The following is a 221,806-nucleotide window of genomic DNA, read 5'->3' on the forward strand; positions in this document are numbered from 1 at the left end:
TACACACAGGAGACAGTGGAAGAATAGCTTAAAAAAAAAAAAAAGTCATAAAATGGAGTTCACAGTTTGATTCTGACATACCATGATCTGGTACCTAAGGTTACCTAAGGATTTGCTAAATTGCTGAGCAGCCTGTTGATGCTGTGTGCATCACAGTACCTGCTTATCCCACATTTCTCCTTGCTGCATGCATTTCAAACAGCCAGACTGAATTTTACTGTAACTCATCCAATTTCTGTTTATGCACTAACCTTAGCCTCCCATGCAAATAAGGCTCATTTGAATAACATAATAGATAATGTCAGAGGATCTGTAAGAAGTCAAATAGAAGTCTCTTCATCTCAGAGAAGGAAATCCAGCAATTGACACACAGCAGATTGTTAACAGCATGACGTCTCACTGCTCTGCTATGTAGACATGCACTCAGCAGCAGACATTGTACAAAAGGAGATGCCTTTCCCTATTCCACTCATCTGCACCTACCCAGTGCAAGTAAGCACTCATTCTTGCTTGGTTTTTATTAGCGTTAATAACACTAGCTACATACAGTGCGATGATGAGATTCAGAACACCTAGGATTTTATGCTATTTCAATTTGAAATGTAGTTATGCAATAGAGGATTTAAGATTAATCTGTTTGAAATGCTAGAGATGTTAAGTGACAAGAAGCTGGGAACAATGATTTAGAAATGGCAGCTCAATTATGCAGCTTGGAGAAAAACAAACAGAGACTGAAATTGAAACTGAAATGCTTGTAATTTGTCCTATTTTGAACCAAAATTTGGATAGCATTCATTTAGTGGTGAATGGCCAGACTCAGCAGCAAATAGCGCTTTATAGAGAGCAGTCTGAAAGCAGTTAACAAAAGGGATGAGTACAGACTTGCTGTGCATCAGAGGTTTCAAGACTGTTGCAGGAGGAAGACAGCAGAGGAAGGACATTTTGAGAGGTTCTGCACATGGTTTTGAACAAATAAACAAGTCCAAAGGCTCACATATGGCAAGGGTTAGCTGAGACTGACTTTCATACAACATTCCCAGTTGGAAGGGACCCAGAAGGATCCTTGAGTCCAAATCTTGGCCCACACAGGACCACACAAAAATCAGGCCAATGTGTTTGAGAGCATTGTCCAAACACTTGAACTCCAGCAGGCTTGGTGCTGTGACCACTGCCCTGGGGAGCCTGTCCCAGTGCCTGACCACCCTCTGGGTGCAGACCCTTTCCCTAACACCCAGCCTGACCCTCCCTTGTCCCAGCTCCATGCTGTTCCCTCGGGTCCTGTCTCTCCCCAGAGAGCAGAAATCAGTGCTTGCCCCTCCATTGCCCTTGTGAAGAAGCTGAAGGCCTCCTGTCAGTCTCTTCTTCTCTAGGTTGAACAAACAAGTGACCTCAGCCTCTTCTCTTATGTTTTGCCCTCTAAACCCTTCGCCATCTTCATAGTCCTCCTTTGGATGCTCTGTAATAGTTTTATGTCCTTATATTGGGGCACCCAGAACTGCACACAATACTCAAAGAGAGGCCGCACCAGTACAGAGCAAAGCAGGGCAATCATTTCCCTCAACTTGCTATCAAAATCATGCCTGATGCACCTCAAGGTACAGTTGACCCTTTTGGCTGTCAGGGCACAATGTTGACTCATGTTCAAATTGACATCAATCAGATCGCTTTCTGTGGAGCTGCAGCCCAACTTCTCATCCCCTAGTTTGTACATATGTCCAGGGTTGCCCCATCCCAAGTGCAGAATCCAGCACTTGCTCTTGTTGAACTTCATGCAGCTGGTGGTTGCCCAGCTCTCAGATTTGTCAAAATCTTTCTGCAAGGCCTCTCTACCCTTGAAGGAGTCAACAGCTCCTTCCAGTTCAGTGTCAGTTACAAACACCTTTGAATCCTGCATCCAAGTCATTTATGAAAATGTTAAAGAGAACTGGCCCTAAAATGGAGCCCTTCAGTATGCTACTGGTGACTTTCTGTTTGTACAGGAAGAGGCAAAAGTAATGGCCACAGATTGACTTAGTCATGAGGAATGATAATGTCAGATCAGCTCCTTGTACACACTGAGGACTAGGCTGAGTTCGTAGAATATTTTCTGAATTTGTTTACCTGACCTTCAAGGAAAAACGTGAGCAGGGCTGACTCTTTGAGCTTTGCCAAAGCTGGCCCTCAAGACCAGACTCATCATCTGCAACAGGCAGTAAGACTCTGAGTGCAAGCACCCTGTGTAGCCTACCCATACTTGGGTTGAACAGTGTGGGACACTTTCCCTTAAGGAGCAACACAACCAACACAACAGACGGGATTGTGCCACCTCCCTCCCTATGTCTTACCACCACCACAGCATAATCTGTGAATGGACACTGTCCTAGTGAATAGATGCATTTTTTCAAGCTCCTAACCATCTCTTAAACTGTTACTTCTAAACAACAAAAGCATAGTATTACAGACTTTTTTCTTTATAGTTATAATTACTGACAGCAAGTATCAGAAATCCTTGGGGCTGTTCAGATATTTTTCCTGTCTCAGTTTACCCATATGCTTTTCAGCCTCTGTGTCTGGCTGGGAGAAAAATGTTTGCTGGGAGAAAGGAGGTTGAGATTTTTATATGCATACCAGAGGTTTCTCTTCTCAACCTCAGACATCCTGTGATTCTGTGAAAGGATGTCTTAATTTATACCTCATGAGCAATTCCAATGGCCTACTTCTCCTCTGCTTTTATAATTCTCATAAGTAACTGAAAACAATAAGGAAAAACCCCAACAACCACCAAATTCTGATACTGAAACATTTTACAGGTACTCTTGCTGATATAAATCACTACCCAACATATTCTAAATCTTGCGTATTTTATCCCATTTACAAACAAGCCAGTCAATTTCTCCCCAGGGAATGTTTACCTCTCTAAATGTTAGATAGGATGGTATTTTCTTCTTCTTTCAAGATAGCCTAGAATAGCAGCAGTATTTAAACACACCAAATTACAGTGCCTCAGAGCAGCAAGAAGAAGTATTTCAGTGGTTTGATTTAAGGAGCTGCCTACAAATGGGAACACTGCAATGACTAGCTGAGGTATTTCTAATACATCTATTACCTTGACACAACAGCAAATATAGATGTTCCTCATTTCACAGATGGAGAAACTGAAGCACAGAAAAACCCATTAGTGATGTGTGATCAATGAGTCAGAGTAAAGAAAAGGAAAGGAAAGATAGCAGGAAAATCTATATGTCTGAATAGAGTGAGAGAACAAAGAGCTGTAAAAAGTTTAGCTGAAAGGCTTATAGTGATCTTAATGGGTACTTAGCCATTTAAATGCACAGAAATGACACGCTTAGAACAGAAGACTTTGGTTACCTGCATTTTTAACTGACTAGAGACAAGTGATTCTATTTTCCTTCAAATCTCTCATAAATTACCTGGCTTGGATATAGGGAATGAAAAGAAGAAAAATAGCTCCAAAGCAGGCAGAATATGAGTATCTTGACATAGCATAACATCTACAGAAACAGCTGCACTTGGTTCTCAGATAAATTCACTGAGAATGGTACCGGGTTTTGTTCCAGTCTTTTTTGTTCTTTTCTATGTAATGTAACTTTCTATAGTTACAATCAGATTTTAGATCTTGGTGTTCTACATGCACTCCAAATATCATTGATCTAGGACCTCTGTTTTTATAGTTCTTGCTGCACTTCAGATAAAGTGTGCAGAATCAATATCAGATCAGAATTCCCTATGCACTGGTAGAGGTAGCAGCAATATCTAGCCATCATTTTATAGTGAATAAAATCAGATATGGAAAGTTACAGTGACATATTCCACACTCAACAAGAAACAAATTGAAAACATGAACCAGAAGACCAGTAGTAGGGAAGAAACTGAACTGGTACCTCTTAGACTCTTAGAGTGATTTTTGTTGTTGTTGTTGTTCATTCATTTGGTTGTTGTTGTTGTTTTGTTGTTGTTGTTGTTGTTGTTTGTTTGTTTTTGTTTGTTTGTTGTTGTTTTTTTTTGTTTTTTTTTTTTGAAAGGAAGAAGTTTGAGGTCTTATGATATAGGAGCAGAGAAATAAAATGCAAATACTTTTGCACATATAGGAGACAGAACATGGAGCTAAAAAAAAATGGTCAGAAGATATACAAAATCAGTAAAGCCATATGAAAAATGGTCTTCCCCTCCTGTGAAAACTTCTAAAGCTTTGCAGTTTCCTTTGCTAAATCATAATAAATAGTCAAAATTTCAACAGCATTAACAAATGAAACATATGAAAAAAAAAATGAAAAGAAGAATATATGACTAGACAGAAAGGCTGCAGCATACATTTTCTGTCTCAATCATTTTGAAATGTCATTTTTTTAAAAGTGGCTTAATTTTTCTGTTTGGTGGCATGAAACTGCCAGTTATCTGTCCTGGCTATTTTCAGTATATGAACCATGAATCCCTGGTATTACCCTACAACTTTAATATATTCTATCCATGGATAATGGTCTTGTAAAACAGTTCCATCAGTATTGTGACATTTTTGTTCTTGTGTATCTGGAATAAATAACATTTAAAAGAAAAGAATTGACTACTTGACTACTCATTAAACATCTCTCAATCTGTCCCAGGCTGCAATAATGCAATTCCTACAACAACAAAACATATTTATCTTCATTGAAACTGTGCATCAGTGAGGAGCAGAAAGTAATTGAAATGCAATTTGCAATAAAAGAATCAAAATGGTTAATCGGGATATATATCAACCCTTTAGTGGAATTAATAAAAAATAGTAATAATAAAAAACAACAACAGAGCAGTCTAATAACAATTTTGTAGGCCGATATATATAACTCCTTGTTCAATTTTAAACCTATTTAAAAAAAAAAAAAAAAAAAAAAAGAGCAGCGAACTGCAATCAAAATTGTATTAACACTCCAGTTACAGGCTATAGCCCAGCTGTCTACAGGAGGCAGGAGGGATTTCAATCTGTATTGTCTGATTTTCATGCAGAGGATAGAATAACATGAAGTGTGACCTTTCTTGGGATCATCAGAAGTGGTCAACAATTTAACAGATTGGTTATTCTGATGCTTATGAGCAGCAGGCAATCAGAAAATGCAGTCGCAAGATGGCAATTCAAAGTCAACAGGGCAGGGAATAAATTACTCAGGATGACAGAAAAGGAATAAAACTTCTCATCTATGTCTTGCCTATTTACTGTTTAAAACTAAGCTGGTGATTCATTTAACTTGTAATTCCTTCAGTATTTCTAAACCAGACATTTAGGGACAAGGACTAATAAAATACTGTTCTGCAGAATTATATGGCAAAAAGTAAAGCTATTGTTCAGTCCAGATCCCCTTGGCTGCAGTGCCCAATGCAATGTGCATTTACTGAAGGCAGGCCAGTGATCTACCTGTTCTGCACATGTCACAAGCTGAAGGCAGTAGCAGAAGATCAAAAGTCAACTGCAACACGTCACAAGAAGAAAACAGGTGAGCACTTTTAGGTGAAATTGCCAGGCTGCCTTAGGACACAAGTAACACCCTTCTGTTACCCAGGAAAGCATAACCCAGTTTCAATAATCCCTGACCTTCTAACCTGAGAAAAACTTCCTCCTGCCTCCAGAACTAGTGATTACTTTAATCCAGACACTTCCTAACATCCTGCCTCGTAACCACATCAGAAAACTGTTATATTCCAGGCAAAAGGAGGGGAGCCACCTCCATGCCCTGTCAGCAGTGCCCTGACACACCACATCACTGTGGCACAAAAGGAATGAAAACAAACATCAACACTGTGTCCTTCCAGAACATCTGAAGAACACCCTTCACCTGCTGCATCCTATAATCACATTATTCTTCTGCAGCTACCTCGGACTGGTGACTCACTGCTATTGTATGCTCAGGCAAGATTTTCAGGTGTCTTTTCACCACCTCTTACAATTACAGTCTTTGGTTTGCTGCAAAAGTCCTCATTATTAGTACATAAGTGTACGGCTTTGAACACCGTACTATCTCATTTCCATCCCTTTTCATATAGACATTTTGCTGTCTATATTTTTATTACTGCAGGGCAAAAGGACATCTGTTTCTTCTCACCATCCTCTGGACTGGCAAGAGCAGTCTGTTTTATTGTCTCTGTGACATTCACCAGGTTTCTTACCACAGGGGTACTCATGAGTATGACATCCCCTAGCGCTTTCATTCATTCAGACGAATAAATCCCTGCACACGGACAGCAGGAGTAACAGGAAAGCAAGAAGAAATGAGAAACACTATGTTTATGGGATCAGGGTTTTTTGTTTGTCTGATTGTTTGTTTGTTTTCTGTCTACTCTCTGTCTATTCCTCATCAAATTTCCTGAAGCTAAACAAGCAGTGTGTTTCAGCCATGTATGGAGGGGTTAAAATCAGACAATGTGTAGTAATTTTCTTTCACAGCATGGTGTATTGCCATCTTGTGGCTGTTTTACCTATACTGTGCTGAAAATGTATATAAAATAAGTGTACATTTTGTGGTTTTATCTTCTGTAAACAAAACCATTTAAGAAATGTGAGAGAGGTCAACTACAGGTGGATGATTTTTACTTGAGCTTTTCTGAAACTTCACTCTGGATTAGTGCTATTCCTACTTTATGTGTGCAGACTGGTTTTCTTAGCTGTAACCTGTATACTGATTACCTAACTAACATCATTCTTTCTCATGTTTTCTCTTTCATGTTTACTGAAACATAATTCCATGACAATTTGTGTTAGAGAATCTTACTCTTACCTTTTAAAGTATTTTTAATGCATTTTGCATTTGATTCTGAAAAGAAAAACTCCACTAACCAGAATCTTTTAAATTGTTGAAGTAAATTTAGCAGGAATTTTTATATGATCAGTGGGTAAAATAAAAAAAAAAAAAAAAATTTAAAAAGGCACCAAGAAATTATGAAGGTCAACTTTAATGATGGCATGATTCTATTATTCTACATTGTAGCAGAACTGTCTTATTTTTATGTCTACATGACCTATTCAATAGGACAACTTCTTTCTTAGATTTACCTCCATAGTATACATACATAATAAATATCTGGAAAAAAAAAAAAATAATAAAAAGAGGTCAGCATTCTATATATTTAAGATTAATTACAGTGATTATTGCCCATATAGAACTAGATCTAGTTCACATCTCCTTGATTCAGGAAGAATCTCACGCAGCGATATACATGAGCTCAAGACAGGTTTCCCTGAACAGGAATAGACTTGGGCAGGTACTTTAATGCTTTCCTGGATTAATGCCTATAAAGAGATCTGTGTTGATTATGAAACTGTTCTACTTTGGTGACAGGGAGAAGAATAAATCACGAAGTGACTCTTAGTGATTTCATCATTGCTTTGATCTTGTTCTCTTTCATAAAGATATAAATCACAAGTAACAAAATTGAGGGAAAATCATTGGAAGCAAATGACGTTACATTGTTAGGAGATAAAGACGAGAAAGTCACTCCCAGTTACCACCTCCCTTAGGAAATCTGGATTTTAAAGCCTTTCACACTCAAGTTTCCTGAATTTAAATATGCAGCATTTAAGAAACCATAACTGAAGAAAGTTGCTGCTGTAACCCAGGGCAAACATTGGCAGTGGGAAATTGTCTGTTATATGGTGCAAGTATTATAAGAGAACAGAAACAAGTATTTCCTTAATCCATAAAAATGAATATTGGAACTTACCTGACCAAATAGCCCTTTCTCCCCTCCTATACATGCACACACAATTTGTATCAAAGCCTGAAATACTGAATATCAATAAACCAGTGAGGAATATGGAGTAGGACTAGAAAATTAATAATAATAATAATTTTTTAAATAAATAAAAAAAAAAAAGTATTTTCCAGCCTTTCCCATTGCTAAATGAAGGCTGTTTGTGACACCCCCACCAGATCTGCTGCTTCTGAGGATGACTGAAGGTTCTGCCCTGCAAGAAGGATGGGTAGAGTTGCACACCTTCAGTGTCTGTGGGAGGAGTACTGAAAAATCTTGTCAGCCCTCACTTTTCTGTAGTCAGCTCCATGATTGTGGTTCAGTGTGTTACTCCTTTGCTAGCACGGACAAGGCCACATGACATTCACTAACTTCCAGAAGGGAAAAGTGAACAATCCATGGGGCAGAAGATGACTCTGGCATAAGCTACTGTTTCTTATATGCTAACCATTGACACCAGTATGCACTTCCGAGAGCAGCTCTTCTGTAGTCTTGCAGCTGCAGCACACAAAGTGCATGCAAAGCAAAAAAAAAAAAAATCATCCAGAAAAGCACTGCTTATCTTCATAGGAAGCAGAGATGAATCGCTTCCTTTTTATAGTCCTCTGTCCCCCATTTTGCTTTTATGTGAGGCTGGGGCAGAGAAAGAATCACAACCTTCAGTTGCTGGGAAATAGAAAAAAAAGTGCAGAACATATTTCCAGCTACTCTTTCTCCTTTGGCTATGTCGCTTAAAGCAGAGTAAACAATCCCAGGCCTCCATCCCCACAGCCTCTTCTCCTTCTCTGTTGTGCAACCACAAGTGCTCAGGATCTGAACTCAGATAGGCAGCCAATCTGTCTGAAAAATAACTGGCAGTTATGTGCTGCCTATTTTCAGCCCTGGCAGGTCTCTGATGCTGTTCTCTGCTCATCTGCATGAGCAGTAGAAGAGACAGAAGAGGTAATGATGAAGTAAGCAGCCATGGGAAAAGTGAGTGGGTAGCAGACAGAAGCTGTTTTTCTTTCATGCAGGAGTACCTGCAAGGTGCATTAAATTTCAGCTGTAGAGCCCTTCCATTTTCAGAAAGCGTTAAGCATCCTGAAAGCTCTGTTTTGGAGAGTTTGGACCAATTGGGGCCATGTTTGTAATGCAATTTGGGCAATACTGAGACAGATTTACACAAACAGGGATTCCAGAAGTGCCTCGGCACTTGTCTCCAGAGGATTTGAACATCTGTTCTGAAGTGTAACTGTAGTCCTGTAACAATTCCTAGGGCAATAACTCTATTTCCTGAACAGAGCAAATCCAGGTCCTTCTGCGCTATGATCACAAGTCCTAAGGGTTTGTCATCTTTCCCTAAATACACAATTAATTCAGCCAGGAGCAACAGCAGATACTTCTATGCCCACACAGGGAGCTGTGTTACACATAACCAATCACTAAATTTCACATTCAGCACTTTAAATGATGAGGGGGGAGACGAAGCAGCTCACTGAACTGAATGAGCCAACCTGTATTCCAGGTGCACCTCTGCTGGTTGGTGCCAACAAAACACGCAGCAGAAGGCTGCCCTGGAATCCTAACTTGAATAGGATTTGTCTGAGAGCCTGTAGTTTATGGTTGGCTTGTCTAATTGTTGCATTGGGCTGGATTATGTATTCGAGGTTCTGGTACAAGAGGATGCTGCTTGGTGTTTCCTAGAAGCTGATGGCCACAGGTGGTAGCAGAGAAACTGGCTCTGGTGGTGTTGGTGCTCCCATTCTTGATATGGGTTGACTGCAAGTGCCCAGAGGACTGTTCTTGTTCAGTTTCTCCTTTTCTGCTTTGTATTTTGAGAAACACTCTTCCTAAGCAACTGCAGGCAGGGATTTCCCTTGGCTTTCTCCAGGAGCTGCAGGAAGCCCAGGCAGAAATGTCTTGGGACACAAAGGAATTGTCATCAGAGAAAAAAGGCTGTGCTCAAAGGAATATATGAATCTGAAGTGCATTTCCTTTAAGGGTATCTCTTTGGCTGGAGTATGTAATAATATGGAATTACTGATTTCTGTCCAGAAAGTCAAGCATTATCTACTAGTGAGAAATATATGACTGCTTTTTTTCCTTTTTTTTTTTTTTTTTTTTTTTGTGATAAATTAAACCCTTGAGCATTGTTTTTGTTATTTTTATGTTTTGTTGAGGGCTGATTTTATTTGTTTGTTTGTTTATCTGTTTACTTTAACCCATATTAAAGGAAAAGAAGGTATTGATTTGATCCAGCAGGCAGTAAAGCAATTTACCAAAGCTGCAATCTCTTCCAGTCCAGTCTCCTTCAGCTTTCCTATTTCAAAAGTATTAAACATTTCTCTATGCCTGACAGTCAGGGAGACACAAACACGGAATGCAATGAAATTACTTCTTGGCAGGCAGGTGGAAGAATAGAAGGGTTTTAGTAATACCTCTTCTCCGATGCATGTATGAAATTAAGCACCCTGGATATGCTGTGTATATCCTCTGTAGCAGAAAGTGTTGAAAGTGTCTCTAGAAAATTATCCCCAGTGAAATCATACAGGAATAACATGCAAACCACATGGATGGGGAGATGAAATATATCAGAAAAATAGCAGGAAAAAAAAAAAAAAAAAGCATCTAAACATGTAAGAGGCTTAATTCAAAATCATTTTTGAATGGTAAAGCTACTGGAAAACAAGGAGGGGGACCACATATTGAAATCTCTAGGCTTTATTTAAAACCAAAGTAGAGATAATAAAAAACATTATTTGGGGGTTGCTATTAACAGAGAGTATCTATGTTAACTGCACTATTAAAATCTTACCAGCAAAATTAATTTAGAATTTTGGATGTTTGAAACAGTGTACTTCTGTATGAGACTGCAGCACTTTGTAGAAATACAAAAACTGATTTTAGGTGCATTAACACGGGTATCTGAAACACCATAGTAATGACAGCAAGGAATTCAGTGGGGAGTTTTTGAGTTTGCTGAAATGTTAGTCCAGCCATGACAAGAAGAAAATCCTAAAAGCAGCAGGAGATTTTATGTATAAAGGCTGTTGAATCATGAAGATCAGAAGACAGGCATGGCAGTGTTTGGGGTTTGCTCTTGAGATTTGGGCTTTAGAAATACTGCAGGTAAGACAACATAAATGCAGTTTCTCAAGACCAAGGCCAGCAAGGCAACAGAAAAACTCTGTGTTGCTTCTAACAAAGTTCTCTGGTATCCCCAAGGAAAACTTTATATTCTCTCTACATTTTCTTGACATGTACTCTGTGCTGAGGCTATACTGATAAAACAGTTGCATAACAAATGCAGATTTGCTTATGGTACACTGGAAGGCAAGAACTGACAACATGCTAATCCCCACAAAGATTTTGCACTAAACCGTTGACATGTGTCACTTTCATTCACTCTATATTCTCCGTTCTTCTTCCCACCAGACCTGCCTAGATGACGGATGGACTTGGTTCCTTCTCTGCTGGTGTGTATGATGGCTTGGGCCGCAGTGTAGGAGTAAGACTCCCTGAGACTCCCTGAGTACCTGCCACTTTTCTCAGATTAGGGTTACAAAAGAAGAGGTGCAGCCTTACCACTGAACAAGACAAAACTACCATGTTACATGGCTTTGATTGTCATTTACAGTGAGCAGAGCTCCACTAATCTATCAAAACCAAAACTGCAAAACGAAAGGGTAACTACAGTATTTGTCTGCTTCTTGAAATGACACTTACTGCTGCTGGAATTCCATGTTTATCACATCCCACAGACTGCCAAACCAAATCTGCCCTACTTTGAAACAAATCATAAATTCAAATTGTTTTAATCAAGTCCTGAAAACCTCACCAGGAATCTAACAGTCCAGGTGGCTGGCTGCGTCAACAGAGTCTTCAGAGGTTTGGAATTAGAACTGAGTGAGCAGAGCCACTACAAAGGACCCCCATCCTTCGTCTGCCAAATGCCAGTGAAGGGTGGGGTGGGTGGGACAAACAGCAAGTTGTTGTGGAAAGGTGGTAGTTGCTGGAGACTGTAAATGTGATTCTGAGTGGATTGATGGATTAAGTACCAGGATGCCTTTCTCTCTTTTTTTTTTCCATCTTACTTTTCAGTGTAGAAAAACCTCTTGGGTCCAATCCTTAAACCAATCCCAAACCTTAATGAAGACTGCCATCAATTCAATAGACTCAGTACGACTCTTTTTAAATCACTTTGTTCCCTTCAGAATAATGCAGCCAGTAATAATACTTTTCGACACCTTCCTAATGTCATGACTGTTACTGGTCACACTCCTATACAACTGCCTGAAATTGTGTGTCTCTTCTGTTTTAGCAAAACAAAGTGATCTCCTGAATGCTGTAAGAGGCTAAGGTTTAATTCTGACTCTGTGTGCTAATACAAGGCAAGGAAAAGTCCATGGGTCAGTCACTGGGTAGACAAAAATATAAACAAAAGAGAAAATAAGATGATTTAATTAATCACATCATTAAATTATCCTAATTAAATCATTGAAATGTAAACAATATTTGTTGAAGAAGCAGCTCAGGACACAGTTGGATCTGCTGCTTTTCCACTGCCTCGCTCCACGATGAGGAAGAAACTATATTTAGGATTTAATCCCCCTTGGGTTTCAATGGGTCCACATCCTTGGTGTCCTAATAAACACCTGCATTCCCATCCTCAGATTTCTAGTGTTTCTTAGATTAGTTTTCTCCAGACCAAACCACTAGGAAAGGAGTAAGTCTAATTCTGTTGCATTGACTTCAACCTTTAATTGTCCAGAGCTATACACAGTAGATGTGGGAGGAGAGAGGCAAGAAAGTCAGTCTTGCGGTTCTCAGGAAGCAGCTCTCCTGCTTCTTTGTGCTACACCACCAGCAGCCCATGTTGCTCAGAGCTCTTGGTGGTCAAAGAACAGCCCATACACTTCTGATACTTATGCAGGGCCACTTTGCCCAGAACATACCTCACCTGAGCCCAAGATCTTTTCCTTCATAATAATGCTGAACTTCAGAGCAATAAATTACCCCTGTTGTCTCAGTTCTAACTGCTTTTTCCAGGTCAGAAGTTTATATTATTATGTTTTGGCAGCCTCTCAAAGGGGACTGCTGCCACCCATTATGCCAGGCATACATTCAGGGCTGTCAACAATAGTTCCCTTCTCAGCTCAGACCTGGTACAGACTTCTTTCCCAGTGTTTCTCTCTCACTCTTTCTCAGACTGTTTTCACATCTACTGACATGCAGACTGGCATGCTGCATCAAGCTAAGTGCCAGTTTAGCACAGAATCTAATAGAAATCATTAGCACAGAACCCAATAGATATCATTAGCCAGTATTTCAGGAAAGTGTGTAAAAAAAAGAAGTATACCATGATAAAATAGAAGTGATAAAATAGATGCTGTTTTCCAGAAGATAGCTGTTCAGGAACTGATTACTCGGGCTTTTTTTCTGAACTGGAATGGAATGGAATGAAATGGAATGGAATGGAGTAGAGTACAGTATAGTACAGTACAGTACAGTAGTTCAGCTGGAAGGGACCTTCAGGGCTAACCAAAAGATAAAACATATTATTGATGGCATTGTCCAAATGCCTCTTGAATATTGACAGGCATAGGACATCAACCACCTCATTAGGAAGCCTCTTCCAGTGTTTGACCACACTCACAATAAAGATTTTTTTCCTAATGTCCAATCTGAATGCTTAATATACATAGATGGAGAAATCTGATTTCATCTAATATCTGTACTAGATATACATCTCTATATTGGAGAGGGACTCTTTATCATTGTGATAGAACAAAGAGTAATAGTTTTAAACTAAGAGGGGGTAGATTTAGGTTAGATATTATGAAGAAATTCTTCACTCAAAGGATGGTAAAGCACTGGCATAGGCTGCCCAGAGAAGCTGTGGATGCCCCATCCCTGAAAGTGCTTAAGGCCAAGTCGAATGGGGCTTTGGGCAACCTGGTCTGTCGGAAGGTATCCTTGCCCATGGCAGGGGGTGAAATTAAATGATCTTTAAGGTCCATTCCAGCCCAAGATATTCTGTGATTCTATGATTCTATGCTCTATTTTTAATCATCTTGGCGTCCTTTAGCAAGGAGTGCTATAATTTAATTTTGAATTGTGTGAAAAAAGGCTACCTTTTGTTTGTTTTAAACATACAGTTGATATTTCATAAAATGTCCCCTCAACCTGAAGGACACCAAATTGAATGTAATTGTTGCCTATGCACATTCTCTAAATCATTTATCGTTTTAGAGACTTTTATCATTGTATATTCTCATCCATTCATTTTTCTGACTGGAGAGCTGAAGTCTGTCTTGCCGTTCTGCATCATTGATCACCTTGCGGCCCTTCTTTATCTCATCTCTAGCTTTCTTATACCTGCCTTGAGGCCACAGAGGAAAAACGGTACATTCATTCAAGGTGTGGGAGCACTGTCAACTTATGCGGTGGCATAAAAACATTTCCTGGATTTACTCCATTCCTTTCTCAATGATTCCTAATGTTTTGTACATTCTTTTGACCTTCTCTGAGTTCTGAGCTGATGTTTCCAGAAAGCTATCTACAGTCACTCCAAAATGTATTTCCTGAATGGTAATCACTAATTTAAAGGCTGTTATTATGTGTGAATAGTTTGAGTTATTTTTATTCCATTTGCATTACTTTGCACTTATGAACATTAATTTTCATTTGTCATTTTATTATCAATTTACTGAGTATTATGAGTCTCTGCTACAGCTCTTTGCAGTCAGCTTCAGATTAGACTGTTCTGAATAATTTGTAATCAGATGCAATCTTCTCACCATAGTATTTATCCACTTTTCAAGCTCTTTTACAAATATCTTCTATTCTCTGTTTCTTACATAGATTTTTCTAGAACATGCCCGTCACCCCCTTCCTAGCCCTTTCTAGACTTCCTCCTCAGAACACCATGAAAAAGAAAAAAAAATGTGCCTGAATCTCCCATTCAGTTAGCATCTCTACAGCAAGCTGTCTGTGTGGGATTTGTTTCACCTAACTTTAGATGGTGACATCTATTTGTGAGCCAAGTTCTCTCTATAATCAAGTGGAGAGGAAATAGGCAGTGCTACAGTGGAAATGATCCAACCCTAATGTAAATGTCTAAAATGCATCAGATGATTCATGTCCTAAAAGTGTTTATTCCTCCTCATTGACTCAAAGGGAGTCTACAGTGAGTGGAGCAGATGTAGATTATCTACGTCAGAGGCAGAGAAATCATAAATTAGAGGAGAAGAATCCTGCTTTTTCCCCACAGTTTGCTGTGATCACATAACGTTTCTGGTGAACTAAAACCCAAGAACCATAGTCTTTAAAGACCTCAAACTTGCAGGAGGGAAGGGCTGGACTTAGCAGAAGTCTACAGGGCAACATCCCTAGTGTTTCCCATACAAGGAAAATGAAGCTTCCTCTGTGCTGTATGCCACACAGCAAGTGGCCCACGTGCAGTAGCCAGAATCTTGCCCGGCTGCCTGCAGCCTTCCTGGAGCAGACTGGCCTAGCTGGCGACTAGCCTGGCTAGTGGCCAGGCAATATTCCACCTGCTCTGCCCTTTGGTTCTGCATTACTCTAGCTCCAGAACACTGTGGTGCTACCACGGGTACTTTCAGAATTTTTTTACAAGCCATGTCCATCCTTTGAAAGACTTGAAGTATCTTCTCATTTCCTTGCATCACTGAATCATTTCTTTTACAGAAATAACAAGCTTGTAACCAATGTAAGTACTTCAGCTTCTCTTTCCTATCTTACTCACCATCCTTTCCATCCCAAATCACCCTTCAGAGCAATCGAGAGTCATGCCTGGTAGGGGATCATTCACTTGGAGCTTCCAGACTGTTCCCTCCACAAGTTAATGACAAAAGCTAAATTTCTAAAAAAGCAATGTTCTCACAACAGTCCACTGAGGTAGCTAATATAATCCTGAGACACTTGGCAGTAAAGTTACCTCTGAGATCTGCTTTACTGCCAATAATATATAGGGAAAGTGCTGCACTCAGGACATACAAAAGTCTTCTAAAATCTGATCATTTTCCCTTACGCAATATTCACCAGGGCACAAGTATCCAGGGAGCAGCTTGTTCTAAAGCTTCAAAATGTTGCTGCAAATTAATGTGCACTGATTGGTACCCTTAAGCAACTGAACTATTCTAAAAACATAGCTTATAAAAATATTTTTTTCTCTGTCAAGGAAATATTCAGAAAACACAGCCGATAAAAAGTCTTTTTGTATTACTTCTTATATCTCCAATTAGTCTTCATAGCAGTCTTCTGACCCTAGCTTGGATGAAATACAATCTGACATAAGGATAAAGAGGCAATAATATGTATAGTATATAGAGAATATCACTGTTTATCTCACCAGAAATTACAGTATACTGGAATGGATAACAATACAACCTTGGAAAGGTCCAGATTAACCCTCTTCACCTGGAAGACCTATATCCTCTCCAGAGAAACCACTTGGATGTGGTGTTTAGCCTAGAAATGTTAGAGGAGCACAGCTTTTCTCTCAAAAATAAGCTTAAGCTGAAGGAGAAGACATCAAAGGATTTTTTAAGAATATTCAGTGAGCATTCTAAGGTGAGAAAGACAGAAAATCATTAACCTAATTATCTAATTATTAATTGTAATCTATCAGTTAACATTAACATCCTGTACATTTTTCCACCTCAATAACGGGAGAGACTTAGCCAAGCCCCTTATACACTTCCAGCAGCTACCAGTGTTGTGGGATAAAAAGCACCAGAATTCAGTGTAAAGCCCTACCAAATGCCTGATAGCTAAAACCATAAGGAACTGTGATAAGCAAATAGAAGCTGACCTAGTGAAAAAAAAATAAAAAAATAAAATAAATAAAATAAAATCAAGTGATTGCAATAACAAACACAATATGAAAGTGAGATTCATCTGTGCACAGTGTTACAATGCAGATGTCTCCAACTGGGTGTTCACCTTTGGTCCCCTTTAGAGTTGGTAGAGAAAAAATACGGATATTTCTGGGGTATAATTCATCTGTTCCTAAATTAGACCCTTAGGTTAGGACACAGCTCTGGAACCCACCATATCCAGACTGATGCCTTCTGAGTGGTGTCTCATCCCTGGATTCCTACTGCCCATTTTTACTAAGGAGTTTTCTACTTATTGTTGAATGTAAATGATGTGCCTCAAGAGCCCTATTATTTATCTACTTGTTTAGAAAATCTCATTGAGCTGCAGCCTTGTGTAACTGCTTAGGCCCTACACAAATGTTAACGGAGTACTCTTAAGCTTGTCTAAAATTGATTCTTCTGTGACTTGTAGAGAAGACATTCATTGGGCTTTTTCTTCCCCCATAATTATTTTTTGTCTTCGGAAGTTAACTAACTTGTACTAATAAATCTGCAACGTGGCATTGTTTATATTTTATATATCATATATATGGTGTAATGCATATGATAGTTTTCCTCATTACATGTCTGTTTCAAGAGTGTAAGGTACAGCCCTTTTAGCTGATTATGTATGCTATAATTCCTAGGGTCAACCTGTATGTTGCAAATGCCCTCATGCCAACAGCATGGCATGGCAATACATGGCAGTACCTAACTTTCAGACGGTGCCACAGCTCCCTGAGTGATGGAGAACTGCTGTAGTAGCGCTGCTGTCCTCTCCCATCAATCAGCATGTGAGATGCCTTCTGAATTGCAGGAGGAAATGGGAAACAAGAGAACCCTGGGCTGGAAGCAGCCACAGTCAACAGAGAGTCACCGCACTGCTTTTGCTGCTGCTAAACATCCCTGTCCTGAACGTGCTCTGAACCACTCCCAGATCAAGAGATGCTGATTGGAGTGAGAAGTTTCTGTCTTCAGAAGCTCCCTCAAACATCTTGCCCAGAATGCTGAGCATTTCTCTTGAAAAACACCATTTTTTTATGGATGCAGTATATAAAAGAAAATGATGTAACAGTTAATCCACGTAAATTCATGCCCAAAATAATGTTCAAAATTTTCCTGGTGTGAACATGTTCCAAGCCAATGAAGAGTCAGGCATAGAACTTGCAGATCTATCCTTGGTCCATAATTCAGCATCCTGCCCTTTCATTTATGTAAATACCTAGAAAGGGAGAGGTAGATTTTTAATTTCTACCTCTTTTCTTTTTTTTTTTTCTTTTTTTTTTTTTTCAGCAGAGGCAACTGAAATGTAAATGAATGCAAAGGCATGTAAAACAAATTTTAGGAAACCTTATTTTGGGTTTTGGAGGGGCTCACTGATACCGGAAAAGGAAATCTTTTTTTACTAATCACTCAGATGCTGCTTTTCACAAATTGTAATATATTTTGCTAACCAGGAAATGCAGGCATCTCATTTTTAGTGCTTCATTCCCTAGTGCTCAGAAATAGCTGCATCAGATGAGATCTTGGAAAAGTTCCAAAGTTTCCTTTAACTATAGAGAGTCCAGGATTTCACCACAGGCTAGATTTTTGGAACTGCTGAAGACTCCTAACTGGGAGAGATTAATGGAAAACTAATTTAAAGAAAGAAACAGAAAATCTGAAACTAGCCATAGGAATCTCAAGATGAGCAGAAGCACATGCGTCTTGGTTCAGACTCGCCTCTTGAAAATTTGCCTGCATTTACAGGAATTTATAGCTCTTCAATCTCTGTGTCTGTGATCTACCTACTGGATTACAGAGACTAAAATATGGAATTTTTATCATAACAATAGCTACAGTAAAAAGTGGCTTTTGTATCACAATGTCTCTTCTTGTAATTTGAGTGCCTTGGATTGCTCAGTGCAACTTCACCTCATGCTGGCTAGACATAGAGGACGGGAGAGGATTTTGCCAAAGATCAATACAAAAGCTTAGACAAGACATTACAGGGAGCGTCTGTCTGCTTTGGTATCTCTCTCTGCTTCACCAGTGGGTATAATGTGTTTTGATATCATGCCAGCTCTGCCATCCTAGAGAAAAGGTCACAACCAGTTCAACTCTGAGTGCCTCTTGCTAATCCACCATTAACCACAGAAAATTTAGGCAATTATTTCTGTCTACTTCTTACAGCATTTCTATCATGAAAAGAATATTCAAGTTCTCTTACAGTTCAGGTTAGAAATAAACAAGAGACAAACCTGTTTTCTTACCTGCACAGCCTTTTATGATCTCCCAGGAAAGAACTTTTGCATTTTCCCCTGTGCATGTTACAAACAAGTAGGAAGTCTTCTATCTGGAAATGAATTCACACCAAATACACAAGAAAAGCAAACATAAAGATCACAAACTCTCAGAAAAAATATTGCAGTAATAGACTGGATGTAAGAACCTAAAACATTTCAAAGAGACATGACTGATACAAAGTTTAAAAAACATATAAAATTCCTTTACACCAAGAGGTGGTATTTATTCTATGTTGGATATTTTGTTGACTTATTCCAAATACATGGATTTAATTTTTTTTTATGTCTCTTGACTGTTACTTAGTAAGCAGCAGTCTTCTGAGCCAGCTACAGAAATCAGAATTCATTGAATAAATACTAGACAAAACAAAATGATGTATTTTTGGCATTGTCTCTTTAAAATGATTTTCAGTGAGCTTGACAAGATAATACGTAATACTATTGATAAAATTAACAACAGATAAAAGAAAAAATAAGTTGTGGGATAAAGAAATAAAAGATCATTTTTCAGATGAGGTTTGGAGCCAGCAAGTTAGGCAAGGAAAGGGGAAATCAGGAAGACTTCCCTATCTCACAAGATGTGCAGAATGAAAATGTTCTTGTGCAGTAGTACATAAAGAAGATGAGAAGAAGGAGGAAGAAGGCAAGTCCCACAGGAAGAGAACAAGTCAATAAAGAAAAACACAGTTAGGTTTGGACGGTCAGGTCCAGACGCCCAACTAGACTGGAAGCTCCTGTGTTACCAGTAACGTGCTGCACTCCCCTCCCTACTCCCCTCCCTTCTTTTCTCTCCATTCTGTAGCACCCTTTACCCACTCTCTAACTTTGATAGTCCCCATATCTTCATGAACTCTTTGTCCATCTCTTCCATCCTGTCTGTCCCTTATGGCCCAGCACCACTGTGACTGGGAAATGCCCATCCACACAGCAGCACCAGTAAGACCACAGGTGAACTGCTGCAGCACCCAGCACACATTTCCTCCATGCTCAGAACATCGTTTACAAGAAATTGCATTTTTCCACATTGATCCACTTTCTCTTAAGTCCTCAAGAAAATTGCCAGTGAAATAAATGATCCCTGCTTTTACAGTTCTCCTAAAAATCTCCTTCTTCTGGCACCTTCTATGCAAGGCCTTTGCTAAGTAAATAGATGGTTTTCTCAAGATACCTTTGTGCTAACAGTATATGTGTCCCTTTGTCAAAATAAGTATGTGCTTGCTCCCCAAATCTTCTTTTTCCATTCTGGTTTGTTATCTATCCTTCTTCATGGCATTGCTGTTGAGTTGTTTGGGGCAGGGGCACTATATTTTCATTTCTGTTGCAAAAAGCTTACAGCGCTCTTCATCACTATAAAATAATAATTATCCCAGCATTTATTGCTGGGGCAACGTTAGGAGATGCTAGAGAGGCTGCTGGTTTTAACTCCTGTGAGCGTGGCTTCTTAGTGTTGTTATTCCACAAAGTGTTTCTTCAAAGGAGAGTTTAAATGGCTGGGTGCCACAAAATTATGCAATGTCATTAAAATGTAGGTGTAAAGTGGATTAGTACTTCATATATGAGCTGGAAAAAAACTCAGACTATTTTCTTCTACTGGGATAAAGGTGGTTCAAAATTTTGAAGCTGCCATGAATGTTCTGTTGCCATTTTAGAAGCACTTGGACTGTGCACTTAGTCACATTGTCTAAACTTTTAGGTAGACCTGTGTGGTGTTAGGAGTTGTACTTGATGATCCTTATGTGTCCCTTCCAACTCAGGATATTTTATGATTCTATGATTTTCCTGTTAGGATTTAATGCCAAAATAGCTCTGGCAATTCTGTTGCTACCCAAACACTGTATAGGCAAAGGATCATAACAGGAGACATGAAAGTGGGACACGTATTGCTGTCATACCCCAAGCCACTGCAGCCCACTTAAACTGAGGAAGCTGTGCAATTAGTTTAATTCAAAACGATAATTGACCCAACTCATGACTGTTCCTAGGATAGAAAGAGTAGGAAATACAGTTTGGTGCAGGCTCTGTCAGCTACTTCAGGCTTTCTGGGTATCTTGTTTATATATTTAAGTAAGCACATTTAAAGGACAAATCTAGAGGGTAATGAGCTTTTACAACTCCCATTGAAATTAAAAGCAGCTGCACATGATCAGTTCCTGAGGTTTTGGAAGAAATATATTCATCCCATAAAAAATACATTAGATGACCATTAAAGTTTTGAAACATGACAATAAAAGCAAATAAATTTATAATTAGGAGTGCCCCTCATTCAGTAGATGCAGTCTGGCGTCTCCTTCACTATGCAATCAATGCTTTGCTCTTACTTTTTATTTTCTTAAATTTGCCTTCATGTTTGTGTTCAGAGTTCTTCAAGATGAAAAGTACTACAAACAAGCCAGCTGCTATTGCTGCTGACCACAGCTTGATGTTGAAAACTTCTGTTTTCCTGGGTGTCACACTGATTTGAAAGGAACTGCTTACAAGAGTGAGAAGGACTTCTCCTGCTAACATGTTTCTCTAGAATAAATAGAGGGATTTGAGCAAGAGATCTCATCCTGTCTTTTTAGGAACTCACAAGTGCAAAACTATTTCACAACAAAGGCACAGAGTTATGATGGTGCTAGACGGTAGGACAAAGCCCTGTGGTACATGACTGGTTGCTTTGGAAGACAAAGCTTTTATTTATGTTGATTGATAGATCATAAAACACACTGGCACTTCACACCCGAAGATACATTCCATGTCATATAATTTGAATTCTGGTAAAATGCATTATATTAAGAGAATTAAATTATTATAATTAGATCAATAGAGGCACACAGATTAGAAAAATAATTATTTCAGTGGGCAAAGATTCATGAGATTGCTGGCCTAGAAAGAGTACATAAAATCAGTATTAGCTATATGAATATTTCTGTATAAATACTGGTAAATAGTGCTGGAACATAGCAGTTACACAAACTAATGTCTCTCTACAAACATTGAATGGACTGATAGGATAAGCTTATTTGAACAACCATATGTTTTAGCACAGTCATAACCACTGAGCATGGAATCTAAGATATGCACATAAAATGGAGAGCAAAAATCTTGGGATGTGGGGACGCATATATATCATAGATGTCCTGACAGATAATGATCTAAATATGAGTTTCCTTGTGTCTGCAAATAGGAGCTTCAATTACCGTATGAGTGAATGTAATAATTTGTTAAGACTGAGGAAATTTAAAACTCTCATATCTGCACATCAGAAAAGACATTGACAGATGAGACAGAGCTTGAACAAAAGATTCAAGATGCAGAAAATATGTTTTCTTGTCTCTCACAGTATAAGTTATATTTTTCAGATTAGCCTGTTTTGAATGGATTAAGAAGTGTCAGCAAGGCATCAGAGACTGAAGAAAGTCATCACGGTGTAGGATTCCCTGATCTTCTATCAAAGTCATTAAGTAAAGTGCCTCCTGTAGAAAAAAGTGATGCAGATCATTCAGAAGTGGTTTCAGACTGCATGAGTCTTTATCTATATAGCCAGTATTTAGTAAGTATTTTAGTCAACTACCACAGTGCTATCACTGAGTTGCACATGAAGTACCACATACACAAATAAAGAATGAGGAGACATCAAAACTGCCAGTTGGGCAGCTATCAGTAAAAAGTATTCTCACATCCAGTAGAGAAAAAGAAAGACATGAAGGTGCGTTCACAATTTCATCCGTCCCTTATTTCATTGAAAATCTTCCAACTGGGAAAGCAGTGGCAGACAGAAACAGTGGAGACTGTGGAGTCACGCAACAAGGACAGAGAAATGAAACTATGAAGGATGCAGAAGGGAGTGAATAAAAAGAAGAAAAAAAAGAACAAACAAACGAGCAAAAGAAAGAAAGAAAGAAAGAAAGAAAGAAAGAAAGAAAGAAAGAAAGAAAGAAAGAAAGAAAGAAAGAAGAAACAAGCTTAATCCCAAAAGTATCACGAAGATTCCCTCATACTGTAGAGGAGTTTCACTATCCTAGTGTTATTAGCAAGGAAAAAGAGAAAACTTGCTTAAGCAGTTAGAAGAGTGTGACTTTGATGGAGTCCATCATGTTTCCTTGTCTTCTGCCTGTGTCAGTTGTAATAAGGGTCACAAAGCAACGAGGGGTTGAGTATCTCAGCAATAGAGCGGATGTTCTTGGCTACCCTCACACTTCCTCTCCTCTCTTGGTCTCGGTTTATTCTTGTATTTCCTCTGCAAGTCTGGGACCTTGACTTGGTGTTACACAAGTCACCCATCTGGAAGCCTGTTGTGCAGCCTGTTGTGCAGGCAAGGCAGAGATGCCTCTGCTTTGCAATTTGCATACATGTGAAAGTAAAAAAGAAAGAAAAAAAAATGGCTCAGACATTGCGGCTGTGAAGCATTGGCTGGTTTGATTATTTTTACACATGCTTCCCCCTCCATTTCCTTGAAGACTTGAAGAGAGCTATAGAATATTTATACTCTTATCTACCTTTACAGTTTTTCTGTAGGAGTGGTTTTACTCCTGTCATGGAGTTTGATCTTTTTGACTGATTTCTTTTCCCCGCTGTCTCCTTTGCAGTAATGAGGATCTACTTGAAATACACATCATCATGTTTACTGTATTTATGTGCTTAGCAGTGCAAGGAAGATATGGCTGAAAAGACATTTTCTTCTTTTGTTTCATGTGTCTTTTCTGTTTATTACTTTTGGCCCTCAAATTTGCTGCTACATAAATATTTCCTTTAGGTAAATATTGTGATAAATTCTGCCCTTTCTCACCACAATCAGGAGAAAGACGGTGATTTTCTTAGCTCATATTCCTTTATCTTCTAGCTTCACAGGTTTCCTTCTCTCTTAAACCAAGCCCTACATGGCTGACACAATCATTTATTTCTCTAGAAGACTCCCAGTCTGGGACTGTTAAAGAAAGTAAGCAATTATTCAACAACAAATGCAGCATCTCTTATGTTTTCACCCTTTCTGCTCATTTAATGTACAAAGCAGCTGGGGAAAGACAAGTTGCCAGTCATGGCTGCAAAGGAGATTTTTTTCTACAAGAAAGTGTTACTGCTTTCCCACCTGCTGCAGTCAGCCGTCCCAAGGGGAAGTTAGTAAGCCAAGGCAGAGGCGATGGTTGAGAAAAAAGAAGCCCGTGCCAGGGGAGAGAACTGAATTGATTCTCACTACCTACATTGAGAGCTTGCCTACGCTCCTTATCAACAATGTACTCCAGGTTCTGTTTATCAAATTGTTATATATTCTTGGAAATAATATTAGTATCTCAGATTGTCAAAGGCCATGCCATTACTTTGATTTGAACCTTTAAAAATTGAGATTGACATTTCTGTCTTCAAAATTTTGAGTTACTGTCTCATAGTTTGCACAGCACTTGGAGAAACATTTCCAAACTTTAGCTGCACAGTACAGAAGCTTGTCAGTGAGAAGGTAATGTCCCAGGGGAATTTCAAAACCCAGCAAGCAGGGGATTCAGCGGGCTTTTTTTCTGGCTTTTTAGTGTTCTTCAAAAGTTGACTAACATTAAAAGAGGACCTGTCTCATTGGCATACCACTTCTGTGGTCACAACACAGCAGTCAAAGTAAGCATAGACACTATTAAGATTATAAAATGCAAAATCAAAGTTTGGGTAATACAAATAGCTCTCAAAGGATCACATATCAGCTCAAAGATAAACCAAAATATTTGGAATTTAGAATGCTTCTTTCACACTTTGCCGTTAGTGTAAGTCCCATCAAGACTGCTGAATTTATCCTGCATTATGATGGCAAGTTATGAGATGACTAGGGTAACTCAGAATGCTTTCTGAGTTATATTGGTAAGCTATTAAACCTAAATTTTAAGCCTGCTGTCTGATTTCAAGACACTTACTCTGGATACTTCCTCTTACTTCAGGAATTCACTTCTGTGTTGGATATAGCTAAGGCAAAGTGTGGTGATCCTTTGGAGACTGTGTGCTTTTAGAAGCCTGCTTCAGAAAATATTTGAATGAACAAAATAACTCCAGTGTATTCTGGGAGAGACATCTTTTTTTCTTCTTTGCTATTGAAGCAAAACAATGTAATATTCTACACTCACTTGCGTGCAAGATCTGTGGATAATGCTGAGATAGGATCATTACAAATAATACATTATATCAGACAATTTTATCAATGGCTGTTCTCCATTGGTCAGAGGAAATTTTTCATTTAAAGCTTTCAAATAAGTTACCAAGACTCATGTGATTACAGAACTGGGGATGACCTTCTTCCAGCTCTATTTCTACATCACTCAAATACCAAAAACAGAGAGTAAACAGTACATTGGCAGTGATGATCTTATCTGAAAATAAGTGCTCACAAAGAACATTTCTAGAGCAGGTGATTGCTCTTTACTTCTTTTTTTTGCATGGGCTTGTTTAATTAGATAGCAGGTCTTCTGTCAGCATGTGTTTTTTACCTACATTGCAGACAACAATTTGAGGAAGATGTGTTCCTCTACTCACATCCATTCAGTCCAATCTGTTTTCTTTTTCGGTTACAACCACTTGGTTAATGATTCTCTGCCTCCCATGTTAATACTTATTTTACAGTGAGAGTTCCTCTGTTTGGCATCAAATATTAGTTAAAAAATATTACCCTACTGCTGAATTCTTCAATATTCTTCCATATGGATGTCTTCTTTATCCATACCCCAGCATACCGAAAATCAGTTATTTGTGCACCAAATCTATATCATCATCAAGATTAGGAGGAAATCTGTAGTTTTCTGTGTTGCCTGACAGTTGCTTTCCATGGACGTTAACGGTCTGATAAGTCTCTCTGAACAGAGAGAAGACCATGCTTTCATCAGTGTAGTTTGTAGCAGTACCTTGGATTCATTTTGCACTGAAAAGAGAGACGTGCTAGTCTATCCTCTCTATTAAAATTCTGACTTCTGTTTTACTTCAGATAACAGATGCAGCACAGTCATACTGTGTTTTTTTCCAAAAAGAATGACTATCTGATCTTCATTAATACTAAAGCTCCTTGCAAATTTCTGTCCAAAATAAAGAAATACTAGTGAAAAGGTAAATGTACATTATGTCAAAGAAATGCTGGATACTCCAGTATACTAGCAAACTGGTATACTGGAGTATCACGTTGAATCTAGGTTGTTAACCCTTCTCCTTTCAACTATAGCTCCTTTCAAGACATTCAGAATATGAAACCAATGAAAGCAGGTCTCCTGAGAATGAATGTCTGCCATGAAAGACAAAATGTAGTAAAGGAAACAGTACAGTTACACATGTATATATGATGTGATGGCTGCTGTCTTTGGTGAGATGGGCAGAAGTGAAATGAAACAGAATGAAGATTTTAAAAGGTTTCAGAATCTGTGTACCTGGAATACAAGTACTTCCCTGGAATATATGAGATGTCCACTGTTATTCACAGCCCAAAGGCCCATTCAGATTTATAAGCATATAATTTGGAAAACATGTATCTCTCACATGTTCTCTCAAATGAGGAAATTATAACTATAATCAGAGATGTCAATGGACAGGTCTCTGATTTCTTATGTGTGTATGTAATCTTGACAGCCTACTGTACTGAGCAATTTAAGAGCTTACAAGAGCATGCTAACCTAGAAATGAAATTCTAGAATAATGAACTCTGCCTTCAGTTAATTAATGTTTTTTGTTGGAAATTGCAGGCGTGGAACAACAACAACAACAACAAATTATGACAGGCGAGTCACAGTGTCTCTGAGATGTCTAGTGACAAATATGCTATGAGCTTGAGAGACCCACATAACAGGATAATCAGAAAGCATTTTTCAAAACCTATTAAAAATGCAGGCAAGGACAATGGGACATGACTGTTTCCAGAAGTTGAAACATACTTTTCCAGCGGTTCATTTGGGCAGAAAACCTGCCTTATGCAATGTGAGTAGTTTCTAAAGAAATATATATATTTAAATGCATGCCTTCAGTAAATACTGATCAAAAAGGGCTGGAAAGCATCTGAGCTTCTAATATTATGGCGTTTCAGTCAAAACATCACTGTGCTCTTTCATAACAGCTATGTTTTTCATTAATGACCAATAGTATATATCTGCAAAGACTTGACCTATGTCCAGAAATCTTTTCTGGTAAACCCAAGCTTACTATGGAATTTCAATAATACAACAAGCATTTTTAAGGGTATTTCCACAGAACTATTTTTTTGGTTTGTTTTGGTGTGCAATTTCTGTCAAGGTCAGCTTTTCTATATCATTATAAGCCATCATGTCTTTTAGTTAAGTTTTGTCTTAAGACACAACAAATCTGGTCATTTTCTGAGGTGTTATCTACTTGCTGAGATCATTTCTCACATGGTCCTTTTATAATTATTACCCTCCCAAATACTGATGTCACAGTTTAACATAATTTTTACAACAAACATTATTTCTGCCCCATTAAAGCAGTGCATTTATCAGTGACCTACTCCATATGAAGGTTTGTCTTTCAGCCAAAAAGAATAGAGGTATTGGAGCTAAAGTAACAGGACACTGGGGCTTAAGTTTACAGCCCATGCAGTCACTCAAACTAGGTCATCATTGCTGAGAGAAAATCAGCAATTAAGTTCCTCTGAGAACTGGCTACCAGACTCCTCTGCAAAGCCACAGGCACCATATAAGCATCTTCATCATGCTATTTTCGTGTTATCAAAGATTAAATAAAATATGGTACTCAATGCCTTTTTTGCCTCAGACTTCACTGGCAAGAGCTCTAGCCACACAACCCAAGCCCCTGAAGGCAAAGGCAGCGACTGAAAGAATGAAAAACTGCCCACTGTAAGAGAAGATCAGGTTCAAGACCAGCTAAGAAACCTGAAGGTGCACAGGTCCGTGCGACATGGTTAGATGTATCTGCAGATCCTGGGGGAATTGGCTGATGTAGTTGCTAAGCCATTGTTCATCATATTTGAGAAGTCGTGGCAGTTCAGTGAAGTTCCCACTGACTGGAAGACAGGAAACATAACACTCATTTTTAAAAAGGAAGACCTGGGGAGACACAGGACAGTCAGTCTCACCTCTTTGCCTGGTAAAATTGTAGAGCAGATTCTCCTGGAATCTATGCTAAGCCACATGGAAAATAAGGAGGTGATTGGTGACAGGCAGTATGGCTTCACCAAGGGCAGGTCCTGCCTGACAAATCTGATGGCCTTCTACAACAGGCTTACAGCATTGGTGGATAGAGGAAAAGCAACTGACATCATCTACCTGGATTTGTGCAAAGCATTTGACACTGTCCCATATGACAACCTTGTCTCTAAATTGGAAAGACATGGATGCAACCGTTGGACCTTACCAGTGGGTAAGGAATTGGCTGTACGGTTGCGCTCAAAGGGTTGCAGTCAGCGACTCAATGTCCAAGCGGAGATCAGTAACAAGTGACGGACCTCATGAGTCAGTATTGTGACCAGCACTGTTTTAATATCTTTGTTGGAGACATGGACAGTGGGATCGAGTGCACCCTCAGCAAGTTTGCTGATGATGCAAAGCTGTGTGGTTTGGTCAACACATTGGAGGGAAGGGATGCCATCCAGATGGACCTGGACAGGCTGGAGAGCTAGGTCTGTGCAAACCTTGTGAAGTTCAACAAGGCCAAGTGCAAGGTCCTGTATCTGGCCAGGGCAAACCCAAGCACAAATACAGGCTGGGCTGAAAATGCAGCCCTGATGAGAAGAACCAGGGGGTGTTGGCTGACAAGAAACTTGACATGAGACAGCAATGTGTGCTTGCAGCCCAGAATGCCAACCATATCCTGGGCTGTATCAAAAGATGCATAACTAGCAAGTTGAGGGAGGTGATTTTCCTCCTCTGCTCTGCTCTCATGAGACCCCCATCTAGAGTTCAGCTCTGGGGCCCCCAGCACAAGAAGGACATGGACCTGTTGGAGTGATTCCAGAGGAGGGCCACAAGGATGATCAAGGGGCTGGAACACCTCTCCTATGAAGAAAGGCTGAGAAAGTTGGGGTTGTTCAGCCTGGAGAAGAGAAGGCTCTGGGCAGACTTTAAAACAAGTTTCAAGTACTTCAAAGGGGGCTACTTGTAAGTTGGGGAGGGACCCTTTTCTAGGAAGTGTAGTGGTAGCACAAGAGGGAATGGCTTTAAACTAAAAGAGGGTAAATTTAGATTAGTTATTAAGAAGAAATTCTTGACTCAGTGGGTGGTGAGGCACTGACACAGGCTGCCCAGAGAAGCTGTGGATGCCCCATCCCTGGAGGTGTTCAGGGCCAGGCTGAATGGGGCTTTGGGCAACCTGGTCTGGTGGGAGGTGTTCCTGCCTATGGCAGGGGGGTTGGAACTGGGTGATCTTTAAGATCCCTTCCAATCCAAACCAATCTATGAAGTTATGATTCTATGATATTGAAATAGAGTGAAGTGAACAATGTCCTGGTTAATGTCAGAAGCAAGCCCACATCTCAACGCCAGCTCTTCTTCAGAGCTTCTGCCTTGGGACAGCTTTAATTCCACATGCAGCACACAGCATTTGTATACAAATAGTTTATGAAGCTACCTGTACCCCAAAGTTTGAAAGAAGATTGCAGCAGTGCAAGTCCTGTACTAATTAATTTTGTTAGGGAGGTTAGACCAGATGACCTCCAGAGATCCCTTCAAATCTCAACCATGCTGTGAATTATTATAAAAAGACCACTTGGGAAGGCTGTCAGCCTCTGAATCTTCCTCCTAAAAGGGATGTGCAAGTAAGCAGCCCCAGTAGGGTGGGAAATTTTTCTCCTGGCAGCAGATATATAAGTGCACTGGGGACAGCTGAGAACCGACGACTCCCAGCAGCTGCCTTGGGGCCATGGGAGCAAATACAAGGATCTGGGCAGAGGTAGGAGAGGTCATGGGCCGGTCACCAAGGTCATGGGTGGAGCAGTGCCTGCAGCCAGAGGCCTGGGCAAAGCAGATGGACATCATGTGGGGAGGGTGTGAGCAGATGTGCTAACACACGGGCATGAAGAGCATTGTCCACCACATCATGGAGGCTTTCAGGCCAATGTGTGCACAAAAACAGCTATAATGTGATTAGTCCTTTAAGTCTTGATCTGGGCACCAGAGTATCAACCTTAATATGTGGTGAAAAGCACAGATAGGAGAATCTCTTTAATCTAGCTCTTGCAATTGTTTTTGTTTGTTGTGGTGTTGTGTGTTTTTTCCAACAAGATGATTTCACAACAAGAAAATTGAAATTCCAGTGTGAGAAATGCAAGAAATGTTCCTGAAGCCAGAGGAATCATTTGAGTTCAGTTCCATTACCCAGATATCTATAATCTCTGATCTTTTTACTGGGTGGATTAGGAGGTCTGCAGAGAATGTACAAATTAGAATGAGTCAGAATAAATCTGGAATACTCAAGTGTTTAGCACGTATTCAGTTACCAGTACAAACATCTCATATTTCACATTGTTCTCCCACAAAATGTAAGTATGTTGCATATAAAAATGACAAGTTTTAAACTTTAATCTCCATATTGTTCAGCTAATCCATAAAATTACTCATAAGTGTGGTAGAATGCCCAGTATATTTAAGTATTGATTGCATATATGCTCACTGATCCCTTTTATTTAAAACGTTTTCTGAAAAGTAAGCTGCTGGCAGTTGTTAATGCATGGTCACCTTAAAGTACAGCAGTCTTAACACAAAATTTTCTGCCTGTACAGATTGTACAGCTGTTGTAAAATATAGTATTGGCAAATGGCAAATTGGAAGTGGCATACCAGTGGGAAAAACTGCTCACATTCCAGAAGAGAAAAAATATCTATTCACCTCCTGTTTAGTATTAATTTTTAGCAAAACAAAATACTATCCTGCAGTGGATGGTAATTAATATTAATTTTAACTGCAGTAGCGATGGAAGGAAGGAAGGAAGGAAGGAAGGAAGGAAGGAAGGAAGGAAGGAAGGAAGGAAGGAAGGAAGGAAGGAAGGAAGGAAGGAAGGAAGGAAGGAAAGGAATAGAAAACCCACTTCCAGAAAATAAATGTTTTGCAATGAAACCAGGGAGGATGGAAACAACCAAGCCAAGATCGTGTCGTGCTATAATATTTGCCTTGTGATGTCACTTCACTAGCATTACAGTGAAGGAATGGCCCCATCAAGTTCTTTTTGGGCTTCCTTCCCACCCCTCTCCACCACTACACCCAAGAGTGACACTCTATGATCCACCCACTTGGAGCTGGAAAATCAGAGCATCACACCCATTTACCAGATGTGTCATCTCCACTGTGTCCAAATGGACTCAACCCTCCTACGAGGAAGGCTTTGGGAGTTTGTGCTTAGTACAGTGGTGTAGTGACTAGAGGGAAGCCTCTTCAGAACATATTATATATTTGTCCCTGGCAACATAATGGAGAGCAGTAATACTGAAATAACAAACCCTCTGCACTTATTATGATACCCAAATCCAGATTTTCCTCTAATTCTGACTAACTTGGTATTTTAAATTACATTTCAGGATTTACATCCCTTTCCATCAGAAATTTGGGAGAGACAGACTGTGCCATTTTCAAGACAGGCTGAACATTAGATCTGTTATTCATTTCAAGATTTCTTTGTTCCCAATATTTTCCGAGTATCATCTGTGGTAAAAATTTGAGTTACGGCATATGATTAAGTTAATTTGAGTGTATTAACATTGTAGAGCACACAAAACGTTTTATCAATGTTCTTCATAAATATCAAGCAATTGTTGTAGAGTTGTTGCCACATTTCTGTGTACCCAGTAAGAACTCCAAGAGTTAACCCTGCAGTTTCTCAATAACCACTAAATCTGTGACCTCCTAGGAGTTATCTAAAAGGTCACTTTTTTTTTTAATTAATATCTATCTATAAAAGCAGCAATAGTAGAATATTCATATAAGTAGATATCTCCAAGTTTTTTATATTTATATGTTATAAAGTTCCACTATAAATAAACAGATAGATAGATAGATAGATAGATAGATAGATAGATAGATAAAGTTACCCTATTGTCATGCTTAAAGTCATAGATAATGTCATGATTATTTTGTGGGCTTCTCTTCTTTCCCCTCTGCTCACAGGTGCTAGTATAGAAATCTGTATTCTTGCCTTTGATACTTTCTGTTTGTTTTGTGGATTTTGGAGATAGTTCAGGAGTTTCATAGAGTTTACTCAAGCTTTCCCCTGCAATTTTACAACTTATTTAGATAATCCAGTAGGTAGATTTTGTATGTACAGTAGACTTTTCACCCAAAACCCTCAGTATTTCCAGAAGGTCCATCTTCTAAAGTCATCTACTGAATTCACCTTACAGTAACATATATTATCACTAAAATGTGTCCCTCAAAATGTACCAGATCTACAGCTTAAGCAAATCATTTACTTCCAGATACATATATCATTTTTTGGTGCGACATTCTCCATACATATTTTACAGTATGTTGTGGCAAAGGCCAAAAATGCACATGTAGCTTCTAATTCTTAAGTTATGTTGAACTGCTTCAGCCTCTGCTTGCTGAGAATGGAAACCCCTGCACTGGAGAGTTGTTGTCCACAGGAGAGAGAATACAAAGAAGCCTGAAGACACTTTAATACGACGATTTAATTACTTGCTCCTCTGTAAAGTTTAATCATTTATGATAACTTCTAAAGATTTGTTGTTGTTGTTTCTCATTTCATAGGTAATAGTAATAATAAAATGAAATGGCTGAAGAGACAATCCTAGTATGTTGTGGGGTTTCTTTCTGACATAAGAACAAAAGAGGAATCATCCATATTACTGTGGAAGAAGGTTCACCAAGTCATTTGTATTAATAAATGGAAAGAGGCAGGAAATGAAGGTTCTATCAAGTCAATACACATGTACCAAAGAACGTGTGGGGATTACTCACATAGGTATGAATAACACATTTTGATGTCTGTGCCATTTCTCATTAGCCCAGGATGTCTCACATATACTCATGATTATGGAAATAGAAATAGATTGTGAGTCAGAGAAGAAGTTGAGTCAGAATGAATATGTGAAGTCAGTAGAATGGAATGATCACGGCCATTAACTTTGCCTTGTGAAAGGTGGTAAGGCAAGACCAGTCAAAGAACCAAAGCAAAGAGGGCACCCAAAGGGCGACTGGATAAAATTGCCAAGATGTGTTGACAGCTAAAATGACAGGTATTTCTATTATCCTTAACAGTTACATCTGCATGTTACAAAACCTCAAATGACAGTTTATGTAAATGTTTTGGGCACTTTTTGTTGACGTTATGTCCCTCTGCACTTGTGTTCATTATCTAAGACATGTTTGTATCTCAAATAAATAATACAGGTTATAAATGCTTCCTCATGACAAAGTAGGAATTCAATAGGGGTGTTCCCACAGAGTATGTATATGAGGAATATATAGATATCTGACTTCCTGATTTTTGTTTATTCACATAGTTTGAAAGAGCTAGAATGCTGCAGTTACAAATTCAAGAGGAGAAATGTAAAAAAAAAAAAAAAAAAAAAAAAAAAAGTAGGAAAATGGGATTCAATATATATATTTATTATTATTATTTTATTTTTAAAAAATATTCATAGCTTTTTGGTTTGGCCAGTTCAGATAGCATGAGACTGATCTATGCAGAGTATTTTAGTGTTTACAACTCTGGTTCAATGAAGGTTGCATTAAGGGAGAAAGAAATGTTAATAAAATTTTATGTTTTATCAAAACATACTTCTTTTAGTGTCTTGGGTTTGGGTTAGTAATTCTGCTAACACAGAATTTTGCTTCCCAACATGAACATAACTTCTTGATAAATAAAGTTAAATGACCAAATAATTTGCAGCTCTTAAAGTGAGAGGTGAGTTTCAGTAATTCTGCATAGTAGGAAAAAGTCATCCTATAATGACCCTATAAAAGTTACCCTAGATTTTTTTTTGTAAGTAGATGTTAGTTCAGAATATGTTAAAAAATTTCAGAGAAGTTCAGATGAATTGGTTAAAGATGCTGTCTTATTGGAAAGACAAAATTAGCAAAGACAGTCATTTACTTTATGAGATCCATTTTACTTCACTGAGAAAATAAATGAGCTTTCAGGCACACAAGTCCTTGTTCAGGTCTGAAGTAGCAGAAGGAATTTTCAAAGTTAAATGTAAACAGAGAACAAGACTCTAAGTTTATATTACTTATTGAACAGTTATACCTGAAAGAAAAAGTTGGAGACAGCAGAGGAGCTATGGAAGAACGAGTATGGAGAGAGTTGCTGATTATCTCCTGTGGGTCAGAAAGTAAAAACGGTACTTATAATCTGATAAATATGTTTAGCTCACCATGACCATTACTTCTCTTCAGAATTAGGCATTGATCTTTTCCCAAACATATCCATCCTTGGAAAGAAGAATATATCATCAATATGGAATTGAAAGCCTGTCAAAGTTCAGCCAAGTTTTGTTGACCCAAGAAAGGTGATGAACTGATCTTTTTATTATTTTTTACATCTGACCTCTCTAAGGAATATATTTTACAGCTCACTGGTGAGGTCAGTCCTACCACTCATCTATGCATTATTCCATAGTTATGACATAATAAAGAATAAGACCTTGACCTTGCGTATTTATATATCTCTAACCATAAAATTAGTTCTACTGATATCACTGAATGGTAATAGCTTAGCATGTGTGTACACTATTGCCAATTTTGAAGACTTTGTACAAATATAAAGTTTTTATTTTTTTGTTACAACATGCTCAGGAAAGTTTAAGTTAATTTTAAATAAAAGCACATTAGAAGCTAAAAGACCGATTTTCTGCATGATTGTAATCAAAAATTATCTTTCCACATCACAGGTCCCACTACCTCAATTGATGTTAATTAAAAATCTTGCTTACATCACCAAAAGAAAACCCTTGGACCACACTGATGGGAACTTGCTGTCTAATCTTAAAACTGTTCCTTCTACTGATTTATTGAAGGTGAGAATGGCTGCATGTGGACAAACCCAAACACTCTCCAGTCAAGATACAGCAATTTCAGATTGGGAATCCTTCTGTGGTTTCTACCACAGGAAATCCAGCTATCATCCCAAGCCAGGGAGACTAGCAGAGGTCTGTTCCACAAGTGTTTCGGGTCTAGCTGCTCTGCACTAGTTAACATATACTTCTCTGTACAGTAATCAGTCCCAGTTGACTGCCGGAAGAGGCTCTCCCCAGCTAAAAACAACAACAATAATCAAACTACATTAAAATTTTTCCAAATGCCAACCCATGCCTCAGTTTATGGTGTTTGCCATAGCATATGAGGCTCCATATGTTGTTTTTTGTAATATCAACTTTGAATTCCCCACTTTTTCCTGCACGATGTCTCTTTTCTTCTGTGTTTTGGATTTTGCAGTATCAACCACATCTGAGATTTTCTCTGCTGCCTCGCTTTTGAAGAGTGCTTTGCAACGAGAGCCTTTGTCCAACACAATCCAAGTGTTTAATCATCTTCTCTGCAATCCTCAGAAATGCACAAGGACTATAATCAGTAAGTCTTACTCTGGACCAGGTACTTTGGTACTTTCTTTTGTATGGTAATTTATAACTTTTATGCCTGTCGGTAGTTTTCTGTCAGATGTTTTGCTCTGAATCCTGACCAAGTTTCCCATCAGGGAGCTTTTGTACCATTTGCTATAAACCCAATTGTGAGAGTGGCTCATCAGATGTCAGTCAGTCATTCCTGAAATCAGTAAGAACGCCAAATGCAATAGGACCACCTATCATCATAAATGCTACTTTTGTTATGTTTTGATAACCCTGTGGTCTTCTGTTCCATTTCTTTTTTTTTTTTTTTCTTTTTTTTTTTTTTCTGATTTGAAGTATTCTTCAGAAAGGCTAAGAAAGAAGAGTTTCACTTCACCTATTTGTTCTTTTTTTTTTTCTAATAACACAGCATCCTATAGTATGAGAACTAAGCAAATATCATCTGACTTCTGTAAGAGCATCTTCAAGGTACCTCATCACCAAAAACTTGCTCTAAAAATGTGTCTTCAATCTCTTGAAGCTGGTGTTGGTATTTTTTTTCCTCTCTTGGCCTTACAACAGCTATTCATGAAACTATCTTTACAAACTTATGTGAGTTTTTCTCATATGCTAATATTCAGGGAGGGAAGAAGACATGAAACAAGAAATGAAGTTTTTATTTTGTATCAGAAAGATTGTGGATTATTATCAAGCTAAACACAAAGTCTAAAACAAAATTTGACTAAAGACTTCACAAAGATAATTTAGAAGTGGGAAGTTCCTTCATCAGCAGTATCCCTAGAGCCTCTGTGCAGCTATCAGCTAACTCTGCATATGGTATGTTGTAAATAAAGTATCATATTAATCCTTTTCTTCCTGTAGCAGAACCAAGTGATTAATGCAGCTCTGCTCTGCTCTTTACCCTTCACTTTAATGAGTCACACAGGCTGGATAATGGTGGCCTTGCATCCTTTTCAGTTAGGGTTTATTTGAATACTTGTTAATTTTTCAGGGCCACTATAATCAGGATGTTATGTATTAAAGGGGACATGCAAGATTACAGCTTTTGACACTATCTCGTCTTAAATGTTATGTTAAGACGAAATCATCTCCTGTTTTCCTGAGAAACAAGGAAAAGCTTTATTTAGAAGAAAAAAATAAATAACTGGTCTTGAACTTACTCAGTTAGGAGTTTGGGGAGTGGATAACCAAGAGGATTCTTCATTCAAATGCTTATCTTCTCAGCTCATGAGCAGGATGCTCCGGAGCTCTGTCTGGGGCAAGAGAGAGCATGCTTTGGCAGCAGGAAACTGCTGTTGTAGCCTGAGTGCTAATGCAGATCCTGCAGTCTTTCCACACCTATAATGGATAGGTGCTATGTACAAATGCATGTGTCACTCTACCCCTTACATCCTGCCTTTAGCCATGCATCTACAAGGGCAACCTCCCCTCAGAAGTAAGCAGTCAGATTCACAGAGGTCCTTGACTGGATCCTGTACTAAGAGTGAGAGAGATGATAAAAATAATTCACACTTCATAGTCCTATTAAAAAGAAAAAAAAAAGAAAAAAAATTATCAGCCACACCAGTCCTTATAAATGTCTGCAAATCCTATTGATTTGCTGAGCTGATGTGGCAGCTGCCTATGGTATAGCAGGCAGCAGAAAGCACCTCCAGCGCTCATCCCAACCCTTAGGTCATCCCTCCTTTGTTGAAATTCAGACTCTATGAGCATTAAACATCATTCATTGTTTCTTTTTTAATTTGGGTACTTAATATCCAACACCCTTCAAACACAGATCTAACCACTTACGAGAAGCAGAAAGTACCTTCTCCTGTACAGGCCCTCCTCGCCCACTTTGTCAGTAGTGAAAACAGGACCAAGTGAAATCTTTCTGTGACTTCAGTTTCCATGGTTGCCAAGGTTCATACTCATCTTATTAAATGCAGGTGTCTATACCTGCACAGCCCTGGGTGCTTCCAGTGCACAACCTCTTCCACCCTATACTACATGAATGATACAGTGTCTATAGCTTCAAAGGACCTTTGGTGAGATGTACTTGTCTGGACTGCAAATATCTAATATTTGAATCTTACTCAAATTGTCCTCTTACCTCAGTCACCGCTTCAGCATAGCCCTCTAGCCAAAAATTAGGCTGCAGAGATAATCTATTTCATCTATGTCTATCTAGTATTTCTATGACTATCAGTGATAGTCAGTCCAGCACACTCACAAACAGGCATACTTAATGAGTTATCCAAATAACCTGGATGGCAGAACATCAGCAGAAATTTAAAACATGTAATATATATACAAACTTTTTAAATGATGCCAGAGGTCACTTTTAAAGAAAGAGTCATATAATTTCAATATATGGGTGAAGAGATTTTAGCCAACTTTTGATCCAGCTGCAAAGGTAGATAACTCAGAGGAAACTGAGTAAATGGAATATATTAGTGAACTGGTTCAATTGGTACAGAGATTTTGAGAAACAAGCAACCAAAACCTAAAGATATATCTAGCAAAACTGCAAAAACTCCATAGCAGAAGACTGAATGGGCTGCTCAAAGAAATTCCATACCCTGACTATTTATGGCTTCCTTTTATCCTGAATTCTGACTTTCAACTAAAATATGAAGCTGCTAACATTCACTGGGAGACAGGAGTGGGTGGTCTTACTGAATGCTATCAGAGATCCATACACACAAAAAAAATAATAGAGGATATGCGTACATGCTCTACTAAGGCATAAAAAAGAGACTTATCCCAAGTTAGCACAAGCAAACTTGGCTTTGGTAGTATAGGTTGGCCACGCCTGAGCTAATGAGTCTGGTGGAGACTAGTATGGACAGAATATGTCATGGCATGAGCTGGCATCTCCAGATGACACTGTGCTGAATGATTCAGATGTAGCTGCTTTTCATTTCAGTGAGACATGGGTTTCTCAGCTAAATCTTCAACCATACAGTAGGGACAAGACACAACCCACCTACTCCTCCATTTCCAGAAGCAAAGACATGCACCGAACCTTTCAGACCATGGTGCTGTCACTAGGATCCAGATGCACCAGCATGCTCTTGTTTTAACTTGTCCTTGGCACTGTGAACCTTCAGATGATTGAATAACATGCTGCAGTTGGGCTCAGAAAGTCCAGAAAGGAATGGTCCCTCTGAAAAATGGTGATAGCAAGGACAAGAGGCACTTCACCTCTCCCCACACACAGACATAAATAAGCTAATATTCCTGTGAAGCTGCTGTAACCAGCTTTGCTTTTTCTAATAACTTTTTATGGTTTTATAACTTGGAAACAGAAATCCCATTTAATAAAGTAAATCTCTCATAAAACACAATATTTAGATGTAATGCACACCCCTTGTCAACCCCCCCCTTTTTCCACTATTGTATCACAGTTTTTCCTTTCTAAGTGTAGCTACTCCTGCCTGCTGGAGCATGGGAATGGTGGAGAAGTGGCTGTATCTGACTCTTAGAAGGAAGTCAACCTTGCAATTAACTGCTTTCAGATCTAAAAAAAATAATAAAAAATAATAATAATAAAATAAAAAATAATAAATAATAAATACATACATAAATAAATAAAAGACAATATTTACAGATCTCATTCAGGGGACTCTTTGTAGTCCAGACTGTGCTTACAAGATTCCCTGTGTCTATTACCATTCCAGAAGAGTTTTGCTCTGGTCTTCCCCTTCTCTAACTTTTTTCTACCTGCATGGGAGGAAGGGAACAGATCAACCTCAGAACATGTTTCTTCTCATAAGTCTACACAGAAGTAAATATTCAGATATTCCACAGATAGTTGGAGGAAATGTCAAGTTCTCTATTTTTCTAGTTGACAGCACGGGAGGAGCAGCATGAGGTGATTCTAATGTTCAGAAGTGAACCATGCCAGGAGGCCAGAGGTAAACAGGGTTTCCATGCCAAGCGAGAGACCATGCAGCCAAGCAGACTGAACTCGCCTGGCTTCCTGTTTCCCAGAGAACAGAGCACAAAAAGGTTGATGTGACTGAGGCAAGAAAGGACACAGATTCTCAAGACAGGGGAAGTTGGAAACTCCTGTCCGCAGAAGGAAGGCTTCCTTCCCACATTTGTTGCCCATTTGCAACAGAAAAGGAACAAGTCCTGCTCAGGGGATGGTTGGGGCTAGACATTTCTGTCATCAGATCAGGACCAAAACTAAGAAATAATTTGTCAAGTGTTACAGCCCAGTTAGTTACCATGCTGTAGGAAGCAGAAGAACCTCTCTGCCAGACAGACATATCATTCCAGCAGATTCAGTGCTGAAGCAGATTTGCCTGGAGCTCAGATCCATGACAAAGCAGAGACATTTCTAAGGCTGCCAGCTCCAGCAAGCTCCAAAAGGGAGCTGCCACTGCCCCGAGGCAAGCCAGGGAGCAACACTGCTTGGGCCTCTGGGAGAGCAGTTTTAATAAAGGGGTAAAAACTGCTGTGTGATAGCAGCTGGGAGAGAGGAGTGAGAATGAGCCCTGCAGACCCCACAGGCCCCAGTGCAGCAGGAGGACAGGAGGTGCTCCAGGCGCACAGCAGCAGTTCCCGTGCCGCCTGTGGAGAGGCCCCTGGTGGAGCAGGCTGTTCCCCTGCAGCCCACGGGTCCCACATGCAGCAGATCTCCACACTGCAGACCATGGAGGAGCCCCCGTGGAGCAAGTGGATGTGGCCTGGAGGAAGCTGCGGCCCATGGAGAGCCTCCGCAGGAGCAGGCCCCAGGCTGGAGCTGCAGTCCATGGAGAGGAGCCCATGCAAGAGCAGGGGGCCTGGGAGGAGCTGCCACCCGTGGGGGACCTGTGCTGGATCAGTTTGCTCCTGGGGGATGGATGGACCCCATGGTACAGAGCCGTGTGGGAGCAGTGCTTGAAGAGCTGCTGCCTGAGCCCCCGCAGTCTCAGTACAGGAAGGACGGCATCCCATGGGAGGGACCCCACGTGGAGCATGGACAATTCAGCATGGCATAGAAGAGGTTAAGGAACCCTGTAATGACAGCCTACTTGGAGGTCAATTACAGAGATGAAGGAGCAAATTCCTCTTCATATTGTGAAACAGAAAATTTGACCAAGGGCAACAGTCAGAACTTGCTGGTCAGGAGAATCAAGTTGGGCATTAGGAAGATTAGTTGAAAGTGCAGTACTGGCTCAGGATATCCAAATAGGTGTTGATATCTCTGTCCTTCATGATAAATTTGGACAAAGCAATGTCAGATCTTTTCTGGCACTAGTGGTACTCCTGCTCTGAGTGGGAGGCTGGGTTTCAGGACCACCAGCGCTCTTTACCATCCAGCATTATTGTGATTCTGTGATTCCTGTCCCCTTATTTGCTTTCCTGGCTGGGAAGCTAAGCTGCCATGTCAAGATCTAGCCTTTAGGGTGCCTGAGAGAGTTTTTACCTGTTTTCACTGTGTATTGAAGGCCAAATCTATCACTACTACATGGATTGTCACTACTAGTGGTCTTGGGGAAGAGGAAAGAGAAATGAGGCATTTATTATTCTATTAAAGTATCTACAGCCTTGCTTGGTACACATTTAAACAGACGGTGGGAGATCTGTGCCTTAGGAAGCAAACAGACCATTCCACACCTGGTTGATAACTGATTCTGGCTTTCACAGGACCATTGATTCTTAGGTTTCAGCTGCAGTTTAAATATTGCTGTATTGTCTCTGGAAGGGCTGATTTCACAAGTGAGATCACAGTCTCTCAGTAGGGGAGCTATGTTTTTTAATTTAGCATGTTTAAAGCATAGATAAAAATGAAAGGGGAATAAACAAAACAACAACTACCACTTTGTTTTGATCAAGATAAACCAGATAAAAAGATCTACCTCAACAGGAATTAGAATCTTGAGGACATAAAGAGTGGATTTCTATCATGGAAAAGACCATAGATTTGTTTTTGTTTTCTTTTCAAGCTAAATTAATCTCTAAAGTCAGCAGTTCTAACAAAAGATTCCCTTCTTCAAAAACTTACTTCATGTGACTCCAAATTTTTATTTCAGTAAACACCATTTTGGACCTCTTTTTTTTGTAGAAAAACAGAGTGCATTTGAAGTGATAATTTTTTCACTCAGAAAAGTTTTTCTCCAGAAATAACTCCAAACAGCAATCCACTAAAATCTGAATCAATTTAAAAAATACATTTCACCAGCTCACTTTTCTTTCTAGACACAGCTGTTCAACAAATGTTGCTTGAACAGCACTCATGGCATCTAGATGGAGAGTTATGAGGAAATATGTCTCGTCTTTATGTTACAATCAGGACAGTTTAATTGTTAGAAAGCTTTAGCTACAGTAAGTATGTCGTCTTCATCAGGAGACAGAAGTTGAGGTATCCTACCCTTCTGTTTTATGTGGTCACTAAAACAACATAAAAGTGGCCAAATGCAATTAGTAGAGATAGATCTTGTGCAATACATTAATGCCTAAGCATAAACAGTTCTTTCTTTCCCCAATGCACTCCGAAGCTATAGCCTAACTTTTGAAAAATATATCAATGTATGGCTATTAAATGCAGTGATAACCTCTTGCAGAGTAAATCTGCTTTCCAATGATCATTTTCTCCTTTTGTGCCAATATCGAAGAGTGAGAGTAGAGTACACTACTCTTCAAGGAGAGGACTCTTTTTAAAATAATATTCACCAATAATATTCTCCACCTCCACTGCTAAATTTCACTGACCTGCAATTAAAAGATATTTTAAAATAATATTTTATTTTGCTCCTTCTGTTCATGATCTATTAGTCCTGTACTACATTCTGAGATCAAAATGCAATCTAAGCAGAAATGTTTACCACAGTCCTTTCCACCTCAGTGAAAGATGTCTGTCTCTCTCTTTTATTTTCCAGCCATTGCCATTTCAGCAGAGTGCCTTTATGGGATAATCAAAAGAAAACATCCCGGAAATTTCAGTCATAACTTTGGGGTTTTTTTACCCTCTGTCTCAAACAAGGGCCAGATGCACACTCTGAGACTGAGTCATAGTGAGGGATTTTTTGGTTATTTAATTACAGTTTTTAATTAGTGTGAGAAAGCTTAACTGATCCTAAATAGTGGTAGCAGTTGACAAATTACAAAAGCACGCCATGCCCACAGAAAAGCTAATGCTGCAAGGAAGGCACCAGCAATCAACACTCATTTGTAATCAGTTACATTTCAAAGAAATAGTTTTTCCAAGTATCTTTGTGCATGTGGGATTAGTATCGTCTTTGAAGTTTAAATCATTTTTAAGATCCTGCTAGAGGCAAATTAGATAAGAAGGTGGCTGTGCAATTAAATTAACACTTTGGAAAGCTCACACAGTTGTAAGATCCAACCACTTATCCTGATAAAATGGTGCCAACACTTTAAAGAGGTGTACCGTCTTATTTTTTACCTATAAATTTTGTTGCTGACAGATTTGATAGGTGCGTGATTCAGTGCTTAGCACTGGTAATGTGATTCATCCCAGTTTCTGAATAGTTGTCCAAGATGAACGTTCTGGTGAAGACTCCAGCAGTATAAATCGACTTCTACAGGACTTGGCCACGCTTGCTGTGCTCAGTCTTGATGCTGTTTTCCAACTCAGCCCCCAGAAACAAGGACCAGGGACATCTGCTTGAGGTAGTGCCAGACCCATCAAGTCCTACACATGGTCACAAGCTTAGTTTCTGTACTGCGTTTCACACCCACTGGCCAGGGCCTTGGAACAGCTGTGCCTGGTGCCTGGCTTCCCTGGGCAGGGGGCCTGTGCCACAGCTGAGGACAGGCACAGCTCAAAGACAGATGCTCCAGCAACAGCCTCTCCCACGGTACACGGTTTCCCTCTGCCATCTTCATTGCGTTGTCTGGCACACTCATTGCATGCCTTCATCATTTGATTAAATGCCTGCCCCCATCAGTGAGCCCAGTGCGTGATTCCTGCACATCACGGCTTTGCTAACTCAAGAGGTCTGTTGTGGTGGACTGCCAGATCCTGTCTCTGCATCTCCTTTTAGATTATGTGGGTTTGGACTGTCAATCACTTGCTGACAAAGAATCAATTCTCTCCACAGAGCCAAGTGGTTTTGTAAAATGCTTTCTGAATCATATCAACCAGATGCCTTTTACAACACTGCATTTGTGACCAAGACTTGACAAAAGTAAAGGAGTTTCAAAATAAAGTATGTCTTAATCGTTAAACTTCTTGAAAAGTCAGCTAACTGGATGGAGCAATGGTAGGCAACTGAAAAGGGGGTGTTGTTTGGAACTGTGTATATAAATCTTTGTCTCAGTGAAAAACTCCAGCAAAAGTATTCTCAATTTTTTAAGAAAAAAAAAAAAAAAAAAATCTTATCTGTATTTGCAAGGGGACAGAGCTAAAGTTTTGATGCCTTTCATGCAGTTTTTGGGAGCTGAGCCCCCATAGTTTGATCAGCAAGCATTCAAAGTGATTCACTCCAAGAGAAGTTAGACACCCGTGTTCTTTTAGGAATCTTATTATTCACTTCTTAAATGTTTACCTGTTCGGATGCCTGATATTTTTATGTCATATACTTTTTATAAGCTTTTGTAAGCTAGTGGACAAGAAAGGATCAGATCCAAACTGTTAGCCTCCTGCCTTGTAGGCTGGATCCTTGTAAAGGGTGTCTGAAGCCTGGAATCAAGTTTACCTTAGCATTGAAATCTCCTGAAAATGAAAGCATGAAACAAATGTTCCCTGAGAGCTTAAAGACGGAACTCAACCTGACTGCAAGGACACAGGGTTATTACAAAGACTCTCACAGAATTCAGATTTTCTGTCTGGAACCTGTATCTAACAAGGTGAACAGAAGTGTTACAAAACCCCACAGAGCCACCTGTACAGTTAAGTTTGAGGTCTGTGAGACAACCAATGTGAATCGCTTCTCTCCATCATTACATTCAACACACTCTGTAAGAGGAATTGATGAGACCTTTGAGGAGTACTTCAAGGTTTACTTTGCTGCAGTATCTGTTGCAGAGGACTGCATTTTCCAGCATATTGTGCTGCTTTAAAATGAATTCCAACCAGGTAAAAAGGTCTAACCTTTGTGGTGTTACAATTTTAATAAATATTTTTATTGTTGGGTACAAGTTTCCCTAATACTCTACACAACCAAAGAGAAAATGGAGTAGCTGCAAGCAATGTTAGCTAACAGCTAACAAAAGAATCAAGAAATTCACCTACTAGGCATCACTCACTCATCAGGTTGGCTTTCATTCACCTAAGACACCCACTAGTGATTAACAGTACATCACTTGCCCCTAAAAAGAAAAAGTATACTTTTGAGAAACCATCTGTATTGTGTCTGGTAGGATGCTTGTGGTGGAGGGAGGAGTAGGTTCTGCAGCTCATTCCAAGAAAAACAATGTCTTTGCTTATAGAAAAGAAAAAAAAAAATTCAGAAAAGCAGAGAGAGAGGAACAGAGGACAAATGCAATGACACTGCAGCAGCAGCAGCAGCACAGCTCCCTGGAAGCTGGACAAGGTTAGAGGAGCATCTCTGGTTTAGCAAGCCAATGCTGCAAAGTGCTAAGCTCCCCTGCTGGAGTTAATGGGCACCCAAAATCCTGAAGGAGGACAAATATTTCTAAACTAAAAACTCTTTTACTCAGCTCTTTCTTTTTGCTGAGGCAAAAAAATGACTTAGTTCATAATCAGTGAAAAGCTGATCCAACAGCTTATGCAAGTGAGGTTCTTGCCAAAAGAAGGAGTGCTGGAACAAATGAATAACTTAAGGAAAAATGGGAAAACAGTGGTAACATCTAAAATGATTTAACAAGGTGTCTAATCCCATAAAAATATAACATTATTTACTAGACTAGAGAACTGAAACGTGTGTTTACATTTGGAAATAAAAAGTGAAACCTAAATGTCACTTTGTCAATTATAAAGCAGTTATGTTTATTTCGAAGCAAATAAAAAAGGAAGGAGGGAAGGAGAGAAGGAGGGAAGTAGGGAAGCAGGAAGGGAGGGAGGGAGGGAGGGAGGGAAGGAGGGAGGGAGGGAGGGAGGGAGGGAGTCGAGGAAGGAAGGAAGGAAGGAAGGAAGGAAGGAAGGAAGGAAGGAAGGAAGGAAGGAAGGAAGGAAGGAAGGAAGGAAGGAAGGAAGGAAGGAAGGAAGGAAGGAAGGAAGGAAGGAAGGAAGGAAGGAAGGAAAGGAAGGAAGGAAGGAAGGAAGGAAGGAAGGAAGGAAGGAAGGAAGGAAGGAAGGAAGGAAGGAAGGAAGGAAGGAAGGAAGGAAGGAAGGAAGGAAGGAAGGAAGGAAGGAAGGAAGGAAGGAAGGAAGAGAGGGAGGGAGAGAGGGAGGGAGGAAGACAGGCTGGTTATGTTGATATGGCACAACACAGTATATCAAGATGACTAGACTAGCCCAAAATTTGTTTTTTAGGCCCTTGTGACAATGCACACACCTCACAAAATCTGTGTTTGCAGTCCCTGTGGGAGTATAGACCAGGAAGACAACACCATTTTGTCTGTGTAGGCTTTCACCTTGCTGGACATCCTCTCATCTTCAACTTCAATATAATTTCCTAAGGGCTGCTAGCATAGACCTAAAAATAGAGACTCACTAAGTGAACCGGCTGCTTCATAAAAACATAGACATCTCAGACAACACAACAGACGAGGACTGATTTGGCAGATCACTTTGCAGATCCCTTTGGCAATGAAGCTTCCTGGCCAGGGACTCCATCCCCTGGGAAAACTGACCAGGGTAAGATGTGCCAGTCACGCTGCGCTGAGATCTGCTGGAAGTTGTTTGGGAGCAAAAGATGAGTTTGACAAAGAAAAGACTGCAGAAACTAAGCTGCTTTAGACAAGTACCAATACAGAGAGTAGAAAAAGAGGTGGAAAAAAATGAAACGTATATTTTGGCATGCATATTCATATTTTTAATAAATTTTTGATAATATTTGTGTGAAAGGCAGACATCATTTTTTGATACACTCCATGACTCATAGAGTTTTCAAAACACTCAGAAAGTTGCCCTTTTATGTACTTTCTCCATTTAGGTCTGAGAATCACAGAACAGTTTGGATTGGAAGGGACCTTAAAGACCACCTAGTTCCATCCCTCCTGCCACATGCAGGGACACCTTCCACTGAGCCAGGTTGCCCAAAGCCCCATCCAACCTGGCCTTGAACACTTCCAGGGATGGGGCATCAACAGTCTCTCTGGGCAACCTGTGCCAGTGCCTCACCACCCTCACAGTGAAGAATGTCTTCCTTACATCTAACCTATACCTACTCCTTTTTAATTTAAAACAGTTAGCCCTTGTCTTAACACTACACACCCTAAAGAGTCTCTCCCTGTCTTTCTTGCAGACTGCTTATATGTCTTGCCTATATGTTTCCCAAAACCTCCTCTTTCCCTGGTATGCCTCCACCTGTCTCAGCCCTAAGAACTGAAGTCACAAGATACCTTGGTTAGAGGCTGGAGAAGGACCAAACATTATGGTAGGACTCAAGGCTCATTAGAACAACATTCTTCCCCTCCTGCCAATCCAGAGGTCCCATGAAAACCACCATCAGATGTAGGAAATTGCACATACATGTACGACCTTCCTGTGCAGTAGTTCTACTTCCTTTTCCGGGCAAGTAAACAGCTAGCATCCAGCAGCCAAAGTTTGGTAATATCCAACTTGGGGATATCTGGAAAACAGAGAAAAGGGATTTAGATAAACTTGATTTTTACAGTAAGCAAAGATATCCTTACAGCTATATGTACAGAACCTACCTTACTCCTCTGGCCAAGAGCCACCTTGTCTGCTGTTTCCAAAGCATAAAAATGTATTTCATTTGAAAGTAATGTAGAAATACTGCTCAGGCATATCTCCAGCTTCTCCCTTTTTTCACTTTTCAGAGTTAACATCGTGCATAACTGGCAATACCAGTTTTATCTGTGGAGGTGGCAGCTGGGGAGATTACTGGGAAAAATAAAAAGAGCACTGGAAAAATGGCCTGAGGAGCCAACAACATTGACAGTCACAGAAAGGTAGGCAGGTCATGTTTTTAGGAGGAAGGTCAGAAGAGCGGGTTTTGGTGAACTGTGGAAAAAGCCGCACACTTAGCAGCTGAGGACACATTGTATTACAGGGGGTAATCAATAACAGCATGCGAGATGTGTTTCTCATCCAAGTCATGTTTCGCTTTGTGCACTTTCCTTCTGTTTGCAGCAGTATGCAGACTGCTACAGGCTACTTGAGTGTTTTCTTGTATCTTCCCATTTCCACAAGATCATTTCAGCAGAGGCATTTCCACTCTCAGCAAAACCAAGCTGTTCCTATTTGTATCAGGCAAACCAGATGGAGAAAACAAATCATTAATTTATGACTTAGAAGATACATTTTTATGACAGGACTTTGTAGCACACCACACTTCTTTTTCAGTTCAATTTTTCTTGACATTTACAAGCAGCTAGGAAAATAAAATTAGAAATGGGAGATTCCTTGCAGCAGTGGCGGCTACGTAATTCCTCTCCGGATGCAATTTCAGACCCTGCCCTGCCAGCAGCGGCTCCAGGTAAGGCTGCCTCTGCTCCCTGAGCAGCTCACCTCTGCTCCCAGCCAAAAAAATCCACCTCCTCAGGTCTGCTGGGATAACTGTGTGTATAATTTCTTCCTATCCTGCTCAGTCAACATGAAATCCTCTACAGAGGTAGCCTGCCTCCTATAACTGGACCGTGAAATGAGCTGGGTTGCCTCCACTGGTGGCTGTAAGGGAGCAGGGCACTGCTGGGGAAAGCAGGCTGAGGGTGAAGGGCATTTGGGTGTTTGGGGACAGCAGCACTTTTGCTCATCTGGGCAGCAGCAACAGCAGCACATGCCTGGGCACAGCAGGGATCAGCCTGGCACAGAAGCCACCTATCGTCTGCAGTTCAGGATCACACCTGCCCGCGATGCTGGTGTCAGCTCAGCATGAACAAGCCTGGCTGTCCCTTGCCTTTGGAAATGCTTGGGAAGGCAGCCAGGTACCTTCCTGTGCCTTGGCTGAACTCTGATCATTGCACAGATCCAGCCCCGGCGACCAGCCCACAAGCATCACGCTGTCTTGCTATCAGGGGCACTGACGGTGACTGCCACGTGCCCACAGCTGCAGCCCCACAGTGGCAGGATCACTCCCTTACCAACAACCCAGATGTGCCCCTCGTACACTTAGGAGATTTTCTGACAGCTCATGGAGGAGAGGTCTGACCAGAAATATTGCTTGCAATGCTTTAGTGAGACAGAGAGCTTCACAACCTCCACTGCTAAATAATAATTAGAAAAAAAAAAAAAAAAAAGAAAAAAATGCATTCCCTCTTTCTGCTCCCACAATGCCTCTAATAGGTTCCCAGAGCAGATGACCTGTGCATCTCCAAGTGCTTTGGATAGCCCTTCTAGTTCCTGTATGAATCCTTGTGCTTCGCAGTCATTAATCACCCAATTCATTGACAGTGCTGACATGGAGGAGAGGTTTAGAAAGTAAGCATGCCTTGGAAATTGTGCCTGATTGTTGGTTTTGTTTGTGAAACTGCTCAGATTGTGGGAACAGTGACAGGCTCTGAGAGGACAATTTAATGTTTTTAAGTCAGATGAAGTGGCTGCTGCTTTTAGTTAATTGCCAACTCTGTTTTTCAGTACTAAACAGAAAACAAATTCTATTCTGTTCCCCATAACGAGCCAATTCCAATTAGGGTAAGTACCAGGGGATAATTGTAGACTACCTATGGTTAATTAGGGCTCCACTGTGTGTTTATAACACTCCAGGGATGTAAATATTTTATGATAACCACAGCTTCATACATTGTTACCACTTAATTTAATATATTACATCATTTTTACTGTGAGGGGGGAAAGAAAAGAGGCAAGCCTTGAAACACAACCTCAAAAGCTGCAACCAGATCTCCCCGGTAGCAAACCACCCTGCCTGATAATGGTGTTATGCTGACAAACTCCCTTTTTTAGGTCATCTTCTGTTCATTTATCCAGAAAAACGTGTGCGCCATTATTAAGGCTGGCTTTGAACTCATGAGCTTTATGGAGAGCAGAAAAGCAAAGGAAGCAGGAACTGGTGCTGGCCTGATCCCACAGTGCTGCCCAGCCTGCCCGAGGCCAAGTGCAGATGGGGTGGTGGGCACCTGAGGGCTCCCCCAGAAAAAAAAAAACAAAAAACAACAAAAAAAACCCACTGTGAGATACAAGTAATGCTATCGGGATGAAACAACGAAAGAATGATAAATATATGCAAGTTTTACATGGTATGAAATGTTTCTGGCTGGTGTTGGAAATGCAAGAGATTTTCATTTACTAATTATTACACCAAAAATGTGACATCATGAGAGGGGAGAGAGAAAAAGACAGAGTTTGGATTCTGGAGAAATTCACAGGAAATTCCACCTGCAAACAGGAGAGACACCTTGAATACAAAACCCACAGAAACCCCTCAGTTTGTTAACTAGCCACTCAGAAGACTGTCCTGTCTGCAGAAATCGGCATCTAATGAAACAAAGAGGGTTCCCCAGGGCACGTCATTGTGCAGGGTATAAGCAAGCAGTTCAGTTTGCCAGTTGTGCCATATAACTCTGAACCTGTTAAAGGCTTTCCTTCATTTGTAGAAGTTCAGAGTCCCCATCCCAGGCAACAGGTAACATTTTAGAAATTGGTTCTTTTTTTTTCACTCTACAAGAAAATACCCATGTCTAGTATGATTGTGGTGTGAGTGTTCAATGTAATTTCCAACTTTATCAGTACTTTATGATAATTTCATTCATTTATAAAGTAAAAGTTTAGTTAAAATCTTGTTATATAAACCTTTTTACAAAGCAAGCCCTAACCACAGTAACTGAATTAATAATTCTCATTGCCATTTTCCTTCAAGATCACCTCCCACTCAAGACACAGCTGCGACAGCTGCTGATTTTGTTCTCCACTTAAATTCTTCTGTTCTCTAAATAGTGCTACAACTAATTTGGAAATGTCCTGCTAGAATACCTCTGGTATTCTTCAGATGGGAAAATGAGGTTTGCAGTACTAGTGGTGAAAGCTTCTTTGTATGTTGTGCCAATACTGAAGGGCATTTCTGCTGCTGATCTTCATTGACTTCAAGCCAGGACAATAAATCAGACTCATATTGTTATTAAATCCCTGAGTATAACTCAGCAGTTAGATGCAATGATGAGAATTATAGATACGCTTGAGAATGATAACATTTTATTCATGTTATGCAACTAACCCATCAATGTCCAAACTGAGGAACTAAATGTGCTTTATCTGCCCAGTTTTCCTACTTTTGTGGAAAGGGGTGGGAGTGCTGGAAGCAGTTTGCATCTCCTCTGGAGATGGCCATGATGTGCTTCTTGCCCCATAAGTATGGAAGCAACTCCAGGCCCCCTATTTAGACATAGCCTTGAGTGTATCGGGCACGAATTATTGTTGGTGATAAAAGCACAAGCCTGTGTAAATTTCCCAGCTTCGGCTCTTATCTCTCACAATGGATTATTTCAGAATAATTTCACAATCCCTAAATATAGTATAATTACACTTATAATTTCAGTGGTTATAAAGAAATCTGCAGAAACACAGCATCTCTTTGAGTTATACCATACCTTCAGCCTGAGTCTGCAGGCAGCCTGAAACAGCACTATTTTCATCTTTGTGGTACCCAGTTCATCTTAGAAACGCCAAATGGTGATAATTTAAATGAAAGTTTTTTTTGTTACCTTTTTTCTTACTGACTTTAGCAGAGTTTGAGCTGCTTTTTGTTTGTTTGTTTTGTTTTTCAATTAAAAAAAAAATCTATATCAAAAGTCTTAGATGTTCTCCAGCTAGCTGCCAAAAACTACAGCCCATTTTAGGCATTTTAACTGAGTTAGGACTATCATCAACTGAATTTAAGAGACACAAAAAATTGAAGTTGTGGAACAATATTAAAAAAAAGAAAATAAAATCATGTACTGTATTATATTTTAAAATGACTGTATTTATGCAGTATTCAAACCATGGCAGACTATCCACTGTGCAAGTTGTATTATTCCTCTGTTTTGTATTTATTTTTTTTTTTAAATCCCATATTTAAAAAAAATGCAGTTAATGTTCCTGCTAGGTTTCTATTGGTCCTAATCCAGGCATCTCACAGGTAGTTATAATCTCATTTGCTTTCAGGACTTGAATGAAGGCCAGCTGAGATTCTGGCGTCCTTACCTACTTGCATATGGGAAGGAGGCAAGGACATCGTCGTATTTTCACAGAATCACAGAATCACAGAATTTCTAGGTTGGAAGAGACCTCAAGATCATCGAGTCCAACCTCTGACCTAACACTAACAGTCCGCACTAAACCATATCCCTAAGCTCTACATCTAAACGTCTTTTAAAGACTTCCAGGGATGGTGACTCCACCACTTTCCTGGGCAGCCTGTTCCAGTTAAGAAGGTTTTCTAAAGGTTGGCAAGAAAGGAGTTAACCAGGGTTTGATGGCTATCCTTTGTGGAAAGGGCATACTGCAGGAGAGGGATGCTGCAGAAAGGCAGAGGTCAGGCAGCAGGAATCAGGGCAGAGGCACCTCAGAAACCACAGAGCCACAGAGAGCTGCTCCGTGTTCTTGCTGATCATATATTTTTGTTGCCTTGTGGGTTCAAGCCCTGTAAAAAATGTGGGTCTAAACTTCAGCTTCAGAAGGTATTTCATTAAATTGGTGTTTCTTGGCTGCAAACTGTAGCAACTGAGCAAACTGTTTTATTTTCATTGCCGAAGAAAATGAACAGATGCACTGAACACTTACAGCTGCATCTTGAACAAGATTAACTAGTTACCTGACTGTCATGTTCTTCATTTCCACTCCTCATGACAACCTCAACATCAGTTGTTTGTCAAAAGTAAGGCTTATTTAAGTATGCAAATGAGAAGAGATTTATTTTGAAGCTAAAACTAATAATTCTTCCAAGAAAGCTGGAAGCTCATAGAGTAAAGATAAATCCACCTGATCTAATCACTTTCCCCTTTCTTGAACTCATCCTACTCTTTAATAGCTTAAATCACCTCTGAAGGGGAAAAATAATCAATCCACAGGCATCTTCAGAGCAAAGCAGAATTATTTTTAGATTGCACTTTGTGGCTAAAGCTGTAACATATTGTTCTGCTCTGAGAAAGCACTCCATAAACATGGCATCATACAGGTCTGTTGCAGCAGATTTATCGGCAGTTCATTTCTGGGAAACAGCAGCAGTAATCACAATGAATTAAACTTTTGAAGGATATGCTTCCTTTGAAAATTATTTTATGGTTATACCAATGATAAAGGCCAGTAAACAGCTGAGAAGTTACACTCTCAGGAGGGTAACTGCTGTACACAGTCCTCTTAAAAATCAGAAGGAGATGGATAATAGAATAAATGACATATGGATACACTTTCAAAGGACTTTTAAAAGTACTGAAAAAAAAAAATCTCACGCACAAAATGTTTATATATAGTAAAGAAATGCTACAAGAGAGATTTTGGAAGCAGTCAGCTGTCATTACTGAGAAGCTCTCAGATCTCATTCCTGGGCAAATCCCTCTATAAAAAAATGGGTCACAGGTAAGCAGACCGCATTGACTTGGGACATATAAAAGAGAAAGGAAGATGGAGAATTCAAAAATATGAGCCTGATCCTGGTTTATATTTTCTCTCTGTGCTCAGAACAGTACTAGAATATAAACACAGGGGGCAATATGGCTTTAAGGTAGTTTCTACTTCTTTTTAAAGATAACTTTGAAAAGGATAGAAAACAACAGACATGGAAAAAAACAGAAACTCAGCAAAACGTGAGCCCCATATTCTGTGCTCTCCTAGTCCATGTAACGCCAAGTGGGCAGCTGTCCCATGCACTGACAATTCACTCTTCCCCAAAAAACACCCTGGTCAGGAGGCAGCTCCTTTGGACATGCCCAGGAGCAAACTGTTCTTCACAAGTTTCTGTTTCATGCCAGACACTCTTAGCACTATTTCCAGCCTTCTCTGACAAGCCATGCTACGGAAGCACTAAACCTCTCCCAATCTGTTCTCTTAAGGGGAGACAACTCTGTAAAATATGCCTTTCTCCCACAGAAAAAGCTGCATAATAACAGTATCCATAAGGTATTGAGCCTAGCAGGGCAAGGCAATTATAGATAAAGTTGAAAATACAGCCTGTAGTGGACTTGATTCACAAGCTGTGTTTATTGGCTCATTTTAATTAAAATGAGAGATAGCTGATGAATTACAGAATCTCTATACGTCCTACTGCCTGCATGGCTTAACTTGCCAAATACTTGTAGCTGTTGGGCTATTGTTTGCAAAAGAGCGGGTGTGGGTGAGTTTTATCCTCCTTCATGCTGAATGAAACGTTCCCTTTGCTCTCCCCTGCAATCCATAATGCGCTCTCACTAAATCATCAGAAGGAATGAATACATTTGTCTTCTCAGGATCTTCCTTCCTGTCCATGAGTCTTTATAAGCTTTCCAAATGCATTTCAGAGCAGATGCCAGCACGGACCTCTAGAAGCATCACTTCATTATTTCTCAATTACAAAAGCCATATTTCTGAAATTGCTTGGTTAACTTGATTATAGACATGATTTTTAAAGGATTTTTAATTATATCTCTTGATGTCTTATGTGTCTTTCCTTTTAATAGGAAACAAGTTTATAAAATTAATTTCACAACAGGCTACAACAGCAGTTATATTTCTCAAAAGACCAAAAAGAATGGGATGTTTTTGCCTATACAGTAACACAGCTCCAACAGAGAAATGTGCATCAGTAGCTCAAACTACAGCCATGGTAGGCATTGCAATCATCCTTTTATTTCAGGAGAGACTAAAACTTCAATTGACTTTAAAAAAAATGTATTTGGTTCCTTTGTATTTCAATGACTGGTCCATACAGTCCAAAGAAAGAAGAGGAGTTGGGTATACGAATGTCAGAGTAACTCAAATCAAGAATTATATTAACGTAGTCTAAACAACTACCTGGAGAAGGAAGTTTTTTCTAAGGCAAAGATTCAAGATGTAATTTGCATGATCACACTAAGAAGCTACAGTAAGCTTTATAATGAACACCTTCACTTAGATCTTAGAAAAAGAGAAAATGAAATTAAATGCCTCTTCTTTCATATAGTTGATTGTTCATAAATCAGTAATAACTGCCTTAAATATTAAAGATGAAGTGACTTCAAATCTGTTGTACCTGAAGCAAGGTAAGAATTTTGTTGGTTATTTGCCCCTACTGCTCTTTTCCTTAGCTAAAGATCCCATTTTGCTAGTCATATTAGAACATGTAACTGTGAAGCAAAGCCGTGGACCTACCTGATAAAAAAATGTGTTGCTCAGCACTTAGCTAGAGGCATTGCACCTTCAAAGGAAAATTTTTCCAGGAATTTAAGTCTTGGACCTAGAATTGGACAGCTGAATCTTTTCATCATGAGTTCACTTGTATATCATGGCAATTTCATAGTCTTGTGCCATTTTCTTTTCTGAAGGAAGTCCTTCTGTCTTTTCATATTATTTCATATGTCATTGAGATCATAGTTCCATTACACAACAACCCATAACTCAGTCAATCATCTGAATATTTGTGTTAATTGCTTATAACAATGCAATTCTGGACACCATAATCTATACAAATAATGATTTGGAAAATCCACCTTGTGTCTAGATGAAAATGAGGGATTGTGGAAAATTGTTGTGTGAATGTATATTTGTTTTTGCTGTCTGTAAATGTTAGGGATTTTTTTTAGATGTGGAAACAGTCTATGACAACAGTCTAAGTGAAGCCAGCTAAACCAGTTTTCTCCTTCTAGAAAGAATGTAGTCTAGAAAAGAGGAAGAAAATCAGCACCCAAAGAAAAAGGCCATTGGAAAGGGAGCTTCACAAAGCTATATTAAAATGTTGTGCACTGCACATATTCTACGGGATTGGAGTCTGTATATTCTAAAAACCTATTAGAATATCAAGGACTCTCTTATTCATTTTACATCTTCTGCTGTGACCAGACAATACTTTCTTTGTAACACTGATACTTTTTGCTCCCTATGCACAGATATTTATCTGCTTATCTTTATAGACCATTTGCAACTATATATGAGCAATGTAATTCATATCATTTCTAATTGCTTGCCCACAGAAAACAAGATAATAAAATAAAATAAAATAAAATAAAATAAAATAAAATAAAATAAAATAAAATAAAATAAAATAAAATAAAATAAAATAAAATAAAATAAAATAATAAAATAAAAAAGCAGGAAATCCTGTTTCCGTTAAAGTTAATAAGTACATCACTACCATTTCCAGCAAAGACAAAATTTCCCCATAAAAAGTGCACATTAATGAACTTAATTAGATTACTTGTCAGAGTCACACAACAGTATCAGTGCCTTTACCCATAGTTTTAAGGGGAAGAAAGACCTTCTCCCACTCATTTTTAAATTTGCTTTGGGGAAAACTCTCTATGATGCCATTATGGAAGTTTTAGGTATTTTCTAAGAAGCTGGTTTACTTTATAAAGTACACAAATCAGTGAAGAAGCCAAATAAGATTTATTAGAAAATCTTATTTCTTTTGCATTTCATCAATAATCTGATGTCATATATACATATATGTATATATCCCATCATTACTATAAAAATATTTCAACACTATCAATTTGCTACAAATCCCCTGTTGTAGTGATGTGTTTACTGCCAACAAACCCAGCTGATCAATCAGTTAATAGCTGACAAATTTGGGTTTCATCAAATGAGGAGCAGAAAGCAAATTGTGGGATTAGCTTTAAATGATTCCTGTGGTGTTCCCTTATATCTGAGTTTTTGCCAAGTGTGTATGCAAGCTGCTGAGGCCAAGTCACTTGAATCAAATTCATCCTCTGCCTCTCTCTGAGCATTCTTACAAGAACAATCACAGACCTCTGCTCCCACGTGGAATGAATCAGGAAAACTCCCTGATCTCAGCAGTGGGAGACATGAGATTCATGGAAAGGAATGAGCTGAGCAACCCAAGCTCTCATGTAATGCCTTGATGTGTCAGTAATAAGCAGGACAGTCTAGCCAAAGGTGACATGGTGTGGACTTTGATTATGTCCTATTTCACCTTTTCTGTAGCTCCTATCTCCTCCCCTGTGAAATAGCAAGCTAACTTAGATGACACAACTGGACTAGAGGCAATTTGATCTTATCTAAAGCTGTGTAGCAGAAATCAATGTACCAACAGTGCAGTTTAGGACGTCCCACTGAGCCTTGTCCTCAACTACCAGAGAAAAATTTGAGACTCCAGATTCACAGCACTAACAGGCACCAGTAACAGAAGTGCCTTATGTGCATCTGCAAAAGGGATAAATTGTCTATGAGCACAAAAGCTGGAAGTATTAAAACAGACAAACACATTGTATTACTCTGAAGCCAGGTAATAGCAACTGTACAGGTCTAGTGAAACCACCTTTAAAAATGGGTTTCAGTTGTAGGTGCATTGTTCCAGAGATTAATGGAATTAATGTGATGAAAGAAGGGACACTCAGAGACAGACAGACAAACAGAGGGGAAACAATCAATAAAAATGAAGTTGTGGAGAACACAGAGAGCTGAGGTAAGATATAACCACAAGGATAAGTCAACACTCCAGAAAGGGAATGTAGGTATGCTAAATTTTAAGCACAGAAATATGCTTAAAATGTTAGTACTGTAATGTGAAAATTAACAGTCAGTTTTAAAATGTCTAGTTTCTAGCAGTCAATTTTATTATTATTATGAATTAGTGTCCAAAAACAAAAACAAAAAAATGCTGAATGCATATTTCAAAATTTATTAAGCAAGACATATTTTGGTGACCCTGAAGTAATGTCTGGAGTAGACTTTCAATAACATGCGGGTAAAAGTGATGACCCAAAAGGATCGTTCACTGATATTTTGTCCAGTTCTGCTATATATCCCTGAAGTACCAAAGTATTTTTAAAATACACTGTACTATCCCTTACCTTTTAAAGAAGTCTGACATCATGTGATAAATACCACTGGGAAAAAAATGAATGGGTCAATTAGCCATCCATAGCTCCTTATTATGTGAGCATTTTCAGCTTTTTATGACAACATGAAAGCCGTAAAAATGACAAGGCTCATTTTATCGATATTTATGGATGGATGGTCCATCAAGAGAAAAAACAGTTCCCTGCCATCTGGGATAATATGGCTTACATTTTTGCAAAAGCTACAATGTATACTTTTCAATATTCATACAAATACTGTACATCATCAACAGTAGGGGCTTATTTTGATATCAGTAATGTCTTTATAAATAAAGTGAATATTTTTATATATCATATATGAGTATATATAAATGTATATGTACAGCTGAGTTAAATACTATTACAAATTTTGTTTGATTTCTTCCTGAGACAGAACCTTTTATTGTGTCCAAGACAGAACTCAGCCGTATCAGTCTATTTCTGTGCTTCCTATAACATTTATTTCTTAACAGTTAAATAAATAGATTATTCTTTAATCTGACCAAGCCAATATTTAAACACCACTTCACTGTGGACAGTTGATTTGTTCTCTTTTCTTAATTGTCATTAATTTGTTTAATGGATTAGAGATTGGGGGGAACAGGGAGAGAGTTAGGGAATAGGATTTGTGTGTTGATCCCAACCAAGCTGCACTGCTTCAGGGTTCCTCAGTCACACTAAATTATCCTGAAAACCAGCAAGCAGAAGGTGAGTTGTTTCATCTATATTCTACAGTTGGAGTGACCTTCATGAAAATTAATAGAAGACACAAGTTAAGAAAAGTAGTCAGCTGTTAAAATGCAGAGGGAGAGGGGATGAGTAGGCAAGTGTCCTTCAGACAGACCTCAGTAAAACCCCATGGTGGTTACTGACTCAACCAACAGCAAGAAAAGTAGATTCTTGGCTGGGAGGAGTAGTCCTTTTGCCTCCTTCTGATTTACAGAATCAAAAATCCATCCCAAGAATTCAGCTGAGCAGCTTTTGTTTGTCTCCCAGTTCAATTCAGAATCAATTTATGGTTAATATAACTTTCTCAATTAGACACGTGTATATTTTTACTATGCAAAGGCATTTGGGAGAACAGTTGAAGAGAAGTAGGAAAACTGCCTGAAGAAGTCCCCAGGTTAATATGGAAAAAAAAAATGTAAAACTATAGCAGTATCTGCCTCCCTTAACTGTCTCTCATCTTTTCTGCTAAAGGCATAGCTGAGCAGGTCCCAGGGGTTTAGACAGGTGGAGTTGGATTCTCTGGCTTTCCCGACAGCTGATTATTTTGCACAGTCACTGAAACAGCTGATGCTTTCAAAACCAGCAGGTTGTGTTAAAAAACAGATGGGTATTTTATGCCTCCAGTTTGCCTTCAGTACAGCACAACTCACCATGTTATTTTCCCAACTGGAAATGATCATGGATTATGGTTGGGGGAGGGAGGAGCTGGGAGGTTCTCAACGTGCCATGGATTCAGCAACAAAGAGCAACAAGCAGTTTAATAAAGATAGAAATGACCATGAAATATCAGTTGCACAACTGACATCTCTCAGAGGAACCCTGATAAGGAAAACTGCTTGAAAAGCACTGTGAAATCTTCCAGTGGTAACACAAACTGTTATTACTAGTATAACAGGTTGGATAGCTGACTCACTGGAACGACTCACTGGCAGTGCAATTTTTTGTGCCTGATGGCAGCCCTGGGACACCTCAGAAGACCCTTTGCCTTGGCAGGAAGCTGAGGAGGAAGTGGTGTATGGGTCTTGCTGTCCCACCAGGGCACTTTGCTCCCTGCTGGAACAAGGCTGGAGGCTCACAGACAGCTTCTGCCGCACTTCTACTGCAACCACTGCATGCCTGGAGGGCTGCACTGACGTGCTCGGAGGAGAGGACACCCAGAGCGAGTGCTGTGGGCCTCGCAGGGAAGGTTCACAAATGCCAGGTATACAGTTTGGCCTGAAGGAATTAGATGACAAGGAGATATTTTGGGAGACAATGAAGAACCTTGTGCTGAAAGCTAACTCAGGTCCAACATCAGTTCCCAGGTGGGCAGAGAAGTGAGACCTTCTTTGGCATTCACCAGTATAACCCTTGACAACTGTTAAACAGAGCTGGCCAACATCCTGTCTGAATGCATTAATAAAATACGCCCTGGCATTGCTAACAACTATGTCAGCAAGTTATTGTTCTTTAAATGCCGCAATAACGTTCGTGCGTGAGGAGCATGGTGCTAGGCAGAGGTTTCAGCCTCGGCCAAGCTTATCCTTGCTCTGACTTCCCTGATAAAAGGGGACAGACAGCAGGCATTAATTGTGCCTGGTATGTCCAAGCACTTTGGACGTGAATGCAATTGCTTTCTTTGACTGGAGGAGGAATGTGGTTTATGTAAGAACAAAAAAACGGCATACCCTCTCGCAGACTAATAAGTACATTGTGTGCTGAGACAAAGGCTGCAGGAAGAGGAGGCAGCAGGCATAGCTGCAATCTTCAGTGTCCTTGGCCATGCTTCCAACATGTCCTTGACCATGCTTTACACGCCTGTATAAGCTGAGCACAGCTGACGAAATCTGCAGCTGCAAGGATGAGCACAGCAGGACTACACCAGAGGAGCAGAGCACAGCCCCTGAGGGCACCCAGCTGGGCAGGGTGGAGGAGCCTGCATCCCAGGTCACCGTATGGACCATCTAGGCATGTGGACCACACGTCAGTCTGAGCTCACATTCAGCAGTGTGTAGGATCTGCTCTCAGGCCAGGTCTGCTCCCATCCCCATAAGCAAAGAAAGGTTTAAAGGAAACATCAAAATTCCTCTGCAGAGCTGAGGGAGGAAGGGAGGATAGCACAGTCCCATGGGTGCAATTGGGCATTTCTGTAGTACTCTCATATCTTCTGGTAGACTCCCAAAAGTGACCATCACCTGCATTTTTCTTACATGAGAGCACTAATCCCAACAACCGAATAAGCAGAGGACACCTTACTTTGCATTTTTAGAAGTCAGAACGACATGCCAAGAAAATGAGTATGAATAATTATTTAAGAAAAATTACGGGAAGCTTTGCCAAATGCTACACATCAGGAAGCACTTTAATCCACATGACCAAAAAGCACTGCATTCATCATTGCTTTCATGATAACATCCTTGCTTATGCCTGAACAGCTAAAATACAGTGTTACATCCACAAAAGGATTGGTGACAGTTGTTTTGCACCATATTTCCTACACTGTACCTGACAGACCATTCCTTTGCACAAAGGTGCTTGAGTTGATCCTGACATACATACAAGATGTTAGCAATTCAATATTGCAGACTGAATTCATCCCCCTGTGATTAACAAAATCATTTGAGATTGAAATGGATTTGAGGATGAGGAGTGTAATTCACACTGCATTATAGTCCCTCAAACACAAAGCTTATGTAATTCTTTATAAAGTTTCCTTTAGGCACCCAATGACCATAAGTGCCACCCAGAAACTGTGACTGTCTTTTTCCTCACTTGACCTACAAACTGCCAAAAGAAAAAAAAAAAAAATCCCCAGAAATTACAAGCTAAAATTAAAGCTAAAATAATAGTTGAAAGGAGAGGAAGAGATTGAAAAAAAAAAAAAATCTTTTCAGATTCCATCTCACAAGCAAATGTTTTACCCACATCTAGTGTCTTGTGTGGGGTAAGGTGTATTGAACAAAGTTTGCAGCGTAACTTACTTCTAGGTCACATCTGTACCAACCAAAAGGGCTAACCAAAAGTCATGGTGATCTAAAAAGCAGTGTGCCTCAATGGAGTCATGAAGGCCACTCCCAGAGCAACCAGCCCTGAGGGAGGACTCATGAAAAAGACAACCCAGCAGAAACCTCTCTCCAGGTTTTTTCCCTTCAGGCTTCTCACATGGAGAAGTAAAGAGCAACACAGCAATCATGACAGCTTCTCTGTTTCTACCAGGCCAAGAAAATGGGCCCAGAGGAGTGGATTTACATATGTGGAGGACATTTGGAGGCTCCATATGTCACTACCAGGACCCCAGAGTCTTTAAAGTATGTTTCTGGAAAATGCCATCACCACCATTGCCACCATGGTGATGGCTGTAGAGGGGATTTGGGAAACCTTCCTCAGAGAAGAGGAGCCTTGGGATAGACCTCTGGTGTGTTTGGTGAGACCTGAGAGAAACACCTGCAGCTGTCTGTTTGTTACCCTTATGAAATTTCCTTACCAGCAGAATGAAGGGAAAACAGCTTTAAATTTTTCATTACAGACCTCCCAAGGGGAGCAGAAGATCTCACTGGTACAAAAAGGTAAATGCATGCAACAGTGATATTATTCCTTTTTCAACCCTTACAGTCACAAAGAAACTACAAAAAAATACTTATCCCACTGTGTACTAAATAGCTTTTTATGTAAGGTGTTTTAGCATTAGTGTATGAGGTGCCTGGAAATAGCAACTGGTGCCCAATGAATTAATCAAATTAACCAGACCTGATGTGAGGATGAGACGGAAGCCTTTCCATGTCCCTTCAGTGAGTGTGGTGGTCTCCAGCACCATCCCCAGCTGCAGTTTGTCGGCTTCCCAGTCAGACACAGCAGGGGGGACAAGGAAGGACCGCCAGTGGCGAACGACAGGAAGCAAGCCCAATTCCTGTTGCTTGCCAAAATTCCCAAGTTCAAATAAGGCCTGCACATGTGGGAGCGTTGGGCCAAGACTAGAAAGCCATGCAGAAGGAGAAAGGGGGGCAGCAGGAATTACAACACCCAGGAATGAGGCATCCTATCCCTGAGGGCTGCTGGCAGGAGGAGCTGCCCCTACCCTCCCTGTGCCTGGGAGGCTTTGCTGGGGGCCGGCAGAAATGCCACTTCTCTGCTGGGTCTGTGCTGCTGGGGAGGAAGAGTGTGTGTGTGGTCTTCTGGCTGCTGAAGCGCTCGGTGTTTTATTGCTCCTTCGCTTTCGCACAACTGAATTGCTGCAGCTTTGCTGGCGTCTGGGCCAAGCATGCCTCAGCTTGCACAAAAGGAAATTAACACTGAGGGTTTCAAGCTGAGGCCGTTTCTGTAGTAAGGGGAAACTTGAGCATTTTGACATATTCAGCTTGCCTGTGCTATAAGCTTAACAGTGGGAAAGAAGTCCCTCACATTAACCCATGAGCAGCTAGTATTTATTACAGCTATGGCTTCGTCCACGCAAGGGGGTGAATTTTTGATACTGGCACCAAGGGGCCAGGATTCCCTGAGGGCTTTAGCACATGCCCATTCATTCTCAAGAAACACCATCTTTTCCTAGTGGGGGCAGGCCTCAGCCAGGCTGAAGCATTAATGAATTATAAGTCTGTCAATGAGCCTTGACAGTCACTGCAGCCAGGTTGCTTGCCTTGTGCTGAGCGTTAATCAGCTTTATTTATTTTATTTCTTTATTTTAGGAAGGGCTAATAAAGTTCACCTATGCTAAAACCTGTAGCAGTGAGCTGTCTTCACTAAGCAAATCCATTAAGCGTTCAGATGGGTTTAAGGGTATGAAGCTGTAACACCACTGACAGAATATAACCTGAAGGGCAGGATGCATCTTCATCCTTCAGGTACTGATTATGAATGTTACTGTTCTTAGAGAAACAGCCAGATGCCAGTAAAAAGCCAAAGCACATTATAGTTTTACAGCTAAATTATCAAAATAATCCTAAATATATATATATATATCTCGTAATATTCACCAATAAAATGCCAATAGTTAAAAGTAATAACAAACTAACCATTTTGCCACAATGCCACAGGCATTGAACTTACCCAGTTCAGGGAGATGCATTGGAACAGTGAGGGAAAGGTCACAGAAATATACACAATGTGTTCCTTCAGAAATTTATAGTGGCTGGAAAAGAAGCTGCAATCATACCTCACTATGTAGGATGGAGAGACTCTCCAGCTGCCCCAAAAAGGATAAATAAACTTGTGCTTTCTGTAAACCCTTGAGATCCATCTGAAGTACTAGCATGAGTTCGAGTTCTCTGCGAGGCATCTCTGTGTCTGTCTTGTGGCTCCTGAGGGTTTCAGCTGCAAGTCAGAAGCTCAGACTGGCTCTTCTGGGAAAGCAGATATTTAAGCTACAGAGAGAGAATGAAGAATTGGAGCCTGGATCCTATGACCAGCCCAGTGAGACTGTGAGCTCCTGAACATAAAGGGGCCTAGCTGACAAGTAGCTTAATGACACCATTACAGGTACGGAGCTTGAGTTTTCTTAGGGATCCAGCAGCTTTGTCCAACAGTTACAATCTGCTAAAGAGTCAGCGAGGTCTTTCCAGCCAGGCATGTGTCAAACAAACTCCTAGCAGAGAGGTTTACAGTAAGATCCCCCAAGCATTCAGGCTATGATTGACTATTAGAAGGAAATATTTAATCCTTATGATAAAGTAATTACCAATAGAGATGTCACAGTGGTGGGTTAGGGTCTGCCAGAAGCCACAAGTGTCTTTCTAATACCCACACCTTGCTGCCGATCAGTGCTGACTTTCCTTCAGAAAGAACAAACCAAACCTACTGGCGTAGCTCTGAACTTGACATTTTGCAGGTGACAATAGAAGTGGTTATTCTGGAAGAGACTATGGTTGATATCTTCATTGCAAAACTGGAGATGAGGTTCCCAGAAGCAGAGCAAGGAAGCCTTTCTCTAGCCTCTGTTGGCCAACAGATTGCTATGAGTCTATTTCCATGTCCTTTATCTTCCAATATGGCCAGTAAATGTAGAGCATCAACTACTCCAGTAGCACCCCAAGAGCTGGATGCCAGCCTCTCCTAACTTCATCAGTAGGCTCTTACAGTTTTTCTTCCTCAGTGTAAATGAAGTATTTGGGGTTTACCTGGAAACAGTCATCTTTAATACTTAAGAATACATTTCATACTGACCTTCCCTGAGCTACTGGTTCCTTCTACCACTTCCTAATTCAGATGGAAAATTTCTCACGAGTATCATAATCAGCTCCTAGAGACCTATCTGTCCAGATACAGGTGAGGTATTCATGGCTTATCTTGGGTTGAGGGGCTATCTCAACTATTCTGTGCACTTCCTTGTTACACCATTTGTAAGTCTGATCCTGCTACTAATTACATATTAGTTTTTACCACGTGTCATTAGACAATCTCTACAATTACTTTGGCTTTTCATAAAGATTACACATGATTCATAGATCTTATAGGTGGCAGAGTCTACAGAAGGGCTTTTAGACCAAGCAGCTTCCACTCCATCCCACTGAGGCACAGGACAGCAGAGTGCTACACTGACTGCTTCAGAGATAAGGAAATGATACCCATGAGAGCCACAAGTCTGACGTCTGCAAACACTCATCTTCTGGTTTAATAACTGCCCTACAGTTGCTGAGACTAGTGTGGCCTGAATGACACAAGGCAGAAAATAATTACTTCTCCTCCTGTGTTTAAAAGTTACAAGAGAGCTCAGCTTGTAACATTTTCAGCAGAATCAAATGGCAATCATAAATAGAGGCCTGAGTACACAGACCTAATTAGTGTACAAGGCTGTTTCTCCAAGATTATGAAGTGCAAAAATCAGTCATGCTTCTTGGCTCCAATTCTAAGCTAAACTGCTCCGGCAAATACTGCTTCATTATCCTGAATCTGCTGACATATTTATATTGTTTACAGTGTGATTTTCCATGTCCTTTTTAAGCAAGTTGAGAAGACTGTCACACACAGCTGGATCTGAAAATACATTTATATTTTATATTCAGAATATGAGGGGTCTAAATTCATGAGGTATTTTGTTTGCAGATTACTTTAGGAAGCGTATCTGTGAAACCTAGGCTTCCCAAAGTGAAACTGCCCAGGACTGCTGGGGAGGCACAAGGGATGAGGAGGAGGTCCTGAAGCACACACTGAAACCCAGGGAATCCCTGAGGGCTGTACTGCTCAGGTGCACCTCCACATCCCAAACAGCATAAGCACTCTGCCCCACAGATTTACACAAATGTCAGCACTGGATCCCTTCGGTCACACTTGAACAGAAGGGGTAGCTCATGCCTAGTCACTTTCGTCACCCATCTCCACCATGGTCAGAGACCAAGACCAGTTTCAGGGCAGGCAAAGCCAGTAGGCACCTGCCAGGGCACCAAACCCATCTGCACCCTAATGTTGCCCTGCTCCGGGCTCTGCCCCTCCATAGACGGTACCACAATTTACACAGAGTTGTACCTGTCATGCTGTAAATGTGATGGCAACACACTGGGGTGTGGAAGGAGCAGTGAGTATCAGTCTCAGTATCACTAGCTAGGGCACCAGGTCCCAGACACCAGCTAGGACACCAGCTCCCAGGTACCCAGGCACCCATTTTATGTTGCCACTTCTTCACTTGTCCTCTCATTAACATCTATATTAACATTAACTCTATTTAACATCTGCAACTATGTATGAATGTTCATAAAATGTATTGGTGACCATATATTTCGTGAACTCTATCTAAAACTAAATTTTTGCTTTATTTGGCATTTATTTTTATCATTCTCATTTCCTTTTCTTCACATGAGCGTGTGACTCTAGCACATCCCTGGTAGTTAATATTTCCAAAATGCTGTGCTGTATATCCTCAGAGCTCCGATAAGGGGAGCTCAGCCTGATTTGGCACGTGTACTCAGGAGGCTGACAGGAAGACACGTTTGGCTCCTGAAGACCCCAGCACTTCAGGTACTGCAGGATGTGGTCATCCCACCCAACAGGCCCAGCTGAAAGGCAAAGCAGTCTGGGCACTTGTATGATACAGTCATGAGGCAAAGCTCTTACTCAGAACAGCAGTACTTTGAACAGTGCAGCCACAAAACAAAACAAAACAAAACAAAACAAAACAAAACAAAACAAAAAACTCCAAAGAAGGAAGTGCTATCACGTTAAGATTGTTTCCAGTTTTAAAATTTGCTGAATAACTTTTACAGTCTGTAAAATTTTCAGCTCTTCAGAAAGACTCAGGGTTTTGCCACATTCATTTTGATCATCTCATGGCAGCCGCCTGAGTCACTGAGATGGCGATCTGAAGGGAAGCTGCCATTTCTCTGAACCACTGCATCTACATTCCAAGTGTGTGAATGTGACTTTTTCAGGGTTCTCAGGTGGGAAAAGGTCTGGGATAATGCTACAGATACAGAATAATCAGGGAGCCTCTCTAAAGCACTTCAGGCACATGCAAAGAAGTGAAGGACTGTTAGAGCCCGGATCAGGAAAACACTGGGGTTATGGTGAAAAAGAAAAATAAACATTGATAAAATCTAAAAGTCAGAAAATTAAAGATAAAAAAAGTTTGTGTGCATTAAAAAAAAAAAAAAGCACTCAGGCACTGTAGATCTACACCGTAATCAACACTGTTTGATGATTGTGTGATTTGCTGCCTACTGGTGCTGTCCTTTTTATGAACCATTCCTTGAAAATATTGCAAATTATTTAAAAAATACATTGCAAACCTATTTTTATTCTCTATTTTCCTGCTGGGACACTTGCTTGGTTTTGAACATGATACTGCAACAGGTAAACTGAAAATCTCCTGTACATGGAGACTGGTTTTGATGCATATTAATTACTATAAAACTAATCTCCTGTCAGTTCAAGACTTGTGGGTGCAGGTTGCAGAGTGAAATTCATTCATGAGATGTCCCTGTCACTCACTGATCTGGCAATTCTCAAAGACATTACCCATGACAACAAAAAGCATGTAGATCTGTGCCAAGTTACTGTTTACTTCCATAGTAATTATGTGGGGAAAAAAAAAAAAAAAAAAAAAAAAGTTAAGTATTGTTGAAGTGAAACATTTGTCTTAAGAAGCTAGTCATCTCAAAAGAATAATGGAAGTAGCACTACTGTTCGTTACCATAACTGAAGTATCCTAATGAAAACATAACTCACTGTACCTCTATATTAATCATAAGAGTAGACTTTCAGAACTGGATCAAAGCCAACCAATCCACTACCTGATGGTGACCAAGCTCACGTATGTGGGGAAGTTTATAAAAGCAGGATGAGCAATTGAAGACACTCTTGCAGAACACTCTCCTGGCCTCTGACAATGTGCTGGACAATCATATCCAGAGCCAGAGATCCATGTTTAATCTCAGCACTAAATAGGCTTCGGTGTTTGTTTTTTGTTTTTTGTTGTTTTTTTTTTTTTCATTTGTTTGTTTTATTTTTCATGAATTTGTCTAATCATTGATACAATGTAAATTTTAGTATCTATATTATCACCAGTCCAGGTTTCTAGAGCTGAACTGTTGCCTTGTGATTTCCTTGGATTATTCCTCTTATTTCAGAAGAGAAAAATTATTGCTCCTTATTGATCTCCATCCCATATGTGATTATTTAACTGTCCTTCATATCTCTCTGAGTCATTTTTTCCTAGCTAGAGTCCTAGTATGTTTGATTATTCTTGTGTTGAAGCCATTTCATATCTTTGATTGTCTGTGTCACTTTAAGATCTGTTCCTTTTTTGCTTCTATTATATATATATATTATGATATGTGGACCAAAAGTGTCCACAACATTCAAGATATTGTAGCCTAATAATGCTTTAGAGTTTGTTCTCCTTTCATTCCCTAGTAATTTTCTTCATATTGATTGCCACTGAGCTGACATTCTTACAGAACTTGCTATTATAACTTCAGAATCTTTGTACTAGTTGATAATAGCTTTTTTGGAGTCTGTAATTGCATATATTAAATTAGGATTTCTCTTGTGAACTCTTTATATATTTTCATACATTCTCTTCACCCCTGCCCCTCCCACCCCTCCACCCCCGACATGTTACTCAGTATCACAAGACATAGCAATTCTTCACCCTTACTTTTTGCTTTTTCCAAGAGGAAGGGTTCAGAACAGTCACTGAACTTTATCACTTCATTTTCTCCCCTTTTCAATTCATTTGTGAAGATGATGAATACCAGCAATATTCCTGTGGGACCACAGTGCTCACTCTGGTGAGAAAGGTATCTACTTCTTCTTTTAATCAGTTGCATATCCATGTCAGTTCTATCCTCATCCCAGTCTTAATTTCTCAGAGACCCTTTGATGAATTACCTCATCAAAAAATGCCTTCCAGGATTCCAAGGAGACTATACGGGCTGTATTCCCATACCGATGTGCTTGCTCAGTCCTTCAAAGAGCTCTAGTAGATATATGAGGAATTAAATTCCCTGACAAAACCACGAAGAATCTTGCCCAAACACATAATATTTTCCTACATATCCAGTAACTCTAGTATTTTATTAATGCACAACACTGGTCTGTAATCTTCTAAAATCCCTGCAACTCCTTTCAAAAATTAGCATTGCAGTTGCTCTCTTCTGTTCCTCTGGTATTTAAGTGGTTGGTTGTATCTGAAAGATTTAAGTGGGTGTATACTACAACTAGTAGATCAGCTATTTCAGTAGCATCACTCTAGAGCTCTCAGGTGAAAAACATGTGGTCCTGCTGATATCTCTCTGTTAACTCTCCGTGTGGTGGCCTCTTAGTGAAATCAGTCTTTTCATGGGTTTGCCATTGCCACACTCAGTCCTCCAGAACTGCTTCAGGTTCGGGGCATTCTGCAACCATTCTTTATTACTATGAAAGTAAGCAAAATGAGAATTGTGAAAAGAGAAGGAGAGGGAAAATACATAACAACCTATCCCTGGAAGACCACACCAGAATGCTCCTTTCAAAGACTGGCCACTCACAACCTTTATATTTAACTTCCCATGGCTTCCTTGAAAGGCTCTGTGGAAAAGCACAAGAGGAAAGAAAGAGCCTATGTTCCCAAGAGCCTCTTTTCCCATTCAGTTGTGTTTCTTTTTCCGTCTATACTCTCCTGGTTCAAGAGGAATGAACAAACAAAAGATTATGGTGCATATGGTTTTTAAGTAGGATGAGCCTTCATGAAATGAAAGTTTCTGTAACAAAGGCTTTTAGGCACTGGGGCTTTTTATGTATTGCTCACATATAATTTAGTAATGAGTAGTTACCGATGTAATTAGGCAGTTGTGGACCCAATTATCCAATTACTGCAACTGACTGCACAAACATAGTAATTGTACAGCAGACACACTCATGTACTTTGTATTTGTGCTTTTGTAAGTCTGGCATTACCGTTTCAGTGTCTTTCCAGAGTGGGGACAGTTCACCCCATTTATTGTCACCTCTGTCCTTGGGCAAGTTGTAACATACATTTTGGGGAAGAAAAAAAAAAAAAAAAAAATGTTCTTCGTTTTCACAGAAGGCAGCTAACTGTAGCACTATCATGAGATATCTGGCAAGCAGAAGCACTAATTCTCTCAAATTCAGATGGCATTTAAGTTAAATTTGCTAGATTCTCTGAGTTTCCTATCCTTGAAATTCTCTTTTGTGATAAGATAATTCTATTCCTTATAGATGCTGAAAGTCATAGCAGCCTCATCATACAGAAATTTGCATGCAGCTGAAATAAACCTGCAGTGAAATCTGATTTTTTCCCCTTTATCTTAATGGAATGTTAGAGTCTAATGTATGTCACAAAATACAAACCCAGACCTAACTCACAATAAATTTCAGCATTCTTCATGCTATTTCTCTTGACACACAGGTTTGGCTTGAGAAGAGAGAGGTGCATGTCAAGTCTGTGCCTGTGAAATAGCGGTATAAAGAATTAGTCAAATTTTTCTTCAAGACTTAAGTTCATGTGCAAAGCTTAACAATAACAGCAGATTTTGGGGGCATTTTCAAATAAATCAGATCAAAAATTCATGTTGAGAGAGAGTGGAGTACATATTCTTCCACAATTTAAAGCAATGTGTTTTCCTTTGCCATTATATTTCTAGCTGTGAATTGTTGTGTGGGAAGTATAATGGCTGGGACAATTACTGAGTAGAATGGAACTGCAGGAAAGGAGATACTTTTTGTGGGATGCAGCAAAGGTAAAATCACAGGTTGTTCTAAACTGCTCGTATAGAATGTACCTTATCAGCATAAAATACATAATAGTATTTTTGCTTTGATACAGCAATATTCTTACAGTGTAAATCTTTTTCCTATTACTCTCACAGATTCCCACAGTGCACAGCTCCCTTTCATTTGTCCCTTATCCTAAAAACTAGCTGATCAAACTCCAGGACCATGTTTATCTTGCTGGAGGCAATTAGCTGGGACCAACTGTCAAAGCCACAGCCGGTTCCTAGCACACGTGGGTGCAGCTTGTCAGTGAGTCTAAGCAACAGCATATGCCTTCCAGCAGATAACGATATGGATCTTAAACTGGAATCAAGTTTTGTTTAGTAGAATAACACATGGGGAACCAGACTACACCATAACTGAATACTACGATATTTCGATAAGTGATTCAACGTCAGGCCTATTTTTGGTTTTGTCGACTGTTAGCACAGCAGCTGTCTTTAATACAAGCTCCAGTTTATCTGTGCCCTCCCGGTACTTGGAGGTTTGAATACTCCTATTGAATTTAGTTCCATTTCTATTTTTAAAAGCTCATTTAGCAGATAAGTACATCTGAAAGACCAAGAAAGCTCTGGGTTTTGAATGGATGGATTAGATTAAAGTGTTGGGCATAAGTGAATATTTTATTCAATTATACAACTTCCCCTGCACATCAGTGTTTTCAACACTTTGTCATATTTAGAATCTGTTTAGCTGCAATATTATTAGAAACACTAGTTAAGTGTTACTTATGAAAGAAAAACAAAATAACATTACCAATTTGTGAGCCAGAAACCTCTACCTCCTACTGAATGAGAATTGTCAAATAATAAAAGGCTCTTTGAAATCTATAAAAAGACTCCTGTAGCAAAATATGTTCTACACCAAAACCCTGTAATTCACAACAAATTCAAAATGTAAAATCAATAAGGAACAAATGAAGATTAAGCTCATAGCAATCTCTAAGTACGGGTCAGAGATGGGAACTTTTCACTCTAGAAATGGTTCATCAAGATTAAGAAACTTTGTATTTGTGTGAAGACACACTTCTAAGGATGAACTTCATTCCCTCTTGCTACCAAGCACACTCCCTCACCCTGACAGGCTGTGACGGCCCCAAAAGGGAACCACTAAGATTGAAAGCTTTTCTGTGCAAGTTCCTCTAGGAAGAGAAAGTGTTATCAGGCCTGACAATGCTGTAGTAGCTTACTGGGAAACTGAGACAACCATCTGCTAGAAGGGAAGTTCAAACCCAGCATGGTGATTCCTTCTGAAACCGAGAAGTAGAAAAGAGAAACAAGCTACAGGAGCTTGAGCCACTTGTAAATGCAGTGTCTTATAATAAACAGGGAGCTTATTGATAGCACATAAGTTATATCTTGGAAAGAAGTAAGACAAAGGAAGCTTTCCATCTTCTTAAGCGTGTACCTGAGTAGGTGACTCAGGGTGGTTTTGGATATGTGGTTGTGCTTTATGCTTGTGCATGATTTGGACTGAAAACTTTGTCTTTTAAGATAACACACAGCTCCTGAGTAGTAGAAGAGCTCATATATTTTTGCTTGCTTTTAAAGTGTGAAGTTCTAGACAGTGGAGGTGACACCCTCTTTAATAAATGGTTTCCCTTTTCTTAGAGAAGGGAAATTGAACTGGAAGCTCACTATAAGAGTAATTCTGAAACTCTCTCTCTTCCTTTTTGGAGAACACTCTGCAGTGCCAGGCATAGGAAAAAGAGAGAAAGAGAGAGAAGAAATAGGAGATGGGAAAAAAAAATGTGGAACTGATATTGAATATTTTAAAATTATCCAAGTAATGTCTTAAATGAAAACAACCCTTGATTATGTTGCAGAAGCTGCATGTGGATAGCCCTTCTGGGTAGAAAATTCTTCTTCCTAATTGTAAAGAAAAACTCTGTGCGAGTAATCTAAAAGGAGAATAATAGTATTAGTCACTCCTCGTGCTCTGAGATTAACTCCTTTCAAATGACTGATTACAGCTCTAAGTACAATCCAAAACTGGTATTTACAAACCAGATGAGAAAGTGAAATTTTAGCAGTTCACTTTCAGATCCTAGCCATTTTCTTCCTACTTAACCAAGAGGGGCTTTTTATAAGCTTATAAATTTCCGCTTTACATAGTTATTCACCCTATACAGTAAACTTTCTCTATGAATCATAATATGTTTCAGTCAATTTGACTACTTACTGTCTAGGACTCAAAGTTGTACTGTGTATGGCACCCCATTGCACAGCCTGCCTACTGCAAAGGACTGTGAAATGTCCTGCCTGGCTCTTAAATCTCATCAGGCATCCCTATATAGAGGTCAGGCCATCATTTTGAGTCTTTTTTGCCTCCTGTGATGTGTTTGGCCTCCATGTAGACACAGAATCCATGGGAGGAAACAAGGCCTGTTCTTGCACTGAGCACATGATGAACGGGGAACAGGAAAGCCTGAGTTGCCACATCCACTTGTCACTCCCAGACAGTCTTGGCTATTCCCTGGCAAACCAGTTCTTGGCTCTGAATACCCAAGGTCAGCAAGCAATAAATTATGTTGTGAGAAGATACTGACAGAAACACATGAAGAGAATTACACAGAAGATCCATTTTGAAAAGAAGACAGGAGGAAAGAAGAAAGAACCAGGAGCAAAGAAGGTTGTGAGGCACAGATACCCTTCTGTCATAGAATCAGAAAATCATAGAACCACATATTTGGTTTGAGCTGGAAGGGACTTTAAGAGTCACCTAATGCCAAACCCCTGCCCTGGGCAGTGACACCTCCCACCAGACCAGGTTGCCCAAAGCCCCACCCAGCCTGGCCTTGAGCACCTCCAGGGATGGGGCATCCACAGCTTCTCTGGGCAGCCTGTGCCAGGGCCTCACCACCCTCCATGTGAAGAACTTCTTCCTGTCAGAGGAAATCTACTCTTTTCTTCTTTTAATTATAGCTTGTAAATTTAAGCAAAATAACCCTGAAGTAGGAAACTTTAATGAAATCTTTTTTAACAAGCCTGCATGTTCTCTGGCTTCTCGAGAAATTAAGTTGTAAAGTCAGCTACTGCCTGGTCTATCTCTAAACATCTGGAGGTTGCACATCACAGGTGTGCAGAGCAATTTTCAGGCTTCTATGAAGATGAGATCGTCTCAGAAAAGCTTCCCACCTTTTCTCTTTACCTTTTTTCCCTTGTGCCTGAATATGAGTACTGAGTCACGGCAACCTTAGGCATGAGTTGGAAGAGAGATGTGTTTGTCCAGCAGAGTTCACATAACTAAATATATGCTTAGTCTCTTGCCCGTATGAAAGCTTTAACTGCTGCTTAGCTCATACCCTGCCAAATGAAATCCATAAGGACTAATAACACCAGTGCTCAATGATGATGAAACTGTGTGGTCAGACTAACAAAGCAAGTGCTCATCCTGTGCTGAACCTGAAGGAAGCAGGCTGAAAGCTTGTTAACATGGATCATGTTACTGGAAAGGACATTAAGATAGTTTTAAGCTTAAAAAAACACAAGACTGAAACTCTGTAGTAACTGCATTTCATTACAAGCATTCGCAGTATTCATCTGGTAACCTAGGTGAAAGTGATTTGATCTCAGTATATATGTTGACACCATATCACCCACATTAAAAGGATGTACATTTAAAGAACATGTAAATTGCATGAGGACAGCAAGATAGAAAGCACTAATACTGAGGTTATTCATTTAGTCTTAAATCAGTGTGCTGCACTGATTCTTAACTGAATGGTCATATAACATTTCTTTATTTCCTATTTCCTTCTGTGTATCAAGACTTTTATTTTACATCCTCACCTAACCCTAAAGCCAACATTTTTTTTCCTTGAATTGTTCCTTAGTGCAGTTATTAGCATGTCAGTGAGTGTCTGAATATTAATATCAAATGGAAATAAGGAAAAGGAACAAACATACTTTTTTAATACTGTCTCCTTTTTGTTCTTTTTAAATTACTACCTCAGTATTCATCCCCTAACTTAAATGTATTTACTTGAAATACACTCGGGTGACTCAGTGTCCAGTTCCCATTCAAACCAATTAGCAGAATTCCAAGTGATGTAAATGAAAGGGAAAATGAGGCTTGGTTATGTCTCTCACTCCCAGCCTTATGTTCCTTTTTTCTCTTCCTTCTCAGATATTTCACTTGGTTTCTGAATGAGATGACATCTGACCACGCTGTCTGTCTGCCCACCTTCACTCCCATGTCAGCTTTTAAACATTCTGACTAAATGCACCTTAGTTTGAGAAAGCTACTATAGCAGATAAAAGAAAGCTGAATCAGTCACCCCTCTAATGGAAAGGTATCAAAGTGAGATGCATTGCTGCTCCGGGTTTGCCTGTGGCTGGCTCAGAGCCAGCCTGTGCTCCCTCTTGCTAAGGTGATGCTTTGGAAACACAGGAGGGAAATGTAGACAGCAAGGTCAGTAGCTGGGTATCAGAGAACAGGGAAACGTGAGCAGGGTGAATGTGATAGCAGGCTTAGATAGATAGGTTGCCAGACTGTGGAAATTAAAATTCACAAGTTACAACTCACAAACTGAATGCCCTGTAATTCGGGGGTTGGAGGAGGGGAAGCTGTGCTTGATTATGACTTGCAGTCCTTGTGCAGGTCTAAGGTCTGAAGATAAAATCTAGCTAAGTCATATAGGTATTCAGCTGAGCTAAAACTAAGCATAAACTCTGGGACTTGGCCCACTGATGGTAAGATCTTGTTTTCTCACAGCATTTCCTCCCCAGATATCAAATGAGCCTTTCACCGGGCTATCCGCTTATCTCACCCACGGCAGCTGTGAAAGCTCGTATCAGGTCCAGCTTCTACATGTAGTGTCATCTGGTGTTGCGTCTTCCCTCAGAGATAATTTCAACAAGACTTTAATTTTTGCTTCAGAAATATGACACCTCAAATCCAAGGTCTTAGAAACGAGGGCTGCTGTATGTAATGACTAATAAACATAAAAGTAGGACACGAAATATGAAAATCAAATCCCATGGCCCACTCAGTTGTGGGAATTTCTTTCCATTATAATAGCCAGTGCAGCTGATGTATCTCAGCTACAGCTAAAATTATTCACATGCATGTTCCATTTTCTTCTTCACAGCAGCTTTGCTATTAAAAAAAAAATAAAAATAATAAAATAAAATAAAATAAAATGTTTTCCTCACATAATGACCTCTCAATCACATTGGCCGGTACCTTCAGGTAAGTCCTACCCAGCCCCCTGGTTTTGAGTACATCCAACTTCTGTCAACCCTACAACTTTTTTGTCCCCTCCCCAGTGTTGTCCGACCCTCCCCACCCCAAATCATTTCAGTACCCAAACAATCTCTGCTTGTGAAGGCCAAGGAAAAAAAGTCATTGAATACAACAGCCTTTCCTGCTTCATCAGTAACAAGAGTTTCTTCCCCCCCATTTAATGGACCACTGTTCTTCATGAGCTTGCTTTTCCAGATGGCATTGCCACAGGATCTCTTTTTCCCTTCAGTGCCCTGCAGGAGTCCTAGCTCCAGCTGGTCTTTGATTTTGACATGAGGTGCCTAACACTGCTTTTATACTCCTGTTTTGCTGCCTGTCCTCATTTCTACCTCTTCTCCACTCCCTTCTTGTGTGCTAGCTCACTGAAAAGCTCCCCATCTAGCTACACAGACCTCCTGAAACTCCCAGTCTTCCTGCATGGCAAAAGAGTTCATTCCTGAGCTCTCAGTAAGTCACCCCTAGAAAACTCCCAGCTCTCCTGGGTGCCCTTCCCCCTCACAGCAGCTCCCCATGAGGACCCTGCCATACGATACCCGAACAAGACCCCATTTGCTTCCCCAAAGCCCACGGTCCCAACCCTGCTGCCCACCTTCCAGCCTTCCTCTGGACCCCCACCTGCAGCATCCTGTAGCTGCTGCAGCCGGGGCTGCCCCCTGTGAGCAGAGCTGCCAGCAGCTCTGCCCTGCTCGTGAGCAGCAACTTGGGTCAGCCACTGAGCTTGTTCAGCTCCTCAGGCATCTCCATGAGGACCCATCATTGCCCCTGCAGCCCAGGAGCCTCCTGGGTTCCTGCCAGCCTTTGTGTTACCCTCCCAGGAGGAGTCTGAAGGACCAAACCCCCACCGCAGGATGACAGCCTGCAAGGAGGAGCCTGCTGCTAGTCTAACTGGGTCTAGCTGATGCTCGATCCTGGGGAGCACACATCCTGCTGCTGTGGGGGAGCATTCTGTGTCTGCAATGCCAGGCACTGCCAGCCACAGCCCCTAGTACACTCATAAGTCCTCATGGTATGTCGCCACTGAGGAGAGCAGCTAGTCTATTTTTAGGAGACCTGTGAGAGTCTTTCTATTGACTGCAGAGAGACTTAATGCAATTAAAATGATGCTTAAGAAACTCAGACCTTCAAACCCCTGTCTGAAAACAAAAAGAGCACCAATCCAATTTACTTATTATATATTGCTGATGAAGTTCAAAGATGTTTTATGTGCAATATAGCTTTCCAGTTTGTTTTCACTTTAAATTCTTTTCTGACCTGACATCCCTACTCCATTCAAAGGCTTTTTTTTTTTTTAAAAAAAAAAAAAGCTTTGATACAGCATCTAAGTCTTGGGAGGGAGTGTTGGTGGTTCAACAAAAATAGCATTATACAGAGATTTTTTTTTAGAGTTAAATAACAAAATGACCATGTCTGTACTATGGCACTTCTAATAAGCACAACTAAACTTTGTTCAATCTGTGATTATGAAACCTCTGTTTAGTGAAAGCTCAGATCCATTTGAATGCATTGTGGGGGCAGGGAAGAGTTTTCAGCATAGTGGTAATGGAGCTGTATGTCCCTGACAACAATAGCATGTCTGAGAAATCTCACTCAGGGATAAAAATGGTATAATTATGGGGGGAAAAAAGATACATGGCTTGGCACTTGCAGCAGTTTGTCAGGCTGGGTGGCTAAACCAGTACAGTCTGCATCAGTGAGACATGACCTTAATACAAAGTTGCAATACATTAATGTTTTTTATAGTACCTGAAATCTTCAGTGCTGAAATTCAGATCCAGAAATATGGGACATGATGAAAAAGTGGTTACCTTTGAAAGTGTTCCCCTTTGAAAGCCTTTGAGACTCCTTTTTCCACAGTAAAAAAAAGATCCTTGTACTAAGAGTGCAGAGTTGCTGAGTGCAGTACACATTGTGTGTTCTGTCAAAAAAAGAATATGGAGAGTGCTGAATTTTAATGCTACCATCTACATTCTTTCCTTTCTATACCATTCTTTTTGATCTTTATAGTCTACACTTTGCTGATTTTCACTACCAAAAAATCTAATTTTAGAATTAGAGATCCTTCTTCCTGAGAATGAAGAATACATGGAAGTGAAGATAGTAAAGTCAATAGATAGAATATCACAGAAATTTAGAGATGGACAACTTTGCTACCTCAGGTTCAATACACCCTATTCCAGTCACAGGTATCAGCTATCAGAAAGATCTCCTTCCAGAGGTCAGAAGCTGTGTGATACTTTGCTGTCTGTTGCAGTAGAGTGAAAGTCTGCAGTCCTTAAGTATTGTGAGTTTATGGGTCATGTAGGAATGAACAGATTTTTTTCCCTATTGTCTTACTCCTTTGCTTTCAAGATTCTAGGTGAATGGCATTTGCAATGCCACCTCTGTCACATAAGCTCTGTTTATAAGACATTATGTTTTTATTCCCTGCCTTTCCTTAGCCATCTTTATCTAAATCGGGTTCTAAATGCTGGCACTTATGCTTCAATACCTGAATCCTGCCAGCAGGAATTTGATTCTGGTATCTATAGGGGTATATTATCTTCTAAATAATTACCTGCCTCTCACAGCAAGCCATTAAAATTCAATTTCAGTTTAGTTTTTGTTCCATCTGTTACAGACACTCGGTGTATTTGCCCAAATAGAAAGGCTAGAGTTTAACCCAATGGACTGAGTGGAATTTCCCAGTGTATCAGGTTCTACCTATCTGGTATTACAGGCAAATAACCTATATCATCCTTATCATAAACCTGCCAAGTTGTGTTTTAGAGCTGTTCAGATGCTGTCCTCCCTTATTTCCATGTCTGTTTTAAAACTACCAAGAGTTTTACTGATCTGATGGTTATAAACCTCCTAGCCATCAATCCACATTTATTCAGGGCCAATATCTACTCATTTGTTCCTGTAGCAGTACTGTTCTTTAGCATAAATGTCTCCCTCTGTTCCAGGTGTTTTACCTGCTATGCATGCACAGAGAATAACCGTGACATCTTTCAGCCTTTGAATTTATAAGCTGATCAAGCTTTCTTCTCTAAAACACTTTTCATTACTGTCATCACTTCTCTGCACCTGTTCCAGTCTGAATGCCCTCTCCCTCTGTCATTGATGCTCAGATAAGTATTGGCAGAGTCACACACACACCTGCATGAGCATGTCTCATTTTTATTAAAATCACCTCAGTTGGCACATCTAAGCACTGCACTTCATGGAAGCTTCTCATTAGGGGCTTACAGTCAGATTCTGGTTTGTTAATACAACTAAGCAATTTATTCCCTCCACCATTCCCACTCCTACAACAGAGCACAGGATACTTCTGCAAGGAGTAATTTCATTCATACAATTTTAGCTATCTAAATGTTAGCGGTCAGGCTCATCAACTTCAAAATAGTTGTCTAAGGCAATTTAGGCAGATAAATCCCACTCTGTGATTCATCCCATCTATCATGCTGTTCATCCCATTCATCTTCAGTGAAATCTCTAGTACAAACATGATATCTAAAACTAAAGGTCATGCAGACTCTGGGACATGTGTGGGCTACATTCCCATGTAAACATCCATCCTTTGCCTAGGACCTCGGGGCCATTTGGCTGTGTCATGCTAGCCCTCTAAGTCCCATTTCTGTCCACTGTCTCCGCAGTTCTCTCTGAGCTTACATCATCCTCAGCCAATGCAAACAAGTGAAAACCAATGCTCCCAGACTGTCAGTTAGGCTCACCCACCCTATGTAAACACTAACCCCCTTGGCCTTAAATTACCCTACAAGGAACAAATACATGAGACGTGTTTTCACAGAAGGCGTTTAGACTGAGTTAGACAGATGTTAAACTGGATTAGAGAAGGATGAATTGGAAGATAGAAATGGGACGTGGAAAGGAAAAATATGGGCACTAGATGGGGACCATTTGTCCTCCTGGTCCTGGAACAAATGGATGGACAGACAGCTTTAAAGTTTGGCGAACTACTCTGGGGAATCCCTGAGAGTACAGACTGTGGGACAGCTCATGAGCAGTGACCTGACATAAAACCAAGCATAAGCTACACATATATCTACACTTCTTTGTTTGCACATAACACAGTATAAGAAAGCTCTCAATGATATTTGCCACATTCTACTTTACAGTTTTCAGTCAGATGGCGATGTTTATCTACATTACCATCAAAACATGCTAAAGATGTCCTAGAAAAGCCAATAGTTTTCAATCATGATTAACTCTGACTCTCCATCCTAGAGAAAGTTTTTTGAAAGTGTGTTGTCTCAATGCATCTGAAAAGAGGGCATTAGATATCTTTTACAGAACAATAGAAGCTCATAAAACCGGGATAGCTCTGTAATTTTTATTCTGTCATGGCCCATGCAACCACCTGGCACAATTACATCATAAGTGCTATGATGAGCATTTTGATGCTCGCATCTATTTAATTTTGGCAAGTCCTTGATTGCAGCCTTTTGTATGGAGGCAGTTCCTGGTGCTTAAAAGCTGCAGCTAGGAATTGTGATAGACAGTAAATCTAACTGATTTTGAGTTGGGAACAATAGCTGTAATGAAGATTTGCATTTTTAAAGGCAAGTAATTAACACCAGTATTAGCTTCTTCCTCTAGCTAAAAAAGTCAAGCTCAACTACCTTTTGCTGAACTTTTGTTGAATTTTGTATTTCTTTCGCTTTGCTGACAAGTATAAAGCATGCAGATCAGCTTCTGCCCAGGTACTATTTTGTCTATTGCTCATAGAAATGGTTAGTGTGTGAGAGAGAAGCAGCAGGACAAATCAGCAGATGTGCTAGGGATCAACAAAATACATAGTTTATTTCAGGACCAGATAGGAGGTATTCACATTACAAACCTGGGCCTTCCTCTGTTTTGTAAAACAAAATTACACTCTCACAGGGCAAGAAGAATTTCTTTTCCATAGTTTCTTCAAGTTATATTTTACATGAATGTTTAACTAATATATACAGTGCCAAAAATGGAAGCGGCTGAGTTATCCCTTATGTTCTCCCAGTCTTACGACATAGAAATCCAATGAAGCATGCACCTCGATCCAATTATTACAATTTTATAAACATTGACAAATATGAAATAGATTATGATTATTATTCTAGACAAAGTACTAAATCACATGGTTTTGAACAGCTTAAAAGCTATCTACTGCCCAAAAGGCTATATTCTTATTTCTCACTATGTTGTTTGATTCTTGTGGATAACATTTCTTGAGCTGAAATCTTCTTTAGCTTTTCTACCAGGCTCAGTAACTGTTAGTAGTAACACTGAAGAATGATTTACTCAAGTATTCTCTGGGTCAAATCCTGAGGTTTCTAATTAAGATTTGTTTGGTACTTCATCAGACAAAATGATGAAGAGCTTCCCATGAGCTTTCAGTGGTCTTTGCATTTAGAAACGCCTGCATATAGGCCACTTTGTAGGATGCAGAGCAGCTAATACGAAGAGCTCACCAAGGAGTATGCCAAGTTAAGAAGCAAAGCTAAGAATGAACATTTGAGATGCCAGTGTGGGATGGGAAACAAAGCCTCTCCTAGTTTTGTTTATGACACACTGCTCTTGATACCTGGAAATTTCAATTCTCTCTGGTAAAGTCCTTTACCAGTCCATGAGTAAAACGAAGCATTCCTTAACACTTAAGCATTGCCATCTGGAAAAGAAACACTGGGACATTTGCACAGAAACTGTGTTTGTTGGTGTAGTCATTTAAGCCATAAACTAACTACGCTCCATCAGCCTAATGCCTTATCTCACCCTTGTGGATGACTCAGTACAGTATTTAGAACAAAATTAATCTGACCATGAATTCACCCTGTCCTGACACTTCAGGGATTCCTAAAACAGGATTCAATCAGACTCCTTCAATCTGCAGCATTAGGATAAGTCTTCTCCACACCATCCTAAAAATGACCATGCTCATGTTGAGTATAGAGACGATGTCTTAACTACATGGTGTTATACTAGGCAGTTGTTTTGACAGCTATTTCAAAGCTCCTAGGTTGAAGGATACTATGCAGCAATCTTCTAAGTCTGAATGAAGATTGCTGATTTAAAAGTTAAAATTTTAGACTGAGTTTTGCTACTGTAAGGATTTATTTGAATTATGCCTATGGTTTCAATGGGAAAATTACTGTATTCATTGTTTTAATGCAATAGTATATTATCTTTCCATGTATTTAAATTAGATATTGTCATGAGTTTTAACAGTTAGTTTTTAAGAAGATACATTGTACTATTGAAATTAATCCCAGTTGTAGGGGAAAGAGTAATAAAAGAATATTGCCATACAAAAGAATATTGCTAAAGTTGTTGCAACATCAATTTCTAGAATTCCATATTTATTTCCTACAGAAATACTCAGACCTATAGACCTATTATTAAAATACATGCACATAATTAAAACTACTCCTACTACTACTACTACAAAAAAAAAAAAAAAGTTAATTAGAATTCAGAAATATGCCAGCATGTTTTTGTTTTCTATTTTTTATTTTTTTTCTGCATTGTCCTGAAGCCTAACAAAAAGGTGAAAAAAACAGCAAGAGTAGATCCCAACCTAAACTCTAGAAGGAGAAACTGAAAACAAATAAGGTAAAGATAAAAAATATGATAGGTCTGATATTAAATAACTTCTAAAGATTACAGAAAAGTAAAATGAAACTAAGGCAACACTACTTAAACATCCTGAGGAAAACCACAGGGCTGAAACAATATGTATCTTTTTGGTATTATTTCTTGTGTATGTTCTTCCTTGCTATAAATATTTAGAGCCTTTCATTGCTCTTAAATGTGCCTTTTTTTTTTTCTTTTTTTTTTTTTTTTTAAAGATTACTACCACAATTCCATTTTGCTTAGGAGACAAAGGTAGATAAAGGTTTAAAAGCCCAGGAGATGCAAAGTGGTTAAAAAAGGTGGAGCTCCTCTCATCTTCCACCAGCAGAGGATTGGGGCCCCGGGTAGTTAAATAAAGAAGGAGAGTCAAAAAGAAAGTTATGTTCTTAGGAAGAGTCTCTGCTTGCTGCTACTTTGCCAGTCCAAACTAAACTGCAATCCCTTTTTTCAAAATGTATGTAAAGTATGTAATGTAAACATCAAAAAATATTCATCGTGGGCAAGGTAAATTCTGCCCCAACCTCACAGGCACACGGAAAACAAGAGATAATGAAGTCAGAGCACTCTCATGTTCAAAACTGGTTCATTTACACACCGACTTCTTCACTTCAGCTTGAAGAGACATTAGGGGGCAGGCCAAGAGAGAAAAATAAAAACATGGGAGCGATGGATCAGCAGCCAGCCCATCTCTCACTGACATCACTGCTTCTCAGCCTTACCGCTGAAGTTAAGGTCATCTCTGCACTGTGGTCAAGTATGAAAATGGAAAACCATTCAACAGGGCAACTCTTCCAAAATCTTGCAAATCCTTGCTTTATACCACATCTTCTCTGTGACAACAGAGTGCAGTTACTTCAGACCCTTTATTTCCTTTCTTCTTCCCAGATATGAGTACCTATATCTGCTACAAAGGTGGTGGATATTTAAAACAGCAATCTCATGGCCAAACAGATGAAATAAACATAACTACTTCACTTCAGACCTAACAAGTGAGTCAGCAGTCAGAGCCTATTTCCCCTGCTGAAGTCAGAAAACAAATTATGTTGACAGTGTGCCTGTAATGGTGATGCCATCACTGTGAGAGGAGTTATTTTCAGTCTGCACAGCACTAGTAGAGGAGAAGCAAACATGAGAAAAGGGAAGATGAACTTTCTCTCATGCCTGCTCCTAATATATTTGCTTGTACACCCACTCCTTCAGAGTAGGTATTTTTTTCAATTGTCATTATGTGCCTAAAAGTACACATGCATTTTTCAAAGACTTGCAATTGAATACGATTTATGTATTTATTTATTTATTTTTAGGGAGCTACATATACCTCAGGCTTAGAGCAATTTCATCTTTGTATTAAATGGGAACACCTCCTTCAAGTACTTCAGAATTTCTAAATAAAACTGGGAAGAGCTTAAACTGTTTGCCAAAATGTACAAAACTGACCTTATTTAGGGTCTCTTAGTCTTTAGATACCCACTGTGTCAGCCCTGAAGGACAACACAGAACATAGTTCTACATCTGCCAAAATCTCTCCAAAATGCACTCACTGCTTTTAAAGTGGAGGTGGAAAGGCTTCTGCTTTTTGACAGTACTAAAGCCATGCTTTGAAGAGTTTACTGTCTCACTTTGGAAAAATACAGTTTCTGGGACAGCAGCTGAAAGACACTGTTGAGCTGGATACAAGAAAACTTGAGGGAATTTGGGGAAAAGCAGGGCTTTTTACGTGAGAGGCCTGAAGCACAGAGTGACATAAAAAATGCATGAGGCTGAGAAACACAAGAGACAAAGCAGGAAAGAAGGATATGAAACCATGAAAAAGGTAAAGGATAAAATAACTGCAGTAAGCCAGGGACAGAATTCTGCTGGGCCACAGAGCTGAACCTGGATAAGGAGCAGAAAGAAGTGAAGGGGCAAGAAAATGACAAGAGAGATCAGAGGAGCCTGGCTTTGTTGGTGAGTGATGAGAGATGAGGAGAGCCTTGCAACAACAGGACTGCAATTTCTGGCAGCAGCAATAGGCAGGAAATGCTGAATTGCAAATACACAGCTCATGAAGGCACACGACTTAATGAGAAGCTGATGACTTGACAATGAGGATTAGAGAGGTTTCTTGTACGGCAGGTGGGAAGTTATTAAAAGAAAGTGTTTGGGTGGGAAAAGGGGAAACAAAGTTTTGGACACTGCATGCAATGAGGCGAGAATAAGGATGACTGGACAAGGAAAGAGTAATGTGCTATGTGAGGAAATAGATGTGCACAAGATGGGTGGGTGAACAGGGAGAGCAGGTGATCTGCTTCTTCTGCCAAGTGCCAACTTGGGGCTGCCTATGAGGGATGAAGAATACCTCAAGAGGAACGCAAGAGTGAAGTTAAGAGAACCAGGACTGTACTCAGAAGATAAAATGGGAGAAATTTGCAGAGGATTAAGAGGACTGAGAAAAGGCAGTCAGAGCTGGCTGGAAGGAAATTAGTGACAGATTTCCTGCTTGTCTCCAAGGAAAAATAAACCCCGTGTGGAATGTAACCCTTTAAACAAGAGCATTGGTGTGTCACTAATGTAAAAGGAGTTTTTGTGGACTAAAGTGGACAAATTTTGTAATATAGACAAGTGGTTCTTTTAAGGAGCTCATAAAGGATCTCTTTGTCTTTAGAAACTATTAAAACAAAAAAAAAAATCTGTAGCAATGACATTAATAATTAAAGAATCCTTGCAACAGACTAATTCAGCGCTCTCTGGAGATGGCCATCTTATTGCAATTTGCAGTCTCTCTTAACCAACGTCATTAGTAGTGGTTCTAGAAAGCACAAAGGAACGAGACACTGAAATACTGCAGGAACACTGTCAACACTGATCAAAGCCCTTGTCGTAGTTTTTATTCAACTAGGGCAAGCAGCTCATTTGTGCACAGCACAGAGGCATTCATTCGGCTAAAGCAGGCAAAATAACGTCATTCCTTCCTGAAAATTGTGATTTTTTTTTTTTTAAATAGCTTCTTTGAAGCCAGACAAAGTTTCATTTTTGCTACAAGTGAATCGGTAGGGGAGGAATATGATCCTGACAACCTGCTTAATCCCTTCTACTGTCTGTGGTGATTTAATACCAAAGACTCTATTAACTTGTAGGCCCACTGATGGCTGAAAATTTGCTTCTTACTGCAAACATTTAGCTGAAGCCACTGGACATTTTATCTGGGTGTAATTGATTTAATGAGACACTGAATGGATGTTTGCTTCATTAATCTTGTATCAAGTGGCTCTAAAAAAGAAAACATTGGCATATCTCTACAACTGCTTAGAGCTTCTCTATGGTTTATCACTGTTAACACATCAGCATTTCCAATTTCCTGTGATTCACTAAATACTGACACAAAAATTCGTATATAGAATTACCTGGCTATTAATTTTCAAGGCACGAATGATCCTTACATGATCTCTAGAATTGTTTTGGATTTCTCCTCTTCCCTGTTTAAACAGCCCTCACCTATTCTCAGCATCCCTTTTCTGTTTCCTCCTATATACTGCTCTACCTTCGTTTTCACTTACTGGAATGACCAAAAAGTCAAAAAACTTCCACAGCCTCCCCTCCTCCACCTGAAATATCTTGTGTGATCTAGGAGTAGGTCAAGTCCATACCACTTATTAGCTTAAGCACACCGTAACTCAGAACCTCTTACAGCTCAAACAGCACAGACTTTATAGTTTCTGACTCATCTGTTGCATGCATACATTTTTGCAACACCGCAGCTCCAAATAAGGGACCACATCAAAAAATGCAGCAATCAACTGCTTTGCAACACTGCATAAATGTTGATGTCTCCTCATCTTGCTACTCCTTTTGGCAAGGCAGTGATTCTGGAGCAAGTCTTTGCTCCATCAGAAAGGGCAAAGTGGGTCAACACATCAGGGACAAAGTGTGTAACCCATGAGGGGGACAAGGATGTTTCAGACAATATGCTTCTCTTCAGTCCTTCCAGAAATCGAGATGATTTCCATCACATTCATTCCTCTCTTTCAGTAAACTCTGGTTTTGGGTGATGGAAATGAGTACTCACTGTGGGACTGCCTCATCACGAGGTCCTGAAGCTACTGCTGGAGGTCTAAAATGTCCATATTCAGAGTAGGCATCTGCCCTTTACATCAGTAAATCACCCAAGGGGCCCATAATCCTGCTGGAAGGAGAAGTGCCTGCACTGTTTGGAGTTTGCCAGCCCCTAGTTGGGTTGTGAGTAGTGAAAAAACACTTTGGGGTAAGTCAGTCATCAGTGACATTTCTTATTCACAGAAGATACATCAATTAGGTATGGGAGTGAATCAGTCACATTTCTGAATTACAGCGAGGCTGGGGCTCACAGCAGGAGCTCCCAGGTGCAAGAGAACAGGAGACACCATAGAAGCAGGTGGGAAAAATACTACGTACTGTACACCAGGTACAATGACAACCCCTGGTGATTTACATTTGATGATGCTGCAGGTCTTATTTTTGTACTGGAGAGGATTTATGGACAAGATGTCTGGCTACAGACCTGGGCCCCCCTCAGAAAGGCACTGCTTGGTTTTCTACAGGGAAAAAGACGAGGCACAACTGTGAGATGCTGGTGAAAGAGTGAGTGAACCATCCAGAGGAAGCACGCAGACCTTTTACTGTTGCAAAGAAACAGGGGTAGAAAACTGTATGTGTATATCTGATCACTTTAACAGGAGGTATTCCAGAAGAGATTAGCAGACTGCTGGGAATGAGGATCAGGTGTTGTTCAACATGATAAAGGATAGATGTTAGCTCAGTCAGGAGAATCCTTTTGTGTATAATTAAGGGGCAGGAAAGAGAAAATAAAGCTTTCTGGATCTAAGAGGGATTCTTGGCTAAGAGACACTGGATAATCTATAAAAGGAAGCGAAGAGTTAGATCGTTAGAGCAGATGATTTGGTGGGTAGCTTTCGAAGAGAGCCAGTAATGGGGGAGGATATTAACACAATTTAACTGGGAGCGGGCTATAGCACAAAATCAGGAAATGGAGGTAGCAATGTTACAACACAGAAGAGCTGGATAAATTGTGCTTTTCTTGTCAGTAGCCTCTTTAAATCAGACCTAATTTGATAACAATAACAGAAGGATATGTGATCCTTAAACTCCTAGGTCTGGGGGAGGAGGGAGGAGACGGGCAGTGTATGTACAGCACTGTGGCCTCCCTGGGCCTAGTGTGTTTTATAGCAGTGACTTGTGAGGCTGACAAGTTTGTTACTGTTATACTAGCCTTGTATAAACACAATAGAGTCTCATATTCTACTTCCATCAACTTTGTATCTTTTTCCTTGTGAATAGCTACCCTATGTAATACGTAACCCAGCAGAACCCTGACCCACAGAGACTGATCCTTGTTTATACCATACCATTTCCTTTTTGTGTCAAAATACAGAATCTGGAATTTGGGTATTCTTCTCGACGTCCCACCGTAACAGGGTGGTAACTTGAACTCAGTATTTGATAGCAGGTTCCCATGCAAGACTTTGAAGCTCAGCAAAAGCTTTCTCATATTCTGCGGTGAACAGGATAAGCATTGTCACTCGGAAGATAAATCTGAGCTATCCATATGTACAGAAACGCTAAAATGAGAACATATGTTGGAGACAGGTAATGAGACCGTATTTTATTGAATTCCACATTTCCACTCAGGATATAGAAACCACAGGCACAATATTTCCTGCTAGTACTGTAACCACAGATAAAACTCAGATCAGCAATACCATGAAGTCTGATCCATTATGCTTTACTCTTGTGATACCAGTGTACTGTGATATAAACAAACATATATATGCATACACAGACAAGCTAGAGTTTTAAGTGGTGAGTCAGATACCACATCCCTAATATAGGTAGGATTTAGAAGTATTCTTATTGGCATTATTGTATCTTCTACTACATTTGCAGGATCAGAACTTCAAAGAAAAGCCTGCCAGAGGAAATTGTAGGAAATGTTTGCATTCCAGTACGATTCCATCATCCAGGGGTCTGTAACAGCAAAAGCACCCTTCAGCAGATTATTATTTTTTTTTTTTTTGCAAGGCCAGGTCAGGTCTTTATCCACAACAGTTGTTCACTTCAGTTTTTTCCTTTTAAATTCTGTTATAACTCTCTGTAACCCTGGTTTACATAGATGATTCTATACATATGGGGGCAGACTACACGACTTCTGGTGCCTCTGCTACAGCAACTCACACCAGCTGGGAACTTCTTTCAGAACTTTGTTTCTCTCCCTGGTCTTCATCAGCTCTCCAAACATCAATGAAACCATGCTTTCAATATCCCAATGAGGTTAAGGAGACGTTCCTTCTATTTGCATCCAAAGCACAGAGCAACCAGTTCTAATTACCACTAAGGCTTCCTTATTCTATTCTGGCAGGATGTATTTACTCTTCCCCAATCAAGGCCTCTTCACTCTTTTGAAAACATCATTAAGAAAGATTAAGCATCCTTAGATGAATCTCATCTATATTAAGTGACTTACCAAATTACACAATTGTCCTTTGTGATCTGCTAGGAACTGAATTCAGGTGTCCCGAGAGCAAGAGACTCTGCCTCTGCTAGCTAAACAAACAAATTGTACTGATTTTCTCTTTAACTCCTCTGATGTTTTTTACATGTAAATTTGAACAGTAACTTCTGTGTATTTTTGTGCATTAAATTCAAATTATATGCCTCAGTACTATGATCATAATACCTACAACTGAATTTCAATTTGCACTTTCAGAACGCATTTACCCTTTCATATTCTATTCGCTGTAATCAGAACATACTGCACAATAATTCACACCTAATACACTACACCTATATGAGTGTGGAATTTGTGTTTTTTGTTGCCATAATTTCAGTTTGCTATGCAATTCCCTCCCTTTTCTTCATATTTTAAAAATGGCAGTTCTAGCTTCCAATTACTACTCTTATAGCAATACTAGCAAACTAAACCTTTTTTATACTTACTAATTGTTCTTCTGGTGGTATGACTATGGTGATTTACTAACTTTGCCATGAATTTTGCCTTAAATACAAAGAGGAAGTAGATGCATTAGATGCCACTGCAAATAAGCAAAGTTCCCCAATTTCTACGACTCACAAGTAATATCTCCCCTTTCAATATGGTTTGATTTTAGATTTGCTAGAATATTAAAAAAAAAAAAAAGTGCAGCTTGTGAAGCTCACTTAATTCATATGTTGACAGGTTAACAAGATTTTATACAGTACTGTAATTTCAGTGCCATATGCTACTTCTTCCTAATGAATGTGATCACTTTTTCGGGTGCAATGCATGTATAACATCTGTGTGGATGCAAAATTATTGCAACCACTTATGCAAAGGTGAAACCAACCCTTGCTGAGTCTGGTGACAGAGTTAATAGCAGTGACTACATTCAAGTGGTGATAGCTGTGCTTAAAGGAAATGAAGTTAAAAGGAAAGGTCTGCTGCCACGGGTGAAACAAAGATCTTGCTTTGGCCTGAGACAAAAGGAATGAAACATAGGAGCTGCTGTCTCGAGGCAAAATACCTTCAGTATCTTACTTCTCACTGTGAGGACAATCCAACTCTGAGTCTAGCAGGATCTGAAAGACGGAATGCCCTACATCTCCCAGAGATTAACTGGTATGTTTCTCTTCCCCGTGGAGAAAATTTCAAGATAGTTTTTTTGCCCTGAAGTCTGTTCTTGCAAGGCAGCCCCTATAAAAATCCAAATGCAACTTCTTCCCTTATAAAATTTAGATGTGTGGTGTGGTAATACTCAACCCCCCAAACAATGAAAGGGCATAATTCTGCCTACCCTCTGCACTTCTGTGCCTGAGAAAAGGTCAGATTTCTACTGTTTGCAGTCCTCTTATATGCTACCACATAAGATCTTTGCCCTTGTTTTTTTTCTGGATTTGATGACTGCATACATGGAAAGACAGAAAATGACCAACATACAAAATTTAGAGTAACACCTGAAATGTAACACCTAATCTCCTTCTAAAAAGAGTTTCAAATTCAAATAAGTAATTCAGAACAGGTACCTATGGCAGGAAAGGAATAGACAAATATGAAAGGAAAAGAGGAGATCATGGAAACTTTAATTTAGAGGAAAAAAAATCTCCACATAAAGAGGGATTGCTTGAATTATGTTAAACAAAAGCTTTGTTAATATCTTTTTCTGTTTTGGTTGCCACCTTCCAGGTGACCAGATTCTTTAACAGCGAGCCTCAGATGTATGTACCTGACTGTGTAGTTGATGCAGGTACGAAACAATGAGAGTAAAGTGAGTTATGCCTCTGAAGGAACAGAAATTGTGTTTCCAGAAGGATGTAGGGAAATTTTTTTTCTTCATGGACTTTTACATGAATTCAAAAATCCGTATTTCCTTATTTGTGTGTCAAATGCTGTATGGCTGCTGTGAATATGAGCTTTCTATTCAAAGTTCCAGAAGCCACCTTGAGACTAAAGTGACCTGGTGCTAATGAAACTACCAAAAAAAAAAAAAAGTCAGTCCTTGCTGTTAGGCTAAGCTTGAAGGCTGCCAGGCACGACTTAATTGTCCAGTTTTTTGTTACCTCGCTCTAAATTTCAAACGAACAACTGGCCAGCGTTTTACAAATTGCCTGTGTTTTTGAAGGAAGCCATCCTGAATTCTCTTCAACCTTTAACTCAAATTTCAATAGGGTTGTGTTGTAAGTTTTTTGTTTGTTTGTTTTGGTTTTATTTGTTTTGGGGTTGATTTTAGTTGTTTTGTTGTTGCTTTGCTGTGGTGGTGGTTTTGTTTGTTTTGCGTGTTTGTTTTGTTGCTTGAGGACAGCAGAGAAGACAAAAACGGTAGAATTAGATTTTACCTAGATCTACTCCCCGGTCTAACTCACCACGTGGCAGCACAAGTAATTGCACCACTTCAAAGGGGAGGGTGATGCAAGTGAACAGGCAGTGAGCAAGGGGAGGGCACAGCTGCTTCTCCTGGCAGTAGCGAAGGCTTAAAGGGATCGTTCAACTCTGACCTTTTACTCCAGACATGAAAGCCTCTCAGCTGAAGCCTGATTCACCATGAGCAACTCCCCAACTTCTCCTTCGTACCTCTTTGTAGGCAGATATTTACGCTCACATGAATATAAAGTGGGATGAAAAAAATGCTACCCAGCAGGAACGGAAGTAGCCTGTGTTCACCACAGTGACGTGTGCGTGGACAGGACATGCATTTGTGCACACACAAACAAACTGATTTTTAACTACCAGCACTCTAGCCATGCCACACACACACACACCAGAAAAAGGAGAAAAAAAAAAAAAAAGGATTTTACCTGCTATCAAAGATGGAACAGCACAAGTTATCTGTAAAATCCGGACATGCTTTGGTACAGCGGGGGCTGTTCAGAATGATGTAGCCCTCTCAAACACTGCTCTGAAAGCTCTGGCTTTGATAACAAGATGTTTGACATCCGTACCCCTCCTCAGTCGCCGGTCTAATGTTTCAAGGATTCTTCTGCGTCAGCCAAACTATCTGATGTTGCAAAAGGGTGGGTGTTTATTACAGCGCTTAACATCTTAAGAGAACCGTATGAGACTGCATACACTTCTGAATCTCAGTATACGTTTAAGTCAAGTGTTTGTGTACTAGCTAGCAGCTGAGGATAAAAAGGAGTAAAACAGGCACTCCTTTCAGAACCTGGGGGGCTTTTTGACAGCTTTATCTTCACATCCCATGGCCTGCAGAAATATGACTTACCTGCCCTGAGCTAACTCTTACTCACACAGCCCAACCACCGCTCCAGCGGCGTTGATTTAAGAGCAGATTTCTGCACCTTAATCCCTTCCCCTCTTTGCCTAATGGTCCTGCACAGCGCTACGTCTCCCTCGCTTGCCTCCATCCCCTCTTCTGTTTACACAGCCAAACTTTTAGCCTGCCCCCCATCACACCCCCCCCCCCCCGACTGATTCCCCTGAGCAGCGCCAGCCCTCGGCGGGGCTTCCTGGCAGCCCTGCGGGTCAGGCTTAGCGGCGGGGAGGGCACAACCCTACAGAGGCACGGACTTCGGGGAGCCCCAGCCCGGCTGCTTAACGGGTGGGGGAGACCCGGGGCCGAGCTCAACCCCCCCGCGGCCCCTCCGCCGCCTCTCCCCCGCCACCTGCGGGGGCCGCCCCGCTGCGGGGCGCGCAGGCGCCTCTGTTGGGGCAGGTGGGGGCCGGGCGCCATGTTGTGAGCGGAAGCCGTGCCCGGGCGGCGGGGCCGGGGGGAGGGCGGAAGCGCGGCCCCGCCTGGCGGCGGGGAGGGACGGAGGGACCGCGGCTGCGGGCACCGCTCGGCGCCGCCGCTACCGGAGCCGGAGCCAGAGCCGGAGCCGGGGCGTCCCGCGCCCTGCCGTAGGGCTCTCCGCCCCCGGAGCGCGGAGGCTGCGGGAGCGGCGCGGGGAAGATGCCCCTGGCTCAGCTGGCGGACCCCTGGCAGAAGATGGCTGTGGACAGCGCGGCCGAGAGCGGCGCCGAGGTACGGGGCGGGGGGGGAAGGGGGGGGTCGGGAAGTTGCGGGAGGGGGCCGGGAGCCGGCTCCGCGCTGCCCCCCCCCCCTCCGGGGCTCCCCGCCCGCCCTCCCCTTCCGCCCCCTGCCCCGGCGGGGAGCGACCTGCGGCCGGCCCCGGCCCTTTTGTTCCTCCTCTCCCCGGGGGCTGGGAGCGGCTGCGGAGGGTGGAGAGGGGCCGGGGGCTGCCCCCTCGGGGCCGGGGTGGTCGCCGCGGGGTGGGGGGCGGGCGAGCGAGCGAGCGGCGGCGGCTGCGGGGAGCGTCCCCGGCAGGGAGGGCAGCGCCGTGCGGCTCCTGCCCTTGTTAGGCAGTGCCTGCCCGCCCGCCCCGCCGTCATGTGCCGGGGGCAGCTGCCCCGGGGGCTGCTCCTGCTGCAGGGACAGCAGCGGCAGGAGAGGTGCTGCGGGAGAGGCGTCTCTGAGAGGCTGCTCAGGCTGAGGGTTTAGGGGAAAGACCTTCGCTGTTGCTTCAGGCATCCACGCTTCCCACCTGTGCTTGGTGTAAGTAATAATGGCAGGCTGTGCGTGCCGGAAAGGCAGCAAAAGAGGTTGCTCCATTTGAGGTGTATGTGCACACATTATCAATTACACTTTGCTACTTGCTTTTCTGATATACTTCAGAACATGGCTTGTTTTTAAACTACCGCCATGAACTTCTTGAAAAAAGTGCACTCCCTCTTCCTAAATACATAAACTGCCATAGACACGTGTCAATATTTTTTATAAGACACCTAAAAATTCTCCAGGATCACTAACAAAACGTGGGACAGCAACTGAACTGCCTGGTTTGCACCGTAAGGTGCGAGTCCAGAATAAATGACCATCTCTTGACAAGACCGGGCTGCACCTATAAAACTGTTTTAAACAAACCTCGAAAGGAAGAGTGAGGCTTAGAAAGGTTGCTTACTTGAAATTGTTTTTTTTAAGAGGAGATGTTCCGGTGAAAAAGAGATGTCTGTCAAATACATAAACAAATGACCTAAATACATAACTTAGAATTTCAATTTACATGTGTTGTGTTTACCCATAGCGTAGCAGTCTCATAATTACAGACCCTGTCCTGCAAGAGTGTCCTTGGGCAAAAATATTTTATACGTCCTCCTGGAAGCTCATTGTGATTTTAGTCATAGGTTGATAGTAGTAATGCCTTTAGCTGTAATAGTGAGGTAAAGAGTTTCCGCTAACGTTTCAGATGTGCTGACACAGCTCTTGTAACACCGTCTTATCCACGTGGAATTATGAATTACTGAGCTTTAAAACTCAGCTCACACACTTCCTTTGTCTTAACAACTCTCTGGAGTTTTATATTTATTGGATTTTTTTTTTTAATTTGCTTCCCAGTGAAGCCCCGTGTTCAGTTGTATGCCGCTACCACTGAGGGGGTGATTTGCTGTGATAAGTGAGCAAATTCAGTAGGAGGAATACAGTACCTTTAACTAGCATGAATTTTTCAGACAGCGTAGTTAACCATCAACAGCTGTTGCAACTGAGGTGTACAGGACAGCAGATCAGTAAAACGTGGTCCTTCTTAAGATATAATGCAAACAGTTCTTTAGATAAGATACGGATTTCTCGTTTTCAGAACTCAGTTGCAGGATTTCTGTTTCAACAGTTACAAATAGTTTGGTGATTTACAATGCATCTCTGACAGTGTTTTCAATGTTTAAACTTGTTGAACAGTGTAATTTAAAGGTAATATATTAAGTATTGTGGGATTTTTTTAACGTTTCTTGTTTTAAATCAGAGCACCTTGAAAGCCCATAGAATTATACTGTCTTTTATTGACTCAGGGCTGACTCAAGATCTATAACAAGCACAGGTTTGTTTTTCATGGTGAAAATGTGCCTGTTTTTTCAAGCCATCTGCTTTCAAGCAAATTAAGTATTGATGATTTGAATTTGTATTTGGATGTCTGTATAACTAGCCTGAACCTCTGATCTGTACTCCCAGCTATGCATATTAATGTCGACTGGAGGAGAATGAATACAGTTACAGCAGCCAAGTTTTGGACACCAGTATGTTGAAAGAGTTGGCCATGATAAGGAGATATCGCTTGCTAGGCATCCAGGGAAGCATTTGTGCCATCTATCTTTAGGAGTTTTAATTTAGGTGCTCTAAATTGGCTGTGGAGAAAGTTCAAATTTTTCCGCTGCCCTCTATAGAGGATTTATCATCACCTATTTAGGTACCTAAATAGAAGGTGTGAATTCCCTTTCTCAGAAATCCTTGGTTTTATCTCCTGTATCCAGAGTTTTATGAATCTTACACAAGACAATAGGTGCGAGCATTTAAGGGTCAAGTTGCTGCTTAAAAGAATCCAGCACGATGTAATTTTGGCTTTGTAATTCAGTTCTGATGTCAGTGTGACATTTCTTAAGTCGATGTATAGCTCTGGCCTGGAATCTGCAGTTCATCGGGTTTCTTGCTGCTGAGGCCAAGCAATCATCTGCTGGTTGTGATCCCCTCTGTACACCCTGTGCTGGTGTGTGTGCAATCAGTGCTAGACTTGCGCTCCACCACAACGGAGGCTGGATTTACAGTAACTTCTTGTGCAGTCCAGACAGACAAACAGCTGGAATGCTGAAGCAGGATCACCTAAGGGGGCTGGTCTGTGTGCATTTTGGAGGCCATTCGTCATCTCTCCCTTGCAGTAAGAATTCCCAGCAGCGTCCTCACAGCACCCAGCTATCACTTCTGATGCAGGGCTGGTGTCCGTACGGTGGGTTCTGAGGTGTGGTGGTATTTTTTTCAGATCTGTCAAGTGAAATTTTCTTACTGTGTGTCAGACGTGGCAAATGGCAGCATAATTCTCATCTAAATAAGCAGTTTACCCAGTATTCAGCAAACTCCTGTGATAGAGATGCAGATAGCAGTTGCTATATGTATGTAAATACTGACTTGAAAAACATACTATCTGCATGAAAGATACTTAGGTGTTTTTTCAGCCCTTCAGATCCTTAATGGCACAATTTTTACCTGTAGCATTTTTCAGTTTAGCAAATTACTGCTAAATGTGGCGTGGTGGAGATACCTTGCTGTTGGATGGGTGGGACAGGAGGGGGCAGCTGCTTTGCTCAGCACCTCCACGCAGTGCTGCGTGTTGGTTTCCTCGTGGCAGCTTTGATTTCTCAAATTGCTCTCTAAGTTTTCCTAGGGCATTGGCAGTTCTTAGCTCACAATTGTTTTTTCCATTGTCGTGTACATAATATTTCTTGCCACAGTTGGGCATTTAATGCACAGTAGATGGGAGCTGGCTGACGTGCTTGAAGGGTCATACTAATTGTAGTCTTTTTCCATTCACAGTGCTTTACTTAGATTTACAATGATAGACAGACTAAGGTGGACATTGCATTATCTCTGCGTATCAAAAAATATTAGCTTTATGAGTTGATTGATCCTGGGAACTGGCCAAGTTATCAACTTCAAGAACTCGTGCAATACACTGGTTTTGTTATTAAGATATAATTCATTGCAGTATTTCAATAGTAAAACACTTAAGCAGCTCTTCAGGCAACAGCAAAACCTTGTGGCTGTTTGTTTCCATTGTAGTGACTTCTCGTGGGGAAATAATTTAACCAGTAAAACTGGAGACGTTTCTCTTCAGGGAATTTTTATGTTTAGGCCAACTAAAGTGGTTAATTATTGCAAGTATTGTGCTAGATACTTGCATGCGTGATGCCATGCTACTTATTCTCTGCTTACACTTGGAAATAAAACAAAACTCCTCATCCATTGGAAGCGGGGGCGGGGGGGGGAAGTCCTGTTTAACAGATGGGAAAATGAGGTGCAACATCTTAGTGACTCCGTCTAGCGTAATTCCTGGGGTCTGTTCTAGATCTAGGAGATGAGCGCTGGTTTCCAGGGACCCACTCCAGCGGCTCAACCACAAAGTTACTGCTAGCTGTTCTTATCAGTAACAGATACCATATGCTCCCTTTGATGCAAGGAACCCCCTGTGGTATGCTTAATGCTCTGCTTAACTCTTTTTGGAGGATATGTTCTCTCTTTTTTTTTTTTTTTTTTTTTTGAATTTGAGTGACACAATTGGATCGTGTAAAAAGTAGCATGTGTCTCCTAAATGACATTATCATCATCTCAGTCTGTTTTCTGACGTAACTTTGAAGGTTCCAGGTCTTTTATTAACATTTAATTTCAAGCATTAACTTACCGGAGCAGTTTGTTTACCGTATGCAGAAGATGTGAGGCAATGGTTTTCTGTCATGCTTTTAAGTGTCCAGCAAATCATAGCTTTGGAAAATGCCTTTTGTTCTTCTTGAAGCCAAACTTGTTTGTCCCGAAGGCTCAGAAGTTAGTGGTTTCTTGATGTAATTAGATCACGATTAATATTATTTATGTTATTTCTTATAACTTGGTTGCCAAATTAGTTACTGTTAGAACTCAGACTCGCACGTTAATTTCTTTCACTCACTGAGGAGTTGTCCTTCTCCTGTCCTCCAGCATTGCTCCACAGGCACCTTGGAAATCCGTGATTTTAGGAAGTAGTGAAGTTGTTCCACACCTTAGTCTGTCTTCTGGAGTCTATTAAAATGGCTAAGTGACAAAATGAGCAGAAATGCGTGATGCTTTCCCTGACATCAACTACATGTCAGCCTCTGACGTTAATCATAAGAGACCATAAGAAGCCCACTCTCCCCTTGGGAAGGAGCCAGGCAGGCACGGGGGGCTTTGGTGGGCCCTGCTGTGATGCAAAGTGTTTCTGCTGCCTGGTGCGACTACAGACTGCAGTGGGACCGTGTGCTGGAGGTGCTCGGGGCACTGGTAGCAGCAGGGAAGGGGTTCATGCTGTTTTCCTGCGTGTGGCAGTGGTCTGGATGTATTGACGTCAGTGATTTCTGCCTGCTTATCTCTTCCTTTTTGAAGCAGATGAACAGATAATCGGTGGTGTGTGTTTTACTAAGGCTGCTGAACCTCTGTGTTAAGGGTAATAATTTGTCTCCCATGTAGGTAGGGAACTAAATGAAAATCACTCATCCCTCTTTTATTTCCTCTCCTGAGCAACTGAACACACGTAATTTGGAGCTTGTTTTAGCTATAGAAAGCAGTTGGCCTGGACAAAGGTTTTATGATACTATATGCTTGGCATCTTGGATAATGCCATGCAACTTGCCTGGCTTGAAGCTGAGTTAATTCAGGGAATTAAAGTCACTGAAAGCTGCAAACTCTTTTTTAGTTCTCTTTTGTCACCTAGCTTGTCACAAGGCTGGCCAAACGCCAAGGGCAATGTAGTAGGAAAGGGCCTGCTTTTCTGTGGCAGCTAGGCCACAGTCATACTTGAGTCGTATTTGTACTCTGTACTTCTGAGTCATGAGATAAGTGGCACTGTAAAGTAGATAAAGTCCAGGTTAAAGTTGTCCAAGTATCATAACTTTAGGAAATTATTGGGCTCCATACCCAAATAATGTCTGTTAATGGCTTGTGTCTGAGCTTGCTTGCCTGCAGAAAGGCAAGTGTTGGAAGTCCTGCCACTGCTCCTAACGCTCAGCAAAAAATCAGTCACCTCAGTCAATAGTTTATAGGGAATTACGTGGAGTTAATGGAAGTTGAAGTAGCAGAATTTTATGTAAAGTACTAACAGTATTTTTTTCATAAAAATAAGCACTTGTACCTTTTTGTTTTTGTGGAAATTAAAGAAGTTTTTCCAACTCCTTTGTACTATTCTTAACAGGATATGCAAAATACATTGAATATGTACTATGAGACAACAGCTAAAGAAAATCTGAGATGATAGCTCACATAATTAGCCTTATTCAGGTTAGGATTAAGGTAAGTGCTTTGGCTGTGTGTGGTTCCCTAGCAGGGGAGTTAGGGCATGAGTCAATTCAGGTTCTGTTAAGGCCCTAGATTTTAGTTAAGAACTAAAATTAATCTTCAGTAAAGAAGTCTTTACAATCTAAGAAGGAGTTACACATAAACATCTTGAGTGACGTTTTAGGAATAGCCGATCACGCCTTGGTGCGCTGAGATAGGTTGGATGACCTCTCAAGGTCCCCTCAGTCTATTTTCAACTATTTTTCTGTGGACCTAAGAATTTTTTCTCAGAGTTTCTAAGCGTTGCTGCTTAGAATAGCAAGTTTAAGCATGTGCAGCTTGAGAGGCTTTTACTGAATATAGTTCCACGCAGTGCCTTCTCTTACCAGCAGCAAATTTGTTATGAATGTTTCAGAGGGAACACTTCATTTTGTGCTGCTTTGAAACAAGCCGGAAGCTTTGTTACAGCTTCACTCAGGTCAGGGATTGCAGGGTTCTTGAACTGTGTTTGCCAGTTGAGTCCCCTGAAAACACCAGAGAGCAAAAGGTCTCGGATCTGCGTATGATCAATGTTTTATTGGATAAATGATACAGAAAATAGATTTAGAGACATTTATTTTTGGTATCTTAAACTTGGTTTTCAGAAGGTTTAGAGGAAATAAAAAGTTTTCATTAAATTCTGTAACTGGCGAAAAGTTGTTGGGTAAGTTTGAAGGTTTTGGTAGGTAAAATCTAGGAATTACCTGGGAGAATCTTCAGACATTCAGATAACTTACCTAAATTCTCCTTCCAAAGAGTAATTAAATTATCACCTACGTCACATACTAGCCTTTTATAGTTTCTAACTACTGATTTTTACACGGTGTGATTCAGACCCCTTATCTTGTCTGCTCATTTACGCACTTAAAATGTCATCCTGCATTGATTTACAGTTCGTAAGTCTTTATTTGTACACTTGTAAACTCTAAGACTATAGCACTTTTGTTTTACAACATCTTAATTAGTGTGTATAGTTCTGCTAAAAGGCACCAATTACATGGAATATACAGTAGTCATATAATATGCTGAAGTCCACTAGTAGTAGACTGGTTACTGATTTATATGCTCAAGCCTAATATTAATCATTAGGGAATACTAAGATTAATGGAAGAAAAATTGTACCAAAAGCAATAACTGCTGTTATTTTCATAAGGGTATTTAAAACAACTGACAAATGGAGTTGGGTGGAAAAAGTTAAAATGTTTGGCAGAGAGGCTACTTAAGCATCCTAAAATAATCTAGCGATAGTCTAAACACAGAACAAAGATGCTCTGGGGGAGGAAGAGGTTATATGGTGGTGTTTAATATTCAACAAGCTTCATGGTCAAACACACATTCTTCAGGAAGAAAATAATAAAATCTATTAAAACTGTATGTAAGAACATCCAGATCAGAGAAGTCCATATTAACAAAACTTTGATTTGCAAGGGCAATGTAAGAATGGAGATACCAAACTAAATCTATAAACTTTAAGTGTATACTGTCTGTAACAATACTGATGAAAATAACAGGAAAAATAGGAGAATTGAGCACTACAGGACACAAATGTTTTGTCTACTTAATATTTCAATTAGTGATTTAGATACTTGTAAAGAACTGTGTAGTGGGAATGATGGGTACCTAACATTATTATTCAATAAAGGTATTCTGTGCTAAATTGCAAATGCCAAATTGCAGTTACAGATGCTCTTTCAGGTATTTTACGTACAAGATTACACACACAGATCCAGTGCCAATCAGTTGAATGTACCTGTTTTATTGTGCAGATGCCCAAGTTTGTACTGTTGCAAACTTGATTATAACTAAAAGAAAAATTACAAGTCCCATTAGGACTGTTGATCAATATATGGTTGTAGTGTAGAGTGCAGGCTATCCCATGCTTCACGAAAGTGTTTCATTGATTGTGAGCTGGGTGTGGACTGCATTTCTGGATGTACTCACTTATTACAAAGGGTTTACTATGGTTATGTCTTCTCAATATCAGTCCCCAAACCTATGCTGCCACTTGTTGCCTCTTCATCTCTTCCAGCACAGTTATTTATGGGCATGTAGTCAAGAGTAAAATGGTCTCAGGAAAATTGCTGGAACCTAACTGTGTTTAAGTATTCTACCAACTTAATGAAATGTGGCAACAGGTTTAAAAGCTTTGGGGAATGAAATTTACCTCCAACAACAGGGCTGTTTCCACTGGAAGTTAGAGTAGGAAATTGTATTGTAGTGGACTGGATAGCATATTATAGATTACCTTTATAAGGGGTGTGTGCCCTCACTTCAGTGGTGTAATTTGAACGCTGACATGTTTAGGTGATAAGTAGAAGTTTTTTGTAGACCTTTTATATTGTTTTTGTTACGGTTCTCTTGTGCTATCATCTGAAATACCTGTTACTCACTGCTTTTGGAGTTAGGGTACTAGAAATAACCAGATATTTGGTCTATTCTGCTTGCTTGGCATCCCTGATACAGCAACGGTGCAGCTGAAGAATAATCAAGGTCTAGAGTCTTTTGAAATAAATCAATCTGTGCATGTAAAAGATGCATTCAGCCTTCTCTTACCCTGTATTCTTCAGACTATTATATCTAGTCCCAGTCTGTTATCTCATTGAGACGTGTCCATGGCTCTAATTAAATACTAGAGCAAGTTCAGCCTAGCAAGAGGGAACTTATTTCATTCACTCACCTCTTAAACATGCTGCTGATTTTGTTCCTCAAAGTGTTTAAATATTGTCACTTCCAATGTGAACTTTTTGGCTTTACATCTTAACTCTTCAGAAATGCAGTACAGTTTGTGGACCTCCTGAATACACAGCTGCTTTCTATGTAGTAGTATCTCAGCTAACAACAACAAACCATAAATCACATCTACATATTCTTCTTTACCTTACATGGCTCAGGCTGTTCTGAGCAAAACTGGTTCTACCATCCAGTGATTCCTTAGCATAATCATTGTTTGGGGAGACTTGTTTAAAAAGATCTTGCTAATCTGGTGATCTGGCTCAGACACGGCTGCATAGCATACATGCTGACTTCTTGAGTTTGTTCGTGCTGCCAGCAAGCGTGTTTGGAATCCAGTTATTGAATTCATGTGAAAAGTAACTGAAAGCAATGCAGGATTAGACAGGGAAACCAGATTGTACAACCCAGTTTATCTGTGATGATAAAACTTTCTGCTTTTTTTTTCTTCTGGTAGACTGATGTTGAAGTCAGTGGGGTTACAGATTAGAGCTGTCTCAAAAAGCAGTTGATCTCAATTTTTTTGTCTTCGAAGAGAGGTTTGTCTCAAGTTTCTTGAAAGTGTTCCACTTTCAACTATTTTATAGCTGCCTTAAAATAGTAAAAGTGAGATCTTAAGGCTTACTGTTTAGTAACGTCTTACTTAACCTGCAGTTAATGTACATTATTTTTCAGTGGAACGACTGTTGTAGCAGAAGTCACTGTTTCTGCATGTGGAGTCAGTTTAGAGCAGATGGCTTTGATACACAAGTTGCCCTAGTTTAGGCCCCCGAGTTTAGCCATCATTAGTTGTCAGGACATTATAAACTCCTCCTTTCAGGCTGAAGTCAATTGTCTTATTCTGCTGTTTTTCTGCTTTTTTTTTTTTCTTTTTTTTTTTTTCTATTGACAAGATCTTCTGGAAGCTATCTTGTGGCATGAATAGAGTATAGAGATACGTAGCTAAAATGCAAATGCTAATTTAACTTTAATGTATGCTATAGATTTGAGAAAAGGGAAAGTCTGACTTGATAGAAATGGCATATGTATAAACAATTATGCTTCCTTGTAAACAAGCTTTATTGAAAACGCTTGTTTCTGTAGCTTAGATAAGCTGCTGTTCTTATGGTCTTCTGTTTGATAATTTCTTTTTTTTGTGTGTATCTTAAAGAAGAATAATACAATCTCTGCTATTATGCTCTAAGCAGAAGATATTACAGAAAGGGAAGCTTAGGTTCTTTGGAACATTGTCTTAACAAATAACCCCTCACTGTACAATTAGAAGGTATAATGTTGACTGCTCTTAACTGCAAATTTAATAAAAATTGTATTCTCCTCTGTAGTAACCTGTGAAAGTAACTTGTAACCTCTGTGGTAACATGTGAAGCTGTTTCTTACTATGCCTTCCTTCATGGAAACATGGTGTCTAACCAGAAGTCTCTAATATCCTCCCGAAGTCAGTTCAGATGAGAAAATGGCAGTGTTATCATGTGAGCTCTGCACTGGAGACAGAATCAGCTGGGCCCTCTCCTTTCCTCCCATTAAAAGAAAAAAAAAAAAAAAGCCTGTGATATATTTGGGCAATCCATAATTCTCATAATCGAGCTTTATCCAGTTGTATCTTTCAGCAAAAAATGCACAGGGAAAAGCTTGGTAGGAAGCTGGTAATCGCCGTTTGGTATGTTTGGCATATCTGGAGGCTGCGATTCGTAAGTTGCTGAGGTTTAATCTGTCTTTTCATAGAAAATATTCTCCTCCAGCTACTTGCAAGCCAGAAGACTGTGCTGATCAGCAGCTGTTACAGCAGAACACAAGGAAGGTTCCACCCAAGAAGCCTGTTGAAAAACGGAACTGTGGGAAGGAACTTGCAGGACGAAACTCAAATCTCTGAACCCTGCTTAGCAGCTTTTCTTAGCTTTCTGGCATCTAGAAATTATGTGTCCATGTAACTTTTTCAGTAGATAAAGTTCTGTGAAAATAGATTAATTAGGCCTTGTGTTCTCTGGGAAAACAATGCAAAAATGGAAAAAACTTTGCCTCCACTGGTACTGGAGGACACTGCTATTTGGGGTATTTTTTCAGTTGTTTCAAAAAGCACGTTAAATTTTGTAAAACTTTAAGAGCAAGCAAAGAGTTAAAGCCCCAGGTGATATTCTTTACCACACCTTAGGAAACATATTTTTCCTTACAGCTTGCTAATATACATATCACTCTAAGTCTTTCTGGGAAAAAATGCCACTTAGAGATTCCCCAAGTAGTAACCACTGCCAAGGAAAAGAAAGCATTCGTTAACCAAGAAGGCATTTAGGCTTTTTCACATTTGAAAGCTTTTTAGAATGGTCTTTAGGAATGTACTAAAAGTAGTGAGTGGACCATTTTGTTAGCCAGCAACTGTAAGCATTTGTAGTTTTTTATAAGTATATAATGTGGTTATAAATGTTCTTGTAGTACTCATGGCAGAGTAAGGACTGACTGTTGCCACACAAGGTACTAGTCTAAAAAAGAACCTGTTTATCTGTTCTTTGATGTGGCTTTTTGCTGCTCAGTCTCTATTGGATTTATTTGCTTTTGAAGAGGTTGTAGTAATAGAAAATAATCTCTAGCTTTGTAGTAGTCAGACTTAAAATGCCAAGTTGTTATACATGTTTCTTTCTGTGACTTCATCCAATTCGGTCGTACATAAGGATCAGAGTGGCATGGCACCATGTGCCAGCTGTAGGCAGCCTTTTGTACCCACTTCCAATGATTCATTTTTTTGTTTTGTTTGACGATATGTTGAAGAGAACTCTTGACCCTATAGAGGAACATGCTGTATAAGCCCATCGGCAATGTGTATTTCTGTAGCTGGATTCAGCACCTCTATTAACTTGCTGTGTCTGTTTTTTACAGAATGGACAGCAAATTGTGGATGAACCTATGGGAGAAGATGATATCAACCCACAAACTGTAAGTAAAAGATGGTTGTAATAAAGATAGTACTGTATTATGGCACACTGGTATCACAGTTTGCAGGCACTGTTGATTAGGCTTACTTGCCATGAAGCTTACTTAAGCCAATTTAGCATCCTGATACTTTTCAGAGTTCTTTATCACAGGCTCTTGTTTGATGTGGTATCCTACTGTTTGTTCTGATGAACTTTCATGCTTTCCATACTATTTTTAGTATGAGGTAGGCTTTCCTGTGGAAAGCACAAAACTGAATATGGTAGAAATTATAATTGGACTGGGGGGTGAGAAGTCTTGATAGTAAAATGTGGCTATGTAGAGCATTCCTGAACAAGGAGGGAGGTTGAGCTCCTCTGTTCTTATCCTTGCAAACCTTAAAACTGGTGGTTCTTTTTTTTTTTTTTTTTTATTGTTCACTCTTTCCTAGTGCCAGTGAGCAAAGCACTTCTGTTGCCTTCTGTTAGTCTCATCAGTGCATAGGTGAAAATATTCTACATCTGTGAGTTCCAGAGTGTGCTTTATTAATAGTTAAGATTTCAGTTGTGGTCATGTCACAACAAATGATTCTCTCATGGTTAAATTCCACACAGATTCTGTTGCAGATGCATGTGTGCTTACTGTATGAAATCTGACTCTTTCAGAGTGACGGCATATACCATAGCTTTTCCCCGTCTAGTTTGGTATGTAAGGTGTACAGCAGCTCTTGCCTTTGTTTTTTCTGTACTGTTGGGAGATTTTTTGGCAGTGTTTGTCTATGCTGTTTCATTGTTAGTGTTGGTCATTTCTTATTTTCTTTCTTGACCTGTGTGAAACTAGAATATTTGCATAATAAGTCTTTATTAACCTGGAAGATTTTCTGCGTCCTTTCTACATAGATTATTAGGATTATACTAAACCAAGACATTAAGTTTTAAGTCGTCTTCCTGTGTTTGTTTCCAGCTGAAAAGTTTAGATATGTCTCTCTGGAGTGCATTCAAGAATAGCAAAGCTAGTCAATTGAGGCACAGTGGTTTCTTAATTCTTTTCTTTGTGGGTTCCAGTTTTGCTCTTCTGATGCTATTTTGGCTACTTGATGTAGCAAAGAACTTCTGTTTATTGGTTCAGAGCTAACAAATCTAAAGGGATCCAGAAAAGTTTGTAGAGAGATACTTGAAGATGAAAGCTGTAGGTGTCAGTTTAGCTGGTGACTTAAGACCGTTCTCTCTTGGATGAGTTGCTAAATTCTGAAGCACGCACAGTAGAAACTTTCATAGTGGAAGAAGAGCCAAAGGCTAAGGCTGAACTATTAATACAGATCTGACGTGTTTGCTGTAAATCAATCTGAAGAGTAAACTGAGTGCTTTGAACCAGTACGTTGTGAAGTACTTACTGGAACAAAGTGGTCCTTCTGAGTTTGAACTGGCAGGTGAATACAAAAAGAAATATCTATCCTTTTTCTTTCTTCCCCATAACTTTTTTTTTTTTTAATTTCAGTTATGGATAACTTATAAAAGACTGTACCTCAGTTCTCCCTGCTTTTCGGTTTCAGTAGTCTTTCAAGGGAAGACCCAGGGTGAGGAAGGACCATGAAGCTGCAGTTTCTTTTGCTCTTGTTATTGAGAGGCATTAGTCAGACATTCTTAACCCAGGCTTTTTGAACATAGGGCTGGCTGCTAAAGATCACAGTCCAGAAGGTTCATACGTAATCTGTAGAAGGTATCTTCATATCTTCATATCAGACTTGCAGTTTACAAAATCTTGTGATGTGGAGATATGAGTGACTTCAAGTTTCTTCATGTAATCCCTGTGACTTTCTCAGCAAAGAAGGCAACTTTAGTATTTATCTGGAGTTTTGTGTCAGACAGCACTAGCTGACTGGTAGACTTAGTGATAAAAGGGCCTTACTGATAAAACACAATTTTTGGAACTACAGATATGGTTGAGGTATTATAGAATCACAGAAAGGTCTGGTTTGGAAGGGACCTTAAAGATCACCCAGTTCCAACCCCCTGCCATGGGCAGGGACACCTCCCACCAGACCAGGTTGCCCACAGCCCCAGCCAGCCTGGTCCTGAGCACCTCCAGGGATGGGGCACCCACAGCTTCTCTGGGCAGCCTGTGCCAGGGCCTCACCACCCTCTGAGTGAAGAATTTCTTCCTTATATCCAATCTAAATCTATCCACTTTCAATTTCAAGTCGTTACCCCTTGTCCTACCCCTACACCCCCTGACAAAGAGTCCCTCCCAGCTTGCCTGTAGGCCCCCTTTAGGCGCTGGAAGGCCGCTATAAGGTCCTAGTGGAGCCTTCACTTCTCCAGGCTGAACAACCTGAACTTCCCCAGCCTGCCTTCATAGGAGAGGAAGTACAACGTATTGGAGTTCATGTGCTGATACTGCACGTTGTGCAGACCTCAGCTTGTGATTTAGATGGTCAGAGCTCTTTCCATCTATGCAAATGGGTATAATTACAACCTGCATAGCAGCTTACCTTTCTGCTGATGTTGTGAGCGGAGCCATTTTAGATAATCAGTGAGTTGTCTTCTCCATGCTTGCGTAGCGGTAGTAGATGTAGCTCTTAAGCTGATGTGAAAAGGCAGAGATTGAAAGCCTGTGCTATGTAACCACTTCTGATTCCTCCTCATAGCATGCAGGGCTCCTATGTCTTTAACACAGGGTGAAGAAACAAAGGATGTGCTCACAGGTGACTCGGAAGTAGTGTGGTGTTAGAGTTGAAGGAATATAATGAGGCAACAGCAAAAGGGGATCATTTGTTCTATGTATTCTGCATAACGTAGGCTGTAGTGCTTGCTTGAATTCTTTTTTGATCTAAAATGTTTCTTTCGGCAAAAATGTTCAGTTTTAGTTGAAATCTTAGTGATGAATGAGCTCAAATACTCATATATTCTGACTATTGCCATTGCTTGATAACATTTATTTTTATTAACTTCACCTTCTACCTGTGAGCCTTTTTGTTACACGTTTATCCACTAAAATGATATTTTCTCTGTAGTATTATATTGGGTTTACATAACAAGGTTTTAGTAGTGGAAGGGGTGGCCTCTCCTGAACAGAGACTGGGGGTTATCCCCATGCTAGATAGCTGGTTCCAAAACACAACCACCGCTGGTTATTGCTGGGCCCATCGGTGATTCTCATGGTGCCTCTGTGATGACATATTTATGGAAGGGTTAAAAAAATGTTGAGCAGCAGTAGTGAGAGAGGAGTGACGAAAAATGTGAGGAAGCAACTCTTGCAAAGGTCAGTGAAGAAGGAAGGAGAAAAGGCACTCTGTGTCAGAGCAGAGATCCCCTAGCACTCCATGGAGAAGACTGTGATAAAGCCCGTGGTGAAGCTGCCCATGAAGGACCGTGTTGGAGCAGTTACCACACTGCAGGCCGTGGAGGACCCCATACTGAAGCAGGTAGAGATACCCTGGAGGAAGCTGCAGCCATGCAGAAACAGGCTCCTGGCCTATGGAGAGGAGCCCATGGCTGTAGTAGGAGGTCTGTCAGGAGCTGTGGCCTGTGGGATGCCCACACTGGAGCAGTCTGTTCCTGAAGGTCTGCATCCCCTGGAAGAGACCCATGCTTGGGGCAGTCAGTGTTTCATGGTAGGGATCCCACGGTGGAGCATAAGAGAAGTACGAGGAAGGAGCAGCAAAGACAAAGTGTTGGGAACTGACCACAACCCCCATTCCCAACCCCTTGTGCCGTTCAGGGGTCACAGGGAAGAAGGATGTGGAAAAGTAAGGAGAGAAGTTAAGAGTTAAGCCTGGAAATAAGGTGTTTTTAGTTTTGTCTTTGTTTCTTGTTATCCTACTCTATTTTTAATTGGCAATAAATTGATCTTCCCCCAGCAGTCTGTTTTGCTGATGACAGTGAATGGTAGACTATCTCCCTGCCTTTATCTCAACCCACAAGCTTTCGTACCTCTTATTTTCTTCTTCTGTGCCATTGATAAGGGGGAGCAAAAGCATGACTTGGTGGGTATTGGGCAGCCAGTCAAGGTTAGCCCACCACAATTATCAGATTTCTCTTTCAAGATTTAATAACTGTAGGATTACTTACAGGTGGTTTCCTGTACTTTCTTCAGACACTTCCAAACCCTTACTTTTTTGGGGGGAAGCAACCTATTTAACTATGATTGCAACCATTTAAAAAAAAAAACAACAAACCTCTAATATTCTTTCTGTGATGCTTGAGCTGTTTGATTGTTTTAGCATTTTAATCCTTCAGACTAGTATATATATATTTTTTTTTTTCATATATTGCTAGGTTGTGGTGAATAAAGCCAAATTGTTCAAATTGTTTTAAATCACTGCTGACAATCTTTTTTTTTTTTTTTTTTTTGGGGTGGGGAGGAGGTGGGGGGGTAGGTTTTTGCCTCCCTAAAAAAAAAAAATACTAAATACTACAGCTGCTCAGTTATAGCAGGAAGGTAGTCTTTGACTGTCAGCTATTAAAATACTACCTCAGCTGAGATGCAATAGATTTCTTTGTGATTCATGTCTGTTTTGGCATAAGATAAAGACTAATGTTAAATTGCCGCTGAAACTCATTTTAGTTCTTCTGTTTGACCTTGTGTCTAAAAGGGCTTATGGGCCCTAAAAGGGCTGATAATCCATGAAATTTCTCTGCTGTAACTTGAGGACAGTAGCATGAACGGGCCTAGCATGTGCAGACTCTTGTACATCAGGTCAGAAGACAAAATATTCTCACAGTTCTGTAATGTATGCAAGCTCGGGATAGAGAGTTGCCACAGCTCTGTGGAGAGAAGAGGGCGAAAGCTTGAAATAATGCATCCTTTTGCAGTGTCAATGTATGAATAGTATGCTGATAATGCAAATTGGATAAGAAGTTTAAAACAAATGTAGAAGTCTAATGCAATTTTGTCTGCAATACTAGGGAGACTGGAAGTCTCCCTAGTATTGTGCATATCAAAAGATAAGTTTCAAATTGTTAGATCCCTGTTCTTTCACCCAAAAGTGAAGTTAATGGACAGGTGAGTCTGAGTTGCACAGATTTGTTTCAGACTCAGTGGTTTGTCGTAAGAAAAGCAGCAGATTTAAGGTTACATACCTATTTCTGAGGAGTCCAAGGTACTGTATAGTTCAGTGTTGTTCCTCTTAAAAGAGGAATCACTCAATATTCTAGTTTTATTACAATTAATATACTGGTTATATCTAGCTTCATAACTTAAGTCAACATTTAATATCTGATGAATGTCATAAATAACCTGGGCCTGGCAGGAAATAAATGCGAGAACAAATACACTGGCTGAAGTTTGACCTGATGTGAAAGCTTAAGGGAAGATTACTGAAAAAGGGAAGCAATTTAAAGCCTTTTATTTGCTACCTTTCTCACTCTTGTGCTATCTACTGTTGTTTTCTTTACTGCTGTGTCCATAGAGATCGAGTTAATTAACAGAGCACATGAAATGTTTTGAGTTCTCAAAAGCACGATGCACACTTTGCTACTCTTTTTAATCTGTGTTCAATTTGGCCATTAAAGCAGTACTAGAACTGATCAGTTATCATTGCATTTTGCTAGCTTAAGCACAATATTAAAAATACAAAAATACTAGGTTCCAAGAATTTGTGAAAGGTGGTTTCTAATAATGCTTTGTAAGCTGCATGGGCTGACATACGTTTCTGTTTGGTAGCCTACAGGGACTGAAGGTTACTGTTTGTTTGTTTTTTAGTACAGGCCAGAATGGAAATAATTCAGGCACAAGCAACTGGGATGAAAAAGTAAATGATGTCTCCAGTGGGGGTGGTTGGGGAGTATTGTTATACTTTTTGTATGTTTTGGTATAACTTTAAGCAAAACCCTACTCTTAAATAAGTAGAACGTAAACACAGGTAGAATTACATAGAAGTGAAACATGAAACAGTATATTAAAACATGCTGATCTGGATGATGCAAAACTAAACCTCAGTGGCTTTCATCCTTTCACTAAAAACATATAACTAAAATAACTAGGACTGTAGTCAACAGGTAACATAAGCTAGGCTTGTAAAGAAAAGTCAGTGGTTATGTCTGTTTTTCTCAATAGAATTGAAAACTGCAGTCAGGAGGTATGAAAGTGGTGAGCTTTTTCTTGCCTATCAGTGTTTTATTAGAAGAGGTTATGAGGAAAACGTGGTCTTAGAAAAAAGATTTAAAATGCATTAGAAAAATAATTTGAAGCATATGGGGCAAAATAGTTTTTGTCCAATTACTGGCCTTGAACAGTCAACTTTATGTACTAATCTTGACATTCTACATTATGCATACCTAGGTATCTGATACGCTGTATATAGTATATGTAAAATACTGGTCAACCTTTAAGTGTGTGTGTGTATATATATATATATATATATATATATATATATATATATACACACATACTTGGGATAATTTTGACAAATGTGCAGTATTTGAAACACCTTAGACCTTGAGGAAGGCTTGAGACTATAACCAGAGAGGTTTTACAGAAGATAACTGAAATCTAGTGAACAAATATGAATCTACACAGAAAATTCCCATGTGAACATGTAATCCTTGTGTGCCTACTGTTATTCAGGCAGTAACACTAAAACCACAGTAATCTGGGGTAATCTCATTTGTTGTCACCAGCAATGAAAAGATAAAACATGAAAATGAAGTAATTCAGCAAAAAAGTGTGTGTTAACATGAAAGTGAATGTATTGCTGATGCTAATTTTGATACGCTTGTTTTACTTTTGCTGGCATAACATTCATATTTCAATTTTCCGTGTGTGGTTTTGTCAACGTTTTGATGTAAATTCCTGAGTCTGTGGTAGGGGTTTTAAGATCTAGCTAGAGTTTCTTAGATATTACGGAAATGATTGAGCTCACAAGTGTTCACAGAGCACTGTGGTTAGGATTTCTCAATTTCTACAGAACTGTCTAATATTAGCAGAAACAGCTACTCGACTTTGTTATCAGTAGTGTAAAACATTGACATATTAATATTTTTGTATTTTCCTGAGAGATGAGGTGTACAGTCAAGTTATTTTTTCACATTGCTTACACTTTATTTAGTGTGTGGTTATTGCCTGTTTATGTGGAAATCAAATTGAGGAAGCTTTGCAGCCATAGCAATGTAATTCTTTGAAACTCTGTTACATAATTCAGTATAACACCGTGTTCCTTGTTGTGAACTAAGTCATAGTTTCAGTTAATGCCAACAGATAATCTGACCATTTAATGAAACAGTGCCCGGTGTGTAATGAAGGAAACAGTCTGGGTGATAACTACTAAACTAAGACTTTAAGGAGGTTCATAGTTCTTATATTCCTTCTGCTGTATTTTACTAAATATATTTGTATTTATTCACATGTACGTATGTATGTTTAATTATATTTTACAATAAAGTACCTTGATTCTTGAACAAGTAAGTTTTCCAAGGCAAACTTTTACGTCTGTAAAAATCAAATCCAGTTAATGCCTTCGCTGTGCTCAAATTTTCCTTTGTAAAAGGCAGAATACTTTTTTTTCTCTAGACTTAAACTGATACGCATGTACTTTACCTATGTAAGAATGAACTCAGTGGTCCGTACGTAAGGAGTTACAGCATACTTGTAAAATGTTGCAAAGCTCTTGATCTGAAAGGTTGATTTATACATCAAACCCATTCAGGGCAGGCAAGGCTTGGGATATTTTTTCCCCCCCAAGATGTCCTCAGGTGTTGAGGGAAGGTTACAGCAAAACTCTTTCAGAAAATCCATTAGAAGGCATCAATGAGTGCTTGGTGTTTTAGGTGCAGCATGCTTTCTGGATCTTGATCAGAAAATTGAATGATTTGAGCATGTAAGCAACGTTAACAGTCAATCTGCTTACTTGTTACATGAAGAGAAAACAGATGGTAGCCCTGAAAAGCCTGTAAAATAGCAGATGGAAACTGCCACACCCTCTGATTAATATAATATTGCTGCCTTGGCTATACAAACATGTTTGTTATGAAGATAAGTATGTTATTCAGCTTCTGGAAACTCCAAAAAGTATCTCTCTGTACCTACCAATTAACCTTCATCAAATGAGGGTTTTTCAGTTCTTGTGTACTCTTGTTTTGGGTGATTAAGGAGGTATTGGGGAGGCAAGGACAATCCCCAGACAAGGAGTGTATATCTCAAAACAAGACACTGGAACTCATGATAAGGAAGCGGCAGATGGACACAGAAACAAATGTAAGGACTATAAATCTCGAAACTGGACATTGGAATTCATTATAAAGATACAACAAACGGGAAAATTAGCAAGAATCAGCTCCTGCAATTAAGAAACATGTCAACTCAGCAGATTCCTGACCAAAGATGAAAAGTACACTGTGAGGAAGACTCGGGATCTTCCTCCCAAAGACCCCTGCCCACAATTCTTGGGAGGCTCTACTCAGGCGCAAGGTGCCAAAAGGCTAATTAGCATGAGAAGCGAGGGAAGGCGGGGATAGGTAATGAATATGTATAGGCGCTTGTAGAATATTGATAGATTGGTCGTATGAATTCAAGACTGCTTTCTGCTTTGGGTATGCACGATAGGTGGAGAGGTCCCCCATGCATCCAGTGCTGCAATAAAGAATATACCACTTAAAGGAATTTTTGCTTTGATCTTTGAATCATGGGGTTGTTGTTTTTCTTTGGTTTGTTTTGTGTTTTTGTTTGTTTTGTTTTCAGATAATTGAAGGTAATCTGTACTACAGAGCCTTCCTTGTCTAGGAACAGTAAGACTTCACATGCATTATTATGCTCCCCAGGCTGAGGGTACGGGAAAACGTCCGGTTTACCTAGTGGACTCCACATAGAGGAAATGCCTCAGGTTTTTCTGGTAATGTGTAAAAGTGGGTGTCCAGCTGTAGTGTGCACACTTTATTCAGTAAAACTTTGTGATTCCCACATTCTGTACTGTGTGGGGAGATCCTCCAGCATCTTTCAGTTCTCCTGCTTTCTGTGGAAGCTGTGAGCTCCATATTCCTGACTGCAAGTTTGAAGTTTTCCCTTCATTTTTCTAAGTTCAGAGCATCCAAATTAGAAGTGCAGAAGGGGAGGATGGGAGACAAGCTCACTTCATATTTCCCTCCTGGAGGAGGAAATTCGTTGTGAATTGTGTGCTTTTATTTATTTATTTTTTTTTTATCCAACCTGCAATTGACTCAGCTGTCGCTGACAGGCATAGCAAATTCCTTTTTGTTTTGGGGACACTTGTGTTTCTTGATAAGCATGTAATATAAAAGCTTATCAGACTTCAAGGTTAGGGGAGCAATTTGCTGGAGTAATTTGTCCTCGTTATCACAGGCTTCCCTGTTGGGGGACCGCTGCCCTCTAACCTGTCTCCTTGTCATATGAAGAAATATTTAAAAGGACAAGCTCTCTTCTCAGAGATTCTCTAAATGAATTACATAGCGTATATCTTAATGTTTCTGGTTGGCTAGTAGTGCTCTTTGGGAACCATGCCGGCTTTATTCTCCCAGAACACAAGAAATTTCTTCCACCTGCTGCAGACCCATGCCGGTTATAGGAGAACTATTGTTGGGAAGTAACCCCATTGACCCCTGAGCACTGCGCTTTGTACTTCTCCGGGAGGTCAAATAAAAGGTTTGGGGAGCAGTAGTCAGTAATTGTATGAATGTAGCAGTTGAAATGTCTTATTTGTGTCGCCCTTAGCGCATACAGCTCGCTAGTGCAATACACTCGCACCCTTCCTAGAAAAAGGGAAGAAAATGGTTATTTACCCACAGTACGTTGCCGGCTTGAAAGAACTTAATATTTAATGTAGGTCTCCCTTGCTCTTCGTTTCTGCTTTTAGCAGTTCATCCTACGTACATTTAGTGATTTGAAGGAGACTCATGATGACTCTGCTTTTAGTGCATTCACACATGTGCTTGACAGGGCACGGCAGAGAAAGCTTGAATGATCCCCCCCTGACCTTCCCACCCCCCTTTTTTCCTTCAAAGTGTAAACTTCTGTGTCGCTATTAAACTGCAATTCTTGAGATGCTACAGTTTTGAGGGGGAAGTCGCTGGGGATTTAAAGCAAGTGAAGAGAGCAATTTCAAGCAATTCTTGTACCATTTAGGAAATACTTGAAATCCTTGTGTAACCTCCTAGTGTTCAAGACGCCTTGTTTATCCCAAAGCATAGATTGAATCATTTTTCATGCTGCGTTACTGCTGTTGTAGTAGAGGCTGTTTATTCCAAACAGGCTGTAATACTCTGGCGTATGAAAAGGACATAGCAATTGAGAAGTTGAGGTGTAGTAGTGGTTACCGAATGTCTGTGTAATTTATAACAGCAATTTGTTCAAATTTTATGTACCGAATATAAAGACCCATGCTTGTAGATGTGGCGTAAATGAACACCCAGAGAAGTACAAGAGAACATAAAGGCACATACATTTTTGCTTGGGGACCATGAATTATTTTGGCTCCGCATTTGGGCAAGAGGGTCTTCCGTGCTGAAGAGGTGTATAGTGCAGGTTTTAAAGGCGAAGTTAAAAAGCGATACTGTAGAAAGCCAGGATGTGATTTACAGAGGGAAGCAACATGTTCTTTCACTTAAATAAATCACAGTCTTTGTCTTATGAAGAGCAATTAAAAGCTAAAAAAAAAAAAAAAAAAAAATTGCCGTAATCCAGGTACTTGTTAGATCCCAATCAAGAAAGGTAGTTTGGAGGGTTTGTTTGTTTTAATGTCTTGTGCAGGAAGTGTACAGTATTTTGCCTTGTTTCCTTTGGTACAGATTTGCTAAATGGAATCACCTGGCTCTATTTCTGGTTGAGCATGTGTATATGCTGTTACCTAAATGTCATTACTTGCATTTATTTATTCAGTGCTTGAATAAAAGCAGTCTTGCTACGTATTATAATGGAGCATGGACTACAGAATTCAGTGTTTTTTAATGAATACTGAAGCGAGAGATCCTTATGTTGTCAGTACACGTAACAGTGACTTAGGTACTAAACACAGAGAGATCAAACTGAAAGCTTGGTCTCTAGCTGTTTGGAAGTAATACATTCTAATTCTAAGAAATATTTTGAAAGTTATTTTGGAAACACTAAAAGAAAGCTTAGGTATTTATATTAATTTAAGAAGTTATTCACTTTGTACAGAGCATTTGTAATATTTGTGCTTAAGTCAGACACTTGAGCTGGGCGATCCAATTCAAATAATTCCTGTAATCTATCTTGGCCTAACCTCTATAACATCTGTGTAGCATTTTCAGTGTGCAGGGTTTCAAAGGCCTGTGTGCAAGGTCAGTTCTGTCTTCGAACAGCCCTAGTAAATAAAAATAGTCACTAAACATAAGCATACCACATTGTCTGCACTAAAGTCTAAAAAGTAGTGATTTTCATGCAACTGAGCACAAAAAATACAAATATCCTAAGCAGGACTTAAAATAGTTGCTATTCTCACTATGTTGCTTGAGAGCTTGATTTCTGAAATAGATGTTGATCTTTTTTGTTCTTTTTCTGGGAACGAGAAATAAATAACATCTGCAACAGCATGTTGCTATCAGGCAATCTGCTCAAGTTTCCTGTGCTGATCTCTACAGCATCAGCAACATGAGTACCAGCGCTGCCCAGTTTTTCTTTACCACAGGGGGAAAAAAATCAATTTCTTTTATTTTTTTTTCTGACCTTTTTTTCCCCCCTTCTCCCTCCCCACCCCCAACTGTGTCTGACTTGCCTGACAGGAAATTTTCTAATTGCCGGAACAGCTGGTCGCAGCAAAAACGCTAGGGCTGGTCTTCCCTGCTAGACTTATGATCGCTCAGTCAGAAAATCTAAACATCATGGCTTCTTAGTCATGTTTAAGTTTCTGGCTCTCCGTGCTCGTTCTATTCGGGTGAGTTTAGTTTCTTGTTTAAAAAAGCTAAGGGAGAGATTTATTAGAGCATCGATAGGGCTTAAGCTTCTAGTTTCAAAGCACTTTCAGTATTTCACAGCTTTCTGATCAGTGCTGCTTGTATACAAAGCCTTCTGTATATTCTTTTTCCAAAAAAAAAAAAAAAGGGATGTGGGAGGGAGTTTGTGTTCCTATAATATTCTGTAGAAACTTCTAAGGTACCTGCTGACAGCCTGATTGGGAAGTTTTTACCTCTGAAAATGCTGTAATGCTTACTATTTTCTCACAAAAAAGTATGAGTATAGCTATGTGTTAAGCCTTCTCATTCATAGTCTTATTTTATTAAAAATGTTTCTATTTTGAAAATTAAAACTTGTTTTAGTAGTTAAATTTTATGTAGTCCTTTTAACTATAAGGTATAGTTATTTGTGGAGTGACAATTAAAATAACATGGGCTCGTTAGTATTTACTTATGAACATAGAACTAGGAATAGTGACGCTTGTGTTGTAGTTCGTGTTATGGTTATTTCATCTTGAGGCAGTAATTTACATTAATAACTTGCATAGAACAATTTACACTGAATTTGTATAATTTGTTAAACCTATACATTTAAAGATAAAAGTTGCTTTCAGTTAATAAAATCTCTAGCGACGACCTGCATTATCCTGTGCACTGTTTCCTAACTATTTAACGATACATGTAATTTTGCCATGTATTTAAGAATTTTCACTGAAACTTAGATCAACTTTCATGTTTCTGCTCCTGTAAGTCTACAAATCCTTCTCAGTGTAAAACTTTCTTGTATGCTGTCTTAACATCCTAAGCAATGCGTGTCTACTAGTTTGTAAATAAAAGGAATAGTAATTTAACATCTGCTGGCCTATGTACTCATTTGAACTTTGCAGTAAGTGTTAAAAACTGAAGTCTAATTTGCTTGCTGTAACTGAAACAGTGAAACAGGACATGAACGTAAAACAATAGAACATAGGATGCAGTATACACAGCTTTTTTAAAAGTAACCCTATAAAATAAACGTTTGTCAACTTAGCCATGAAGTTTAGTTCTTTTCCACGAGCAAGGTGAAAGATATTTTTTAGTCTGTGATCAAAAATGACACTATTTTATCTGCCTATAGCAATTTGGCTGTATTGTCTCTAAAATTCTATTGATTTTTTAAAATGCTAGACGGTACAACCCGAGCTAAGGGTTTTCAGACCATGTAAATTTTAGAATATATTATTGAATAAAAGCAAGATTCATAGTTTTCGTAGGTTAGTACTAAATCTGTTTATGGATTTCTAAAAATAATTCATTTAAAAAAAATAAATTGCAGTGCTCTTAAATGCCAGTGCTTACAGAGGAACAAAGCTTGTATCAAAGTTACTGGGAAATGAAAGTTCCACCCAGTGAGTTATTTTTTTCCAATGCTGACATGCACAATCTGGTTCATGAGATAATTTTGTGGTGTTTGATCAAAAGAAAATGACATTACAAAACTGTTTTTGGTGACTAGCATCAGGCTTTTACGTGAATTCCTCATCTTTATCTGCTGAACAACCTAGTGCTCGCAGTTCTTTTGGGTAGGAAGGAACGGGATCCCTTTTTTCGTCCTGGCCTTTGTGTTTTCAGTCTGAGGAGGAAAAGTATTTTCAAAATCACTCCCCTAGCCTTGGCCAGTCATGTTTATCCAGAGGGCCTCCTCATCTATCCATTGACGCAGTGCTCTGAGACAGGACTTGTTCTTCAAACTCCTATCTTGCTTCATCTGAAACACCAAAAGAATGGGAGGAGTTCAATCTCAGCAGCCAGATCTGTGGTTTTCATCATATGAATGAATTGGCTACCTGGAACAAATGTGGATATAGGCGTCTTCTGGGACCTTAAAACTGTTGCAGTATGCTAGAAAACCATGAACGGAAAAGAACAGAAGGTGCAGAAAGTAAAGAAGAGGTGCCTAAATACAGTGATTTTTGTTTGTAATGTCTGTATGTTTTTTTTTTTTATCTTGGAGACTTCACGTTTCTATTGTTGTTTTCTTTTTTTTTTTTTCTTTTTTCTTTTTTTCCTTTTTTTTTAGTTGTTAAATTAGGCACTTGCTAATCAAATTTGTTTTTAGGAAATTGTATTGTTTCTGCCAGGTAAAAATAATAGATACCATCTGCACAAGTAATATGATGTCAATAGAATTGAGATTATTCTAATATTAAGTATTTTTCTGTCCTAAAAAGGACCAAAGTTTATAAAGTGTGGAAAAACTCTTTCTGACTTCAAATGTCCCTGTTAGTTACAACTTCTCTGTTCTTGCTTTGCTAAAGTAATAGTGTAAAAGAAAATGCACACAGAATATCCCTAAATAAGCTTAATTTTAAGCATGGCAATGCTTTGCCTTTTGTTGTATTAGAGTAGTTACTACTTCAGTAGTAGCTGTTTTAACCGGCTTTTTAAAGCAATTGTACACTTATAAAAATTTAAATAAATACTGGGTCTGTTAAATGACTTGAATTTTGAATCTTAGTCATAAATATAAGAACTGCTTTTATGCCGTGGTTTACATCAGTGATGTTGCTCACTGAAGTGATGGGAAGTTATGAAATAGTTGTTGGACACAGATATTTTTTTCAAGGGTAGTTTTGAGTTTAGAGGTAGGATTATAATGAGTATAGAATATGTGAATGTATATAGAATATTTCTGAAATTCAAAAGAAATAGCTGACATGGTGCATTCTTCACACTTTTAACTCCCATTTTTAACTTAATAAAGATTTCCATAAGCTCTAATACAAGCGATAAAAATAAATGGTTTTCAGTTTGCTGGCTCTTTCTTCTTCAAAATGTGTAGTTCACATGGATTTTATTTCTTCAGGTAACACTGAAAATTCATTCTACTTTCAAAACAAGTTAGGAAAGTAAGTGCATCTAGGAGACTTCCTGACTCAAGGGAGGGGAGGAAAAGGAAATTATGTATATGAGCTGCGGAGCTGTGCCAGCATTGAGTCATCCTTTTGAAATCACTTGATATCCAATAAGCTTACTGTCCTTACTGCTTCATGTAACTTTAGAAACGAGGTTTAATATCATTTCTGAGATGCTGAGTATTTGATTACAGGAATCAACGATATTTTGCCCATGACAGTCAGAAAAATGAACTCTGAGTACAATGAAGGTTAACAAAGTAGTAAAAGGAGACTTTCAACAGCAGTTGTTGGAGCAGCATTAACAACTTGGTGGGGAATCCGTTCTTAGGTGTTCATCCTTACCTTCACTTGTACTGAGCATATATGTATGCTTTGAAAAGAAGTCGTTTCTTTCAGGGAAGCAAAACTTTCCTGAAAAAGACTGAGGGAGTGAAAACAAAGCTGCTGCTTCCTTAGGGAAGATGGAAAAAAATCTATGTAGCTTACGTAGCTAAGACTTACAAGTGAAAGCTGAGAAAAGCAGTATTTTTGCTGGTGCTCAGCTTTGAAGTGGAAGATGACAACTGGAATTAGCTCTTTATTCACTGGATTTGCTTTTTGAAAGTTGTATGGTCAATAGTGTAAGCTGATAGAGCAGTGAGTTTGTTAGGTAAGTTAAAATTCATTTAGGGCAATTGAATAAATACATTCATTGAACAGTCACTATAATCTGCCCTTTATGCTTTTAGAAATGACTATTTCCTGTCTTTTCAGGAAAAAGATGACACCCTAACACCATTGAAATATCTGTCTTTATTTCAGTAACTTATTTTAAAAAATTTATTATAGGGCTGTCTTATCTGGAAATATGGTTGATCTTTGAGGTGATATTCACCAACACTGGTCTGACTTAGTTGTGATTGAAGGTAGCAGAAAGGTTTTCCTCTCCTTCACGCTCTTGGCTGTACTGAAGTTGTGATTCCAGAAGCATGAACTTCCCTAATGGTGATTCTGGCTCTTTCTCTTCCATAAATTATCTCTATTACAGAATAAGTGTATTATATGAAATGAATTTTAATAAATTTTGAGATGTTATTTTAAATGGGAAATAGGAATGAAATAGTTCCCGAAGAGCGTTTTGGTGGAATCCCACCAGCATTTCTTAGTGCATTAATAGTGTCCTTTTAGAAGGAGTTTTCTAATTATACCTAGACTGACCCAGTTAAATGCTAAATTGTGTATTAGGAACAAAGAATTTTGCATGAGTCGGAGGTGGTCATGGTGTTTAAGACTGGAAAGTGGTGACTGGGAAAGGATGAGCAGTGTCACTTACCACTCATCTGAGTGCAGGCTTGGAATCGTTGCCTTCGTAAGCACAGTTCTCGTGGGTCTGAGCAGGAAGGTATGGACTTGGAGTAGTAGGGGGCTATGCCAGTTGTGAGCCCAGCTGTGATGCAGGGGCTTCCAAATTAACATTAAAAATGAAGTTTATCGAAACCAAAAAGTGATTCAAGAAGACCCTTTCAAGACCAGGGGGTGTGAGGTTGCTTTACAGTGGAAAAAAAACACTGAGCTAACCTTTACTTACCTTAAGGGGAAAATTAAGGCATAGCTAAGTCTGTAAGTACCTATACATAAAAGATGCTCCTGATTGCACCTTCTTAACTTGATTAAAAGAGCAGGACAGAATTAACAGGTGAAGGTGAAACCTGGAAATGTTGGAAGCAGGAACGTCAGTGTTGAAGTTAACTTCTCCAGTGTTACTTAACCTGGTTTAGATATTCTGGATTCTCTTTAGATTAGAATCTTAATATAAGGAACCAATGTATTTCTGATCAACACCTGCATTTTTAGATGAAAGATCTATTAGGGATGTTGGAGATACTGTGTGAAAATAGGGATATTCTGCAGAATTACGGATACACTGAGAACGGAATTTTAATCATTCCTTGACATTAAAATTTGTTAATCTGTTTATCTAATGCCAAAGTCTTAACGCCACTTTTACTGCTTTTGGTCAGCATGTCAACAACCTTTGCTGTCCAGGAAGAATTTTTTTGTATACAGGACCTATTTTTTGCATATGACTGATTTCTCACCCACAGAATCACAGAACTGTAGAGGTTGGAAGGGACCTCGAAAGATCATCGGGTCCAGCCATCCTGCCAAAGCAGGTTCCTCAGAGCAGGCTGCCCAGGTAGGTGTCCAGATGGGCCTTGAGTATCTCCAGAGGAGACTCCACAGCCTCCCTGGGCAGCCTGTCCCAGTGCTCCGTCACCCTCACCGTGAAGAAGTTCTTTCACATGATGGTGCGGAACTTCCTGTGCTCCATCCTGTGGCCATTGCCCCTTGTCCTGTCCCTGCAAACCACTGAAAACAGGTTGGCCAAATCCCTCTGTCTCCCACACCTCAGGTATTTATACACATCGATGAGATCCCACTGGGTTTTGATGAACTCGAGTATGTATAAGCCATGTCCGTCCTAGTCATCTGAGCCTCATTACACATCAGAAAAATGTGGTATTTTTAAAAGCCCTACTGATAGGGAAGTTGCTTCTGAATTCCAAAAGCAAACATATCATGGTGTATTTTTTGGCCAGAAATTGTTGTAACATTCAGATGCTTTGATTTTTTAGAAGTGTGAGGGTCAGTTTCATCCTCGTTTCTTCATGTCAGTTATGAAAACTTCCATCTCTGTTAGACACAGAAGGGGATATCGCCTCTTTCTTTCTCTCAACCCTGAATGTTTTATTAAGGTGTTACAGATTTGATGGTGTATTTCGTGACTTATTTCATGTAGTCAGCAAGTGTGCAGAAGGAAAATTCTTTTGGTTGGTGCTTAACTGTCTGCCAACTGAAATTCACTGCAGCTCCCAGGAGGTTCTCACCAGTGTCTAAGGAGAATTTGCTTTCTGGGAAAGCAAACAAACACGCGACCTTGTTTTGCAGTCGCTGCTGCCCCTTTTCTTAACTGAATACGGATGCTGTGTGTTATCTTTCATAATTCCTTCCTGATGCAAAGGATTCAAGATAGGGCAAACAACTGTATTCTATTTTTTCATAATGAGAACTTGTGGGGTCTTCTAAATCCATACCTGATTTGCTTTCTTAATAAGGAAAATTTTCTTGGAAATCTGTTTCTGAATTTGTTAGAAGCTTTCTAACATATTCTGGGTATTGTAATAATCTTTTTTTTTTTTTTTTTTTTTAACATTTAGCTGTTCCCTTCTTTGTTTGTTATCAACTAGAAGACTCATTTTATACAAGAACAGGCATCAGAGTCATTAAAATTGTAAAGCTATTTATTTTGAAACTAGTTGAACACTGTAGTGTGTTAAATATAAATGTTCTTGCAGAAAGTCTGAAAGTCTCAATCTACAGGCACTCAGCATATACTTGTCTTTGCTCTTGGTATTATAAAAATAAACTGCTTGTTATTCTGCACGTAGCTGACTACAAATGCATTTAAAAAAAAAAAAAAAAAAACAACAAAACAAACACGCTGTTTTAATGGATTTAACACACCCACTACTCAGTCTCTTTGTACATGCATATCTTTGTTAGAGGTTTGATGTTTGGATATCTGTTTTTTGATCAGCTTTCTGTATTTTATCTGATTTCAATGTAATTTCACTGAAGTTGATGGGAGAGAGTGCAGGGAGTCCTCTTGTTCAGGGTGGGTCCGGTTTTTTGAGTCACCTTCTATTTGACGTGAATGCTTAGGGTGGCTTAGGTTATAAGCATTTCCTTGTATTTCTTTCTTACCTTTATGGATTGATGTCACTTCATGACTTTACACCCATTAAAAGTCACCTATGTGTTGGAGCAATTTAAGTATACCATTCCATCATACTGTGGCTGTAAAACTACATTTCTAACGTAGCTGCTACTTTTTCCCTCTGGTATAGTCTATATGTCACAATTAACGTATGCTTCCACTACAAGTGTATACTCAGATCTTTGTCGCTCACTGTCAAGCTAATGAACTAATTTGTCTCTAAACACTTAACTCTTTATGATTACATATTTGAGTTATTAAAAATATTTATACTCATATTCATACAATCTTAAGTACCCAGAAATGAGGAATCTGTCTTCCAGGGATACCTTTCCTAAACAGACATCCTGTAAGTAAACATAACAGTGTACTCGTTGATGTTCTTTCTAAGTTAACTCACGTCTAATTTTTACATAGCTTTGAAAGAAAGGTAACTTTCTTGGTAGATTTCCAGTTTCTGTCCCAGTGTTTTGGAATTTTTGTCCTGTTTGTCGCTGTCCATGTTCACACTGTGCTTATACATTTATTCAGGAATCTGAAACTGAGAATTTTAGGCACGCAGGATGCCTGTGGTATTTCCATATGCTGATGCTCCTTATTCCTGATAGCTTTCCTCTCCATCATACGAGTAAGGACATAGGTCTGTTCCTGTGCCATCCGTTCAGATGATTCAGAGTTTTCTTTGCAGATGATTTTGCCTGCATCAGAGCATACACTTAAATATTTTTTTAAATTATAGTTGGTTGTTTCGCTGTTCTTTCATTTTTAAAGTAAAATTTATGGACTAAGCATGCTTCTGGTTTTTAAAGTACTGTTCGAATTCTAATTGGTGTTAATTATATTTTTCTAAATTTATCGAGTTGTGCACAAGAGCATATCACACACAGCACTCTCAACCATTGGATAAGTATGTGTTTGGCAACCCTTTCTCAAAGTGAACTACAGATGGTTTAAGCCCAGATGCGAGAATTTGGTTCATGCCCCCCCCCCTTTTACTTGTTTCTCCTTTCACATCACTGTCACGTTATGTTCAGCTTCGTTTGTCCTCTGTGGCACCTGCAGTGAGGAACTGAAAGTAGAGATAAAAGGCCTATATGTACTCTTTTTTGCTGCTGTATTTATTAGAAAAGAAATACAATCTGTGAAAACGTCGGAATTATTCAGAGCAATAGGGAAGTGGAAATTACAAAGCTGTATGATAGGAACGGTATTGTGGACCAGCCCTAGACAGCATGATTTCTTTTCAGTTTTTCTGAGGTGTATGTTTCCAAGATCAAGGTCTGCAGATAAACTGATTCACGTCAAGCAAGCAGTGTGTTATGGCATCCAATTCCGCATGGGTCACGTCTTTACAAACAGACATGTTTTCAGATCTGCTGCTGAAAATTCAGAAATCCGAAGGATAAATTATGGGAGATTCTGCATATAGACAAACTCGTTTTTCTCTTGGTTCTCTGGCCTTTGTCATTACTACTGAGAAATGTTTAACTAACAAGGCTCTTCTGTTTCTACTTCCTTTAGGGTTTGAAGTCCAGCTTCCTTTTAATATGTTATCTAGTAGTTGTTCCTGTAATAAGATCTCAGAAACAAATACAAATGTTTTGTATTATAGCAGCGTTAATTAATCAAGGAAATTAATATGAATTAAAATACTAGAAGTAAAGTAAGCATTCAGTATTCAATAAGTACTTAAAATACGGAATAAAATACAGATTTTTTCCAGCGATAGGCAATAAAAATAATGGCCTAATTCTAAAAAGGGTTAAATAGCTTTTTACAGCTTGCCTAGAAGGTGTGTTTGTGTGTGTGTGTGTGTGTGTATATTTTTTTTTTATTTTTTTTTTTCTGACAAGCATATTTCCTATTCCAGTTTGCATCTGATTCCTAAAGAGAAAAAATGAGTCACCCTTGTGGCTGATGAATTCTAAATTTTGTTAGCTTTTCTCTTCTAGATTTGATTTGTCTGTGGAATATAGTCCATTCAGTGTTCTTCTCCTGTGTTTGTATTCCTGTGCACAGACAGAAATTGTGAGGTACATTACTAAGAACTTACCTATACTGAAATACTGACCACCGCAGTTCGGAGTTGCGAATGCATATCAATGATATCAATGCAGGAAGTTATTCTAAAATAGTGGTGTTTTATATTCATACTCAAACTTGTTTTTCACTGACTTCCCGTCTAGAACAGTGTTGATTTAACACTATTATACTGTTAAGGAAATGTTAAGGAAACTCGGTGTAATGTTACCTTCTGTTTATTTCCTTGTGCTCTATATTTAGTTTCACAATAACGGAAGCCAGTAGCAACCACTTTAAGTTGACTAACACAGCACATGTGTTGTTTTTTTATATTAAATGTGACTTTTTATGGCAGTTTTACTTTATAGTGTGAAGAAAGCCTTAAGAGCTGTGTGGCTAGAAAAAGAAAAATTTATTGGAATTTTCTATTTAGACAATGTTGCAGTATTAGGCTTGAGTAAAGGGAGCTTTCCAAGTTTATAAATAACCAAAATAAAAGATGGGCAGTATACTGTAATTGTAACTGGAAGGAAGGGTCTGTCCCACTGCTGTAGCAGCTGAAGCGCTGGTGAGTGAGTCCCTGTAGTGGTGTCAGGGAAGGGAAGAAAGGAGAGAAGGACCAGAGTCTTTCAGCAGCCTATCTGTCATCCTATTTAATTTCAGCCCATCACATGAGGCATCGTGTTTTTTCGAAGTATCTCAGGAATGAGCAGGAATGGAGAAAATCAGCAAATTAGAGCAAATTCAGCACTAGACTGAATGGCTTCTCTTCTGGAGTATATAGTACAACAGCACCTATTAATTACTATAATTAGTGCTGATGGCTGAGAAATAGCCATTTCAGCTTTGCAGTGTGAGAGGCTTATATTTTAATTCAGGTAGATAATGGGTACAGTGAGGGTTAATTCCTTTGGCATATAATTCTTCTCTCTATAAAAGGCTGAACTTTTGTATTTTTAGCTGCACTTGCAAAATACTGTTTAGGTTAAAATAACAAATGTTCAGCAATTATGTAGAAAGAAGAAGAAACTGCAAATCTGTGGGTATATATTCATCATAAATCTTGCTCCGAAGCGTATGTTAAGGACAAGCTACTAAAGTAGGATATGATCTGAGTTCCCGTTTGTTTATAAGGGAGTTATATTAGGTCTGCCTTATAAGGACTGAAAAGTATCTGAACCTTGAGAACTGTGAAGACTGGAAGTATTCACTTCGCATCAGGAATGTGAAGTGGTGTTTTTGAAGAGGGTGCCCAAAATAACCACTGGAAAGTTTGTTACATAATAATTGCATTGCATTTGAAAACATGTTTTGTTTGTTTATAGAAAACATGTGAATATCCTTTTCTTTCATGTCTTTGTTACCTTTTGCGATGCTTTTAAAACAACATGCATACCCGATCAACTTGAGTCCTTAAAAGTGACTAGATAACAAGAAGATTGGATTTTTTTTTTTTATACTTTCCCAAGACTCCAAGGGAGTTAATAGGTAAAACAGTTAAGCTGAAGCAGATCAAAGTGTACAAAGAAATATGTGCTTAGCAGTCTATTCTGTTGTGCTGCTCCTCTCCTGGGATTCTCTAAGATTGCAGAGAGTGGTTCAAGTAGTATGTTATCCAGCTGATCACATGCTAAGGTAAAGCATAAAAATGCAGATACCCACCAACAAATAATTACTTTCTGAAGTAGAAGGAACCAACATTTCTTTCAGGCTCTCTAAAGATTCAAGTTTGAGTGATTGATCAAAGTATTCATAACTTTCTCATGAAAAAAGGTTTGGGATAGATTCTGACATTAGGAGCAGTACATGGCATACGTGCACCCACATGTGGAGTTTCGGCTGTTTTACAAGAGAAATTGGCCCCTGTCTTTATTGGTGGTCTTAGTTTTTGAAAAATCCATTTTTTTTGTTGTTTTGTTTTCTTTTTTTTTTTTTTTCCACTATTTCATTTCAACAGTTGCTAGTACATTCTGTGCATTCTTAAAAAGTGTGCACTGGAATTATTTTTTATATGTGGATAGATGTGCATGCTCAGGCTTTGTTGTGTGCAGTTTGTTTCCAAGTTTGGTTGCTAACCTTTTGAAAAGAGTCCTTTGAAAGAAAAACAGTGATCTAGAAGTATGTTTCAGTAGACATGTATGGACAGTTACTGTGCATTTGTAAGTGATATTAAAATGACTGTACAAAACTATACTTTTAGCAATAATTCATGCACATAAATGTTGCTGAATGCTTGAAAAATATATAAATGAGTGCTGCAGAAGCACATATTTAAAATGCTACCTCTACTCCTCTGTCACTAGAATTATTGTGTATTTTGGTACATTTTTATCAAGGGGAAGATCTGGAGCAAGAAAGACCTTACTGTTGGTGGAAGAGGGATGGGTTATGTAGTACTTAAAGTGGATGTATGTGAAGTTCATTGGCTATGTCGGGATGCACACAAGTGCTGACGGGACCTGTCTCATGGCACTGTGAGGCCATGCTTGATTAACCCAGGGAACTACAGGCTGGTCATCCTCAACCCCTGAGAAGACAAGGGAACTACTAATCCTGGAAACAATTTCTGTGTGTGGAGGAAAAGGTGCTTGGAATTAGTCAACATGGATTCACATGGGTGAAATCATGTTTGACCAACCTGATAATGTTCTACGATGGAATGGGTAGACAGAGAGTGGATATTGCCTACTTTGACTTCAGTAAGACAGAAGGCAATCTTCCATAAGATCCTTACATAGAAACCGATGAAGCATGGGCTCAATGAACAGACTGTGGTGTGGATGGCTCTGTACCAAGGGCAGAGTAACTTCATGCAGTAGCAGTGGGCCAACCACCAGCTGGAAAGAAACTTTGCAGGGAAGGACCTGGAGATGCTGGCCCACAAGGTGAACATGAGCTAGCAAAGTGCCCTTGCAGCCAGCAGGCTGAGGGAGGTGATCATTCCTCTCTACTTTGCACCGAGTGCCAGGTCTAATTCTGGGCTCCCCAGTACAAGAGTTAGAGAGCTACTGGAGAGAGTATCCCTTAGCAAAGGGATACTAAGGTGTTTGAGGGACTGAGATATCTGTCATGAGGACAGGCCAAGAGAACTGAGATCCTCTGAGGTCTTTAAAAGCTGCCTGGGCAGCCTGCTCTTGATGTCCATGTTGAGCAGGGGGGTTGAATGAGACATCCAGCGCTGTCTTCCAACCTCAGCCATTCTGTGATTCTGTGAAATAAACCTGAGTTTAAGTAGAGGGAAAGTATTCTTAGTTTTATTTTATTCACTGTAGCCCAGGGAAAGAATAGGAAGAGAATGCACGAAAAGTTGAAATTGTTGTTGTATTTATCATAGAAGTTACTTAAGCAGCACTGACTGTAAGTTTGGGTCATGTATAATGCCTAGATAGTTGTTCAGGTGACGCTGATAAGAATGCATTTTTTCTCGCCTTTGAATGATTGCTGATAAGTTTTGAAAGTCTTCTGTTGTGTGGCACACAGCGTTGCTTTTCAGGGGATTATCAAATTTTTAGTAAAAAAATACAGGATTAAGTGAAGACTGGAAAATGACTAGAAGGCCCACTGCTTCACAGTCATCCTTATTCAAGTGTTAAAAATGAACACCTTCCTAAGAGATCTGGTCTGCTTATTACATACTTTAAGGGAACTAAATTCTTAAGAAGTTTGGTTTCCACCTCTGGGTTGTAAATCTGAAATGGAGATGATGAACCAAACAACATGGGCTTAGCCACAAAAACTTGGGTACTGATGACATGTTACTGTCAACTCTGTTCTTGTCTGTTTTCTGATATGTCTCTAAAGGTTTAAGCTACATGGTCACTAAATTAATGCTACCTTTTGTACCAGGTAAATTTTTTTTTTTGGTAAACGCCTTAATTATGGGAGTGGTATTGCTGAATGTTTTATCTACTGTTGGGAGCTTATAGTTGGTTAGATTCAGTAACGCTTATTTTTTAATGTACTGTGAATTTATAAATGTTTCAGGAAGATGCATCACTAATGTAAATTTGCTCACCTTTCTTGCTCTGTCAGGAAGAAGGAAATATCAAAGAAATTGCAATAACTCATCATGTAAAGGAAGGACACGAGAAAGCAGACCCTTCACAGTTTGAACTTCTAAAAGTGCTCGGACAAGGATCCTTTGGGAAGGTTGGTAACAGACCTCTTGTGGAGTAGTATTTGGGAATATCATATTGAAGAGTGTTGAAGAGTGAAATATTTAGAACAGTCTCATTGCATTAACGCAATGTTGGTGGTCAAAACTGCTTTCTAAATTAGTGCCACCATAATTGTGGCAGATCTTCTAAAGTGGTAAATTTATTCTAGTCTGCATGTAGACCTCAAAGATGCATGGAAAATTTGACTTGAAGGAAGGAATGTCATTTTGCTTTAACTACTTTTCTGTGTTTGAAAGGGACAAGGTTTGAGAGGTTTTTTGGTATGTAATGCTAGTTGCTAACTCAAAGTTTATCACCAGTACAGAAACTACAGACAATATATTTTTGTAATACATTGTAATTTTAAATAATACATTTTAGACAGTGGTGGTCATTGAAGTAACTATTATATACTTTGGATTGTTAATGCTAGGCCCATGCTAGAATTTGGTTAAGGCACAGTATAACTGGATACTTATTTAAACTTCTATTAAATACTCATTTTCTGGCATTTTAGTGGGTACTCTCCACACCAAGATCTCAATAGGTGTATGTGACCTCTACCTTTCACTGTCCAAATCAAACTTAAAAATGAAACATTAATTTCTTGTGACAGAGAGATCGTTGAGAGAGAATGGAATTTACAATGAAAAGCAACAAAGCTTTTAAGCCCATTTTTAGCCTTAATTCAAGTTCCGAATGTAGTATTAGCTTTCTAGTATGTTAAACCAATGCTAAACCAATCTTGGATACTGGGGAAACAGAATAGTCAGTTCACTTCTTGTCGTGGAAGAAATTTACTATTGGTCATGTTGTTGAAGCAGCAGTTCCAATTAATCTTGGAAATCTAGATGTTTATAAACTACAAAGTTTTGTACCCAAGTCTAATAAGTACTCGATCTAATAAGACTACACTGGAGAAACCATTTCTGGTTTCTCATGTCTGATGTCATTTGATTACATACAGAATGAAGATAATAGCTTTTATTAGGAAATCTTCTATCAGGAGAAGTAAATCATTCAGAGGCAAGGAGATGTAAGCTAATGAATGACAATTTCAACAACCCCTTCGATTCTGTTGATATTACTAAATCTAATGCTATAATTGACTTTTTTCATGTTTTGAAAAAGCAAAAATACTTAACTACCCAGCTGAGATATAATGTAAAAATGCTCGTCTTTTCACTTGCTTTAGCATTTAGGTAAAAAAAAAAAAAAAAAATTATTATTATTATTTTCTAAAAAGTTTGGAAGATACTGACACTTTGCCACTACTCGTTCAGTTTAAAAGGCTAATCTGTATGCTTTTCAAGAGTTGTTAATATGACGGGTTACAAAAACAGATAAAACTAATCTCATATAGCACATTTAATATTCTCATTTACCACAACATATCTCTGTGCTTTTTCATAAATAACTAGAAAACCTGTGGGAAGTGTATATTTCTCATCTCAAAGTAGAGAATATATCTGCATCTTAGGGTTATTAAACACAACTCCAGTCAAGAAATCCTTTTACACAAAAGAATAAAATGAAAGACACTTTAGTTGAGGCTGGTTTTACTTCACTGATACATGCAAAATTCAATCAAAGAGTATTAGCTATGTTTTTTTGTGACACAAGGTTGGTTCTCACTATTTTATATGTTGCTAAAATGAATTATTAAACATTATTTTACATAACTTTGTGGATCAACTTCTGTACACTGATTTATTTTTATATCAGGGAACTATTTCATTAGCACTTTCATTATGCTTTCTTACAAATTTTATTAAGATGGAGCTACTTAAAAAGTTAACATCAATAAGCTTATTTTTACAGAAGAGTATGACTATAAAGTTGAATTTTGTTTCAGTCTTTTCATCTAAGTGAATCCAAATTCATCCTTCCCTTAACTCACTGAAATCAATTAAGTTTAACCAGAATTAATTTGGCAGATTTTGCCTTGAATGAACCTTTTAGATTATGAAATTAAATAATACTATGTAAAAATGCAAGGAAATTTCTATTTGTACTTTGCAGAATTTGAAAGTAAGATATAGAAAATGTAGGAGGAGCAAACTCAGATTTTATACTGAAGTATATTCATCTGAGTTGCCTTTACTTCTTTTTAATAATTCTTTTAATTTTCCATGCAGGTATTTCTTGTCAAAAAAATCTCAGGTTCAGATGCCAGGCAGCTTTATGCAATGAAGGTGTTGAAAAAGGCCACCTTGAAAGGTAAGCACTATTTGGAGCAAGGAGGTAGAGAGATCATGGACATTATTACCAAAAAATAATCTTTACACACAGGCTATTCTACAGATTGTATTTTAGAACTTATTTCTATCAAACTGTTTCGTGTAATAAACACAGAGAGATTTAGTAAACAGTACAATATTGTTCTTAAAGGGAGAATTAGGTTCAGTCCTTTGCCATGTTAAATGTTAGGTCCCTCTCACTGGTGGTGGTTTAAAACAGTAGTTGCATTGTATCTGCCACTTTCTACTGAGCTGTTATCTGAAACGTAATATCCTTCCTTTTTTAACTGTGTATCACAAATGAGACAGCTAATACTGTTTGCTCAATTTACGTTGAGGTTACAATATTTAAAAATGTATTATTCGAGTTCTTTTATTCTAGAATCTCTAAGAAGAGTTAGGTTTTTTTTTGTTGTTTTTTTTGGTTTTTTTTTATATATCAGTACGTTTTTTCAGAACTTTTGACGCTTGCTCTTGGATGTAGGATATATTTGAAGAAATCTTAAGTGTCTTAAGCTAAATGAACAAAAATTAGTTTTAAAATGAGACTTTATAATATTTTGTTTCTTGAGTGGTTTTGGTCACAAATGATATCAATAACAAAATAAGTTCAAACCTGCACAATATCAAATCTGTCCTGGAGAATTCTATAAGATTTTTTTTATAGTAGATTAAAGTGTTCTCCAACTGCTTAGCCAGAATGTGTATTTATTGTTTTATGTTATTGTTTAATATTTCAGTCTACTTGTATTGTTGAAATTATTTAGATGTTATTGATATAATACTGATTTGCAGTTTTATCATGTTTTAATCTGAAAATATTCACAGATGACATGTAAACAAAAACTTCATACTTGCATTGAATTACGAACCTCTGTTAAAATGTTGAACTTCGCATTTTTCTGCCTAAGATCTAGTGCCAAATCTCATTATACTTCACTTACGTTTAAAACTATTAGGGTGTGAGTGGTTTTGAACAGTTTCCTATATTTTGATTACTCTGTATTGTGGCGCAAGTTATTCTCATTATTTACTTCCTATTTTTCTGGAATTGATTTCCACTCATTTAAGGTCCTTTGATATCCTCAATAGCCTTTCATTTCCCAAATCTGTTAATAGCTGAGAATTGGAGTCAAAGGTCATTTAGCAGTTGCTTTTTTAAGATGTTTGAGCGTTTGTCTTCATCATATTTTAATGGTGGTTGAGCCTTATGAATAAAAAGCGTAGTACAAGTTGTGGATCTAGTTCTGCCTGCACATGGGGAGACTGATAAACACTGAAATTGTAAGTGTGACTTGCAGCTGGAAAAGGAGATGCTCTGAGGCAGTAAGCATTCAAGGATGCAAAAGGCTAGAACAGAAAACTGACAGTAGCAGGAAGATATCACACTTTTCAACTCTTTATTTTCAGTTGGTTTGGAGTGTCATTTGGTTCCAGTTTTAGGAAGAACAAAGTTGAAAGCAAATGAAAGTTACTGTTAAAATCTTAATATGAAACTATTTGGAAATAATGCTCTTTTTCTGTAATTGCAACTTCCTTTGAGATCTAATACTGTAATTTAAAATAATACGCTGTATTGCTTGATTTGCATAAGGTTCTTTAGTTCTTTTGAATCTATTTCATAGTACTATTTTTGTGATGTAAAAGTCTCGAATCTCTTCTGTATACACAACAAAGACCTGTAGGCAGTTGTTATACCACAGTATGTGATGTGAAGTACATCAGGAAATATAGGAGCAATGCTGATTCATAATGTGATTTACTTTTTTTTAATCTTGCTCATGTTCTGTTGTAGTTCGAGATCGGGTTCGGACAAAAATGGAACGTGATATATTAGTAGAAGTTAACCATCCTTTTATTGTCAAGTTACATTATGGTGAGTTGGAGGGGGAAAATAAATTATATCTTAAAAATGGGAGCTTGTTGAGGTACTACCTAACATTTATATTGTAGTTCAGAGAATCATAGAAAACGTGTGCTGTCTAAATCCTGGTTGTGCTTGCTGTGTAGTAGTTTTCATGTAACTCTATATACACGGTTAACTTCATACATGGTCTTAAATCTTCATGGGACTGAGAGTCTGTAGTTCTCTGCTTTATCAGAAAGGACGTTTACCTATCTGTATCTAGCTATTCTTTTCCAAAACCTCTTATCTTTTATATTAGTCATTCACTTTTTAAAAATTGATTTCTTGCCTTTGCCATGCTCTGTAGAAAATGTGCAATGGCATCACTTCTGGTTTCATTAAAATTGGTGAGAAAACTTCTTTTAACTTTATTGCATGGACAGCCATTAATGTGTATTCAAGTTGAGGGGGAGGAAATTAATACTTTTAAAACATTATGCAGAAAGTAAACAAGAAAAAAAAAAAGGTAAACAGAGTAGTCTTTATTGTTCAATTCATTTTTTTTCTTTTAGAGTCCATTTTTTCCTACAGTTCAAATTTCAGATCTGTCACTCTAATGTGGCTTAAATAATGTTAGATTATACTATTGTCATTCTTTTGCAAGATAGACTATATCTTCCTGCAAAGCTGAGTTTCCAGAAGTTTTAGAATTAGTTAATTACAGATTTTTCAAATCTGTACTTCCAAAATCTGGAGTGAAATGTTGGTTATCCAAGGTATAGCTTAACTTTTCAGGCATTCCATTGATGACTTGTGTCACTCTCACATGGTATGAGTTTCTTGGCCCATTGAAGAAAAACATTTAATAATTTTAAATACATTTAAAATATACAAGGAAATAGAAGGAATATACAATATACAAGGAAAAAGAAGAATAATTCATTTTAATAAATGAAAATGAGGGTGAAAGATAAAGAAAATAAGGGTGAATTATTGGGTAGATTATTCTTCTAATAATGGGTAAAATTAGATAATGTTTAATGTTTTTAATTGATCTTTTCAGCTTTTCAAACAGAAGGGAAGCTGTATCTTATTTTGGATTTCCTCAGGGGAGGAGACTTGTTTACACGTTTATCCAAAGAGGTAAACTTTTTTCTTTGAAAATTGTATATTGATAAAATTTGACTTTTAAAATTGCCTAAACTGAAATTGCCTGTATTAGAAAAGTTTACTTCTTATAATTCCATTTTCATTGAATAAAATTTTGAATAGTCTTCTTTTAATGAGCTAGGTGTTTGCTTCGTTGCTTTTTTGCACAAAGTCTTTCCATGAGAACCCTCGGTAATTTACATCTTTTCTGAAAGTCTTAGACAAGCAATATTTCTGCATTGCTTTCTATACCTTGCTTAGATTTTCTTCTCTTGCTACTACATCTAAAGATATGTCAAAACATGGATTTACATGAAGTAGTTATTCCAAAAAATCCATGTTTTTTTCTCGATTCCTAAGAAAGAATGTATAACACTTTCTTGGTGATGACTATTTTATCTTAAGCCACTCGAATTTTATAAGATTTAATGCAGATAAGTTCTTTATAGGCACCTGCATTTAAGCTATGGTTGATAACTGACAGTGAAATGGGCGTGCTGGATTTGTTTCATCCTCATATGAATTTATCTGATCTATTCAGAATTATAGAATCACTAAGGTTGGAAAAGACCTCCAAGATCATCTGGTCCAACCATCTCCCTACCACCACTGTTGTCATCCACTGAACCACATCCAAACATTCCTTGAATACCCCCAGGGATGTCCCAATGCTTGACTGCTCTTTCTGAGAAGAAATGTTTCCTAATTCCCAACCCAAACCTCCCCTGGCACAACTTGAGGCCATTCCCTCTAGTCCTGTCACCAGTTACCTGTGTGAAGAGGCTGACCCTTCTTTAGATCAGATCTATCTGATAGATCAGATAAATTGCAGTCTAAAAGTTTCTGCTTTTTATCCATTAACCACAAAGGAGAAAGTGATTAATTCAGAGCTAGAAATCTACACTGCAGATGTTTAAGTTCAGGATAAATTAATTTCATTCAATGTTTTCAAAGAACATAGTGTGGGTGTATTATCAGCCTCATGGGATCTTTCATTCTTTGAGCTTTTAAGTGTTTCTTGTAGAGATTTCCGTCCTTCTTCAGTGTACCTGTACTAAATACTAGCTCTTCTTTAGAGGTAACATCAGCAAGTGCTTCTTGTGCAAGCTTTGGTATCATCTCCTTTCCTTAAACTACTAAGATGAAAACGTGTCATTTTTAATTCTTGCTTAAAACAGTGGTCGTCTGTGATCCCCATTGCTGTTTTTTCCCCAATCCATGGGGGACAATTATCTGAAGATGTTAATCTTTAAATTTTTTAAAGCAGTTCATATTGACTGAGGTAGAATCAAGTCATGAAGGAACTTATTTTTTTTAACTCTGAGCAGTTTAATTGCAATTTTTTTTTTATCTCAGTGGATCACAACGGTTGTTCATATAGTAGGAATAGCATGTTCAGAGGCCCTGACCAACCTGATGTAGTGGGTGGCATCGCTGCCTATGGTAGGAGGGTTAGAACTAGATGATCTTTGAGGTCCCTTCCAACCTGAGCCGTTCTCTAATTCTATGATATCATTGAATCATAGCAGTGATTAGTTCCTAATAGAAAATGCAGATTGTTACCAAAGATCTTACCTGTGCTTACTTGTGCTATTTCCTTATTTCATTCTGTGATCTTTCTCTTCTGCAGTTTCATTTCAGGCTGCATTTTGGGATTTTACTATCCATGTAACTCCTTTATGATGGTACTTAGAGAAATGCTCTTCAAAAATGATGCATATGCTTTTCTTCTCTCTTTGGCTTTGTAGAAGAAATTCAGATGTTTGGACTTCAGTTCATTTGTCTAGAAACAACGTGTTCACATCCATTGAAGAGTCACATTCTTTAAATGCTTCCCAAAATTCTTCAGTCCTGCTTTGATATCTGTTTGTTCTCTTGGGCAATCAGAAGTAAATAACCTCAGTTTTGCAGAAAGTATAGTACAATATTGCTTTCAAAAGTTTTCAAGTACATACTGTGCAACAGTGTTGATTATAAAATTCTAGACCTTTTCTAACGAAGCAATTTGAATTTCTAGTTTTTTATAAAAATCAATATGAGTATTAAGAAGAAACATTCTGTAACACCAGATTGTCTGGACCATTCAGTTGGTGCTGATGTAAGCTTTAGAGGTTTTGTATGTAAAATAATGTGTTTTTTTTTGTTCTTTTTTAGGTGATGTTCACAGAAGATGATGTTAAATTTTACCTAGCAGAATTAGCACTTGCTTTAGACCATCTACATAGTCTTGGAATAATATACCGGGACCTAAAACCAGAAAAGTAAGAATCTGCTGTGGTAAATGCAGCGTATTAATTTGATTTGTATAGCACTTCTACCAATGCACTTCTGTTTCCAGCTGTTAAATTTTAATTTTCTATTTAAATTTGCTATATAAACTGAACAGGGAAGATGGGAGAACCTTATAGGGTTTTGTTAATTAAGTGTTGAATTTAATTTCCTCTCAGGAGCATTTAGTTTGAGCGATATGCCAAGTACTATAATCCATGTTACTATAAGTAAAGAATAAACTGAAACATGTACCTTTCATTTTCCATGTGCTTTAGAATGTACAGTGGATAAGACATCATTTTAGCCTTCTGTTTTTGTCATTATTGTAGAATTTCTGGACTTAAAGATAAACTTGGAACAATTTAATGATACAGGGTTCCAGTTGAATGCTACATATTTGCATTTGAAAGCTTAACAATAAACATTTTTCCAAAGCTGACTTTTAAAATATGCTGCAGTAAGAGCAGAATGGAGTTTAAATGTTAAATATGAAAATAATGCGTCACATGCTAATTTAACCTATTGACAATCAAGAAATTACACTCAAAACTTAAAATAAGCTTGGAGCTAAAATTCCAGTATAGGGTTGCCTCCCAATACATTAGTCATCTCTGTCTCATTCAATGACTGCATCCTGTTCTCTTCCCTCCAGTAATTTTTTTAGTGTTAGAGGATGGAAAGAAGAAAATGTCAGCAGTGTCATCTGAAACACTTAAATGTTCCAGATAAAAATGCCAGTGTATGTATATGTTATGTATGCTGTAGTACTACACTCTACCTGGAGAGGAGTCTAAGATGAGGTAGTTAACCTACGCTGCCTCGTTGCCAGGAAATCTGTAATGAATCTGAAGTCCTGATGTCCTTGGTGATCCTCTGTCATGGCTATATGGAGGACCTGAAAAGTCTATGTGAGAACTGTCTTACGTAAAGTGTTGGTGGAAAAGACCAAGAATGAGTAACAAGTATTACAGAAGCCAGCTGTTAAATGGGGCTTCCATTAGCATAGTTCGTTCTTTTGTGCCTCTCCTGGAAATAAGACACAAATTTAAAAATGTTTAGCCCTGTCTGACAAGAAGGGGAAAGATTCATTCTCAAATCAGAAATCTGAAGACTTCCAGGGCATGAGGTTGCACTTGAAAATGAAGAGGGAAAGGGATTATGTGTACACTTTGAGAGCATTCTGTTAAGTAATTCCAAAGTGAGGAAAAAATAGACTTGCTAGGTGAGAAAAGATCTTTAAAAGGCAAAGTGAGAGCACCTTGGTTATGTTGCTGACATTTACTTGCAAGAGGAAGTCTTGCCAAAATACTGAGTAGCTACTGCCTCAAATATAGCATTAAAAAGAAAAAAACAAATGTACCAATCGAAGAACCTTGGTTTTAAGCCTTGAAAATATCTGATTCAAAATCATATCAAAGGCTGAAATTGCACATTATTGGACAGTGAGATATCAATAAGTCTCACATACTGTGTCTGTACTGTGAAATGATGTTTCCCACCATGGAAACTGGAAAGAGGAAAAGGGATGGGCAGGGGAAATGGACAAGCAGTGTGTGTCTGGGTCACCTCTCATCACAGGGAGGAAATGCAGCTCCCTATGGGAGAAGCGGGAGGAGATAAGTCCACAGTGTAGGCTTTGGTATAGAGTCTAGCCCTGGAATACTTTGTATGCTTTGAATCACAATTATATTCAGTGGTTGTTACGGACAGCTGGTATCTCAGATAGTGTGACCTTTTGTGTGATTGATATAGACAGAAGCATAAGGCCTACTCTTTACTATAGAGCCTAAGGATATAGGGGCTCTGGTACAACATGAAAATATCTATTACTTGATGTTAATTAAAGTAGTCAATATCCTTTGAAACTATAATTGAAAATTAATACAGATTTTGCATACATATGCAAACATAAGTTCTTGCTTAATTTAATAAAAATAGAAATGTATCTTTCATTGTCACAATTGATTAAGAAAGAAAAGATACACATGCTACAAGTCTCCAAAACTGAAGGTTCAAAATGAAAGTTACTGTGTTCCATGCTGAATTTAACCAAATAGTTGAATAAAAATCTGGTATGTTGATTCTGTTTTATAACCTTTTAATAATAAAGGATTGAAGGGAAAAAAAAGTGTACTTCCAAAGTATCTCCTCCTGATGATTCATTTTCATGCACGCATACTACAGTGTCTTTGTGCATGCTGTTCTGCTTTTTCAAAAATGTTGCCAGTATACTGTCTGAAACAATAGTTAAAAGATTTTTTTTTTCTTTTTAGCATCCTGCTTGATGAAGAAGGACATATCAAATTGACAGGTGAATAAGAGGAAATTGTAATGCATGAATTTATTCTGTTCATAATAAAATCTTTGAATTTCCCGCTTTTTTGGTAGAGCAATGCAACAAAATCAGCAATTTCAATTAGTATGTAATTTTGCTGTGAGGCAGAGCAGATAGTGTAATTAATTTGGAGTAAATGAAATATATATTCTGTTCTGGAAGTATATATTATGGACCTACAATAGTTGGGGGGGGAGGGGGGTGAATCTGTATTTCCTATGTGTATATTTAGGTGTGTATACATGTATGTATGACTGGTAAAGGCATCACATTTCACATTATGGTAAAGGTAATTACTGTGATTGATTTTAAAGAAGTGCATTTTGAACTACTGTATTTTCTTCCAGATTTTGGCTTAAGTAAGGAGTCAATTGATCATGAGAAAAAGGCCTACTCTTTCTGTGGAACAGTGGAATATATGGCACCAGAAGTCGTTAATCGACGAGGCCATACACAGAGTGCAGACTGGTGGTCTTTTGGTGTTTTAATGGTAGGTTTCTGGTAAATGCAAATAATAGCAGAACTGCTTTATAAGGTTTGGTGAAACAAATATTGAACTGTAGGGAGATCTTTAAATGAATTGTAACTACCAAAAATCCAAATTACATGAAATTAATTAACAGTACTGCAGGGTTTGAATCAAGTATGCGGACTGGGTCTCATGTCAACACCAACAATATGCCATTCTATTGTTATTGTTGAATTGAAATATACATCTATTGTGGTTTGAATGTTACAGAGACTAATAGGAGTACTAAAATATGCAGGAAAAGTTCCGTACCTTCCAAGTTGGGAAAGACATGGATCCAAATTTTAAATTTGAATTTATTCTCAAGTGGCAAAAAAAAAAAAAGCAATAACTTTCCGATTAGTCTCCAGTTTATACAATTTATACTACAACTTGTCAGAATAATGACAACGCTTGCTTTTACATGCTAAAATATTGACACTGAGGTGATATGGGATATAGTAGCTCAGAAAAGTCATCTTTACAACGTTCCTGGAAGGAGTTAACTTCTGTTGAGTTGCACGGTCAGGGGAAATAATGTGTATCAAGTATATCTTTGGGGGAAAAAGTAGATCATGTTTTGTACTTTAGGAATGCTTTAATGGCCTTTAATATTTATAATGTTTGCATTTTTCATGTAAAGATAAACTAATTGTTATTTTTTAAAGGAAATGTGTGTTTTTTATTGCTTCTGTAGTACATATATAACTGTGAAAGTACGATGTGTGTGCTTTTTAGTATAAGGACTTTTTTGTCTGAAAATAAGTCATCATACCACCTTTTAATCATCTAGAATGCTGTTGTGATCTGAAAAATGACTATGTAAAAGTAGCACCTCGTGACTAAACTCTCTCCAGACAGAAAAGCACAAACACCCTCAAAAACACTCATTTTATCAGTAAGAACACATTTTATCATTACTGTAAGCTTTAAGCATCCAGTAAGTAAATTAAAAGATAACTGCAAACTAGTGGCAGAGTACTTGTTGTTGATAATGCAAACATAGTTAAACTTCAGCTGTACTTTACAGAGCTGAAAACAATAGCTTTGTGCTTATGAAGCACATGTTAATATTGAAAATTGCTGAAAGATGCTAGACATGACTGGTGTAGTCTAAATGCACTGCATTTTAAACACTTCGGCTTCTGTTTTGAATATGAAAATATGACCTTAGAAAGCACATTCTCTAAATTAGTACATGGAATATAGTGCAATTTTCTCTAAGACATATTTTTTGTGCCTGCATCTCTAGTTCACATGCAAATTTTCATAGGCAATCTGTGTGTATCCACTCTTAAATCATTTTTAATACAAATCTGCATTGAATGAGAAGAATTCAAGTCATTGTTTCTGTGGTATCTGTACACAGGATCTAGATGAACAAAAGTTATAGCATAGAAATTGAGATCAGGAAGATAATAAATTGTTTGGCCTCTCTTTTGTTCTAAGGCTTTGTAAAGCTATCCTTGAGCTGAAACTTCAAATTTGCCCTTTAAAACACCAAGTGCTTTCATGAGTGCCAGACATCTAAAAACATTCATTTTAAGTTTTTGGAAGCATTATGCATTTGTTGAGGTACTTACTGTCCTGCTGAAATAAGTAAACGATGGTGACTAGGGAAGGCCAATGTTGACTTAAAGTACTATAGATCTGTTGGTCTTGGACTACAGTGTTGTTTTTTTTTGAGGGGGAGTGAGGGTGGGACAAAGAACACACATGCTGAGTTGTTTCTGCAAAGGTATGCTTGGGACAAACAGGATCATGCTAAAGAAACTTTTTGTTATTAATCTAGAGCACTTCAAATAAGCAAAACATGCAACACAACAAATCTGCTTTTAAAAAATAAAAATCTGCAAGCATAGTTTATGAAGCAGATCAATCTAAAGTATATACAACCAAAAAGTGAATTATTTTTGGTAGTGTTGGTTAAAGCCTTGTACCTATTCCTGACAATTGTGGTAAGAACTGTTCAAGTAATGCTTTTTTATGTTGGCTTTATATTAAATTTAAAATATAAAATACAAGTATATGAGTGAAAAGAATAATTGCAATACAAAGTGTCTAGCAGTAGTGCAGAGTTGGCAGCCCTTTTTCTTCTGATTACTTTATAAAGTAATAAGAAATTTAAAAATGTATTTAATTAAAAAGGATTTTTAAAGAATGCTTCTATTTCAACTTCACACTCTTATTTTAGGTTTATAATACTACAGTCATGTCAACCTACATTTTGTTAAGACTGAACGTTTGGATCATAACAGAAAAATAATGAATAGAGGATACCTCCCGTTCAAGATAACTTAACCTTGCATAAGCTGTCCAGAGAATTCCTTTATAATTACTTCAATTGTGATAGCTTTAAGTGTATGTCATAAAATTTCATCAAACTAAACTATTTTGCAACTCTTATACCAAAAAATCAGAATTCTTGCCGCAGTGTTAGCTGCCATGACTGCTATCAGATGGCTTTCAGTACCTCAGATGTGATATCCCTGCAGAATACTGCAGCCCAACAGAAGTTCCTTTATATTTACTATTTTTACTCAGTCACTTTCAGAACAGATCAGTATTTTAACAGTGTCTAGTGCCTTCTGCCAGGCACTGCAGAATGTGCATGCATGTACTGTGTAGCTTATATGTTCCTTCAGACTCTATTTCCACTGTATGCATACAGTAACCACTTTTCATCATGCATGTCTTTGTCAATCGACTAACCTTTTTCCCTTTTCCAACAAAGGCTATGTACATGCCAATTTTAAACACATTGACCTTTTTTAATATCTCTGCATGAGGAGAAATTATCACTAACTTTTGAAAGGGGAACCTTTTTCCCTCCCCCAGCCCTCTTGAAATCTAAAATATAGTTGTATAGCTCAAGTCTTCTAAGAATGGACCTTTTAGGCAGAAATGATGCACAGATTATAGTCTAAATTGTTTAGATGAAAGCATGTGAAGCAAGGTATTAATGTAGGAAAATATTTTGCAGCGTTAAAATGTCAGAGGCTGCTCAATGTTCATAGTAATTTAAGCTGTACAATGAGAAGTTGTTTTGCACAGACTTGATTGTTAACATGCATGAATTTTGGAAGGTTAAGATGCTAAGTAGTTTTGTCAAAAATTAGATTTTGTCCAGGTAATGTAATTGATGAAAGTTTTACTCTATACAGTTTGAAATGCTCACTGGTACTCTACCTTTCCAAGGGAAAGACAGAAAAGAAACCATGACTATGATTCTCAAGTGAGTACACTCTTATTTATATATCTCATCAGGTATTCTACAGGGATGCCCTCCGGGCTGCAATATCTAATTTCTACTCTTCCCTCATTTCCAAAGGTACTGGTAAATCCTCACTCCCTATTAATTTCCTTTGCCGCCTATCTAATTTGCCTTTCTATTCCTCCCCCATACCAGGTACAAAGAATTTCATAGCAGTTCTTTAATCTGTAATAACAACTTCTCCAACCATATTATCTTTCCCATCTTATTTCCATAATACTTTAACCTTCTTATCCTTTTTGATACCCTGTACATTTTTTTCCTTGTTTCATTTTAGTTTTTTTGAGAAAGTACTTTCTCTTTTAATCCTTCTTTCTTACCAGCTCCTCACCATACTTTTTTATATTACTACTGCTGCCAACAACTTGCTTCCCTGAAACTTCCCCATTTGCTAACATGCATCTTCCCTTACATACTTTCCTATGACTTTCCCAAGCTACAATTTTCCCCTTGACTATTTCTAGTATAGGTTTTGCATTAACTCTATTGTGGAAATTACTTTCCTTCATGCAGTTAACGTTCTTGTTTTTGCTGATGAAGGCCTGCTCTTTTTCTCCTTAATTAAACCTATGACATAATAGTCCCACTTTCAAGACTGTAACCTAACTCTGTACAAAAAATTCTGTTTTATCGTGCCATAATTTCACTTCTGTGTCCAACCATTTCTTACTAATACTGCTTCTTGTTTTATTTTTTTCTCCTGGAAGCTCATAAGACTACTCATTTGTTTCCTTTTTCATTGTTTTATCTCATCTTTTGTCCACATATCCACCTATGTATTGAAGCTATTGCTTCTTTTGCACCAACAATCTATTTTTAAAAAATAATATGAAATTCTTTCTTATTTTTTCTAAGTAATTTCAAAGTGAAAACTGCTAGAAAACAAATTCATTTCTTTTTCTTGATTTTTAAGTTCAAGATGCATGCACATTGTTTTTCTTTGCCCTCTCTTTTCTTTCTCATCTTCCATTTGTAAATGTATTTACTGGTGCTAATTTCTACTACTGTTTCAACACCATGCCAATTCAAATCTTCATGTCGTGATTATTGAATGTCTTTAACTAAAAGGTTCTATCTATTCACAGCAAGTGTAAACTAGTTCTGCCCACCTCCTGTTTCCAAGAAACTAGTCTGATCTTTTTGTTCACTCACACTTATTTCAGGAGCCATACATTTTTTTCTATCCATGTCTCAAGTCATATCTTTCTCTTTATTGTTCATGTGAGTCCACTCCATTCCTCAGTCTTTCCACTGTTGCTAGAAAAATCTTCTGTGTTCAGCTGCCATGTAGAATATCCTCCTTGCAAGTTAATTGACATTCATAATTACTTTCAGATTTCATCTGAACGTGTATCTCTAATGCTTTTTTCAACTTTTTTTCCTCACTTTCTGGTCTTTCTAATTGTTACTTGTTTCATAGAGCTGCACAAAAAATGTGGTATGAAGAAAGAATTTGTACGTGTTTTAACGTTCCATACAGTTCTGCTTATTACATACATACAAATCTGTTTTGCTGTTGGTAACATTAACGGCTGAAAAAAAAAAAAAAAAAAAAAGGATTCTTAAAGTCTTCTGATATTTTCACATTTTTTGTCCGGCCCCATAAGAATTAGTGAATGGCAGTATGCTTTCTTATTATTTTCCATATATTAGTTAACATACTGTATTTCTCCTTATTTTTATCTTAACCATTGAAAATGGACAGGTGTGCATCTGAATTCATATTTTCATAGTGTATCATATAAGATATATTGCTTTTCTTACCTTGTGTTCCTGAAAATCCACAAAAAACGCATTCTTTTTACAACGCATTTTCCTGGGCTCTTTATTTCTCACAATGCTGCTGAGACAAGTTTTTATTTTTGTGTGTTTTTCCTAAAACTGAGAAACTCTCCAATTTGGTGGGGGGGAAGCATAGTTGGCAGCAATAAAGTTAACTTTTCTAAGCATCTTGTTTCCTTTACTGAAGGTATGCCTTCATATAAAATTTGGTCTTTGTCCATCAGGAATGTCAGAAAAAAATGCTGTCACTCATGTAGTTTATAACCTAGGAACTCTCAGAACCTGGGGACTGCTTTTTCTTTCTGCTGTGTCAAGTGGCCACTAAAGGATTTTGTGAAAAGTGATTCATAATGGAAAGGATGTGATAAATCTTAGTCTCTGATTTACATGAGGTCCTCTGACTCACTGCGCTATAGATTGGGGTACATAGCATTCATCTAGCAATTCTTCGAGTTCTACCTTTGTTTATAGAGTTACTTCTCTAAGATTAATTGTGGTTTATATTTTGCCAGGTTTTAGATTTTTTTTCAAAGTACTTAACGGCCAGCACAACTGTTGGAGGTGTTTCGGATTATAATACCAGGGCAAAGATTTCCACCCACCCTGGCAGGGTTCTGTGGTATTCAGTTCTGTTCTCTGTCCTTCAGAAACATTGTTTTGCTACAAATGATAGATACCATTACGCATCTGCAGACAATGTGTTCCTTGCTTCCTTCCTACAGTATAGCTCTCAGCTACTTTGCTGTGAGTAGGAATGATGTTAAGTGCAATGAAATAAATGCATATAAAGTGCATGAATAAGAATTCCCCTGCTAAAGGTGCATGGCAATCAGGGAAATGCTGGTTGGCTTCCACCATTGTACAGGTGATCTTGATCTGCCTGTAGTGAAGCGCCCAAAAAAGGCAACGTGTTTTTTTTCTTCCCCAATACTTTCATGCAGAAGGGAATTTAAAAAAATAATAATAAATTAGTTTTTTGAAGCAATGAATAGTGAATTGATGGCAGTAAGGATGTAGTTGCTGAAGTGACAAAGGTGGACTTCTACAAATGGCTGGAATGCAAGGCAAAGCATGTCTGCTTGAAATGCAGAGAAAGCTTTTGTTGTGGATTGTTACAAGTATAAGCTAAAGGTTGAACAAGAGATGGAAAGGAGGGAATTATATCCATCCTGACCATTAGAAAATGGTTATAAGGGAAAAAAAATGAAACCCTAGTAGCAATGAAATTACTGTAGAAGCTATTAAACGAGGGGGGGAGGGGGGGGGGAAAGGGTGAGGATTTCAAAATGAAATGGCAACTAACAAAACCTAAAATCTGAAATTCAAGCCTGGCAAGCTGCAAAGTAGTATTTGAAATGAAATGGAGAGTGGGGGCGGGGGGGTTAAAAAAAAAAGTGATCTTTCTCTTTTTACCTGCTCATCTTGCAAGATCTGTCCTACCTTTATTCAATCTTCAAGTTTTCCATTGTTTTGCCCAGGTGTTCTTGGTATATGTCATACATGGTGCTTTTCTTACACCTTCTAAGATATGTTTTATCATACCGTCAAATGGATCTGCTTGCTTGATGTCACTTGTTTAAAACTGCAATCAAAATGGATTACAAAAAATACAAGTTTGTAAACTGTTATCCTGTAACTATTATTTTCTACCACTTTTTTTTTTTACCTCTTTTTTAACATTTTACATCCTCTGTGTAAGTTCCCAAGTCATTACTGAAAATATTATACTACACAAAATGGAAAAAAAAAAATGAAATTACAGGTTTACATGACTGACAGCACTTTTAACCTGTTTCTGATGTCTGAAGGCAATTTCTCAGTGATGCTATTTTTTGTGATTTGGATTTGTTGAATGACAAAGGGCAGGAGAAGTGCAAAGTTAATTCTTACCTTAATATGTTTGTATGCTATTAATTATTTTTGTTTTATAGGGCGAAACTTGGAATGCCCCAGTTTTTGAGTCCTGAAGCACAGAGTCTTCTGCGAATGCTCTTCAAAAGAAACCCAGCAAACAGATTAGGTAAAGTTTTTAATAGAATATTTTAAATTGGATCGTAATTCTGATAACGTGAATGACATTAGATTGACTAAATAAGTTTGCAATTTCACGTCTAAAACAGGCTTTGAAGCAAGAACATAGTTTGCCTGTTTGCTCTTCTAATGATCACAGAATATTACTGTTTTTGCTATTCACGTTTCTAAAATTAATGAAGTAGTAATAAGAAATAATAATTTTGCTAGTAATTCTTTTTGACTAAGAAAATCACTTCTTCCTTATAAAAGGAGCAGGTCCAGATGGAGTTGAAGAAATTAAGAGACATCCATTTTTTTCCAAAATAGATTGGAATGTGAGTATCTAATTCAAAGTAAAATTAATAAGCTTCTTAATTAGAAAGTATTTGGTGGTTTCATACAACTTTCTAATCCATTCTGGGCTATCTTTCTCCACAGAAATTGTACAGGAGAGAAATTTATCCTCCTTTTAAACCTGCAACTGGCAGACCAGAAGATACATTTTATTTTGATCCTGAGTTTACAGCTAAAACTCCAAAAGGTAAAAAGAGAAGAACCAATCTATGTGTTCAGAAATTAGAAACATTGTTCCTCTTCAACTTATGTAAAGCATCTTGTTCTTGTAGGTGTTGATGGGGAGTTACCAAATCTGAGTACTACTACTCCTCCATAAATATAACAACAATATGCTCATCCATACGCTAGTATATGTAAACACTTTCTGCAGATTTTCTGCAGTTTTTAACTTACAAAATATTCTGACAATAATATGATCTTTGTAGCAGCTAGTTATCAGTGGTGTTTATGCATGGCATATGCAAAACAATTCAGTACTTACCTGTATTTTGGGCCTGAGAAAAACTTTCTACAAATTCTAGTTTGTGTGCTTTATAGAATAAGGTTGTATTTTACTCTTCAGAATAGACATAATCTCTTCATTTTAAAAACTGTGCTTGTAAGTAGATGACATGTTTTTCAGATTCGCCTGGTATTCCACCTAGTGCTAATGCACATCAACTTTTTCGTGGATTTAGTTTTGTAGCTATTGCATCAGATGATGAAAGCCAATCAATGCAGACAGTTGGAGTGCATTCAATTGTCCAGGTGAGTACATCAAATTTAACAATAAAATAAACATATTAAAAAGTTAATAAAGCAGTGTTACTGTCTCTCGGTGGAGGGGGTTTTACCTTCATCATAAAATGTCATGACAAAGTCATTATCAGCTTTTTATTCAGTAAAAGCAAGGATTGGATTATTTTTCTGAACAAGATTCCTAAAGGTGCAGGACCTATTTCATTACTCAGCAGCTGTGAGTGTGAATGGTCTTCAACCCTTTAAATGAAAACATTCTAAACATTCTGTCATCTGAATTGTAATTGCTCTTTAATATCTAGCCATTACTATAAGCCAAAGGGGAATACAGACATCTTGATCGCTTTCCCCTACGCCCCACAATATTGGTTCTGGCAGTGCAGGTAGGAAGCACTGTAACACAACTGTAAAGTCTCTCTGGATGTTATTAGACTGCTATGTATTTTAGAACTATGGTTATATTCAGTCTCTCCTGAGGTACTTTTTTATTTTAAGTGCTAATCTGTGACATTTGGTGGCTATTTTTGCTTCGTGTAAGTCAGTGTTAAAGTACACACAAGCTTTGGCTTCCTACTGGTATAGAATGGTTTCCCATATTAATTATTGTGAGGTTGTTAATTTTAATAACCTGAAGTGTCACTATTTTTATACATTCCATTACTTCTGATGCTACTTATTTTTAAACAACAAAGCTTTGGTTAGGCACAATCCTGTGTGAGACAAGAAAGGGTGACTTCATGCTAGAATAGGGGAGAGGCATGCCTTGACTCCATATAAGACTGAGGTCATTTTAAAAGCGTGTTTCAGCAGTGGAGAGTTTGCAGTAAGCAGAACAAAAGTAGATGCATGTAAGGGGGGGGAGGGAAATGAAAGACCTCTGTAAAAATTCTATTTCCACCTCGTTTTTCTGCTTTTAATACCTGACTACTGAGGAAGACTAAGTCATGAAAACCAACTGGTAGTCTAAATTGTGGTGAAAACTTCTTAATGGTGTATAGGTAGGAATATAATAGTATACTGTATGATTAGATTTCCTTGTAGTTTCACTGCAAGGATGTTTTGTAAGTGTGTGAGGAGTTTTTGTGTTTTTTTTTGTTGTTTTTTTTTTTTTTAAAACAGTCTATGCATAACCAAAATAGCTTTTCTTTAATCCACATACAGTGTCTCAAATAGTTGAAATATTCTTGCTTGTGCTCATTACCTGTTCCATTTGTGATAAACTGTTAAATTTCAAGAGTTCTTTAGAACAGAAGAGGATCTAAGAAGTTATTTGATATAGTATACACATCAGAATAACTTCTGGTCCAGAAGTTCGGGTCTTGCTAACAGTTTCTGCAGGCTTCATTGTACTCCTTCTTTCCCACATAGTTCTGTGGATCAAATTCTTTCTCTTTGTATATGGTTTCCTTCTCTTGTAAAAGTCTTTCTCTGTTGCTCTTCCTTTGTGCCCCTCAACCACTTCCTCACTCTTATTTCCTCTTTTCTCTGCTGCAGGATACCCAGATGGTTTCCTGCAAATGCTTTGCATCCTTTGCACAAACTCCTTATACCAGATCGCCATTTCCTTCCGAGAGTGAAACACTTCTCCTTTATGCTCTTTGTTTCTGTGAAACAATTTGGGTGTTCCATGAAAATCCCAGTTAATCTGATCATATTGAATATAGTCTGAAATTTCTAGCTGGCATTTGACATGTAAAGAAAACTTTAACATTCATCTACTTAGATAATAGAAACTATTTTTTATTACTAGCTGTAGTCCTCAGATCTTTTGTCTATGAGTTTCTATTTTTAAATTAATAAATCAGTAACCAGAAACGAAATGTTGTAAATTTGGAAAATAGTGTGCATTATTTGCAATGTATCTAATATATAATTTATCACATTAACCATCAGTTTAAAATTTGATGCAAATCAGTAGGAATTCAAAAACGTGTTACTGATATTTATATTTATACATATTTAGAATATTCATCAATTGATAATGTTATTTTGGTAGCAGTTGCACAGGAACAGCATTCAGTTTACCGATGGATATGAAGTAAAAGAAGATATTGGTGTTGGGTCTTACTCTATCTGCAAAAGATGTATTCATAAAGCTTCAAACATGGAATATGCTGTAAAGGTAACTATTTTGTTATAAAACACACTGATTGTTCTCAGGATTTAGAGTCATAGACGTAGTTATTGTAGATTTACTTGCCATAAAGAACACAGAAAATTAAAATAATTTTCTTAATATCTAGAGATTTTAGATGCTAATGTGAATTATACTTATCAAGCAAATAGAATAATTACTGGCAGATTTTTGTATGGAATTGCTGTGGTTTTGTTATCTGTGTTGATTTGGGAGATGAAAAGCAATCTTCAGTCTTTGAAACACCTGTGTGTAATTACAATAAAAGTGATGGGAGTTGAATGACTACTTCTAGTAGAAAATGTACATTGAAAAAGCTTACATTTTGTTCCATCGCTTAAAAAGATATAATAGTTTGCTTTTATTTAAACGTAATTTTATGTTGTTTTGCTTCCAAAGTAGATTAATAAATTGCCAAATAGATACGAGTTCATGACACTGAATATAATAATATATAATAGTGGTGTACCTTCCAGAATAAACTTCAACTCTTTGCTTGCTGCTTTTTAATAAGGATTCTAATGTTATTTCAATGGTATTCTATCAGGCTTTATAACACTTCTTTGAAGGCATTGAATTCTTAATTGCTGAAATCCATGGAATTCACAGAAGTGCAATAAGAAATCTATTTTTATTGTCTTTCATCATAACACTGTGGAGCTGGATAGTTAACATGCAGAAGTATACGTTAGCAGACTTTAAAAATGGAAGGGAAAAAATATTTAAATCATAGACTCATAGAATGGTTTGGGTTGGAAAGGACATTAAAGACCACAAAATTCCAACGCCCATGCTGTGGGCAGGGACACTTCCCACTGGACCAGGTTGCTCAAAGCCCCATCCAGCCTGGCCTTGAACACCTGCAGGGATGGGGCATCCACAGCTTCTCTGGGCAACCTGTGTCAGTGCCTCAGAGCACCCTCACAGTAAAGAGCTTCTTCGTTATATTTAATCTAAATCTACCTTTTTAATTTAAAACTATTACTCCTTGTCCTACCACTACAATTCCTGGCAAAGAGTCCCTTCTCCAGCTTTCCTGCAGGCCCCCTTTAGGTACTGGAAGGCTGCTATAAGGTCTCCTCAGAGCCTTCTACTCTTGTACTATGAAGCAGTTCTTTACTTGAATTGTTGAACAATTGACTACTCACATATGTAAAATGCAAAGATAAATTTAGCCTTTTTTTTTTTTTTCTGCTGTATCCTTGTACACAGTTTGTCTACTGGAAGGTCTCCAAATTCAATTTGGTAGTCACATACTTGTCATTATCCTGGTTCTAGCCAGGAACAGATATGAGTTCTGTGTTTGCGATTTAGAGTAAGTTCTTGAAACTGCAAGAAAATTACTGACATAAATTCTCTAAGCTGTAACATTTATTTTATCTGTTGTCTCTGTGGCTTTTTTCCACTCAAGGGATCATGAAACAAAGAATTAAGTTATCAGTGTCCGGTATGTTAGTATGACACTGCTAGCAGAAGGGCTGTAGGATGTCAGGAAGAAGAAGGCATAAGATATTAGAGCAAATTATACATTTCAGAAGGAGGAAAAAGGAGAAGGACTTTTTATATGTATATGAATAAGAATACTTTGTAAATAGGGCCAAATAATGTTTTTTTTTTTTTTTTTTTTTTCGCACGTAGTACTTCTGAGCCTAATAGCAAGCATCCAGAGATTCAAATGAAGTTTCGTGATAGAATGTTTGTCTGAATTAACTTTAGGCTTTCTTTCCTTCTTCCTGTTTTTGATTCCCTTACTCTCCTTCTTTGTCTTTTGCTGCACTAAATAATTGTTTGAGATTAGCTTTGGGAAAGCTTTGGGAGTTCATTAGCATTGTCAAACCAGTATCTCAGGTCAGGAATTTCCTATTTTATTAAATGGTGGGTGACTGAAGTCTCATCCATTAAGCAGCCTTGCATAATTTATCACAGCCTGAGGGATCAGATCACTTATCCACCAAAATTGTATTCAGCTGAGAGATCTTTGCACCTTTTTCCAACTTTCTTCACTATGTCTCGCTATCCCAATTTAACTTGGTTTTGGTTATATTCCATACCCTTTGCCAATAATGATAAATTTTGCTGATGTGTTTCAGCTAATGAGCACACCGAAGTGTTGCACTATATAATATTCACAAAAAGAGTCATGTCTGCATGTCCATTTGCTCTTACAGATCATTGACAAGAGTAAAAGAGATCCAACAGAGGAGATTGAAATCCTTCTGCGCTATGGACAGCATCCAAATATTATTACTCTAAAAGATGTAAGTGATGTGTTAAAGACATCCCTTAGTACGTTACAATTGCATATTACTTTTTAATTGAGCAATGAAAAACTACATGCTTCAGATTTGTTATTGATTTTCAGTAATTAATAATAAAATGTTGTAATACCATTTGTTCAACAATATCCGATTTTTTTACTGAGTTGGCTCATTGTCATCTTTTAAAGATGCTCATATTTTTGTACAATGTAGTCTTAAGCAGCCAAATAATTCATCACTGAAAAAACTAGCACACAATTCATTTTAACATTGGCTGTACTTTTAAAGGCACAAGCAAGGTTTTTGATTGCTCATTTAACTTTGAACGTACCTTTGTTTTCCTTAGTCAAAAGCAATTTTTTTGTTTTTACATAATAGTGTACTGAGTGTTTGAGGTTAGCATAATACCCAAAGCAGTTTTCATGGACAGTAATGAGTAGCATTTAGTACTGGATAAAACCTCTTCATATCACTTTTCTTTACGCAATATCTTTATCCAGTCGTTGTATGGAAGTTTGCATCTGGTTATTTTTTCCTATGTTGTGTTTCTGACCATGGAAACACTTCAACCACAAAACCCGAAGAATAACAAGTCAGGCGGTAGAGTTCTTTCATAATGAGCACTGTATTCCGATTATCTAACAGAAAGAGAGCTGTATTTCTTTGATTAAAACATATGCTTAATTAATTTTTTACTCTGCAAGAAGGTATTCTGGTCCCCAAAAAAACAAACATCAATCAAAACAGAGCTAGCCATTTCCAGGAAGCTGAACTGGAGGCAGATTCTCAGATATTTTGAAGTCCTTAAAACAGTAGCTTGTAAATACTGTGGAAATAAGTACTGGAGAATGCTCCCTAGAGTTTGTCTACAATAATTTCTCTGGTTTATTGTTACGTATTTTGACCCTTTCTTGGGACAACAAAATAAGGCACATACACAAAGTACCCAACCATGAAGCTTATACCTCATTGCATGTTGGGGATCACAAGTCAGGTATTCTATGATCAAAATTACAGCCACGCTTTGTTCTGCTTCATGTGGTTGGACAATTATACAACCTGAGAGCAACCACGTTCACACAAACTGCATCACCATTCAGCTTGCTTTTAGTGCTGCATGGTAGGTTTGTCTGTTAACTAAATTCATAAGAAAGGTAGTTATTCAGGCAGGAAGAGAAACACAGGGAATTACAAGTACTTATCTGGTAAGTACTTGAGAATCCCAGGCAGCCTTGACTAGTTGCCTCTTATTCCAGATCATTCTCCTTTGTGATTAATTCTTCATAATTCTCAGTTATCTTCCAGTAGGAGACATCTTTCGTTCAACCAACAGTAATATACTAAGAGCAAAAGGTTACTATAAAAAAAAACCTCAAGTCCACAAAGGAGAAGAGAATTGACTGTAATTCTCACTTACTTTTACTTCAGAGCAATTCCACAGGCAAAGCTGGTGGAATTATGTCCAGTGCAAGGAAAGAGACATAAGAATCATATGTATTATGAATTTGTATAATGTCCAGTACTGTATGAATTTAACATTATTTTAAGTTTTCGTTGTCCTAGTATAGATGCATGGGGCAGATTGCTTGCATGTCCCATAGTAATGTTTTTAGAGGAAAGAAAAAGGAGGGGTAGGCCATTGGACCTCAAACTCATTGAGAACACCACATGTTATGTAAATAAAATTTAATGTTGATTTAACTAAATTTTTCAATCAGTTCCACGTCAAAGTTTAATTACTTCTATTCTGAATTTTTTAAACAAATTTTCTGGCATTTAAGTGCATGTCTTGGAAATTACTGTTTTGCAAGAAATAATATTTTCTTCTTGTCTTCAAAAAAAAAAAAAAAAGCAGTAATATTTGAATTTAACTTAAGATGGAATTTCTCACTTTTCCCTGACCTTTTTTTAATGGAATTTAATTGTAAGGTGTTTGGATTAAAACAATGGATATTCAGAACAGTGAATTCTTTCTGCAGTGCAGGATCCTCTAGGGTTTTTCCTTCCGATTGTTACCAGTGTTTTTTTTTCAGTTACACAGCACATAAACAAAAGGAGTTATACCGTGCTAAATCAAATGCTCTTATCCAATATCCTGCCTCTGATGGTGGTTAGTAGTGGATGCCTAGGAAACGGTGTAAGAACTGAGGAAGCACAGAGCTTCCAACAGTCCATTGCCTAGGAACTTCCTGTGCCAGATCATTATATGTATTTTCCCTTTTTTTTTGCCTCATACTGTTCTGTAACAGAACTTTTGGCCCATTTTTAGTTAAAACATTGGCTGAATAATCTATTCAGAAGCTTTTTGGAATCCTGAATGCAGTATATCTAGTCTTCCTCTTTAAGTGCTTATTTATGACTACAAAAACAAACAAACAAACAAACAAAAAAAAAAAAACAAACAACAAAAACAAACAAAAAAACACCTCCAAATATTGTATGTGAAACCTTATTTCACTTTATGAAAACGGTGTGCTCTCTCTCCATTGTATCGTTTTCTTCAGTTGCCTACATCTTTTGGTTTTCACTCTAGTTTCTTACAGACTGATCTTTGGGGTGTCCCTGGAATTCATTCTAAAAACTGACAGTGCATTTATGATCTCAGCATAATGCAGTGCACCTGATGGTGAAGGAAACTTCAAGAGTATTTATTTGGTACAAACAGCTTCCTGGAATTAAGTTGATTAGAGAGATCAGGGCAAGGAGAAAGATTGAGGGCTGTTTTGGTGGTGTGTTTTTGTTTTGTTTTCCTCCAAGCAAAGCAGGGCCATCAAGGGTTAGCAAATGTTGGAGCCAAATGCAGATTTGCTCAAATGTTCCCCTGCAGGAGTGAGATGTGCGTGCTTCACAATGTCAAATGAAATAACTTGTTTCCTCGTGCTATACTGGGATTAGAGGCAGCGTTTAAAAAGATATATATATATTTAAAAAAATATTTAAAAAAATAATAAAAAAGGCAAGTTAAAACACCATTTTACTGTTTAGAATTATATAATCCTACTTTTTAAACCTGTGTAATATTTCAAATCTTAAACATATTCAGATGATTAGTCATTTATATGTAATGGGGGGGAAATTGCTGTTAAAGAAGAACTAAAAACCTGTCATGTTGTTGTCATCTTAAGATCATAAGCTTGTGAATGCCTGCAGACTTATCTAATGCTCTTCCTCTTTTTTTGTAGTTGGTGAGAAAATAATCCTTTTAGTAAAGAGAACAAAAACTTAAAAGCTTAGAAAATTTGAATTTTCAGACTGAAACCAAACTGTAGTTATTAGAAGTGCTTAGTAGCATGTATTTGCCAGATAATTTGACAGAGGAATTGGAATAAAAGCTTGCTTAATTTAGCTGTTATCTATTCCTAAATCTATTTTGCTACAACTTGAATAATTGTTTTTACTTAAACACAAGCTAGTGTTTATTTCTCGCACATTACAGAAGAGAACAATTCCAACATCACCATGAAAAATAGATTGCAATAACGACAAGGAACAGAGTGTGAAAGGTTTCTATACAGTAAAAAACCATTTCTGAGTTAAGTCAAAACTCCAAGAAAGTGAAATTAAATGTTTAAAATGTGTTTTGCTATAGTTTAGTCTGTAGTGCCCTCTGGTGGTACTGTAAATAACCTCTCAACTATTGTTCCCCGAGAAGATGAAAGCTATGTACAAATATTTTACATAACTAAAAGCGTGTGTGTATTCATTTTAGACTTTGGTGTAGGCTTTATGTGAAGGACTATGTATAAATTGTGTGTTTTTAAATAACAGTTTTGTATGCATTGACTTCATTGTACACAGATTACTTAAGGTCAATGTTTTTCTGACTGGTTGGTTGGAATGGTCTCCATTCATATTTGCAATTTAGTGTAATAATTGCTTCTAGAATTGGCTCTAGTTTTGCTTAATTAGATTAATTTCCATTTATTTTTTCTGATTTTTCCCGTGTCTGGTTTAATGTTTCAGTTATTAAATATGTATGCAGCTATTTGAGGACAACTACATGTTACTCAACCTTTTTTGTCTTAAAACTTTTATATGCCAATACTTTTGAGTTACTTCATTACTGTAGCACCTTTCTGTAGATTGTTTTGTGCTTATTTTTGAAGATGAACAATGTGTGAATACTGCGTGGGGTAAGAAATATGAGAAAAGTAATTGAAGTGGCTTATCTAAGGAAAAAGTTTGTGGACATTCCTGCACTATCTCTGTGCATTTCACAGAAAGAGAAGCAGCATTTTTGAAGTTTACATCTCTATGTACTTTTTTTGCAGGTGTATGATGATGGAAAATATGTGTATGTAGTAACAGAACTTATGAAAGGAGGAGAGCTGCTGGATAAAATTCTTAGGCAAAAATTTTTCTCAGAACGAGAAGCTAGTGCTGTTCTGTTCACAATAACAAAAACAGTTGAATACCTCCATGCTCAAGGGGTAAGTTTTCACCTCAGAGAAAATGCTTAAAGATGCAAATGTCCTTCTCTTTCAGAAATAGAAACCCAATTTCTTACATGTTCTTCTTCACAGTAATTAAGTAATTTCTGGTAAATTATTACATTTCAACAGAAAAGTCTTGTTACAATTATAACATTCATCATCAGTCATGTACATGTCCAGGTAGCAGTGATGGCACAATGGTTTCTCTTGTCCTTCATACAGTCTCTGAGCAGTTCTGTGGAATATGCAGATAATGACTAATAGAATATGAGAGGAAGTAAGCCAAGAAGTGGTGCTGGGGCCAGCACTGTTGCTTAGTGATGGGATCTAGTGTAGTTCTAACCTCATGCTGTGACAGACTTTGAACATCTATTATTTTCCACCTGTTATTCTTGAAATTTCTTCCCCTTCTTGTTTCTGAAGTTTGACTTGTAACTCCTGCACCATAGCATCAGGAAGTTGTAGTAAACTGTTAAGAAAAAGAAAATTAATGTTTCAAGATATTAATCTGGAGACAGAGGAAGTAGTTCAGAGAGAGAAGGCAAGTGTGGTAATTGCATGGCAAGAATGGCAAGCTTTGTTGCATTTTTAAGTAAATGAGAAAAGTAGGACAGAAAAGGCAGAAAGCAAGGGTGCAAGGAAAAAGACAAGTTAATAACACCTATTTTTATTATTATCCAAGAAAAGAAGCTTCAGAATGAGTAGTATTCACATTATTTTAAGAAACACAGGATACTTCAGTGCACTTTTCTGTGAGCTCTTATTTCAGAAAACCTGTGATCAAAATTATCTGGTGTATCTTACTGTGTGATTCATCACTTCATTCAAGCACTTGCTTATGAGTAGTTTTTTGATCCTGTATGTGCTTAGAATCTTTGGCCAGCAGCACCTGAGACATGAATAAACCTTAACTTCTGTATAGAAACAAATAATAACTTGATTCCTTTTGACCACGTGGCCACAAAAGCCCAGTGTCTTCGTGTTAAATAGGGGTGTTGGGAATTTTTAGTAGAGGGTTGGGAGTTTTTTTTTTCATTTATGTTTAATATTGGTATTTGTAAATACTGGCATTTTAACTTTCATTGTACTACATGCTCTTTGAAACTTATGGAAACTTTGTCTACTTATCGTAAGTACACTTCAACATGAAAGATTGTCAGATAGCTAAATAGTAGTCTATTCAGTAGTCTATCTAATTCTCGCCTGGAAAAGTCCAATCACATTTTTTTTTGGACGCCAGAGGAGCTCACTTAACTATGGTGTTAGTAATCTGATTTGACAGGTTCTGGATGTGTGCTGTCTCTGCAGCCCTTCCCAAAAGACATTCCTCATGGACATGCAGAGGATACTTTTGAGCTGAAAACATAGCTAAGCAAGGAAGGAAATCCTCCTCTTCGGGTTAAGCAATACTTCCAACTCTCACCCAAACCATTTTAAATGTGTTAAGGGCTTGCATAAAACAACAAAGGGCTAGCACGATAGACATCACAAAAAGCATAAACAGGAAGTATCATGTGATCTGGAGCATGCTGGTAATGATTGACACTGATAATCAAAAACATGATACTAAGAAATAAAGAACTGAAATGTCCTGCTTATTGTTTTTGCTGTCTACTGTTGCTGTAAAATAGTGTTATTTCTGGGCAAAATGTCAATATAATCTAAACAATCTGACATTTTTAAAATTCACCTTTGGGAAAGCAGATTTGTACAAGAAAGTATGTTATTCTAACAAAAAAAAAAGTTTCCTTAATAATATTTAGGGTTTCGATTTGAACTAGACTGTTAACACTTACTCTTCCTTGCACTTAATTGTTTGCCATTCTTCCCCCCAAGAAAAATGAAACTTGGACTCCTTCTAGAAGCAGTCTGACAAACCCACAGATCTTTGTACTTCTTCCTTTCCACCCTGTTTAGCATATATTAAAAAAAAAAAAAAAAAAAAAAAAACTAGATTAAAACTGTGTTTTTTTCCTGCCTCTTGGAGCACTGAGGGATATTTCATTCATTAGACAAAAACAGATTCTAAGGTTCAGAAAAAGGGCTACCAGGAGTCATTTCTTTCATAAACTGGGATCTCAAGCCAGGGTTTTTCACTTAGCATCGGCCACCTCTAATTCTTTAAGACAGTTTTTGTTTTTCAGCTTCAAAGACACATTTCTGTAATTTTGTGTATTTTATTAAGTCTGGGAATTGCAAATTTCACGTGCTAAAAAAAAAGTCTCTAGTAAGTAGGCTCAGTTGTAAGTGGCTTTACAATTTGCAGACCCTCTGCAGTCTTTTACTTCTTGGTCTTATTTTCCTGAAACATAGCTTCTGATTCTGCATATCACTTTTAGGAACTTTGGGATATCGTCTCATTCTAATGTAATTACATCCTTAGAATGTTTCACTACAATCTTTTTCAAGAATAAAAGAGCTTTCTATTTAAATTTAACCATGAAAAGCTGTGCTTAATATTAATCAAATACATTGGACAATCAGGAAGATTAAGGCTTTCATAGTAGGTTCACTTAAATTCCTGATAGAAGACGTTCAAATCCAATATACTGTCTAGAGCCATATATACACTTTTCTTTACAGAGAGCAATGCATCTTGAGACTTTTAAGATAATTTGTCTTGTGCAGAAAATAGGTGTAACAGGTCATCTGATTTCAAAAATTGTCATTACACTTTACAGGTTTTATTAAGGAGTATTGCAACATAGCTTCAGAGAAGATAAGATTCTGCTATAACTTTGGCAGCTTTTATAGTTTTTTTTTTTTATCAAGTGTTTTACATCTCAAATGCATGCAGAACAACCATAGGGGAACCAGTATAGGCTTTTATGAAATGTTAGTCCATTTGAATATTATATCTTTATTTTTTGACAGAGCTGTATTAAAAACTCTCCTTAATGTTTGGCTATAAATGTTTGCACTGAGGTTAATTTAGTTTATCAGAATTGAATACAGAGAGTTATTCCAGCAATAACTGGTGTGTGGTTATGTGACACAGGGGCTCAGCATCAGCTAAGGACATCCATGATTGCAAAAGGTATTGATAGCCAGAGGTTCTGATCTAAAGAGTCTCATATACCTATAGAGACTCCTAGGTATATGAGACTCTTTAGATCATATGTATATGTATAGATCATATGTATATTTAACATATAGGTACATGTTAAAATGTAAATACATGCATTTGCCCCTTAGAACAAAACATCTTGGTTTGTGGTTTTGCTGGGGTTTGTTGGTGGTGGGGTGGAGTTTCCACATTAGAATTGCACTACTCTGGGTACCACTGAGTGTCAGAATGCTACAGTTGATGTTAGAAGCTAGAAATCTGACGGTGATTACTGATGAGTTTGAAATTAAATATCAGAATAGATGATTACAATAGAAACTGCTTTCCCGTCTTAAGTTTATTGTATTTTGTGTTTGTTTTTTTTTTCCAGGTTGTTCATAGAGACCTGAAACCTAGCAATATTCTTTATGTTGATGAATCTGGTAATCCAGAATCAATTCGAATTTGTGATTTTGGCTTTGCAAAACAACTACGAGCAGAAAATGGTCTTCTGATGACTCCATGTTACACAGCAAATTTTGTTGCACCAGAGGTAAATACCAGGATAACTAATGCCTCGATTTCTTTGATGGGATTTTTTTTTTTTGCTAGTTAGGTGTTTGTTTCATTCTTGTATAACAAGTGAAATCACTTCAAGAACATTAAAAATCTAAGAGCTTAATGTTGTTATTGCGTAATCTAAGCATTTTTTTGCAGAAAAAAATATTTGTCTCCCTCAGGTTTTAAAGAGGCAAGGCTATGACGCTGCATGTGACATATGGAGCCTTGGTGTTCTGCTTTATACTATGCTTACTGGGTAAGAGTTTGTGTTTTTTGTTTGTTGGCTTGCTTTACTTTAGAATAGCAAGCAAAAAGAAAATAAGCATGTAAACAAAAAGAAATACATGTATAAGCCACTATTGAAGGTGTTTGTCAGGACAGTAGGACACAGATCATTCTCAACTTCAACTGCAGTGGAAGTTAAATATGTTTTGCCTTTAACAGAATCCAAATTTGCAGGAACTGATATGGAAAATTCTCAGTTCCTCATGTCACATCTACTTCAGGTGTTTAATTTCTGCTTTATTGTGATTTAGGAGTAAGAGTTGGTTGTTTATGTGAAAATTAGCTGAATAAGCAGCATATATTTTGAAGGAAATATGTTGCAAATATAATCTCAGTGCTTTGAAGCATGATTGTGGGCAAAACTCAGCTGTTGAATAGTTTGAAGTGATGCAATTAGGATATAATAAATGCTATAGAAATGTTTGTATGCAACAGACATGATGTATATAAAAGATGATAAATAACTAATTCAACAAGTTCAAAACTAACTCCACAAGTTCAGAAGATAGCTGCCATTGCACCTGCTAGATAAATTCTTTTTATGCTGGATTGTTGTTGTGTTTTTTTTAGCGGCGTTGCAGTATTTTCAAATAATGATAATGTTATTAACTCTTAAAGGAAGTGTTGAATATGTTTGTTTTTAAATATACATATAATTCTTTTTTGTTTTGGATGTTCTGATAGCAGCATGAATGCTTATAGCAAAGCAAGTAAAATTGCTACATCTTTGTATCAAAACAGTATTCTTTTTCAGATACACTATGAAGTCTTCACATTTCATTGTATAATAACTTTATTACTGCACTAAGATATGAAGGTTTAAGGACTACTTTATGTAATTCAGGAACCACCAATAGTTAGGTTTCTTAGAACCTGTAAAGAAAGAATACATATGATAAGAACAGTCAGTGTCATGCATTTTCATATCTGTTAAGAATACATGCTCTTCCAGCTATTTAGCTATCTGTTGCCTATAATTATGTTGAACTTGTTGAATATTGTAATAATTTAGAGTAACAGTTGAGGTCCAGATTATGGAAGTAATTAACATTGAAATTGTTTGTTTAAATAGCTACACTCCTTTTGCAAATGGTCCTGATGATACCCCAGAGGAGATTTTGGCCCGAATAGGTAGTGGGAAGTTCTCTCTCAGCGGTGGTTATTGGAATACTGTATCAGATACAGCAAAGGCAAGTATATTTGCTTAGTCCTTTGGGGAATGAGAAATAGATTTCAATAGAATGTGTTACGAATAATGTATATATCATATCATACGTGATTTGATAAATTTCATCCATTATTATTGTTACTTCAAAATACTGAGCTGATCCCTTATATATTAACAAGTTTTTAAGATCCTTTTGTGTTTCAACAGTCACTTGTATGTAGGAAGAAAATTAGGGCTGCTTTATACTACAGTTGTTAACAATTGTCTTAGAAATAGATCATGTTTTATCACCATTTCACATAGGTGTGCAACCATCTGTGTCACAAAATGCTGTAATGAAACTTCATGTGGAAGAATGACATTCAAAAAAATCATTCAGAAAATCTAAATCAGGAGACTAAAAATATTAGAATATGCCCCACTGATTCAGGCTAGAAACGTATTTCACATTTTTCTGTTTGGGTGAGTTCTTCAGAGTTACACAAGACAGTTCATCTCATACTCTTCCATTAGGATTTGAGTAGTTTATTTGTTGAAGTACTAGAATTCAATCTTCAACATGCAGAGTTGAAAGATTGTTAGACAATGGGAAGATAAGCAAGGGGAAGGATTATCTATTTTCTCAGTTGTTTATTTCTCAGTTGTGTTGCCTAATGTCCATTCAGTTGCATAACTAAATGATGTAGTGTTAGGTATTGCTCAGCAGCTTTTTAGCTGCTTCAAATGGATGTTATGAACCTACGTTTATACTACTAAAATTTTCAATTTTGAACTGTAGTAAGTTTTAAAGCTGAAGTTTTACTGTTACTTGCATTGACTCCTTGTGTATTATTGACAGGATCTTGTTTCAAAAATGCTTCATGTTGACCCACATCAAAGGCTGACTGCAGCCCAAGTTCTTAGCCATCCCTGGATAGTTCACTGTGACCAGTTGCCTCAATACCAGCTGAACAGGCAGGATGCTCCACATTTAGTGAAGGCAAGCAGATATTTGTTCATTTTTTTCTGTTTAGCCATAATAACTCTAAAGAAAAGAATTAAAAATTTAAAGACATACATGTAAAGTTACTGGAGATTGTGTTTTTTCTAAATACTGTTTAAAAGTTACAATTGTTGATTTAAGTTGCTTTAAGCAATGAAGTGATCTTGTTATATACAAAATAGGATTTCATAAGAGCACATTTGCTGTCCATAATACATGTATAATATGTTTGAAAAAGACTCATTTTCTGAGGTTCAAAAGTTATTGTACTTTTAAGGAAGTTAAACTTACCAGTATGAAACTGAAGTTAAAAAAAAAATAATCAAATTTCTAAGTGGAAATGTCAGGTGACTGTAGGGGAGATGAAAAATAGTTGAGCTAATTTTAAAGTGTTTTTTTTTTAAAAGTCAACTTTTTCAAAATTCTACTCCTGTGTATTCCACACTACCATCAGTTTTGTGTGGAAAAAAAAACAACTGTCATGCAACTTTAAAGGGATCTGAAAAATATAATTAACATTCCGTTTGAGTCAGCTACTAGAAATTTCTAGCATCTAAAAACAAGTAGAAAGTGGAGCAAGTTTTGATCCCATGGCTTACAACGTTGTGTTTTTAAAAGTGTAAGAAATCTTATGTGCTGAATAATGTTAGTGATTTTTAAATATTTTGTTGAAAATGGAAAAGGTTATGGAAGTTATAAGCAGAGATGGCCCATCAAGTATTTCACAAAGCATGGAGAGCGAACTTATTTTGCAGTATTTCTTATACCTTCTATTTTTTGTAGTTTTTTTCTTAATCAGGATAAAATCACTTTAGATTGATCTGAAAATTATTTGTTATATGTGAGTTTTGTAGTGTAATACTGCTGTTATTTGAGTAACACAGTGGTGTGTTTCTGTTTTGTAGGTGAAAATAGACTGAAAGTTAAAACTTGTTCAGAATGTCTAATACTTAATGTTGTGTCATCTATAATAAATGCATCACTCACAATGCAATCTTCTCATTTTTCCCCCTTGGCATTCTCACAACAGGGTGCAATGGCAGCGACTTATTCTGCTTTGAATCGTAATCAGTCACCGGTTTTGGAGCCAGTTGGCCGTTCTACTCTTGCTCAGAGGAGAGGTATAAAAAAAATTACCTCAACAGCCCTGTGAAGTGACCTCACCCAGATATTTGGTACCATGGTATAAGATGATAGCACAAATCATGGCGACAGGTAGCACATATCTGACAGATACCTGCAAGCACACTCTGTCCCAGCTGGTACCTATAATGCTGCTGCTCCTGCTGCTGCTACTGCTTTCATCTATTCTCGCTTTAAAAACTGTTGATGGCAAGTTACTGATCTTACTGGAGCTTCAAATGGAGTGACAAGTGGAAACACGATGAAAATGATCATGTTCACAATTGAATAAACCAGAAGAATTACAAATGCCACCTCTGTCAAAAATACACTGAATAAAGCACTCTGCACCACATAGCATTATTTTTTATAAGGAATATTTTTTGTCCCCTAACATATTCTTTGTTACAGGTAGAGATGGACAGTTTATGTTAAGCACTTAGCTTAAATGATCTGTTTATATTAGCACTATATACTTTGTGCCATCCAACATTTTGTATGTTTTTGTAAACAGTTCATGAGCAGCACATTTCTGTGCTGTTTTCTTTAATGTATACATGCCTTGTTTTACTTAGATATTATTAACCATTTTGACAATTAAGTCTGATTAAACAGTTCACCTGGATTAATCAGCATTGTTGGACAGCTCTAAAAGAAGCCTGACTGTTAAACAGCTATTGAATGTAATACTATGAATATGTATTTCTCCTTGCCTGTGTTTTTTCTACATTTCCATGTTTTTGACGCTGCATGTCATGTTATAAAAACCAGGATGCTGTTTATAGTATTCAAAATTTAAACAGTGGATCTCTCGCCATACTATATATACAATAGATAATATAACCCAGAGAAAAGATAACTCGCTCCATATCTCACTATGTGTTCTGTTCCTCCTCTCCTCCCTTTTATTTTGCCCCATCTAATCTCTGGACTCAGGAATCATTACTAAATACTTTTGGATAGAGAACATTTCTATATTGTTTATTCGTATAATCCATTGTTAATATTTTAGCTCTATTCTGTGACTTTTTTGTTTAAGCTGCAGAGGATTTGTTCAGTGAATGTTGGTATTATAGAAGAAAGGCAGCATTGAAGAGAAAGCAAAGCAATGTCCACTAATAAGCCCGGAAAAAGCAGGTTTAAACTGCATTCACTGTAGTTGGAAAACTGATGGATCCAATGTTCTGCCAGTTAACTTCTCATAATTTTAAGTGACAGCCTAAACAAAACACAGAGAATCATTCTGATCTGTCTGGGATTGGAAAAGGTCGTTGTAATTTACCATGAAAAATAGTATTTTTGCAGGTTGGGTAAAGCAAAATGCTCAGAAATGAGTGTTCTCACTTTTCCACAGCTGAAAGCAAATTTGTAATAGGGGTGGAAGACTTGTTTTTAAATACTAATGCTAACTTTTAACGCTCTGTTCTCCTCGTATCTTCAGTAATTAAAGACATGTCTTGATAGCTGGTCTTGAAAGCTCAGTTGCCCAAATGAGAAGCATGCTGGAATGTGTCTGAACTGGGATGAGTACCCAACTCCACCAAAATACTGTGCTACGTCAGCTTGATCCAGATATGAAAATGGCTGTTAGGACCTCCAGCTTTAAAAAACGTAGGTCCAGGTGAACATCTCTGTGTGAACCAATACAGTTGAAAAAGTAAAAGCTGCGATTTTACATGAGAAGGTGTTTTCTTGATTAGTAGTATAACATTTCTTTTATAGTGATTAATTTGCTGCTTTCCCTGAAATCATCAGAGGGGAAATCATCTTCACAACACCACAGATTTGCTTTATGTGAATGTGAGAATGTTCCTTCTGACACAAGTTTTCCCAAGTTCTTTGGGAAAACTCCCTTTGTTAAGCTTGCAAAGGATCCCGTTTCATTTCCCTTCTTAAAAATCTGTTAAATATTTAATCCATGATGATAATTTGTCCCAGTGCTGATCTCATTTATTTGGCAAAGCTGCTAGAAAATCAGACTCCCTAAATCCAGATCTAGTACTTCATCAATACTCCAAAGATGTATTTTTTTATTTATATTTTTTGCTTTTACATGCATGGTATTCTTCATATATTGCCTTTAATGGCTAAGGAATTGGTTTAGGAGCAAAGATACTTAATGACCATCAATCTCAGAAACTTAAACTCACAGTTCTTCAGGGTAATTAGCATTTTTCCTTTACTTGGTGCTCTAGCATTGAAGTTTACTTCAGCTGTACAGGTGCATCTACCCTTTGTTCAAGAAACATCTTTAACTAGTAGCAGAAAAAGGCCATCTTGACTTTTTGTTGTTGTTTGACAGTGTCTGCAGTTTCAGAGGTATTTAAAAAAACAAAACAAAAAAAAAAAACAAAACAAAACAAAAAAAAACTTCTCACTTTTCAGAAAATGTATTTTCAGCTCTATGAGTGACTGTAAGTCAGACTTATCAAATCCTAGAAATCATGCCTTCTGGAATTGTTTTTAAAAGTGTTAATCTGAATATTGTCATATCTAGTCAATAAACAAGATGTAAAAGTGATACTGTTGAAGTAAAGGAATGGCAGTACTTGCTGATGTGTTGGTAATAGTATTCCAGTTCAGGAAGGAGTTTCTCCCATGTTCTCAATGTGCATAGATAGCTGGCACAGAACAGATGGAAAGGAAGTATTAAGATGCTTCTCTATTGGCAATTATCCATGTTAAAATAATATAAAAATCTCAGTTCAGCCATTTTTTGTAGCTCTCATGCTCACTGGTCATGATTCAAATAGCCAAGCAATGTCAACTCCTGCATTTTAGGTTATCTACATTCTCAAGTAAGCTGATAATTTAGTCTAGATTTGACAGATGTTGCTACTGTTTTGTATGTAGTGACACAGGATGAACATTTAGATGTCAGTAAAACAGGACGGTTTAGTGTATAGTGATGAAGTATCAGATGTGTTGAAGTCTAGATCCACTATTTTTTTCAAAGTTGCTTTCTAAACAAAGTTAGAAATGGCCCATCTATGCAGGTAGTACGTTTTACAGGCTAGACTTGCTTCTATACCTTTCCTCCATTTTTGGATCTATGTTCACAACTTTCACATTTACTTTTGGTTTTCTAGCTGCAGTTTGTTAAAAGCTGTAAAGAAATCCACATAATGCTTCTTTGAATCGTAGCACCTTTCTATTAGAATGTATGGGTGAGACACTGTTAGATTCCCTGCTGGACTGCTGCTTGGTACAAAGCATAGCAGGATACCAAGTTCTGGAGGATTTAAAAAATAATAATAATAATAAAAATAGAAATGCAGGTGAATTTCCTATATGTAGCCCATCATTTATTTTTAGTGTGAAATTACTGTACTTGAGAGCATGAGAGAACAGCGGGGGAGAGAGTAGTTGCAATACTCATTTAATGCCATCTGTATCTAGTAAGTTCTTCATTCAATGTTACAGTAATTATGAATAAAACTTATAAGGAATTTTTCAAGGGAATATTTAAAACCTTTTTTCTAAAGAGTCTAGGGCATAAGAAAATAGATTTGCGTGTCCGGGTTTTTTTTTTCTTTTGTTTTGCTTTTGTAAGTGTGGTGTACCAACTAAAGCTGTGCTTTTTTATTACTGGAAGGAAAGGATTCAAGGTATGCTGGTCCTCAGTAAGCAGCAGTGGTTAATGGATGAATTTTCACTTATGAAAATGATGTAAATTAGCTTTATCTTGATACTCTTGACCTAATCAAAGGGAAGGTGTACTTACGAGGGATGTAATTATTTTGCAACCTAGATGGGGGGGAGTCTACTTAAAAACATTTTTAAAAAATGACAAAATCACAGATAAAATATTTTTCTACAATTCTATACAATCATACTTTATACTAGTTTTCTCAGCATGGCACGTGAGTGAGTCTAAGGTACTATTCCAGGAAGTCAGTGGTATTGTACCTTATTCTAGACCATTACAATAGCATCTGATAGATGCTTGGCACTGCTGTCATAGATTTGAAATGCTAGTTAAAAAAATGTACTGAATACTTTAAATGATTGTTTTATTCAGAGTTTGATCTAGGAAATGTTCCAATCATGCTATTACTGTGTAATCAGAACTGTTCCAGATATAACTATGAACAGTTCTGGAGAGATAATGTTGCTTGTACTCCTGTCTAATGGCAGGTTTTGTAGTCTTCAAAAGAAATTGAAATTTCTACTATGAATAAACTTTCAAACATATTACAAGTTGCTTTCTTGGATAGTCATTTGTTCTGCCCAGTTATAAATCCATTGTGTGTGCCCATCACTAACACTGGACTACATTTGCAGCACACTGGGGTGGTTTTACTCAGGTGGGCAGCTAAGCTTTACACAGCCACACTCTCACTCCCCCTTCTCAAAGGAAGGAGGAGGAGAAAATACAACACAAAGGGCTCAAGGTTTCAGATAAGGATGTTTAAATAAAGGGAAAGGGGAGAGGAAAAATAAACAAAAAAGCAAAGGCCCCGCAGAAGCACAGAGAGAGAAAAGCAGTAACACTATACTTCCCACCAATGAGCAATGCTTGACCACGTCCTTGAAGCAGGACCGCAACACATGTAGCTGTTGTTCAGGAGGATGGAAGTTTTCACAATGAGAGCCTACCCTTCCCCTCTTCCTTTTCCCACCTTTCCTTGCTGAGTGTGACACCACATGGCACGGTTGGGTTTGCTTGGGTTAGGTCAGCCGCCCTGGTGATGTCCCTTGGTCTCTCTTTGCCCACGCGCAGCCTGCTGGCTCTGGGGATGGAGGGAGTCCTGATGCGGTGCCAGCACTGCTCAGCAGCAGGCACAGCACCAGTGTGATACCAGCGCTGTTCTAGCTCCAAGTGCAGAGCACAGCACTGTGCGGGCTGCTGCAGGGAAAGTTAACACCATTCCAGCCAGAGCCAGCACACCCAGCCTGGGCAGATCCCCATGCTCCTAACATAGTCTTTAACAGTCCATTGTACCTCTCAACAATTCCCAGAGACTTGTGGGTGATAAGGGATGTGGTACACCCACTCAATGCCATGCCTCTTGGTCCAGGAGGTGTCAAGATTATTTGGGAAATGACTCCCATTGTCAGACTCGATTCTTTTGGTGTACGGTGATGCCACAGCACTTTCCAGGCCCAAAAAGTGTTTCAAGCCGTGGCATGCTTTACAGGTTATGTTTCCAGCCATCTGGTAGTTGCTTCTACCATGGTGAGTATGTACCGATTGCCTTGGTTGGTATGTGGGAGTGGTCTGATATAGTCAATTTGACAGGCCTCCCCCTATTGAAACCATAGCCATCTCCCCCTATTCCAGGGAGATTTTACCTTCATGGCTCTCTTGATTGCAGCACAGGTCTCACACTCATGGGTAACCTGTGTGATGGCCTCAGTGGTCAGGTCCCCGCCTCGATCACGAGTCCATCTGTAAGTGGCATCCCTCCCCAGATGTCCTGATGTTTCATGGGCCCATCGAGCTACAAACAGCTCACCCTTACGTGCCCAGTCCAGGTCCACCTGAGCCACTTCAAGTTCTGAAGCTCGATCCACCTCTGTGTTGTTCTGATGTTCTTCCGTAAGGCGACTCTTGGGCATGTGGGCACCTACCTTTACACACATTTTTCTACCTCAGCAGCAATATCTTGCCACAGGATAGCAGCCCATGGAGGTTTACCTCTGCGCTGCCAGTTGCTTTGTTTCCATTGCTGCAACCACCCCCGCAGAGCATTTGCCACCATCCATGAGTCAGTGTGGAGGTACAGTGCTGGCCATTTTTCTCCTTCGGCAATCTGTAGGGCCAGTTGTACGGCTTTCATTTCTGCATACTGACTCGACTCACCTTCCCCTTCCACGGCCTCTACAACTCACAGTGTGGGACTCCACACAGCAGCTTGCCATTTCCGATGGCTCCCTACCACACGGCAGGATCCGGGAATGAACAGCACCTGCTGCTTTCTGTCTTCTGGCAACTCATTGTATGGTGGTGCCCCTTTGGCACGCGTTACCTTTTTGTCAGCGCTCTGAAATCCCTGCCCTCCGGCCAGTCCATGATCTCTTCCAGGATTGCTTGGTGGTTGGGTTCAAGCGGGTTCTAGCCTGCTGAGAAATTAATGCTACCCACTTACTCCAGGTAGCAGCAGTTGCAGGGTGTGCAGTGGGGATTTTCCCTTTGAACACCCAATGTAACACAGGCAGGCGTGGGGCCCAGAGGAGCTGTGCTTCTTTTCTTGCTGAGTGTGACACCACATGGCACGGTTGGGTTTGCTTGGGTTAGGTCAGCCGCCCTGGTGATGTCCCTTGGTCTCTCTTTGCCCACACGCAGCCTGCTGGCTCTGGGGGTGGAGGGAGTCCTGATGCGGTGCCAGCACTGCTCAGCAGCAGGCACAGCACCGGTGTGATACCAGCGCTGTTCTAGCTCCAAGTGCAGAGCACAGCACTGTGCGGGCTGCTGCAGGGAAAGTTAACACCGTTCCAGCCAGAGCCAGCACACCCAGCCTGGGCAGAGACCCCGGATCCTCAGGCACTGCGTTGAGCCCCTGCAGCTGGGCAGCTGGGCAGCAGCGCTCCTGAGCAGCAGCGGCTGCAAGAGGCAGCAGTGCTCTTTGAACCTCTTTTACCTAACAGCAGGCTCCAGAAATCCTCAAATGACTTCTCAGAAGTCTGCTAACATACAACCCAGCCCAAAGATCATGTCTCTATTGGAGAGAAGAGATGGAACCAAAGGCTAGCTTCCCTCAACCAAGTTTCTCTTAGACACTCAAGAGAAGACACTCAGGGATGGTGTTAAACAATATAATTTATTGTCTTTTTACTTGAACTTATGCTTCTAGTGGGGTCCACTCCCCTGGCAGCATGGGCAGTTGCTGTGCTGGTCGTAATGGCAGCCTCTGCTGCAGGACTCGTGGCAGCAGCATCTTCAGATGGATCAGGCGAGAGTCTTCAATTCATAGGTTTGTTGGAATGCCAAAATCCAGCTGTAGGGTTATCCTTATAAACTGCACATCTGTTTCTATTTAGGTAGCTATTCTGTATCGGAGAAATCATCTTGTAGAAAAAACAACCTGAACTATCTGACTATTCCTATGCATCTAATCTTTCTAGGTATTCCTCAGGGGTAGCCTGAAGGGAACTACGAGGAGAACCATTAAGTCGGGCATTGGAGCAACTGAGGGAAGAAACAGCCAGGTTGTTATCACAGAATCACAGAATCACAGAATTTCTAGGTTGGAAAAGACCTCTAGATCATCGAGTCCAACCTCTAACCTAACACTAACAGTCCCCACTAAACCATATCCCTAAGCTCTACATCTAAACGTCTTTTGAAGACTTCCAGGGATGGTGACTCCACCACCTCCCTGGGCAGCCTGTTCCAGTGCCTAACAACCCTTTCAGTAAAGAAATTCTTCCTAACATCTAACCTAAAACTCCCCTGGCGCAACTTTAGCCCATTCCCCCTCGTCCTGTCACCAGGCACGTGGGAGAACAGGCCAACCCCCACCTCACTACAGCCTCCTTTAAGGTATCTGTAGAGAGCGATAAGGTCGCCCCTGAGCCTCCTCATAGGACATGTTCTCCAGGCCCCTCACCAGCTTCGTCGCCCTTCTTTGGGCGCTCTAGCACCTCCATGTCCTTCTTGTAGCGAGGGGCCCAAAACTGAACACAGTACTCGAGGTGCGGCCTCACCAGAGCCGAGTACGGGGGACGATCACCTCCCTAGCCCTGCTGGTCACACTGTTTTTGATACAAGCCAGGATGCCGTTGGCCTTCTTGGCCACCTGAGCACACTGCTGGCTCATATTCAGCCGACTGTCCACCATCACTCCCACGTCCTTCTCTGCCTGGCAGCTCTCCAACCACTCATCTCACAGCCTGTAGCTCTGCTTGGGGTTATTGCGCCCCAGGTGCAGGACCCGGCACTTGGCCTTGTTAAACTTCATGCAGTTGACCTCAGCCCATTGGTGCAGCCTATCCAGATGCTCCTGCAGAGCCTTCATACCCTCGAGCAGATCGACACACGCACCTAACTTGGTGTCATCTGCGAACTTACTGAGGGTGCACTCAATGCCGTCGTCCAGATCATTGATGAAGATGTTAAAGAGGATCGGCCCCAGCACCGAGCCCTGGGGGACGCCACTAGAGACTGGCCTCCAACTGGACTTGACTCCATTTACCACAACTCTTTGGGCCCGGCTATCTAGCCAGTTTCTAACCCAACGAAGCGTGCGCCAGTCCAAGCCAAGAGCAGCCAGTTTCTTGAGGAGAATGCTGTGGGAGACGGTGTCAAAAGCCTTGCTGAAGTCAAGGTAGACCACATCCACAGCCTTTCCCTCGTCCACCCAGCGCGTCACTTTGTCGTAGAAGGAGATCAGGTTCGTCAAGCAGGATCTGCCTTCCATAAACCCATGCTGACAGGGCCTGATCGCCTGCTTGCCCTTCAAGTGCCGCATGATGACTCCCAAGAGGATCTGCTCCATGAGCTTCCCTGGTACTGAGGTCAAACTGACAGGCCTGTAGTTTTCCGGGTCTGCCCTCCGGCCCTTCTTGTAGATGGGCGTCACATTTGCTAGCCGCCAGTCAGTTGGGACCTCCCCCGATAGCCAGGACTGCTGATAAATGATGGTAAGCGGCTTGGCCAGCTCCTCTGCCAGTTCTCTCAGTACCCTTGGGTGGATCCCATCTGGCCCCATCGACTTGTGCACATCCAAGTGCCGTAGCAGGTCACCAACCAGTTCTTCCTGGATAGTGAGGGCCACATCCTGCTCCCCGTCCCCTTCCACCAGTGCAGGGTACTGGGTATCCAGAGAACAACCGGTATTGCCGCTAAAGACCGAGGCAACGAAGGCATTGAGCACCTCCACCTTTTCCTCATCTCTTGTAACTAAGTTTCCCCCCGCACCCAGTAAAGGATGGAGATTCTCCCTAGTCCTCCTTTTTGTGTTGATGTATTTATAAAAGCGTTTTTTGTTATCTTTAACGGCAGTAGCCAGATTGAGCTCCAGATGAGCTTTGGCCTTCCTAATCTTGTCCCTGCACAGCCTCGCTACATCCTTATAGTCCTCCTTAGTGGCCTGTCCACTTTTCCAAAGATTATAAACCCTCTTTTTTCTCCTAAGCTCAAGCCACAGTTCTCTGTTGAGCCAGGCTGGTCTTCTTCCCCGCTGGCTCATCTTTGGGCGCATGGGAACAGACCGCTCCTGCGCCATTAGGATTTGCCTCTTGAAGAGCGCCCAGCCTTTCTGGACCCCTCTGCCCTTCAGAACCGCCTCCCAAGGGATTCCACCAACTAGTGTCCTGAGCAGCCCAAAGTCAGCTCTCCGAAAGTCCAATACAGTGGTTTTACTGGTCCCCTTCCTGGCCCCGCCAAGAATAGTGAACTCCACCATTTCGTGGTCACTCTGCCCAAGACAGCTCCCGACAATCACATCCTCCACCAGTCCTTCTCTGTTTGTGAAGAGAAGGTCTAGCGGGGCACCACCCCTGGTAGGCCCACTAACCAGCTGCGTCAGGAAGCTATCTTCCATTTTCTCCAGAAACCTCCTAGACTGCTTTCTCTGGGTTGTGTTGTGCTTCCAGGATATGTCAGGGAAGTTGAAGTCCCCCACGAGTACAAGCGCTTTGGATTTCACAACTTCTGTCAGCTGCCTGTAGAACTCCTCATCCGTCTCCTCGTCCTGGTTCGGCGGTCTATAGCAGACCCTGACCAGGACGCTAGCCTTGTTGTCCCTGCCGATCCTAACCCAAAGGGACTCGATCTTGTCATTCCTAGTCTCAAGTTCTACAACATCGAAAGACTCTCTAATATAGAGAGCCACACTGCCACCCCTTCTGTGCTGCCTGTCCCTTCTGAAGAGCCTATAGCCAGGCATTGCAGCACTCCAGTCATGAGACCGGTCCCACCATGTTTCCGTGATGGCAACCAAGTCATAGCCTGCCTGCCACACGATGGCTTCCAGCTCCTCCTGTTTGTTACCCATGCTGCGTGCATTGGTGTAGATGCACTTCAGCTGGGCCTTTACCTTATCCTCCGGCCTTGCCATTGTTCCCTCTGGCACAGCCCCAACAGTCCTTGCTTCAGCCCCATCCCCCTTCTTACCTAGTTTAAAGCCCTATCAATGAGCCCTGCCAGCTCCTGGCCAAGGATCCTTTTTCCCCTAAAGGATAGGGACCCGTCTACGGCCATCAGACCAGGTGCTGAGTAAACTGCCCCATGGTCAAAAAACCCAAGATTTCTGTGTTGGCACCAGCCCCGGAGCCACGTGTTTAACAGGTGGGCTTTCCTTGTCCTCTCCGTACCCCTCCCTGTCAACGTAGGGATGGACGAAAACACTACCTGCACTCCCGCTCCGTCCACTAACCGTCCCAGCCCCCTAAAGTCTTGTTTGATAGCCTTCAGGCTTCTCTCTTCAATGTCGTCACTACCTGCCTGGACTATCAGAAGAGGATAATAATCAGAGGGGCGTACCAGGCTGGGAAGCTTCCTGGCAACGTCCCTGACCCTGGCCCCAGGGAGGCAGCAGACTTCCCTATGGGTAGGGTCAGGCCGACAAATAGGGCCCTCTGTTCCTCTAAGGATAGAGTCACCCACAACAATCACCCTCCTGTCTTTCTTGGTGGAGGCAGTCCTGAGGCGTGGAGTCGACCTCCTCACCCTAGGCATCCTCCTGGGAACACTTTCTATCTCTTCCTCAGTTGCTGGTCTCTCAATCTCCAGGGCCTCAAACCTGTTGTGTAAGGGCACCTGGGAAGGTGGGGCCGGAAGGGGAGGGCATCGCCTGCGATGTCGAGCAGGGACCTGTTTCCATTCCTCCTCAGCTCCCAGATCCCCTCCCTCTGCCCGACGGCGACAGGGCAGGGTGTCCACCCCCATTTGGGGTGTCTCACCTCGATCCCTCTCCTTGAGGCCCTGCAGGGAGTTGCTCCAGAAGTCTATCTCCCGCTCACACTCCCTGATGGCCCTCAGCCTCTCCACCTCCTCCTTGAGCTCTGCCACCATGCGGATCAGGTCATCCACTTGCTCACACCTCACGCACGCAGCGTCTCTGCCTCCTGCTGATGGCAGGAACAGGCTCAGACACTCCTTGCATCCGGTGACCTGAACCGCTGCATTCTTTAACGGGCAGTCGGTCTGGGTGTGTACCGACCTCCTGCAGAGCGCTCCGTGCCTTGTGTAGACCATTATCACCTAGCTAACGGCTGTCGTTAACAGGTGTTCGTATGGGCGGGGGTAGCTCTCCGCCCTTCCTGCTCGCCCTGCCTGCGCGAACTGCCGCGCGAACTGCCGCGCGAACTGCCGCGCGAACTGCCGCGCGAACTGCCGCGCTAACTGCCGCGCGAACTGCCGCGCTAACTGCCGCGCTAACTGCCGCGCTAACTGCCGCGCCACTGCCTTCTGACGCGCCACGCCCTGTTTGCCCGCCCTGTTCGCCGCGCTCCTGGTCGCTCGCGCTCCCTAGGGGCTGCTTTTGAACGGCCGGGGAGGGGGCGCTGCTGGCTCCGCCTTCGCCTCGTCAGCCTCCCTCACGAGGGCTGCCGGGTCCTGGCGGCTCCCTGAAGTCGGCTCGATGCCGGAAAGTTAGCCCTGCCTGGCCCGATCCCCCGCTCCGCTGCAGAACGCGTCTGCCCCGGAGCCGATCGCCTCGGCAAATAACCCTGGTTATCAACCAGGGTTGCAAACAAACCCATCTCTGCCTGCAGCTCCATCGGGAGGGTGCTTCTTTGAAGGGCATTTGCTGCTGCAGGGTTCGCCCCTGCCGTCTCTTCCATGATGTTCTGCATCCTGAGCAGCTTCAGCAGCAGAGACTCCCCCAGCTGACCCACGAGCAGGCCCAGATCACGTTGGCTTTTGATGTCCTCTTCTTTCCACTCCTCTTCCACGCTCAACTCCTCCTCAACTTCATCATCTTCCTCTCCTACACCCTCATCCTCGCTGCTTGAGCTCCAATAGTCAGCAGCAGCAGCAGCATTGTCCTCAGCTTTTCTCTGCCTGGGCAGCCAGTACATGCCAAACAGTATCAGAAGCACTTCACAAAGCGCCCAGAACTGCCAGTGGTGGCACAAGGCAAGGAGTACGAATACTGCGCTGTTCCCACCCCGCAGCTTGCTCCCCTCCTCGAGCTCCTGCAGCAGCTGTGACATCTCCTGCCTCATCATCGCCTCTCGCTCTTGCATGAGGTCCCGGGTGACCTTGTCAGGCTGGTCCCCAACCTGAAGCATGAGCTGTAGGAGGCTCAGCACTGACAGCATGCGAACAATCATGATAGCCATGGTCTGGAAGAGATGGGAGAGAAGGGGCTCGGCAGGGCTGGGTGCGAGGGAGCTGGTGGCTGGGGGAGAAGGGACAGGAGCCAGAGAGACGAGAGGGTAGGTAGGAGAGGGGGCAATGGAGCTTGGAGGCAGCAAGGGCAGGGTTTGGGAGCGCTGCACGTCCAGGGCTGCAGGCCCCCCCAGGCAGGTGTTTGTGCGCAGCTGTCGGGTGCCCAACAGGGCTGTGAGCCCTGGCCAGAGGTGGCGTGGGGACCGTCCTGCCAAGCTCTGCCCATGAGCAGCCCTGGGCTGGGCTTTGCCCCACACAGGGCTGCTGAGAAGGCAGGGGGCACCACAGGAGACTGTCTCCAAGCCCCAGCCCCTGTGGGGCAGCAGCGTCTCCTGGGGCCACGTGAGCCTGCCTCGTCCTCGAAGCCTCTGGGCACTTGCCCTGGCTGGAGCACCTCTGTGCCCAGCCCAAGGCCCTCCCCAGAGGGGCTGCACCCTCATCCCAGCCTTAGAAACCACCTTGGGGGCTGCCGTTTGTGCCCCTGACCCTGCCCTCGGCCAGCCTTCCCCCCGCCTGCCGCACTCACCGATGGCCTGCAGCGCACTGCATCACAGAGCCCCGCTGACAGTCCCCATGCTGACTCATCCCAGTTCCATTGTGGGCACCAGAGCATCATGGTGACCGCCGCAGCCCTGGGAGGCCCCAGCCCATGTCCCCAGTCTCGGTTCAGCATCACACAGCTGCCCCGTGCACCCCAAACCCCAGCCCTGGCCACCGCAATGCATAAAGCACAAACCCAACAAGCCGGTCACCTTAGGGCCCTGTCTCTGCCTGAGTGTGTCTTGTGCATCTCAGGGATACGTGCTCAGCTTTGCTACTGCTTGAACCTGCAAGGGGAAAGCTGCAGCCCCATTCCCCAGTGTGGTGGTTTTACCTTGCTAGGCAGCTGAACTCCACCACTGCCGCTCTCTCACTCCCCCTCCTCAGAAGAGGAGGGGAAGGGAAGAAGAAAAGGAAAGAAGCAACTCATGGGTTGAGACAAGGATAATTTAATTAAAGGAAAAAATAGTTATTAAGGAAAAATGTTATTAATTTAACAATTTAACTAATGAGACAATAGGAAATGGGGTAAAAGGAAAGTTAAAAAAAAAAAAAAAATAAAGGCTGTGTGGAAGTGCAGAGGAAAGAAATTATTCTCTACTTCCCACCAATGAGTGATGCATGACCACGTCCTTGAAGCAGGGCCTCAACACACGCAGCCGGTGTTCGGGAGTACAGATGTTTTCCCAGCGACAGCCCACCTCTCCCCTGTTCTACCTTTTTCCACCTCTTATTGCTGAGTGTCACACCACAGGGCATGGAATATCCCTTTGGTTGGGTTAGGTCAGCTGCCCTGGTGATATCCCCTCCCCACCCATTGCCCACCCCCATCCTGCTGGATCTAGGGGGTTGGTGGGAGACCTGATGCGGTGCCAGGACTGCTCAGCTGGAAACTGCTCTGGTTCCATTACTGCGACTTTTTCCAGTTGCCACCATCCATGAGTCAGTGTGGAGGTACAGTGCTGGCCATTTTTCTCTTTCGGCAATCTGTAGGGCCAGTTGTATGGCTTTCATTTCTGCATACTGACTCGACTTACCTTCCCCTTCCTGTGGTTGAACCCGGCCGGCAGCTAAACACCACACAGCTGTTTGCTCACTATCCCCCCTCCCTCCCTGGGATGGGGGAGAGAAACAGGAAAGTGAACCTCTTGAGTTGAGATAAAGACAGTTTATTAAGACAGGAAAATAATAATAACAATAATAATAATAATAATAACTGTGATGATAATAGTACTACTAGTAAGAACGTGTACAAAGAATTGATGCACAATGCAATTGCTCACCACCCGCTGACCGATGCCCAGCCTAACCCCGAGCAGTCCGGCCCCACTCCCCCGGCTAGCCACCCCTATATATTGTTTAGCATGACATCAGATGGTATGGAATACCCCTTTATTAGTTTGGATCACCTATCCTGGTTCTGTCCTCTCCCTGCTCTTGCTGCACACCCAGCCTGCCCGTTGGCAGGACAGAGCAAGAAGCTGAGACGTCCTCGGCTTGGTGTAAGCACTGCTCTGCAACAATTAAAACATCGGGGTGTTACCAGCACTCTTCTCATCCTAAGTCAAAACATAGCATTCTACCAGCTACTAGGAAGGAAATTAACTCTGTTCTAACTGAAACCAGGACATCTCTCTACCCCTTATTCCATGCCATTTATGTCATGCTCAGGTTACACTCTTTCCCATACATACAAATTAATCATCATTTTCAGCTAAGGTATATAGTTGTCATGGTAGTGATGACATACAGTATTATATAGTAATTAATATGATACAATTCAATTCATGGGCTATTCTCACCCAAGTATTAAATCCCCTTGAGGTACACACTGGACCTCTCTGTTCTTTTGCATCACCCACCAAGTGTATCCAGGTCCCTGAGCAAAAGCAATTCCACGAATGGGTTTGCCTTTTCCTGAGGCAGAAGTAGCCCAGACTGTTTTACCCAACATATTTCTTACATGCACTAGAGGAACTTTATCCCCTTCTACAGTACGTAACAGGTTTGATTGGGCAGGTCCAGCTCGGTTGGCAGATCCCCTAGTATTGACTAACCAGGTGGCCTTTGCCAAATGATCTGGATGAGGGCATTGAGTGCACCCTCAGCAAGTTTGCAGATGACACCAACCTATGCACATGTGTCGATCTGCTCAAGGGTAGGAAAGCTCAGCAGGAGGATCTGGATAGGCTGCACCGATGGGCTGAGGTCAACTGCATGAAGTTCAACAAGGCCAAGTGCCGGGTCCTGCACCTGGGGCGCAATAACCCCAAACAGAGCTACAGGCTGGGAGAGGAATGGTTGGAGAGCTGCCAGGCAGAGAAGGACCTGGGAGTGATGGTGGACAGTCGGCTGAATATGAGCCAGCAGTGTGCTCAGGTGGCCAAGAAGGCCAACGGCATCCTGGCTTGTATCAGAAACAGTGCGACCAGCAGGGCTAGGGAGGTGATTGTCCCCCTGTACTCGGCTCTGGTGAGGCCGCACCTCGAGTACTGTGTTCAGTTTTGGGCCCCTCGCTACAAGAAGGACATGGAGGTGCTTGAGAGGGTCCAGAGAAGGGCGACGAAGCTGTTGAGGGGCCTGGAGAACAAGTCCTACGAGGAGCGGCTGAAGGAGCTGGGCTTGTTCAGCCTTGAGAAGAAGAGGCTCAGGGGCGACCTTATTGCTCTCTACAGATACCTCAAAGGAGGCTGTATTGAGGTGGGGTTTGGCCTGTTCTCCCACGTGACTGGTGACAGGACGAGGGGGAATGGGCTGAAGTTGCGCCAGGGGAGTTTTAGGTTAGATGTTAGGAAGAACTTCTATACTGAAAGGGTTGTTAGACACTGGAACAGGCTGCCCAGGGAGGTGGTGGAGTCACCATCCCTGGAAGTCTTCAAAAGACGTTTAGATGTAGAGCTTAGGGATATGGTTTAGTGGGGACTGTTAGCGTTAGGTCAGAGGTTGGACTCGATGATCTTGAGGTCTCTTCCAACCTAGAAATTCTGTGATTCTGTGAACAACAATAGAGAAGGAAGTTTTCCTTCACCTAAAGTTGATTATAATTTTGCGACTCCTGCAGGTGTCCACAAGAAATTTTGCCCCTGCCCCCAAAGAAAACAAAAAAAAAAAACACACAAAAAAAAGCAACTCTGGGCCCCAGCGACTCTGCGCCAGAGGCCGACCTCGAGTTTCCCCAGGTTCTTTCTGCCAGAGGCTCCAGGTGGGGCCGTTCTCCCCGGCTGCAGTGTAGAGCACATTCTTTACATCTGGTCCTGTTCGAACTGGCCCAAGGGCTACTGCATGGACTATTTCCTGCTTGATTTGTTCAAAGGCTTGTCGTTGCTCATTCAAACTCATTCTTCTTATGGGTTACTTGGTAGAGCGGGTTTACAATCAGACAGTACATTCTCCAAAACCCCACAACACCTAGGAAAGTCTGTGTTTCTTTTTTGTTAGTTGGTGGAGACATAGTTATTTTGTTAATCACATCCATTAGGATTTGATGACATCCATCTTGCCATTTTATTCCTAAAAACTGGATCTCTCATGCAGGTCCTTTGACTTTATTTTGTTTTACAGCAAAACCAGCTTTCAGAAGGATTTGGACTATTTTCTTCCCTTTCTCGAAAACTTCCTCCGCTGTGTCACACCACACAATATCATCAATGTACTGCAGGTGTTCAGGAGCTTCTCCCTGCTCTAGCGCAGACTGGATCAGTCCATAGCAAATGGTAGGGCTGTGTTTCCACCCCTGGGGCAGCCGATTCCAAGTATATTGGACTCCCCTCCAAGTGAAAGCAAATTGTGGCCTGCACTCTGCTGCTAGAGGGATGGAGAAAAATGCATTAGCAATATCAATGGTGGCGTACCACTTGGCTGCCTTCGATTCAAGTTCATACTGAAGTTCCAGCATGTCTGGCACTGCAGCACTCAGTGGTGATGTGACTTCATTCAGGCCACGATAGTCCACTGTTAGCCTCCACTCGCCATTAGACTTTCGCACTGGCCATATGGGACTATTGAAAGTGCTGATCACTCCTTGGCTCTCCAACTGACAAATTAGCTTATGGATGGGAATCAGGGAGTCTCGGTTAGTGCGATATTGCCGCCGGTGCACGGTTGTGGTAGCGATTGGCACTTGCTGTTCTTTGACCCTCAGCAACCCCACAACAGAGGGGTCCTCTGAGAGACCAGGCAAGGTAGATAATTGTTTAATGCCCTCTGTCTCTAAGGCAGCTATACCAAAAGCCCACCAGAACCCTTTTGGATCCTTGAAATATCCTCTTTTCTGAGATAGTCTATGCCAAGGATACACGGAGGATCTGGGCCAGTCACAATGCGGTGCTTTTCCCACTCATTCCCAGTCAGACTCACTTCAGCCTCCAATACAGTCAACTGCTGAGATCCCCGTCACTCCACAAATACAGATGGGCCCTGGCCCGTTATAGCTTGATGGCATTACAGTACATTGTGCATCGGTGTCTACTAAAGCCTTATACTTCTGTGCATCTGACGTGCCAGGCTGTCGAATCCACACAGTCCAATAAACTCAATTGTCCCTTTCCTCCCCCTGGCTGGAGGCAGGGCCCCCCTAATACTGGTCAGAATCTTCTTCGTCTCTGTGTTTGAAGGACTGTCTGCTGGAAGTTGGAGCAGCAAACTTTTCAGAGAATCCTTTTTTCCCCCCGATTGTTTTCTTTTGCAACTCACGTACCCATGCCTCTAGGGTCGCAGTAGATTTTCCACTCCATTTTCTCATGTCCACTCCATGGTCTTGTAAGTAAAACCACAGGGTGGCACGGGGTAAGTACCCACCATATCGTCTTCCTTGTGCAGATGAACGCTCAACCCTGATAGCTGAGACACTGCTTTGTACAGGTGGGGAGGAAAATAATCTCTCTTCAAGTTGGTGAAACTTTTCAGAAAGTTTCTCCCAAGTGTTCTCTTTTAGTTGGTGGACACTGGTTTGTTCAGGTGGGAAGGAAGATAGATTCTCTTTAAGTTGGTGGAACTCTTCAGAAAGTTTCTCCACAGCTGAGACGCAGGCCTGTAAGGAAGAGGAGAGACTTTCTTCGTACTGCCAAAGTTGTTTAGCCACTTCATCCACTGTGGGTTCCTCATCCTCTTTCCAGGCCATTATTGCCAATGAGCTGGCATATGATGATGGTGCACTCCGTACAAACTTCCGCCTCATGGGTCGTGTACACCTGACTTCATCTGGATCTCTGGATGTTTGTCTGAGGTCTGGGTCCTCATAAATCACTTCCCGTACAGCTAATTCCCTCAGGTACTGGATTCCATTCTCCATAGTGGTCCACTTGCCTGGTAGACATAAAAGTTCTTCCTTGAAGGGATACCTTTCCCTCACAGCTGAGAGGAGACGCCTCCAGAGGCTGTGAGATTGTGCTCCATCTGCAATTGCTTTGTCAATGCCTGCATCTCTAGCAAGGGATCTCAGCCGTCTGGCTTCCCTGCCTTCTAATTCCACACAATTGGCTCCAGTGTCCCAGCACCGGAGCAGCCAGGTGACAAGCTGCTCACCTATACAACGACCAAAATCTTTTCACACATCTCGTAGCTCATGCTGGTATAGGTTTCGGGTAGTTACTGTTGATTTTTTGGCATCCTCATCTTCCTCCTCCTGAATCCCTGATGGCCCAGCATCATCGTCTCTATACCTAGATTTGGCAGAAGACTCTCTGCATTCTAAATGACCAGAATCCCTATACCATTTTTTCACCTTCTCTACAGGGTCAACTTGCACTGCTACAGATTGTTTCTCTGACCCAGACACAGGAGCTGGAGCCACTGCAGGATCCATCGTAGGGGTTGGAGTGGCTGTTAGATCTGTCACAGGACTTGGAGAGGCCAAATGGTCTGTCACTAAGTTGATAGCAGTATCAATTGCAGCTTGATAGGCATGAGCCAGGCCCCAGCACATTACAATGATTTGTGTTACTTTGGAACTGCCAGAGTCATGACACCTTTTTTTCAAGCATTCTATCAGTTTTTTAGGATTTTGCAGTTGTTCAGGGGTGAATTTCCAGAACGCTGGAGGTGCCCGCTGCACTAGATGCCTGCCCATATCCTCCCATACTCCCTGCCACTCACAACTATCCTGCCTCCAGGCAGATATCTGGATGAGATTCCTAAATAGTTGTTTAACTTCAAGCAAAACCCGAAGCACATTCAGGAGGCATAACAACAAGAACATGCTGGTCTGAGTATCCCAAGGATATTCAATATCTTGGAGAACTATTTTAACAAGCTTGAAGGATTAGAGGGTGGTGAAGGAAAAAGGGAGAGTGAACAAGTATGAAAAAATATCTTCCCCTTTCCCCGCCACAGACTGACTCCATGATGAAAAAAGGCGATAGGTATAATTGCTAATAGTTTCCGAGATACGGTTTCCAGAGTATATAGAGTTGACGACATCACTGAGTACAAATACCAAGTTAGAGTCATGACCAGATATTTCATCGTCTCATAAGCCACTGCTACAACACACAGTACCATAATGATCTTAAACCAGGGCCCAGAGAGGATAAACAACATGACAGAGAGCACATACGGAAAATAATGTGCTATAATACTCAATTTGGAGAACAGGCACAGCAGACTTGGGATAAAAGCAATCAGTATTATGACAACTAACTATTAAACAAGTCTAATACTTATAACAATTTTAGTTTAACACACTCTGGTCAGATCTGTTATTATCTCAAAACTTCGTGCCCCATGTTGGGCGCCAGAATGGACTGTTGTGGTTTAACCTGGCTGGCAGCAAAACACCACATAGCCATTTGCTCAACATCCCCCCTCCCTCTCTGGGATGGGGGAGAGAAACGGGAAAGTGAAGCCCGTGAGTTGAGATAAAGAGAGTTTATTAAGACACAACAACACTACTAATACTGTGTAAAAACAAGTGATGCGCAACACAATTGCTCACCACCCGCTGACCGATGTCCAGCCTAAACCCGAGCAGTTCGGCACACCTCCCCAGGGTAGCCAATCCTATATATTGTTTAGCATGACATCAGATGGTATGAAATACAGCTTTGGCTAGTTTGGGTGACCTATCCTGAGTCTGACCCCTCCCTTCTCTTGCTGCACAACCAGCCTGCAGATCTGGGGACCAGATCTCGGGACCTTGCAGTAGCACGATTCTCAGAGAACCCCTTTCCCCCCATTTTTTTTTTTTTATTTACAACTCAGGTAGCCATGCCTTTAACAGCAGCTTCAATTTTTCTTCTTTTACTCTCACCGTCTCTGCATGGTCACGCAGGTAAAACCACAGGGTGGCACGGGCCGTGGTCCTGCTCTGCTCTCTTCCTTTCACAGAAGGACGCTTTCCCCAATACCTCAGACACTGGCTTGTACAGCCTGGGAGGAAGATAGTCTCTCCTCACTGGTGGACCTATTCCAAATCTTTCTCCACAGCCGAGACGCAGGCCTGTAGGGAAGAGGAGAGGCTTTCTTCATACTGCTTTTGACTTACATGTTGTGAAAGCGGCATTTCTTTTAGGAACAGCAGAGTCTCGCAACTTCCACTTAGTTAAAGTTATGATAGCTCCACCTTTACCTTCCCCATGGGTTTCTACTCACTGCAAGGCATAATTTGAGTGCACATTAAGGCACCTTTTTCCACACTGCCTGTTGTCGAATCCTAACAAATAATTAAGAACATTCTTCAAAGTCAGGCTTACCTGTAAGCACGTGAGCTTCTGAGTTGGTGGGGCTTTCTTTTTAGCTTTCATTCTCATTATATTTGGAAGGGCTGGAAAGGGAGCTTAGAAGCCACGGAAGTAATTTCACTGAAAACAGACAAGGTGAAGGAAGTACTCAAACTCCTCGACATTAAAGAACCGTAGAACCCAGGAACACTTACCTGACAGCTCCTGAACTTGAGTCACTTCCACACTGCTTCACAGCGACTTCGCGCCACCAGGGTCTCACCGTACTGAGAGGGCACCAACAACGTAGCTAGCTCATAGAGTCACTAAAACTGTTTCACAGAGATGGGAGAAAACGTGAAGAAAAAGCAGCCCTCCGGGGAACACTGAATCCGCTCCACCACAACAGCAGAAAAGCACCCTAGAGAACCTGAGCCTCAAACTCCCCCACCGGGAAGGCAATTCCCCACAAGTCCTCAGGCTTCCTATATAGCAAAAGTCAAATGATCCACACCTGGCAGGTTTCACTTCACAAGGGTGGAGCCAAGAGACCTCCTGGAATAGGCTCATCTACCTGGCTTCAGTCTTTTAAGCTTAATTGCTCCTTGTCACTACTAGAAATAACCTGACAAGGGGCTTAGTGGTTAGAGCTGACCTAATGAATTGACTACAAAAAGTGCACAAGGGTCATATTTCTGTTAGTCTTTCTGTGAGGACAAGTAGTACAGAGCCTGTTTAAATAAATAAATAAATAAACAAACAAACAAATAAACGAAAGAAAAGACATCAAAGAAAAAAAGAAAGTGACCTTAAAGACAAAATTGCTCTCATAGATTTTCATCTGTCTAGTCATGACAGATAAAGAATATAGCAATCAGAGTTACTTTTCTTGGCATTAATGCTATTTAAATCTGCTTTTCTGAGATGTCTTCTTTATGCAGGACTTTTCAAAATCTAGCCCCGTGACCTCTGACTACACTGTTTACTTCCACTGCGTATAAGCTATCACATATGAATGCCAGGATCTGGATCGTCACTCACTACTCAGGTCAAGGACTGGTCCAAAGGTTTGGGTTTTGATCTGGGTACATGCCTACCTTGCTGTTTCCTGACAGATCATGGGAAGAAGATTGGCTGGCTTGGGGGAGCTCCTGTACATGTGGCTTTTAGGCTGCAGCCAAAGTGTTCCTCTAGATCTGGAAGTCTGAAGAGGGTTGCAGCCTCCAAGCTCAGATACAACCACACGTTAGTCTGGCGCAACTGATTTTTGTGTTCCTTGCACTGGCTGTGCAAGGAACCTCCTCTCCAGAGGCAAGGACATGTGTCTCTTTCGTGCTCCTTCGTTAGTGTCGCATTAAGGGGTGTAGCTGATTAACCGTTATGGGACCGGTCGGATTCAGGGTACCGAACCTGTCAGATACACCAATAACGCGTTAACCATCTGGGGTCCGGTCAGATATTCACCAATAACGTGTTAACCGTCTGGGGTCTGCTTGGATTCAGAACACTGAACTATCACGGTCACAGATTCACCAATAACGTATAACCACCCTTACCCTAGTTGCACTTAATGAGAGCTATGACAATGCAATCAAGTGTGGTTTATTACAGCAACAGATAACCAGGTTCTTTGGATTGCCAGCGATAGTGCCTGTCTGCAAAAGCAAGCTAGCATGCATGAAATACACAGGTGTTACAGGTGCGCAGCCTAGAAATTAATGCGTTAAATGGATCAAAGGTTCTAGAAAGATTTATAACTGTTATATATGGAGTGGTAATTCGTGTCGAGAAAATGGTTGATATTAATAAAGAAGGGGAACTTTGGGAATGTGGCCATGGGCGTTGGAAAGCCCTGTGGTTGAGATAACATTAGACTCTTAACAATGAGGCCATCAGGAATATAAAAGAGTTTAGAGGGAACAAAGAAAGTAGATTCAGGAGACTCCATGCAGTCTCGGGTTTCTTGTTCTCCAGTTAAGGCATGGATGTTTCTGGGTGTTTGCTGTTGTCGTTACATTCAAAGTTGTTTGACCAATGAAAAGTTGTTTTAAAAAGAACTGCTGTGGAGAGAAGGGTATAAGAGGGGAGCCTGCCCTCAAAATAAAAAAAAAAAAATGCAACATGATGAAGTTGCATCAATAAAGAAGCAGGAACAAGAAGTGAAGAGGAACAGGCTGGCAGAATGGAGACCAGGACAGGAACAGGCACTTTGATTGCCTCATGAAGATAGGTTCGGCCAAACTCAGCAAACTGCTCAGAGGAGCTCGTACAGAAAGTCGCTGGAAATAGGCGCACTGGAGCTGGGGAGAAGCTCGAGCTGAGAGAAGCGGACCTGTGCACACAATTGCCTCTCGCTGGTAAGCAGTTGTGCGTTATGGGGAATCATACGTTCTTAGGAACAAAGACCGTCCTGGTAACCTTACAGCTTATTCTCCTTATTAACTATTGGACAGTTTATGAGCCTCAAATATGGGACCAAACTGAGGTCAAGGTGTGGGTCTCTGCAACTAAAAATGACAAGGTTGCAGTGGGATTTATCAGCACCTGGCGAGCAGCCTCTGAGGCCTTAAAGAGCCACGTGGAGCCACAATCACAAACGTGTGGCTTGCCAGATAGCGAGGGAGCTATGGGCACCTTTACTGATCCGACTGCTACGCCATGGGCCCCTCTGCTGGTACAGCCATCGAAGGCTTTTGCTGTTGCGCTCCCTGCTGACCTGAACGTGCCTTTTGACCCAGGCCTATTGGCCTTCGCAAGGAGATGGATATGCTTTTCTTTGATCTGGGAAGAACGGGATACATAAGGCCTGAAGACCTAGTTGCTTGACAAATTAAAGCCAGACACATCGCTCGAAAGGAATGGAAAATGGAGACTGTTAAGTCATGGAACTTAAAGGATTGTTTGTTACCTTTTCTGATTGTGCATATGTATAGGCATGCTCGATTTTTATTAAGTTCTGGAACTTAGAGGATTGTTTGCTACCTTTCCTGATTGTATGTATGTATAGGCATACTTGCATTTAGTATGTAAACACTGTTCTGTATATTTAGAACATTTGATGTTTGTGTGTGCGTGTTGGTGGAGCGTAGACTCCCCGCACACCCAGAGCTGTTTACTTGCCTTTTATGCTTTTTATAGCTTTTATACCTTTTAGAAATGTTTGTTTTTATAAATATTGCAAAATTCAGATTGAGTTGAGACCTCATTTATAACAATAACCAAGTGTTCAAATGTCACCCAAAGGCATCATAATGGGGGGGGATGGAAGGTGGACTCTGCGCCCCAGTGGAGTCTTCCCCCCCCCCCCCTCCCCAGTTCTTTGAATGGGGCCTAGAACCCACATAAGTAAGTCCACGGAAAACTGACAAGGTGAAGGAAGTACTCAAACTCCTCCACAGTAACAACCACAGAACCGAGGAACACTTACCTGTAGTCTTCTGAACTCGAGTCACTTCCAAAGCGCTTCGCTGTGAAATAGTGCCACCAGCGTTTTACTGAAGAAGGCACCACCAATGTAACTAGCTCACAGAGTCTCTAAATCTGTTTCACAGAGAGAGTGGAAAAGTTGAAGGAAAAGCAGCCTACTCGGGAATGCTGAGCCCAATTCACGACAAGAGAAAAACACCCTAGGCAACCCAAGCCTCAGTTTCTCCTGGGGAGGCAACTCCCCCCACATGTCCTCAGGCTTCCTATATAGCAAAGGTAAAATGACCCACACCTGGCTGGTTTCACTTAACAAGGGTGGAGCCAAGAGACCTTGTGGAATAAGCTCGTCTACCTGGCTTCAAAGTTTTAAGGTGAATTGCTCCTTATCACTAGTAGAAATAACCTGACAAGGGGCTTAGTGGTTAGAGTTGACCTAATGAATTAACTACAAAAGGTGCACAAGGGTCATATTTCTGTCAGTCATTCTGTGAGGAAAATTAGTACAGAGCCTGTTAAAAAAATAAATACAAATAAATAAAAGATATGAATAAAAAAGAAAATGGCCTTAAAGGCAAACTTGCCATCATAGATTTTCATCTGTCTAGTCATGACAGATAAAGAATGTAGCAATCCAAATTCCTTTTCTTGATATTAATGTTATTTAAATTTTCTTTTCTGAGATCCCTTCTTTATGCAGGACTTTTCTAAATCTAGCCCCATGACCTCTGACTGCACTATTTATAGAATCATAGAATATCCCGAGTTGGAAGGGACCCATAAGGATCATCAAGTCCAACTCCTGACACTGCACAGGTCTACCCAAAAGTTTAGACCCCGTGACTAAGTGCACAGTCCAATCGCTTCTTAAATTCAGACTGGCTTGGTGCAGTGACTAGTTCCCTGGGGAGCCTGTTCCAGCGTGCAACCACCCTCGTCCCGGTGAAGAACCTCTTCCTGACGTCCAGCCTAAACCTTCCCTGCCTCAGCTTAACTCCATTCCCGTGGGTCCTATCACTGGTGATTACAGAGAATAGGTCAGCACCTGCCTCTGCACTCCCCCTCGCGAGGAAGTTGTACGCTGCAATGAGGTCCCCCCTCAGCCTGCCCTTCTCCAGGCTGAACAGGCCCAGTGACCTCAGCCGCTCCTCATACGACTTCCCCTCTAGGCCCTTCACCATCTTCGTCGCCCTCCTCTGGACGCTCTCCAGCAGTTTACTGTCCTTTTTGTACTGTGGTGCCCAGAACTGCACGCAGTACTCGAAGTGAGGCCACACCAGCGCAGAGTAGAGCGGGACAATCACCTCCCTCGACCTACTAGCGATGCCGTGCTTGATGCACACCAGGATATGGTTGGCCCTCCTGGCTGCCAGGGCACACTGCTGGCTCATGTTCAACTTGCTGTCAACCACCACCCCCGGATCCCTCTGTGCGGGGCTGCTCTCCGGCATCTCGTCACCCAGTCTGTACGTATAGCCAGGGTGGCCCCGTCCCAGGTGCAGGACCTGGCACTTGCTCTTGTTAATCTTCATGAGGTTGGTGATCGCCCAGCTCTCCACTCTGCCCAGATCTCTCTGCAAGGCCTTTCCACCCTCAGCCCCTCATCTGAGTCTACAACTCCTCCAAGTTTGGTGCCATCAGCAAACTCGCTCAAAACACCTTCTAGTCCTACATCTAAATCGTTTATAAAAACATTGAAGAGGACTGGCCTTAAAATGGAGCCTTGAGGGTCCCCACTAGTGACCATGTGCCAGCCTGATGTGGCCCCATTTACCACAAGCCTTTGAGCCCTGCCCGTCAGCCAATTGCTCACCCATCGCATGATGTTTTTGTTAGGTTGTATGCTGGACATTTTGTCCAGTAGGATCCCACGGAAAACCATGTCAAAAGCTTTGCTCAGGTCCAAAAAGATCACGTCAGCTGGTTTCCCTTGATCGACCAGATGGGTGATCTTATCATAAAAGGAATTCAGATTTGTTAGGCAGGACCTACCCCTCATGAACCCATGTTGGCTGGGACCAATGGCTGCATTGTCCCCCAGGTGCGCTTCAAGAAGTTCAAGGATCATCTTCTCCATAATTTTACCAGGTGCTGATGTGAGACTAACAGGCCTGTAGTTGCCACGGTCTATTTTCTTGCCGTTCTTGAAAATTGGTACGACATTTGCCAGCTTCCAGTCCACTGGGACCTCTCGAGATTCACAAGACCGTTGAAAAATAATTGAGAGAGGTCCCGCGATGGCGTCAGCCAGCTCCTTAAGCACCCTGGGATGAATCCCATCCAGACCCACAGACTTGTATAGATCCAGGTGGAGCAGCAAATCCCGCACACGTTCAGGGTCGGTTGGGAGTTTATCGTTCCCACCGTCGTGGTCCTCCAGCTCAGGGCACCCAGGGTGTATTTACTTCGGCTGCGTAGAAGCTATCACGCATAAATGCCAGGATCCGGATCCTCACTCACTATTCAGGTCAAGGACTGGGCTGCAAGTTTTGGCTTTAGTTTGGTTACCTGCCTACATTGCTGTTTCCTGGCAGGTCATGGGAAGAAGATTAGCTGGCTTGCGGCAGCTTACATACACGTGGCTTTTAGGCCACAGTCAAAGCGTTCCTCTAGATCTGGAAGTTTTAAGATGGTTTTAAAAGCCATCTGAGTGGTTAGAAAGCTGCCTGGCAGAGAAGGACCTGGGAGTGATGGTGGACAGTCGGCTGAATATGAGCCAGCAGTGTGGATATTGAGGGGCTCCAGTGAGTCCAGGGAAGGGCAACAAAGCTGGTGAGGGATCTGGAGAACAAGTCCTACGAGGAACGGCTGAGGGAGCTGGGATTGTTCGGTCTGGAGAAGAGGAGGCTCAGGGGTGACCTTATCGCACTCTACAGATACCTTAAAGGAGGCTGTAGCGAGGTGGGGGTTGGTCTATTCTCATATGTGCCTGGTGATAGGATGAGGGGGAATGGGCTAAAGTTGCACCAGGGGAGGTTTAGGTTGGGTGTCAGGAAGAACTTCTTCACCAAAAGGCTTGTTAGGCATTGGAATGGGCTGCCCAGGGGAGTGGTTGAGTCACCATCCCTGGAGGTCTTTAAAAGATGTTTAGGTGTAGAGCTTAGGGCTACGGCTTAGCGGAGGACTTGTTAGTGTTACGCCAGAGGTTGGACTACGTGATATTGGAGGTCTCTTCCAACCTAGGTGATTCTGTGTTGTGGTCTCCAAGCTGGGATACAACCACCTGTTAGTTCGGCATAACTGAATTTTGTGTTCCTTGCACTAGCTGTTCCTTCGCCTCCTCTTCAGAGACAAGGACATGAATCTCTTTCACGCTCCTTCATTAGTAAGCAAACCAGGATAGATAAAGCCCCTTTCTTCACGTCATTAAGATACCTGCCTTTGGTTTCAGTGAAAATTCAGGCCCTAGCACCTGAAGTTTCTTCTGGATGGTGTTTCTTTTGTATAGGGTAATTTCATTTCCCCGTTGAAGACTTACAAGGATGTAGTAACAAAAGGAAAGGCATAAAACAGTCCAGGAGGCATAGGCTGCTTTTGAGCCTGCAGCAGACTATAGGCATGATATTATCGTTTCAGACAAATACAGTCTACGTAACGTGAATGGTTCCAGCATGCTTGCAATCTGCCAAAAGCCAGAAAATGGGACCTTCATTTTATGACCAGATGGAAAAGAAAAACAACAACGACAAAAATTAAGAGAAGGAACTTTTCCTTCACCTAAATTTTATTATTTTGCAACTCCTTCAGGTGTCCCCAAGGAATTATCAACACCTTCCTCAACCCTCCCCAACCCTCCCTCCCCCAATAAATAAATAAATAAATAAATAGAGGGACATTGTGGCAGAGAGGTATAATTTCAGTTCACACCAGAAGACATTCTTCTCACTGAGGTACAGCTAAGCCCCACAAAGTGTCAAAACAAAACAAAAAAAAGAATGCCAACAAGGGATATATCTACAAGTTAGTTTTACGTGCCGGAATTATTTCCTTGTCTGGTGTCGCATTCAGGGTAAGATCTATCTGGGGGGGGAACGTGTAATGCCGTGCAAGGTTGTTTGGTGGTATGACTGACAACATGACTTTAAAATTTTGAGCTGTTTGTATAGAAGCAAAGTACAGAAGAGTACACTATCCCCAAGGACAACGTAGAAACTACCTGTTGCTTCTCAGGTTTAAAAGTTAAAAGGTGTAAGCAGCTGTTTGAGTACAATACTGACGTATACATGAACATTTTCCTCTCCAATGTACAAGTTTGTGTGCAACATTTTTCATCATGCTCTCAGATCAGGATTCTGATTCTAACAATGGTTCCTAGTGCAAACTTCCAGAGAAGAGGGAAGCAAACCAGTCCTGACTGCTTTGAATGAGATGGAGAGAGCAAACAAATGTAAATGAAGAAGATAAATCTGTAGGAATGTTTTCAGATAATTGCCACTGTCCAAAAGCTTTAAAGTGGTTGAATCCTTGAAAGTTCATTACCGAAAACTCCGGCTGCATCACTGAATTTGAAGGAGTAAGATAGACTTGCACCATCGCAGAGCCTCAGTCACAGTTTCATTGGGCACTGCCTCTAACTTCACAAGAATGAAAGAGAAAAGGTCATCTTTCTACCTTGTCAGCTACTGGCAGACCTAGAGAAAGAAAAAACAAGAGTTTTTAACATTAAGATGTAATGTATTTTTTTTTAGGACTTCTCGCCAAAGGTGAGAATATTGAGTAGTAACCTGACAACAAATGAAAGGGAAGATGAAAGAGTAGAAGGTACTTGCATGGCCTTAATTTACGTGGCAATTGACAACAGCCACAATCTGCAATGATTTCTAAGTGCCTTACACCATTGACCCTTGAGGCACAAAAACGGGATTCCCATATTAGGTAAGGAGAGTACAATCCCTCTCAAAACACGGGAGTCTGGGGTACACGACTGAGTACTGGAAAGCTTAAGACTAGGATGGTCACGTACCAGAAAGGAAACTCACATTTTAGCACTAAACAACTATCTTTAGAGACAGGCTGGGAACCACAGAATCACAGAATTTCTAGGTTGGAAGAGACCTCAAGATCATCGAGTCCAACCTCTGACCTAACGCTAACAGTCCCCACTAAACCCTATCCCTAAGCTCTACATCTAAACGTCTTTTAAAGACTTCCAGGGATGGTGACCCCACCACCTCCCTGAGCAGCCTGTTCCAGAGTCTAACAACCCTTTCAGTAAAGAAGTTCTTCCTAATATCTAACCTAAAACTCCCCTGGCGCAACTTCAGCCCATTCCCCCTCGTCCTGTCACCAGGCACGTGGGAGAACAGGCCAACCCCCACCTCTCTACAGCCTCCTTTAAGGTATCTGTAGAGAGCAATAAGGTCACCCCTGAGCCTCCTCTTCTCCGGGCTGAACAAGCTCAGCTCCTTCAGCCGCTCCTCGTAGGACTTGTTCTCCAGGCCCCTCACCAGCTTCGTCGCCCTTTGTCGCCCTTCTCTGGACCGGTTCTTTTTAACCCAGGGTCCATTTCAGCATCTTCAAAGCTAAAGAAATGGTTGACTGCTCTGTTGAATTGTGTTCCAGGCAGAAAGACTCACGTTCCTATTAACATAAAGAGCTTAATACCTTGTGTAATAAATAGCTCAGTCTTCAAAATAGGACTATAATCAAAGTTTACTATTTATTAAAGGAATAGAGGTAAGCAAACAGCGCTGGGTGCACCAGGAGTCTCTGCTCCACCAAGACGCACACCAGTTACATCAAGCAGCTGATTTTTATGCTCCTAGGCTAATACATATTCATTACTACTTCTAAAAAAACCACAGGGTTATTATAATTAGATTCCGGAATCCAAACCCTCCTACTGGAGCATGCGTATCAGTCTCCGGTGGTCCCTCTGGGGGTCTCTCGTGCTGAAGGCTCATAGTCTTCCTCCCTCTTTTCCAACTTGGCTGTATGTCAGAGTCTTGTGCAACATCCCCTGCAAGCTTTGTCTTTTAGTTGTTCTTCAGCTCTCCCCGTCTCCTTAATCTCCTGCCCAGATATCAGAGACTTGCATAGTGTCCCATGCAATAGTCATCATAGTTAGCAGTTATTCTGAAACCCCCCAGATACCAGAGACTTCAAGGAAAAGTCTACAAATACATTTCCCTTCAAGCTCTCTATTGACACGAATTGCTAAAACATTCCTTTGCAAGATACAAGAACTATATACATTAACCACTCTTTTTTTCTAAGACTTGTGGTTATACAAGGGTATGTAAGACAGGTCACATTCATCATACAGTGCTGCCCTAGCATTGTTCCATACTGACACGAATCAGGTGAACATATCTCACACTTGCTTCTGTCCTAAAGATGAGTTTTGGATTCAAATGTACCCCCTCCAAGATGAACAACTACCTTAACTTTGTGGGGTTGATATTCTGCATAAGACATTTGTAACGTCAAGCTTCACAGTTTCTCCTCTGGATGCAGGAAAGAGGTTACAGATGTATAAAAGGGCAAGACAAGTTCCAAAACTACATTGCATTGCCACAAATATACTTTAACGTATCCCTGCAGGCACAGAAACTCCTTTGCAAGCCACCACAGATTAGACATTATGGCTAAAGAGCGTGGAAAGGGTTGTTGAACAACTCTATGAGCGACTTCTTCGGCAGACTTCTGTGTGGTGGTTTTACCGTGCTGGGCAGCTAAACCCCAAAACCGCTCTCTCACTCCCCCTCTTTTAGATGAAGAGGGGGAGAAGTAAAGCAAAGAACAACTCACGGGTTGAGATAAGGATAATTTAATTAAAGGGAAATAATAATAACAATTAAATAAAGACTACCATGAACTAAACAATTTAACTAAAGGGAAATAAAAAGGGAAAAGGGAAAAGGGAGGGGGAAAGGGAAAAACTAAAAAGAAGGGAGGAAAACAAACAAACAAAATAAATGAAAGCTATATGGAAGTGCAGAGGAAAGAAATTACTCTCTACTTCCCACAAATGAGCGATGATTGACCACGTCCCTGAAGCAAGGCCTCAACGCACGCAGCCAGCGCTCGAGAGGAGGACCAACGTTTTCCCAACGAGAGACCACCCCTCCCCTCTTCTTCCTGTTTCCACCTTTTATTGCTGAGTGTGACATCACATGGTATGGAATATCCCTTTGATTGGTTTAGGTCAGCTGCCCTAGTGATGTTTCTCTCCTCACTTTTTGCCCACCCCCTAGGAGGGTTAGAGATAGGACCGATGCTGTGCCACTGCTGCTCAGCAGTAGACACAACACTGGTGTGATAACACTGCTGTTCCAGCTACAAGTACAGAGTACAGCACTGTATGGGCTGCTGCCGGGAAAGTTAACATTCCAGCCAGACCCAGAGAAGCGCCACAATTCTGCGCCACAATTCACAGAGTCACAGAATCACAGAATTTCTAGGTTGGAAGAGACCTCAAGATCATCGAGTCCAACCTCTGACCTAACGCTAACAGTCCCCACTAAACCATATCCCTAAGCTCTACATCTAAACGTCTTTTAAAGACTTCCAGGGATGGTGACTCCATCACTTCCCTGCTGTCCTGGTTTCAGTTAGAACAGAATTAATTTTCTTCCTAGTAGCTGGTGGAATGCTGTGTTTTGGCTTAGGATGAGAAGAGTTCTGATAACACCACGATGCTTTAATTGTTGCAGAGCAGTGCTTATACTAAGCCAAGGACATCTCAGCCTTTTGCTCTGTCCTGCCAACGGGCAGGCTGGGGGTGCAGTAAGAGCTGGGAGGGGACAGACCCAGGACAGGTGACCCAAACTAGCCAAAGGGGTATTCCATACCATCTGACGTCATGCTAAACAATATATAGGGGTGGCTAGCCGGGGGGAGGGGGCCGGACTGCTCGGGGTTAGGCTGGGCATCGGTCAGCGAGTGGTGAGCAATTGCATTGTGCATCACTTGTTTGTACATATTATTATTACTTTCCTATTATCACCATTGTATTATTATTATTATTGTTATTATTATTTTTGTTATTATTATTTTCCTGTCTTATTAAACTGTCTTTATCTCAACTCACGGGCTTCACTTTCCATTTCTCTCCCCCGTCCCAGAGAGGGAGGGGGGAGGGTGAGCGAACGGCTGCGTGGTGTTTAGCTGCCGGCCGGGTTAAACCACAACAGTCTTTTTGGCGCCCAACGTGGGGCTCGAAAGGTTGAGATAATGGCAGATCTGACCAGAGTGTGTTAAACTAAAATTGGTGTAAGGATTAGACCTGCTTAATAGTCACTTGTCATGATGCTGATTGCTTTAATCTCAACTCTGCTGCGCCTATTTTCCAAATTGAGTATTATAGTACATTATTTTCCGTATTTGCTCTCTGTCATGTTGTTTATCCTCTCCGGGCCCTGGTTTCAGATCATTATGGTACTGAGTGTTGTAGCAATGGCTTATGAGACGATAAGATATCTGGTCATGACTCTAACTTGGTATTTATACTCAGTAACATCAATGCCCTCGTCCAGATCATTGATGAAGATATTAAAGAGGACCGGCCCCAGCACCGAGCCCTGGGGAACGCCACTAGTGACTGGCCTCCAGCTGGGCTTGACTCCATTTACCACGACTCTTTGGGCCCGGCTATCCAGCCAGTTTCTAACCCAATGAAGCGTGCGCCAGTCCAAGCCAAGAGCAGCCAGTTTCTTGAGGAGAACGCTGTGGGAGACGGTGTCAAAAGCCTTGCTGAAGTCAAGGTAGACCACATTCACAGCCTTTCCCTCGTCCACCCAGCGCGTCACTTTGTCACAGGAGATCAGGTTTGTTGAGCAGGATTTGCCTTCCATAAACCCATGCTGACTGGGCCTGATTGCCTGCTTGCCCTTCAAGTGCCGCATGATGACTCTCAAGAGAATCTGCTCCATGAGCTTCCCTGGCACTGAGGTCAAACTGACAGGCCTGTAGTTTTCCGGGTCTGCCCTCCAGCCCTTCTTGTAGATGGGCGTCACGTTTGCTAGCCGCCAGTCAACTGGGACCTCCCCCGATAGCCAGGACTGCTGATAAATGATGGTAAGCGGCTTGGCCAGCTCCTCTGCCAGTTCTCTCAGTACCCTTGGGTGGATCCCATCTGGCCCCATTGACTTGTGCACATCCAAGTGCCGTACCAGGTCACCAACCAGTTCTTCGTGGATAGTGAGGGCCACATCCTGCTCCCCATCCCCTTCCACCAGTGCAGGGTACTGGGTATCCAGAGAACAACCGGTATTGCTGCTAAAGACTGAGGCGAAGAAGGCATTAAGCACCTCCGCCTTTTCCTCATCTCTTGTAACTAGGTTTCCCCCCGCATCCAGTAAAGGATGGAGATTCTCCTTAGTCCTCCTTTTTGTGTTGATGTATTTATAAAAACATTTTTTGTTATCTTTAATGGCAGTAGCCAGATTGAGCTCCAGATGAGCTTTGGCCTTCCTAATTTTGTCCCTGCACAGCCGCGCAACATCCTTATAGTCCTCCCTAGTGGCCTGTCCACTTTTCCAAAGATTATAAACCCTCTTTTTTCTCCTAAGCTCAAGCCACAATTCTCTGTTCAGCCAGGCTGGTCTTCTTCCCCGCCAGCTCGTCTTTGGGCACGTGGGAACAGACTGTTCCTGTGCCATTAAGATTTCCCTCTTGAAGAGCTCCCAGCCTTCCTGGACCCCTCTGCCCTTCAGAACCGCCTCCCAAGGGATTCCACCAACCAGTGTCCTTAGCAGCACAAAGGCAGCCCTCCGGAAGTCCAATACAGCGGTTTTACTGGTCTCCTTCCTGGCCTCGCCAAGAATAGAGAACTCCACCATTTCGTGGTCACTCTGCCCAAGACAGCTCCCGACAATCGCATCCTCCACCAGTCCTTCTCTGTTTGTGAAGAGAAGGTCTAGCGGGGCACCACCCCTGGTAGGCCCACTAACCAGCTGCGTCAGGAAGCTATCTTCCATGCTCTCCAGAAACCTCCTAGACTGCTTCTCTGGGCTGTGTTGTGCTTCCAGGATATGTCAGGGAAGTTGAAGTCCCCCATGAGAACAAGCGCTGAAGATTTCGCAACTTCTGTCAGCTGCCTGTAGAACTCCTCATCCGTCTCCTCATCCTGGTTCGGCGGTCTATAACAGATCCCGACCAGGACGCTAGCCTTGTTGTCCCTGCCGATCCTAACCCAAAGGGACTCAACCTTGTCATTCCCAGCCTCAAGTTCTACAACATCAAAAGACTCTCTCATACAGAGAGCCACACCACCACCCCTTCTGTGCTGCCTGTCCCTTCTGAAGAGCTTATAGCCAGGCATTGCAGCACTCCAGTCATGAGACCGGTCCCACCACGTCTCCGTGATGGCAACCAAGTCATAGCCTGCCTGCCACACGATGGCTTCCAGCTCCTCCTGTTTGTTACCCATGCTGCGTGCATTGGTGTAGATGCACTTCAGCTGGGCCATTGCCTTATCCCCCAGCCTTACTATTGTTCCCTCTGGCACAGCTCCAACAATCCTTGCTTCAGCCCCATCCCCCTTCTTACCTAGTTTAAAGACCTCTCAACGAGCCCTGCCAGCTCCTGGCCCAGGATCCTTTTTCCCCTAAAAGATAGGGACCCATCTGCGGCCATCAGGCTGGGTGCCGAGTAAAGTGCCCCATGGTCGAAAAACCCAAGATTTCTGTGTTGGCACCAGCTCCTGAGCCACGTGTTTAACAGGTGGGCTTTCCGTGTCCTCTTTGTACCCCTCCCTGCCACTGTAGGGATGGACGAAATCACCACCTGCACTCCTGCTCCATCCACTAACCGTCCCAGCCCCCTAAAGTCTTGTTTGATAGCCTTCAGGCTTCTCTCTTCAATGTCGTCACTACCTGCCTGGACTATCAAAAGAGGATAATAGTCAGAGGGGCGAACCAGGTTGGGAAGCTTCCTGGCAACGTCCCTGACCCTGGCCCTAGGGAGGCAGCAGACTTCCCTATGGGTAGGGTCAGGCCAACAAATAGGGCCCTCTGTTCCTCTAAGAAGAGAGTCTCCCACAACAATCACCCTTCTGTCTTTCTTGGTGGAGGCAGTCCTGAGGCGTGGAGTTGACCTCCTCGCCCTAGGCATCCTCCTGGGAACACTTGCTACCTCTTCCTCACCCACCGGTCTCTCGAGCTCCAGGGCCTCAAACCTGTTGTGTAAGGGCACCTGGGAAGGTGGGACCGGAAGGGGAGGGCATCGCTTGCGATGTCGAGCAGGGACCTGTTTCCATTCCTCCTCAACTCCCAGATCCCCTCCCTCTGCCCAGCGTCGACAGGGCAGGGGTCTGTTAGGAAGCACGGCCGAAAGCACGACAGACACCGGTTGAGTCAGATCATGCTGCTCCATTTTATTGCCCGAATAGCCTAACTTTTACAGTGAACTTAACAGGGGCGGACAGTGTTTCACAGAAGATTATTGGTCAAAAGCACTCAGACAAACAACTAGAAGAAAACAACCCCCCTTGTGATTAGCAGTCACGTAGTTCTTGTCCTTGAAGCCAGCTGCTGGTAACAATATTTTTCTGAATTCCTCAATTGGGCAGTGTGGGAATCATTGTCGTGGGAGCTTCTCACAGTTATTCTGGTAGCTTGGTTTGCTCAGCTACAGCAGGCCATGAGATTTTCTAAGGCCTACTCCTGGTTGCTTAAGGCAAGCTCAGATCGAACAATTGCTCCACGGACTCATGTCCAGGCACTGTATGCCAATTCCCAACAATTCCCCCTTTTTCTTTTTGTACGAGCAGTACTTGGCCAAAGGTTTTTTCATCAGACGTCGAATACATAACATAACACAACTACAATGACATAACAAAACTTAAACCTAATAACACTACAATTACTGTAATCACTTAATGGTAACACAACTTAAACCTAATCACTTAAAGGTAACAGAACTTAAACCTAATCACACTACGATTACTATAGTCAATGAACGGTACCCTGACAAGGTATGTAACAGAAGGTGTGCTAGGGCTGGCTAGACTTTCACAGAAGGTGGTGGTATTCAGTTTCCTAGCCAGGGATACCCAGACATTCTCCTTAGGATCGAAGGCTGTCCTTGGCAGTCCTTGAGTTGGCGCAGCCCACGTCATTGTCAGAATGATTATCAGGAACCTCTTCATGGTCGTCTTCGGCGTGTGCAGATTCTATGGCTGCTTCGGTTCACTTTGCGGGGATCCACTGGGTACCTGTTTCTGGCACCACTTCAAAATCTCTATAACATTTTTGCAAGTAACCCTTTAACCACATTTATCACAATACTACATGCAATGATGATTGACACCACAGTGAACAGAATCCCTAATCCCTCTTTGACTAATACCAGTAACCATCTATGCATGGTTTCAACCAAATCAGTGAACCATTGATTGAAAGGGTTGATACCATATTGAATCTTTCTCATGTGCTCTTTCAGGAAAGTAATGAATTTGTGAATTGACTCACTATGATCAAAAAGGTTTAAACAGTACATTCCCTTAAATTTCTCCAAGTGGCTACTTCAAACAATGACTCCATACTTGTGAAACATGATTTTGCTCGACCGATCGCAACTAGTCCTGCTAGTTGCTTACAATTGACTCCCCGTTTTTCTAAAAAGCGCTGTAATAAATCTAGGGCTACTTCGTCCTCCATTTTCCTATGATTTTTGCCGGCACCAATTTCCTATGCTTTCAGCCTGTACTATGGCAATATCCTGCACTATGGCAATAACCTGCACTATGGCAAAAGCATGCTCTCACTCACACAGTACACAGCACAATCACACACACAGAGCACAATCGCACACCCAGAGGCCTCTGGCACATCTCAATCTCGGTCATACCACAATCTCATTCACAAAAATATAATTTAGCTGCTGACTCTATCTGCTGTTTACTCTTCATTATTCTCCTTCTGGCGACAGCCGCCTGTGTCTTCAATGGCTGGTTTTACGCATCGGCTAGGCACCCAGATTGCACCTGTAGGGGAAGAAACACAAGCGTAACCGCACCCCAGGTAGATCACTTCAGCAGGGCCTAGCCATTGCCCTGTTTTCATGTCTCTGTATAACACCTTCATGCATGGTGGCTTAGAAGTTTCTGCCCCGGCATGGTGACGTACTATAAGGGGCTCAGTGCTGTCCCCAAACACACATAAATGGTTAAGTACAAAGAGAGCCTTTCCTATTCTTTCTTTTACGTCTTCAACATCTCTGAACTTTTCTAAATATCGTTTCATTGTTCCATTTGCCCTTTCCACTATCGCCTGTCCTGTGGAGGAGTGTGGGATACCAGTAACATGATTGATATTCCATAATTGCATAAATCGTTTCAGTGGCCCACTAGTATAAGCTGGACCATTGTCAGTCTTGATAGTGCTAGGTACCCCTAACACAGCAAAACAACTAGTGAGGTGACGCCGCACATCCCGAGCCTTTTCCCCGGGTTGTGCAGTAGCCCATATCACGTGGCTATAGGTATCTATCGTTACATGCAAGTATTTTAACCGTCCCAAGGCTGTAACACGAGTGACGTCCATTTGCCACACTTCATTAGCTTTCAACCCTCTTGGGTTAACTCCACACCCGAGTCCCATTCCTAAATTATGATGACTACATATGGGACAAGCCTTCACGATTGCTTGAGCATCAGCATTAGACAAATTGTAGGCTCGAGCTAGTCCCTTCGCGTTCTGGTGAAATATGGAATGAGCTTCTCGAGCTCGGCAAAATGGTGATAGTGGAGCTTCAGTGACTGTAGCAGCAACTAATCGGTCGGCTCGGGCATTGCCTTCTCCGAGCCCTTGTTCCCACTGATGACTGCGAATATGAATCACTGCATACAGCTTACTTCTCTGTGCGATTGCAAGCTGCAAACTTGTCAATAGTTGAACCAGTCGTCCATTCTGCACTTCTCGCAAACTTGAGTCCTCAATGCGATTGGCTATGCCTACTACATAAAGAGAGTCAGATACAACATTCAACGGAACATCTTTCTATTTTACAAATGCCCATACTACTGCGAACAGTTCTAGTGTCTGTAATGAATCCTCTTTCTGAGCTTGCAAAATCTGATGTTGCCAGCCACGCTCATCCTTCCATGTCACTGCAGCAGTTCTGGAGCACTTACCGGCATCTGTAAAGACTGTTATTGTGTCTGCAACTGGTTGGGGTGATCGCTTTGGTCTACTTATCCAGCCCTGGTTTTTCATCCAGGACAAGACAGGAGATTGTAATGGTTTTGCTATTAACATTGCTCTATCATGCAATAGAGCAGTTTGCAGTTCCTTAGAATTTTGTATATACCATTCCAGATCACTTGACTTCATAGGTAACCATATGGTGTTAGGAGGGGCCCCGTCTACTTGCAAGGTTCTACTTCGTCCCTTTTTAATTAATTCTGCTAATGTGGTGATTTTTTCTTGAATTGTTCGTCGTGGCCGCAACGGAGGAGCTAGCCATTCTAGTACCACCATATCTCCCTGCTTCTCCCCCGTTTTTATTTTTTGCTGTGTTATCGCACCCATCAAATATTGGGGGCCACACAGAATAGTTAGATCAAGAGGCGGTTGCACCCTCTATACGCCGATGTGTAGCCCGTGTTGTAATCATTGAGGCTATTAGCTGTAGTGCTTGTTTTTGTTGGTCTATAAGCTGAAGTGGTGCTGCTGGATCTGTCCCTCGTAGCAAAGGTCGTAGTTGATTTAACAGCTCGTTGGGAATACCAACCACTGGTCGAATCCATTGCAAATCACCCATCAACTTCTGGGCGTCGTCAAGAGTCTTAAGGTCTGATTGTATTGTCAATTTCTGCGGTTGGATCGTAGCATCGGTGATATGCCATCCAAGATATTTCCATGGGCTTGTCTCCTGTACCTTCTCGGGGGCAACTACTAATCCTCTCTGTTTAAGTTGCTTCATTAGTTCATCCTTTTGCTGTGAAGAAAATGGTGTTGACTGGGCCAATAGAATATCGTCCATATAATGATAGGTTATTGTTCCTGACCATTTTCGTCGCAATGGCTGTAGAGCATCATCGACATAGAGTTGACATAGAGTTGGTGAATTTCGCATTCCCTGAGGCAGGACCGTCCACTCAAATCTCTGGTCCAGCCCTTCTCGGTTTATTGCAGGAAGTGTAAAAGCGAATCTTTGTTTATCATTTTCATGGAGAGCAATTGTGAAGAAACAGTCCTTTAAGTTCACTATGAGTAAATGCCATCCTTCAGGTATCATCGCAGGATTAGGCAACCCTGGCTGCACTGCTCCCATATCGTACATCTGCTTATTTACCGCGCGCAGATCGTGGAGCAGTCGATACTTTCCTGACTTCTTTTTAAATCACAAAGATAGGTGTATTCCACGGGCTTGTTGACAACCTTAAGTGCCCCTGTTGAAACTGTTCTTTAACCAGCTCATGCGCTTGTATCAGGCTTTCCCTTTTTAACGGCCATTGCTCGACCCACACAGGATCATCATTCTTCCACCGGAGCGGGATCGGGAAAGTCCAAACAATGGCCATATCTATAAAGGGCGTTCCGAGGTAAGGACCATTCCCATTTGAGCAAGGATGTCCCGCCCTATTAGTGCGTGCACCCCGTCAGGCAACGGAATAACAGAGACACAACATTTCACCACTTTGTCCCCTATTGTCCACCGCAGGGGTGGTGACTGACGGGCAAGTGTCATTCCTCCTACCCCGGCCACCGTGGCATTGGTTTCAGATGTTGGCCAATGCTGCGGCCAGTTTTGTGTGCTGATTATAGATACATCGGCTCCCTCTTGTGGCTAGTCGGAGAGGAACAGGTTCCCCCTCGGTGTTGCTGTGTATGCGGCAGCGTTTTGTGTCGTCGCGGGGCGACTCTTCCCGCTGTTCCGGCCGTTTCCCGACACGTTGCATCGACATGCCGCTTCATTGGGATTGCCCGACTGACAATTTGAGCACCATACTGCCCCAGCTTTGCAGTTTCGTCTCACGTGTCCAAAAACACCACAACCAGAACATCGCAAGCGGTGTGGTATTTGGCCACGAGGGGGTGGTACTTGACCACCAGAGAGTGAAGCGGCGGTTTGCAAAGGAGCAAGAGCTGCAAGGACCTGACTCTGTGTAAACTGAGCATGCTCTTTCATAGCCTGTGTCTGCTCTCGCATGCTGTCACCTAATTGCTTTACTGCTTCTACTAACATAGCCTGTGGGCCTACTGGTACCTGAGCCATTCTTTCCAACCCTTCCTCGATTGTCCATGTCCCAGGTAAGGAAGCCAATATATTGCGAGTAGAGGGGTTGCTATTCTGAATTGCGCACTGTTTTAATATCATGCCCTTGAGGTAATCAGGCACCCCAGCCGCCTGTATGGTGTTTGCTATGTAGTCAATAAAAAGCCCAAATGGTTCCTCTCTACCCTGTTTGATTCCCATGTAGGAAGGTATTCCCCCTGGTCCCTTTATCCGATCCAATGCTTTTCTGGCCATTCTCATCGATTCCTTCGCTTTATCAAGTCCCAGCAAGGCCTATGCTTCTGTCCTAAAATATGGTCCTACCCCCATCAACTCTTCCAGCGTGACCCCATGCAAAGGGTCCCCAGGTGCTCTTATCACTGCGACGGCTTCTTGACAAGCAGCCTGCCAATGGGCATTAAATAAGAGCTGCTGGTGTTGGGTCAATATTAACTTCATTATGCTACATGTGTCTCCTGGAAGCAAAATATTTGTTCCCCAAATATAGTCCAACATCTGTCTCGTAGGTTCCCCTTTCAGACCTGACTCGTTTACTGTGGACCACAGCTGACTTAACAATTTCCAGTCCAAATTCACTAGATTAACCTAGTTCCGTTTTCCCGTGGATCTCTTCCCACGCTCCCCACGGTTTCTTTTCCCCGTGTCTCACCGTGAGTCCTTTGTCCAGGTCAGTGCTTGGAGTTTCTCAATGCCTCTCAGGTGTTCCGGCTTCTGTCAGGTCTCTCTGTGTCTTTCAGAGCCGTCCGTGGCTCTGCAGCGTCTCTCAGGGCTCTCTCCGTCCAGCGGGAGTCCCTCCGTGTGCCTCAGGTCTCCCGGCGCCGCTCCGATGTCCCGGCGCCGCTGCTCTCCCTGGGCTCCTGGCGCCACCGCTCTCCCGCTGCGCTGCGATGTCTCGGCACTGCTGCGATGTCCTGTTCAGGTCTTAGCCTGTTCGGGTGCCATTTGTTAGGAAGCGCGGCCGAAAGCACAACAGACACCGGTTGAGTCAGATCATGCTGCTCCATTTTATTACCCAAATGGCCTAACTTTTATAGTGAACTTAACAGGGGCGGACAGTGTTTCACACAAGATTATTGGTCAAAAGCACTCAGACAAATGACTACAAGAAAACAACCCCCCTTGTGATTAGCAGTCACTTAGTTCTTGTCCTTGAAGCTGTTGTCGACGGAAGGAAGACACAGGCGCTCAATATGAGTGAACAGTGAACTTCAACTCTAATGGATAGCTCAATCGCCTTTTATCTAGTTCGAACATAATCAGCTCATACATATTGCAGAAACTAAGCTCAGGATTGGCTAACACTTCCCGGGCTTTTCAGTCTGGTCCTCCTTCTTTTGGCTACCTGTCCCACCTTAGGGACTTTCCCGATGGCCCAAGGGCATCGTGTCCTTGAGCCTGATTGGCTCTCAGCCAGCTGCATACGTGCCCAGGCTCATGTGAGTTGAGTCCGGTACTTCACTAGCCCATTGTCTCCCAACTGCTCAACATCCACATGTCCTACTTCACTTAATCATTCCTCCACAATTCCCCCGTTTTTATTTTGCGCAACAAATACCCTCTCTGTGAGTTGCTCTAGTTTCTTAGTTAGGCAGTTAAAGATTATATGTGCAGCAACTATAATCAATATAAGTAGAAAACGAAGTCCCTCTTTAACTAAGAAAAACCATCCACCCATGTTCCCAAAAACGGATTTAAACCAACCTTCAAACCAACTATCTTGTACTACAATTTTTTGCGTATCATCCCTTAACCATTTCAACGAAAGGATCAGACGCAGAAGCGAGGAATAGGCAAAATGAACTTTGTCCAGTTTGATTTGCCCAAGTGACCCACATATTGGTTTGAGGATCAATTTTGCTTAGGATGGCACTATTACGTCCAGTCGTCATTGTCAAGGATAACGCAACCAGAATCCCTTGTGCCGTTAGATCAGCCATGGTTGCTGTTATTCGTACTTGATGACTTTTCTTCAATGGCTGGTTTAACACATCGACCAGGCACCCAGGTTGGCCCTGTAGGGGAAGAGATACACACATAACCTCGCCCCATATAAATCACGTCAGCAGGCCCCAACCATTGTCCCATTTTCATATCTCGGTACAGTACTCTCATAATACATTTATTATCATTTTCAGACTTAATGTAATGACATGTCACAGGTGGTTCCTCATCATCTCCAAATACACACAAATGATTGAGAACAAATAAAGTTTTATCCACCCTCTCTCTAACATCTGTAATGTCTTTAAACTTTTCCAAGTACTGCTTAACTGTTCCATTAGCCCTTTCTACTATAGCTTGACCAGTTGGTGAATGTGGAATACCAGTTATATGCTTAATGTCCCACAGTTCCATAAATCGCTTAAGTGGCCCACTAACATAGGCTGGACCATTATCTGTCTTTATAGTTTGTGGTACTCCCATTACTGCAAAACAACTGGCAAGATGACATCATACATCCCGAACTTTTTCCCAAGGCTGCGGTGTAGCCCAAATCATGTGACTATAAGTGTCTATCGTTACATGCAGATATCTCAATCTGCCAAATGCTGTGAATACAGTCCATTCAAATCTTTGATCCGGACCTTCACGATTTATTGCCGGGAGAGTAAAGGCAAACCTCTGTTTGTCATTTTCATGGAGGGCTATTGTGAAAAAACAGTCTTTCAGATCCACAATCAATAAATGCCAACCCTCTGGTATCATAGCAGGATTAGGTAGACCAGGTTGCAGTGCTCCCATGGACTAATCCGTGAGCATGTATTAGACTTTCCCATTTTAGCGGCCACTGCTCAACCCACACAGGTTCATCAGTTTTCCATTTTAGTGGGATTGGGAAAGTCCAAGCAATGGTCATACCTATAAATGGTGGTCTGACGTAAGAGCAAGAATGTCTCTCCCTATCAGTGCTTGTACTCCATCTGGCAATGGTAAGACAGATACACTGCATTTTACAACTTTGTTACCTATTGTCCATTGCAGTACTGGTGATAGACGAGCAATAGTCATACCTCCTACTCCTGCTACAGTGGTACTGGATTCGAATGTAAAAACCAATGCAGTGGCAAGGTTTGCGCACTGATTGTCACATCTGCGCCAGTGTCCAACAATGCCTCAATTTGCAGTTTCTCATCCTTTAAACATACTGTGACATCTACTGCTGTTGCCAAGTCCAAGCCGAGGCTCCCTCCGGTGGCCGGTCGGAGGCAAACGGTGCCGTTCCGGCCGCTGTCTTAAATGCCGCTTTTTGTGTCGTCGCGGGGCGGTCCTTCCCGCTGCTCTGGCCGTCCCCCGACGCACCATGCCGAGAGGTCGCCGCGCCACACGCACTGGACCGGCAGCCCTGACACCACACCGACCCCGCCCTGCACTCTCGTCTCACACGTCCCGCGATCCCACAGTGAAAACAACACGGTCACGGTGAAGACCCTCGGCCAGTAGGACGACCTCCGGGCGTTTGCAAAGGAGCAAGGGCAGCGAATACTTGATTCTGCGATTGCTGTGCAGTCTCTAAAGCTCCTCCTCTGCTACAGAGGACATTGTCACAGGCACCTCCAATTTTCCCGAGACCCCCTGTGTAATAGTAAAAGTTCTAACGGAAGGTGGTAACAGGCAATCTGTTCCTTCCATATTTATTTGCTGTGGATTAACATTATTAACCCTTCCTGGTGGTCCTAACCGCTCTGTTGCAGCAACGGCAACTCTTTGTTCAGCTTTATGTATGGCTAATGCATTAGCCACTGCTCTCCATGGCTTCATTAAATTTTTTAGCAGACTTAATATCATTAATTACATCAAACAATTTATTTCCAAATTTACGCCACTCTGTTTGTTCAAAAAACTGTATCAGGATTTGTAAAATAACCCTTAGCTACCCCATATGCTAATAACCCTGGCAAATCTTTTCTACAATCTATATTTAAAATGCTCCACTTTTCTAAAAAGCATTTGAGCAAATAATACGCTGCTTGTCTCTTCATACCTTTATATACATCGGTTGCAGCCTTTGCAAAGACCTTGGCGGCGCTTTTCCGGCGGGACCCTATATAGGCTCATCCCGGGTGCGGGGACTCCCTTTCACCTTCCGAGCTGCAGACCTCGGCGACGCGCGACCGGCGGGATCCTCTCCTGGGTGCGGGGACTCCACGTCCCTTTCACCTTCCCGGCACGGGTGTGGGGATTCTTGTCCCTTCCACCTCCTGGGCTGCATTGCAGGACCGGCTTCCCTTATTCCGTCCAACCATGGCCCAGGATCACTGCCAGCAGTGTCCAAATCCCGTTCAGACCGGTCCCTGTTCGGGCGCCAATTTGTTGTCGACGGAAGGAAGACACAGGCGCTCAATGAGTAAACAGTGAACTTCAACTTTAATGGATAGCTCAGTCACCTTATCTAGTTCGAACATAATCAACTCATACATATTGCAGAAACTAAGCTCAGGATTGGCTAACACTTCGCGGGCTTTTCAGTCTGGTCCTCCTTCTTTTGGCTACCTGTCCCGCCTTAGGGACTTTCCCGATCGCCCAAGGGCATCATGTCCTTGAGCCTGATTGGCTCTCAGCCAGCTGCGTGCGTGCCCAGGCTCATGTGAGTTGAGTACCGTGCTTCACCAGCCCATTGTCTCCCAACTGCTCAACATCCACATGTCCTACTTCACTTAGCCATTCCTCCACATGAAGCCAGCTGCTGGTAACAATATTTTTCTGAATTCCTCAATTGGGCAATGTGGGAATCATTGTCGTGGGAGCTTCTCACAGTTATTCTGGTAGCTTGGTTTGCTCAGCTACAGCAGGCCATGAGATTTTCTAAGGCCTACTCCTGGTTGCTTAAGGCAAGCTCAGATCGAACAATTGCTCCACAGACTCATGTCCAGGCCCTGTATGCCAATTCCCAACAGGGGTCCACCCCCATTTGGGGTGTCTCACCCCGGTACCTCTCCTTGAGGCCCTGCAGGGAGTTACTCCGTAAGTCAATCTCCCGCTCACACTCCCTGATATCCCTCAACCTCTCCACCTCCTCCTTGAGCTCCACCACCATGCAGACCAGGTCATCCACCTGCTTGCACCTCACGCACGCAGTCTCTCTGCCTCCCGCTGATGGCAGGAACAGGCTCAGACACTCCTTGCATCCGGTGACCTGAACTGCAGCATTTTTTAACGGGCAGTCGGTCTGGGTGTGTACCGACTTCCTGGAGAGCGCACTGTGCCTGGTGGAGACCATTATCACCTAGCTAACGGCTGTTGTTAAGGAGGTGTTTGTATGGGCGGGGGAAACCCTCTGCCCTTCCTGCTCCCCCTACCTGTGCTAACTGCTGCACCACAGCTTTCTGACATGCCGTGCCCTGTTTGCCCAGCCACGCCCTGCACCCCACATTTGGGGACCTTGCAGTAGCATGATTCTCAGAGAACCCCTTTCCCCCCCATTATTTTTATTCCCAACTCAGGTAGCCATGCCTTTAACAGCAGCTTCAATTTTTCTTCTTTTACTCTCACCGTCTCTGCATGGTCACGCAGGTAAAACCACAGGGTGGCACGGGCCGTGGTCCTGCTCTGCTCTCTTCCTTTCACAGAAGGACGCTTTCCCCAATACCTCAGACACTGGCTTGTACAGCCTGGGAGGAAGATAGTCTCTCCTCACTGGTGGACCTATTCCAAATCTTTCTCCACAGCCGAGACGCAGGCCTGTAGGGAAGAGGAGAGGCTTTCTTCATACTGCTTTTGACTTACATGTTGTGAAAGCGGCATTTCTTTTAGGAACAGCACAGTCTCGCAACTTCCACTTAGTTAAAGTTATGATAGCTCCACCTTTACCTTCCCCATGGGTTTCTACTCACTGCAAGGCATAATTTGAGTGCACATTAAGGCACCTTTTTCCACACTGCCTGTTGTCGAATCCTAACAAATAATTAAGAACATTCTTCAAAGTCAGGCTTACCTGTAAGCACGTGAGCTTCTGAGTTGGTGGGGCTTTCTTTTTAGCTTTCATTCTCATTATATTTGGAAGGGCTGGAAAGGGAGCTTAGAAGCCACGGAAGTAATTTCACTGAAAACAGACAAGGTGAAGGAAGTACTCAAACTCCTCGACATTAAAGAACCGTAGAACCCAGGAACACTTACCTGACAGCTCCTGAACTTGAGTCACTTCCACACTGCTTCACAGCGACTTCGCGCCACCAGGGTCTCACCGTACTGAGAGGGCACCAACAACGTAGCTAGCTCATAGAGTCACTAAAACTGTTTCACAGAGATGGGAGAAAACGTGAAGAAAAAGCAGCCCTCCGGGGAACACTGAATCCGCTCCACCACAACAGCAGAAAAGCACCCTAGAGAACCTGAGCCTCAAACTCCCCCACCGGGAAGGCAATTCCCCACAAGTCCTCAGGCTTCCTATATAGCAAAAGTCAAATGATCCACACCTGGCAGGTTTCACTTCACAAGGGTGGAGCCAAGAGACCTCCTGGAATAGGCTCATCTACCTGGCTTCAGTCTTTTAAGCTTAATTGCTCCTTGTCACTACTAGAAATAACCTGACAAGGGGCTTAGTGGTTAGAGCTGACCTAATGAATTGACTACAAAAAGTGCACAAGGGTCATATTTCTGTTAGTCTTTCTGTGAGGACAAGTAGTACAGAGCCTGTTTAAATAAATAAATAAATAAACAGACAAACAAACAAACGAAAGAAAAGACATCAAAGAAAAAAAGAAAATGACCTTAAAGACAAAATTGCTCTCATAGATTTTCATCTGTCTAGTCATGACAGATAAAGAATATAGCAATCAGAGTTACTTTTCTTGGCATTAATGGTATTTAAATCTGCTTTTCTGAGATGTCTTCTTTATGCAGGACTTTTCAAAATCTAGCCCCGTGACCTCTGACTACACTGCGTATAAACTAACACTTCCACTGCATATAAATATCACATATGAATGCCAGGATTGGGATCGTCACTCACTATTCAGGTCAAGGACTGGTCCAAAGGTTTGGGTTTTGATCTGGGTACATGCCTACCTTGCTGTTTCCTGGCAGATCATGGGAAGAAGATTGGCTGGCTTGGGGGAGCTCCTGTACACGTGGCTTTTAGGCTGCAGCCAAAGTGTTCCTCTAGATGTGGAAGTCTGAAGAGGGTTGCAGCCTCCAAGCTCAGATACAACCACATGTTAGTCTGGCGCAACTGAGTTTTGTGTTCCTTGCACTGCTGTGCAAGGAACCTCCTCTCCAGAGGCAAGGACATGTGTCTCTTTCGTGCTCCTTCGTTAGTGTCGCATTAAGGGGTGTAGCTGATTAACCGTTATGGGACCGGTCGGATTCAGGGTACCGAACCTGTCAGATACACCAATAACGCGTTAACCATCTGGGGTCCGGTCAGATATTCACCAATAACGTGTTAACCGTCTGGGATCCGCTTGGATTCAGAACACTGAACTATCACGGTCACAGATTCACCAATAACGTATAACCACCCTTACCCTAGTTGCACTTAATGAGAGCTATGACAATGCAATCAAGTGTGGTTTATTACAGCAACAGATAACCAGGTTCTTTGGATTGCCGGCAATAGTGCCTGTCTGCAAAAGCAAGCTAGCATGCATGAAATACACAGGTGTTACAGGTGTGCAGCCTAGAAATTAATGTGTTAAATGATCAAAGATTCTAGAAAGATTTATAACTGTTATATATGGAGTGGTAATTCGTGTCGAGAAAATGGTTGATATTAATAAAGAAGGGGAACTTTGGGAATGTGGCCATGGGCGTTGGAAAGCCCTGTGGTTGAGATAACATTAGACTCTTAACGACGAGCCCATCAGGAATATAAAAGAGTTTAGAGGGAACACAGAAGGGTGATTCAGGAGACTCCATGCAGTCTCTGGTTTCCTGTTCTCCAGTTAAGGCATGGATGTTTCTGGGTGTTTGCTGTTGTCGTTACATTCAAAGTTGTTTGAGCAATGAAAAGTTGTTTTGAAAAGAACTGCTGTGGAGGGAAGAGCTACAGGCTGAGAGATGAGTGTTTGGAGAGCTGCCAGGCAGAGAAGGATCTGGGAGTGATGTTGGACAGTCTGCTGAATATGAGCCAGCAGTGTGCTCAGGTGGCCAAGAAGGTCAACGGCATCCTGGCTTGTATCAGAAACAGTGTGGCCAGCAGGGCAAGGGAGGTGATCGTCCCCCTGTACTCGGCTCTGGTGAGGCCGCACCTCGAGTACTGTGTTCAGTTTTGGGCCCCTTGCTACAAGAAGGACATCGAGGTGCTTGAGCGGGTCCAGAGAAGGGCGACGAAGCTGGTGAGGGGCCTGGAGAACAAGTCCTACGAGGAGCGGCTGAGGGAGCTGGGCTTGTTCAGCCTGGAGAAGAGGAGGCTCAGGGGTGACCTTATTGCTCTCTACAGATACCTTAAAGCAGGCTGTAGCAAGGTGGGGGTTGGCCTGTTCTCCCACGTGCCTGGTGACAGGACGAGGGGGAATGGGTTTAAGTTGCGCCAGGGGAGTTTTAGGTTAGATGTTAGGAAGAACTTCTTTACTGAAAGGGTTGTTAGACACTGGAACAGGCTGCCCAGGGAGGTGGTGGAGTCACCATCCCTGGAAGTCTTTAAAAGACGTTTAGATGTAGAGCTTAGGGATAGGGTTTAGTGGGGACTGTTAGCGTTAGGTCAGAGGTTGGACTCGATGATCTTGAGGTCTCTTCCAACCTAGAAATTCTGTGATTCTGTGTGATTCTGTATAAGAGGGGAGCCTGCCCTCAAGATAAAAAAAAAAAGGCAACACGATGAAGTTGCATCAATAAAGAAGCAGGAACACGAAGTGAAGAGGAACAGGCTGGCAGAATGGAGACCAGGACGGGAACAGGCACTTTGATTGCCTCATGAAGATAGGTTCGGCCAAACTCAGCAAACTGCTCAGAGAATCTCGTACAGAAAGTCGCTGGAAATAGGCACACTGGAGCTGGAGAGAAGCTCGAGCTGAGAGAAGCGGACCTGTGCACACAACTGCCTCTCGCTGGTAAGCAGTTGTGCGTTATGGGGAATCATACGTCCTTAGGATCAAAGACTGTCCTGGTAACCTTACAGCTTATTCTCCTTATTAACTATTGGACAGTTTATGAGCCTCAAATATGGGACCAAACTGAGGTCAAGGTGTGTGACTCTGCAACTAAAAATGACAAGGTTGGATATGCTTTTCTTCGATCTGGGAAGAACAGGATACATAAGGCCTGAAGACCGAGTTGCTTGACAACTTAAAGCGAGACACATCCCTCAAAAGGAATGGAAAATGGATACTATTAAGTCATGGAACTTAAAGGATTGTTTGTTACCTTTTCTGATCGTGCATATGTATAGGCATACTCGATTTTTACTAAGTTATGGAACTTAGAGGATTGTTTGCTACCTTTCCTGATTGTACATATGTAGAGGCATACTTGCGTTTAGTATGTAAAGCAATGTATATTTAGAACAAAAAAAAAAAACAAAGCTGTATATTTAGAATGTTTGATGTTTGTGTGTGAGTGTTGGTGGAGCGTAGACTCCCCGCACACCCAGCGCTGTTTACTTGCCTTTTATGCCTTTTATAGCTTTTCTACCTTTTAGAAATGTTTGTTTTATAAATATTACAAAATTCAGATTGAGTTGAGACCTCATTTATAACAATAACCAAGTGTTCAAATCTCACCCAAAGGCATTCCAAATGGGTGGGGGGGGGTGGGGGGAAGAGAGAGTCTCAGCCCATCGACTGGTCCCAGGAGTCAGGAGGTCCTAAGGATGCTGTATTCCCTCGGGGTGGTATCTCCCCTGATGGTGGTATCTTCCCTAACATCCCCTCTCTCTTAGGCCAATTTATATTATTTTCTCTCTTTTGGGTGGAGCTTGAGTGGCTCTAGTCAAGCATATCTTAGTTATGATTGGTGAAAAGTTCTCCCGTCTCCGTTTAAAGTAATAGGCTCCGAGAAATTCAGAGCGCATGCTCAGTGAGGGGTGGTTGCTAGTGAACAAAGCAGGAGAGATTAAAGCCTCCTCCTTCAAGTCAGTAAGATACTGGGCTACAAAGATGGCGAAAGGCCTAGAGGGGAAGTCGTATGAGGAGCGGCTGAGGGCACTGGGCCTGTTCAGCCTGGAAAAGAGGCGGCTGAGGGAAGGCCTCGTTGCAGTCTACATCTTCCTCGAGAGGGGGAGTGGGGGGGCAGGGACCGATCTATTCTCTTTAGTCACCACTGATAGGATCCACGGCAATGGTGTCAGCCTGAGGCAGGGGAGGTTTAGGCTAGACATCAGGAAGAGGTTCTTCACGGAGAGGGTGGTCGCACACTGGAACAGACTCCCCAGGGAAGTAGTCACTGCACTAAGCCAGTCAGCGTTTAAGAAGCATTTGGACTGCGCAGTTGGTCACGCGGTCTGAATTTTTGGGTACACCTGTGTGGTGCCAGGAGTTGGACTCGATGATCCTTATGGGGCCCTTCCAACTCGGGATAATCTGTGATTCTATACCCGCCTTTGGTTTCAGTGAGAATTCAGGCCCTGAAAACAACCGAAGTTTCTTCTGCGTGGTGTTTTTTTTTCTGAATAGGGTAACTTCATTTCCCTTTTGAAGACTTACGAGGATGTCGTGACAAAAGTTATAAGGGCAGAAAACAGTACCTGAGGCATAGGCTACTTTGCAGCCGGCAGCAGACTATAGGTATGATATTATCATTGCAGACAAATATGATCTATGTAATGTGAAGTGTTCCGGCATGCTTACGCTCTGCCAAAGGCCAGAAAATGGGACCTTCGTTTTAAGACTGTATGGAGAAGGAAACAGAAACAACAACAATAGAGAAGGAAGTTTTCTTTCACCTAAAGTTTATTATTATTTTGCAACTCCTGCAGGTGTCCACAAGAAATTTTGAGTTTTGCCCCTGCCCCCAAACTCCCCCAAAGAAAAGAAAAAAAAAAAAACAAACACAAAAAAAACATATTGTGGCATAGAGGTATAATTTTGGTTCACACCAGAAGACATTCTTCTCACTGAAGCGCAGTTAAGCCCCAGAAAGTGCCAAAAAAACTGCCAAAAAGTAATGCATTTACAAGTTAGTTTTACATGTTGGCATTATTTACTTGTCTGGTCTTGCCTGCGGGGCTTGATCTATCTGGGGGGGGGTACATGTAATGCCGTACAAGTTTGTTTGGGTGTATGACTGACAACACAACTTTAAAATTTTGAACTGTTTGTATAGAAGCAAAATACAGAAGAGTACACTATCCCCAAGGGAAACGTAGAAACTACCCGTTGCTTCTCAGGTTTAAAGGTAAAAGGTGTAAGCATCTGTTAAAGTGTAAGAAAAAGTGTAATCAGCTCTTTGAGTACAATTCTTATGTACACAGGAACATTTTCCTCTCCAGTTTCCAACTTGGAGTGCAACATTTTTCATCATGCTCTTAGATGAGCATTCTGATTCTAACAGAGGTTCCTAGTGCAAATTTCTAGAGAAGAGAGGAGCAAACCAGTCCTGACTGCTTTGGATGGGATGGAGAGAGCAAACAAGCGTAAATGAAGAAAATAAACCTGTAGAAATGTCTTCAAACAATTGTCATTGTCCAATAGCTTTAAATGGGTTGAATCCTTGAAAGCTAATTAACAGAATCTCAGGTAGCATCACTGAATCTGAAGTAGTAAGATAGACTTGCGTCGGTGCAGAGCTTCAGTCACAGTTTAAATTGGCACAGCCTCTAACTTCACGGGAACGGAAGAGAAAAGCCTATCTTTCTACCTTCTCAGCTACTGGTAGCCTTAGAAAAAAACATAAATATTTATTAAATATAAAATGTAATGTCTCTGTAGGACATTTCACCAACTAAATAATATTCAGAAGTAACCAGACTAAAAATGAAAGGCAAGATGAAACAGAAGAAGGTACCTGCATGTCTACGTTTACTTGGCAATTGACACGCACCACAATCTGCAGTATGATTCTAGTGCCTTACACCATTCCCCCTCCGGAGAGAAAAATTGGATTCCTATCTTATTTAAGGGGAGTGCAATCCCTCTCAAAACCTGAGAGTCTGGCTTCTGCTACTGAATACTGAAAAATGTGAGACTGGGCAGCACTGAACTCAACTGAGAAGGGAGGATGAATCTCTTTGGATCTTCATGTAACAGAAAGAAAACTCAGATTCTAGCCCTAAGCAACTATTTTTAGGGACAGGCTGGGAGCCTGTTCTTTTTAACCCAGGGTCCATTTCAGCATCTTCACAGCTAAAGAAATGATTGAGTGCTCTGTTGAATCATGTTCAAGGTGGAAAAAACTCATGTTCCTACTAACCTAAAGAGCTTAATATCTTGCTTCTGTCCTTAAGATGAGTTTTGGATTCAAATGTACTCCCTCCAAGATGAAGAACTACCTTTACTTTGTGGGGCTCATATTTTGCATAAGAGATTTGTTACTTCAGACTTCATAATGTCTCTTCTGGATGAAGGGAGTTTGCAGATGTATAAAAGGGCAAGACAACTTCCAAAAATACTTTGCATTTCCACAAAACTACTTGAATGTATTCTTGCCAGTGCGAAAACTCCTTTGCAAACCACCACAGATTAGACATTAGTCTAATTGTGGAATGCATTGTTTAACATTTTTCTGCATACTTCCAACTTTATGAGCCAGTCATGCTGAGATGATAGCTTGAGGTCCCAACTGTGGCTTAGGATATGCTGTGCACCAGAGAACTTCCTCCACATAAGATGTCTTCTTTAGGAATTAGGTACTCTGTGGCAATCTGACTTTAAAGTTCCTTTAAAATATTCCTAGTGTTATGTGTTAAATCACACTGACTTAATTCAGAACTTTTTTCAGCCAGGGTTATTGACCAGAAATTCCTTTTAACCATAAGTAGTCAAATTTTATTCAATAGTCAACTCATCTTTCCTTTCTTTTGTAGTCTGGTTACTACTAAATATTACATATTCAGTGAAATGTCATAAAAAAAAAAAATTACTTTTTTATTTTAACTTTTTTTTCTACATATTCCCCTCCCATATAGATCAAGCCCTGAATGCAAGACCAGACAAGTAAATAATGCCAACATGTAAAACTAACTTATAAATGTATTACTTTTTGGCATATATTTTTTTTTTTGGCAATTTGTGGGGCTTAACTGCGCTTCAGTGAGAAGAATGTCTTCTGGTGTGAACGGAAATTATGCTCAATGTCTGTTTTTTTTTGTTTTGTTTTGTTTTTTCCTTTTTTTTTTTTTGGGGGGGGGGGTGTGGGGGAGTGGGAGACACATAATAATTCCTTGTGGACACCTGAATTGTTGTATTACATGTTAGAGTTACATGTCCTGAAAAATTACACTGAGTACTTGAATTGTAAACAATTCAGCACATACTTGTCTATATTGCACTGTGGTGATCAAAAAACCCTGTTCTTGCAATAAATTCTTACTGTCTTCCTGCAAACAAACTTAAAAGGTCTAGATGGGCCTAAAAAGCAAGAGAAGTGTGAATGACTGATAGTTAGAAGTGTGAATGACTGATAGTTATTAATATGTGTCAGAGTAGACAGTTTTACAGTTTTGGATTCAAAAAGCCTGAAGCACAAAGGGTGCTGGTAATTTCAGACACACAGGAGAAGTTTAAGCATAAGAATGTATTGAAAACATCTAGTGATCCTGTGGACAGAGCTGTGCAATGGTAGGTGGGCTTCACTGAAGATTAGGAGAGTAATAAGCAAAACCAGACAGCTTTCCAGTCTGTGAAATAAAAACACCACATTAAACAGTTTGTACTTGCCTGTCGTGCTTGATCAGTCCCCTTGATTTATCAACATGCCTACAACTTACTACCATTAAAGAAAAAAACTCAGCGTAAAAATAATGGGTTTCTAAAATAAGGGTTTTAAGGGGAGGGAAGAGGGTTAATTCTAAATGATCAGTATGTTAAGGACCTTTCTTAGTTCGGAAATTTAGGGGACAAAAAAAAAAAAAAAAAAAAAAAGAAAAGGACGTTTAATTGAATTCAAACAAAGCAACAGAATTTGCTGCTCAAGGACTCAAAACTTGTATTTGAAAAACAACACTCGTGCGCCACCTCCCGGGGAACAAAACGCAGCGCACTTAACTTGCTCTCCAAAGGTATGAAACCAACGTGGTCTGAGAGGCTGTCCCGTGACAGGGACATTCAGTTTGGGTGCCTTCTTGTTCTGGAGCTTAGGCAACAGTCCAAAATACTTCAATCAATTCCAGATGATCAGAAGCTTTATCTTCTCGAGTTAATTGTTGCCTACGCGTGATTTTTTTTGTCCAATATGGAAATGCACTGACAAATGATTGAAGAAAGAATGTCTCAAGTCATCTGAGTGTAAGCAGGAAAAATCACTTCGGAGCTAAACATGCCTGCCTCCTCCCCTCCCTGCAGGGTTCAGCAGTTCTGCTTTCTTTTCAGAGCTAAAGCCAGAAGTTAGCATTGAAAGTCTCAAAGTACTAGGAAGAATTTGGATGGATATGATTTATCGGCTTTGAAGTTCATCTTAATAGGATTTAAAAAGACACGCTGAATGGTTTGAAAGAATTAATCATTTATTTTAAGCAGCAGAAAATTTGATTTTTACATAGTATTTATCTGAAAATGGCAAGACCTGAAAGTACAAAATACCAACTTTTGGAAAATTCAGTAATGACACTTGGCAGTAATTGGGATAGACAACCTAACATCACCTGAACACTAAATTAAAAAAAAAAAAAAAAAAAAAAAGACTGTACCACTTTTTTCTGATCCACTTTACTGATCCTATTTTCCTTTCACTCCATGTTACATGGCATCTATTACAAAAAACAAAACAAAACAAAAAAAAAAACATGAAGAAATGCCTCTACTAGATGTACTAGATGGAATCATTCCTTAAAGGTGAAAACCTTTCCACACTTCCTGAAGAACCATCAAATAACAGTTGACATGTTGTTGGTCTTAAAAGGTTTCTGTATCTCCATATAAAATTTTCGATAAAAAATGTGAACTGCCTGTTTCAGATAAATCTTATTTAAACATTCCACCTTACATAGTTTTATACACACACTGAGTATTGGCTAATGATGCATTTTTTTCAGGACATATTGCAGTAATCCATGCCTTGGTGCTGTCAGGAAATTGTTTGTCTTTTCAGTACCACTTCAGCTTGACTTGCTTGAATCTGTATTTTATTTTATGTTTTTTCCCAGAATTTTCCAGAGGACAGCTATATTGCAAATACAGCCATTTAAACATTCAGTTACATGACTTGCCTCTAACAAAACAGGAAAAAACATACCCTTTACAGGTTTGACGTATTTCTGTGAGGGAAGGTAGCCTTCAAAGAAGAATATAATGATTAAAACAATGCAGTTTGTTCAAGTATTTTGCTTACCTACAGATCACTGTAAAATAGCAGTAAGGCTGAATTGTTCAACTTGAAAAAGCAGAAGTTTCTCATTCAGAAAGAAGAACCAAAATCATTGTGGTTGGTGGGAGACAAAACCAGACAGGCCTTCAATGGGGGCCATCACCTGCTTAAAGAATGGCGCTGACTCACTGTTCCTTGTGGTCCTCCCTCCACCCATGTGTTTTGTAAGGGCGGAGAACTAGGAAAAAGCACAGGTACACATCAGTGGTTTCCAGGGCTTACTCCCTGGAGGTCTGCCCCGTGTTATGCAGCTACAGATCTTAGTTCTGTATGCTGGGAAATAAGTCCAGGAAGGGAAGAGTGTGCCACACCAAGTGCTTTCCAGTACTGCGAAAGGAATAACAATCTGGGGCCAAAAGTACGGGACCAGCAAGGAAGACCAGTAGCTAAATATGTCCAAGTGAGAAGTGAAAGAGGTCTAGGGGTTGGAGTCAACAGAACTCTACATCCTCAGCCTCGATCTGGAAGTCTAGAAGACTCAATAATTTGGCATCTCCTCATTTCACACAATCAGCCAGCCTCAGCTCACCCTGGTCCCTCTGTTAGTTAGTGCAAGTCTTAATGGTGGCTTTTGCAGTACAGATTGACCCCATCCAGTGGTTTGGCTGCAGCCAACAATTAGATTTCAGGAAATGTTCCTGAGGATCCATTACTGGGACTCCAGATTATTCACAAGCCTCGTCTAAAGTCTAATTAGGCTCCAAAAGACAGAAGATCTGACTGGCTCAGAAGATTGCTCTTATCCCTTTACCATCTGTCTTCTATTTTCTGAACAGCAGAAAGGATTTCAGTGGCCAGAAATGAACATTTTTTTTAATTAAAGTCAAGTTTGACAGCAACTAATATCTTGCTAAATTGTACAGATGTTTCTTAAAAGGATCAATCAGTTATGCTCTTATTTTTTATTAAGTGAAGCTATGAGCAGCTTACTTATTCCTCTTTCTTTAATTTCCTTTACTTTCACATCAATAGGTCATTGTACTGTCAATAGGTCACTTTATATGATGAGGCACTACTACTACTCATGTATATGAGGCTCATGTCAGAGGTCAGAATATGACAACCAACCAACCAACCTTGCTTTTCAGAACCTCTATAGAAATCAAAGAACATTCCAACAGCACAATAGTTTGGGATTATTGGACAACTTAAGAACAACTCTCCTTGGAAAAGCACCATGCTAAGAGGCTATCAAAAAGGTTAGTATACAAATGAGTTATCCTTCCATGAAACATAACTAATTCATAGAAACAACAAGTTAGGGCCTAGAATATCCATCGTTTGATTTCAGCTGATGAAGAGTTAAGTGTTAAACAATTGATAGGTTAACAAGAGATACAAAAAACAATAGCTCTGTGGTTACAACTGACTAACATGCATAACATCAAAGCTGAGAACTGGAATGGCACCCTGCGTTGATACATTGCTTTTAAGTTGGTCCAACATACAAATCCTAAGTGCAAGCTCTATGTTTTCTTCAGCTCTTAAACTAAGCCAAAAAGGCTATGATAAGATTTCTAAAACCTGTGAAGGCAGTGGGATATAACTAACATGTTCCCATGCCTGAACTCAGGTTTAACTACTTTAACTCAAATCATGCATCTTCAAATCTGTAATGACTGAACTGATTGTATCAATTATCTAAAAGGCTACATCCAATGAAACATGGCTTTCTGACATTTTCATGGTATGATACTCCATTCACATTAGGAGAATGCTGGTTCTGCAACAAATATTTATATGTATACAAGGAATGATTTGGAGTGCTGTGATTTGGAGTACCCTGTCTCCCATAATAAACAGAGAATGTTTTACACCACTATCCTTACCCAAAGAGTTGCTTTTTGTTTTGTTTTGTTTGTTTTCCTCTAGGTATGGTTTAATTTGATCTCTGAAGTTAGTTAGCAAGAGTATAAAATGCCTCATGGAACTCTACTTTAAAAAAAAATATATTGGGGAAAAAGAACACTGGTGAGGCACACTTGGTAACACTGTAGTCTATCATTGCATTTATTCTTTCGTAGAAAAATGCTCAAGAGCATTATTTTTCTTAATGTGCCGTAGGCTAAAATGAACCCTCAAGGGCCTCTATTGCTCTTCTTGTTGCCAGAGCAACAAAGCAATACTCACCTGAATATCTGCCAGTGTAAGTATCAATTTACAAGCTGAGATGAATTTTGTGCTGCTAGCAGATGTCACTAACAGCATTTTTACTATAATCCAAATTTTAGGGGTGAGGTATGCCATGAAAACTCAAGAATATATTACTGTTTCATTTATGCTACTTGATTATTGCTCATATAATTCAAGTATTTCTATTAAAATGTCTTGACCAATGACATTTGAAACAAAAGGGTAAAACTGAAAGGCTTTTATGTGAAATCCTCTGCACTAAGAAGACTTTGTTAAACAACTCAGAAGATATCTAGCTTGTCGTCAGAAAGCACACCAGGAACCTTTCCCTATAAATTCCTTTGTAAAACTCCTTGTTGTAATGAAGCAAGAGAGCTTAGGGAAAGGGAAGAACGTAATACATACAACTGTTACTACTTTATGAACTGAAAGGGCTCACTGTTTACCACTGTATCAATCCAAACATGCACGATGTGTTTCTGTTTGAAACAGGTGACAAAAGCATTACTTGTATTACTGTCCCGTAGAAGAAGGAATATAACTTTGAAATGGTTTGCTGTGTGTGGAACCCAATGCAGGAGGATGACGTGGAACCATATCAGAACTGGAAACATCACTCTTTTCAGAGCAAAGTCTATTGCTTTAAGAAAAACCCAAAGGCATAGTTTCTTTTTATAAAATGCACTACAAATTCTAATTGTAAGACATTGCGAAAGAGACAAGTGGAAGATATGCTAGGGAGAAAACACCTAAGCTCTGTTGTTTCTTACATTCCTTTTAATTAATTGCTTTTCTCCCCTTACAAACTAAGAGGAAGAGGAGGAAGGAGGCAAACTCAGAATTTCCTCCTACTTGCAACTCCTAATTCCAAAAAAAATCAACTTTTCCCTATGTTAGATCAAAACATGAATCATTACACTTTATGCAGCCAAACAGTCTGAACGTGCAGGAATTAAAAAGAAAAGGAAAACA

The 221,806-nt window shown here is 40.6% G+C and overlaps 1 protein-coding gene and 2 long non-coding RNA genes across 9 annotated transcripts; 1 reads left to right on the plus strand and 2 right to left on the minus strand.

Annotated features, from left to right (window-relative positions):
* Positions 1 to 45,360: 45,360 nt before the first annotated feature.
* LOC137859043 (uncharacterized) lies at positions 45,361 to 91,970 on the minus strand. Of its 2 annotated transcripts, none has more exons than XR_011098130.1 (3): positions 91,377 to 91,970; positions 47,061 to 47,250; positions 45,361 to 46,975 (listed from the first exon to the last, which is right to left on the minus strand). It is a non-coding gene; the product is annotated as an uncharacterized lncRNA (long non-coding RNA). The 2 variants fall into 2 exon arrangements; XR_011098127.1 differs by having other exon boundaries at positions 47,061 to 47,606.
* A 331-nt stretch (positions 91,971 to 92,301) lies between these two features.
* Positions 92,302 to 167,425, plus strand: RPS6KA3 (ribosomal protein S6 kinase A3). Of its 4 annotated transcripts, none has more exons than XM_068687659.1 (22): positions 92,302 to 92,560; positions 103,997 to 104,053; positions 128,599 to 128,715; positions 130,862 to 130,943; positions 132,759 to 132,839; positions 133,873 to 133,952; positions 136,113 to 136,219; positions 138,503 to 138,540; positions 138,912 to 139,054; positions 142,237 to 142,307; positions 146,060 to 146,148; positions 146,412 to 146,476; positions 146,580 to 146,682; positions 147,121 to 147,245; positions 149,233 to 149,358; positions 151,539 to 151,628; positions 155,900 to 156,058; positions 159,499 to 159,660; positions 159,848 to 159,924; positions 161,026 to 161,143; positions 161,960 to 162,100; positions 163,134 to 167,425. In XM_068687659.1, exons 1-22 carry the CDS (start codon positions 92,489 to 92,491, stop codon positions 163,254 to 163,256), a joined length of 2,226 nt encoding a protein of 741 aa, XP_068543760.1. In that variant the 5' UTR covers positions 92,302 to 92,488; the 3' UTR covers positions 163,257 to 167,425. The 4 variants fall into 4 exon arrangements, with proteins under 4 accessions (XP_068543760.1, XP_068543766.1, XP_068543785.1 ...); XM_068687665.1 differs by having other exon boundaries at positions 149,236 to 149,358; XM_068687684.1 differs by lacking the exon at positions 92,302 to 92,560 and adding an exon at positions 93,003 to 93,091.
* Positions 167,426 to 196,944: 29,519 nt separating this feature from the next.
* LOC137859050 (uncharacterized) lies at positions 196,945 to 210,196 on the minus strand. Of its 3 annotated transcripts, XR_011098136.1 has the most exons (5): positions 209,241 to 210,196; positions 208,799 to 208,987; positions 199,805 to 200,051; positions 198,994 to 199,768; positions 196,945 to 198,963 (listed from the first exon to the last, which is right to left on the minus strand). It is a non-coding gene; the product is annotated as an uncharacterized lncRNA (long non-coding RNA). The 3 variants fall into 3 exon arrangements; XR_011098131.1 differs by lacking the exon at positions 208,799 to 208,987 and having other exon boundaries at positions 209,033 to 210,195; XR_011098133.1 differs by lacking the exons at positions 196,945 to 198,963; positions 208,799 to 208,987 and having other exon boundaries at positions 198,992 to 199,768; positions 209,033 to 210,192.
* Between the last annotated feature and the right edge of the window lie 11,610 nt (positions 210,197 to 221,806).

This window comes from Anas acuta, chromosome 1 (assembly GCF_963932015.1).
Source record: "Anas acuta chromosome 1, bAnaAcu1.1, whole genome shotgun sequence".
Classification (NCBI taxonomy): domain Eukaryota; kingdom Metazoa; phylum Chordata; class Aves; order Anseriformes; family Anatidae; genus Anas; species Anas acuta.

Excerpts from the sequence above, each read along its gene's own strand:
- RPS6KA3 (XM_068687659.1), top strand. The coding sequence starts at position 92,489 with ATGCCCCTGGCTCAGCTGGCGGACCCCTGGCAGAAGATGGCTGTGGAC. Across the intron at positions 138,541-138,911 it reads AGGACATATCAAATTGACAG|ATTTTGGCTTAAGTAAGGAG; the intron begins GTGAATAAGAGG and ends ATTTTCTTCCAG. Across the intron at positions 146,149-146,411 it reads AAACCCAGCAAACAGATTAG|GAGCAGGTCCAGATGGAGTT; the intron begins GTAAAGTTTTTA and ends TCCTTATAAAAG.